This window comes from Monodelphis domestica, chromosome 3 (assembly GCF_027887165.1).
Source record: "Monodelphis domestica isolate mMonDom1 chromosome 3, mMonDom1.pri, whole genome shotgun sequence".
Lineage (NCBI taxonomy): Eukaryota > Metazoa > Chordata > Mammalia > Didelphimorphia > Didelphidae > Monodelphis > Monodelphis domestica.
The window spans coordinates 67,838,763-68,127,120 of record NC_077229.1 but is presented as its reverse complement, the minus strand read 5'-3'; the positions used below and the strand labels follow the sequence as shown (position 1 = coordinate 68,127,120).

The following is a 288,358-nucleotide window of genomic DNA, read 5'->3' as shown; positions in this document are numbered from 1 at the left end:
GTGAGTACTTCAGGTGACTTTTTCCACCCCCCTGGTGTCCTCCAGATCCCTGTTGCCAGACCAGGACTGTGGGTTATCAGCTGTCAACAAAACTAGAGCCATGTGGTCACTACCTGGGGAAAACCAGAAGTTCAGAAATAGTCACCCTGACCAATAGTATGATGTTATTGCTTCAGCCCAGGCTGGATGACTCTGTCTACCACCTCAGGTGTGACTGTCATGGTTCCATCAAGAAGATGGTCATATTTAGTCGAGAAAAGTACCCATTCCCTAGTGCTAAGCCAGGTAATGGGCAAAGGAACCTTTCCAAAGTTGTGTCCTATTTGGGGTTCCCCCAGGAGGCTGAAAGTACCTGAGATTAGTTTTCGACAAGTACCTGAGAGACTCCTCCCTGCTCTTTCAGGTGGAGCTCCTGTACTGGGAAGTCCTGCAGGTAGAGCTACTTCTTGAGTACTGGCTACCATGTCCCAGAATGGAGGGTGCCAGCCTTGCTGGGACATGATTATCCACAGCTGTGCCAATGAAGAGGCTGTCCAGGAGACCCTCTTCCATCCTGTGGATGAGGACTTCTGGCTTTTTCTTCACCACTTGACAAGATTCTTAATGAAACATTTGCCTTCAGGAGGGGCCAGGTGATGCTAGAGGAGGTGCATCGTGGTGGTACTCTGGACAGCTTGACTCAGACACTCTGGGGAGAAGCTGTATCCCAGGAAAGCAACAAGTAAGACAGCATCACCATGTCCCGCAGTGCTCTGACAGTCTCATCAGAAGCCATTTGCCTACCCACCGCTGAAAGATCCTGAAGGCATCTGCTGGATCCCTGCGAGCTGAGTAAGCGCAAATTTCAAAGTATTAAAGAAAAAAAGGGGAAATGAAGGGATTGGAGAGAACAGCGGTCAGCTGCAGCCATGCTGGGGAACCACCTGCACATCTGAGGCGCTGAAGAGTCCCAGCCTCCCGGGCTGTTCATGCTCTGGCCAGAGCTGGACAGCAATGGCGATGATAAGGACGACAATGACGAGGCAGAGGGGACAGCAGGGGACCCGGATACCCAGCACGCTGTTGAGCCGATTCAAAGGCTCAGCCCACTGGAAGCCTTCTTATGGGCAGCAAATTGTAGAGCGCGAGCTCAAATCACCAGCAGCCAAGATGGCTGGAGTGAGCGAGGCAGCAGGCGCTCCTGCTACCTTCCCGCCAGGCTCCTGCAGGACACTGATGCTGGAGGCGCCAAGCTGCTGCTGGAGCTGACAGAGGCCAGTGCTTGAGATGTATGTGCTTCAGGCCAGTAAGAGTCATCTTAGCTTGTTCTGCAGAACCAACCTTCATGCCTCCTCAGGTTCTGTGTGCTGCTTTCCGGAGCTCTCTGTCTCCTAGGTATTTGCAGTGTGATCCTTGCGTCTGGGCCACTTGCCACAGGGCTTCCCATGTGGGCAACATTTTCACTTTGCCTTCATTGATTTCTCTTTGCAAGTCTTTCCCTCAGTTTCTAGATGATCAAAAACAAGCTCATTTCTTTTGGATGGGGTAAGGCCCACCAGGACTTGTATACTGGTTGTGTGGGGGTCTGTTATAAGCCCATCCACACTTCTGAGCAGATGACATCTCCAGGTCCACCAGGGGGTCCTCCAGAGGAAGCGAATGGGAGGAAATGGTCTGTAGGGTTGAAAAGTGACTGAGAGCATATTGAGGAGGGCTCAGTAGGAGTCTCTTGATAGACTCCCAGGCTAACCCCTCTCTCACAGCCGTGTCTTTCAGCATCAGAGGTGAACTCTGGCTCATAGTTTGTGACAGAGAACTTTGAGTGACAAAAGTGCTAGCTGCTCAGTTGGAACATTTGACTACAGTGGGTTCTTCATCATTGCCTTTAGCCATCTGACAAGAATGATCCCAACACCCCTCCCTCTCCTTCATTCTGGTACCCACCAAAAATATTCTTGCTTCTGCATCACCTGTAGGAACCCCAACACCCACAGAGAGTTGATGGCCACTATCAGTACTGGAGGTAAGCAGAAACTCCCTGTCTCCCTTCTCAGCTGAATGGGTATTCGGCCTGCCTGAAACTTTTCTTCCTCTTCTCTAGGGCAAAAGCCATTTTTTAAAAGTTTGGAAGATTGTCTCTTCAGTTACACATTTCTTACACCATAATTTCTAACACCTAAATTCTCACTTCTTGGACTGTTCTTTTTTACTTCTTGCCCATAGTTTCTATTCACTTGTGTTCTATCCTGCTTAAATGTAGCCTCCTTGATGTTAGGCACTGTCTTTTTGGCTTTATATCTCCAGTGCCTTGTATAGTGCCTGCTACATGGTAGTCGTCCCTCGGTAACCGAGAATGACGATTGTCTTTGTGCATTTTCATCTATGGTATATAGATGAGTGTGCACAAAGACACTTGTGTGTGAAGGAGATTTAAGTGGAAAAGTTATTGCACAGAGACAGTCCCACTCTCTCGGCGTTGGAATCCTGGGTCCAGTGGAACGAAAAATCGTTATACCTGGAGACTTCCTCAGCTGCATTGGATGGCCCTGTTGTCCTTTGTGCTCCAACAGGCCCATAACATTCCACAGTGCTTTGCTGCATCGCCATTCAGCTACATAGCCGCTGAACCTTCTTATTGGTTTCTTCAGCCTGTTCCACCAAAGCAGTCTTCACATGCTGGGTGAACAAAGCCCTGGTTCAACAGGGGTCAATGACCCGATGGCTACCCTCACAAGTTTTAGCCGGCCTGTGGAAGCCATTGTCCGGGGTGTGGCCTCTGCCACATGCTAGCACCTACTAGGAGCCACAAGTGAGAGCTGGGTGTCAGGTGAGGGTTAGAGGCTGGAAAGCTGCCCTAAGAGGGCACGACAAGCCCTCCATGCCAGAGATACTACCCCTCCCTGAGCACCCCATACACCCCACTACATAGTACTTAATAAATAATAACTAATATGCATTTTTTTTCCTTCTGTGAAGATGTGCTTTGTCTATTGATTAGGTATGGGCCCTGGACTTTGGAAGTATCCCAGGACCCCTCCTAAGATAGTTGGCAGCCACTTTTATATCAGTATGGTTTGAAGTAATTCCTTCTGTTTAATCATGAAGGACAAGCAATTTGGACATGTTCTACCCAGCTGACACCCAAAGCCTGAAATGAGGAGCTATGGAAGAGGGATGAGTTAGAAGCAATCCTTCTGGAGAGTGGTCAGGGGTGTTGACCATTTCTAGCTCTGGCAAGGAGGGAGAACAGATGACTCTGTGGAGGGATAGAGGTTCAGGAGGAAAGAGAATATGACAGAAATCCACTGATACTGATTCCCAAGGCAATACCCTGTCACTGTTCTGAATCAAAGGAGTGAGTATGGTGTACCTCTGACTTGTTGCCCTCTTTCTGCTTCTGATGTGACTGAGACACAGGTCTATCTTTTAACCTTCTTTTCAGGCATTGATGCTAGTGTGGTGACTGTCACCCACATTCCAGACCAGGTGGCATTTAGAAGCTTCTGGGTATCCACAAGTAAGCACTATGGAGAAGCAGGAGCCTTCTTTATGATCATTCTCCTGGGTGGTTTGGAGATGTCTACCTTATATAGGGCACACCAAAAATCTTATTGCACTAGGAAGTTAAACTAGGTTAAGACACTCACCCAGCACCAACTTGGGAGGGATTCTTGTCTCCTTTATTATTTTGTTAATTTTTAAACATTATTTTATTTGGTGATTTTCATACATTATTCATTGGAAACAGAAATAATTGTCTTTTGTCCCCAACCCCCGCCACCCCTCCCCTAGCCGAAACGTGATTCCACTGGGTATCACGTGTGTCCTTGCTCTGAATCCATTTCCTTGTTGTTGGTATTTCCATTAGAGTGCTCATTTAGAGTATCTCTTCAATCATATCCCCTCCACCCCTGTAGTCAAGTAATTGCTTTTCCTCTGTGTTTTTACTCCCACAGTTTGTCCTCTGCTTGAGAATAGTGTCTTTTTCTCATAGATCCCTGCAGATTGTTCAGGGACATTGCATTGCCATTAATGGAGAAGTCTATTACGTTCGATTGTAACACAGTGCCTCAATCTCTGTGTACAATGTTCTCCTGGTCTGCTCCTTTCATTCTGCATCACTTTCTGGAGGTTGTTCCAGTCTCCATGGAATTCCTCCACTTTATTATTCCTTTTTGCACAATAGTATTCCATCAACAATATTTACAATAATTGGTTCAGCCATTCCCCAATTGAAGAGAATCCCCTCATTTTCCAATTTTTGACCACCACAAAGAGCACAGCTATGAATATTCTTGTACAAGTCTTTTCCTTATTATCTCTTTGGTGTACAAATCCAGCAATGCTATGTCTGGATCAATGGATGGACAGTCCTTTATTGCCATTTGAGTATAGTTCCAGATTGCCCTCCAGAATGCTTGGATCAATTCACACTCCACCAGCAATGAATTAGTATCCTCACTTTGCCACATCCCCTCCAGCATTCATCACTTTCCTTTGCTGTCATGTTGGCCAATCTACTAGGGTGAGGTGATACCTCAGAGTTGTTTTGATTTGCACCTCTCTGACTATAAGAGATTTAGAAGACTTTTTCACGTGCATATTAATAGTTTTGATTTCTTTATCTGAAAACTGCGTATTCATGTCCCTTGCATATTTTTCAATTGGAGAATGGCTTGATTTTTTGTACAAATGGTTTAGCTCTTTATAAATTTGAGTAATTAGACCTTTGTTAGAGGTTTCTGTTATGAAGATTGTTTCCCAATTTGTTGCTTCCCTTCTAATTTTAGTTACATTGGTTTTGTTTGTAGAAAAACTTTTTAATTTGATATATGTAAAGATAAAAAATTTCGGGAATCTGAGGCAGGGTAGAAATTAGTTTCTCTCTGCAAGGAGTATTATTTTTATGAGGTTTATTAAAGGTGAAGGGTTAAAGAAAATACAAGCAAGAGAAGCACGTGCTAGGTTTGCCATGAGGCCCACCCAAATTTCACTCATATCATGAGACCTGTCTCTTTGACAGCAGAGCCAGGAAGAGAAGAGACCCTGCTGTGGGTGGAGACCCTTTAAATAATGATTTTGCTCTCTGCCCAGGTGAGAATTCAGTGAGATTACAAAGTATTTTGTGGAAGTGGAAGAAGGACTTCTGGGGATTGAAGTCCTGGATTCAAGTCTATTTTTACATACCCTCTTTTGATCCTCTTCAGACGAAGGACTTCCCCAAAGGATCATAAAAACATAATCAATTTAAAGATTAGACCAATTTGAGGATGAGGGAAAAAAAAAACCCACCCAAACCAATAATTGACAAAAATCCAGTTAGGGGCAATTCCGCCGCCCCCCCCCCCCGAAACTTCTCCCTCCCTTGTACTGCTTCTCTCCCCACAAGTCCACTTTTTACCCTTCTACTCCTCTATAGGGTGCAAATCTATTCTCTGCCCCAATGGATTGGATTGTTCTTTGCTCTTTGGGTCAGTTTCAAAGCACGTAAGAGTAGACTATTTCCTATCTCCAACTTCTTTACCCTTCCAGTGTATCGATGTTCTCCCCCTCCTGCCATGAGCTTCTTTGTGTCATATAAATTTTCCCCCAGTTATATCTTTTCCCATTTCTTTTAGTATTAACCTCTTTTTTTCAGCTCTGGTTGTATATGTATATATGCACAGACATATGTATATGTATTTATGCATGCATATATCTGTATACCTATTTATGTCTTGTCCTTTCAACCTATACATTTTGTCACTGTTCCCTCTAAGTGTCATTCTTCTAGCTGCCCAGGTGATAGCAACAGTTTTTAAGAGTTACCAATGACATTTTTTCTTATAGGGATACATATCATTTTTACTTATTGAGTCTCTTAAAATTTTTTGTTGTTGTTTTGTTTTTTTCCCCCTTTTTTATTACCTTTTTAAATTACCTAAATCAAGATGATTCTCTTGAGTTCTGTGCTTGGACATCAAATTTTCTGTTCAGGTCTGGTCTTTTCTTTACAAATGCTTGGAATTCTTCTATTGTGTTGAACTTTCCCCAATAAGAATATAGTCAGTTTTGATGGGTATTTGATTTTTGGTTGTAGACCTAGTTCCCTTTCTTTCCAGATTATCCTATTTCTTGCCTTTCGGTCCTTGTGTGTATGCAGCCATATCCTGTGTTATCCTCACTGTGTTTCCATGGTATCTGAATGGGTACTTCTTGGCAGCTTGTAATATTTTTTGTTTGGGCTGATAGTTTCTGAATTTGGCTATAATATTCCTGGGTGTTGTCAGTTGGGGATTAAATAGAGGAGGTGATCTGTGCATTCTTTCAATCTCCACTTTCCCCTCTTGTTCTAGGATATCGGGGCAGTTTTACTGAATAATTTCCTGTTGCATTATGTCCAGGCTTTTTCTTTTGTCATGGTCTTCTGGTAGACCAATGATTCTTAAATTGTCTCTTCTCGAATGATTTTCTAAATCATCTGTTTTGTGAATGAAATGCTTCATGTTTTCCTCAATTTTTTAATTCTTTTCGTTTTGCTTTTTAGTGCCCTGCTGCCTTGTGAGGTCACATAATTCCAGATTTTGTATTCTGGTTCTTAAAGACTGGATGTCATCCCTGTTTTTGTTTTTTTTTTTCTTGGTCATCCTTTTCCTTCTGGTCTGATTTTCTTTGCAGGTTGTCTTTCATCCTCTTTACCTCATCTTTCATCTCCTTTGCCTCATTTTCCAGCTGGTTGATTTTGGCTTTCAAGACACAATTTTCTTGTTTTAGTTCAAGTGCCTCTGTTTCAGAATTTCACATCTTAATTTTTAAGTTCTTTTCCCAATTGTCTTCAGGCTCTCAAATGTGTTTTGAGTTCTTCACAGTCTGTATCCAATTTGCTGGGATTTCTGGTTTATTGTTTGCTGATTTCTCCTCCTCTGTTCCGTTTGCTGAGTAGAAGCTGTCTATCATAGTTTCTTTCTTCCTTTTCTGTTGTTTGCTAAAATTCATCCCTTCTTTACCCCTCACATTTGTTTGTGCACTTGTTCCTCTAATATTTTTGGTTTTGGGGGCTTCTGTCTGTCTCCACTCTTGGAGCTTTAACAGGAGATCTCTCGGTGTTGTCTCTGGTGGACATTTGTTGGGATTTGAGCTTCCCTGTCCTCTGGAGGCTTTTGATTAGATTAAAGTCCTGCAGTCAATGAGGATGGGTGTGGATCCTGGGCTTCCCTGAGTTCTGGAGACTTTTGATGGGATTAAGTTCAGCTTAGTTGGGCTGGGTGTACTCTGAGTCCAAAATTTCTTGGAAGGCTGGAGAAACATGGAGGATCTCCACAGCTTGGGCCTGAAGGCTGCCAGGTCTGTGCTCCCTCTCTAGCTCCTTCTCTGTTGTCTGTGTTGGACCCTCTAAATTTGGTACAGCACTGCTCGCAAGGTATACCCTCCAGACCAGCACCTTTGCCTGCCCAGAAGTTCCCCCTGAAGCTGGATTCTCAGTGCTCTGGGTGGGAGAGTGGATGGGTCCTGGAACCGTCCTTTTGTCTTCCCCTTAAACCTGAGTATTCTCAGATTCTGTTTTTTTTTTTGGGGGGGGGGCTGTACCTTTTGAATTAAGTCTAGCAGGAGGGTTCCGTGGCTCTGTCTTGTTGTTAGGTTTGTTTTTCAATCCTCTGGGAACAGTTAGGAAGGATATTCAGAGGTCTGAACGTCTGCCCCTTCTAGGCCACCATCTCGACCTCTTGTCTTCTTTAAAGACAGAATGCCCATAGGCATAAGCTCTGTATCCCAGAATCCATTCTTGACCACTTGTCAACTCATGAAAAATCTCTAATTTAGTTTGTTCAGTTGCCATAACAATGTTCACTGCAGGGGCTGTTATCTATATATTACAGATGAGGAAAGTGAGAAAATTTAAGTATTTATCCCAGGGAAATAGGATTTGAACACAGGTTTCCCTGATTACCAGTCTAGCAGTCTTATCCTCTGCATCAGCTGACTGCCAAGGATCTACTGTTAGGTAGTTTAGTGAAAGTTCTCTCTTTTGGAAATTCCTGGCCAAGTGGCAATCTACAGTTCTTTGAATTGGTAGGAACCTTCAGAAGGGACCTATTAAATTTCTCAGAGAACAAACTGAGTCTCAAATAGGGGAAGGACTTACTTTCAAGATCACTCAGCTAGCAAATGCCAGAAATGGATATGGATAGGCAGTTCTCAGATAAAGAAATCAAAACTATTAACAAGCACATGAAGAAGTGTTCTACATCTCTTATAATCAGAGAGATGCAAATCAAAACAACTCTGAGGTATCACCTCACACCTAGCAGATTGGCTAACATAACAGCAAAGGAAAGTAATGAATGCTGGAGGGGATGTGGCAAAATAGGGACATTAATTCATTGCTGGTGGAGCTGTGAAATGATCCAACCATTCTGGAGGGCAATTTGGAACTATGCCCAAAGAGCAACAAAAGAATATCTACCCTTTGACCCAGCCATAGCACTGCTGGGTCTGTACCCCAAAGAGATAATGGACACAAAGACTTGTACAAAAATATTCATAGCTGCGCTCTTTGTGGTGGCCCAAAACTGGAAAATGAGGGGATGCCCTTCAATTGGGGAATGGCTGAACAAACTGTGGTATATGTTGGTGATGGAATACTATTGTGCTAAAAGGAATAATAAAGTGGAGAAGTTCCATGGAGACTGGAACAACCTCCAGGAAGTGATGCAGAGCGAGAGGAGCAGAACCAGGAGAACATTGTACACAGAGACTAATACACTGTGGTATAATCGAACGTAATGGACTTCTCCATTAGTGGCGGTGTAATGTCCCTGAACAACTTGCAGGGATCCAGGAGAAAAAAACACCATTCATAAGGAAAGGATAAACTATGGGAGTGGAAACGCCGAGAAAAAGCAACTGCCTGAATACAGAGGTTGAGGGGACATGACAGAGGATGGACTCTAAATGAACACTCTAATGCAAATACTATCAACAAAGCAATGGGTTCAAATCAAGAAAACATCTAATGCCCAGTGGACTTACGCGTTGGCTATGGGGGGTGGGGGGGAGGAAAAGAAAATTATCTATGTCTTTAACGAATAATGCTTGGAAATGATCAAATAAAATATATTAAAAAAAAAAAGAAAAAAAAAAAGAGAGAATCTGTGGACACTAACTTTCTCCCACATCATTCCACATCAGTCGAGTCTAAAGGTATGCTAGACTCTGATCCTTCCTCAGACATCTGCCCAAAAGGGATCTCTTTATCCTTTCCCCCCATGGGCACCCCTAGTGAAGCCACAACCACAGGGTGGGAACCTAACACTACCAGATATCCTGAAACTAGTCCATTCAACCCCTTCCACAAAAGGATCTCTTCTTCAGGGGAAGGCATCAGCCCAACATTTACAATTTTCATCTGACTCAGTCTCCATCAGCAAAGTTCCCATTTCCATGGTAACAGGAAATCAATAAAGAGTTGAATCTGACATCATAATGAAGGCCCCTATAAAAGGAAGTAACTCAGCTCAGTTGGGTTACCTTGGACTAAGGTCCCCATCAACCCTTACCTCTATTCATTTTCTCCCCTGAACGATGGGTGCAAATTGTACGCACCATTATAGGAAACAGAGAAAAACAGGTAAAGTCTTTGGTTCAGTCCATGGTCCTTCATGAACTCTTTTTCTTCTTGGGAAGATCAGGGTCATGTTTGAGTCAGGGAGGTTGATTATTTTCTGCTTTAAGGTAGGAAGAAACCATATATATTTAACATGAAGACGTTCCATTTTCTGATAGAGCTTTCCCTGGGGAATTTTGGATTCTAATAGTCAATTTAGTTTCTCACACTCTTCTTCAGTGGAGTCTTGCCTTCCTTGGGCCTCAAATGATCCTTCCTTTCCTCATTTTGGTGAAAGGCTTTACATAGGAGCTAAAATTGGGCTGTTGTAAGTGCCTTGGGGCAGTTGAGAAAAGGGATAGACTGATCAAAGATACTCAGATTTTTTTGTATGGACTTCTTTCATCCTTATCTAAATGGGCTCTGCCTGGTGTGCAGTAATTCTCAATAAGTGTGTGCTGGATGAGGGATTGACTGACTTCTCTTCTTTAAATGTATGAGCAACAGCCTAGGTCTCAACACTGCCACTGGCAGACCTAACCTGACATGAAGATGCCATATCTCCAGCCAGTGAGTCCATGGTGCCCATTACCAGTGCTAGTACTTCAGGTTTAGAAGAGTCAATCTCTGCTTCCTCTGCTGGACAAATGTACATGGGACCCAGTTTTGGTTTCTTCTTTCTGAGAGTTCTCCATCTCATGGATATTTACAGTGCTCTTCTTGGGTCTTGGTGATTTCCACTTGAATTTCCATTTCTGGGAACATTTTTGTTCTTTCTTCCTCAGTTTCTCCCTTTGGAGCTTTCTCCAAAGTATCTATTTTTTTCTTGATTGAAAATAGATGGCCTTTTTTATCCTTTGGAAGATGTAGGAGAAGCAACAGTTTGCCCGCTGCTTGTCTAGGAGGCTATTTGAGGAGAGTGAACATTTGTCAGTAGTTGACATGTACTAGTCTGCCAAGGGGAGTCATCCAGAGGAAGAGGATTTGAGGAGGTGGACTGTGGAGCTCAGGAGGGAGTAAGAACACATTGCAGACAGGTCTTGTTCCCGCCACCTCCAGTGGATTCACAAGGAAGCCTCAACTCCTGCTGGGGATCTTGTTAGTCCATGGGAATCACTCCTGACTGTCTTCTTTCATAATCTGTATTAGTGGGCCTGACTTCAGGGTTTTTAGGATATTCTGTCATGCTCACTCCAGTTCCCTTTCAGACTGTCTGGAAGGGCGTCATTTGGCACTCAAAATAGCTTCTTTCCCTCCTTACTTTTTTTTATCTTATCTTTTCTCCTTCTCCACTCCTCCCTTCCTATTGACTCAAATTGACTGTCATTATTTTGGGCAATGTATTTAAGTCATCTGACTGACTTTGAGAAAGAGGGACCTGTGGAGCCAATATAAGGAAGTAAAGGAGAGAGAGAAGACACAGGCAGTATATTTTGAATTTTGAATCTTTCTAAGCAATTTTTGTACTTTGCCTTCCTCATGAGGGTACTTCAAGTCAATAAGTGTTAATAAGTGTTATTTGATTGACTTTCTGACTGACTTCCTTTTCCCACAGAGTTAAACAGAAGACTGGCTTCTGGAAGAAAAAAAATTGACACCTCTTTGCCTGATGGTACCATCGCCCCATCAGATGACTCCTCGGTGTCCACAATGACTGACAACAATACTTCAGGTCAGTAGAAGCCTCCTTTTTGATTTCTCTGTTTGACAGAATTCTTTCTTCCCAGGTCATCCTTCCTCTTTTAAGGGCTTTCCATTTCACCATTATTTGTACTGCTTTTCCTTCATCTCATATTACTTACATGGTTGATACAGTTGAATATCTGAAGATAGTAGGAGGAAAAATTTGTGGTCGGAAGTCTCTTTATTTTTCAAAATGTTAGAATGAAATATATAGAAGAAGAATGTTGTTAAAAGTTTTAACCACAGGGACCAGAGTTCACTGGAAAAAGATTACAGTTTGTTTTTCTCAGAAGCCTTCTTCAGTAAGTGCTCTGTATAGGCTTTGTAGTAAGACTCTTAATATTTGAATTGAACAGCGTAGCTCATCCATCACTAAGGGTTTTTTGATCATCGGAATAGATGATTCCTTTCCAACTGGTCTCTTGGACCTACCTGCTATTCCTTGAATGTCCATTTCTTTTCCATTACATCAAAGTTGAATATCTTTTCTATATTTTCCCCCGGGATTATAACTTGAGTCTTCAACCAGAATACCACGTGTTTATTGGCATCAGTTTGAGCACAAACAAATTTACTTATAATAGGCAATGGTGAGCATGGAGTTAGGAAAACTATTCCATTCACCCTCAAACTCTTATTAGAGCTGCATGACCCTGATCAAATCAGTGGCCCTTAATTGCTGCCTGCCTCAGTTTCCTCATCTATAATATGGGGATAGCACATACCTCCCAGGGTTAATTTCTGAACAAATATGATGAAATAATCAAATAATAGTAGTCTTTAGCACAGTGGTTGTCATATTGTGTTATTGAAACATCATTATTAGCTCTGTATTGTCCTTTAGGAGATAATACATTGCAGAAGACCAGAGGGTTAGAAAATATATCAATCTGGAGGGGAACATCAGGATTATTTAGTTCAAAGACCCCCTTTTACGGATGAGGTTTGCCCAAAGTTACAGCAGGAGTAAGTATCTCGGTTAGGAATTTAACTGAGGTATATAGTACCTTCTATTTCTTGATCTCCTTCCATTTTACCCTGTTGTCTCCTGGGTGAAATCTCTCCCCTGGCTTTTTCCTCTCTGGGTGCCTATTTTGGGCTACTTTGGGGCTTGGATTTCCAAGTTATGTCTCTTAAATCAGTCTTGTCTCCCTCAGATCACTCTCCAGGAGGGTAGCCTGCCTAAGTGGTCTGTGTGGTTCCAATGCTTTTTGGTGAAAACTGAATAGTCCTATTGGTCCTGGGATATCCAAATCTGAGATACAGTTTTGTAACTTTCCCTGGAGGCAGAGTAAATATTAATAACAGAATGCATACAATCTTGGGCTGTGAAGTGAGTACCATGCATTTCCTACCTTGCACACTATGAGTTAATCATGACAGATCCCTGGACCCCTCCCTCATTCCTTCCTGCAGACAGAGTAGCTGATGTGATGTGCACCACACAAATGCTAAACCAAAGAGCATCAGGAGGTCCTGTAGCAACCTAGAAACAGCTTTCTAGCACAGAGAACCTCAGTTCTAATCTGGCCTCAGATGTTTCCTGACTGTGTGACCCTGTACAAGGCATTTAATCCTCATTGCCTAGTCCTTACCACTCTTTTGTATATATAGTATGTATTGTTTCCAAGGAAGAAGAACGTAAGGGTTAAAAACATGCCCTTAACCATACAGGTTAGTAGATGCCTCCTCTTTACTTCTTTTACTGGAGAGTGATTCTTCCTACTCTTTGGAGAAGACCCAGTGAAATCACCTCCAGAGACTGCAGTGAAGTTACCTTTGTGAAGGGCATTTGGCTTCAAGCCTTTGTGGCAATAATTGCTCTTTTGATCTCTCTTCCCGAGCATATTATATAGGGCTTCCTCTTTCTCCTGGGAGAAATATTTTTTGGGTTTGACCAACCAAAGTAGGCCAGAATAGGAGCCCTTAATTAAGCCTGATCATCTATTGCATTCCCTGTTCTCACCTGTGTCTTCTTTAGACTTCATATGGGATGAAACAATGATATTGGTAAAAATAAACCATATCCCTTCAAAATCTTTTCTATGATTGGTAAATTTCTAATGAGAATTGGAGGCTGGTAGCCAAGTGCCAAAGATAATGGCCTGTTTTTCTTTTTTTTTAAATTATAATATTTTATTTAATAATTTCTGAGTATTATTCATTAAAGACAAAGATCATTTTCTTTTCCTCCCCCCCACCCCCAGTAGCCGATGTGATTTCCACTGGGTATTACATGTGGGCTTGATTCGAACCCATTGCTATGTTGTTAATATTTGCATTAGGGTTTCCTTTAGAGTCTCTCCTCAGTCATATCCCCTCAACCCCTGTAGTCAGAGTTGCTTTTCCTTGGTGTTTCTACTCCCATAGTTTATCCTCTGCTTATGAATGGTGCTTTTTTTCTACTGGATCCCTGCAGAGATTGTTCAGGGACATTACACCGCCACTAGTGCAGAAGTCCATTACGTTTGATTATACCACAGTGTATTAGTTTCTGTGTACAATGTTCTCCTGGTTCTGTTCCTCTCACTCTGCATCACTTCCTGGAGGTCGTTCCAGTCTCCATGGAATTCCTCCACTTTATTATTCCTATTTGCACAATAGTATTCCATCACCAACATATACCACAATTTGCTCAGCCATTCCCCAATTAATGGGCATCCCCTCATTTTCCAGTTTTTGCCCACCACAAAGAGCGCAGCTATGAATATTTTTGTACAAGTCTTTTTGTCCATTATCTCTTTGGGGTAGAGACCCAGCAGTGCTATGGCTGGATCAAAGGGTAGATATTCTTTTGTCACCCTTTGGCCATAGTTCCAAATTTCCCTCCAGAATGGTTGGATCAGTTCACAACTCCACCAGCAATGAATTAATGTCCCTACTTTGCCACATCCCCGCCAGCATTCATTACTTTCCTTTGCTGTCATGTTGGCCAATTTGCTAGGGTGAGGTGATACCTCAGAGTTGTTTTGATTTGCATCTCTCTGATTATAAGAGATTTAGAAGACTTCTTCATGTGCTTATTAATAGTTTTGATTTCTTCATCTGAAAACTGTGTATTCATGTCCCTTGCCTATTTTTCAATTGGAGAATGGCTTGATTTTTTGTACAAATGGTTTAGCTCTTTATAAATTTGAGTAATTAGACCTTTGTTAGAGGTTTCTGTTATAAAGATTGTTTCCCAGTTTGTTGTTTCCCTTCTAATTTTAGTTACATTGCTTTTGTTTGTACAAAAACTTTTTAGTTTGATATATGTAAAGATTAAAAATTTTGGGAATCTGAGACAGGGTAGAAATTAGTTTCTCTCTGCAAGTAGTATTATTTATATGAGGTTTATTTAAAGATAAGGGTTAAAGAAAATACAAGAAAGAGAAGCACGTGCTAGGTGGACGATGAGGCACACCCAAATTTCACTCACATCATGAGACCTGTCTCTTTGACAGCAGAGCCAGGAAGAGAAGAGACCCTGCTGTGGGTGGAGACCCTTTAAATAATGATTTTGCTCTCTGCCCAGGTGAGAATTCAGTGAGATTACAAAATATTCTGGGGAAGTGGAGGAAGGACTTCTGGGGATTGAAGTCCTGGATTCAAGTCTATTTTTACATAACCTCTTTTGATCCTCTTCAGACGAAGGACTTCCCCAAAGGATTATAAAAACATAATCAATTTAAAGATTAGAACAATTTGAGGATGAGGGAAAAAAACCCATCCAACCAATAATTGACAAAAATCCAGTTAGGGGCAATCTCCCACCCCCCAACTTCTCCCTCCCTTGTACTGCTTCTCTCCCCACAAGTCCATTTTTTACCCTTCTACTCCTCTATAGGGTGCAAATCTATTCTCTGCCCCAATGGATTGGATTGTTCTTTGCTCTTTGGGTCAGTTTCAAAGCACGTAAGAGTAGACTATTTCCTATCTCCAACTTCTTTACCCTTCCAGTGTATCGATGTTCTCCCCCTCCTGCCATGAGCTTCTTTGTGGCATATAAATTTTCCCCCAGTTCTTTCTTTTCCCATTTCTTTTAGTGTTAACTTCGTTTTTTCGGCTCTGGTTGTATATATATACATATATATATATATATATATATATATATATATATATATATATATATATTCACAGACAGATTTGTATGTATTTATGCATGCATATATCTGTATACCTATTTATGTCTTGTCCTTTCATCCTATACAGTTTGTCACTGTTCCCTCTAAGTGTCATTCTTCTAGCTGCCCAGGTGATAGCAACAGTTTTTGAGAGTTACCAATGACATTTTTTCTTATAGGGATACATATCATTTTTACTTATTGAGTCTCTTAAACATTTTTTGTTGTTGTTTTATTTTTTCCCCTTTTTTTATTATCTTTTTTAATTACCTAACTCAAGATGATTCTCTTGAGTTCTGTGCTTGGACATCAAATTTTCTGTTCAGGTCTGGTCTTTTCTTTACAAATGCTTGCAATTCTTCTATTGTGTTGAACTTTCCCCAATAAGAATATAGTCAGTTTTGATGGGTATTTGATTCTTGGTTGTAGACCTAGTTCCCTTTCTTTCCAGAATATCCTATTTCTTGCCTTTTGGTCCTTCTGTGTGTATGCAGCCATATCCTGTGTTATCCTCACTGTGTTTCCATGGTATCTGAATGGATTCTTCTTGGCAGCTTGTAATATTTTTTGTTTGGTCTGATAGTTTCTGAATTTGGCTATAATATTCCTGGTTGTTGTCAGTTGGGGATTAAATACAGGTGGTGATCTGTGCATTCTTTCAATCTCCACTTTCCCCTCTTGTTCTAGGATATCGGGGCTGTTTTCCTGAATAATTTCCTGTAGTATTATGTCCAGGCTTTTTCTTTTGTGATGGTCTTCTGGTAGACCAATGATTCTTAAATTGTCTCTTCTCGAATGATTTTCTAAATCATCTGTTTTGTGAATGAGATGCTTCATGTTTTCCTCAATTTTTTAATTCTTTTCGTTTTGCTTTTTAGTGCCCTGCTGCCTTGTGAGGTCACATAAGTCCAGATTTTGTATTCTGGTTCTTAAACACTGGATGTCATCCCTGTTTTTTTTTTGGTCATCCTTTTCCTTCTGGTCTTATTTTCTTTGAAGGTTGTCTTTCATCCTCTTTACCTCAAGTTTCATCTCCTTTGCCTCATTTTCCAGCTGGTTGATTTTGGCTTTCAAGACACAATTTTCTTGTTTTAGTTCAAGTGCCTCTGTTTCAGAATTTCACATCTTAATTTTTAAGTTCTTTTCCCAAGTGTCTTCAGGTTCTCAAATGTGTTTTGAGTTTTTCGCAGTCTGTATCCAATTTGCTGGGATTAATGTTTTATTGTTTGCTGATTTCTCCTCCTCTGTTCCGTTTGCTGAGTAGAAGCTGTCTATCAGAGTTTCTTCCTTTTCTGTTGTTTGCTAAAATTCATCCCTTCTTTACCCCTCATATTTGTTTGTGCACTTGTTCCTCTAATATTTTTGGTTTTGGGGGCTTCTGTCTGTCTCCACTCTTGGAGCTTTAACAGGAGATCTCTCGGTGTAGTCTCTGGTGGACATTTGTTGGGATTTGAGCTTCCCTGTCCTCTAGAGGCTTTTGATTAGATTAATGTCCTGCAGTCAATGAGGATGGGTGTGTATCCTGGGCTTCCCTGAGTTCTGGAGACTTTTGATGGGATTAAGTTCAGCTTAGTTGGGCTGGGTGTACTCTGAGTCCAAAATTTCCTGGAAGGCTGGAGAAACATGGAGGATCTCCACAGCTTGGGCCAGGCTGCCAGGTCTGTGCTCCCTCTCTAGCTCCTTCTCTGTTGTCTGTGTTGGATGCTCTGAACTTGGTACAGCACTGCTCGTAAGGTATGCCCTCCAGACCAGCACCTTTGCCTGCCCAGAAGTTCCCCCTGAAGCTGGATTCTCAGTGCTCTGGGTGGGAGAGTGGATGGGTCCTGGAACCGTCATTTTGTCTTCCCCTTAAACCTGAGTATTCTCAGATTCTGTTTTTTTCGGGGGGAATACCTTTTGAATTAAGTCCAGCAGGAGGGTTCCGTGGCTCTGTCTTGTTGTTAGGTTTGTTTTTCAATCCTCTGGGAACAGTTAGGAAGGATATTAAGAGGTCTGAACATCTGCCCCTTCTAGGCCACCATCTCGACCTCTTGTCTTCTTTAAAGACAGAATGCCCATAGGCATAAGCTCTGTATCCCAGAATCCATTCTTGACCACTTGTCAACTCATGAAAAATCTCTAATTTAGTTTGTTCAGTTGCCATAACAATGTTCACTGCAGGGGCTGTTATCTATATATTACAGATGAGGAAAGTGAGAAAATTTAAGTATTTATCCCAGGGAAATAGGATTTGAACACAGGTTTCCCTGATTACCAGTCTAGCAGTCTTATCCTCTGCATCAGCTGACTGCCAAGGATCTACTGTTAGGTAGTTTAGTGAAAGTTCTCTCTTTTGGAAATTCCTGGCCAAGTGGCAATCTACAGTTCTTTGAATTGGTAGGAACCTTCAGAAGGGACCTATTAAATTTCTCAGAGAACAAACTGAGTCTCAAATAGGGGAAGGACTTACTTTCAAGATCACTCAGCTAGCAAATGCCAGAAATAGATTATGGGGTCTCTAACTCCAAGTCCCAGTTCACAAAGAATAATAAAAATGAAAGGGAACTCAGAAGGCATCTAGTCCAACTTTTAAGTAATGGAGAATACTTCCTAGTGGCTGAAGAGGGGAGGAAGCTTCATTTAACCTATTTATTTGTTCAACAATCATTTGTCAAATACTTGTATTCACAATACTGAATATGAGAGACTATTTCTACTCTTCACTTTTTTGTGTTATAGACCATTCTAGCCGGGTGGTGAAACAGAACAATGTTTTAAGTGCATGAAGGAAAAAAAAATATACCATTTACAAAGGATTCCCAAAAACCAAGAAGTTACATAGAAATAAAAATTTTTTTTTAAATTTTTTCCCATTCAAGTTGATGATCTCGCCTCCCTGAAATCTATATAAGGGTCGATAGACCTCTTAAACCCAATGGACTGTGTTAAAAACCCTTCTTTTAGATATATGTTCAGTTTTGCTGGACCATAGTCTAACAGATGGAATGAGACAGAGAACCATATTTGTAGAACTAAAGAACTGTATTTAGTTACAAATTTGCACAAAGCAGAAATAGGAGAAAAGTAACCAGGTAGATGTTGTCTCCAACAAGGTCGCTCTCATAGGACGCTGGGCATGGTGATAAGAGAACCAAGATGGGCACAGGACTCTTGTTATGGGATGGACTCAAGGAAGACCTTAAGCATTCATGAAACTGCTTCTGAACACTGTGACAGGAGAGTTGCGAAACTGGAATTACAAGGGGTGTATAAGGAATGTTGAATTTAGAATCAGAAGAAATGGACTCATATCTTGACTCTGTTACTACCTAAGTGAACTTAGGAATGTTATTTACTCTAATCCTTAGTTTCTTCTTCTATCAAATGAGAGAGTTTAACTAGATGAACCACAACACCTTTTCCAGCTCTAAACCCAAAGAGTTCATTTCCCACTAGAGCAAAGGAAAGAATGGAACCTCTCACTACCTAACTTGACCTAACCTACCTACCTTCTCTGCTTGTGGATATAGATCTGGGCTCTCATTCTGAGATGGGAACTGAATGGGAAGAATTAGAAGGAGGTCCATATGCTGACTAGCCTGACCTTCCTCCAAGAGCAGGAATCCCCTCTGCTGCCTCCCCAAAGCTTTTCTCCCTTTTGAGTTCTGTCCTTGTAGCATAAGAGCTCCCTTAATGGAGCCTTGGGATTGTCTTGGCTCTCTCAGAAGTGACATTACTTTTGGAAAAATGTGACCATCCATCCTCTGAAGGAAGAAAAAGATCTCCCTGTCTCCTGTCTTCTTAGAACCAGCAGTAAACACGATTAGAACAATAGTGGAGAATGTGTTCAATTCTCGGTCTTGACCCTCTTCTTGGAGGGAATTTGGGTGAGGGTTTTATCCCAGGCAAAGTTCAACAAGTCCTGGCTGATTCAAACCCTGGAGTGCTTTTCAGATAGATAGGCTAAATGTCTTCTCTACCTTTCTGTATTTCTTTACTTTCACTCAACCTCTTTTGTAAATAAAAGCTATTAAAAGTCATTTCAACTTTGAGCAATGCTACTTTAAATTGGTGACCACCAAATTATTTATAATTTTCATATGTTTTAGTCAAAGCATTAAAATTTAATTCCTACACTCAGAATAGGAGATGCCAGGTCAGATTCTGCTCTTTCCCCAGGCATGGGGGTCAGCTCTTCTTTCATTTTCCCCATGCTTACATCTGAGAAGCAAAGTGGATCTTCTCACAAGACCACATCTCCATGACCCATGAATCTCAGGACAGATGTCTCAATCTCTAGGCTCGCCACCAGTTCAGAGTGTTGTGTTCGCATTGGCTCAGCTACTGAGGAAGAGGCCCCAAGGCTAGGGGACAACCATCAGGGACTGGCCTGCCCTTCAGCTCTCCCCTGACAAGAGACTCTAGTTTTCTTCCGCACACATACTGACTCATGAACAAGTTTATCTAGATTTATGCTCAGGTAACTAATGACATCAGACAACAGCATTCTCATCCTGGTCACCACCTTGACTGAGGCAGCTAGCCTTTTCTTTGTTCACTCCCTAGAGGTAGGTACCTCTGGCAAGCTGCATTTGCTGTCCAACCTCACCTTAGACTCTTCTCCTATGTTCAACTACACCACATCCTAGAGTAGCACCTCTTCTCCTGGGATGACCCCATTCTCTGGGGCCCCAACAACATTTTTACCCACACTGGCTCAGAGCAGAACAAAGGAAAGAAAGCAGAAAAAGGGAGATAGGAGAACAAAGGAAATTATTTATTTACATCATCCTCAATGGACAAGGAGACCCAGTGGACATCTGCCTCTTCCCCCTCAGGGTCCACACTCAGAAGCAGGCATCCCTCCCTCATCTCTGCTTCGGGCCTTGATGCTTTCATTTCAGTCCTATTCATGAGTATTTGTGACCCCCCACCCCCTCCTTTCTGGAGGGTCAGATTTGAGGTGGGGGAAGTTGATTCATTTGTGTCTTGAGGTTTGAAAAATCCCTGTGTCTTTAACAGGAAACCATGTCCTTCCTGGATAGTTCCCCCTCAGGCCCTTTATTTCCATCCTCTCAAGATCCCTGACCTCTGTTGAGCACTCTAGGTCCCCACACTGGTCATGATGGTAGCCTTTGGTCTTTGGGGTTAAAAATGACCCTCGACTTTGGGCAGAAATTGCAATTTTACAATCTAGTCAAATACTTTGGTGTGATGCAGAATTGGACTGTGTAATGAGTGTAATCCTGGAGGTTCTTTAAGCAAGGGAGGAAATAACCAAAGACACAGAGATTATGCATGAACCTGTGGGAGATCATAGGTCTTTTTATGCTGCTTCATATCTGAGAGGACTCCCTGCCTGGCATACAGTAAATACTCAGAAAATATATACTGATGGAAGGAATGAGCAATTCCCATTTTTGCGAGGATCAATAAGCATTTGGGTGCTGGCACCCCCATTACAGGCTTAACCTTACTTGAAGATACCAAGTTAACAGCCAATCAGCCCTAGTGTCTACCACTACTGTCAGTGTTTCGAGTTAGGAAAAGTCTCTTCTGTCCCCGTTGTACTGGACAAATCTTCACAAATACTTGGTTTCTCTTTCCTTCTTTGGAAGGTCTCCATTTCATGGATAATTCTTGGGCCCTAGGAAATTTTATTCCTCGCAATATTTAATTCTATCTTCCTCGATTTCGCTTTTTGAAATGTTTTCCAATTTCTATTCCTTTGAGATTGTGGATTTGGACTCTTCCTTTGGAAGATGTAGGAGAAGCAATATTTTGCCCATTGCTTTTCTTTTTAAAATTTTATTTCAATAGATTAAAACACTCAATGACACAAACATATCTATACAGAAAGAACAAGATTGTACATATATGAAGTTACAAATCTCTGCTATGTTTAACTTACTTTTCTTCACATCTAAATAATAAATTTTGAACACAAGTATCCCTCCTCTTTCCCACGCTATCTGTATCACAGAAAGTATTATATGGGAAATCAGTATGTTCATAAAATGTAATTCTTTAATGTTTTCACATTTCAGTTTACACACTGGAGGTAACATTCACAATTTATTCCTCTAGTATTAATTCTGTCATTGTGTATAGTGTTCTCTTGGTTCTAATCATTTCACTGTTCATTAGCCTGTAGTTCTTTCCAAGTACCTTAGAAATTTGCCAGTTCATCACTACTTGAGGCATAGAAGTGTTCAATCATACTCATTTACCACAATTGGTATAGATAATTCCCAATTAATGGGCATAGCTTCAGTTGCCAATTCTTTGATACCACAAAGTGAACTACTATAAATCTCTTAGAATATATGAATTCTTTTCCATTTCCTCTGATCTTCTTGGAAAACAGACACAGATATGGGATTCCTGAGTCTATACAATTTTATAACTCTGTATGTGTCTGTCAGGAATAACTTCACAATGGATGGATTGGCTGGTTTACAGCTCCACCAACAGTGTATTTGTGTTCTTTTTTTCCACATCCCGTCCAATAATTGCCCTTTGGTCAGTTTAGCCAATCTGATGGATATGAAATAATATCTCAGAAGTTGGCATTTCTCTAATCACTAGTGACTTGGAGCACTTTTTTCATATAACTATATATGGCTTTGATTTCTCTATCCAAAACTTGTCTATTTATAACTTTGGGCCATTTACCAATTTGGGGATGGCTGTGTTTCTTATAAACACACAGCAAAGATGTCTATATGTTTGACATTTGAGTGTATAAAATGTCTACCCAATTTTCTGCTTTCCTTCCAATCTTGACAGAATTTATTTTATTTCTACAAAATCTTTTCAAATTAATGTACTCAAAATTAACCATCTCATATTTCACAATGCTCTCTGTTCAGTCCACCAACTCCCACTATGAATTGTGCTACAGGGAAACAATGTCCAGAGGCACCCCAAACAATCATTTCTTTTCTTTAAGGACCACCCTATCCCCAGAACTACTGAAGCTTCTTCAAGAGAATCTGTGGACACTAACTTTCTCCCACATCATTCCACATCAGTCGAGTCTAAAGGTATGCTAGACTCTGATCCTTTCTCAGACATCCGCCCAAAAGGGATCTCTTTTTCCTTTTCCACCATGGGCACCCCTAGTGAAGCCACAACCACAGGGTGGGAACCTAACACTACCAGATATCCTGAAACTAGTCCATTCAACTCCTTCCACAAAAGGAGCTCTTCTTCAGGGGAAGGCATCGGCCGAACATTTATAATTTTCATCTGACTCAGTCTCTATCAGCAAAGTTTCCATTTCTATGGTAACATGAAATCAATATACAGTTGAATCTGACATCACAATGAAGGCCCCTATAAAAGGAATTAACTCAGCTCAGTTGGGATACCTTGGACTACGGTCCCCATCAACCCTTACCTCTATTCATTTTCTCCCCTGAACGATGGGTGCAAATTGTACGCACCATTATAGGAAAGAGAGAAAAACAGGTAAAGCCTTTGGTTCAGTCCATGGTCCTTCATGAACCCTTTTTCTTCTTGGGAAGATCAGGGTCATGTTTGAGTCGGGGAGGTTGATTACTTTCTGCTTTAAGGTAGGAAGAAACCATATATATTTAACATGAAGACATTCCATTTTCTGATAGAACTTCCCCTGTGGAATTTTGGATTCTAATAGTGAATTTAGTTTCTCACACTCTTCTTCAGTGGAGTCTTGCCTTCCTTGGGCCTCAAATGACCCTTCCTTTCCTCATTTTGGTGAAAGGCTTTACATAGGAGCTAAAATTGGGCTGTGGTAAGTGCCTTGGGGCAGTTGAGAAAAGGGATAGACTGATCAAAGATACTCCGATTCTTTTGTATGGACTTCATTCATCCTTATCTAAATGGGCTCTGCCTGGTGTGCAGTAATTCTCAATAAGTGTGTGCTGGATGAGGGATTGACTGATTTCCCTTCTTTAAATGTATGAGCAACAGCCTAGGTGTCAACACTGCCACTGGCAGACCTAACCTGACATGAAGATGCCATATCTCCAGCCAGTGAGTCCATGGTGCCCATTACCAGTGCTAGTACTTCAGGTTTGGAAGAGTCAATCTCTACTTCCTCTGCTGGACAAATGTACATGGGACCCAGTTTTGGTTTCTTCTTTCTGAGAGTTCTCCATCTCATGGACATTTACAGTGCTCTTCTTGGGTCTTGGTGATTTGCACTTGAATTTCCATTTCTGGGAACATTTTTGTTCTTTCTTCCTCAGTTTCTCCCTTTGGAGCTTTCTCCAAAGTATCTATTTTTTCTTGATTGAAAATAGATGGCCTTTTTTATTCTTTGGAAGATGTAGGAGAAGCAACAGTTTGCCCGGTGCTTGTCTAGGAGGCTATTTGAGGAGAGTGAACATTTGTCAGTAGTTGACATGTACTAGTCTGCCAAGGGCAGTCATCCAGAGGAAGAGGATTTGAGGAGGTGGACTGTGGAGCTCAGGAGGGATTAAGAACACATTGCAGACAGGTCTTGTTTCCACCACCTCCAGTGGATTCACAAGGAAGCCTCAACTCCTGCTGGGGATCTTGTTAGTCCATGGGAATCACTCCTGACTGTCTTCTTTCATAATCTGTATTGGTGGGCCTGACTTCAGGGTTTTTAGGATACTCTGTCATGCTCACTCCAGTTCCCTTTCAGATGGTCTGGAAGGGAGTCATTTGGCACTCAAAATAGCTTCTTTCCCTCCTTACTTTTTTTATCTTATCTTTTCTTCTTCTCCACTCCTCCCTTCCTATTGACTCAACTTGACTGTCATTATTTTGGGCAATGTATTTAAGTCATCTGACTGACTTTGAGAAAGAGGGACCTGTGGATCCAATATAAGGAAGTAAAGGAGAGAGAATAGACACAGGCAGTATATTTTGAATTTTGAATCTTTCTAAACAATTTTTGTACTTTGCCTTCCTCATGAGGGTACTCAAGTCAATAAGTGTTAATAAGTGTTATTTGATTGACTTTCTGACTGACTTCCTTTTCCCACAGAGTTAAACAGAAGACTGGCTTCTGGAAGAAAAAAAATTGACCCCTCTTTGCCTGATGGTACCATCGCCCCATCAGGTGACTCCTCGGTGTCCACAATGACTGCCAACAATACTTCAGGTCAGTAGAAGCCTCCTTTTTGCTTTCTCTGTTTGACAGAATTCTTCCCTCCCAGGTCATCCTTCCTCTTTTAAGGGCTTTCCATTTCACCATTATTTGTACTGCTTTTCCTTCATCTCATATTACTTACATGGTTGATACAGTTGAATATCTGAAGATAGTAGGAGGAAAAATTTGTGGTCGGAAGTCTCTTTATTTTTCAAAATGTTAGAATGAAATAGATAGAAGAAGAATGTTGTTAAAAGTTTTAACCACAGGGACCAGAGTTCACTGGAAAAAGATTACAGTTTGTTTTTCTCAGAAGCCTTCTTCAGTATATGCTCTGTATAGGCTTTGTAGTAAGACTCTTGTATTTGAATTGAACATCATTGCTCATCCATCACTTAGGGTTTTTTGATCATCGGAATAGATGATTACTTCTCCAACTGGTCTCTTGGATCTATCTGCTATTCCTTGAATGTCCGTTTCTTTTCCATTACATCAAAGCTGAATATCTTTTCTATATTTTCCCCCAGGATAATAACTTGAGTCTTCAACCAGAATACCACCTGTTTATTGGCATCAGTTTGAGCACAAACAAATTTACTTATTATAGGCAATGGTGAGCTTGGAGTTAGGAAAACTATTCCATTCACCCTCAAACTCTTATTAGAGCTGCATGACCCTGATCAAATCAGTGGCCCTTAATTGCTGCCTGCCTCAGTTTCCTCATCTATAATATGGGGATAGCACATACCTCCCAGGGTTAATTTCTGAACAAATATGATGAAATAATCAAATAATAGTAGTCTTTAGCACAGTGGTTGTCATATTGTGTTATTGAAACATCATTATTAGCTCTGTAATGTCCTTCAGGAGATTATACATTACAGAAGATCAGAGGGTTAGAAAATATATCAGTCTGGAGGGGAACATCAAAATTATTTAGTTCAAAGACCACCTTTTATGGATGAGGTTTGCCCAAAGTTACAGCAGGAGTAAGTATCTTGGTTAGGAATTGAACTGAGGGTTTATAGTAGCTTCTATTTCTTGAGTTCCTTCCATTGTTCCCTGTTGTCTCCTGGGTGAAATCTCTCCCCTGGCTTTTTCCTCTCTGGGTGCCTATTTTGGGCTACTTTGGGGCTTGGATTTCCACGTTATGTCTCTTAAATCAGTCTTGTCTCCCTCAGATCACTCTCTAGGAGGGTAGCCTGCCTAAGTGGTCCGTGTGGTTCCAATGCTTTTTGGTGAAAACTGAATAGTCCTATTGGTCCTGGGATATCCAAATCTGAGATAGAGTTTTGTAACTTTCCCTGGAGGCAGAGTAAATATTAATAACAGAATGCATACAATCTTAGGCTATGAAATGAGTACCATGCATTTGCTACCTTGCACACACTATGAGTTAATCATGACAGATCCCTGGACCCCTCCCTCATTCCTTCCTGCAGACAGAGTAGCTGATGTGGTGTGCACCACACAAATGCTAAACCAAAGAGCAGCAGGAGGTCCTGTAGCAACCTAGAAACAGCTTTCTAGCACTCAGAGAACCTTAGTTCTAATCTGGCCTCAGATGTTTCCTGACTGTGTGACCCTGTACAAGGCATTTAATCCTCATTGCCTAGTCCTTACCACTCTTTTGTATATATAGTATGTATTGTTTCCAAGGCAGAAGAATGTAAGGGTTAAAAACATGCCCTTAACCATACAGGTTAGTAGATGCCTCCTCTTTGCTTCCTCTCCTGGAGAGTGATTCCTTCCTACTCTTTGGAGAAAACCCATTAAATCACCTCCAGAGATGTGAAGATACCTTTGTGAAGGGCATTTGGCTTTTTAAGCCTTTGTGGCAATAATTGCTCTTTTGATCTCTCTTCTCGAGCATATTATATAGGGCTTCCTCTTTCCCCTGGGAGAAATATTTTGGGTTTGACCAACCAAAGTAGGCCGGGATAGGAGCCCTTAATTAAGCCTGATCATCTATTGAATTCCCTGTTCTCACCTGTGTCTTCTTTAGACTTCATTTGGGATGAAACAAGGATATTGGTAAAAATAAACCATATCCCTTCAGAATCTTTTCTATGATTGGTAAATTTCTAATGAGAATTGGAGGCTGGTAGCCAACTGCCAAAGATAATGGCCTGTTTTTCTTTTTTTTTAAATTTATAATATTTTATTTCATAATTTCTGAGTATTATTCATTAAAGACAAAGAACATTTTCTTTTCCTCCCCCCACCCCCAGTAGCCGATGTGATTTCCACTGGGTATTACATGTGTTCTTGATTCGAACCCATTGCTATGTTGTTAATATTTGCATTAGGGTTTCCTTTAGAGTCTCTCCTCAGTCATATCCCCTCAACCCCTGTAGTCAGAGTTTTTTTCCTCGGTGTTTCTACTCCCACAGTTTATCCTCTGCTTATGAATGGTGTTTTTTTCTGCTGGATCCCTGCAGATTGTTCAGGGACATTACACCGCCACTAATGGAGAAGTCCATTACGTTCGATTATACCACAGTGTATTAGTTTCTGTGTATAATGTTCTCCTGGTTCTGCTCCTCTCGCTCTGCATCACTTCCTGGAGGTCATTCCAGTCTCCATGGAATTCCTCCACTTTATTATTCCTTTTTGCACAATAGTATTCCATCACCAACATATACCACAATTTGCTCAGCCATTCCCCAATTAATGGGCATCCCCTCATTTTCCAGTTTTTGGTGACCACAAAGAGCGCAGCTATGAATATTTTTGTTCACGTCTTTTTGTCCATTATCTCTTTGGGGTAGAGACCCAGCAGTGCTATGTATATGGCTGGATCAAAGGGTAGATATTCTTTTATCACCCTTTGGCCATAGTTCCAAATTTCCCTCCAGAATGGTTGGATCAGTTTACAACTCCACCAACAATGAATTAATGTCCCTACTTTGCCACATCCCCTCCAGCATTCATTACTTTCCTTTGCTATCATGTTAGACAATCTGCTAGGTGTGAGGTGATACCTCAGAGTTGTTTTGATTTGCATCTTTCTGATTATAAGAGATTTTGAAGACTTCTTCATGTACTTATTAATAGTTTTGATTTCTTTATCTGAGAACTGCCTATCCATGTCCCTTGCCCATTTATCAATTGGAGAATGGCTTGGTTTTTTGTACAATTGATTTAGCTCTTTATAAATTTGAGTAATTAAACCTTTGTCAGAGGTTTCTATGAAGATTTTTTCCCAATTTGTTGTTTTCCTTCTGATTTTAGTTACATTGGTTTTGTTTGTACTAAAGCTTTTTAATTTGATGTAGTCAAAATTATTTATTTTACATTTTGTGATTCTTTCTATGTTATGCTTGGTTTTAAAGTCTTTGTCCTCCCAAAGGTCTGACATGTATACTATTCTGTTTACCCAATTTACTTATGGTTTCCTTCTTTATGTTTAAGTCATTCACCCATTTTGAATTTATCTTGGTGTAGGGTGTGAGGTGTTGATCCAAACCTAATCTCTCCCACACTGTCTTCCAGTTTTCCCAGCAGTTTTTATCGAATAGTGGATTTTTGTCCCAAAAGCTGGGATCTTTGGGTTTATTGTATATTGTCTTGCTGAGGTCACTTTCCCGCAGTCTATCCCACTGATCTTCCTTTCTGTCTCTTAGCCAGTACCAAATTGTTTTGATGACTGCTGCTTTGTAATATAGTTTAAGGTCTGGGACTGCAAGGCCCCCATCATATATGTTTTTTTTTTCATGATTTCCCTGGATATCCTTGATCTTTTGTTATTCTAGATTAATTTTGTTATGGTTTTTTCTAAATCAGTAAAGAAATATTTTGGGAGTTCAATGGGTATGGCGCTAAATAGATAAGTTTGGGTATGATGGTAATTTTTATTATATTGGCTTGTCCTATCCATGAGCAGTTAATGTTTTTCCAATTGCTTCAAGTCTAGTTTTAGTTGTGTGGAGAGTGTTTTGTAGTTGTGTTCATATAGTTCCTGTATTTGTCTCGGGAATAGATTTCTAGGTATTTTATTTTGTCTAAGGTGATTTTGAATGGGATTTCTCTTTCTAGTTTTTGCTGCTGAGCTGTGTTGAAGATGTATAGAAATGCTGATGACTTATGCGGGTTTATTTTGTATCCTGCAAATTTGCTAAAGTTGTTGATTATTTCGCTTAGCTTTTTGGTTGATTCTCTAGGATTCTTTAAGTAGATCATCATGTCATCTGCAAAGAGTGATAATTTGGTCTCCTCCTTGCCTATTTTGATGCCTTCAATTTCTTTTTCTTCTCTAATTGCTACTGCTAGTGTTTCTAGTACAATGTCAAATAGTAGAGGTGATAATGGCATCCTTGTGTCACTCCTGATCTTATTGGGAATGCATCTAGTTTATCCTCATTGCAGATTATATTAGCTGATGGTTTTAGATATATACTGTTTATTATTTTTAGGAATGGCCCTTCTATTCCTATGCTTTCTAGTGTTTTTAATAGGAATGGGTGTTGTATTTTATCAAAGGCTTTTTCTGCATCTATTGAGATAATCATGTGGTTCTTGTTGGTTTGCTTGTTGATGTGGTCAATTATGTGGATAGTTTTCCTAATATTGAACCAGCCCTGCATCCCTGGTATAAATCCTACTTGATCATGGTGGATGACCCTTCTGATCACTTGCTGGAGTCTTTTGACTAGTATCCTATTTAAGATTTTTGCATCTATATTCATTTGGGAGATTGGTCTGTAGTTTTCTTTCTCTGTTTTTGACCTGCCTGGTTTTGGAATCAGTACCATGTTTCTGTCATAAATGAGTTTGGTAGAACTCCCTCTTTGCTTATTATGTCAAATAGTTTGTATAGTATTGGAATTAACTGTTCTCTGAATGTGTGATAGAATTCACCTGTGAATCCATCAGGCCCTGGGGATTTTTTCTTAGGAAGTTCTTTGATGGCTTGTTGGATTTCATTTTCTGATATGGGATTATTTAACAATTCTATTTCTTCTTCTGTTAGTCTAGCCAGTTTGTATTTTTGTATATATTCATCCATGTCACCTAAATTGGCGTATTTATTGCCATATAATTGGGCAAAGTAATTTTTAATGATTGCCTTAATGTCCTCTTCATCGGAGGTGATGTCCCCCTTTTCATCTTTGATGCTGTTAATTTGCTTTTCTTCCTTCCTTTTTTTTTAATTAGATTGATCAGTACTTTGTCTATTTTGTTTGTTTTTTCAAAGTACCAGCTTCTTGTCTTATTTATTAAATCAATAGTTCTATCAATTTCAATTTTATTAATTTCTCCCTTAATTTTTAGGATTTCTAGTTTGGTTTTCTGCTGGGGGGTTTTAATTTGATTGTTTTTGAGTTTTTTCATTTGCATTTCCAATTGATTGATCTCTGCTCTCTCTAGTTTGTTGATATATGCACTCAGGGATATGAATTTACCTCTGATTACCTCTTTGGCTGCATCCCAAATGGTTTGAAAGGATGTCTCGCCATTATCATTTTCCTTGATGAAATTTTTAATTGTTTCTATGATTTTGGAGAATCATATTGTTTAATTTCCAATTAGTTTTTGATTACTGAACATTATTTTTATTGCCTTGTGATCTGAAAAGCCTGCATTTATTATTTCTGCTTTTCTGCATTTGTGTGCCATATTTCTGTGACCTAATGTATGGTCAATCTTTGTGAATGTGCCATGTCATGCTGAGAAGAAGGTGTATTCCTTTTTATCCCTATTTATTTTTCTTTATATGTCTATTAATTCTAATTTTTCTAAGATTTCATTTACTTCTTTTATGTCTTTCTAATTTATTTTTTGATTTGATTTATCTAAATTTGATAATGGTTGGTTTAAGTCTCCCACTAATATGGTTTTACTGTCTATTTCTTCCTTCAATTCTCCTAGTTTCTCCATTAGAATTTTGGGTGCTATATTATTTGGTGCATACATGTTGATTAGTGATATATCTTCATTATATAAAGTCCCTTTTAACAAAATATAATTACCTTCCCTATCCCTTTTGATCAGGTCTATTTTTGCTTTGAATTTATCAGATATCATGATTACCACTCCTGCCTTCTTTCTGTCAGTTGAGGCCCAGAAGGTCTTACTCCATCCTTTAATTCTGAGCTTGTGGGTATCAACTTGCCTCATGTGTGTTTCTTGAAGACAATATATCGTAGGCTTTTGGATTCTAATCCATTCTGTTTTCATCTACATTTTATGGGTGAGTTCATACCATTCACATTCAAAGTTATGACTGTCATTTGTGGATTCCCTGGCATTATGATATCCTTCCCTAATTCTAACCTTTTCTTCTTAAACTCTACATTTTATTCCAGTGATTTACTTTAAATCAGTCCTCCTTGTCCCCTCCCTTGATATGTTTCCTTTTTTAGTCCCTCCCTTTTTGTTCCCTCCCTCTGACCCCTCTCTTTCCCTCCCCTTTTGTTTTCCTTCCCCCCCTCCCAACCTTGGTTTTCCCTTCTCCCTACCCTTGTTGGGTAAGATAGAATTGAAGATCCCAATGGATCTTGGTCTTTTTCCCTCTCAGAGTTGATTTCCCTGAGATTAAGGTTTAAGCAAAAATTCTCTTCGTCTCCTTCTTATAGGAGTTTCCTTCCCCTCCTCTTCCCATGTGAATCTTTTAGTGAGAAAGATTATTCTATTTGGTCTTTCTTTTCCCCCTATTTACACATTACATTTTCCCCACATGTTAGTATACATAGATTGATCTAAATGAAGTTCTTATAGAAGAGATTTTGAGTAAAAGAAGAAGATAACATTTTTCTCCTTTTCCCTTTCCTTCATATTTACCTTTTCAGGTATTCCATGCTCTTTGTTTTGCAGTGTCCAAATTTCCACAGAGCTCTGGTCTTTTCTTTGTAAAAATTTGGAAATATTCTATTTTGTTGAATGCCCATACTTTCCCTTGGAAGTAGATAGTCAGTTTTGCTGGATAGCTGATTCTTGGTTGAAGACCCAGCTCTCTTGCCTTTCTGAAGATCATGTTCCATGCCTTACGATCATTCAGAGTAGAAATTACAAGGTCTTGTGTGACCCTGATTGGCATTCCTTTATATCTAAATAGTCTTTTTCTGGCTTCTTGTAGGATTTTTTCTTTTGTTTGAGATCTTTGGAATTTGGCAATTACATTCCTGGGAGTATTCTTTTGGGGGTTTAGTGTTGAGGGTGTTCTGTGAGCTCAGTGTCTGTATTGCCCCCGTGTTCTAGAATCTCTGGGCAATTTTCTTTGATTATATCTTGTATTACAATGTCAAGTTTTCCGTTTATTTCTGGCTTTTCTGGAAGTCCAATTATTCTTAAATTATCTCTTCTCCCTCTATTTTCAAAATCTGTCACCTTGTCAATGAGATATTTTATGTTCTCTTCTAATTTCTTGCTCTTTTGTCTTTGCTTTATTATTTTTGCTTTAAAGCCTGCTTTTCCTTTTCAGTTTGGTCAAACTGGTTTTGTAGATGCGTGAGTTTCTTTTGCATTATTTCCCATTTTTCCTCCCAGAAGGCTTCCATCTTTTTTTTATCATTTCTGATTCATATTCTTCATGGGTTTGTGGAGAGTTTCCATTTCCTTTGGAAAGTTTTGGGGCATTTGCTTGTGTTTCCTCTTCTATCTCCTCTGTGTTTTGTATTTTTGCTCTATAAAATGTGTCCAAAGTCGCCCCCTTCTTGTTTGTTTTTGGAATTTTGGGTTTTTTGTGCTTCTGCGGAGTTTGCCATCTCTATCTGAGTGGGGAGGATTAGCTTTTCTTATCTCTGTCTGGCATTCAGAGGTTCTAGCCCTGGGCAGATTGTCTGTTCTATGGCTTGGCCCTTATTTCTGTGTCTCTGCCAGCCAGAAGAGCCAGCACTCTGAGGGGGGTGAGGCCTCGGCTTCCAGGAGCTCTGAGGGCTGGTGGTAGGATTAACCTCAGTCTGAGTATGACCTCAGGCAAGGACCTTCAGTGAGACTCAGATGGAAAGATCTGGTCAGGGGGCTACAGGCTCCTTCTGTCCTCTGTTTCCCTGCTGTCTGGGTGCCCCCTTGACTGGGTCACGTTGTTTTCAGGATTTAACCTTCAGCTCCCAGGCCCTTTTGCTAGCCCTGAGGGTTCCTGTTGTTTCAGAGGACCCTGCACTCTGAGGGGGGAGGTGCCGTGGCTTTCTGGAGCTCTGAGAGCTGGTGATAGGATTAACCTCAGACTGAGTATGCCCTCAGGCAGAAACCTTCAGTGAGACCCATTTGGAAGGTTCTGGTCAGGGGGCTACAGGTTCCCCCCTGCTTTCTCTGCCTTCCTGCTGTCTGGGTGCCCCCACTACTGGCTTAAGACATTTTCTGGCGTTGTCCCTCAGAACAGCTGGCTCCCGAGTACCCCTGCCTGCCCTGAGCTTCCTGCTGCTGCCTTAGACTCAGCACTCTTTGTTGGGGGGATGGGTCCTGGGACATTCCCTTTGCCTTCCCATTAGATCCGAGTGATCTCAGGCTCCGATTCTTGGGGGGCCGTACTTTTTGATCCAGGTCCAGGAAGAGTGTTTCTGGGGTCTATTCTGCTCTTTGTTTTGAATTTCGATGCCCTAGGAGCATTCTGTTTGATATCGGTAAGGAAGGGTTTCTGGAGCTCTGAACTTTAGCTTTCTTTAAGCTGCCATCTTGACCGGAAGTCATCCAATGGCCTGTTTTTCTATGGGACCTACCAAGCCACCATCAGGAGTTTTGGGTAGAGTCTGTCCCAGCCTAGACAAATGGACTTCTAGTTCCTGAGTCTACTGTCCATGTTGCATTGGAGGATTCCTCTATCCCTCCTCTGCCGGGGGTTTACCATTCTTGAGGTTTCATTTTCTGCTCTGTGGCAGTAATTCACTGGTTCATCTTTAGAATCTCAGCGGAATGGGCTTCTTGAGAATTGGTTTGGCCATAGCTTTCAAGTCCCCAAGGATTATGGAATGGAAAGCAGATTATTTTATACTTGAAAGAGACTGGAGTGAGTCCCACCCATAACTGCAGAATCCCCATTCCAGACTAGCCAACAAGCATCCCCAGTGCAGCATTTCTAACTTTTTCAGTAAGATTTTACATATAGGAGAACCCACTACTTTCTGGGGCAGCCTCTCATTTGGGGGCAGTGCTCAGTGGTAGAAAGTGATTTCCTGATACTCAACCTTAATTTCTCTTTGTTCTTTTGCATCTATTGCTTTTGTTCTTCCCCTGGGAAACAAACCAAAAAAGGGTTTCCAAGAAAACACTTCCAAAGGAAAATCATTCAAATACTTAGAAAACAACCATCATGTTCCCTCTGAGCCATTACTTCTCTGAATTAAAGTTCCCCAGTTCCTTCAACAGATACTTAGTGAATATGGTGTTGAGATGTTTCTTCATTCTGGTTATCCTCATGGGATCTGATATCTAGAACTTGAAGGGGCCCCTCGGTTTTATCTAGTGCTAATGCCTTGAAAGTAAAGGAAACTGAGTCTGGGGATGGCCCTTGCAAGGTAAACCACTCCAGAGAAGCAGGATGCCCAGACAGTAACAGAGTCAGACTTATCTCAACATCTGCTGGTGGAGAAACAAGCCCTTTTCTGTCTAGAGAAGGACCAAGTGATGGTAGAAACAGTGTTCAGCATTTTTTTCAGAGAACACAGATGCTCTTGGAATCACTCAGAATGCATGTATTCCACAGCCCCACAGTCAGACAGGGTCTCCACTTTTTTGCCTAGCCTAAGCAAAGGAACCAACTAGTCCAGGACTGTCCCTTCACCCTTTGTTAGGAGTATGATGAACACTGCCATGATTGGAGCTCAGATAAGCCCAATTGGACCTTTTTCAATGGAACCCCCTGAGTCCACACTTCCTAAGAGGGGTACTCCTTCTGTTGCACCAGTGACTGAATTCAGAACCAGGGACAATGTACAGCTCACTGATGTTTCCTCCTTCTCCCCCATTACCCCAGGATGGGAGGCCATAGAGCTGGTAGTTTAGGTGTTTCACAGCTCAGCACACTCACATCTGGACAGTCTCCCTCAGAGGAGCTTGACTGGCTGTTGTCTTCATGGCAAGTCCTGTGAACGGGTCCAACCCAGAGCCGGATGTTTACCCCGCTTTAGTCCAAATCTCAGTTACTACAAGAACTAGGATCATAGCAGTCTGTCTCAAACTTGACATCAACCTGTGAAATACCAGCTATCTCCACCAGCAGCAGCTCCCCAGCATTTTCTGAAGGAAGAATGGGTGCTCTCTGGCCCTAAGGCTCAGAAGTCACAAGTCTCTCACAACTTCAGCCCTACTTGGCACATGACACTCTTTCCTCTCCAACTCCTGTAGCCTCTTCCAGTTATGCCCATGGTAAAAGAACATGAGATCTGCTGAAACTGCCACTAGTAACAAACAGATAACTCTGTCTCTTAGCAGCAAAGTCAGACATAATCCTTTCTCCTATGAGCCCTGTCACTCGAGCTCCAAGCACTGAGTCAGAAAGCAGCACAAGTCACCCCTTGACCAATTCCTTTTCTGAAGATCCCAAGGTGTCCTTAACCACTGTTTCTGCAGAAAAATCCCTATTAGTCACCTCTGTTAAATAGCATCCCTTGACAACCACAACTGATGGTGGCCAACATACAGAATCAGAGAAAATCTCTCTAATCCCCTTACCCACAGAGGCCACAGCCAGAACTTTTACTGTCGAGGTGACAAACAGTACCTATCTTCAGCAATTTCATTGCTCAGCTCAACACCTGAAGTGAATTCAGTCCTGCCTCCTAGTACAATTCCAGGGGATATCCCAAAGAGTTTAAGGCCACGACTCTGGAGAGACGGACCCTTTGTCCAGGTGGACTATGCTAAACACAGTGACCCCTGCCTATGCTGAATCAGGTGCAAATCCAGCTGCTGTGAACCAGGGTGGAACTATCTATAACTCAAATTCCATTAGTCACCAAAACTCACAGGGGAGGGACATAGAATCCCTATTCTTTTCTCATCCTGTACTTGAGTGCAGGGGAACTAGTTCAAGGTCAGCTTCCACTCTGATGCCAGGACTATGGGACAGCCAATATTCTATGGGTAACATAGGCACAGAGGCCAGCCATTAACTGTGCAATCTCATACCGTGGTATTTATGCAGCACAAACAAATGGGTGTATTGTGCACACTGTCACCCTCAATGGAAAGCAGTCTTTGAGGCCAAGGATAGTGTCATTTTCCTCTTTGCATCTATAGATTTAAGCACTGAATATTTGTGGATTTGTTTGATAAGGAGACACAAGGCTCAGGAAAACAGGCCAAGGAAACAGAGGTTGGACCTCAGATATGTGTCCCATGAAGTGATCTCTCTTAGAACCTGACACCTACCTTTCTAAGCTCTTAGACTTGGATTTAATCATCTAGGAGGTCTCTTGCAGCTCTAATAATAATAACTAACGTCTATATAATGCTTACTTTGAATCAGTCTCTCTTCCAAGTGCTTTACAAACATCTCATTCCATCCTCGCAACAACCTTTGGAGAGGTAGGTGCTCTTATAACTCCCGTTTTTATGATGAAGAACCTGAGGCAGTCAGGGTCAAGTGACTTGCCCAGAGTACCAGAACTAGTAATGTCTGAGGCTAATTTTGAACTCAGGTCTTTCTGACTCTAAGTCCAGTTCTCTGTCCACTGTACTACCTAACTATTGGATCATAGGTAGATTTATTTTCTTCTGTTCTCTCCTAACCATAGTCTCTCCACTCATGGCTGTTTTCTCTCCCTACAGGTTATAAACATCAAATGAGCTTCCCTTGCTTCAGAAACAGTGAGTATTCTTATCCTGGCACTAAACAGAGGATACAATTTGTACATCCTGATCTTGTTCCAATAGCATTTTAGGAAAGAGAAGCTGGGATAGGAGGGCCAAAGAGAGAGAAAGACACCAGAAAATCCTGGATCCTTTCTCATATTTCAATCCCCACATGTCAGCCTGTGACCATGTGAAACAGAGATAGTTTCCCTTGTATTTTATACCCTCTCCCTATAATCATACCATGCTTACCTGGTCCATAGTTTTCATTCACGATCTTTCTTCCTCAGTGCCTCAGAGAAAAACCATCACTTTAACATTCTATCTGACTCCTCTCACTGTAGGAAGCAGCCATTTGCATTTTTGATGAATGCTGGTAAATTTTGCTGCATTTAATTATGAAGTTGAAAGCTAGCTACTGGTCCTAGACTCGTAACATCACAGACTTAGATCTCGAAGTGAACTTCCAGGCTATCTAGTTTAATCTACTCCTCATGATAAAATTAAATAATAAATTTCCAATGGAAAAAGCTGTCTTTTCTATCTCCTCTTAAACCATTACTGTAAGAAATACCTATAATTTATAAAAATGTATTTAATTAGCTGTTTCCAAAATATATATCCTATTCTGCCCCCTGAATCCAACACCAATCTGTTCAAACATATGCTTCATCAATGATTCTCTGGTATTCTGATTAGTCATGGTAGTGATCAGAATTCTTAAATCTTTTCAAGTTATTTATTTTTATGATGTTGTTATTGTATACATTGTTCTTCTGGTGCTGCTCACAAGTCTCCCCAGGTTTTTCTGAAAATATCTCAAAATTTATTTTCAAGAAAGCCATGCTTTTCTGTCTGAAAACTGGTACTAAGTATCCATTCCAAGGCAGAAAAATGTTACAAGCTAGGCAACTGGGGTCATGTGACTTATCCAGAGTCACACAGCCAGGAAGAATTTCAGTCCAGATTTGAACCCAAGACCTCATAACTCTGAAAGTGGAGCTCTCTACTCCTCTTCCATAATTTCTTAGAGAAAAATAAGATTTCATCACACTCATGAACATGAGAACTTGTTCAGTCATTCCCCAACTGATGAGAGTATCTCCTCAACTTCTCTTCTTTAGTATCCTCTCATTTCCATTCTTTGCCACATTAAAAATGTTTGGAATTTTTTCCTTAGGATATCTGGTTCTTTGTCTTTGTACTCTTTGGTATGTAAACCTAGTAATGATATTTTTCAGCCAAAGGCTATATGCATAGTTTCATGGCATAGTTCTAGTTTACTTTCTTAAAATTTGAGTCCAATGGGCAGATCTGCTCTACCAACAGTGTATCAGTAGCCCATTTTCTCCATTACCCATATTGGTCCTTTTCCTTTTTTCCAGCTTTTCCAATCGTATGGGCTTATGTGAAACACCAAAATTGTTTTAATTTTTATTTCTATAATTATCAGTGATTTGGGTAATTTCTTCACATAGATATTGTTTACTTGAGTTTCTTCATTGAGACCTCCCTATTCCTAAACTTTGACTATTATTGGAGAATCATTTTGATTTTTTCAACATTAAATTTTTCTATTATATGTAACAACAGTTTCCAAAAATTTTAAGGATCATTGAGTCACAAATTCCCCCACCCACTCACCCATTTTGAAATGGTAAGCAAATATTATGTAGATCTAACATATGTAAACATATGAAAGTTTCCCATATTAGACCTTTTATGAAAGGAAACTGAAATAAAAAAATTAGAAGGTGAAAACAATCTTGCTTTCTTCTGGATTTAGAATTCATCAATTCTTTTTCCCTGGAAGCAGATGGCATTTAAAAAAATCACGAGTCCTGAGGCATAGTTTTGGATCATTATATTCCTGAGAAAAAACTGTTATTCACAGTTCTGTTCATTGTACTGCATTCCTGTCCCTGTGTTCAATGTCCTCCTGGTTCTGTTTATTACACTGTGCTTTAATTCCTGTAAATCTTTCCAGGTTTTTCTGAGTTCCTCCTTTTCATTTCTTATATCACAATAGTATTCCATAACAATCATATATTATAACTTTGTCATTCCCCAATTGATGGATATCCTTTCACTTGCCAATTATATTACCCCCCACTTCCCCCCAAAGAGCTGCTTTAAAAATTTTTGCACATATAACCCCTTGCTTTCCCCCCCCCCCTTTTAATCTCTTTGGTAAAGAAACCTAATAATGGTATTACTGGCTCAAAGTGTATGTACTGTTAGGCCTATGCCTTTGGGCATAAGTCCAAATTGCTCTCCAGAATGGATAAATAACTTCACAAATTCCATAAAAGGGCATTAGTGTCTCAACTTTTCCATTTGCCCTCCAAGTTTTGTCATTTTCCTTTTCTTCCATAATAGCCAATATATTTTTTTCATTGTAAATTATATATTTAGTCAATTTAGAACATTATTCATTGGTGACAAGAATCATATTCTTTCCCTGCTTTCCCTCCCCCCAACCTTCCCATAGTCGACATGTAATTCCACTGAGTATTACATGTGTCCTTGATAAAAACCTATTTCCATGTTGATAGTGTTTGCATTAGGATGTTCATTTAGAATCTTCATGCCCAATCATATCCCTTTGACCCATGAAATCAAGTAGTTGTTTTTCTTCTGTATTTCTATTCCCACAGATTTTACTCTTAATGTGGATAGTGTTCTTTCTCGTAATCCCTCCAAGTTGTTCAGGATCACTACTTTGCTACTAATGGAGAAGTCTATTACATTTGATTGTAGCGCAGTGTATGGGTCTCTGTGTACAATGTTCTCCTGGTTCTGCTCTTTTTACTCTACATCAATTCCTGGAGGTCATTCCAGTTCCCATGGAATTCCTCCAGTTCATTATTCCTTTGAACACAATAGTATTCCATCAGCAACAGATACCACAATTGGTTTAGTTATTCCCTCAAATGAAGGGTATTTCCTCATTTTCCAATTTTTTTTGCCACAATAAAGAGCCCAGCTATGAATATTCTTGTACAAGTATTTTTCTTTTTATCTCTTTGTGGTACTCACCCCAGCAGTGATCAAAGGGCAGACAGTCTTTTAGCGCCCCTTGGTCATAGTTACAAATGGCCCTCCAGAATGGTTAGATCAATTCATAACTCCACCAGCAATGCATTAATGTTCCAACTTTGCCACATCCCCTCTAGCATTCAGAATGTATGAATAAGTTCACAAGTTCCACTACAGGGCATTAGTGTCTCAATTTTTCCATATCCCCTCCAAGTTTTGTCATTTTCCTTTTCTTCCATAATAGCCAATCTCTGATGAGCTGTAGAGTGACAACTTAGAGTTGTTTTAATATGCAATACTCTATATTACAGTGGTTTAGAGCGTATTTTGCACATCTAAAGAGAACATTAATTACTTTGAGAATTCCCTCTTCATCTCCTTTGACCATTTATCATTTTGGGAAAGATTTGTATTCTTGTATATTCTACTCATTTTCTCTACGTATTTGAGAAATGAGTCTCTTATTAGAGAGCTGTGTAAACTTTTTTTTTGCTTCATTATGATTAGTGAATATAACACTCTCCATCTTATTTACTCCTGTTTAGGTTCTGGCCTCCACTTTCCCCAATTTGCCCTCTTTTTCTATCAGTTCTCTTAATCCCTTCTCTTACTCCTTTCACATCCTTCTTTAATTCAGGGTAAATAGATTTTTAATACACAAGTGATTGTGGGTATTCTTCTCTCATTGAGCCAGTGAAATGAGACCTCCCTCCCAATCTCTGCTCTCTTCCCCTCTACTGCAAAAAGCTCTTTCTTGTCTCGTTTATGTGAAATAATTGAGCCCATTTTATTTTACTCTTCTTCTTCCTCCCAATGCATTACCCTTGTCTCATATTTCTATTTTATACTATTTTATTTTGTAACATCCCATCATATTCAACCCATACCCTTGCCATCTGTCTATGTATGTTCCTTCTAAGTTCCCTAATAATGACCAGACACTTTATAAGAATCATCTTCTCATGCATGGTTGTATGCAGTTTAATCTTATTTGAAAGTCTTTTGATTTCTTTTTCCTGTTTAGCCTTTTAGGCTTCTCCTGAATGTTGTGTTTGAGAGTCATTTCCCATTTAGTTCTGATCTTTTCATCAAGAATTTTTGAAAGACTTCTATTTCATGGAATATCGATTTCCCCCCTCTGAAGGATTATGCTCATTTTTACTGGTTAAGTGATCCTTGATTGAAGTCCTAGCTCTTTGCCCTTTGGAATTTCACATTCCATCCATTATCATCCTTTAATGTAGAAGCTAGAAAAAATGTTTATTATCCTGATCATGGTTCTATGGTATTTGAATTGTTTCTTCTTGTTTGATGGTATTTTCTCTTTGACCTGGGATTTCTGGAATGTGGCTATACTATTCTAGGGTCCTTTTGGACTTGCTTTCAGGAGGTAATTGATGAATTGTTTTCATTTCTCTTTTGCCCTCTGATTCCCCAATATTGGAGTAGTTTATCTTGATAATTTCTTTAACGATAATGCCTAACCTCTTTTTTTTAACATGAAATTAACACAACTCCATAATCCTTAGATTATCTCTTCTAGATTTATTTCCCAGATCAGAGTTTTTCAAATGAAGGAAACATTTCACATATGCTTTTTTTTTCATTTTTTGATTTTCTTTGATTATTTCTTCATATCTCATGGAGACATTATCTTCCACATTCCTAATTCTCATTTTTAATGTCTGATTTTTTTCCATTTTTATTTTTAATTAATTAATTAAGACTATTTTTTCACTGTTGCATGATTCATGTTCTTCCCCTCTCCTTCTACTTCCTACCTCCCAGAGCTGAAGAGCAATTTCACTGCATTATACATTTATACATTTACTGTTGTTCAAAACCTATTCCCCAATTACTAATAAAGTGCTTTTTTAAAGTCAAAAGCAGGACTTCTGGGTTAAGATGGCTGCTGTGTCTAAACAGGACTTTTACTCTCCAAACCACCAACCAATATAGAATACCTCAAAAGGACAAAAAAACAAGTTCAGATGAAAGAAGGGAAACCACAGTAGAACTCAGTATTGAAATGCTAGAGTCACAGCCAGCACGTCATAATCAGAGACAACTCTAGCTCCTTGGTAGCTAAGTATGACCACCAGGGACTTCTAACCCCAGAGAGCAGCTAGACATTTAGGACTCTAGAAGACTGAAGTTGTGTGAAGTTGTGAACCTTGGGTGCAGAGATAGAGCAGGGAGATAACACCTCTAATGAAGAGGCAATTAAGGCCATCACTAAAATCTATTTTGCTCAAATGTATGGCAATATAGATATGGAAATCTAGGTGATATGGATGAATATTTACAAAAATATAAATTGCCTTGATTAACAGAAGAAAGCATAGAATGTTTTAATAATCCCATATCAGAAAAAGAAATTGAATAAGCAAGCAAAGAACTCCCTGAGAAAAAATCCACAGGACCTGATGGATTCACAGATGAAATCTATCAAACATTCAAAGAACAACCAATCCCAATACTATTGAAAATATTTAACATAATAAGCAAGTATAAGGAGTTCTACCAAATTCCTTTCATGACAAAAATATGGGACTGATTTACAAAGTCAGGTAGATTAAAACCAGAGAAAGAAATCTACAGACCAGTTGCCCTAATGAATGTTAGATGCAAAAATCTTGAATAGAATATTAGGAAAAAGAATCCAGCAAGTCATCATGAGGGTTATTCATTATGATCAGGTGGGATTTATACCAGGAATGCAAGGATGTTTCAGTATTAGGAAAACCATTCATATAATTGACCATATCAACAACCAAAGCAACAAAAGTAACATGATTATCTCAATAGATGCAGAAAAAGCTTTTGACAAAATACAACAGTTATTCCTATTGAAAACACTAGAAAGTGTAGGAATAGAAGGACTTTTCCTAAAAATAAGAAAAACACTGGTCTAGGCCCAGAGAGCCCATTCCCGACCACTCACATCTTGCTTGCTAGGTGGAGAGGAGCCACATATACTCCGAAAAGGAAGTAAAAAGAGGGCTGAGCCTATTCACAACCAGGTTTAAATACCCCATCTTGCTCTCGGCCCAGGTGAGAATTCAGTGAGATTAGTCTCTATCAGCAAAGTTCCCATTTCCATGGTAACATGAAATCAATATACAGTTGAATCTGACATCACAATGAAGGCCCCTATAAAAGGAATTAACTCAGCTCAGTTGGGTTACCTTGGACTAAGGTCCCCATCAACCCTTACCTCTATTCATTTTCTCCCCTGAACGATGGGTGCAAATTGTACGCACCATTATAGGAAACAGAGAAAAACAGGTAAAGTCTTTGGTTCAGTCCATGGTCCTTCATGAACTCTTTTTCTTCTTGGTAAGATCAGGGTCATGTTTGAGTCAGGGAGGTTGATTACTTTCTGCTTTAAGTTAGGAAGAAACCATATATATTTAACATGAAGACATTCCATTTTCTGATAGAGCTTCCCCTGGGGAATTTTGGATTCTAATAGTCAATTTAGTTTCTCAAACTCTTCTTCAGTGGAGTCTTGTCTTCCTTGGGCCTCAAATGACCCTTCCTTTCCTCATTTTGGTGAAAGGCTTTACATAGGAGTTAAAATTGGGCTGTGGTAAGAGCCTTGGGGCAGTTGAGAAAAGGGATAGACTGATCAAAGATACTCAGATTCTTTTGTATGGACTTCATTCATCCTTATCTAAATGGGCTCTGCCTGGTGTGCAGTAATTCTCAATAAGTGTGTGCTGGATGAGGGATTGACTGACTTCCCTTCTTTAAATGTATGAGCAACAGCCTAGGTCTCAACACTGCCACTGGCAGACCTAACCTGACATGAAGATGCCATATCTCCAGCCAGTGAGTCCATGGTGCCCATTACCAGTGCTAGTACTTCAAGTTTGGAAGAGTCAATCTCTGCTTCCTCTACTGGACAAATGTACATGGGACCCAGTTTTGGTTTCTTCTTTCTGAGAGTTCTCCATCTCATGGATATTTACAGTGCTCTTCTTGGGTCTTGGTGATTTGCACTTGAATTTCCATTTCTGGAAACATTTTTGTTCTTTCTTCCTCAGTTTCTCTCTTTGTAGCTTTCTCCTAATTATCTATTTTTTCTTGATTGAAAATAGATGGCCTTTTTTATCCTTTGGAAGATGTAGGAGAAGCAACAGTTTGCCCGGTGCTTGTCTAGGAGGCTATTTGAGGAGAGTGAACATTTGTCAGTAGTTGACATGTACTAGTCTGCCAAGGGGAGTCATCCAGAGGAAGAGGATTTGAGGAGGTGGACTGTGGAGCCCAGGAGGGAGTAAGAACACATTGCCGACAGGTCTTGTTCCCACCACCTCCAGTGGATTCACAAGGAAGCCTCAACTCCTGCTGGGGATCTTGATAGTCCATGGGAATCACTCCTGACTGTCTTCTTTCATAATCTGTATTGGTGGGCCTGACTTCAGGGTTTTTAGGATATTCTGTCATGCTAACTACAGTTACCTTTCAGACTGTCTGGAAGGGAGTCATTTGGCACTCAAAATAGCTTCTTTCCCTCCTTACTTTTTTTTATCTTATCTTTTCTCCTTCTCCACTCCTCCCTTCCTATTGACTCAAATTGCCTGTCATTATTTTGGGCAATGTATTTAAGTCATCTGACTGACTTTGAGAAAGAGGGACCTGTGGATCCAATATAAGGAAGTAAAGGAGAGAGAAAAGACACAGGCAGTATATTTTGAATTTTGAATCTTTCTAAGCAATTTTTGTACTTTGCCTTCCTCATGAGGTTACTCAAGTCAATAAGTGTTAATAAGTGTTATTTGATTGACTTTCTGACTGACTTCCTTTTCCCACAGAGTTAAACAGAAGACTGGCTTCTGGAAGAAAAAAAATTGACACCTCTTTGCCTGATGGTACCATCGCCCCATCAGGTGACTCCTCGGTGTCCACAATGACTGCCAACAATACTTCAGGTCAGTAGAAGCCTCCTTTTTGCTTTCTCTGTTTGACAGAATTTTTCCCTCCCAGGTCATCCTTCCTCTTTCAAGGGCTTTCCATTTCACCATTATTTGTACTGCTTTTCCTTCATCTCATATTACTTACATGGTTGATACAGTTGAATATCTGAAGATAGTAGGAGGAAAAATTTGTGGTCGGAAGTCTCTTTATTTTTCAAAATGTTAGAATGAAATAGATAGAAGAAGAATGTTGTTAAAAGCTTTAACCACAGGGACCAGAGTTCACTGGAAAAAGATTACAGTTTGTTTTTCTCAGAAGCCTTTTCAGTATATGCTGCTTTGTAGTAAGACTCTTAATACTTGAATTGAACATCGTAGCTCATCCATCACTAAGGGTTTTTTTATCATCGGAATAGATGATTACTTCTCCAACTGGTCTGTTGGATCTACCTGCTATTCCTTGAATGTCCATTTCTTTTCCATTACATCAAAGTTGAATATCTGTTCTATATTTTCCCCCGGGATAATAACTTGAATCTTCAACCAGAATACCACCTGTTTATTGGCATCAGTTTGAGCACAAAAAAATTTACTTATAATAGGCAATGGTGAGCTTGGAGTTAGGAAAACTATTCCATTCAGCCTCAAACTCTTATTAGAGTTGCATGACCCTGATCAAATCAGTGGCCCTTAATTGCTGCCTGCCTCAGTTTCCTCATCTATAATATGGGGATAGCACATACCTCCCAGGGTTAATTTCTGAACAAATATGATGAAATAATCAAATAATAGTAGTCTTTAACACAGTGGTTGTCATATTGTGTTATTGAAACATCATTATTAGCTCTGTAATGTCCTTCAGGAGATTATACATTGCAGAAGATCAGAGGGTTAGAAAATATATCAGTCTTGTGGGGAACATCAAGATTATTTAGTTCAAAGACCCTCTTTTTCAGATCAGGTTTGCCCAAAGTCACAGCAGGAGTAAGTATCTCGGTTAGGAATTGAACCGAGGTATATAGTACCTTCTATTTCTTGAGTTCCTTCCATTGTACCCTGTTGTCTCCTGGGTGAAATCTCTCCTCTGGCTTTTTCCTCTCTGGGTGCCTATTTTGGGCTTCTTTGGGGCTTGGATTTCCAAGTTATGTCTCTTAAATCAGTCTTGTCTCCCTCAGATCACTCTCCAGGAGGGTAGCCTGCCCAAGTGGTCTGTGTGGTTCCACTGCTTGTTGGTGAAAACTGAATAGTCCTATTGGTCCTGGGATATCCAAATCTGAGATACAGTTTTGTAACTTTCCCTGGAGGCAGAGTAAATATTAATAACAGAATGCATACAATCTTAGGCTGTGAAGTGAGTACCATGCATTTGCTACGTTGCACACACTATGAGTTAATCATGACAGATCCCTGGACCCCTCCCTCATTCCTTCCTGCAGACAGAGTAGCTGATGTGGTGTGCACCACACAAATGCTAAACCAAAGAGCAGCAGGAGGTCCTGTAGCAACCTAGAAACAGCTTTCTAGCACTCAGAGAACCTCAGTTCTAATCTGGCCTCAGATGTTTCCTGACTGTGTGACCCTGTACAAGGCATTTAATCCTCATTGCCTAGTCCTTACCCCTCTTTTGTATATATAGTATGTATTGTTTCCAAGGCAGAAGAATGTAAGGGTTAAAAACATGCCCTTAACCATACAGGTTAGTAGATGCCTCCTCTTTGCTTCCTCTCCTGGAGAGTGATTCCTTCCTACTCTTTGGAGAAAACCCAGTGAAATCACCTCCAGAGACTGCAGTGAAGATACCTTTGGGAAGGGCATTTGGCTTCAAGCCTTTGTGGCAATAATTGCTTTTTGATCTCTCTTCCCGAGCATATTATATAGGGCTTCCTCTTTACCCTGGGAGAAATATTTTGGGTTTGACCAACCAAAGTAGGCCAGGATAGGAGCCCTTAATTAAGCCTGATCATCTATTGCATTCCCTGTTCTCACCTGTGTCATCTTTAGACTTCATTTGGGATGAAACAAGGATATTGGTAAAAATAAACCATATCCCTTCAGATCTTTTCTATGATTGGTAAATTTCTAATGAGAATTGGAGGCTGGGAGCCAACTGCCAAAGATAATGGCCTGTTTTTCTTTTTTTTTTTTTTAATTTATAATATTTTATTTGATAATTTCTGAGTATTATTCATTAAAGTCAAAGATCATTTTCTTTTCCTCCCCCCCATCCCCCGTAGCCGATGTGTGATTCCACTGGGTATTACATGTGTTCATGATTCGAACCCATTGCTATGTTGTTAATATTTGCATTAGGGTTTCCTTTGGCATCTCTCCTCAGTCATATCCCCTCAACCCCTGTAGTCAGAGTTGCTTTTCCTTGGTGTTTCTACTCCCACAATTTATCCTCTGCTTATGAATGGTGTTTTTTCTGCTGGATCCTAGCAGATTGTTCAGGGACATTATACCGCCACTAATGGAGAAGTCCATTACGTTCGATTATACCACAGTGTATTAGTTTCTGTGTACAATGTTCTCCTGGTTCTGTTCCTCTCACTCTGCATCATTTCCTGGAGGTCGTTCCAGTCTCCATGGAATTCCTCCACTTTATTATTCCTTTTTGCACAATAGTATTCCATCACCAACATATACCACAATTTTGTCAGCCATTCCCTTATTAATGGACATCCCCTCATTTTCCAGTTTTTGGCCACCACAAAGAGCGCAGCTATGAATATTTTTGTACAAACTTTTTGTCCATTATCTCTTTGGGGTACAGACCCAGCAGTGCTATGTTTGGCTGGATCAAAGGGTAGATATTCTTTTATCACCCTTTGGCCATAGTTCCAAATTTCCCTCCAGAATGGTTGGATCAGTTTACAACTCCACCAACAATGAATTAATGTCCCTACTTTGCCACATCCCCTCCAGCATTCATTACTTTCCTTTGCTATCATGTTAGACAATCTGCTAGGTGTGAGGTGATACCTCAGAGTTGTTTTGATTTGCATCTTTCTGATTATAAGAGATTTAGAAGACTTCTTCATGTGCTTATTAATAGTTTTGATTTCTTTATCTGAGAACTGCCTATCCATGTCCTTCGCCCATTTATCAATTGGAGAATGGCTTGATTTTTTTATATAATTGATTTAGCTCTTTATAAATTTGAGTAATTTAACCTTTGTCAGAGGTTTCTATGAAGATTTTTTCCCAATTTGTTGTTTTCCTTCTGATTTTAGTTACATTGGTTTTGTTTGTACTAAAGCTTTTTAATTTGATGTAGTCAAAATTATTTATTTTACATTTTGTGATTCTTTCTATGTTATTCTTGGTTTTAAAGTCTTTGTCCTCCCAAAGGCCTGACATGTATACTATTCTGTGTTTACCCAATTTACTTATGGTTTCCTCCTTTATGTTTAAGTCACTCACCCATTTTGAATTTATCTTGGTGTAGGGTGTGAGGTGTTGATCCAAACCTAATCTCTCCCACACTGTCTTCCAGTTTTCCCAGCAGTTTTTATCGAATAGTGGATTTTTGTCCCAAAAGCTGGGATCTTTGGGTTTATTGTATACTGTCTTGCTGAGGTCACTTTCCCGCAGTCTATCCCACTGATCTTCCTTTCTGTCTCTTAGCCAGTATCAAATTGTTTTGATGACTGCTGCTTGTAATATAGTTTAAGGTCTGGGACTGCAAGGCTCCCATCATATATGTTTTTTTTTTCATTATTTCCCTGGATATCCTTGATCTTTTGTTATTCCAGATGAATTTTGTTATGGTTTTTTCTAAATCAGTAAAGAAATATTTTGGGAGTTCAATGGGTATGGCGCTAAATAGATAAGTTTGGGTATGATGGTCATTTTTATTATATTGGCTCGTCCTATCCATGAGCAGTTAATGTTTTTCCAATTGCTTCAAGTCTAGTTTTAGTTGTGTAGAGAGTGTTTTGTAGTTGTGTTCATATAGTTCCTGTGTTTGTCACGGGAGATAGTTTCCTAGGTATTTTATTTTGTCTAAGGTGATTTTGAATGGGATTTCTCTTTCTAGTTTTTGCTGCTGAGCTGTGTTGGAGATATATAGAAAAGCTGATGACTTATGTGGGTTTATTTTGTATCCTGCAACTTTGCTAAAGTTGTTGATTATTTCAATTAGCTTTTTGGTTGAATCTCTAGGATTCTTTAAGTAGATCATCATGCCATCTGCAAAGAGTGATAATTTGGTCTCCTCCTTGCCTATTTTGATGCCTTCAATTTCTTTTTCTTCTCTAATTGCTACTGCTAGTGTTTCTAGTACAATGTCAAATAGTAGAGGTGATAATGGGCATCCTTGTTTCACTCCTGATCTTATTGGGAATCATCTAGTTTATCCCCATTGCAAATGATATTATCTGATGGTTTTAGATATATACTGTTTATTATTTTTAGGAACAGCCCTTCTATTCCTATGCTTTCTAGTGTTTTTAATAGGAATGGGTGTTGTATTTTATCAAAGGCTTTTTCTGCATCTATTGAGATAATCATGTGGTTCTTGTTGGTTTGCTTGTTGATGTGGTCAATTATGTGGATAGTTTTCCTAATATTGAACCAGCCCTGCATCCCTGGTATAAATCCTACTTGATCATGGTGGATGACCCTTCTGATCACTTGCTGGAGTCTTTTGACTAGTATCCTATTTAAGATTTTTGCATCTATATTCATTTGGGAGATTGGTCTGTAGTTTTCTTTCTCTGTTTTTGACCTGCCTGGTTTTGGAATCAGTACCATGTTTCTGTCATAAATGAGTTTGGTAGAACTCCCTCTTTGCTTATTATGTCAAATAGTTTGTATAGTATTGGAATTAACTGTTCTCTGAATGTGTGATAGAATTCACCTGTGAATCAATCAGGCCCTGGGGATTTTTTCTTAGGAAGTTCTTTGATGGCTTGTTGGATTTCATTTTCTGATATGGGATTATTTAACAATTCTATTTCTTCTTCTGTTAGTCTAGCCAGTTTGTATTTTTGTATATATTCATCCATGTCACCTAAATTGGCGTATTTATTGCCATATAATTGGGCAAAGTAATTTTTAATGATTTAATGTCCTCTTCATTGGAGGTGATGTCCCCCTTTTCATCTTTGATGCTATTAATTTGCTTTTCTTCCTTTTTTTTAATTAGATTGATCAGTACTTTGTCTATTTTGTTTGTTTTTTCAAAGTACCAGCTTCTTGTCTTATTTATTAAATCAATAGTTCTATCAATTTCAATTTTATTAATTTCTCCCTTAATTTTTAGGATTTCTAGTTTGGTTTTCTGCTGGGGGTTTTTAATTTGATTGTTTTTGAGTTTTTTCATTTGCATTTCCAATTGATTGATCTCTGCTCTCTCTAGTTTGTTGATATATGCAGTCAGGGATATGAATTTACCTCTGATTACCTCTTTGGCTGCATCCCAAAAGGTTTGAAAGGATGTCTCGCCATTGTCATTTTCCTCGAAGAAATTGTTAATTGTTTCTATGATTTTGGAGTATCATATTGTTTAATTTCTAATTAGTATTTGATTTGGTTTTCCATGTACCATTACTGAACATTATTTTTATTGCCTTGTGATCTGAAAAGGCTGCATTTATTATTTCTGCTTTTCTGCATTTGTGTGCCATATTTCTGTGACCTAATGTATGGTCAATCTTTGTGAATGTGCCATGTCATGCTGAGAAGAAGGTGTATTCCTTTTTATCCCTATTTATTTTTCTTTATATATCTATTAATTCTAATTTTTCTAAGATTTCACTTACTTCTTTTACATCTTTCTTATTTATTTTTTGATTTGATTTATCTAAATTTGATAATGGTTGGTTTAAGTCTCCCACTAATATGGTTTTACTGTCTATTTCTTCCTTCAATTCTCCTAGTTTCTCCATTAGAATTCTGGGTGCTATATTATTTGGTGCATACATGTTGATTAGTGATATATCCTCATTATATAAAGTCCCTTTTAACAAAATATAATTACCTTCCCTATCCCTTTTGATCAAGTCTATTTTTGCTTTGGATTTATCAGATATCATGATTACCACTCCTGCTTCTTTCTGTCAGCTGAGGCCCAGAAGGTCTTACTCCATCCTTTAATTCTGACCTTGTGGGTAACAACCTGCCTCATGTGTGTTTCTTGAAGACAACATATGGTAGGCTTTTGGATTCTTATCCATTCTGCTATTCATCTACATTTTATGGGTGAGTTCATACCATTCACATTCAAAGTTATGACTGTCATTTGTGGATTCCCTGGCATTATGATATCCTTCTCTAATTCTAACCTTTTCCTCTTCAGCTCTACCTTTTAGTCCAGTGATTTACTTTAAATCAGTCCTCCTTGTCCCCTCCCTTGATATGTTTCCTTTTTTAGTCCCTCCCTTTTTGTTCCCTCCCTCTGACCCCTCTCTTTCCCTCCCCTTTTGTTTTCCTTCCCCCCTCCCCACCTTGGTTTTCCGTCCTCCCTACCCTTGTTGGGTAAGATAGAATTGAAGATCCCAATGGATCTCAGTCTTTTTCCCTCTCAGAGTTGATTTCCCTGAGATTAAGGTTTAAGCAAAAATTCTCTTAATCTCTTTCTTATAGGAGTTTCCTTCCCCTCCCCTTCCCATGTGAATCTTTTAGTGAGAAAGATTATTCTATTTGGTCTTTCTTTTCCCCCTATTTACAGATTACATTTTTTCCCCCACATGTTAGTATACATAGATTGATCTAAATGTAGTTCTTATAGAAGAGAGTTTGAGTAAAAGAAGAAGATAACATTTTTCTCCTTTTCCCTTTCCTTCATATTTACCTTTTCAGGTATTCCATGCTCTTTGTTTTTCGGTGTCGAACTTTCCACAGAGCTCTGGTCTTTTCTTTGCAAAAATTTGGAAATCTTCTATTTTGTTGAATGCCCATACTTTCCCTTGGAAGTATATAATCAGTTTTGCTGGATAGCTGATTCTTGGTTGAAGACCCCGCTCTCTTGCCTTTCTGAAGATCATGTTCCATGCCTTACGATCATTCAGGGTAGAAATTACAAGTTCTCCTGTGACCCTGATTGGCATTCCTTTATATCTAAATTGTCTTTTTCTGGCTTCTTGTAGGATTTTTTCTTTTGTTTCAGATCTTTGGAGTTTGGCAATTAAATTCCCGGAAATATTCTTTTAGGGGTTTAGTGTTGAGGGTGTTCTGTGTGCTCAGTGGCTGTATTGCCCCCTTGTTCTAGAATCTCTGGGCAATTTTCTTTGATTATATCTTGTATTACAATGTCAAGTTTTCTGTTTATTTCTGGCTTTTCTGGAAGTCCAATTATTCTTAAATTATCTCTTCTCCCTCTATTTTCCAAATCTGTCACCTTGTCAATGAGATATTTTATGTTCTCTTCTAATTTCTTGCTCTTTTGTCTTTGCTTTATTAGTTCTTGCTTTAAAGCCTGCTTTTCCTTTTCAGTTTGGTCAAACTGGTTTTGTAGATGCGTGAATTTCCTTTGCATTATTTCCCATTTTTCCTCCCAGAAGGCTTCCATCTTTTTTATCATTTCTGATTCATATTCTTCATGGGTTTGTGGAGAGTTTCCATTTCCTTTGGAAGGTTTTGGGGCATTTGCTTGTGTTTCCTCTTCTATCTCCTCTGTGCTTTGTATTTTTGCTCTATAAAATGTGTCCAAAGTCGCCCCCTTCTTGTTTTTTTTTTTTGGAATTTTGGGTTTTTTGTGCTTCTGTGGAGTTTGCCATCTATATCTGAGTGGAGAGGATTAGCTTTTCTTATCTCTGTCTGGCATTCAGAGGTTTTAGCCCTGGGCAGATTGTCTGTTCTATGGCTTGGCCCTTGTTTCTGTGTCTCTGCCAGCCAGAAGAGCCAGCACTCTGAGGGGGGTGAGGCCTCGGCTTCCAGGAGCTCTGAGGGCTGGTGATAGAATTAACCTCAGACTGAGTATGCCCTCAGGCAATGATCTTCAGTGAGACTCAGATGGAAGGATCTTTTCAGGGGGCTACAGGCTTCTTCTGTCCTCTGTTTCCCTGCTGTCTGGGTGCCCCCTTGACTGGGTCAGGTTGTTTTCAGGATTCAGCCTTCAGCGCTGAGGCCCTTTTGCTAGCCCTGAGGGTTACTGTTGTTTCAGAGGACCCTGCCCTCTGAGGGGGGAGGTGCCATGGATTCCTGGAGCTCTGAGGGCTGGTGATAGGATTAACCTCAGACTGAGTATGCCCTCAGGCAGAGACCTTCAGTGAGACTCAGTTGGAAGGTTCTGGTCAGGGGGCTACAGGTTCCCCCCTGTCTCTCTCTGCCTCCCTGCTTTCTGGGTACCCCCGAGACTGGCTCAAGACATTTTCAAGGGTCGGCCCTCAGAACAGCTGGCTCCCGAGGCCCCCCTGCCTTCCCTGAGGTTCCTGCTGCTGCCCCGGACTCAGCACTCTGTGTTGGGGGGGATGGATCCTGGGATATTCCCTTTACCTTCCCGTTAGATCCGAGTGATCTCAGGCTCCGATTCTTGGGGGGCCGTACTTTTTGATCCAGGTCCAGGAAGAGTGTTTCTGGGGTCTATTCTGCTCTTTGTTTTGAATTTCGATGCCCTAGGAGCATTCTGTTTGATATTGGTAAGGAAGGGTTTCTGGAGCTCTGCACTTTATCTTTCTTTAAGCTGCCATCTTGACCGGAAGTCATCCAAAGGCCTGTTTTTCTATGGGACCTAGCAAGCCACCATGAGGAGTTTTGGGTAGAGTCTGTCCCAGCCTAGACAAATGGACTTCTAGTTCCTGAGTCTACTGTCCATGTTGCATTGGAGTACTCCTCTATCCCTTCTCTGCCAGGGGTTTACCATTCTTGAGGTTTCATTTTCTGCTCTGTGGCAGTAATTCACTGGTTCATCTTTAGAAACTCAGAGGAATGGGCTTCTTGAGAATTGGTTTGGCCATAGCTTTCAAGTCCCCAAGGATTATGGAATAGAAAGCAGGTTATTTTATACTTGAAAGAGACTGGAGTGAGTCCCACCCATAACTGCAGAATCCCCATTCCAGACTAGCCAACAAGCATCCCCAGTGCAGCATTTCTAACTTTTTCAGTAAGATTTTACATATAGGAGAACCCACTACTTTCTGGGGCAGCCTCTCATTTGGGGGCAGTGCTCAGTGGTAGAAAGTGATTTCCTGATACTCAACCTTAATTTCTCTTTGTTCTTTTGCATCTATTGCTTTTGTTCTTCCCCTGGGAAACAAACCAAAAAAGGGTTTCCAAGAGAACACTTCCAAAGGAAAATCATTCAAATACTTAGAAAACAACCATCATATTCTCTCTGAGCCATTACTTCTCTGAATTAAAGTTCCCCAGTTCCTTCAACAGATACTTAGTGGATATGGTGTTGAGATGTTTCTTCATTCTGGTTACCCTCATGGGATCTGATATCTAGAACTTGAAGGGGCCCCCGGGTTTCATTTAGTGCTAATGCCTTGAAAGTAAAGGAAACTGAGTCTGAGGATGGCCCTTGCAAGGTAAACCACTCCAGAGAAGCAGGATGCCCAGACAGTAACAGAGTCAGACTTATCTCAACATCTGCTGGTGGAGATACAAGCCCTTTTCTGTCTAGAGAAGGACCAAGTGATGGTAGAAACCGTGTTCAGCATTTTTTTCAGAGATCACAGATGCTCCTGGAATCACTCAGAATGCATGTATTCCACAGCCCCACAGTGAGAAAGGGGCTCCACTTTTTGCCTAGCCTAAGCAAAGGAACCAACTAGTCCAGGACTGTCCCTTCACCCTTTGTTAGGAGTATGATGAACACTGCCATGATTGGAGCTCAGATAAGCCCAATTGGACCTTTTTCAATGGAACCCCCTGAGTCCACACTTCCTAAGAGGGGTACTCCCTCTGTTGCACGAGTGACTAAATTCAGAACCAGGGACAATGGACAGCTCACTGGTATTTCCTCCTTCTCCCCCACTACCCCAGGATGGGAGGCCAAATAGCTGGTAGTTTAGCTGTTTCACAGTTCAGCACACTCACATCTGGACAGTCTCCCTCAGAGGAGCTTGACTGGCTGTCTTCATGGCAAGTCCTGTGAAAGGGTCCAACACAGAGCTGGATGTTTACCCTGCTTTAATCTAAATCTCAGTTACTATACAAGAAATAGGATCATAGCAGAGTCTGTCTCAAACTTGACATTAACCAGTGAAATACCAGCTCTCTCCACCAGGACCAGCTCCCCAGCTTTTTCTGAAGGAAGAATGGGTGCTCTCTGGCCCTAAGGCTCAGAAGTCACAAGTCTCTCACAACTTCAGCCCTACTTGGCACATGACACTCTTTCCTCTCCAACTCCTGTAGCCTCTTCCAGTTATGCCCATGGCAAAAGAACATGAGATCTGCTGAAACTGCCACTAGTAACAAAAAGATAACTCTGTCTCTTAGCAGCAAAGTCAGACATAATCCTTTCTCCTATGAGCCCTGTCACTCGAGCTCCAAGCACTGAGTCAGAAAGCAGCACAAGTCACCCCTTGACCAATTCTTTTTCTGAAGACCCCAAGGTGTCCTTAACCACTGTTTATGCAGAAAAATCCCTAATAGTCATCTCTGTTAAATAGCATCCCTTGACAACCACAGCCCATGGTGGCCAACATAAAGAATCAGAGAAAATCTATCTTAATCCCCTTATCCACAGAGGCCACAGCCAGAACTTTTACTGTCAAGGTGACAAACAGTACCTATCCTCAGCAATTTCATTGCTCAGCTCAACACCTGAAGTGAATTCAGTCCTGCCTCCTAGTACAATTCCAGGGGATATCCCAAAGAGTTTAAGGCCACGACTCTGGAGATACAGGCCCTTTGTCCAGGTGGACTATGCTAAACACAGTGACCCCTGCCTATGCTGAATCAGGTTCAAATCCAGCTGCTGTGAACAAGGCTGGAACTATCTATAACTCAAATTCCATTAGTCACCAAAACTCACAGGGGAGGGACATAGAATCCCTATTCTTTTCTCATCCTGTACTTGAGTCCAGGGGAACTAGTTCAAGGTCAGCTTCCACTCTGATGCCAGGACTATGGGACAGCCAATATTCTATGGGTAACATAGGCACAGAGGCCAGCCATTAACTGTGCAATCTCATACCGTGGTATTTATGCAGCACAAACAAATGGGTGTATTGTGCACACTGTCACCCTCAATGGAAAGCAGTCTTTGAGGCCAAGGATAGTGTCATTTTCCTCTTTGCATCTATAGATTAAAGCACTGAATATTTGTGGATTTGTTTGATAAGGAGACACAAGGCTCAGGAAAACAGGCCAAGGAAACAGAGGTTGGACCTCAGATATGTGTCCCATGAAGTGATCTCTCTTTGAACCTGACACCTACCTTTCTAAGCTCTTAGACTTGGATTTAATCATCTAGGAGGTCTCTTGCAGCTCTAATAATAATAACTAACATCTATATAATGCTTACTTTGAATCAGTCTCTCTGCCAAGTGCTTTACAAACATCTCATTCCATCCTCGCAACAACCTTTGGAGAGGTAGGTGCTCTTATAACCCCCGTTTTTATGATGAAGAACCTGAGGCAGTCAGGGTCAAGTGACTTGCCCAGAGTACCAGAACTAAAATGTCTGAGGCTAATTTTGAACTCAGGTCTTTCTGACTCTAAGTCCAGTTCTCTGTCCACTGTACTACCTAACTATTGGATCATAGGTAGATTTATTTTCTTCTGTTCTCTCCTAACCATAGTCTCTCCACTCATGGCTGTTTTCTCTCCCTACAGGTTATAAACATCAAATGAGCTTCCCTTGCTTCAGAAACAGTGAGTATTCTTATCCTGGCACTAAACAGAGGATACAATTTGTACATCCTGATCTTGTTCCAATAGCATCTTAGGAAAGAGAAGCTGGGATAGGAGGGCCAAAGAGAGAGAAAGACACCAGAAAATCCTGGTTCCTTTCTCATATTTCAATCCCCACATGTCAGCCTGTGACCATGTGAAACAGAGATAGTTTCCCTTGTATTTTATAGCCTCTCCCTATAATCATACCATGCTTACCTGGTCCATAGTTTTCATTCATGATCTTTCTTCCTCAGTGCCTCAGAGAAAAACCATCACTTTAACATTCTATCTGACTTCATCCTCAGTTCCTCTCACTGTAGGAAGCAGCCATTTGCACTTTTGATGACTGCTGGTAAATTTTGCTACATTTAATTATGAAGTTGAAAGCTAGCTACTGGTCCTAGACTCATAACATCACAGACTTAGATCTTGAAGTGAACTTCCAGGCTATCTAGTTCAATCTACTCCTCATGATAAAATTAAATAATAAATTTCCAATGGAAAAACTGTCTTTTCTACCTCCTCTTAAACTATTACTGTAACAAATACCTATAATCTAATAAAACAAAGAATTTCATTAGCTGTTTCCAAAATATATATCCTATTCTGCCCCCTGAATCCAACACCAATCTGTTCAAACATATGCTTCATCAATGATTCTCTGGTATTCTGATTAGTCATGGTAGTGATCAGAATTCTTAAATCTTTTCAAGTTATTTATTTTTATAATGTTGTTATTGTACACATTGTACTTTTGGTGCTGCTCACAAGTCTCCCCAGGTTTTTCTGAAAATATCTCAAAATTTATTTTTAAGAAAGCCATGCTTTTCTGTCTGAAAACTGGTACTAACTATCCATTCCAAGGCAGAAAGAATGTTACAAGCTAGGCAACTGGGGTTAAGTGACTTACCCTGAGTCACACAGCGAAGAAGAATTTCAGGCCAAATTTGAACCCAGGACCTCATAACTCTAGAGGTGGCTCTCAATCCATGGAGTTCTTTGCTCCTCTTCCATAATTTCTTATAGAAAAATAAGATTTCATCACACTCATGAACATGAGAACTTGTTCAGTCATTCCACAGCTGATGAGAATATCTCCTCAACTTCCATTCTTTAGTACTCCCTCATGCCATTCTTTGCCACATTAAAAATGTTTGGAATTTTTTCCATAGGATATCTGGTTCTTTTTCTTTAAACTCTTTGGGCTGTAAACCTAGTAATGATAATTTTTCAGTCAAAGGCTATATGCATATTTTCATGGGATATTTCTAGTTTACTTTCTTAAAATTTGAGTCCAATGTGCAGCACTGCTCTACCAAAAGTATATTTGTAGACCATTTTCTCCATTACCCATATTGGTCTTTTTCCTTTTTTCTAGCTTTTCTAATCTTATCGACTTATGTGAAACATCAAAATAATTTTAATTTTCATTTCTATAATTATCAATGATTTGGGCAATTTCTTCACATAGATATTGTTTACTTGAGTTTCTTCATTGAGACCTCCCTATTCATAAACTTTGACTATTATTGGAGAATCATTTTGATTTTTTCAACATTAAATTTTTCTGTTATATGTAACAACAGTTTCCAAAATTTTTAAGGATCATTGAGTCACAAATTCCCCCACCCACTCACCCATTTTGAAATGGTAAGCAAATATTATGTAGATCTAACATATGTAAACATATAAAAGTTTCCCATATTAGACCTTTTGTGAAATGAAACTGAAATAAAAGAGGTTAGAAGGTGAAAACAATCTTGCTTTCTTCTGGATTTAGAATTCCTCAGTTCTTTTTCCCTGGAAGCAGATGGCATTTAAAAAAATCACTAGTTCTGAGGGATAGTTTTGGATCATTATATTGCTGAGAAATAACTGTTATTCACAGTTCTGTTCATTGTACTGCATTCCTGTCCCTGTGTTCAATGTCCTCCTGGTTCTGTTTATTACACTGTGCTTTAATTCCTGTAGATCTTTCCAGGTTTTTCTGAGTTCCTCCTTTTCATTTCTTATATCACATAGTATTCCATAACAATCATATATTATAACTTTGTCATTCCCCAATTGATGGATATCCTTTCACTTGCCAATTATATACCCCCCCACATCCCCTCAAAGAGCTGCTTTAAATATTTTTGCACATATAATCCCTTTTAATCTCTTTGGTAAACAAACCTAATAATGGTATTACTTGCTCAAAGAGTATGTACTGTTAGGCCTTTGCCTTTGGGCATAAGTCCAAATTGTTCTCCAGAATGGATAAATAACTTCACAAATTCCACAAAAGGGCATTTGTGTCTCAACTTTTCCATTTGCCCTCCAAGTTTTACATTTTCCTTTTCTTCCATAATAGCCAATATCTTTTTTTTTTCATTGTAAATTATTTATTTAGTCAATTTAGAACATTATTCATTGGTTACAAGAATCATATTCTTTCCCTGCTTTCCCTCCCCCCAACCTTCCTGTAGCTGACATGCAATTCCACTGGGTATTTACACATGTCCTTGATAAAAACTTATTTCCATGTTGATAGTGTTTGCATTAGGATGTTCATTTAGAATCTTCATGCCCAATCATATCCCTTCGACCCATGTAATCAAGCAGTTGTTTTTCTTCTGTGTTTCTACACCCACAGTTTTTTTCCTCTGAATGTGGATAGTGTTCTTTCTCGTAGATCCCTCCATGTTGTTCAGGATCACTACTTTGCCACTAATGGAGAAATCCATTACATTTGATTGTAGCACAGTGTATGGGTCTCTGTGTACAATGTTCTCCTGGTTTTGCTCTTTTCACTCTACATCAATTCCTGGAGGGTCATTCCAGTTCCCATGGAATTCCTCCAGTTCATTATTCCTTTGAGCACAATAGTATTCCATCACCAACAGATACTACAATTTGTTCGGCCCTTCTCCCAAATGAAGTACATTCCCTCATTTTCCAAATTTTTAACACAATAAAGAGCCCACTATGAATATTCTTTTACAAGTTTTTTCTTTTTATCTCTTTGTGGTACACACCCCAGCAGTGATCAAAGGGCAGATAGTCTTTTAGCACCCCTTGGGCATAGTTCCAAATTGCCCACCAGAATGGTTGGATCAATGCACAACTCCACCAGCAATGCATTAATGTCCCAACTTTGCCACATCCCCTCCAGCATTCTGAATGGATTCCAATTACAAATTCCATTAAAAGGCATTAGTGTCTCAACTTTTCCATATCCCCTCCAAGTTTTGTCATTTTCCTTTTCTTACTCTGATCTCTGATGAGTTGTAGAGCGACAACTTATAGTTATTTTAATTTGCAATACTCTATATTATAGTGGTTTAGAGCATATTTAGCATGTCTAAAGAGAACATTAATTACTTTGAGGATTCCCTCTTCATCTCCTTTGACGATTTATCATTTTGGGAAATATTTGTATTCTTGTATATTCTACTCATTTCTCTATGTATTTGAGAAATGAGTCTCTTATTATAGAGATGTGTAAACTTATTTTTGCTTCATTATGATTAGTGAATATGACACTCTCCATCTTATTTACTCTTGTTAATGTTCTGGCCTCCACTTTCCCCAATTTGCCCTCTTTTTCTATCAGTTCTCTTAACCCCATTCTCTTACTCCCTTTAAAACTTCCTTCTTTAATGCAGGGTAAATAGATTTTTAATACACAAGTGATTGTAGATATTCTTTTCTCATTGAGCCAATGAAATGACACCTCACTCCCAATCTCTGCTCTGTTCCCCTCCACTGCAAAAATCTCTTTCTTGTCTCTTTTATGTGAAATAATTTAGCCCATTTTATTTTACTCTTCTTCCTCACAAGGCATTACTCTTGTCTCATATTTCTATTTTATTTTATATTATTTTGTAATATCCCATCATATTCAACCTATACCCTTGCTATCTGTCTATGTATGTTCCTTCTAAGTTCCCTAATAATGACAAGACACTTTAAAAGAATCATCTTCTCATGCATGGTTGTATGCAGTTTAATCTTATTGAAAGTCTTTTGATTTGTTTTTCCTGTTTAGCTTTTTACGCTTCTCTTGAATGTTGTATTTGAGAGTCAAGTTTCCCCATTTAGTTCTGATCTTCTTATCAAGAATTTTTGAAAGACATCTATTTCATGGAATATTGATTTCCCCCCTTTGAAGGATTATGCTCATTTTTACTTGTTAACTTATTCTTGGTTGATGTCCTAGCTCTTTTCCTTTTGGAATTTCATATTCCATCCATTCCATCCATTATGATCCTTTAATATGGAAGCTGGTAAAGTGTTTATTATCCTGATCATGGTTCTATGGTATTTGAATTGTTTCTTCTTGTTTGATGGTATTATTTTCTCTTTGATCTTGGATTTATGGAATGTGGCTATACTATTCTAGGGGATTTATCCTTTTGGACTCACTTTCAGGAGGTAATTGTTGAATTGTTTTGATTTCTCTTTTGCCCTCTGATTCCACAATATTGAAGTAGTTTTCTTTGATAATTTCTTTAAAGATAATGCCTAATCTCTTTTTTTAAACATGATTTTCACATAGCACCATAATCCTTAAATTATCTCTTCTAGATTTATTTCCCAGATCACTAGTTTTTCAAATGAAGGAAACATTTCAGAATATGCTTTTTTTTTCATTTTTTAAAATTTTCTTTGATTATTTCTTGATATCTCATGGAGTCATTATCTTCCACTTTCTGAGTTCTCATTTTTAATGTCTGATTTTTTTCCATTTTTATTTTTTAATTAATTAATTAAGAATATTTTCCCACTGTTGCATGATTCATGTTCTTCCCCTCCCCTCCTATCTCCCCCCTCACAGAGCTGAAGAACAATTACAGCATTATACATTTATTGTTGTTCAAAACCTATTTCCCAATTACTAATCAAGTGATTTTTTAAAGTCAAAATCAGGACTTCTGGGTTGAGATGGCTGCTGGGTCTAAACAGGACCTTTACTCTCTAAACCACCAACCAATATAGAATACCTCAAAAGGACAAAAAAAAAAGATCCAGATGAAAGAAGGGACGCCACAGTAGAACTCAGCATTGAAATGCTAGAGTCACAGCCAGTGAGCCATAATCAGAGACAACTCTAGCACCTTGGGAGCTAAATAAGGACAGCCAGGGACTTCTAACCCCAGAGAGCAGCTAGACATTTAGGACTCTAGAAGACTTAAGTTTGTGAACCATGGGTTCAGAGATAGAGCAGGGAGATATCATCTCTAATGAAGAAGTAATTAAGGAAATCATTAAAAACTATTTTGCTTAGTTATGGGGCAATATAAATATGGAAATCTAGGTGATATGCATGAATATTACAAAAAATATAAATTGCCTAAATTAACAGAAGAAAGCATAGAATACTAAAATAATCCCATATCAGAAAAATAAATTGAACAATTAATCAAAGAACTTCCTGAGAAAAAATCCACAGGACCAGAAGGATTCACAAATGAATTCTATCAAACATTCAAAGAACAAACAATTCAAAGAACAAAGAACAAAATCCCAACACTATTGAAAATATTTAACATAATAAGCAAAAAAAGGAGTTCTACCAAATTCCTTTTATGACACAAATATGGTACTGATTCCAAAGCCAGGTAAATCAAAAACAGAGAAAGAAATCAGACCAGTTACCCTAATGAACATAGATGCAAAAATCTTGAATAGAATATTAGGAAAAAGAATCCAGCAAGTCATCATGAGGGTTATTCATTATGGTCAGGTGGGATTTATACCAGGAATGCAAGGATGTTTCAGTATTAGGAAAACCATTCATATAATTGACCATATCAACAAGCAAACCAATAAAAGTAACATGATTATCTCAATAGATACAGAAAAAGCTTTTGACAAAAATACAACAGTTATTCCTATTGAAAACACTAGAAAGTATAGGAATAGAATAACTTTTTCTAAAAATAAGAAACTATATAAATCCAAAACCATCAGCAAGCATCATCTGCAATGAGGATAAATTAGAATCATTCCCAATAATAAAAATAGTGAAACAAGGATGTGCCCATTATAACCTCTTTAACGTTGTTCTAGAAACACTAGCTATAGAAATTAAAGAAGAAAAAGAAATTTATTAAAATAGGCAGTGGGGAGAACAAGCTATTACTCTTGGAAGATGATATGATGATCTATTTAAGGAATCCTAGAGAATCCACTAAAAATCTGGTGGAAATAATCACCAACTTTAGAAAAGTCACCTACATAAAGCATCAGCATTTCTATATATTTCCAACACACCCAGGCAGCAGATGTTAGAAAGAGAAATTCCATTTAAAATCACCTTAGACAATATAAAATACTTAGGAATCTATTTGCAAAGACAAAGAGAGGAATTATACAAGCACAACTACAAAATAATTTCCACCAAACTAAAAGTAGATCTAAACAATTGGAAAAATATTAATTGCTTATGGGTAGGATTAGCTAACTTAGTAAAAATGATCATCTTACCCAGGTTAATTTACTTATTTAGTGCCATACCTATCAAACTACCAAGAAACCTTTTTACTGAATTAGAAAAAAAAAAAAACTATGACAAAGTTCATTTGGAAGAACAAGATCAAGAATATCAAGGGAATAATGAAAAAAATGTGAAGGAAAGTTGCCTAGCAGTACCAGAACTTAAACTATACTATAAAGCAATGGTCATCAAAACAATATAGTACTGACTAACAGAGAGGAGAAGAGGATCAGTGGAATAGGCTTGGGGTAAGTGACCTCGGGAAAACAGTCTACGATAAATCCAAAGATCCCAGCTTTTGGAACAAAAATGCACTACTTGACAAAAACTGCTGGGAAAATAGGAAAACAGTTTTGGAGAGATTAGGTTTAAATCAGTATCTCAAACCCCACACCAAGATAAAAACAGAATGAGTGAATGACTTGAATATAAAGAAGGAAACCATGAATAAATTAGATGAACACAGTAAATAGTATTTTGCCAGTCTTTGAGAAAGGAAATAATTTAAACAAAGCAAAAATCACAAAATGTAAAATAATACCTTTGATTACACTAAATTCAAAAGGGTTTGTTCAATCAACTCAATGCAACCAAAATTAGATGGGAAGCAAAAATTGGGAAAAAATTTTATAAGAAACCACTGACAAAGGTCTAATTACTCAAATATATAAAGAGCTAAATCAATTGTACAGAAAATCAAGCCATTTCCCAATTGATAAATGGGCAAGGGATATGAATAGACAATTTTCAGATAAAGAAATCAATACTATTAATAAGCACATGAACAAATGTTCTAAATCTCTTATAATGGGAGAAATGGAAATCATAACAACTCTTTTATTTACCACTTCACACCTAGCAGATTAGCTAACATGACAGCAAAGGACAATAACAAATGTTGGAGGGGATATGGCAAAATTGGGACATTAATACATTGCTGGTAGAGTTGTGAATTAATCCAACCATTCTAGATGGCAATTTGGAACTATGCCCAAAGGGGTTTTTAAAGACTGTCTTCCCTTTGATCCAGCCATATCACTGTTGCATTTATAATACCCCAAAGCCATCAAAGGGTAAAAGACTTGTACAAAAATATTTATAGCTGTGCTCTTTGTGGTGGCAAAAAACTGGAAAATGAAAGGTGTGCCCTTCAAATGGTGAATGGTTTAACAAATTGTGGTATCTGTTGTTGATGGAATACTATTGTGCTATAAAGAATTATGAACTGGAAGGATTCCATGTGAACTGAACAAACTCCAGGAACTGATGCTGAGTGAAAGGAACAGAACCAAGAGAACATTGTACACAGAGACTGATACACTGTGGTATAATTGAATGCAATGGACTTCTCTATTAGAAGTAATGCAATGATCCAAGACAATTCTGAGGAACTTTTCAGAAACATAGGTATCCACATTCAGAGGAGGAACTGTGGAAATAGAAACACAGAAAAAACCCAAAACATCTGCTTGATCACATGGGTTGTTGGGGATATTACTGGGGATGTAGACTCCTAACAATCACTGTAGTGCAATTATAATTCAGAAATAGGTCTTCATCAATATATCTTTCCTTGATACATGTGACTAAGAATCACTTCGCAGTCATTATCTTTCCTTGATAAATCAATTATACAAGTAAAACTCAGTGGAATTGTGTGTTGGCTATGGCAGAGGAGGAGGGAAGGGAAAGAACACGAACCATGTAACCATGAGAAAATCTTCTAAATTAATTAATTAAATGAATTTTTTTTTCATTTCAATGTAAAAAATTTAAAGTCCAAAAGTCAAAATCCCCAATCAATCATTTTGCCAATCAGACCATATGTTCAATCATAAATTTTTCTTAAGCATTTCTGCAATCACCCCTCTTTCTCTGGATGTAGGTAGCATTCTCTTATAAGTCCCTATAGATTGTCCTAGAACCTTGCATTGCTACTAGTAGAGAAGTCTATTACATTTGATTATGACACAATCACAATGAATCAGTCTCTGTGTACCATGTTCTCTTGCTCCTGCTCATTTCTCTCTGCATCTTTCTGAAGATGTCTTTCTGATTCACATGGAATTCCTTCAGTTCAACAATCCTTTCAACACAATACTATTCCATCACCATCAGATACCACAATTTGTTCAGCAATTTTCCCATTGATGGACAACAGAAGATGATTTTCTTGAGTGAGGTTTTGTGGTTCATATTCCCTTTGGCCAAATGTACTCTCTAAAGCTGTTTTCCTCTGCAAATTTTTATACCTCATTTTTCCCCTAGTGCTAATTTTCCCTTTCGAGAAATTCTTCTTCAGTGTATTTTTTGTGTGTCTTGTTGCATATGGCCAATTCTACTTTTTGAAAGAGTTCATCTCTTCATTGAATTTTTATAAAATGTCTTTTACCATTTCGTATATTCTGATTTGAAAGATGTTCATTTCTTCAATATTGTTTGTGCCTCCTTTATCAAGGTGTTGACTTTTTACATGAATCCCCTGTATCACTGTCACCACTTCTCCTGAATTTTCTACCTCTCCTATTTAATCATTAAAGCTCTTTTTGAGCTTCTTCCATTAATTTTTTTAGGCTTGAGAGCAATCCTTATTTTTATTTGAAAATTTGCATGCAATGGCATTGATTTTGTAGTCTTCTGCTGAGTTTGCATTTTGGTTTTCTCTGTCACCAAAATAGCTCTCTGTGTTGAATTTCTTTTTCTTCTTTTTACTCATTTGCAGCCCTTTCCTTTTCATTTAAAATTATCAGTTAAAGTTGAATCTGTACCTGTGGTGAGTGGAGTACTGCTCCAAGTTTAAGGTTCTTTGTACTGCTGCCCTCAGTGTTAACTCTGGGCATCAATCTGCTTTCAGCCCTTCAGATTTGTTATAATGAAAGCAAAAGTGTGTTTAATATCCTTCTGGTGGATATTCTGTTTTGTGAGTAACCCAAAGCACTCTTTCCTCCCTTGGAACTGTGACCAGGGAGCTGACTTTTGGTCAGCTTTCACAATCAATCACAATTACTTAGGAGATGGATAACAAAACATTTCTTAGCTAGATACATGATTAGAAGGTTAATTTGAGACAGACCAGATTTGGGGTTTCCTTCAATTTACATGTTCAATTTTTTTGTGTTACTTTAAATCACCTGGCAATATTACCTGGGTTCTATCTGCAGTGGCGTGTTTCTTGAAGGCTATTGATGTTCTTGGATTGCCTGGCTTGTAATAGAAGTGAATGTTACTCTGTGGAGAGGAAAAGGAAGGGGGGTAATGATCTTTAGGTTTTAATTCTGTGAATGTAAACTTTTAGGGTAATAATTTGGGAGGATTGTGTATGGGGATATATGTGTGTAATCCTATAAGTATTTGCTCTCATATTATTTCTCCTGCATTGGCAAGGAGACAATAATCTTAACAAGACCATTGGAAGTTGGAGAGAGAGAGAAGTCACTGAGAGGGATCAGTGGGGGCCTCATTTTCAGGGAGCTGCCTTGCCAGCCCCCATCTCCCAAACTGTGACTTTGTCAGACAGTGAGGTTTTGTCAGCTTCCCTCAGTCTTCTAACTCCAAGTCCACAATTTTGACACTGCTAGAAAAATTGTGTATGGCTGGAGGGATCCTCAGGATTTTCTTAGTGGGTTCATTCTGCTGAGTTTTCCTCTGAGGGAGGACTTGAACAGTGCCACCTGGAAAAATTATGATCATCATTGTAATGATCATCACAATAACTAGCTTTTATATAGAACTTGAAGGTTTACAAAGCATTTTCTCTCATTTGAATAACATTTGCAAGGCTCAGCCAATGGGATACCTACCTTTCCTTTTGTACAGTATCATGGAACTCTTACTACAAGACCTTCACACTCAGCTTCACTATTACCAACATGTTTTACACAACAAAGATGAATCAAAAGGACTCCAGAACATTCGAGGCTGCTGAGCATATCCTGCAAATCTTGGTGAGATTCTACTCCCATTCCCTGCTACCTCCTCTGTCCCATGCTACCTTCCTTAGCCCTGTGTATTTAGGCTTGCTCTAGCCAGGTACACAGAAGTTCCCCTCTCTCCTTTTGTTTCCAGCTCAAGGTATTGTTTGGAAGCAGCAGGCTTGCCTCTCAGTATTCTGGATGCAGTGCCCTTTCACTGAGGTGAGAATCCTTCAAGACATCATCAGCTCAGATATTAGGGACCAGCAATTAACATTTCACACAAAGGATGCCCAGGCTGTTTCTTCTTCTGCTTCTTAGTAGAAATTCCTTCTTTCCCAACCTGTAATGGATAAAATCTTCCAACCAAGAAGTTGTTAAAATATTTTAGACTCCTTATACTCTTTCTCAGGTAGAAAAATATCCTTTCCCCATTACTCTTTCCATAGATAAGTTTGCAACTGTTTTCACTTTATAACTCCACATGAAAAGAATAATAGAGGAGGCACCAAATGAGTGCTTAGAAAATGATTGATTAGAACATATCAACATTACCTTTCACTAGAATCTTATAGGCTCCAAGCTGGAAGGGACAGTAGAGGTAATCTGGCCCACTCTCTTCATTTACAGATGAAAAAATGAAGACCCAAGGAGATCCCAATAACTTTCCCCAGGTCAAAAATAGTCAGAATTTGAACACTTGATCTTTGATTTTAAATTCATTTTTCTTTCCACTACTCTAAAGAAACTACTGAAAATAATCAGACCCCACAGACACCTATAAACATACAAATAAGTGATGTTACAGAGTACTGCCAATTTCATTGTCCTTGATAAAGTGCTAAGTTTGGAATCAGAAAGAACAAGTTCAAATTTTCTCTCACTTACCAGATGTGTGATGCTATGCAAGTCACATAATCTGCCTTAGCCTCCATTTCTTTCCTCTATAAACTGAGAGGGCTATATTTGATGGTTTCCCATGTCCTTTTCAACTTTAAATCTACAATCATCTCTAAACCTTTATTCCAAGTCAGCCACTTCTCTCAAGAGTGTTCTCTGAATAACTAAATTTCAGAAACTAAACCAGTGGTGTCCAACTCAAAAGGAAATTTCTGAAGCCACTAAATTATACATCATCACGGTCCCTATTGCCTGCATTTTGGCTCAGAAAAACATATACATACATGCATACATACATACATATATAACTTTTTAAATTAATAAGCTAGCACATTAAAATCAGTTTGGAACTACCCTTAATATAGCTCATGTGACTCCTAGGAAGTACTGTTTGAAACCACTTGTCTGAACCATTAATTTCCAGGTCTCTGAGGAACAGGATAGCAACCGGAGTGGATATACTCTGCACTTTCAAGAAGTACTCCTCCAACCATGTCCTGGACAAAAAGGTGGTTTACTGGGAGCTGACTGAACAGCTCTGTACAAGAAAGCTAAAACACCTGGTTATAGACAATGATAGCCTCATTGTGAATGGTAAATAGCTTGACTTTTGGGATATATGCCTCTCTTTCTCTGGGTGGTTCCCTTTCCAGAAAACAACTCACCTGCCCCAAATTCTTCTTTCCTTTTGGGTCTCCTTTGTTTTCATGGTTTCTCTCTCGCTCCTGGGAGCCCTGGCCCTCAAAATGGTGACAAACTATGAAGACATGGGGAGGTCACTTCTCAAGATCAGAAGAGACTGGATTGTATTTAGATTCCTTCAACAAAGAAGTATGCCATGAGTCCCTTCTTCTTGAATGCTGAAGCACCATTTTCCTCCTATGGGTCCCAAACCAACTCCTCTCCATTACTCCTTTAACCTTTTTGTCCACAAAGAGATACCCTACTCAAACTCTCTTCCTCCCTCTCCCACCTCTATCTTTCCTTCCCTCTCTCTCCTTCTTTCTCTCCCCCCCCTCTCTCTCACCTTTCTATATTTCTTCTATCTTTTCTCCCTCTCTTTTCTCTTTCCTTTTTGGCCTTTCTTTTCTGTATCTCCCAAAATCTTGTCTTTATGTCTCTTCTGTCCTATTCTCTTTTTCCCCTCTGCTATTCTCTTCTCGTCTTCCCTCCTTTCATCTGCTGTTTCTTCCCTTGTTCCTTCCCTGCCCTCAGCTTCTCTCTAGCACTTGTTCCCTCTGAATTTTTCTTTTTTTCTTTTCTTTCCCTTCTCAAACTACAGGGTATCAACATAAGCTGCCAGGAATCAGATCGACAAAGAGTGAGTTTTAGATTTCTTTATTCTCTACTTTATTATCTATATTTATATCTCTTTAATGGGACACTACAATGAAAGATTTTTTCATCTTTTTGGAAGGGAGTAATGTAGGGCAGAGGATTAAAAGTGGTGTTAGGGATTCAGAATTAGATACACTATTAGATATGGCTAAAGTTTAGACTCCATTTACTCATTTGTCTATTTTCTTTTTGCAACTCAAAATATATAAATAGTTCAAAAGAGAAAATTATCCCATGGGCCTGGGAAAGCAGGCTGTCCCTATCTCTTTCTTGTTCAAGATTAAGAGTCAGACCTTGTGGTCTTTGTAATCTGATACATTCAGGGGATCTCCCAACATTCCAGAGAGACTTGTGGCTCTCCCTTATATTCTTCATTCACCAAAGTTGCCCAATAGTTTTCATTAGTAATGTTTTTAATCCTCTGCTCCTTCAATAACTACACTCTCTCTAACCATGTGTCTTGCTCAGTTGTCATGATCCTCTGGCATTATAGGTAGGAATAAACTAATGCTTAACTTATTCTTCCCTGGAAACGTTCGATTAAATCTAACATCCATAAAGACATGAAACAGGAATTGCAGAGGGCAGGAGAGACACATTCTCAGGTGTCAGATATGACAAAGAATGAAATGATACCTTCTTACAAGATCCATGTATTCTAACAAGGCTAACAACTACAGAGATGAATATATGTTGAATATAAACTAAGAATAAATACAATTAACAAGACAGGTAGGGAGGAAGAATGTAGGAAATCATGAAAGGTTTCATGTGGAAGGTGGTGCTGGAGCTGAATCTTGACCTTTAAAGGGGGGGGCCTCTGAGTTGGAGGGGAGGAAAGGGAGAGCATTTCAGGTATAGAAGACAGCTTGTGCAATGTCATAGCTATGGGAGGTGAAGTCTCCCATAGCCAACAAATGGAGAAGGACACATTAAAATTATACATTGTAAGAGGAGGAACAATATATAATTACCTTGAAGAGAGAGGGTGGGTTAAGGCTGTGATATAAAATGTAAATGCCTTATAGTAAAAATATAGAGAAAATCAGATCTTTGTGCATGCAACTAAAACAAGTATAAATAGAACAAAACAGAAATCTCTAAATAAAGTTCAAATTGGAAATCCTAAAAATCAAAGGAGAAACTGATAAAATTGAAAATAAGAGAGTTACTGAACTAATAAACTAGGATTTGGTTTTATGAAACAAACAAACAAAACACCTGTTCCATATAGCATAGAACATTGGTTAATTTGATTCAAAAGGTAAAGAAGAAAATCAAACTACCAGTATGAAAAGTTTATAAAACATGACTTCACCATACATGAAGAGGAAATTAAAGCAAATCAGTAGTAGCTATTTTACCCCCAAGTATATGAAAATAAAAGTATTCTAGTGGACTATCTAGTGGAAATGGATGAATATTTACAGAAATACAAATTTCCTAGGTTAGCAAATGATGAAATAGAATATTTAAATGATAGCATTTTGGAAAAAAAATAAATTGCTAAAGGTGTCAAAGAACTCCCCAAGGAACACCCCCCTCCCCAGCCAGATGATTGCTGCAAGGGAATTCTCTCAAAAATTTCAAGAGCAGTCACTCCCAATACTAAATAAACATTTTAAAGCAAAATAGGCAAAAGAAGGAGTATTTCCAAATGCTTTTTGTGACACTAATATGGTGCTGATCTAAACCAGGAAGAGCAAAACAGAAAATTATAGATCAATTTCCTGAATGAACCTTGTTGTAAAAATCTTAAATATAATATTAGCAAAGAAACTCCAGTAAGTACAGCAAAGATGATTCAGCATAGCCAGTTGTGATTAATATCAGGAATACAAAACTGGTTTAATATGAGGAAAACTTTCAGCATAATTGGCCAGATCAATAACAAAATGAACATAAAACACAGGACTTTCTCATTAGATGCTGGAAAAACCTTTGAGAAGATTCAACACCCATTCCTATTAAAAATAGGAGAAAGCATAAGAATGAATATTTCCTTAAAATGACAAGTAGTATCGATCTAAAACCTGATGGTTTAGTTCTGTTTGCAACTATCATGTGCAATGGGGATAAGTTAGAAGCCTTTCCAATGAGATTAGAGATGAAGCAATTATTATGAATTATCATAATAATTGTTTTATATTGTGCTAGATATGCTACCTTTTGCAATAAGGGAAGAAAAAAAGAAATTGAAGGAACTAAAAAGAAAACCACTTAAAAAATGTATTTTCAGTTCCAAAATTTCTACCTCCCTCACAGACTGAGTAGGCAAGAGATAAAATACGTATTATCCATATAAAGTCATGCAAAACATTTCACCATGAATCATGTTGTGGGGAAAAGAGCAACAAAAATGAAGAAAATTGAAAACATCTGCTTCAGTTTGCACTCAGAATTCATCAGTTCTCTCTCTAAAGTTGGATGACATTTAAGAAGAGCTTTAAAAGCAAAAGAGACTGGGGCAGCTAGCTGGCTCAGTGGAAGAGAGGAAGACCTAGAGAATAGGTAGTCCTGGGTTCAAACCTAACCTATACCTTAATATAGGAAGATTTAAAAAAATGGCCAAAAGTGAGTTGAGATAGCAAAGTGAGTGCAAGGATGAACAAAAAGATGTCACTGGAGAAAGGAGGTGTAAGGGAATAAGAAGAATATGAGAAAAATGTTGGAGCATGTTAAGAAGGGATTTGATTGCTAAATGGGATTTGTATTTTCTCCTTGAAGCAATTGGGACTTATTTCTTGAATATGACAATGACATGATTAGATATGGGTTTTAGGAAAATTACTTTGTCCATTGAATGGAGGAGAGAGTGGAATGGGATGGGACTTGGGACAGGGACCAGAAAACTCCTGCAGTAGTTGAGGCATTAGTGAGGAAGTATGAGAGACAGGGAATCTAGGAGAGATGTGATGAAAGCAAAATCTATAGATCTTGTCAACAGATTGGATATGGTGGTTTGGAGGGTGAGCAGTCAGGAATGGCCTAGCTGTCTACTCCTTGCCCTTCTGTCTTAGAGTTGCTAATAAAGCAGAAAGTAAGGGTTTTATTTTAAAAGAATGATGACCAGGCTTGTGAGCCTGGGAGATTTGGGAGGAGAGTGATACCCTGGATAGCCATTGGGAAGAGTCAGAAAGTTTTGAGAGGGAGGTAATGAGTTAAGTTTTGGACAAGTTGAGTTTAAGATTTCTTCAAGATGCCCCATTCAAAATTTCCAACAGGCAGTTGTCCCATAGGAGTTGTAAATCTGGAGGTCACCACAAAGATTAAGGATGGATGGCCTGATTTGAGACTCATCAGAAAAGAGATGATAAATAAATTTATGTGAGTTTATGAGCACTGAGTGAAACCCCATAGAAGAAGAGAAGAAAGGCCCAGTTCAAAACCTTATAGGGCACCTACACTAAGACGTAATTAAGTAAGAATCCAGTAAATGAGACTAAAACAGGATAATCAGAGAAGTCCTAGGACAACCAGGAGAGTTTTGTTATCAAAATTAGAGAATTCGGGTATCAAGGAGTGCAGAAAGCTTAAGAAGAATGAAGATTAAGAAGAAGGCCATTAAGAGATTTTTGCAATTTCATTTGAATGATGAGGTTGAAAACCAGACTGTAGTTAAAAAGAGAGTAGGAAGAAGGGAAGTAGAAGCACCTTTTATAGATAGCGTTCTCAAAAATTTCAGTCACAAATGGGAAGAGAGAAAGGAAATGATATTTATCAGGGACAGGTGGACAAAATGAAGGCTGTTTTTCATTTGGGGTTGAAGGAAAGCTGCCAGTAGATGAGGAGAGTTTGAAAACAAAATGAAACAATGGGAATACTAGAGATATTCCCTGCTGGGTGAAGGATGAAGGAGAGCATATATCAAATGGTATTTCCTTCAGAATATATGGGGACAACATATTGTCCTTTCTACGCCCACTCCTGTGGCTGAGATATATGTTCTCATTTATTCTTCTAGGAAGTGAGGTTGGTGTAGGAGCTGTCACCCATATCCCCGACCATGGAGCACCAGGAGACATCAAGACATCACTGACTAGTGGCCTCCTGATTCGTGAATCCATTGTATATTCTATAGGTAAGAAAATATATTTTCTTTCTATTATACTGGTATTTATCCTTGCTTTGGGCACTTGTTTTCAATTTTGAGATATGGAGTCATCTTCATAGTCTGAGAACAGGACAATCACTGATGGGGGAAATTTGTCATTAGGTTGTTGTAAGATTTGACAATTTCCTCTGTCGTATTACTTTCTGCCCTAAAATTTGCTGTGATAGCAGCCTTTGGATGAAGGACTCATGGGGGATTTTGCTATTTCTTTTATTTGTTTGGGTGTATACATATAATAGCCTATTCATTTTCTTTGATCATTTCTCAACTGGGGAATAGCTCTTTTAAAAATAATTTTGTTAATTTATAAAACATATAAATTCATAATATGCATTAAATATATTTATGATACATAAAATTTATACTTGTCCCCACCAATGTAAAACATGTTCTTTGTACATTATGTGAAAATTTTCCCCCATTCTACCTCTTTTCCCTCCCTCTTCTTCCAGTGCATCCCTCTTTATCATCCCTTCATTCTTTTTTGGAAATCATTCCAATATCATAGATTGATACACATGCTGATATACAGAAATGTAAACAGAGGAAATTTTTTTCTTTTTTAATGACTACTCTGGCTAGCTTGTGACTAGAGAGAGCTGCTAGAGGGAATCCTGAAAACTGCTTGGTGTAGTTAATGGAAGTAGGAATGAGAAATGCTGAGGGATGCTAGTACAGGGATGCTGCCACACAGGGGAACTGCTCTGGGGAATGCTCTGAGGTTAGCCTACTGATCCCTACTGATGGCTAATCGATCAGTATATCTTTCTAACCTCCTCCTCCCTTTCACTCCCTCCTTTCTCCAACCCACTCCTTCCTGCCTCCCTCACCTCCCAGTTCTTCTTGAAGCTTTTGGCTTCTTCCCTTCCCCTTGAGTAAACTATAAAGATACTCTTTTCTTTTCCTTTTCAAGTCAAGGGGTTTATTGGGATAACAGGATAGGAAACTGAGGTAAGAGGGATGAGGATTTCCCTAATCTATAATGAGGGAGAATTTGAGGGTTTGAGAGAGTAGTCCATTCACAAACTGTGACTCTAAGGCAGAGATATGGAGGACAACAGCTGTTTAAAATCTGTTTTCTGCCTCTTCACAAAATAAGCAAGGTCTCTCAGCTTAAGCCCAGAGACAAAACGAAGTCCAAAGTCTCTCAGTTTCTCCTGGCCAGCTCAACTCTCAAAGAGACAACCAACTCCAAAAGCCAAGTTTCTCCTTCTTCTCCTCTCTCTGTCACAGTTTCTCCTGGCCAGCTTAACTACCTGAGCCAGAGAGCCAAAATCAAAGCCAAGTTTCTCCTCCTTCTCTCTGTGGCCAGAAACTCCCAACTGCCACTCCTGGGAACATTCCATTTGGAACCTTCCTCTTGATTGACAGGCAGGTTAGGTCCCCACCTTGTTTCTTGCATCTTGGCTTACAAGTCCCCTCTATCTCCATGCCTCTACCTCAACCCCCCCGCTTCTATTAGCAAAAAATACAACTTGCATTTTTCAGTGATACTTACCTTAATAATTTCATCTATCTATCTTAACTCTTTCCTATCTGAAATATACTCTTACCACCCCCCTCCCCCAATAACAAAATCCTAAACTCATCTTAGCTGGTCTATCAATCTAAATGCTAAGCTAAGTGTGAGTTATAGGAAAATGGTTTGGTTAGGGGAATTACATGAACATAGTTTGACAATAACAAAGCAAGTAACAATTTCCAAATCATCTCAACAATTCCACTAACATTAAGAATATGCAAATATTCTAATTCCTAATGTCTATAAATTCACTAAGTAAAATTTCCTATCACTAACAAATGCTAACTTACAATCATAATACAATATAACTTCCCTGCTTCAGAACTTCTATGTTTACTTTCTTAAGCCTTAAACAAATTCAATAGTCTATTACTAATGTTAGTAGTTAGACTATTAATGAACTTACTCTAAAAAGTTAGCTCGTTAGTCAATTAGTAACACAGTACAGATTTACATATGTACATCATTCTAAATTTCTGTGCAAACTCATGCAGAAAAGGATATTACTATCTGTTTGAATTTCCCACAGAAATTTCTCATCAGTGTGTCTTTGTTGTCATGCATGTTGTATACTTACTCATCCCATGGATGTATCTTACTTTGCTTTGTAGGATGTGCATGCAATATGGGTGTTTACATGTATGACATAGTCTTACACTTATTCATGGCCAAAATTCCAAAATTTCAAAGTTCCAAAGTCCTTCCATGTCCATTCATGTTGCCTATAGAAACTTCCATTCTCTCTGGTCAACATATCACTCTTCTGTCTTCCATCACTTGATTGAAGACTTGTGTTCTTCAAATCAGGAACCTGGGAACACATGAACAAACCACAAACATGTGTGCAAGTTAGTTTTTTACATATGCGTGCTAGTAAGAGTGAAAAGTTACTTTTGTATGGAAGTAAGAGGAAATTTTCATGAGTGCCCAAATGTATCAATTTTATGTGTATGCAAGTAATATAACATATGATTTTCTTCATGCATGGGGGTAAGCTTTTTGCATTTGTACTTCAGATTTGCAAGTTAGGTCAACTTGTGTTTTTCTTCATGCATGGGGATAAGCATTATGCATAGGTTTTTAAGACGTTGGTAAGAATAATGATATCAATTTTTTTTCTTCAAGGAAGTTTATCATATGATTACTGTATGTAGTTCCTGGATGGTTATTGTATGTAGAACTTGGAGATAGTTCTTTTCGTTTTGTTACAATGTCAGGCAGAGACTATTTTATAACTTATATAGAGGCTTTGTTTCTTTGTGGCTGCTACTCTTTCAAATGTAAGGTTTTCCTTTCATATTACTGTGTTACTGGCTGTATAATTTCAGGGTGCTATCCTTTCATTATTTTAACTTGTGCGGGGCTCTCTCTACTGTATTCTGATGGCAGGTATTCATGTGCTTTCCTGTGTTTCTGGTAGGGACTGCATTTGCTTATCAATTATTTTTCCTAGGGCTACTCAGTATTATGGGGTGATGCACTTTCACATGTGGATCATGGAACCATGGATCTTTTGATCAACTTTTATAGACGCTGGGGTTGTCATTATGACTGTAGTAGGTCTGATCTATCTTGGTTCTGTAGGAGATTTTCTATTAAAGTTCTTGACATAAACTTTTTCACCTGGTTTTATGTTGTGCAATGAAAAATCTAGGGATGTTTTTTGCACAAGCAAACCCAGTTTCCTTAGTTCTTCAATCCTACATTGTATCTGTTTTAAGTATTCTGGAAGAACACATTCCCCTCTTAACATGGACAAGTAAGGTGGCTTTACTGTTCTACCATGCCAAAGAGGCTGACCATACGGCATTTTGAAAGGTGATATGTGCAGGTCAGTCCTAGGCCTGGATCTAATGTTGAACAAAGCAAGAGGCAAAGCATCTGTCCATTTTAAATGTGTTTCTGAACAGAGTTTACCTATTTGTGTTTTTAACTCTTTGTTCATCCATTCGACCTGCCTGGAACTTTGGGGCCGATAAACTGAATGGTAATTGCATTTAATCCCCAAATCCTTATAGATTTCTTGTAGAACCTGGGAAGTGAAGTGGGACCTCTTGTCCGAGCCAATGGTACTGGGAATGCCATGTCTAGGTATAATCTTCTTCAATAGAAATTTCACTACTCTAGCAGTATCACTTTTCTTGTATGGACATGTTTCAACCTATCTAGTCAGTCTATCCACTATCCAATACATATTTGTATCCTTTTTCCTTAGGCAAGTTGATATAATCAATTTGAACACACTGGAAAGGCATATAACTGAGTGGTCTGCCTCCCAATGCAACACTCTTAAAATGTCTTTGATTTTATCTCCTGCATGTCTCACGTGCCTGACAAGTTCTAATGGCATTTTAGTTATTCCTGGTGCTGTCCAATATCTCTTTAATGGTATTCAGAACCCCTTCTACTCCGTATTGTATTGTCCCTTTGCATGAATTACGGTGCATAGATGTTGATAATAGGTTTAGGAGAATAGGTTTACCCGAGCGATCCAGACGCCTTTGATCAGTTTAGCACCTATCTGCTCTTTCCATGATTGTATCACTTCTCTGTCATAGGCTTCAGTGAGATTATGCCTTTCAATCCGAGAGAAATTCAGCACAAGGTGGGGACCGAACCTAGCAGCATACTTTGATGTTATGTCTGCTCTGTCATTCCCTAGGGATACCCTGTCCTTTCCATGAGTGTGTGCCTTACAATGGATTATGGCCACCTTCTTAGGAAAGTCTATAGCACTTATAATATGATCTATCAGATTGCCATGTGCAATTGGTTTCCCAGCTGAAATTTTATAACCTGTTTTTCCATATGTATGATGACCAATGTACAGTGGAGAAAGCATAATGTGAATCCAGAAATATATTAGCTCTTTTCCCCCTAGCTAATTCCAGGGCCATGAGCAGAGCCTTAAGCTCGGCTCCCTGGGCTCTGACATGACTTGGCAACAATGCATGCCAAAGCGTTTTGTCATAGTCAACAACCGCTGCCCCTGAGAATTTCTCTCCCATCACGAACATAGGAGGACCCATCTGTGTATAACTCCATTTCTGGATCAATAAGAGGTGTATCTTTCAGGCGTTCATTTGGCCTATGCAGGAGTTCTACTATCTGATCACAATCATGCAATACTTCTCCACCCATTGGCAAATCAGGGATTAGAGTTGCTGGGTTCAACAGTGCACATCTATGAATTGTGATGTCATCATTGCCTAACAAAACGACTTCATACTGGGATATTCTTGCATCGGTGAATGAATGTGTACTCTGCGACCATAACAGTTTTTCAATTTGGTGTGCAGAATACACATGCAATTTACATCCCAGTACTATGTCAGAAGACTTCTTGATTATTGCAGCTGTAGCTACTATGCTCCTGAGGCAATGCACCATGCCCTGTACAACTGTGTCAAGGATAGAACTGTGAAACACAATAGCCCTTAGATTCAATTGAAAATACTGTGCTAACATTCCAGAAGCGATGTCTTTTGCTTCATGGACGTAAAAGTGGAATTCTTTCTTATAATTAGCTATTCCCAAAGCTGGAGCTGATAGATTAGCTCCCTTCAACTGTGACAAAGCATGTGAATGTTCCTTATTCATTTGCAATGGTTCTTTGATGTCTTTCTTTGTCAAATCAGTCAAGCACTTGGAAATATGAGAATAACCCACTATTTACTGCCTCGAGAAACCAGCAACCCCCAGAAGATCTCTAAATTCTTTCTTAGTTCTAGGGATGCCTAGCTTCTGTATGTCTGCTATCCTTTCATTTGAGATTTTAGGACAAATCCTAAATATTCAACTGTTGGTAGGACCCATTGAATCTTCTTTTTAGAAACTTTATGTGCCCTCGTATAAAGTTCTATTCACAATTTCTTTGAATCTTCTAAATAAGTTTTAGGGTCAGGAGATGCTAGCAACAAATCATCCACACAGTGTATCAATTTGCTGTGTTTGAAAGTTATGATAGCTACATCTCTTTGCAACAGTTGACAAAATATTGAAACAGACTCACAACAACCTTGCACTAATCTAGTATAGCACAGCTGGATTTTGCCCCCATTGGAAATCAAAAATATTTTGAGAATCGTGGTGTAACGGTATAGTGAAGTAAGCATTGTTCAGGTTCACACTGTATACCACCTAGCTTCTGCAGGTATCTGAGTCATAATATCATTTGGAGATGGTGTTACGGTATATCTCTTCCTAATGAAATTATTCTCAGCCCTTAAATCCATCACAAATCTCCATGCAGGAATGCCATCTTCATTTAGCTTATTCTTTTTAATGGTTAATATTGGACTATTGTATTCAGATACCATAGGTCTCAATATACCTTGCTCAAGCAAGCTATTTATAATGGGTATTATCTCTTCTCTTGCTTCTCTACTCAACTTGTATTGCAGAATCTTAGGTGGTATCCCTTCCCTGACCTCAATCCTAACAGGAGTAATCGATTTAATCTGACCCACATCATTTTGGTGTTTTGCAAACAACCCCTGTCATATTATCTGTGGGTATGTCATACATAGAAGTCACGACTTGAATCTTTTCAGGTTCTTCCTCAAGTTGTATAAGTATACAACATTTCTATATAATAAGTATACAACAATTCTAAGTATAACAACGAATAGTGCTTCAGTGAATTCTTGGCTAGATGCAAATAAATTTCCCCAGATTTGATTTTTCACATTGTAATGTTGCTTGTATATTGCACAAAACATCTCGTCCTAAAAGATTGTCTGGGCACGATGGAATCAACAAGAAGGTATGATCTATGGTGAGAGAACCTAATTTAACCATTGTGCTTTTGAGCTCAGGGACCCGTTGTGTTTGTCCCGTTGCTCCAGCTACAAAAACCATACCCCCTATGTCAGTATCCCCTGAACATGTCTTTAGGACAGACTTTGAAGCACCAGTATGTAAGAGAGCCATATGGTTTTTCTTTCCCACTTTAATCTATATATATGGTTCTGGCCTGTGTGTAGTAAAGAGTGTATTGCCACCAAATTAGTACTCCTGTCTTTGCTACCATCTGCCAGCTGCCTATGTAACTCAGTTAATTCTTTTGATTTGATCCATTCCCAATGAAGTCTTCAATGGAACATGAACCTAAACCACCGCAGTAGCTTTGGCTGGATATCCCTTTGCCCCTTAGAATGCTGGCTTCAAGCCTGTCTTTTGAATCCATGGTGGTTATTCCAGTTGATAAGAATTCCATTCCATCCTTCTTTTCAAATTTAACTGGAATGTCACCTCCACTACTTTGAGTATGATAATTATTTTCTTAAGTGATTTCAGCTTCATTATGAGTTAGTTTTTCTTTAACTAAATCACTCAGTACTGGATGGAAGGTGCTAGCTTCTGGATTCAAATTAGATGTCATTTCTGAGGGTACTTCTGCCATAAAGCTCTTGATAGAATTAACTAAGTTAGGTGGGACTTCATCTGTGAATTTTTCTAGAGCCTTGTCATATTTAGCAACAGTAACCTTTAGGGAATTGAAATTATGATTTTCTGTATTAGTCACTAACTTTTTCTTGAGTTCTTGTGACTCTTTTTCTTTTGCACAATTCAATACCATTATCTATTCTACACTGGAAAAAGTTGTCAAGGAATGATATGATTTCCTTTACAGACTTTTCCTGTGTGGTTACTATACAGGTCTTGTCAAAGTCTCTCATCTCATTTGCAATTTGAGATGTTATTTCATTAATTTCTGCCTCATTGTCTTTAATCTGGCTCTGCCTTCCTTTTGCTTTATTGCAATGGCTATCATTCACAGAGTCATTTTCTTGCACCAATTTCACACTATTTCCCCAATTTTTTCTACTATTTTTATCTGCAGCCTCATTATTATTTTTTTCTACCTCCAAGTGTCACTATGGGCCTGGCTTCATAATTCTCTTCTAACCACGTCTGAATACTTTGGCTTTGCTCCAGTTTTTATAGCATTTTGCATTTCACTCAAATCAGGAGCTTGCTGTGAGGACTTTAACTTGCAGTGTGAATGGTAAGTGGATTTCTTGTATCTAGTTTCTGCATTATGTTTGTCTCTGTTATTACTCTCATGTTTCTTCTTCAAAAAGCAGTTTCTTATCAAAGGCCCTTTCTGGTGACAAAAGAAACACTCCCTAGTTTCTTTTTGCACTGATCTTGCTTGGTAACTAGGTTTCTTCTTAGTTCTAGGTTTTGTGTATGTCCTAATTGTGTTCAAAAATATAATTTCTTCAATTTCCTTTTCTTTTAAATCCTTTTCAGTCCTCTCTAACTTATCTTTCAGGTCTTGAACTTCTTTACTCTGTTATGAATTGCTTTCAAATAGGTAACCTGCAGCCTCTCTCAATTCAATTAGAGAAACTGAGTCATATCTAAGGAAATAGTTCTTGAAAAATATTCTCAAATTGGATGTGCTTCCCCTAAGAAATTGTCTATGAACATGGCCAGTTCTCTCTTCACTGATGGCTTCTAGCCCTAAGATTGACTCTGCTATTTTTGACAGATGGTCTATGTATGTGTGTGGCAGCATGTTCCCCTTAATCCTGCCTGACCTTGCCAAACTTGACCCATGCATTCCGTTGGGAACAACATTGCTTAACGGCTTGCAGCAAATCCTCTCTGTATTTTCTCAGATAGGACATGCTAGTTGGATTTGCAAAGTCCATAATCCCCTCTTTGATCTACTGTTGGCCAGCTGGTCAAATTGCTCTCAGACCTAATTTTCTCCAAAAACTGCCTTTGTTCATGGGGGCTGAACAGTTCTGATAGCAGAAATTCTACATCATCGAAGTCTGGATCAAAAATCCTGAGTGCCCCCTTTAAGCTCCTTGTGGGATTGAAAAGGATTGTCCACAAATTTTGAGAAATGCCATTTAATGGACTCAAGTTCCTGAGGAGTAAATTGTCTATGGACTTTTGAGTGAATCACACCAGCATTAGCAGTTAGCTTGGCAACTTCCTTCCAGGGACAGATTTTCTCAGGGTCATTAGCAGCCTGATTTTCATTTCCATTGCCACCCTCATTTTCCTGAGGTGCATTCTCTGTTTGCCCATTGTCCTTACTCATAACTAGTTCTAGACCTTTTTTCTTGATCAGTTGTTCAAATACTGACTAAATCATCTTGTCTAAGTTGTTATCAATGGCTATAATTTTCTCTGTCTTAAGGGTAACCATGAATCTGAAAACTTTTTTCACTTGGGTTAGAGGATGCAACACAGCCATAAAGATTACATATACTTGTGCCAGGACTTGCCAGAGAACCAATTCATGTTAAAATGGCATTTGTAAAACATTCATTGTAACATTGCCAACGTACTCTATAATATCTACTACCATATGGGTTATCCTGTTATATACAATGTGGTAAACCCCAAAGCAGGTAATGGCTGCCATGACCACTATTGCAAAAACCACTTGTTTAAACATCTTTTGTCTATCTATTCTTTCCTGCCTGTGGGATTGTCGGGTACAGTCAGACTAAGGGTGCCAATTGAAATAGAAAAAGTAAACTGAGGAAACTGTTTCTGGTTGAACTAACTGGATGTACGCTGGCTTACTAAAGAACTGCTAGAGGGGAACCTAAAACTGCTTGGTAGTAATGGAGGTAGGAATGAGAAATGCTGAGGGATGCTAGTACAGGGATGCTGCCACACAGGGGAACTGGGGAATGCTCTGGGGTTTCCCTACTGAATCTCTACTGAGGCTGATGGATCAGTATATCTTTCTAACCTCCTCCTTCCTTTCACTCCCTCCTTTCTCCAACCCTCTCCTTCCTGCCTCCCTCACCTCCCAGTTCTTTTTGAAGCTTTTGGCTTCTTCCCTTCCCCTTGAGTAAACTATGAAGATATTCTTTTCTTTTACTTTTTCAAGTCAAGGGGTTTATTGGGATAACAAGATAGAAAACTGAGGTAAGAGAAATAAGGTATTCCCTAATCTATAATGAGGGAGAATTTGTTGGTTTGAGAAAGTAGTCCATTCACAAACCGTGATTCTAAGACAGTTAGAGATATGGAGGACAACAGCTGTTTAAAATCTTCTTTCTACTTCTTCACAAAGTCAGCAAGGTCTCTCAGCTTAAGCCCAGAGACAAAACAAAGTTCAAAGTCTCTCAGTTACTCCTGGCCAGCTCAACTCTCAAAGAGACAACCAGCTCCAAAAGCCAAGTTTCTCCTTTTTCTCCTCTCTCTGTCACAGTTTCTCCTGGCCAGCTTATCTACCTGAGCCAGAGAGCCAAAATCAAAGCTAAGTTTCTCCTCCTTCTCTCTGTGGCCAGAAACCCCCAACTGCCACTCCTGGGAACATTCCATTTGGAACCTTCCTCTTGATTGACAGGCAGATTAGGTCCCCAGCTTGTTTCTTGCATCTTGGTTTACAAGTCCTCTCTCTCTCCATGCCTCTACCACAATGCCAACATAAACTGTTAACTGCCTTAATAATCATAAAGTTCTTACGACTTATCTATGTCATCTTCCCGTATAGGAATATAAAAAATTTAAGTTTTAATTCCTTATGGTTACTCTTTCATGGTTATTCTTTTATGCTTTTCCTTAGACTTTTGTTTGAAATGTCAGATTTTCTATGAAGCTCTGGTTTCTCCATGAATGCTTGTTTATTTTAGGTTGTAAAACCTAGTTTATTTTAGGTTGTGAAACCTAGCTCCTTTTACCTTCCAGAATATCATATTCCAAAGTCTTTACTCCATTAACTTGGAAGCCACTACACCTTAGGTAATCCTAACTGTGTCTCTATGATATTGGAGTTGATTCTTTATGAATCCTTGAGTATTTTCTCTGACTATAATATTTCTGAGAATTTCTATTTTTAAATTCCTTTCAGAAGGTGATCAGTGAATCCTGTCAATTCCTTAGATAACAAGGTATCTTTCCTTGATAATTTCTTGAAAGATTATGCTCTTGCACTTTCTTTGATCATGGCTTTCATGTAATCCAATAATTCTTAAATCATCTCTTCTCTATTTTCCATGTCAGTCATTTTTCCAATGAAATATTTCACATTTTTTCTACCTTTTCATTCTTTTGCCTTTGTTGAACTGTTTCTTGATGTCTCAAGAAATCATTAGCTTACAGTTGAACGATTATGATTTTGAAAGAATCATTTTCTTCAGTGAAATTTTGTACCTCTTTAGTGATTCGTCCAATTTAGGTTTTTAAAGAATTCTTTTCTTTCGTGAATTTTTGTTCCTCTTTTTATGTTTAGTCAGTTTTTGTTAAGGAGTTCTTCAGGGAATTTTTAGGTTTCTTTTACATTTCACCAAATTTTGTTTTTATTATTTTATTTTCTTTGATATTTCTGTGCTCCTTTTATAAAGGTGTTAATTGTCTTTTCACAGTTTTCTTCTCCATTTTCCCTCTATAAATCTTATCTCTCTTTCACTCTTCCAGAAATTCCAAAAGTGGGCTTGGGACAAATAAGTAGCAACTCTCACTATGTTTTCTTTGAAGTTTTCACATTGTTGTCTTCTTCTGAGATTATTCTTGATTTTCCCTGCTGATATAATAGCATTTCATGATCAAGTTCGTTTTTTGTTGTTTGCTAATTTTTCCAGCCCATTTCTTGATTTTGAACTTTATATAAAAATTGAGCTTTGCTCACTGGAGGGAGGAAAATCATGGCCTCAAAGTGCTGTTTTTTTCAGAGCTCATTCTAGAGGTCTGTGACTTTTCTGCTTCAAAAACGGTGTAAATCTGCACTAGGTATAGTCACTGCTTTCCTCTTCTGAACTCTGGGCTTTACCCAGGAAGCGGCTCCTGGTGCACTTCATCTGCAAGAGCTAGCCTTCCACTTTGCTTTGGAGCTATGACCAGGGCCCCAGATCCCTTTTGAAGGACTACTAATATTCTTTTCCTCCTTGGAACTGTGATTCTGAACTGAATATGGGCAACAAAGTTGCCAACCAGTGCTATCCCTACTCACTGTCATCAAGGGGGAGCACTCCATTAATCTTTTTCTTATCAGTTGTCTGGCCCCTTTACCTACAGTTGCCACTCTCTGTGTGTTAGGGACACATCTGCCCCACACCCACCGAGTCACAGGTTTCTCCTTATAACTTCATAAGTTTTCTTAAGAAAGAAATATGTCTCACTTTGATCTTTTGTTGGCTCTGTATATCTAAAATTTGTTTGAATGTGTTATTTTTAAATTGTTTGGATGGAGGGGAATGTGAGGAGAGTGCAGCTGGGTAGCTGCTGCTAATCTACCATCCTGGCTCCAGCCTATTCACATAATTCTTCTTTGTGATGTATGGATTCACACTATTTTATAATTCTATATTTATTTTGAATGGGTTTTCTTTTCCTACATTTTCCTCCTTGATATTTGTTGGTAATACACAAAAAATTGAGGATTGTTCTGTTTTTTGTTAAATATCTCATTACTTAGTTGAATATTTTAATTGTTTACCTTAATTTTTCATTGATTCTCTGGGTTTTTTAAGGAGGCCATCATATAATGTGCAAATACTGATCACCACCCCCCAATAATTATTTCGTCAATATCTTTTTATATTTCTTTAGCTTCCATCTCTAGAATTATTTCTAACATTAATGGTAGATCATTTACCCAATTATATAAGAATAAAATTAATAATCAAGTGGAAATGGCTAAACTCTTACAAAAATATAAATTTCCCAGATTTAACAAAGGAGGAAATAGAATTTTTATGTGATACCATTTCAGAAAAAAATAAATTGACCAAGCTGTCAAAGAACTCCCCAAGAAAACCACCCAAGGCCAGATGGATACAAGGGAATTCTCTCAAAATCTTTGAAGGGCAATTAATCCCAATGGTATATAAACTTTTTGGCAAAACTGGTCAAGATGGAGTGTTACCAAATGTTTTTATGACACAAATATAGTGCTGATACCTAATCCAGGAAGAGCAAAACAAAGTAAAAATCCATTACCTTAATGATATAAAATGGTAAATAAAATAATAATAGCAAAGAGAATCTAGTAATATATCACAAAGATCATTCACCATAGCCAGGTGGGAATGCAAGACTGGTTTAATATGGGGGAAACTATCAGCATAATTGACCAAATCAATAACAAAATTAACATAAAACATATGATTATCTCAATAGATGCTGGAAAAACCTTTGACAAGATTCAACACCCATTCCTATTGAAAACAGGAAAAATCATAGGAAAAAATGGATATTTCCTTAAAATGCCAAGTAGTATCTAAAACCTAAATCTAAATCTAAAGAGAGGATTTGATAATGTAAACAGGTGAAGTCTGTGTTCTTTTCCTTTCCTAGGACAAATTTCTAAGTCCATGAGGACTCATTGTTTAAATGCTCCTGGTAGACTGTAAGCTTCTGGAGGGCAGGGGATGTTTTATTTTTGATTCCAAGTTTTCAATACTAAGAACCATGCCTGCCTTAGTATAGGTGCTTAATAAGTGTTTATTGATTGATTTTTTACAAATGAGATAAAATTTGTAAAGTACTTTGCAAATCTGAAAGTGTTACATTTTATTATGATCATTATATGAAAAAATATGCTTACCTTTCAACTTATGACTTGATGTGGCATCTATCCTGGGCCCCCTTTTCTGGTTACTGAGTTTTGACATTTGAGAAGCAATGGTGATATGGGGGGGGGGGAGTAAGAGGAGTTAGGAGTAGAGAAGAAGAAAGGGTTAATTAAGTATCTACTATGTACCAGGCTCTGGAGGGAGGTGCTATTATTATCCTCATTTTATAATTGAAAACATGAAGGCAGAATTTAAGTGACTTGAGAACTCAATGGGAGTACAGACTAGCTTAGGTACCTTTGTTTCTAAAATGTTTTCTGAAGTCACTGTTTGAGCACCAGGGACAGCTGACCAGGAGTCTGAAAATCAGAACACAGCTACCCTGGAGGCCAGCATTGCTTCAGTAGTGAAGATCAGTCCTGTGGTGACCAGGATCTTCTGCTGTCAAACATCACTGCCTCTATAGCATGAATATGGAGATTGTATCAAGTTCACCTTCCCGGACTGCCAGGCCCTCATCACAGGGGGAAACAATCCACCCCTATTGGTGAAAGAGTCCTTCATAAAAGGAACTCAACATCATGTGGCCAAGCCTCATTCCTGCCTTTACCTTTTGTGCAGCCTCCACAAGCACAGGCTCACCTGGGGCTACATCCTCATTGGAGAACTCCAGGATAGCCAGCCTGATTGTAGAGTCTCAGAGGAGTTCAGGAGAAACATCAACTCTTGTTATCATCCTGACTCCAGCTAGCACAAAGGAAAGCTGGACATCAGCTTCTCTGAGCCCAGCTCCCACAGTACAGAAGGCATCAGTGCTAGGGCAGAGACAACTTCTCTTTTTGCTCATGTACCTGTTAGCTCTATCCTGTTCCTAAGGAAGAATGCTTGAAGCAGGCTTCCTCTAGCCCTGCAGGATGGGGGTCACATGTGTCCAGGGAGGAGAGCTTAACATCTCAGGGGAAATCACTTTCCCTCCCATTTCCCTCTTAGAGCTTCTTCTTTTTTTTTTTTGTACACTTAAGACCTTGTTGTGTCAGTTGGGTGAGTAAATGCATTTCAGGATCCCTCATCTCTCTATAGTATCACACTCTGGTCATCCCTGAGCTACAAGGACCCTTCTGTGGTGATTAGTATTGAGTTTAACATGTTTGGAACTTGTAGAATAATAGCAAGACAGGGAAAATTTCCTTAGGCAATGTCAGTCAGTCAGTGAGTTGATAGCCATTCATTGTTTCTGCTGTTTCCCCACACTCTGCAGAGCACAGGGGATAGGAAGAAAGACCCTTAATCTTAAGAAGCTGACAGTCTAATTGGGGAGACAATATGCCAACAACAATGTACACACAATCTAAAAACAAGATCAATTGAAAATAATCATGAGAAACAGGGCACTAGAATTTAGAAGGATCATCTAAGAAGCAGAGGAGCTCTTAGCATGGACTTGAAGAAAGTTAGGGATATGAGGAAAGTATTCTAGATTTTTCTCTCCAAAGATCAAATATTACAACATGACATTTGGATATATTCATAAAAATTTCAGCAGTTGTGTTTACAGAACAGAGTTTTACTTGAGAGTGGCCCCTCTGCATAGTGAGCTAATGTCTTGAAAAGACATTCTCTATCCTCCCCCAAACTCCACTCCCAAGTAACTGGGTGCAACCCAGTAGGCATATTTTCAATTTGGTAGAGCCAAAGTTGAATTGAGAGCAAAGTCAGTGCAATGAAAAGTGAATATTACAGGGTGAGGAGGAATAAAATATAACGAGCATAGGAAAAAGATAGAAGGTAATGAAGCATTTTGATTGCTAAATGGGTTTTTGTATTTTATTTTTAAAGCAATAGGGAGTTATTGAAGTTTACTGATTTGGACAATGACATGGTCAGACCTAGGTTTTAGGAAAAGCACTTTCACAGTTGAATGGAAGATGGACTGGAGTGGGATGGGACTTAGGATAGAGAGACCAAATAGGTAACTACCGCAATAGTTAAGACATGAGGTGTGGGAGGCCTATACGAGAGTATTTACAGGGTTATATGAGAGACAGAGAATATGGGAGAGATGTGATGAAAGCAAAATCTATAGATCTTGTCAACACCCTGGATATGGTGGGTGACAGGGTGAGCAGTAAAGAATAACCTGGTTGCCTAGCCTTTGCCTTAGAAGTCTTAGAGTTTCTACTAAAGAAGAAAGTAAGGGGTTTTAAAAATTATGATGACTTGGCTTGTGAGCTTGGATGACTTGGGAGGACAGTGATACCCTTGATAGCTAAAGGGAACTTAGAAAGAGTTGAAGGTTCAATATTAGGAAAATCATCCACATAATTTGAACATATCAACAAACAATCCAACAAAACCACGTGATTATCTCAATAGACAAAGAAAAAGCCTTTGATAAAAGACAACACCCATTCCTATTAAAAACACTAGAAAGCATAGGAATAGAAGAGTCTTTCCTAAAAATAATAAACAGTATATATCTAAAACCATGAGCAAATATCATCTGAAGTGGGGATAAACTACATGCATTCCCAATAAGATCAGGAGTGAAACAAGAATGCCCATTATCACCTCTATTATTCAACATTGTACTAGAAACCCTAGCAGTAGCAATTAGAGAAGAAAAAGGAATTGAAGGTATTGAAATTGGCAGGAGACCAAGATGTCACTCTTTGCAGATGACCTGATGGTCTACTTAAAGAATCCTAGAGAATCAACCAAAAAGCTAGTGGAAATAATCAACAACTTTAGCAAAGTTGCAGGATACAAAATAAACCCGCATAAGTCATCAGCATTTCTATATATCTTCAACACACCTCAGAAGCAAGAATTAGAAAGAGAAATTCAATTCAAAATCACCTTAGACAATATAGAATACTTAGGAATCTATCTGTCAAGACAAACACAGGAACTATATGAACACAACTACAAAACACTCTCCACACAACTAAAAACAGACTTGAACAATTGGAAAAACATTAACTGCTAATGGGTAAGATGAGCTAAAATAATAAAAATGACTATCCTGCCCAAACTTAGCTGTCTATTTAGTGACATACCCATTCAACTGCCAAAAAACTTTTTTTACTGAATGAGAAAAAACCATAACAAAGTTTATTTGGAAGAAAAAAGGATCAAGGATATCCAGGGAAATAATGAAAAAAAAATACAAAGGAAGGGGGCTTTGCAGTCCCAGATCTCAAACTATATTATAAAGCAGTGGTCTTCAAAACAATTTGGTACTGGCTAAGGGACAGAAAGGAGTATCAGTGGAATAGACTTAGGTAAATGACCTCAGCAAGACAGTATATGATAAACCCAAAGAGCCCAGTTTTTGGAACCAAAATCTACTATTTGTTAAAAACTGCTGGGAAAAATGGAAGACAGTGTGGGAGGGATTAGGTCTGGTTCAACATCTCACACCCTACACCAAGATAAACTCAGAATGTGTGAATGACTTGGATATAAATTCGGAAACTGTAAGTAAATTGGTTGAACACAAAATAGTATACATGTCAGACCTTTGGGAAGGGAAAGATTTTAAAACAAAGCCAGACATAGAAAGAGTCACAAAATATAAAATAAATAATTTTGATTACATGAAATTAAAAAGTTTTTGTACAAACAAAACCAATGTAACTAAAATCAGAAGGGAAGCAACAAATTGGGAAACAATCTTCATAACAAAAACCTCTCTCAAAGGTCTAATTATGCAAATTCACAAAGAGCTAAATCAATTGTAGAAAAAATCAAGCCATTCTCCAATTGTATAAATGGGCAAGGGACATGAATAGGCAATTTTCATATAAAGAAATCAAAACTATTAATAAGCACATGAAAAAGTGTTCTAAATCTTTTATAATCAGAGAGATCCAAATCAAAACAACTCTGAGGTATCACCTCACACCTAGCAGATTGGCTAACATGACAGAAAAGGAAAGTAATGAATGCTGGAGGGGATGTGGCAAATTTGGGACATTAATTCATTGCTGGTGGAGTTATGAATTGATCTAGCCATTCTGGAGGGCAATTTGGAACTATGCCCAAAGGGCGATAAAAGACTGTCTGCCCTTTGATCCAGCTGTAGCACTGCTGGGTTTGTACCCCAGAGAGATAATAAGGAAAAAGACTTGTACAAGAATGTTCATAGCTGTGATTTTTGTGGTGGCCAAAAATTGGAAAATGAGGGAACGAACGCCCTTCAATTGAGGAATGGCTGAACAAATTGTGGTATATGCTGTTGATGGAATACTATTGTGCTAAAAAGAATAATAAATTGGAGGAATTCCATGGAGACTGTAACAACCTCCAGGAAGTGATACAGAGCAAAAGGAGCAGAACCAGGAGAACATTGTACACAGAGACTGTGGTTCAATCGAATGTAATGATTTCTCCATTAGTGTCAATGCAATATCCTTGAATAATTTGCAGGGATCTAGGAGAAAAAATACTACCAACAAGCAGAGGACAAGTGGTGGGAGTAAAAATAATGAGTAAAGGCAACTGCTTGACTATAGGGGTTGAGGGGATATGATTGAGGAGAGACTCTAAATGAATACCCTAATGCAAATACCAACAACATGTAAATGGGTTCAGATCATGGACACATGTGATACCCAGAAGAATCATGTGCTGGCTATGGGAGGGGTGGCGGGAGGGAGGGGGGAGGAAAAAAATGATATTTGTTTCCAATGAATAATGTTTGAAAATCACCTAATAAAATAATATTTACAAGAAGAAAAAAAGAGTTAAAGGTTTTCAGGGGAAGGCAATGAATTAACTTTTGGACATGTTGAGGCTCAGATGTTTACAACACACTCAACTGAAAATTTCCAACAGGCAGTTGTTCAATAGGAGTCATAAGAATGGAGGTCACAACAGACATTAAGGAGTGGGATGACCAGATTTGAGAATCATCAATATATAGATGATGGTTAAATCTTGTGAGTTTAGGAGAATATTGAGTGAAAACTCATAGAAGAAGAGAGGGGCCCAGCTCAAAGCCTTGTAGGACACCTACATTAAGCATTTATGGCCTAGATAAGAATCCAGCAAATCAGACTAAAGAGAGTAGTCATACAAGTAAGAGGAGAACCAGGAGAGTTTTGTTATAAAAATGAAAGAGAATAGGATGATAGTATCAAAGACTACAGAAAGCTTCAGAAGAATGAGGATGAAGAAAGGGCCATTAAGAGATTTTTGCAATTAAGAGATTGTTAACAACACTGAAGAGAGCAATTTCACTTGAGTGATGAGGTTGAAAACCAGACTGTAGTTAAAAAGAGAGTAGAAAGAAGGGAACTTGAAGCACCTTTTATAGAGAGCTTCCTCAAGGATTTCAGTCATAAAAGGGAAGAGAGTTCAGAGATGATAGCTCTCAGGGACAGGTGGATAAAATGAAGGTTTTTTTACAGATGGGGAAGTAGGAAAGCTGTCATTAGATTAGAAAAGTTTGAAAAAATGAGAGAATGGGAATACTAGAGAGATTCTCTGCTCGATGAATGATGAAGAAAAGAGAGCACATATTTTGGAGTTTCCTTCAAAATATAAGGGAACAACATCTTGTCCTTTCTACCCCCAGACCTGTGGCTGAAATTTGTGTTCTCATTTATTCTTCTAGCGAGTGAGATTGGTGTAGGGCCCTTCACCCATATCCCAGACCATGGAACACCAGGAGACATGAGATCAGTGACCAGTGAATCTACTGTAGGTGCCCTGGATAAGAAAATATTTCTTTTCTTTCTATTATACTGGTATTCATCCATGCTCTGGGCCCTTGTTTTCCAGCTTTGAGATATGATATGAACTCATTTTCATAGTCTAAGAACAGGACACTCACTGATGGGGGAGTTTGTGATTAGGTTGTAAGACCTGGTAACTTCCTCTGTCCCATTACTGTCTGCCCAGATGTCAGCCTTTGGATGAAGAGCTCATGGAGGATTTTGTCCATTTCTTGTGTTAGTTTGTGTGTATACATATAATTTACTATGATAAAAGTCAGCTACTGGAGGACAGGCTTTTCTAAGGCCAGCACCTAAAACCCTGAATGGAGTAGCTGATTCTAAACAAATGATTACTGCTTCATTTTCCATTTAACCTGAGCAGGTATCCGTCAGGCAGTTTGTCTGAGCCTGGATCCCTATCTCATCTGAGGGCAAGATGACAGGACAGATTCATCTATATATCAGTCTCTTCCTATTTAATATTTTTTCCTATTTAATACTTTCTCATGGTGGCCACCCACCCTAGAGCAGAAGCAGATCCTAATTACTGTCAGAGTCTTTTTGTTTTGAAAGTGCTTGTCAGGGAGAAGGTGCTAATGTGAGGGGTTGGGGATTGGTTGCACTTCTCAGGAAGGACAAAATCCTCACAGGCTCTGGGGATCTCTGTCCAAATGACCCCAAACTTCCCCCATCAACCCTTAGGCACACTTCAACTTTGCTTTGCTTTGGTTACAGGATTCCCTACTGAGACTTCAGGGACACTGAAGAAAGTGAGTGGATCTCACCAGGGAAGAGAACCAACAGACTCCATCAGTATCCCTATGACTGGCTTTAAGGGGAGAGATTCCATTACAGACATTGAAAGAGACATATGTGTCATGGAGACAACTCTAAGAGCCACAGGTACTCAAGCCCCACTTCTCATTGTGCACACTGGAGCAGGTGACCTCATCCCTGGGATGCACAGGAGAACTGTGTCCTCTCCCACTTCACCCTCAGCTCCAAGTGAGATATCCTCTGGAGTCACCATTGCCATTGCAAGGCCCTCACTCTCCATGACTCCAGTAGAACCCACAGCTAGCCCTGGCTCCAGTGGTCCCTTGAACATCAGCCTATCTGGGACAATTTTTTCTACACCCCTTGCACAAACACCTAGAGCTGAAATAGCTCCTGGAGAGAGTTGCAGCACCCCCCCTTCTCTATGGTCCACTTCAGTTGATTCTTTCAATACTGTTGGCTCAGCCCCAGGAACTGAAATCACCTCCATTGTGCCTCTATATTCACTTCCAACAGCCTCAAGTGCCACAGAAACCACACCAAATCCTGATTTGTCAGTGAGACCTATCACACTAGAGCCAGGCTCAGCTGCCCTAACTTCCACTGCTCCCACCATCATTCCAACACTGTCTGAGGAAGACATAAACACCTCACTGGTGTCTATAGAAGGACCAACAGAAGATAAAACAGTGTCCAGCACCTTCCCAGCAAATGCAGACACCCCTGGTATCACTCACAGGGAGCACTTCTTCACAGGTCCTAGAGTAACTTTTCAACCTGACATGGCCTCTACTTCTCTGCCCAATTTATGTGAAGGGATCAGTTATTCCAGAAATATCCCCTCACCCTCTTTAGGGAGTAGGAAAAGCAGTGCCATGATTGGAGTCTGGACAAGCCCAGCTGAACCTCACACTGTGGAGCCTAAGAAGCCCACCCCTGCTGAGGGTTCCCTCTGTATTGGACCAGTGACTGAATTTAGCAGCAGGGAAAGTGGACATATAAAGAATAGCTTGGCCTCTGCTGTGACCCTTAACTCTCCACTACCAAGCCCCATTGCTTCTAGCAGCATGGATGTAGACTCAGAAATGGCGTCAGGATTATCTCTCTGGACAGACAGCTCCTCATCACAAGTAGAAGTCAGTTTTCCTTATCTCTTTTCCACCACAGGAGATGGACCCTCCCTGGGAACAGAACCTCACAATCCCATCCACGAATCTCTGAGCCCAGGGCCAGGCTCCTTTCCTGCCTTAAGTACTCCCACAGCCTGCACAAGAACAGCTTCCCTTGAAACTGCTACTTCATTGGAGGACCCAGGGCCAGCCAGCCTGACTCCAGAGACTGAGAGAAACCCACAGGCAACACCAACTCCAGTTATCACCCTGCCTCCAGCCAGCACACAGGAAGTTTGCACAACAGCATCTCCCAGTCCTTCTGACACAACCACAGAGGGCAACAGTGTCAAGTCAGGGACAACCTCTGTTTCTGATCAAGTGCCTTCCACTTCCAGCCTCTTCCCAAGTAAGCATATTTTAAATAAGCTTCCCAGCGAAGGAATTGGGGTGTGGCCTTGGAAGAAATGGGGAGTGTGTCCAGAGAGGGTTGGTTTGTGCCTTTCTAAGGAGAAGGGTCTTCCTCCCAGGTCCTTCCTCTCTTTAGCCTTCCAGTGGGCCACTGTAGGAACTTTTCCTTAGTGCCATATCTGTTGAATGAGTGTAATCACTCCAGGCTTCCTCATCTCCATATGAGGAAAGTTTCACACTCCCTGTGCTAAAGTGATTCTCCTCTTCTTATTGATGGGATTCTGATTCCACTAAATCAAACACATATGAGGATTGTCCATCAGTGAGTCCATGCTTTAAAGGGAAAAAGTTGGGTATTCATCCTGTGGGGAAAAGTCAGAGAAGCCATGTATTTTTGTTCTCAGCAGTTAGTAGCAACAATGTACTTTCCTTTGGGAGTCCTCTAATAATGACTTGACTGAGCTCTGGTCTCCCCTCCTCTCTTCCTGTAGGTAGTGATGCTGGTGTGGTGCCAGCCACACATGCCCAAGGCCATGAAGCACCAGGAAGCACAGGAGCACTGATGAGGAGCCCCCTGACATCTATGTGTTCTATTATGCCCACAGGTAAGTAGGTATCTCGTCTCTGTCTCTGTGTTGGAGGTTTATCCTTTTTAGGGCCTTGTTTACCAATCTTACAGAGGAAACATGAAATTATTTTAGAGATCAATCCTCAAGAGCTCTTCTAAACCTCTGATTCCTTTCTATGTACAGCCTGGAGAAGAGGAGTTTTAGAGGTAGGAGTGAGGTTCCCACTGCTAAGGTCTTTTATATAATCAACCATAGGTATAAAGTTGGAAGGAAACTTTGAAGTATCAGGTATTATGGATAGCCTCTCATTTTACAGATATGGATACTGAGGCTTAGAGAAGTAAAGTAATTAGCTCAGGGTGATTGGATAGGACTAGAAGGGACCCTCAATGGCCACCTAGCTGGACACCATCATTTTACATATGGGAAAACTGCAGAGAAGTCAAGTGACATATGCCCTATGACACAAAATTAGAAAGCATCAGAGGTGAGATCTGAACCCTGGACTCCATTATGCTGTATATCAAGGTCAGGAGAAGAGGTCAGCCCTCACACCTCACATTGAATGGCCAAGGCTCTTTCTACTTTGGGGAAGGTTCCTTTTATGAACTCTCCAAGGGTAGAGAATTTGTTTTTAAATTTTTATTTACATCTTCCGTATTTAGGATATGGCTGAACACATAATAAACACTTAATTAATGGCAACTAATTGATTCCTTTGATCTAATGAGTAGATTGGTGAGATCCAGTTTATTAAAAAATTTTGTCTTCACAACCTATCTTATATACCTACCAACTGAACTTGCCTATGGAAAAGTGAAGGGGAATGGAATAAGCACTTATGTAACATCTACTATGTGCCAGGCACTGTGACTAAGAATTTTTTATAGAAACAGTATCTCATTTGATCCACACAATAACCCTAAGTGTTCGGTTTTATAGTTAGCCCCATTTTTCAGATTAGGAAAACAGAGGCAAGCAATTGAATTTCCCAGGGTCATACAGCCAATGAGTTCTTAGGGCAGATTTGAACTCAGGTCTTCCTGACTCCAGGCTCAGCACTGTCTCCACTATGACATCTAATTACTTCTATGGTCCAAGCCACAGATTTCCTGGTATCAAGAGTCAGGAATGGAGACAGATGCAAAGGCTCTGCTCTTTAGCAGTGAACTTGGGGAAGGTGGATGATGCATATAAGGGCAAATCCCTTTATCTCTATCAGCCTTGACTTGCAAAAGAGGAAAAGAATGATTCTAGGACCTTCCGTTTAAGGTATGTTTTCATGACCTTCTCCCTCATCTTAGCTTAATAATTCACTTGGACCTTTGGTGACTAATTGCACTTGGCCCACCCATTTAATACAGAATCCCAGGCATTTACCTCTAAATCTTATGATTTCTGAGACATTGTTCTTCAACAAGGGATACTTCTTGGTCACTAGTTTATGGATTGATTCCTACACATTAGCTCTGTGATTCCTGTGACCTGGTCCTACTCTACTATGGCCTCTGAGTCTTCCCAAGAACTTCTGTAGCCAGGAGATCTAGAATACGTCAGAGGTCAGAACTGGAAAACTGGACCTCTCTGATGTCATTGTCTCCACATGGCTCCTGGCAGCCCATCAGCCTGGTGGACAAGGTCAAGTTTGGAGTTCTAGGTGTGATGAAGATGAGGAGACAAGTGTCTCTAGATGATCTTAGGTGAGGATTGGAGGCAGACCATCAAACCATTTTCTGGACAAGAAACTTCAAGAAAGAGAAGTGTGTCCCATGTACCATAAAAATCCCTAAAGCATCCTTTTATTCAGTTGTGACTGATATTCCTCTCAATTTATTTATTGCTCTTGTTAATAATCCTTGTTCAGGCATCTATTTCCAATAGAAAATCACCTATGCTATTAGAGAAGCTGTATGTCATTCAGCATTGCTGATGAGAAATCAAACCATATCTGATTAGCATGTTGCTTAATCATCTCTGATGCTTTTTATCTTTTAAAATTTGACTTTAATTAAAATAATTTTATTTAAAGATATTATATTTTCCCAATTAAATCTAGTAAGCATTTTCAATATATGTTTTCTGAAATTATTAGGTCCAAATTGTCTTCCCCCTTCCCTTCTGTCCCCCTCTTAGAGAGATGGTAAGTAATTTGAAATGGATTATACATGTATTATCATGTAAAACATAATTCCATATTGGTCATTTTTATAGGAGAACACTCATATAAAACCAGAGCCACATAAACTGTACATAAAATAATGTGAAAGGGAGTATGCTTTGATCTGCAACTGACTCCCACATTTCTTTCTCTAGAGGTGTAAAACATTCTTGGTCAAAAGTCCTTCAGAGCTGTCCCAGATTGCTGTCTTTTTGAGAGTAGCTACAACTTTCACAGTTGATCAACTGCAGATCAAAGCATGCTCCTTTTAAAATTCAATTCAAAATTATTCATGTTATATCTTAAAATACTCTCTGTTTCTTGTTTTGGTCTTCTAATGGTTATTGTTTGCTTAGTAATTATTGATCTGAAGAGAGATGTTAAAGATAGACAGATGAATGAGGAAAGGTAGTAGTCAAGGTAGAATGGCTCTTGTACTCTCTCACTCTCTTCTCCTGGTCTATGATAGCCGAGGAATATCTCTGGGAAATGGTGATCCTGGGTGATGTGCTGGTGTAAGTAAGTTAGGGAAACGTTTCCCCTATTGAGTGATAGGAGGGTTACCCCAGAATTAATAGGCACAGTCCTTTAGAATTGTAAGCCTCTCCTCAGTTCATGACTCAGCGGGGAGTCCTGACAAGTACTTTGAATTGGCTGCTCACTAACCTTAGAGAATTAGCCTCCTCAAAGATCCTTGAATAAATCCCTTTCTTCCAATCTGACTGTGGTTTAAATTGGTTTAATAAACACAAGATATCTGGAAGTGGGCAGTTCAGGTTGAGATTAGTGGTGTCCCTATATCTAAATCCTAAGAGATCCTTCTTTCTGGATGCCTTGGGCAAACCAGAAATTCACCTCCCCCTTCCCAGTGTCTCTTTAAGATAAACTAGAATATCTTGGGATTAAGGCAAGATAAGGCAGATGCTATTAGACTGTGGGGGACTGTTGAGTCTGAGGCCCCTACAGGTCCAATGGGATCTGAATCTCTCTTCAGCTGTCAGGCAGTTATAAATTTCTTCTTGAGAAGTCCCAAGGCAGATACTCCTGGGTATCTTTCAGCTCACTCTTGGCTGATCTCCAGTAAGGCAAGAAAACCTCTTCTCCCTTTGAGATCAAGTCTCAAAAAACCCCTTCTTTCCCTGGCATCTTTCCCCATCCCTGTTCTACAGCTATACTCCTCTGCTTCCAAAGGTCTTTACCCATCAATCATGTATTTTTCAACATTCCATTGCTCATCTTTTGCATGCTATTCTTACAGTCTTAAATCCTTCCCTTCTCCATAAATCTGGAAGATAAACTATTCTATGTTCCCCGAATTTAGTTATGGTATCGCTCATTATATATAAATCATATACCCATTTTGATCTTGTCTTGCTATAGGATGTGAGATATTGGTCAATACCTAGTCCCTGCCATAAACTTTAATTTATAAAAATTTTAGTTATATATATGTAATATATAAAATTTTTAGTTATAAGTAGAAACTTCTTTCAGTTTTTCAAATTAATTTTATTTTTAAAATATTTACCTCTTTACATATTTCATTTTATTTCCTTCCCCTCTTCCTTCCCCCATCCCAAATCCAATAAGCACTTCCACTGGGTTATATAGATGTTATCACTGATACCACTTCCATATTATTCGTTCTTGCAATATAGTACTCTTTTGAAATACAAACCGCCGATCATATATCTATATAAACAAATGATTGTCATTTGTTTTTCTTCCTGGTTTCTACTTCCACAGTTCTTTCTCTTGATGTCGAGGGGAATTGGGATTGTCTTGTAATAGCAAAGTCCATTATATTGGATTGTTTCACAATGTTTCACTTTCTGTCTATAATGTTCTTTTGGTTCTGCTCACTTCACTCTGCATCAATTCCTGGAGTTCTTCCAGTTGATATAGAATTCCTTTGGTTCATCATTCCTTACAGCACAGCATAGTATTCTATCACCATCATAAACCACAATTTGTTCAGCCATTACCCAATTGAGGGACATCCCCCCCATTTTCCAATTATTTGCCACCACAAAGAGTACAACTATGAATACTTTAGCAAAAATATTTTTTTTCATTATTATCTCTTTATGATACAATTCTAGTAGTGGTATTGCTGGATCACAGGGTATGCACTTTTTTAATGCTCTTTGGGCATACTTCCAAATTGCCTTCCAGAATGGTTGGATCAATTCACAACTCTACCAGCAGTGCATTAATGTCCCAATATTGCCACATCCCCTCCAATATTTATTATTTTCCTTTACTGTCATGTTGGTCAATCTGTTAGGTATGATGTGGTACCTCATTATTGTTTTGATTTGCATTTCTCTAATTATGTGTAATTTTAAACACTTTTCCATGTATTTATTGATAGTTTTGGTTTCTTTATCTAAAATCTATTTGTGTCACTTGACCATTTGTCAATTGAGGAATAGCTGGTTTGTTGTTTTGTTTTTGTTTTTGTTTTTTTTACAATTGACTTAGCTCCTCACAACATTAAGAAATTAGACCTTTGTCAGAGAATTTTGTTGTAAAATTTTCCCAAAATTTATAGCTTCCCTTCTAATTTTGGTTGAATTGGTTTTATTTGTACAAAATCTTTTTAATTTAAACTAATCAAAATTATTCATTTTATATTTTGTAATGTTCTCTATCTCTTGCTCGGTCTTAAATTCACTTTCCCATAGATCTAACAGATATACTATTCTGTGTTCAACTAATATACTAATAAGTTCCTTCCTTTTGGAAATTATCTTGGTATAGGCTATGAGATATTGATTTCACACTAATCTTTCTTATACCATTCTCCAATTTCCCCACACTTTTTATCAAATAGAGTATTCTTGTCTCAAATGCTGGGATCTTTGGGTTCATCAAAAACTATCTTCCTGAGGTCTTTTACCCCAAGTCTATTCCATTGATCCCCGTTCTATCTCTTAGGCAGTACCATATTTGATGATCACCACTTTATAATACAGTTTAATATCTGGTAGTGGTAGGACTCCATCCTTCACATTTTTTTTCATTCATTCCCTTCATATTCCTGATCTTTTGTTCTTCCAAATGAACTTTGTTATAATTTTTTTCTAATTCTATAAATTTTTTGATAGATTGATAGCTATGGCACTGAATAAGTAAATTAGTTTTGATGGAATAGTCATTTTATTATACTATCTTATCCTATCCTTGAACAATTAATATTTTTTCAATTGTTTAGATCTAGTTTTAATTGTGAATAAGTTTTTTAGTTGTTTTTGTTTAATTCTTGAGTTTGTCTTGGTAGATGGATTTCCAAATATTTTACATTATCTAGAGTTATTTTTAATAGAATTTCTCTTTCTAATTCTTGCTGATGAATTTTTTTGGATATAAAAAGAAAGGATGATCATTTATGTGCTCTTTCCCCTTTTGATAACAATTCATCCATTAACATGTCAAAGTCCAGGTAGGTTGGATCATATTACTTTACTATCTTCTTAAATTGTTTTATCATGGCCATTGGTTTTTCATCATAGCTTGGTTTAAGGTTATTGATGATATGATGAGTTAAAAGACTCTAAATATGCTTGGGTAAATCTCTTGTGAACTCTTATATTGAGGATCCCAATCTCTGGGGTTATCATTGGCACCTCCCTAAGTGGAAACATAAGGGCTGGATTGTTTTCTAATGCTTGAGTTTCTTGTCCAATTTTGGTTGCCTCAATTCCTCTCTAATTCCATTGCCCCTTGTGTCTTAGCCAACTCTTTATATTACATTTTAATTCTATTCACCTTGGTCTCAAGATAATTAACCCTTAGTTTAAGCCCATTGTTTTCTAGTTTTGTCTTAATCATGATAATCATGACTTTTCAATAGTTAAAGATGGATAAGAGAACTTTCAGCATCATAACCATGGATACTAGCATTAATATCCCAAAGGGTAGATAGGATATAACCTAAAGGACCATAAGAGTCAAAACTGTCATCAAAAATCCATATGCCAACATCCCTTGGATATATAAAGGGATGGTAGACTTAAGAAGAGTCCAGGAATAAATCCAATGTTAAAACAATTCAGCCACATGTTGCTTAATGAGGCTGCCCTGCAAATTGCTTCATTTAACACAGTTGCTGGCTGGCTGACTTTTGCATTTTGGTGCCACCTAAGGTTCAGTTTACTGAAACTGCAGGTACCGGACAAACAGCTTCAATTTTCTCCTTCTCCAAAACTGTTATGCAGCAAAGCAGATCTACAATCTTCTTCTTAGATAGGACTCCTCTTTAAGAGGAAAGTAGAAACCCTCTTCAAATGAGTTTCAGAAGTCTCTCTTCCCTTTCACCAGCCAAGAGTAAAGTCAGAGGCCTGTCTTGAACAGCAGTCAGAGAAAACAAGCTCAGTAACTGAAACCCAGTGAGTGAGGGACCCAGTCAGAGACCCAATGAGAGGACATCACCAACTGACAGCACTTTTCCTGTGTTCTTTCTTGCAAGTTCTGGTCTCACAATCTGCGTGTACCCTCAGAGATCTCTTTATCAAATACCTTATTTAATCAATATATTCATCAATATTCTGTTTTCCTTAGTATAGTTTTATTAATGAGTTCATCCCATTCACATTCAGCTTTCTAATTACTCTATTTCCCACCATCTTATTCCCTTGAGATCCTGCTCTATTTCCTTTCACTATGATCCTTTCCTTTATGTCATATAATTTCCACATTCTCAATCCCTTCCCTTTTCTCTCAGTGTAATCATCTCTTTCACCCCCTGCTTTTTGTACATATCACATCATACATACATATCATTTCATATCATCACATTTACATATACATGATATCATCATAATCAGTTTGCTTCCTCACCCTCTTTCTAACTAAGTTTATTCCATATTCTCTACCTCAAAGAATATTTTTTGAGAATTACAGATATCCTCTTTCCAGCTAGACATATAAATATTTTTACCTTAATGAGTCCCTTCAATTTTCTCTTTTTGATTTACCATTTTGTGCTTCTCTTCTGTCAAATGTTTGGACATGAAATTTTTTGTTTTAGTCTGACTTATTCCTCAGGAATGCTTGGAAATCTTCTATATTATTGAATTTCCATTTTCTCCCTGAAAGAATATACTCAGTTTTGATGGATAGGTGACTCTGAGTTATAAACCCAGATCTTTTGCCTTCCTGAATATCCTATTCCATAACGCTCAATCCTTCAGTGTAGAAGCTGCTAGGTCCTGTGTGATCCTGATTTCAGTTTCATGGTATTTGAATTGTTTCTTTATGGCTGCTTACAGTATTTCCTTTTTGGCTTGATGGCTCTTGAATCTATTACATTCTTGGAAATTGTCATTTGAGAATTTCTTTCTAGAGGTGATCTGTGAATTTTTTGAATTTGAATTTTATTTTTGTGTCTGAGGATATCTCAGGAATTTTCTTTGGTAATTTCTTGTACTGTGACATCCAAGGTGTTTTCTTGATTATGAAGTTCAGATGGTTTAATAATTCTCCAATTGTCCCTCCTAGACCTATTTTCTATGTCATTCAGTTTGTTTTTTTACAATAAGATACTTCATGTTTTTCTGTTTTTTTTTTTTAATTCTTTGATTCTGCTGTATTGTTTCTTGATTTCTCATGAAGTCATCCATTTCCAGATGCTGAATTCTAATTTTTAAGGCCTGATTTCCATCAGCAATTTTTGGATCTCCTTTTTTCATTCCTTCTTGCATTGCTTTCATTTCACTTTCCCACTTTTCTTTTGTCTCTATTAATTTGTTTTTGAAGTCTTTTTTGAGCTATTTCAGAATCTGCATGCAGTCCATATTTTTCTTTTGGACTTTGGGAATGTTTAGTTTGTTTTCACTGTCCCTTTCTATGTCTGTGCCTTGCTTTTCATCTCCATAAAAACTCTTGAGAGTTAGGTGCTTTTTTGTTGGTTTGCTTATTTTTCCTACCTAACTATGTGGAGGCTGTTTTCTGGGAGGTTTGGGTACCCTCTTAAGCTTCAGTCCTTTCTTGATGAGATATTATCAGCTTATTTTCTGGGTTTTTGCCAGTTTCATTTCTTGGAGGATGATGTGATGGCTTGAGTGCTGACAGCTCTAAAAGCCCTCTCCCCCTGATGATTCAGTTGACCCTTGATATGCTGATAGGTTAAAGACTTACCTAAGGCTTGGTTATAAGCTTTTGCAGGCTGATCAAGTTCTAGCCCCAGGCTTAGGCTCAAGTTTTTGGTCTCACTTTGTACTTCATCTAATCAGGCACACCCTTGATTGCTCTGTCTTGGAGCTCCAGCTTGAGATTTAGGCAAAAAAGATCTGGGTTTTGCTTAATACTATCAGCCACCTCAAAATGTGAACTATGTCCGAATCCTAATCCCAGACTTGAACTCCTGGGTCACTCTGGACCCACACAGATCAGCCCACTTTAGCCCATATTTCCCTGGGCTGATACTCTGGATGTCTCCTCAGGCTTGAAATTTCAATGAGTGTAAGTTTTCTAGGACCACTATTTGCCCCAGGCAGGATCTAAAGGTCTGAAAGTTGTCTTGAGTTTAGGTTCTGAATCTGGGACAGCATAGTGTGAGTGAGGTGGAGATGTTTAGCTTGCCTCCTACCTTGCCCTTCACTCCTTGCTATATAATCTTACTGAATGAGACAGAGAGCCATATTTGTAGTGATAAAGAACTGTATTTAGTTGCACAAATTTGCTCAAAGCAGAGAAAGGAGGGAAGGAACCACCAGTTAGATGCTGTCTCCAACCCAGTCCTTCTCATAGGAAGCTGGGCATGGTGATAAATGACCCAAGATGGGCAAAGGGCTCTCAACATGGGATGGACTTAAGAAAGACCTTAAGAATCCATGAAACTGCTTCCAAACACCTAGACAGGACAGATGATAAACTACTCCACATCCTGGACTCTTATCCTGGGATGACTCCATTCTCTGGGGCCCCAACAACATTTTTTACCCACACTGGCTCAGAGCAGAACAAAGGAGGAAAGGCAGAACAAGGGAGATAGGAGAACAAAGGAAATTAGGTTCTCATCTTCAGTTGGAAAGGAGACACAGAGGACATCTGCCTCTTCCCCCTCTGGGTCCATACTCACAAGCATACATCCCTTCCTCCTCTCTGCTTCAGGTCCTGATGCTTCCATTTCAGCCCCATTAACAAGCACTTGGGAACTCCTCTTTCTTTTCTGGAGGGTCAAATTTGAGTGAGGGAATTTGATTCATTTGTGTCTTGAGATTTGAAGAATCCCTTTGTCTTTAACAAGAAGCCATTCCCTTCCTTGATAGTTCCCCCTCAGGCCCTCTATGTCCATCTACTCAAGATCCCTGACCTCTGTTGAGCACTCTAGTTCCCCGCACTGGTCATGAGGGTTGCTTTGTGGTTTCCTTGGCTTTAAAAACCCTCTCTTTTGGGCAGAAATTGCATTTTCTCATTCTGGTCAAATGATTTTGGTGTGATGTAGAATTGGCCTGTGAAATGAGGGTAATCTTGGAGGTGTGCTTTAAAGAAGGGAAGACATAACCAAAAACACAGAAATTATGCATGAACCTATGGGGGAACCATAGGTCTTTTCATGCTACTTTGTATCTGAGAGGATTCCCTGCCTGGAATATAGGAAAAATACTCAGGTAAATGTATACTGTTGGATAGATTGACAAATTCCCTTTTTTGCAAGCATCTGGCACTCCCCCTTACAGGCTTAACCTCACATGAAGGTACCAAATTACCAGCCAACCAGTCTTAGTGACCACCACTACTGTCACCACTACTGTCAATGTTTTAAGTTAGGAAAAGTTTCTCCTGTCCCCCCTATACTGGAAAAACCTTCCTGCATGCTTGGTTTCTCTTTCCTTTTTTTAAATTTTTTGAAAGGTCTAGATTTCATGAACAATTCTTGGATCCTAAAGACTTTGTGATTTTTTATTTCTTGCAATATTTTAATCCTATCTTCCTTGATTTATCTATTTTGAAGCCTTTTCCAATTTTATTACTTTGGGACTGTAAATCTGGACTCTTTTCCATTGGAAGACATAGAAGAAGCAAGATATTGCCAATTGCTTTTCCTTTTTTATTCAAAAGTTTAAAAAACTAAATAAAGCAAAAATGTCTATACACAAAGAACAAGATTGTACATAAATGAAGTTACAAATCTTTGCTATGTTTAATTTACTTTTCTTCACATATAAAGAATAAATTCTGAACACAAGTATTCCAGCCCCTCCCCACCCTATCTGCATCACAGAACGTATTATATGGAAGACCAAGTATGTTCATACAATTTAAATCTTTAATGTTTTCACCTTTCAGTTTACACTCTGGAGATAACAATCACAATTTATTCTTCTAGTATTAATTCTGTCATTGTGTATAGTGTTCACTTGGTTCTACTCATTTTACTGTTCATTAGCTTGTGTAGTTCTTTCCAAGTTCCTTAGAAATTTTCCAGCTCATCATATCTTACAGCATAGTAGTGTTCAATCACAATCATGTACCACAATTGGTACAGCCCATTACCAGTTACCAGGGCATCTCTTCAATTTCCAATTCTTTGCCACCACAGTTTGAGCTACTATAAATATTTTAGAAAATATGAGTTCATTTCCCTTTCTTCTGATCTTCTTTGAAAACTGACACAGCTATGGGTTTCCTGAGTCTATACAATTTTACATCTCTGTAGGTATAGTTCTGAATAACTCTTCACAATGGTTGGATTGGTTGTTTTACAGCTCAAGCAACAGTGTATTTGTGTTCTCATTTTTCCACATCCACTCTAATAGCTGCCCTTTGGTAAGTTTAGCCAATCAGATATGGGTATGAATGGATGTCTCAGAAGTTTGCATTTCTCCAATCACTAGTGACTTGGAGCATTTCTTTCCATATAACTATATATGGCTTTGATTTCTCCATCCAAAATTTGTCTGTTTATATCTTTGGGCCATTTATCAATTGGGGGGGGGTGTCTGTTTTTCTAATAAACACAACAAAGCTTTCTATATATTTGAGATTTGAGTGTATAAAAATGTCTTTCCAAATTTCTGCTTTCCTTCTAATCTTGGCAGAATTTATTTTATTTGTACAAATATTTTCAAATTAATGTACTCAAAATTATCCATTTTACATTTCACAATGCTCTTTGCTCAGTCCACCAACCCCCACTACAAATTCTGCTAGAAAGAAACAATGTCCAGAGACACCCCAAACAATCCTTTCTTTTCTTTAAGAACCACCCAATCCCCAGAACTATTGAAGCTTCTTCAAGAGAGTCTATGGTCACTATCTAAACATATCATTCCACATCAGTTGAGTCTAAGGGTATTCTAGACTCCAATCCTTCCTCAAACATCAACCCAAAAGAAACTTTTCTTTCCTTTTCCCCCATGGGCACCCCTAGTGATGCCACAACAACAGGGTAGGAACCTAACACTACCAGACATCCTGAAACTAATCCAAGGGACTTCTTCCATACAAGGATCTCTTATTCAGGGGAAGGCACGAACCCAGCATTTACTGTCTTCATCAGACTCAGTCTAAATTAGCAAAGTTCTCATTTCAATGAGAACACATACAATTGCTTCTGCCATCACAATGAAGGCCCATATTGAAGGAATTCATTCAGCTCAGCTGGCCTACCTTGCACTAAGGTCCCTTTAACTTTTACCTTATCCTTTACCTCTTTTCATCTCTTCCACTCTACCATGGGTTCACGATGTGATAGTTTGCTAAGGAAAGGAAAAGTGACAGATACAGTCTTTGGTTCAGGCTGTGGTCCTTCATGAACATTTGTTCTTCTCTGGATGATCAGGGTCATGTTTGAGTTAGGGAGGTTGATTACTTTCTGCTTTGAGGTAGGAAGAAACCATATATATTTAAAATGAAGACATTCCATTCTCTGGTAGATCCTCCCCTAGAGAATCTTGGAGACTAATGGTCATTTTAGTTTCTCACACTCTTCTTCAGTGTAGTCTTGTCAACCTTGGGATTGAAATGACCGTTCCTTTCCTCATTTTGGTCAAAGGCTTTACATAGGAGTTAAAATTGGGCTGTGGCAATTGCCTTGGGGTAGTTAAGAAAAGGGACAGATTGAGCAAAGATACTCAGATTTTCTGTATGGACCTCCTGGAGGCTTTAGGTCTTTTTATGTTGCTCCTTATCTGAATGGGCTCTGCCTGGTGTACAGTAATTCTCAATAAGTGTGTGCTGAATGAAGGATTGTCAGATTTCTCTTTTCATATGTATAGGCAAGAGCTTAGGTCTCAGCATTGGCACTGGCAGATGTAACCTGACATGAAGATACCATATCTCCAGCCAGTGAGTTCCTGGTGCCTATTACCAGTGCTAGTGCTTCAGGTCTGTAAGAGTCAATATCTCTACTTCCTGTGCTAGACAAATGTACATGGAACCCAGTTTGTTTCCTCTTTCTGAGAGTTTTCCATCTCATAGATATTTACAGTGCTATTTTTGGGTTTTGGTGATTTGCACCTGAATTTCCATTTCTGGGAACATTTTTGTTCTTTCTTCCTCAGTATCTCCCTTTGAAGCTTTCTCCTTAATACCCATTTCATCTTGATTGAAAAAAGATGGCCTTTTTTTTTCCTTTGGAAGATATATGAAAAGCAACAGTTTATCTGTTGCTTGTCTAGGAGGTTATTTGAGGATAGTGAACATTTGTCAGTAGATGACATTTGCTAGTCTTCCAAGGGTCATCCAGAGAAAGAGGATTTGAGGAGGTGATCTGTGGAGCCAAGAAGAGTGTAAGAGCACATTTCAGAGGGGTCTTGCTCCAACCACCTCCAGTGGATTCACCAGGAAGTATCAACTCCTAATTTTCCTTCTTTGGATCTTGTTAGTTGTGACAAGGAAATCACTTTAAAAGACTGATATATATTAATTTAAGGTCACGAAGGAATTCAGCTATGTAATTCCTTAATGAAAACTCAAGTCAGCAGTCAACCTTTTATGGAGTTTTTAATTACAAACAGGAGGAAGAAAAGTATTAGAGAGAGAGAGAGAGAGAGAGAGAGAGAGAGAGAGAGAGAGGGAGAGAGAGAGAGAGAGAGAGAGAGGAAGGGAATAGGGCTTAAATACCCCCTCTGTTTAGGCTGGGCCAAAAGGCCCAAGCCCTTAGATAGATGAGGCAAAGAAAAGAGATCAGTCCCCATCACTCATGTCACCAAAATGGAGAAACAGTCTCAGGGGCCTCCACCTCCAGCCTCCTTCAGAGCAAGCTTCTCAGAGCCCTACCTTTCTCAGAGCAAAACCTCTTGAACTACCTCTCAGTCCTCAGACCCTGCTATCTTTAAGGAAACCATCTCAGTTCCCCTCCCCTCAGTTCTCACATCTACCAATCACTGTCCATGTCTTCCCTGTGCCAATGGTGGCTCTAGCTTAACCCAGGACCGCCCAGATGTCTGCCCCTTTGCACATGTCTGTTGAAGGTCATATTCTCAAATAATTAAATTTTGATCTGTGCTGCAGCCCTTCCTAAATCCTGTTAGGACTGAGTAGGGTGGAGATTGTAAGTTCTAAGACCTGGTTCTGCCATTCCAAGTATCGCTATTGTATCAATTCTAAAATCAATCATGACTCAAAGAACTTCCTGTTCTATGTTTAAGTATAGGTCAAAGCCCTTTCCATTGTTCAGCAAAAGGTTTCTGTACTAAAGTAATCTTAAGTAGGGAGGAGAAGGACCCTCCCATGCCAAGGGGGATTCACATTCCAATAGACTATCAGTAGGAAATTTTTCAAGTGTGAAATTTCCCAATGGTGAAATTTCCAACATATATAAGTCTAAGAAATTTTAATGTTTACAATTCCCCCTGATGATCATTGGGAGACTAGTCTCCCCATTGATCATTTAACATAATCATTTTGTAGTTCTAAATGCACTTCTAACTATAGATATACACAATATTCAATTTTCTGAGAGAAATTAGATTAGTGAGAGAGGAAATAGAAAAGAAAAGAAAGCAAAACCAATGTTTTTGCTAGGCGCATTGACAGAAAGCCAAATTAGGGGCAGTCCCTTTTGGTATAAATGTGTACAATTACAATAAATGTTCAATCAAAAGTTCAGTCCAATCAAATCATATCCAAAGTTCATTCTTGATCTTCTTGATGAAGTGTAGGTTTTCGGCATCTTTGTGCAACAGTTCATTCTCAGGATATAAAAGTTTCAAGCTTCTTTCTTGAAGATCATGTCTTTAACAGAATCAAAATCTTTGATTTTTTATAACAGTAAAATCTTAAACAAAATTCAAAATTCTTTGATTTTTATAAAAATACAATCTCAAACAAAAAAATTCAAAAATAAAAAAAAATTCTCAGATTTTAAATTAAAATACAATCCCCCCCTGAAGTAAGTATTAAAAAAATATCAAATTTAGCTCAGAATGCAATGTTCAGTTATGGGGGTGTTGTGACAAGGAAATCACCTTAAAAGACTGACATATATTAATTTAAGGTCGCCAAGGATTTCATCTATGTAATTCCTTAATGAAAACTCAAGTCAGCAGTCAACCTTTTATGGAGTTTAATTACAAATAGGAGGAAGAAAGGTATTAGAGATAGAGAGGGAGAGAGAAAGGGGAGAGAAGGGAATAGGGCTTAAATACCCCTTCTCTTTAGGCTGGGCCAAAAGGCCCAAGCCCTTAGATAGCTGAGGCAAAGAAAAGAGATCAGTCCCTATCACTCACATGACCAAAATGGAGAAACAGTCTCAGGGGCCTCCACCTCCAACTTCCTTCAGAGCAAGCTTCTCAGAGCACAATCCCTCCAACCAACCCCCTAGTCCTTGGACCCAGCTATCTTTAAGGAAACCATCCACGTTCCCTCCCCTCAGTTCTCACATCTACCAATCACTGTCCATGTCTTCCCTGTGCCAATGGTGGCTCTAGCTTAACCCAGGACCGCCCAGAGGTCTGCCCCTTTGCACATGTCTGTTAAAGGTCATATTCTCAAATAATTAAATCTTGATCCTTTGCTATAGCCCTTCCTAAATCCTGTTACCCTGAGTAGGGTGGAGATTGGAATAATTAAATTTTGATCTATGCTGCAGCCCTTCCTAAATCCTGTTACCCTGTGTAGGGTGGAGATTGCAATAATTAAATTTTGATCTATGCTGCAGCCCTTTCCATTGTTCAGCAAAAGGTTTCTGTCCTAAAGTAATCTTAAGAAGGGAGGAGGAAGAACCTCCCTTGTCAATGGGATTGACATTCCAATAGAGTTCCCACTATCAGTATGAAATTTCTCAATGGTGAAATTTCCCAATGGTGAAATTTCCAACATTTATAAGTCTAAGAAATTTTAAGGTTTACAATCCCCCCTGATGATCATTGGGAGCCTAGTCTCCCCATTGATCATTTAACATAATCAATTTGTAGTTCTAAATGCACTTCTAACTATAGATATACACAATATTCAATTTTCTGAGAGAAATTAGAATAGTGAGAGAGGAAATAGAAAAGAAAAGAGAGCCAATGTTTTGCTAGGCGCATTGACAGAAAGCCAAATTAGGGGCAGTCCCTTTTGGCATAAATGTGTACAATTACAATAAATGTTCAATCAAAAGTTCAGTGCAATCAATCACATCCAAAGTTCATTCTTGATCTTCTTGATGAAGTGTAGGTTTTCGGCATCTTTCTGCAACAGTTCATTCTCTGGATATAAAAGTTTCAAGCTTCTTTCCTGAAGATCTCTTCTCGAACAAAATCAAATCGTTGATTTTTTTATAACAGTAAAATCTTAAACAAAATTCTTGGATTTTTATAAAAATACAATCTGAAACAAAAAAAGTTCAAAAATAAAAAAAAAAATTCCTAGATTTTAAATTAAAATACAATCCCCCCCTGAAGTAAGTATTAAAAAATATATCAAGTTTAGCTCAGAATGCAATGTTCAGTTATGGGGGTGTATATGTCAATTATCAAAAGAATAGAAAAATAATCAAAAACATATGAAAAATTCAAAATAGGCCTTGTATAGGTCCAGTTTAAAGTAATTTCTATCCCACAAGTATGTAGGACAGGATGCAGTAATATTTCACTTAGCTATTTGTAGCCAAGACTATAGGAAGTTGCCATAATATAAGAAGAAAAGAATTAGAATTCTATTTTGATGGGGAAATGTCATTCCCTCATCTGATTTTTTTTTCAGGGATATAGGGAGCCAGCATGATAGTCAAGCTTTGTACTTGTTTGAGTACTTCACAAAGAGTGTAGATACAAGGAAGTCCTACGACTTAAACATAAGTTAAGCATTGCAACCTCGAGTCTCACTTTAATATTTCTTGTGTGCTCTATTGGCACTATTCAGGTTTAGTCTGGGCTCCTTGTTTTTATCCCTTTTCCTGGAATCAGACACAAGCATTTTTAATCACAGTCCTATAATATTTTATCAATAAATGGCAGGTTCCCATAGTTTAAAGCTTTTAGGCATATATTGATATTATAGCAAGAGTATATATATATATATATATATATATATATTAACTTGTATTACTGCAGGAAAAAAATAATATTAATATTAATTATGTGTACCTTCAGTACAAAAAATGAGAAAAAATTCAAATATTCTGATCAAAAAATAAAAGAAATAAGAAATATAAGAAAAAAATCAGTAATTCAATGTGTTCTTGAAAAAACATCATCCATTTGTCTATGGATTATCTCCAATTCATATGATAAGATAGAGTCACAATTCATATGATAAGATAGAGTCAATCAGTCTCAGCAGAAGATGCTTTCTTCACATGTGAGCAGTGAATTCAAGAGTATCTCCAATCTTTATAGATGTTGGAGTAGTTAATAATATTTGGAATGGTCCTTCCCATGAAGGTTGAGTTGCTCCAGTTCGCTTGAAATTCTTGATATAAACTTTATCTCCTGGGTTCAGGTCATGCAGAGAAAAGTCTAATGGTCCGGCTTGTACTGCAGCTCTGGATTCATGAAGTTCACGTAGTTTGTGCTGTAACTCCTGTATATAGGAAGCAATAATAATATCTCCCCCTAATAGCGATGTATAAGCCGGGGAGAAAGGCTTAGCCTGTATAGGCGGATGTCCAAAAAGCATCTCAAATGGTGAAATGTGTAAGTCTCCTCTAGGCCTGCTTCTAAGATAAAATAGGGCCAGAGGGAGAATTTCAGGCCATTTTAAATGGGTCTCAGTGCATAATTTGCCAATCATAGTCTTAAGTTCTTTGTTCATTCTTTCCTACTATTTGGAGAGGAGAAAAAAAAACTAAAAAAGGTTAATTAATATCAACAAAATCAATACAATCTAAGAAGAATCATCTTCATTATATTAGGAAGTTCCTTGGGCACCCTCCTGAAGTGCACCTCTCAGAGGTTCATTAGCACCTCGAGCATGTTTTGGACGAGCTCCATTTCTTATATTTTGTTGTTCGGTATTATCATTTTCTTCATTTGGAGTATTGTCATTATTTTCCCAATTTCTATTTCTATAATTCTGGTTTCTAAAGTTCTTATTTCTATATTCATTATAGTTATTTCCATAGTCATTATTATAACTTCTAGAATTCTGGTTTCTATAACCATTATCATCATTTCTATAGTTATTATTTCTAAAGCTACTATTAAACTGTGTATTCCTTCCAATCATCTTAAGAAAGGTTCTAAATTCCATCATTTTGTGGCCCTTCTTCTCACAGAAGTGGCAAGTCAATGGATTGATAATTGGATTTCTGGAGAGGGGCAATTGTCGTTGGTTCATTATCATGCCCACTTTCTAATTTAGTTATCCTATCTATTAAATATCTCTTTTTTTTCTTCATTTCCTCCATGTCATCATTATTTTCTTCCTCCTTTTCTTTGTTTCCCTTTAAAACATATATAGCTGTTTTTCGCAATTCTTCAAGGTCCATATCTGACCATCTTGGGCATTGTGTTCTAAAATAATTCTTAATTGCTTTGCAAGAGTTATTTACAAAGATCCTTCTAACTTGTCTTAAGCTACTCTCTTTAGTTAGGTCCCAATCTAAGTATCTGTCCCCAAACTCGATTATACTATCTGTAAATCTGGAGGGTGTTTCTTCTTCCTTTTGCTTAATTTTTTCCAGTTCCATCCACTTATCTGTACTGTCTGCACATTCCTCCATTGCCGTGAGGATGGCCTCTCTACAAAGGTATAGTTGTAGATAATCCTCAGGATTGTTATAGTCCCATTCAGGATCCTGAGGTGGCCAATGTGCTGTATTACACCCTCAGGTTTTGTTGACATGAGCAATTATTTTATTTTTTTCACGTTCAGTTAAAAAAGCCTGTAGCAAGTTCTCAATGTCCTTGTAAGATGGATTATACTGAAAAAAATATGTCTCCCATCTTTTTTGCTACTAGGAAAGGATCTTGTTCATATGTGGGGATATTTCGTGTAAATTCATTTATTTTCTTGGGGAGTGAACAGTAGCCTATGTCTTAAAGTCACCACATCCCCATTGCGTCCTATTTCAGGTACTTCTCTTAGAGGAAACAGGCCTCTAGTTGAATTTTGTACCTGTGGGTCAGTTTGACAAGGACAGGTTTCTCTAGGAGGACAAGATCTCCTTTGCGTTGGAATTTGGTTTTCTGTAGGAGAAGGAACATGAGAAACTGGGATTGCAGGGGAAGGGTTTTGGGGATTAAATTCAGTCAAGATTGGCACTGCACGAGAGAAGCAGTCTGTTAACTGGGCTATAGGGAAGGTGTTTTCCATCTCTATTTCAGGGAAGGAAATTTCCTCATTCAAAGGTTCAGAAACAGGTCTGTTTCTGGTAGAGTCGGTGTTTGCCAATTGATTCTGTAAGAAACATTTTCTATCTTCTAATTGGGCTTACATTTTATCCTCAATTTTTTTCTATTTTATCCTCAATATTTTCTATTTTATCCTCAATATTTTTTATTTTAGCATCTCTAAATATAGTATTGAGGAGTACAAAAATGACAGTACCTATTAATATAAAAATTTGGAAGTATCCTGCATTTCTCAATGCCCCTAATTCTTCAGCTGCCATATAAATGTTAAAGAATGTAGTACTCATTTTTATATATATAATTTGTAATTATTTCTCTAACAGTCTTCACAAAACATGTGGGGAGCAGGACAAAGCAACAAACTTTCCACAGGGTTTTTTTTTCTAACCTAGGAAGTTGTTCCTTAAGGGAAAGGATATTTAGAAACAGCTTTTCCAGCCATGACTTTAGGGTCCTGTTGCTGAGATTTAAAACAGCTGTTTTCTATCTAACTATCAGTCACACAGCTGAGAAGTATCCGAGATCCGATTTGAACCCAGTACCTTCTGTCTCTAGGTCTGGCTCTCAATCCACTGAGCTACCCAGCTGTCCCTTAAGATTAAAGGGAAGAAAAAGAAAAACTGCTGATTCCAATTTAACTTAAGGAGAAAAGAGAAGAGAGAAGAAGTTTTTTATTCTCACGTGTTCTAGCAGCTGTGTCTTTAAGCCAAGTTTGCTGTTAGAAGGGACAATTCAAATATTAACAGTCTTACTACAAAGCCTATAAAGAGCATATACTGAAGAAGGCTTCTTAGAAAAATAAACTGTAATCTTTTTCCAGTGAACTCTGGTCCCTGTGGTTAAAACTTTTAACAACATTCTTCTTCTATTTCATTCTAACATTTTGAAAAATAAAGAGACTTCAGACCACAAATTTTTCCTCCTACTATCCTCAGATATTCAACTGTATCAACTGTGAGAAGGAAATCACTTTAAAAGACTGATATATATTAATTTAAGGTCACCAAGGAATTCAGCTATGTAATTCCTTAATGAAAACTCAAGTCAGCAGTCAACCTTTTATGGAGTTTAATTACAAACAGGAGGAAGAAAGGTATTAGAGAGAGAGAGAGAGAGAGAGAGAGAGAGAGAGAGAGAGAGAGAGAGAGAGAGAGAGAGAGAGAGAAGGGAAGGGAATAGGGCTTAAATACCCCCTCTGTTTAGGCTGGGCCAAAAGGCCCAAGCCCTTAGATAGATGAGGCAAAGAAAAGAGATCAGTCCCCATCACTCATGTCACCAAAATGGAGAAACAGTCTCAGGGGCCTCCACCTCCAGCCTCCTTCAGAGCAAGCTTCTCAGAGCACCACCTCTCAGAGCAAAACCTCTTGAACTACCTCTCAGTCCTCAGACCCTGCTATCTATAAGGAAACCATCTCAGCTCCCCTCCCCTCAGTTCTCACATCTACCAATCACTGTCCATGTCTTCCCTGTGCCAATGGTGGCTCTAGCTTAACCCAGGACCGCCCAGAGGTCTGCCCCTTTGCACATGTCTGTTGAAGGTCATATTCTCAAATAATTAAATTTTGATCTATGCTGCAGCCCTTCCTAAATCCTGTTAGGACTGAGTAGGATGGAGATTGTAAGTTCCAAGACCTGGTTCTGTCATTCCAAATATCTCTATTGTATCAATTCTAAAATCAATCATGACTCAAAGAACTTCCTGTTCTATGCCTAAGCATAGGTCAAAGCCCTTTCCATTGTTCAGCAAAAGGTTTATGTCGTAAAGTAATCTTAAGTAGGGAGGAGAAGGACCCTCCCATGCCAAGGGGGATTCACATTCCAATAGACTATCAGTAGGAAAATTTTCAAGTATGAAATTTCCCAATGGTGAAATTTCCAACATTTATAAGTCTAAGAAATTTTAAGGTTTACATAGTCCATGGGAATCACTCCTGACTCTCTCCTTTCATAGTCTCATTTGGCAGACTTGACTTCAGGGCTTTTATGATATTCTGTCTTGGTCACTCCAGTTCTCTCTCAAAGTGTCTGGGAGGGTGTCATTTGGCACTCAAAATAGCTTCTTCCCCTCCTTACTTTTAGTCTTATATTTTCTCCTTCTCCACTCCTCCTTTCCTATTGGCCCAAATTGACTGTGATTATTCTGGGCAATGTATTTAAGCCATTTTGACTGACTTTGAGAAAGTGAGACCTGTGGAGCCAATATAAGGAAGGAAATGTGGGAAAGAAGACATGGGCAGGGTATTTTGAGTCTGGAAAGGACAGCTATCTTTCTAAACAATTTTTGTACTTTGCCTTCCTCATGAGGGTACTCATTAAGTCAATAAATGTTAATAAATGTTATTTGATTGACTTTTTTGTCTGACTTCCCTTTCCCACAGAATTAAGCACAAGTCTGGCTTCCAGTATGAACATTTTTGACACCTATTTGCCTGATGATACCATTGCCCCATCGGATGACTCTTCAGAGTCCACAGTGACTTCAGGTCAGTAGAAGCCTCCTTTTTGCTTTCACTCTGTGATAAACTCTTTTTCCCAGGTTATCATTTTCCTCTTTTAAGGGCTCTCAGTTTCACCATGATGATTTGTACTGCTTTTCCTTCCTCTCATGTACTTAGGACATAATTCTTGTCAATAAATTTCAATCCTCTCTGGTGCTTTATTTGGACCATTTCTTTGAGTTTTCATGTGTTCTCTGTTAAAACACTCTTTTCCTTTGGAGAACTTACAGAATCAAAAACCTGTCCCTTGCTTATTTCAAGGCATAAAGCTTGATTAGTAAACATCTGCAGTCTGGTCACATCAGCCAGTCTATCAGGGCCACAGTTCATAAGGTTTTGAGGCAGTGTCTTGCCAAGATGACAGCTAACTGGGGGGGGGGGGTGTAGTGTTAGAATCAGAAACAAGGTAATTAAGTACTGATATATAAATAAGTTTGCACAGTAATGTGGCAAATCTTTAGGTCTCATGCAAGAGTGACAGATAATAACCAAGAATCTGGAACATGGGGCATCTAGGGGAAATTATTTGGCTGGCTGTTGAGGACACTGGGGGTACTGGAAGTCAGTTGGATTTGGGGTATGGACCTGGTCCAGACTGCTTTGGGGTTTGTGCTGTGTGTCTCATCTGAGCTGAAAGGATTTGAACTTGGTTTGTCCTCATGATTCAATATTTTGTAGGAAAGAACATTACTGATTGCTAGAAAAGACCCTTCTAGTGACAACAAAGTCCTTGAGCTGGTTTTGAGGACTTTGTGAACCTTTCCTAGGCTGTCTCTGGTCTGAAAGGGATCCTGACTACCTCCAAAGGTTTTCTGGTTCCTTACTATTGATATCATTAACTCTGAGTAGGAATACTTCAAGGAAGAGGCAGTAGGAGGATGCAGACTTTGGGTGTGCAGGCATTTTGAGGTTTCACCTCACTGCCAAGCCAGTTGGTAGGCCCTGACATCTTTGGGTTTACCAGGTGTCACTGTGTAGAGGCAAGGTTTTATATATTTTAGGAAATAAGTGTTCTTAGTGACAGACTAGTGTTTTTTGGATTAGTTAGCTGGTAAGGAGAGCTTTAGGCCTAGGGCTTACAAGATCAGAAGGCTAGTCCTTGAGGACCTCATAGTTTGGCTAACCCTTAGCTAGATAAACCCTAAATAAGAGATTTACTTATTTGATATCTTTAACATTTTGATACTAATAAATGTTCTTATAAATCCTCGCTAAGACAGTGGTGTGTGCTGGCCCAATGCATCCCTGTACTTCACTATAAGTTTAGTGGCTGAGGTAAACCATCTAAATACAAATCTTCTTCCTGTCTTTATTTCTTCAGTTAGCTGAGCCTAAAGGATGTTTTTGAACCTGTTGTGCCCTGTTTGCTTACCAAATGCCATTTGGCCTGATCTGTGGTCCCTTAGAATTCTCAGGCTGTCAGTAGCAGACAGCTTGGCAGCAGGCCTCACAGGATTCTATCAGCACCCAGAGGGAGGGGATGAGTGGAGTGGAATTCCACTGAACATTCTACTGTCTTCTTGAGCAGTCAGAGAAAAGAGGACACATTTTTCTTTATCAAGCCTTGATGCCAGTTTAAGGGGCCAATTTGTGGAATATCTTATGGCAGCTATCCCTGTTACCAACTTTTTTGATTTTTCAGATGCCTCAAGTGATTTATGAGTGGGTGGACTGTCAATTATAGCAGTCTGGTTTAGAAATGTCTGTAAGAAGAAAAGCAACTGCTTGATCGCATGGTTTGATGGGGATATGATTGGGGATATAGACTCTAAATGATCACTGCAGTGCAATTATCAATATTATGGAAATAAGTCTTGATCAATGACACAAGTAAGACCCAGTGGAAGTGTGCTCTGATTACAAAGTGGGGAGGGGAGGGATAGAACACAAATCATGTAACCATGGGAAAATATTCTAAATTAATTAAATAAAAATTTTCAATTAAAAAAGAAATATCTGTGAAGTGGGCAATCTCTTATGACCTTGGGCTTTGTCTCACTATATTTGTTGTATGCTTTCTGGCCAAGATTCTGATGTTGTTTTTAAAAGGAGTAATGATTGCTGCAGTCTTCAAAAAGAGGAATGGCAAATTGGAGAGGGAATTACAATAGCTCAGGGTAGAATTTACTAGACTTAGAGCGGGATGTCAGCGAGTAGATAAAGTCACTGTAGCAGTGCAAGTGGATAATACAGAAGTGGTAGTCATCTTAGAGAGTTCAATATGTTCTAGTGCACCTACTGTCTTAAAAAAAATAAAAGAGGAAGTTTTGTGCCCAAGGGAAGCTTGGACTTTCGGTATGGAGGGAGGGAGGAAAGAGAGGAGATATATCCCCTCTTTCCCACAAAGTGGGGTACAGGGGAGACTGCAGATATAATGGGTTGGCTCAGAGAGAGGAGAGGGGGTTTGAAGATTTTCCTCCTTCTGCCTTCCCTCCTTAGCTAAAGCTGCTCTCCCCAATTCGCTCTTGTCCCTCTTGTTCCCCCCTCCGCTACTCAAGACCAAAACGTCTCCCCTTGATCCATTCACTCACACTCAGCTTGGGGAACAGACAACTTTTAATGATAACTCTAACAGGTAAAAGGAATAATGGGCAGGGAAGAATGGGAAAGGAAAGTGGGGAAAGGGGGTCTCTGTCTCTATCTAAACCCTTTCCCTCCCTCCTCAAGTTTGGGGGGAACTCAGGCCTTGGCAGCCTGAGCTTCCTGAGAGAAAGTCAGGTTGACTCACCCCTGGGTAATAGGAACTGAGGTAAAGTCTGCTCAGGTTTCTCTTCAGAAAGTCCCTTCAATTAGGAAGTGTGGTGGGGGAGGGGAAGATTTCTAGTCACCAGCAGGAAAAGTGGGTAACCCTCAGGAGAAAGTCTTTATCCACCTTCTCTCTTTGATATCTCAAGATGGAGAGACCCTCACTGTACTCCTGCCAGAGTCTTCTCTCCTCAGGATTCCACTCCTGGGGTCCCTCCCCCATCAAGGTGATCAATTTCATATACTCTTTAGTATGGCACTTTTTCTCTAGTGCCAGCCTCTATCACACTACTAAACTAGAATTGGAAGAGCAATTCCCCTACCCCTGCACATAAGTTCCTTTTGTGTGAAGTTGTGATCCTGTCACCTGACATGGGGATTATACATCTACAGGTCATCAGAGGTTTAGCCAGACTGCCATTGAAGGCTTTAAGAAGGCAACACCTACGTTTGAGGAGAATCCCCATGGAGTGGTTAAGCAGTTCAAGAAATATTTTAAACTGTTTGACCCTTTGTTTTTGGATGTGGAGATCCTTCTTGATGAGCTATTGACCAATAGTGAAAAGGCTAAGATTATTGAGGAGTGTAATAAAATAAGTAAACTGAGAGAAACTATGTACTTCTTGAACTGGAGAGGATAAACTGACTGGAAACCCATTACTTCACACTTCACTTTTCTAGAGAGGCTGCTGTAGGGGCCTGAAACATCTGGAACCTGAGGCTGCTTATTTGTAATGGAGGACAGAAAAATGCTGGGGGGATGCTGCCACTCACACAGGGATACTGGTACACAGGGGACACTGCTCTGGGGGATTTTCCTATCCCTAATGATGGCTGATCTATTTCCTAACCTCCTTCCTTCCTCACTCCCTTCTCCCTGCTCCAATTGCCACCCTTCTCCTCCCAATTTTCCCTCCTCCCTGAGTGAATTATAAAATACTCTAAGTTTATTTCTCAGGTAAGGGATTTATTGGGATAACAGGATGGGAAACTGAGGTAAGGGGGATGAGGAAGTCCCTAGTCTAACTGAAGTAAAATTGAAAAAATAGTCCAGTCACAAACTGTGACTGTGAGACAGGGAGATGGAGGACAATGGCTTTTCAAGATCTTCTTTCTTCTTCTTCAGCTAGGTTTCTCCTTCTTGTCAATTTCACTGTCCAAAGTCAGAGAAACTTCAAGTAACCAAGTCAGCCCCACCAGAGTTGAAAAGCCAAGTCAGCTTCACAAAAGTCTCTCAGCCAACTTCAAACTCCAGAGAGCAAATATGTCAGAGACCCCCAGTCAGAGACCCAGAGACCAAAAAGCCCTCTGTTCAACTCCAACTGTTCAAAGCCAGAGAGCCAGAGACAAAATCCAAAAGCCCCCATGGTCAGCTTCAACTCCTCAGAGCCAGAGAGACAGAGACTAAGTTCCAAAGCCCAGTTTCTCTTCTTAGTGTGGCCAGCCAAAAGCCTCCAGGGAAAAGTATGATTTCCAGTCCCAGACACAGAGACACCAGAAAGCCCCCTCCTCAGCTCCAACTGTCACCAACTGGGTACATTCCATTGGAATCCTGGGCTTTTGCATTTTAGAGCTAGATCTCCAGTCCTGCAAAAACTTCTCTCTCTCATATGTCTATCACAGGAGACAAATTAGAACCCCCAACTTATTGATTGGCCAGACCAAGCTCCTGATGGGGATGTGAATTTTTTTTTCAGGCCTTAGGGAATTGAGCAGCTAGAGAAGCCTTGTTGGAAACAATAAAGGCTAACTCTAAGCATCCTGGGTCATGGACAAAGTTTGAGAAGATCAAGTGGGAGGTGGGAGAGACCCCATCCACATTCTCAGACAGATTGGTTGAGATAGCTGACACTTGGCTGGGGTTAGATCCTTTACTCCAAGAGAATGTGGATCATGTGTGGAGGCAATTTTTGAAGATTTTCAGCTTGCCAATTTGTAATTACTTCTGGAATCACTGTCCCACATGGTTTGATATGTCTCTTGAACAATTGAAATGGGTTGCAGTCTGTTTATGATGAGGATAAGGAAAAAACGCTCAGCTGTGAAGGACATAATTATTGCAGATTTGACTAAGAGGCTTAAGGAACCAGAATTTAACACAACATTTAGTGTAGACAAAGGTAAGACTGTAGCTACACTGAGTTAATAGACAGCAAAGGGCAACTGAATACAGACAAAATAGTTCTATCCCATGGTGTCATCTCTGTTGAAAAGTCAGGCAATTTGGTAAAAGATTGTAGGTTTAGGGGGCAATTTTGCAAATAGGTTCTTGAGGAATCAAGGGAATAGGTATAATAGGAATAATGGCTATAGGCAGAATAATTATGGTACAAATTCTAATAATAGATTTGCCTATAGCTGTCATTGTGCTGTAGCCTGTTGCATAAGCTCACAATAAGTTCATGACCAACTATGCAGAACTATGTGAAGTCTGGGACCTGTCCTAAGTATTCCCAAGTTGCTGATGAGAATGGAGGTAAACTGGATACCACTAAGGGAGCAGGTTCCTCATGAAGGTGTGCCCAGAAAAACAAAGTGGAAGTATTGGCTACTGAAAATGGAAAATAAATGGCGATTGAGGAAATTGGAACACAGGAGACTAGAGGTGGGGAACAAGAAATTGAATGTATTAATACTGGAACTTGTGATGAGAATCTTAAACTCTTAGGTGTATCTAGTAGTGAAAAGCAGTCTGATCAGTAATTGGAGGATGAGGAACAGGGACTGAGTTTCCCTGATCCTACTGTGTTAGCTCCAATTATACTGATGCATTCTCCAGCAAACAGCATGGAACCCCATGTGACCCTAATGGTGGGGAGTCAATTGTATGACTGTATTCTGGACACTGGGGTCACTAAGTCAATCTTGTAAGAGGCACCAATGAGTACCAGGGAGTTTGTGGGAGTCACAGGAAAGCCACAATGGATTTAAAAGTTAGAACCACATATGGCATCCCTTGGACCTCTATCTAAAGAACACTCATTTCTCTGGTAGGAAACTCTGTAAACTGACAGCAACAATCCAGTGTATCCTTACTGGAGACATCTTCTTGCAATTTTCAGAGGAATCCTTAATTTTGTTTCTAGTTCTGTTTTTAGATACCACTGAGGTGAAAGGAGAAGGGAATATTTATCCGATCCCTGAGGACATCCTGAAAATGTAGACATTATATGTACTAGACATTATACAAATGTTGGGTTTCTGAAACCTGCAACACCAGTAAGAATAAGGGTGAAATGTGGTCCACCACCTTGTATTCCACAATACCCATTGAGCAAAGAAGCTATAGAGTGGATCACACTGGTAATTGACTCATTATTACAACAGAGCAATATTATTCCTTGTATGTCATAATACAACACCCCAATACCTGCTGTCAAGAAGCTAAAATTAGATGAGCAAGGAAGAGTTCTATATCAGTTTGTGCAAGATTTAAGAGCAGTAAATGATCATGTAATTAAGCCCCATCCTGTAGTACTGAGTCATGCAACAAATAATCACATCGATTTCCAAGCACAACTAGATATTTTATGGTGGTAGACTTATGTTCTGCTTTTTTCTCAATCCCAACACATAAGGACTCACAGAAAATTTTTGCAATCATTTGAGAAGGGTCCCAAAATTCCTGGGGTCATCTTCCCCATGGATATTGAAAAAGTCCATCCCTGTTCTAAAGTTTAGGAAGAGTAATTGATACATTTTGTGGATGATTTACTTCTTGCATCACCCTCAGCCATAATGTGCCAACAGGATAGTAAACATTTGCTATGTGAATTGTATAAACAAGGACACAAAATATCTAAGGCAAAAGTCAAGTGGTGTCTTTGAAGAGTCCAGTATTTAGGGTTTGTGCTTTCTGAGGGATCAAGAAGCATTACCCCAAAGCAGATTGCATATATTCAGAATCAGTGCTCCTCAGACTAAGAGACAATTTGGGGCTATTTTAGGAGTAAAGGCTTGCTGCAGACAGTGGATCTGGGGGTATAGTGAACTTACCACAAGCCCCTTACAGCATTAACAAGGGATGCAGAATCTAAGCCTTTGAAGTTGAAAGAACATTTGTAGGCCATGGTGAAGTTAGATTCTTTCTCCAATTGCACTTGGAATTCTGGATTACACAAAGCCATTCCAATTGTCTGTGCATGAAAGGAAAGGAGTTGCATCAGGGATGCTTACATAAACATTAGGGTCAAATCATCACCCTATTGGATATTATAGTGCACAGTTAGATCCAATAGCTGCAGGGATTGCACTTTGTTTGAGGGGAGTGGAGGCAGCAACATTGCTTGTGTCAAAATCTCCTGATTTATTTTTTGGTTATTTACTCATGGTTTTACATTCTCATGAAGTGGAGGCACTTCTAAAATATATAACTCAAGCTTTCTCTGACCAGAGTTTAGATAAATATGAGATTGTGCTTCTAAATAATGAGAACATAAGGTTGTGGAGGTGTAATATGTAAAATCCAGCAACTCTTTTACCTGATTTGCTGTTTGATGGTCAGCCATTACACAATTATGCAATGGTGGTACAACTAGCAGATCAACCAAAACAGGATCTGAAAGATGAACCACTTCAAAATCCAGATAGTGCTTTTAACATATTTAGAATATTTTCCATGGTTCCATTGTTCATGTTCTTTCCCTCCCCTCCTTCTAACCCTCTCCCATAGACAACGAGCAATTCCACTGGGGTTTATATATGTCATTGATCAAGACATATTTTCATATTTTTAATATTTGCATTAGCGTGATTGTTTAGAGTATACATCCCCAATCATATGCCCATTGAACTGCGTGATCAAGTAGTTGTTTTTCTTCTGTGTTTCTACTTCCACAATTATTTCTCTGGATGTGGATAGCATTCTTTCTTGCATTGATGCTTGTATAGAAGTCCATTACATTTGATTGTCCCTCAGTGTATCAGTCTCTGTGTATAATGTTCTCCTATTTCTGCTCCTTTCACTCTGCATCAATTCCTGGAGGTCATTCCAGATCACACAGGATTCCTCCAGTTCACTACTCCTTTGAGCACAATTTGTTCAGCCATTCCCCAATTGAAGGAGATCTCCAAATTTTCCAATTTTTTTTTTGCCACCACTAAGAGTGTGGCTATCAATGTTTTTGCACAAGTCTTTTTTGCTTATGATCTCTTTGGGGTATAAGCCCAGCAGTATTACAGCTGGGTCAAAGGGCAGGCAGTCATTTAGTGCCCTTTGGGGATAGTTCCAAATTGCCCTCCAGAATGGTTGGATCAATTCACAACTCCACCAGCAATAAATTAATGTCCCTACTTTGCCACATCTCCTCCAACACTCATTACTTTCCTTTGCTGTCATGTTAGCCAATCTGCTAGGTGTGAGGTGATACTTCAGAGTTGTTTTGATTTGCATCTCTCTGTTTATAAGAGATTTAGAGCACTTTTTCATGTGCTTATTAATAGTATTGATTTCTTTGGCTGAAAACTGCCTGTTAATGTCCATTGCCCATTTATCAATTGGAGAATGGCTTGATTTTTTTTACAATTGGTTTAGCTCTTTATAAATTTGAGTAATCAGACCTTTGCCAGAGGATTTTGTTAGGAAAATTGTTCCCCAATTAATTGCTTCCCTTATCAATTTGGTTACATTGGTTTTGTTTGTATAAAACCTTTTTAATTTGATGTAATCAAAATTGTTTATTTTACATTTTGTGACTCTTTCTATGTCTTGCTTGGTTTTAAAGTCTTTCCCTTCCCACAGGTCTGACATGTATATTATTCTGTGTTCATCTAATTTACTTATAGTTTCCTTCTTTATGGTCATGTCATTCATCCATTCTGAGTTATCTTGGTGTAGGGTTGTGAGGTCTTGATCCAAACTTAATCACTCCCACACTGTCTTCCAGTTTTCTCAGCAGGTTTTGTCAAATACTGGGTTTTTGTCCCAGAAACTGGGTTCCTTGGGTTTGTCATATACTGTCTTACTGCTGTCACTTACCCCAAGTCTATTCCACTGATCCTCCTTTCTGTTTCTTAGCCAGTACCAAATTGTTTTGATGACCACTGCTTTATGATAGAATTTGAGATCTGGGACTGCAAGGCCACCTTCCTTTGAATTTTTTTTTCATTGTTTCCCTGGATATCCTTGATCCTTTATTATTCCAAATGAAATTTGTTATGGATATTTCTAAGTCAGTAAAAAAGTTTTTTGGAAGTTCAATTGGTATAGCACTAAATAGATGAATAATCTTGGGTAGGATGGTCATTTTTATTATATTGGATCGTTCTACCCATGAGCAGTTAATATTTTTCCAATTGCTCAAGTCTAGATTTAGTTACATGGAGAGTGTTTTGTAGTTGTGTTCATATAGATACTGTGCTTGCCTCAGCAGATAGATTTCAAAGTATTTTATATTGTCGAAGGTGATTTTGAATTGAATTTCTCTTTCTAATTCTTGCCGCTGAGCTGTGTTGGAAATATATAGAAATGCTGATGACTTATGCAGATTTATTTTGTAACATGCAACTTTGCTAAAGTTGTTGAATATTACGGCTAGCTTTTTGGATGATTCTCTAGGATTCTTTAAGTAGACCATCATATCATCCGCAAAGAGCGATAGCTTGGTCTCCTCCTTGCCTATTTTGATGCCTTCAATTTCTTTTTCTTCTCTAATTGCTACTGCTAGTGTTTCTAGTACAATGTTAAATAATACAGGTTATAATGGGCATCCTTGTTTCACTCCTGATCTTATTGGGAATGCATCTAGTTTATCCCCATTGCAGATGATGTTAGTTTGATGGGTTTAGATATATGGTGTTTATTATTTTTAGGAACGACCCTTCTATTCCTATGCTTTCCAGTGTTTTTAATAGGAATGGGTGTTGTATTTTATCAAAGGCTTTTTCTGCATCTATTGAAATAATCATGTGATTTTTGTCTGTTTGTTTGTTGATATAGTCAATTATGTGGATGGTTTTCCTAATATTGAACCTGCCCTGCATTCCTGATATAAATCCTAACTGGTCATTATGAATAACCCTTGTGATCACTTGCTGGAGTCTTTTTGCTACTATTCTATTTAAGATTTTTGCATCTATATTCATTAGGGAGATTGGTCTATAGTTTTCTTTCTCTGTTTTTGACCTTCCTGGCTTTGGAATCAGTACCATGTTTGTGTCATAAAAGGAATTTGGTGGAACTCCCTCTTTGCTTATTATGTCAAATAGTTTGTATAGTATTGAAATTAGCTGTTCTGTGAATGTTTGATAGATTTCACTTGTGAATCCATCAGGCCCTGGGGATTTTTTCTTAGGAAGTTCTTTGATGGCCTGTTGGATTTCTTTTTGTGATATGGGATTATTTAAGAATTCTATTTCTTCTTCTGTTAGTCTAGGCAATTTATATTTTTGTAAATATTCATCCATATCACCTAGGTTGGTATATTTATTGCCATATAGTTGGGCCAAGTAGTTTTTAATGATTGCCTTAATTTCCTCTTCTTTGGAGGTGAGGTCCCCCTTTTCATCTTTGATACTGTTAATTTTCCTTTCTTTTTTCCTTTTTTTTAGTTAGATTGACAAGTACTTGTCTATTTTGTCTGTTTTTTTTCAAAGTACCAGCTTCTAGTCTTCTTTATAAGTTTAATAGTTCTACCACTTTTGATTTTATTAATTCCTCCCTTAATTTTTAGGATCTCTAGTTTGGTTTTCTTCTGGAGGTTTTGAAATAGTTTGCTTTCAAGTTTTTTTATTTGCATTTCCAATTCATTGATCTCTGCCCTCCCTAATTTGTTAATATGGGCACTGAAGGATATGAATTTTCCTCTGAGTACTGCTTTGGCTGCATCCCATAAGGTTTGAAATGATGTCTGACCATTGTCATTTTCCTCAATAAAATTATTGATTGTTTCTATGATTTGTTCTCTAACTAACCAATTTTGGAGTATTATATTATTTAATTTCCAATTAATTTTTGATTTGGCTTTCCATGTACCCTTACTGATCACTATTTTTATTGCCTTATGATGTGAAAAGGCTGCATTTATTATTTCTGCTTTTCTGCATTTCCATGCCATGTTTCTGTGACCTAGTGTATGGTCTATCTTTGTGAATGTGCCATATGGTGCTGAGGTGGTGTGTTCCTTTTTGTCCCTATTTATTTTTCTCCATATGTCTATTAACTCTGATTTTTCTAAGATTTCATTCGCATCTTTTACCTCTTTCTTATTTATTTTTTGGTTTGATCCATGTAAATTTGAGAGTGGTTGGTTCAAGTCTCTCACTTATATGGTTTTACTGTCTATTTCCTCCTTCAATTCTCCTAGTTTTTCCAATAGAAATTTGGGTGCTATACCATTTGGGGCATACATGTTGATTAGTAACAATTCCTCATTGTCTATACTCCCTTTTAACAGAATATATTTACATTCCCTATCACTTTTGATCAGGTCTATTTTTGCTTTGGCTTTATCAGATATCATGATTGCAACTCATGCCTTCTTTCTATCAGTTGAGGGCCCAGAAGGTCTTACTTTATCCTTTAATTCTAACCTTGTAGTATCAACCCGCCTCATATGTGTTCCTTGAAGACAACATATGGTAGGGTTTTGGATTCTAATCCATTCTGCTATTTATCTCAGTTTTATGGGTGAGTTCATCCCATTCACATTCAAAGTTACGATTGTCACTTGTGGATTCCCTGGCATTTTGATATCCTTCCCTAATTCTGACCTTTCTTCTTTAGCTATAACCTTTTAAACCAGTGATTTACTTTAGTTTAATCCCCTAGTCCCCTCCCTTAATATGCTTCCCTTTCTAGCCCCTCCATTTTTATTCCCTCCCCCTCCCCCTCTCCTTCCCTCCCTTTTTATACTCCCTCCCCCCACCCTTACTTAATTTCCCCTTTTCTCTTACCCTATTGGATATGATAAAATTCAAGATGCCAATGGATCTAGATGTTCTAAGCTCTCAGAGTTGATTTCACTGAGAGTACTGTTTAAGTAATACCAATTAAAACTTTCTTCCTCTCCTCCCTAAAGGAAATTCCTTCCCCTTCCCTTCCCATGTGTATCTTTGTGTGAGACATATTATTCTATTTAGTTTTTTTTTTCTATTTCTTGAAGTATATCTTAGTACTGTCAATGATTCACCCCTCCCTTTTTCTTTCTTTCACCCCCCCTTTCTCCATATTGTCTTAATGCCCCAATCATTCCCTATGTGTGATTCTTCTAACTAATAATGCATACCATTTTTGAGAGTTACACATTACATTTCCCCTACATATTAATATATATATATATATATATATATATATATATATATAATTTGATATAAATGTAGGCCTTATAGAAGAGAGTTTGAATAAAAGCGAGTTTTCCTTGCTCTTTGTGTTTGGATATCAAACTTTCCACAGAGCTCTGGTCTTTTCTTTACAAAAACTTGGAAATCTTCTATTGTGTTGAATGCCCATCCTTTCCTCTAGAAGTATATAGTCAGTTTTGATGGATAGCTGATTCTTGGTTGAAGATCCAGCTCTCTTGCCTTTCTGAAAATCATGTTCCATGCCTTATGGTCATTCAGAGTGGAAATGGCAAGGTCTTGTGTGTCCCTGATTGGCATTCCTTTATATCTAAATTGTCTTTTTCTGGCTTCTTTTAAGATTTTTTTCTTTTGCTTGGAAGATTTGGAATTTGGCAATTACATTCCTGGGAGTTGTCTTTTGGAGATTTATTGTACAGGGTGTTCTGTGACCTCTTTCAATGCCTATATTGTCCCCTTGTTCTAGAATCTCTGGGCAGTTTTCTTTGATGGTATCTTGTATTATGATGTTGATATTACTATTTATTTCTGGCTTTTCTGGTAGGCCAGTTATTCTCAGATTGTCTCTCCTTCCTCTATTTTCTAGGTCTGCAACCTTCTCAGTGAGATATTTTATGTTCTCTTCTAATTTCTTAGTCTTTTGCTTTCCTTTATTAATTCTTGCTTTTTCACAAGATCATTGTCTTCCAGTTGCCTGATTCTGACCTTTAAAGCCCTTTTTTCCTTTTCAGTTTGGTCTATTCTGCTATTTGCGGCTTCAAGCTGTTTCTGTAGTTGTGTTTTTCCATATCTTAGATTGCTGAGTTCCTTTTGCATTATTTCCCATTTTTCCTGCCAGAAAGCTTCCATCTTTTTGATAACTTCCAATTTGAATACTTCAAGAGGTTGTGGACAATTTCCATTTCTTTTGGAAGGTTTTGGTGCATTTGTTTAAGCTTCCTCTTCTGCTATTTCCTGTTTTTTGTGTTTTCCCTCCGTAAAATGTATCCAAAGTAACCTCTTCTTGATTCTCTTGGTGTTGGGGTATTGGGTTTCTTGGGTACAGTTTGCCATCTCTGTGTTTTGTTTGTTTGTTTCTTCCTCCCTTTTCCCGTCAGAAATCTGAATGAGTAGTACTTGTCTCAGTATAAGGGTGCTAATGGTCAAGGCTTTAGTCTCAGGCTACTTCTAGGTTCTCTGCAGCTGCACTGTCTTCTCGGGAAAGCCTAGAGACTGCCCTCCCCTGTCTGCCAGTGTTTCAGGAGTTAGTGCTCTCAGGTGAATGTCTTTGATGGTCTTACCTAACTCCCAAGACCTGTAGGTGCCCCTTGCTCATGTCAGGGGATCCCTTCGCACACTTGGTGATTATGGCACACTAGTTCTGGGTGCCCGAGATCTGTGATCCCCTAGCCCACCTGCTGGGGCTTCAGGTATTAGTACTCTCAGGAGAAGGACCTTATCTTATTCAGGTCCCCACACCTGGGGCTGCCCATTGTACAGTCCTGTGGTGCCCCTCCCTCACTTGTTGATTCTTGCCAGTGCTGACTTTAACTCTGGCTCCGGCTGTTTGGTGGGGGAGGGCAGGGTGGGTCAGCTTTTCGTTCCCTTATATTGTGGAGATGCCGGAATCCCACCTACCTTCAGAGCTTTGCCTTGTTGTGGGGTCTTTCTGTTCTTATAAGGATGGTTGTTTTTTATTTTGGGAGGGTCTTTTGAGGTCATCTGTGTTGTTGCGTCTGAGGAGACAAAGCAAGCCGCATCTACTCTGCAGCCATGCTTACCCGGAAGTCTCGGGATAATTTTCTTGAGAGAGGTTTTGTACTTCATATTCCATTTGGCCAATTCTACTTTCTAAATTTGTTTTACTTGGCAAAATTTTATACCTCTTTTTTCTCATAGTACTAATTTTGCCTTTTAACAAATTCTCCTTCAGTGCATTTTTATGTATCTTGTCCCATATGACCAATTCTGCTTTTTGTAAAAGTTCATCTCTTGATTGAATTTTTATGTGTCTTTTACCACTTTATACATTCTGATTTGAAAGGTATTAATTTCTACAATATTTTTGTGCCTCTCTTACCAAAGTGTTGACTCTTTTTTCATGAATTTCCTGTATCATTCTCATTACTACTCCCAAATTTTCTTCTACCACTTTTATTTGATGATTAGAGCTCTTTTTGAGCTTCTTCAATTAATTGTTTTTAAGTTTGAAAGCATTCTCAATTTTTATTGGAAATTTTGGATGCAGAAACATTGTTTTTCTGGTCTTATTCCGAGTTTGTATTTTGGTTTTCTCTGTCAACAAAATAGTTTTCTATTTTGAATTTCTTTATCTACTATTTGCTTATTTCCAGCCTTTTCCTTTTCAATTCAAAAAAGAGAGTTAAAATTTGAATCTGTACCTGTGATGATTGGAGCATTGGCCCAAGTTTCAGGTTCTTTGTACAGCTGCCTTCAGAGCTAACTCTGTGGATCAATAGGATTTCAGTCTTTCAAATGTGGTATTATAGTGGGGAAATGTCCTGGAGGGGGATGTAAGATGTTATAAACCACCTAGGAATTCTTCAGAGCCAATTAAGCATGAGACCCTTTGGTTATGGAAACAAAGTTTATTTTAACAAAAGGAATAAGGGGAACTGGTAGGTATTGTGACAAGGAAATCACTTTAAAAGACTGATATATATATTAATTTAAGGTCGCCAAGGAATGCAGCTATGTAATTCCTTAATGAAAACTCAAGTCAGCAGTCAACCTTTTATGGAGTTTTTAATTACAAACAGGAGGAAGAAAGGTATGAGAGAGAGAGAGAGAGAGAGAGAGAGAGAGAGAGAGAGAGAGAGAGAGAGAGAGAGAGAGAGAGAGAGAGAAGGGAAGGGAATAGGGCTTAAATACCCCCTCTGTTTAGGCTGGGCCAAAAGGCCCAAGCCCTTAGATAGCTGAGGCAAAGAAAAGAGATCAGTCCCTATCACTCATGTGACCAAAATGGAGAAACAGTCTCAGGGGCCTCCACCTCCAGCCTCCTTCAGAGCAAGCCTTCTCAGAGTACAACCTCTCAGAGCAAAACCTCTCCAACCCCTCCAGTCCTCAGGCCCTGCTATCTTTAAGGACACCATCTCAGTTCCCTCCCCTCAGTTCTCACATCTACCAATCACTGTCCATGTCTTCCCTGTGCCAGTGGTGGCTCTAGCTTAACCCAGGACTGCCCAGATGTCTGCCCCTCTTTGTACATGTCTGTTGAAGGTCATATTCTCAAATAATTAAATTTTGATCTATGCTGCAGCCCTGCCTAAATCCTGTTAGGCTGAGTAGGGTGGAGATTGTAAGTTCCAAGACCTGGTTCTGCAATTCCAAGTATCTCTATTGTATCAATTCTAAAATCAATCATGACTCAAAGAACTTCCTGTTCTATGCTTAAGCATAGGTCAAAGCCCTTTCCATTGTTCAGCAAAATGCTTCTGTCCTAAAGCAGTCCCAAGTAGGGAGGAGAAGCAACCTCCCATGCCAAGGGGGTTCACATTCCAATAGAGTTCCCACTATCAGTAGGAAATTCCCTCCAAGCATGAAACCTTCCAATGGTGAAATTTCCAACATTCACAAGTCTAAGAAATTTTAAGGTTTACAGTATGAATCCCTCATGCTTTTCAAACTACCTCCACCTGACTCCTAAGCCTCCTTCTTAAGGAAAGCCTTCAGTTCTTCTTTAGTCCTTATCTACACCACTTTATGCTAATTAAAACCCTTTCACAGGCTGTCTGACTGACCCTAATCTTTCCACCAGTAAATTAATAAAGAAAAGAAAGGGAAAAACCTCTGGGTTTGGATGCTGTACTCAAAGTTATAGATGGAAAGCTTTGAATTACCTTAAACAATAGGAATTCTGGTAGATGTAGATCACTGCCAGATGAAGACTGGACTCAGGTAAATTGTTTTTTTCCAAGCAAATAATCTACCTGGATGTCACAGATTTTCTCCATTAACATACTGACTTTCCAGGGAGAATCTCTTAGGGCAAAACTCCTCCTTCAGCCTGAAATTGTCACTCTGCCCTTGGTTTTGTTATTATAAATTTAAATTATTAGAAATTGGAAATGAGATCCTTTTCAGAATAATTTGAAGAGAAAACAATTCCCCTCCAATTATCTAATTCCCTTCTAATTTTACTACATTGGTTTCATTTTGGGAGAAAAACAATTTAATTTCACATAGGCAACATTGTCTATTTTATCTTGATCTTCTATTTATTCCTCATTGGATCATGAAATGTCCCCCTGTCCATTCATATAAAAGTTAAAATTTTCCTCATAACTCATTTGTTTTATATCACCTTTTGTATCTAACTCATGTACCCATTCAGAGTTTACTTTGTTATGGTATGCAAGATATTGGTCCATCCCTAGTTTTTGCCAGACAAATTTTCATTATTCCTAGCAATTGTTGTCAGGAAATGAGTTCTTACCTTTGAAAGTGAATAAGCCTCCTCATTTTACATGTGAGAGAACTAAGGTAAAAACATAGGATATGGCAGGGCCATGATTTGAACCCAGGTCTTCTGACTCCAAAATCACAATTTTTTACACTGCCAGTAAAAAAAAAAAGTGTATATGGCTAGAGTTATCCTCAGAGTTTCATTGCTGGGTTCTTTCTGCTGCATTTTCCTCTGAGGAAGAAGTAGAACAGGGCCACTTAGAATAATGGGGATGATCGTGATCATGATCATCAAAATAACTAGCATTTAGATAGAACTTTAAGGTTTACAAAGCATTTTCTCTCATTTGAATAACATTTCCAAGGCTCAGACAATGGGTTATCTTTCCCACTGTACAGTATCACAACCCTCATACTACAAGATTTTCACTCTCGACTTCACCATCACCAACATGTTGTACAAACCAGAGATGGGCGAAACTGGTTCCAGCACATTCGAGGCCACTGAGCATGTCCTGAAGAACCTGGTAAGACTCCATCCCCACTCTCCCCCACGGTATACCTCCTCTCTCCCATGCTGCCTTTCTTAGCCTCGAGTATCCAGACTTGGTCTAGCCAGGTACTCAGAAGTTCTCTTCTCTACTTTTGTTTCCAGCTTAAGGTATTGTTTGAAAGGAGCAGCCTTGGCTCTCAGTATTCTGGATGCAGTGTGATCTCATTGAGGTGAGAATCTGTCAAGACATCAGCTCAAATATGAGGGACCAGCACATTTCCATTTGACTCAGTTGCCCAGAATGGTTCTTCTTCTGCTTCCCAATAGCAAGTCCTTCTTACCCAAGCAGTAATGGATAAAATCCCCCAGCCAACAAGCCATTAGAAATATTCTAGGCTCCTACCCTTTCCCAGGTGGAGAAATATTCTATCCCCATAGCTCTTCCAAAGACAAGGTTGCAGCTGTTTTCACTATATAACTCCAAATGAAAGGAATAACCATAGGCACCAAATGAGTGCTTAGAAAATGATTGATTAGAATATATCATTAACTTTCTCTAGAATCTTGGGATTCTATATTGACAGCTGGAAGGGACAGTAGAAATCATCTGGACCACTCTCTTCATTTACAGATGAAGTGAAGGCCCAAGGAGATTCCAGTGACTTTTCCAAGGTCAAAGATAGTCAGATCCAGAAATTGAACACTTGCCTTTTGATTTTAAATTCAATGTTCTTTTCATTACTCTAAAGAAACTACTGAAAATAATCAGACCCTATAGACACTTGTAAACAGAAATGAGTATATTTACAGATCACTACCAATCCCATTGTAGTGGATAAAGTGCTAAGCCATGGAATCAAGAACAGTTCAAATTTTCTCTCAAATACTTATCAGATGTGTGATTCTGTGCAAGTCACATAACCTGCGTTAGCCTCACTTTCTTTCCTCTATAAACTGAGAGGGCTGGATTTGATGGCTTCCAATGTCCTTTTCAAGTCTAAATCTAGAATCCCCTCTAAACCTTTGTTCAACCTTTGTTCAAAGTGGACCACTTCTCTCAAGACTGTCCACTGAATAATTCAATTTCAGAAACAAAACCAGTGGTGTCAAACTCAAAAAGAAACTGAGGCCACTAAATTATATACATATCAGGGTCCCTATGGACTGTATATTGACTCAGAAAACCATACACATTTATATATTACCTTTATAATTAATAAATGAACACATTAAAATCAGATTGGAACTACACTTTAATCAAGAACAACACTTTAATCTGGTTCATGTGACCCTCAGGAAGGGTTATGTTTGATATCTCTTATCTGAAACATCAATTTCCAGGTCTCGAAATAATGGGACAGCAACAGGAGTGGATGTGTATTGCATTCTTAAGGAAGTCTCTGCCAGCGCTGTCCTGGAAAAAGAGAAAGTTTACTGGGAGTTGACTGAACAGCTCTTTAGAAGAAAGCTAAGCCACTTGATTATAGACAAAGACAGCCTCAGTGTGGATGGTAAATAGCTTGACAAGTACCTTTCTTCCTTTGGGGGTTCCCATTCCAGAAAAAGACCCACCTGCCCCAAATTCTTCTTTCCTTTTGTGCCTTTTTTGTTTTCATGGTTTCTTTCTCACTCCTGGGAGCACTGTCCCTCAAAGTGGTGACAAACTGTCAAGACATGGAGGGCTCACTTCTAAAGATCAGAAGAAGCTTGATTGTTCTTAAGCTCCTTCAACCAAGAAGTATGCCATGAATCCCTTCTGAAATGATGAATCACCATTTTTCCAACCCTATGGGCCCCAAGCCATCTCCTCTCCATTCCTCCTTTAATCTTTTGCCCACATAGAGATACCCTACTCAAAGATTGATGTGTACTCTCTCTCTCTGCCCACCTATCACCTTTCTTTCTCTCTCTTCTTTCTTCTCTCCTCTTTTCTCCTTCTTTTTTGTCTTCTTTTTTCTCTAACTTTCCCAAACTCTTGTCTTCATTTCTCTTGTGTGTCTTATTCTATTTTTTTCTATCCTGTTTTCCTCTTCTCTTCCCTCCTTTCATTTACTGTTCCTTGACTTTTTCTTCCCATCTCTCCAACACTTGTTCCCTCTGAATTTCCTTCTTTCTTCTCTTTCTTTTCTTTTTCCCTCACCAACTTCAGGGTATAATCGTAAGATGACACTCTTCAGATCCAGGAAGGGTGAGTTTTAAATTTTCTTTATTCTCTATGTACTGGGACACTACAGTGAAAGATATTTTTACCCTTTTTTGGAAGGGAGCAGTGTAGGTCAGATAAATAGAAGTAGTGTTAGGGGGTTAAAATGTGAGATATGCTATTAGATATGGCTAATACTTAGACTGTATTTATTCACTTGCCTATTTATTTTCTTTTTGTTACTCAAACTGTATCTAAATATTTCAAAAGAGAAAATTACCCCCATGGGACTTGGAAATCAAGCTGCCCCTATATAGATCTTGTTAAAGATTGAGTCAGACCTCATTGTCTTTGTAATCTGGTACTTAGAGGGGATGTCCTAGCATTCCAGAGGGACTTGTGCCTCTCACCTATATTCTTCATTAGCCAACATTGGCCAATAGGTTTAATTAATAATGTTTTTATCCTCTGCTCCTTCAAGAATTACACTCTTTCCAATTATGTCTCTTGCTCAGTCATCATGATCTTCTGGCATTACAGGAATAATGTTTAATTTCTCTTCTGGTTTTTCTACCTTGGAAAGGTTTGTTTAAACCTAATATCCACAAGGACATGAAGCAGGAAATGGAGAGGGCAGGAGAGACAAAGTCCCAAGTATCAGGTATGACAAAGAATTAAATGATCCCTTCTCACAAGGTCCCTGTATTCTAACAATGATGACAATAACTACAGAGATGAATATATATTGAATATAAACTAAGACTAAGTACAGTTAACAAGGTATTTGAGGAGGAAATGTGTAGGAAATCATGAAAGGTTTCATGTAGAAGGTGGTGCTGGAGGTTAATAACAAAGGGAAGGAAGGGAGGGTTATTCCAGTTATAGTGCAATGTCATAGTTATGGGAGATGATGTTTCCCATAGCCAGGAAATGGAGAAGGTCAGATTGGAAGAATTATTCAATGCAAGAGGAAGAATAACATCCATTGACATTGGAGAGGTAGATTGAGGCTGTGATAAAAAATGCAAATGCATTACACATTAATAAGATAGAATAAATCAGATAAAAATTGTGCATGCAACTATAAAACTAGAAAAAGATAAAATCAGAAATCTAATTAATGTTAGAATTAGAAATTCTAAAAATCGAAGGAGAAATTGATAAAATTAAAAAATAAGAGATCTATTGAGCTAATAAACTGGGAGTTGGTTTTATGAAACAAACAAATTAAACACATGTCCCATATAGCATAGAGCATTGGTTAATTTGATTCAGAAAGGAAAGAAGAAAATCAAATTACCAGTATCAAAAGTATAAAAAGTGACTTCACCATCAATGAAGAAGAAATTAAAGCAATCAATAGTAGCTATTTTATACCCAATTATATGAAAATAAAACTATTCTTGTGGAAATGGATGAATATTTTACAGAAATATAAATTTCCTAGGCTTACAAAAGATGAAGGAAAATATTTGAATGATCCCATTTTGAAAAAAATAAATTGAATAAGCTCTCAAGAAGTCCCCAAGGAAAACATCTCAGGGCCAGATGGATTCACAAGGGAATTCTCTAAAATTTTAAAGAGCAATCAATCCCAATACTAGATAATTTTTTTAGCAATTTGTGATTCAAATATGGTGCTGATTCCTAAGCCAGGAAGAGTATAACAGAAAATTACAGATCAATTTCCTTAACAAATATTGATGTAAAAATCTTAAATAGAATACTAGCAGAGAGACTCCAGTAAAATATCACAAAGATCACTTACCATGACTAGGTGGGATTAATACCCAGAATGCAAAACTGGTTTAATATGAGGAAAACTATCAGCATAATTGATCAGATCAATAACAAATTTAATATAAAACTCATGATTATCTCAATAGATACTCAAAAAATTTGACAAGATTCAATGCCCATTCCTATTAAAAAGAGGAGAAAGCATAGGAACAAATGGATATTTCCTTAAAATGATAAATAGTATCTATCTAAAACTACATCAGCAACTCTCATCTGCAATGAGGATAAGTTAGAAGTCCTCCCAATAAGATTAGGGATGAAGAAAGGATACCCATTATAATGGCTATTGCTTAATATCATACTAGAAATACTAGCTTTAGCAATATGGAAATGAACAGAAATGGAAGGAATTAAAGTAGGCAAAGGGCTTTGCAAACACCTATTTTGGGGGCAGCTGGGTGGCTCAATGGATAGAGAGCAGGGCCTAGAGATGGTAAATCCTGAGTCCAAATTTGAACTAAAACACTTCCTAGCTGTGTGACTCTGGGCACATCATTTGACCCCCATTGCCTAGCTCTTACCACTCTTGTTCCTTGGAACAAATATACAGTATTGATTCTAAGATGAAAGGTAAGGGTTTAAAAAATCCCCACCTATTTTCAGTTTCAAATTTGCTACCTCCTCACCCACTGAGAGGGCAAGAGATATATAATACTCATTATCCTTATAAAGTCATGTAAAACATTTCAATGTGAACCATATTATGGGGAAAAGAGCAACAAAAATAAAGAAAATGAAAACATCTGCTTCAATTTGCACTCAGAATTCATCAGTCCTCTCTCTCTGGAGTTGGATAGCATTTGTAGAGTGCTTTAAAAGCAAAAGAGACTTCATTCTTTTGCCTGTGTTTTATTGTTTCTTGATGTCTCAAGAAATCATAAGCTTACAGTTGACCAATTCTGATTTTGAAAGAATTATGTTCTTCAGTAAAATTTTGTGATTATCCATTTGTCCACTTCTGTTTTTTAAAGAATTATTTCCTTTCATGAATTTTTGTCCCTCTTTTTATGTTTAGTCATATTTTAGTCATAATTAAAGTCTTCTTCAGGGAATTTTTAAGTTTCTCCTACATTTCACCACTTTTGTTTTTAAGTTATTATTTTCTTCAATAGTTTTGGGCTCCTTTTGCCAAGCTGTTAATTCTCTTTTCACAGTTTTCTCCTCCAGTTTTCCCTCTATAAATCTTATCTCTATCATTCACTTTTCTGCAAATTCCAAAATTGAGTTTGGGTCCACTAAGTAGCAATTTTCTTTAGGCTTTCTCTCACATTGTTATCTTCTTCTGAGATTATTCTTGGTTTTCCCTGCCAATATAATAGCTTATCATGATCAAGTTAATTTTTTATTTTTGCTAATTTTTCCAGTTCATTTCTTAATTTTGAACTTCATATAAAAATGGAACTTTGCTCACAGGAGAGAGGAAAGTCATGGCCTCAAGCTGTGGTATTCTTCATGCTGTTCTTTTTAGAGCTAGTTTTAGAGGTCTGTGACTTTTTAGTGCTTCCAAGATAGTGTGATCCTGTGATATATATGGTTAATGCTTTCCTACTCTGCACTCTGGGCTTTACCCAGGAAAGACTCCTGGTTCACTTCAGCTCTCCTCTTTGCTTTGGAACTATGACCAGGGCACCATATAATTTGTGAAGGCCTACTAGTACTCTTTTCCACCAAGGAATTGTGACTGAGAATTGTGCATTGGCAACAGAGTTTCCAATCACTGCTATCCATACCCACTGCCATCAAGGGGTCTCCAGTAATCTCCTTTTAACCAGTTTTCTGACCCTTTTACCAATACCTGCCACTGTCTATGTATTAGGGATAGATCTGCCCTACTCCCACTGAGTCATATGTTTCTCCTGTTAACTTATTAAGTTTTCTTAGGACAGAAACATGTCTCACTTTAACATTTTAAGTTGCCCCTGTCACTCTAAAATTTAGTAGTAGGTGTAATTTTGAATTTTTTGGATGGGAGTATGAGTGTTCAGCTGGGTAGCCACTTGTAATCCACCATCTTGCCTCTAACTTATTCACATAATTCTTTTTTCTGATATATGGATTCACAAATATTTTATAATTCTATAGTTATTTTGAATAGATTTTCTTTTCCTCTATCTCCTGCTTGACAACAATTTGAGGATTTTTCTGTTTTTTTTTTAATATCCCATTACTTAGTTGAATATAGTGATTATTTAACTTAATTTTTAGTTGATTCTACATGGTTCTTTAAGCAGGCCATCATATCATTAGCAAATACTGATCATCCCCGCCCCCTTCTAGACTTATTCCTTTGATTTTTTTTTATTACTGTAGCTTCCATTTCTTAAATTATTTCTTTTTTTAAAAATTATTTTATTTGGTCATTTCCGAACATTATTCATTGGAGACAAAGATCATTTTCTTTTCTTCCCCTCCCCCCTCCCACCACCTATCCAATAGCCGACATGCCATTCCACTGGGTATCACATGTGTTCTTGATTTGAACCCATTTCCATGTTGTGGGTATTTGCATTAGAGTGTTCATTTAGAGTCTCTCCTCAGACATGTCCCCTCAACCCCTGTACTCAAGCAATTGCTTTTCCTCGGTGTTTTTACTCCCACAGTTTTTTGTCTTCTTGTGGATAATGTTTTTTCTCCTAGATCCCTGCAGATTGTTTAGGGACATTGCATTGACACTAACGGAGAATTCCATTATGTTCGATTTTACCACAGTGTATCAGTCTCTATGTACAATGTTTTCCTGGTTCTTTTTCTCTCTGCATCACTTCCTGGAGGTTGTTCCAGTCTCCATGGAATTCCTCCACTTTATTATTCCTTTTAGCACAATAGTATTCCATCACCAACATATGCTACAATTTTTTCAGCCATTCCCCAATTCAAGGGCATCCCCTCATATTCCAATTTTTGGCCACCACAAAGAGTGCAGCTAAGAATATTCTTATACAAGTCTTTTTCCTTATTATCTCTTTGGGGTACAAACCCAGCAGTGCTATGGCTGGATGAAAGGGCAGACAGTCTTTTATCACCCTTTGGGCATAGTTCCAAATTGCCCTCCAGAATGGTTGGATCAGTTCACAACCCCACCAGCAGTGAATTAATTCCCCTACTTTGCCACATCCCCTCCAGCATTCATTACTTTCCTTTGCTGTCATGTTGGCCGATCTGTTAGGTGTGAGGTGATACCTCAGAGTTATTTTGATTTGCATCTCTCTGATTATAAGAGATTTAGAACACTTTTTCATGTGCTTATTAATAGTATTGATTTCTTTGGTTGAAAACTGCCTATTCATGTCCCTTGCCCATTTATCAACTGGAGAATGGCTTGATTTTTTGTACAATTGATTTAGCTCTTTGTAAATTTGAGTAATTAAACCTTTGTCAGAGGTTTTTATGAAGATAGTTTCCAAATTTGTTGCTTCCCTTCTGATTTTAGTTACATTGGTTTTGTTTGTACAATTTTTTTTAATTTGATGTAGTCAAAATTATTGATTCTACATTTTGTGACTCTTTCTAAGTCTTGCTTGGTTTTAAAATCTTTCCCTTCCCAAAGGTCTGACATGTATACTATTCTGTGTTCGCCTGATTTACTTGTAGTTTCCCTCTTTATGTTCAAGTCATTCACCCATTTTGAATTTATCTTGGTGTAGGGTGTGAGATGTTTATGCAAACCTAATCTCTCCCACACTGTCTTCCAGTTTTCCCATTAGTTTTTATCAAATATTGGATTTTTGTCCCAAAAGCTGGGATCTTTGTGTTTGTCATAGACTGTCTTGCTGAGGTCATTTACATCAAATCTATTCCACTGATCCTCCTTTCTGTCTCTCAGCCAGTAACAAATTATTTTGATGACCACTGCTTTATAGTATAATTTGACATCTGGGACGGCAAGTCCTCCTTCCTTTGCATTTTTTTTTCATAATTTGCCTGGATATCCTTGCTCTTTTGTTCTTCCAAATGAACTTAGTTATGTTTTTTTTTCCAATTCAATAAAGAATTTTTTGGTAGTTTGATGGGTATGGCACTAAATAAGTAAATTAATTTGAGTAGGATTGTCATTTTTATTATGTTAGCTCGTCCCACCCATGGGCAATCAATGTTTTTCCTATTGATTTTTGGAAGTTCAATGGGTATGGCACTCTCTTAAATTATTTCTAACATTAATGCTGATACTCATTCTCCTTATTTTACTCCCAGTTTCATTGCACACACCTTCAAAATTTCTCTAGTACATATATTGGTGACTCTTGGTCTTAGCTAAATATTATTTACCTCATCACAGAAACATCTATCCATTCTTATGTTTCTAAATTCTCTTATGTTTTTTAAAAAGAGACATACTATTTTCTGTCAAAGTGTTTATTGCATTTATTGATAAAATAATAAGATTATTTATTTTTGTTATTAACCTTGTTCCATTATATTTATAGTTTTCTTGATACTGAACCATGCTCCCATTCCTGGAATACAGTCCAAACAAAAGTTTATAATCTTTTAAACATGTGACTGTAATTTTTTTCTAATGTTTTATTTAATATTTTTGTATCACTTTTCATTAAGAATAGAATGGATTTTCTTTTCTTTTCTTTCCTTTGTCTTGCCTTGTTGTAGGTATCAAGACTATGTAATAGCAATGATTTCAATAGAATTACTTATTTTTGATTTTCTTGTAATATTGGCATTGATTTTTCTTTGAATGTTTGATAGAATTCATGTGTAATTTTATCACTAGAACCAATAGAAAACTGTTGAGAAAATAGCATGATTAGCTTCACAGAAGAGAAGGCATTAAAACTGACATTTTAAATAAATTGGATGATTGTAATAATTTCATAGTGGAGGGCACAACTGAGTTGGTCCATATATAGAAAAAAGTGTGAGCAAAAACAAAGAAAGAGTAAAATTCTGGATAGGTATGAAGTGTGAAGAGGAATCCAGTTGTGAGAGGGTATATGGAAGAGAGTCATATCAGTTAATGTAGGTTAGACCCAGACTTTCTGTAGTTTAACAACAATTTTTGAACTGAATTGTATAGAACCTTGAATGCTATACCTAGTTTCTTTGTATTTATTTTACATAAAATTTGTACTTAACTCCATTGAAACTTGAAAAAATTAGGATTTTGAAGGATTCTTTTCTGCCCTATAAGAATTTAACAACTTTATAACAGTTTAACCTCTCCAATTTCCTGTTGCTAGAACAAAGGGAGGGGATAAAGGAATATGTTTGTGATTAAATAAGGAATAAGTAGGTGTAACATATTATTTCTCATCTGCACACAATTAAATGTGGAAATGTATTAAACTCAGAATAGAAATAGTGAGAGATAGACTAAAGAGATAGACTTAAAATGATATAAAGGAGGGTCTAAATGAGGAGGGGAAGTCAAAAGCAAAATAAAACTTCTTCCTTAGAAGGATATATCAATTAACATAAATTGAACTGATTCCTCCCTCATTCATGTAGTGTAGGAGGCAAGGATGAACCCTTTCATTGCTAAAGTAATGGAAAATGGACCACAGTCCAAAACATGCTGTCAATTATACATCCTTCTTGTCACAAGGCACCGTGCAAAAAGGAAGAGGGGATGATAATGACCATAGCTGGAAAGTCATGGACCATAATGATTATAACTTTTAGCCCTGCAGTAAGAACACACTGTTCTGGCAACAACAACAACCCCAATCACTGCCTCTGGCACTACTGACTTGGGATACTCTGCCTGCTTCCTCTGCCTTGCCAGAGACCATGGTAGCACCAACTGCCTGGTCTGGAGTGGAGATGAGCCCATATGAAATTATGCTCATTGCTGAAGTCTCTACCCCACCTGGGCCTGGGACAGGAGGAAGGAGCCCCATAGGTGTCCCTTCATACCCTGCTACCCATAATACCACAGCAACAACCACAGCCTTCCCCTGGACCAATGTGCCCCCAGCAGGATCTATAAGCTCCTCAACCACAACTCTTTCCAGTGTCAGTAGAGAAGATCCAAAGTCAATTACATTTTTGGACACATCGATTTCAGAGACCACAGCCATGGCTACTGCAAGGGAAGGGCTGGCCCTGATGTAGTCCACAGCCACGATGGACATCAGCAGAGGAGCTGAGACTGTGGTTCTGTCCACAAGTAAGTTGCCCACCAACTCAGCTTTCCCTCTCATTCCCATGGACAAACTATCCACCCAGACTACCACGGTCACTATTCCAGACACTGGTAAGAACAGTTCCTTCATTATACTCCCTGCTGGAACACAGAGTTTCATTTTAGTGAAATATAAGGAGGAAACAGTCATTACAATTATGGTCTCTGAGTCTGATGTGTCCATGGAGGAGGTCAATCTTGTCCTTTATCCCTTAATGACTCATACAGGTTGCATGATACAGTAGTAAGAATATACATTGCATGGAGTCAAAGGGTGTGGATTCAAATCCTAGATCTGCTATATTCTACCTCTGTGGGGAAGACTGATCAGGAAAGACAGATAATAAGGATGGAGCTTTTTTAGTGAAATATAAGGAGGAATCAGTCATGGAGAAGATAAACCTTTGAATTCTGATTACACATCCATTTGGCAGTTGTGGACAAAACACTTCCTGGTACTTTGTGGATAGGATTGAGAACATGTCCAGGACTAGAGTTATTATCAACCCATTCACACCTCCACTGGACAGATCAATAATAGCTAACACAGAGCATGTCTAGTATATAGCTAATGCATATAAGGCCTACAAGATTAGTAGGGTAGTACTAAGGGAGACCCATTTGGAAGTTCTACCAAGAAGACTCAGAAGGTGTTCAAGCCAGGATTCAAGTTGTAGGTGTTCTGACTCTTGTCTAAAGTTATTTCTACTGGACTACAGTGAACACTCTTTAAGCAGACATGGTGTGGGAAGAGGAAGTTCTATGCCAGTGGAATGGTTGGCTCAATAATGGGCCCAGAGTTGCAAAGCAGTAGATGGCTAGATGACCCAAGCTTTTATGATAAGTCTGCCCTGTGCAAGGCCAAGGGGGTGAGTATAAACGAACAGCTCCCCCTCCAGAGGTCAGAATGGAGTTCATTCCTCCTCCAAGCGGCTGATCCATGTAGAGGATGTGACACCCACACAACCTCTAATTCACATAGACTGTACTCATTCCTGTAATATCCATGTGTGTGTGTGGTCTTTGATTTTCATTCATAGTTTGTTGTACTTTTTCCTTCGGTTCCCCCATTTTCTCTAGTGCCATCACTGACCCCATTACCTTCCTCTAGCACTACAGATAAGAACTCCTCCATGCTTCTCATTCCTTTCTATGTGCAGCTTTGAGAATAGGAGTTGCAGAATGAGTAGTGAGGTTCCCAATGCTATGAACTTTTATATTATCAATCATCAGCATAAAGTTGGAAGGAATCTTAGAAGGATCGAGAAGTATATATATGGCCTCTTGTTTTGTGTATGTGGAAACTGAGACCCAGAGATGTAAAATGATTGGCTAAAGTTGATTGGATAGGACTAGAATTTACCCTCAAAGGCCACCTAGCTTAATCGCTTCATTTCCATATGTGAAAACTGAGACCCAGAGAAGTTAAGATATGCCAGGTCACAGATATAGAAAGCATCAGAGGTGATATTTGAACCCAGGACCTCTGATTACAGAGTCATTGTTCTTTCTACTCTATTATGATATTCTTCAAGGTCAAGAAGAGAGTTTAGCCCTAGAACTGCATATTGAATGGCTAAGGCTCTTTCCACTTTGGGGAAGGTCCCTTCTATGAAATCTCCAAGGGCAGAGAATGTTTTTATATTTTTATTTATATCCTCAGTATTTAGGACATTGCTGGACACATAATAAACACTTCATCAATGGCAACTAATTGAATGCTTTGATCTAATGAGTAGATTGGTGAGATCTAGTTTATTAGAAAAATTCATCTTCAAACCTATCTTTTACACCTACCAACTGCTTGCCTATGGAAAAGGGAAGGGGAAGGAAATAAGCATTTATATAGTGTACTAGAGGGGGAGCAGGAACCGAAGCTTGAAAGGTCTAAAAGAAGGAGGGAACAGATAAATAGGAGTACCACTTCCTCTCCCAGTCAGAGCTGCACAAGGGAAGGTGAGATTGGATCAATGTCCAGAGCTGAAAGGTAAAGAGGAAAATCCCCTTCAGTCTCTGGTTTCTGTCCCTGGATGGATATTATCTTAGTACATTAGAAGAATCAGATGTTCACTTCTTCTGAATTAACAAGATCTATTTATTGTTTTGAGATTTAGGAATAGTAGGTTTAGGGAAGAGGAAAAATTGAGAACTTCCTAATTATGTTTCAACCTAAATTCCTTTAAGGAGTTGAGAGCTCAGGTCTGGGGACCTGAGTCGCTGAAGACATTGTAGAGTCAGGCTGGTATAATTTCTTAATATAGAGAGATACAGCTATTGAAGATATCAATGGAAAATCTTCTTGGGTGGATAGTCTCTTATCTTCCCCAAAGGGAAAAAGTCTCTATCCAAAACTATTGAGGAATCATGACTAATCTAATTTCTTTAGATAAATGAGAGATCACAGCAGGTTAAGCTCAGCAAGTTGCTCTTCTTCCTTTCAGTTCAGAAGAGAAAAAGAACCCCTTTCCAACTGTCCATCTGCTTTTCTTGGCTAGAGGTTATATAGCCCTATCCCCCATTGCCAGCAAAGTTCCATTTCCTTCCTGAATGAGGTTTCCTTGCCAATCAAGTCCTTGCAATGCAGACTATAGCTTTCTCATCCACAATAGCACCTACTATGTGCCAGGCATTGTGACTAAGCATTTCTCAGAAATATTATCTCATTTGGTCCTCATAATAACCCAAGCAGTTTGGTGCTATTGCTATATTTAGCCCCACTTTGCAGGTGGGGAAACAGAGGCAAGCAAAGAATAAGTGACTTTCCCAGAATCAAAGTTAGATTTGAACTAAGGTCTTTCTGACTGCAGGCATAGCACTCTGTCCATTATGCCACCTAGTTAGTTCTATGGTGAGAGCCACCAAGGTCAGAAGACCAGGTGTCAGCATAGACAGTGGTCAGGAATGTAGACAGACCAAATGATGCTGATCTTAAACAAGGAATTTTGGGGCAAATGATGCAGATCTGGGCAAGTCACTTTCAACTTGTTCATCTGTAAAAGGGGTTAATAATAATTGTAGGACTTTCCATTTAAGATCAGTTTCCATGACCTGCTTCCTCACCTTGGCACAATAATTCACTTGGTCCTTTGGTAATTACTTGCATTTGGCCCACCCTTTTAGTTCCAAAATCAGAGATTTACCTCAGAGTCTGGTCCTTTCTGAGGCATTGTTCTTCATTCAGGGGGGCCTATTGCCCTAGTTCATACATTGGTTCCTACATAGTAGATCTGTGATTGTGTGACCTGGTCCTATAATGCTCTGGCCACTGATTGTTTCCAAGAATTCCCATAACCAAGAGAACCTGGAACTGGTCAGAGGTCAGAATTGAAAAACTGGCCCTTTCTGATATCATTGTCTGTACGTGGCTCCTGGCATCCAATCAGCCTGGTGGAGAATGTCATCTTTGGAGCACTGGGTGTGGGGGAGATGAGAATAAGAGGACAAATTCCTCTAGATGATCTCAGGTGAGGAATGGAAGCAGCAAATCAAACCATTTTCTGGACAAAAAACTTCAGGGAAGGGAAGTGACTCATGTAACATAAAATCTCTAAAGGATCCCTTTTTTTTCAGCTCTGACTGAATTTCTTCACTTCATTTACTTCTTGCCCTTGATAGTAAGTCAATCTGAACAAAGAGAGGTCAGGTATCTATTTCCAATAGAAAATTAACTTTATTAGGGAAGCAATATGTCATCCAACACTGTTGAGAAATCAGGCCACATATGGTTAGATATCGTATTTTCCCAATTACTTATAATAACAATTGTCAATACATGTTTTCTGAGATTATGAGGCCAAAATTGTCTTCCTCCTTCCCTTCTGTCCTCCCTCTTGGAGATGGTAAGCAATAGGAACTGGATTGTACAAGTATTATCATGGAAAACATACTTCCATATCATTCACTGTTGGAAGATGTGAGATTTAAAATGGTTGAGGTTTTAAACTGTAGTGAGTTAAAATGGTGGAAGATATAAATTGTGTTAGATATAAGAGAGGGTGAGTAAATTTTGACTGTAGAAATATGTTTCACTACAGTGTCTTGGGTTTTAAATCAAATATAAGGTGGTCGCCAGGGAAATATTCCCAATTATTCAAATACCCAAGTCAATTGGGTTTTATAGAGATTTTAATTAACAATACGAGTAATCAAAGAAAGAGAGAGAGAGTAAGAAAGGAATAAGTATGAAGGGCCTCAAGGCAATATGGCCTAGACCTGAGTCTTAAAAGAGAAATCAGTCAGTTTTTTAACACTCACCACAAGGTCTGACTAAACAAGGATTCTGGTAACACCAGGCCAGTTCCATCTCAGCTGACTTCACCAGAGGGCCTTCCAGCCAGAGACTGTTCCAATAGGCCTCTCTCCAGAGCCTCCAGAGGCACAGAGTCCCCTTAGAGGAGCTCCAGGGAGACCTCCTTAGAGATTGTCCTCCAAGAGCTTCCCTTCTCCAGAGCCTCTCTCAAGAGATTCTTCCCAAGCGGTCCTCATCAGAGATTCTCCAAAAGGATTTCTCCAAAAGGATATATCTCCAAAGCATATCCCTCCTCAAGACATCCTGCTTTTTCTTATATAGGGGTTTTTCTCCCGTGTCACCTCCCCAAGGTCCCTACATCTACCAATCACTGTAGACGCTTTCCAAAGGACTGCCAATCTAAATTCCTGCTAAGTCAACCCAGATCCTCAGTAAGTCTGAAGTAGAGAAAACACAGTTGAGTCAACTAATCTCATCAAGAGAAAACTTGCCCAACCCTTTTAGGTACCTAGCATCCCATTGTATCAATTCTAAAAACAGGCCTGGCTCAAAGAACTACTTGCCCCACCATAAGCATGGATCCAAGTACTTTCTTTGTTTAGCAATGAGTTTTCTCCCCTAAAGCAGTCTTAAGTATGGTTGGAGTAGAGGTCCTGCCATTTCTGATCCTGGCGAGTTCTCACATCAAAATGGGAAATGTTTCTCAGTAGGGAATTTGTTCCAATTAAGAATTCCCCAATGGGGAAATTTTTAACATTCACAAGTCTGAGAGATTTCAAGATTTACAAAGACAATACTCATAATAAACCCAAACTATAAAATAAAACTGTAGATGAACTAATATAAAAGTCAGTATGCTTTGATCTGCTTCTGAGTCCCACAATTTTTTTCCCTCTGAACGTGGATAGCATTCTTTGTCAGAAGTCCCAGATTTTGCATTGCTGGCCCAGAATTGTCCCAGATTATTGCATTGCTGAGAGTAAAGACTTTCATAGTCGATCATCTTAGAATACTGTTGTTACTGTGTACAATATTCTTCAATTCCTGCTTATTTCACTCAGCATCAGTTCATGTAGTTCTTTCCAGCTTTTCTGAAATCGTCCTGCTTATCATTACTTATAGAACAATAATATTCCATCACCAACATATACAGTCATTCCCCAATTGATGAACATTCCCTCAGTTTCCAAATTTTGCCACCACATACAGAGCAACTATAAAAACTTTTGTACAAGTAGGTCCTTTCCCTTCTTTATAATCTTGTTTGAATACAGAACCAGCAGTGGTATTATGGGATTAATGGCTATGCACAACTTTATAGTTCTTAGGGCCTAGTTCCAAATTGCTCTCCAGAATGGTTGGATCAGTTCACAACTCCATCAACAATGCACTAGTTTTCCAAATTTGCCTATGCTCTCCAAAATGTATCACTTTCATTTACTGTTTCATTGGCCAGTCATATAGGTGGGAGGTCATACCGTGGAATTGTTTGCATTTCTCTAATCTCAAATGATTTAAAACATGTTTTTATATTATTATTGATGGCTTTATTTTCTTCATCTGAAAATTCCCCATTCATATCTTTTCACCATTTGCCAAATTGGAGAATAACTTTTTTTCTTATACATTTGAGAAATGAGACTTTTAACAGAGAAACTTGTTTTAAGCTCCCTCCCCCTTTGTTGTTCCCTTCTAATCTTGTTTCCATTGCTTTTGTTTCTACAGTTATTTTTTAATTCAAATGAAAATTATTCATTTTACATGTTATAATTCTCTCTTGTTTGGTCATAAATTCTTCCCTTCTCCATGCATTTGGGAGGTAAACTACTCTGTATTTTCTAATTTATATTATCACTCTATATCAAAATCATATAGCCATTTTGACCTTATCTCAGTATAGTATATAAGATAAGTGATGATTTTTGAGTGACTTTTTAAATTTGTTTTCCATTTGACCAATTGTAGTTTCTAAAGTATTCTTTTCATCAGTGAGATTTTATGGCACTTTTTTATATAGCTCCAATTTTGCCTTTCTAGAAGTTCTTCTTCAGTGCATTTTTGTATATCTTGTCCCATATAGCCAATACTGCTTTTCAAAAGAGTTTCCTCTCTTTGAATTTTTATACATCTTTTACCACTTTTTCTATTGTGATTTTAAAGGTATTAATTTCTTCAATATTTTTGTACCTCTTTTACCAATGTATTGACTATTTTTCATGATTTTCCTGTATCACTCTCGTTATTTCTCCCAAATTTTCTTGTAGCTTCTCTTATTTGATTTCTAAACCTCTTATTGAGCTTCCTCCATTAATTCATTTTTGGGGAAATTGAGAGTAATCCCTGTTTTTATTGGGCATTTGGGGTTCAGCAGCATTGGTTTTTTTTTTCTGTTACCAAAATAGCTTTCAGTATTGTGTTTCTTTTTCTGTTATTTGCTCACTTCCAGCCCTTTCCTTTTCATTTCAAAAGAGGTAGTTAGCCCTTTGATCCAGCCATAGAACTGCTGGGTTGATACTGTAAATCTTGAAATCTCTCAGACTTGTGAATGTTAAAAATTTCCCCATTGGGGAATTCTTAATTGGAACAAATTACCCACTGTGAAACATTCCCCATTTTGATGTGAGAACTCGCCAGGATCAGAAATGGGAGGACCTCTACTCCAACCGTACTTAAGACTGCTTTAGTGGAGAAAACTCCTTGCTATGGGAGGACCCCTACTCTACCCGTACTTAAGACTACTTTAGGAGAGAAAACTCCTTGCTAAACAATGAAAGTACTTGGACCCATGCTTATAATAAGGCAAGGAGTTCTTTGAGCCAGGCCTGTTTTTAGAATTGATACAATGGGATGCTAGGTACCTAAAAGGGTCAGGCAAGTTTTCTCTTGATGAGATTAGTTGACTCAGCTGGGTTTTCTCTACTTCAGACTTACTGAGGAGATTGGTTGACACAGCAGCATTTTTTCTGATTCAGACTTACTGAGGAGATTGGTTGACTTAGCAGGAATTTAGATGGGAGTGATTGGAAGATGTAGGGACTTAGGGGAGGTGACATGGGAGAAAACCCTTATATAAGAAAAGGCAGAATCTCTTGAGAATATATCCTTTTGGGAGAATTCCTTTTGGAGGCTCTCTGATGAGGACCACTTGGGAAGAATCTCTTGAGAGAGGCTCTGGAGAAGGGAAGCTCTTGGAGGACAATCTCTAAGGAGGTCTTGCTGGAGCTCCTCTAAGGGGACTCTGTGCCTCTGGAGGCTCTGGAGAGAGGCCCTTTGGAACAGTCTCTGGCAGGAAGGCTCTCTGGTGAAGTCAGCTGAGATGGAGCTGGCCTGGTGTCACTAGAATCCTTGTTTAGACAGACCTTGTGGTGAGTGTTAAAAGACTGACTGACTGATTCTCTTAAGACTCAGGTCTAGGCCATATTTGCTTGAGGCCCTTCATAATTATTTCTTTCCTACTCTTTCTCTAATTCCTCATTATATTATTAATTAAAAATCTCTATAAAACCCAATTGACTTGGGTATTTGAATAATTGGGAATATTTCCCTGGCGACCACCTTATATTTGATTTAAAACCAAGACACTGTAGTGAAACATATTTTCTGTGGCCAAATTTACTCACCCTTTCTTATATCTATCACAATTTATATCTTCCACCATTTTGGCTCACTACAGTTTAAGACCTCATCCATTTTAAATCTAACAATACTCCCAAAGAGATAATAAGGAAAGTCTTGTACAAAAATATTCATAGCTAATTTCTTTGTGGTGGCAAAAAAATTGGAAAATGAGGGGACTCCCTTCAATTGGGGAATGGATGAAGAAATTGTGGTATATGTTGGTGATGGAATGTTATTGTACTCAAAGGAATAGTGAACTGGAGGAATTCCATGTGAACTGGCATGACCTTCAGGATTGATTTAGAGTGAGGGGAACAGAACCAGGAGAACATTGTACACAGAGACTGAGACACTGTGGTACAATCAAATATTATGGACTTCTCTATTAGTAGCAATGAAATGATCGAGAACAATTCAGAGGGATTTATGAGAAAGAATGCTATCCACATTCTGAGGAAAAATTGTGGGAATAGAAACACAGAAGAAAAACAATTGCTTGACCATATGGGTCAATGGGGATATGATTGGGGATGTAGACTCTAAATTATCACCCTAGTGTAAACATCAGTAATATGGAAATTTTTGATCAAGGACACCTGTAAATCCCAGTAGAATTTTCACTGACTACAGGAGGGGGGTGAGGGAGGTGAGGGAAAGAACGTGATTCATGTAACCAGGGAAAATATTCTAAATTAACTAATTAAATAAAATTAAAAAAATAAAAAGACAGTTAAACTTGGAATATGTATCTGTGATGAATGGAGTGCTGTTCTCAGTTTCAGATTCTTTGTGCAGCTGCCTTCAGAGTATACTCTCTGGGGATCTATCTTCTTTCAGTTCTTCAAATGTGGGATCATGCAAACAAAGGTGTTTTTTTTTTAAATATATTTTATTTGATCATTTCCAAGCATTATTCGTTAAAGACATAGATCATTTTCTTTTCCTCCCCCCCACCCCCCATAGCCGACGCGTAAGTCCACTGGGCATTAGATGTTTTCTTGATTTGAACCCATTGCTTTGTTGATAGTATTTGCATTAGAGTGTTCATTTAAAGTCTATCCTCTGTCATGTCCCCTCAACCTCTGTATTCAGGCAGTTGCTTTTTCTCGGTGTTTCCACTCCCATAGTTTATCCTTTGCTTATGAATGGTGTTTTTTTTTCTCCTGGATCCCTGAAAGTTGTTCAGGGACATTACACCGCCCCTAATGGAGAAGTGCATTACGTTCGATTATACCACAGTGTATTAGTCTCTGTGTACAATGTTCTCCTGGTTCTGCTCCTCTCGCTCTGCATCACTCCCTGGAGGTTGTTCCAGTCTCCATGGAACTTCTCCACTTTATTATTCCTTTGAGCACAATAGTATTTCATCACCAACATATACCACAGTTTGTTCAGCCATTCCCCAATTGATGGGCATCCCCTCGTTTTCCAGTTTTGGGCCACCACAAAGAGCGCAGCTATGAATATTTTTGTACAAGTCTTTGTGTCCATTATCTCTTTGGGGTACAGACCCAGCAGTGCTATGGCTGGGTCAAAGGGTAGATATTCTTTTGTCGCCCTTTGGGCATAGTTCCAAATTGCCCTCCAGAATGGTTGGATCAGTTCACAACTCCACCAGCAATGAATTAATGTCCCTACTTTGCCACATCCCCTCCAGCATTCATTACTTTCCTTTGCTGTTATGTTAGCCAATCTGCTAGGTGTGAGGTGATACCTCAGAGTTGTTTTGATTTGCATCTCTCTGATTATAAGAGATGTAGAACACTTCTTCATGTGCTTGTTAATAGTTTTGATTTCTTTATCTGAGAACTGCCTATCCATTTCCCTTGCCCATTTATCAATTGGAGAATGGCTTGATTTTTTGTACAATTGATTTAGCTCATTATAAATATGAGTAATTAAACCTTTGTCAGAGGTTTCTATGAAGATTTTTTCCCAATTTGTTGTTTCCCTCTGATTTTAGTTATATTGGTTTTGTTTGTACAAAAGCTTTTTAGTTTGATGTAGTCAAAATTATTTATTTTACATTTTGTGATTCTTTCTATATCTTGCTTGGTTTTAAAGCCTTTCCCCTCCCAAAGGTCTGACATGTATACTATTCTGTGTTTACCCAATTTACTTATGGTTTCCTTCTTTATGTTTAAGTCACTCACCCATTTTGAATTTATCTTGGTGTAGGGTGTGAGGTGTTGATCTATTCCTAGTCTCTCCCACACTGTCTTCCAATTTTCCCAGCAGTTTTTATCGAATAGTGGATTTTTGTCCCAAAAGCTGGGATCTTTGTGTTTATCGTATACTGTCTTGCTGAGGTCGTTTTCCCCCAGTCTATTCCACTGATCTTCCTTTCTGTTTCTTAGCCAGTACCAAATTGTTTTGATGACTGCTGCTTTGTAATATAGTTTGAGGTCTGGGACTGCAAGGCCCCCATCATATGTGTTTTTTTTCATTATTTCCCTGGATATCCTTGATCTTTTGTTCTTCCAAATGAACTTTGTTATGGTTTTTTCTAAATCAGTGAAGAAGTATTTTGGTAGTTCAATGGGTATGGCACTAAATAGATAAATAAGTTTGGGTAGGATGGTCATTTTTATTATATTGGCTCGTCCTATCCATGAGCAGTTAATGTTTTTCCAATTGTTCAAGTCTAGTTTTAGTTGTGTGGCGAGTGTTTTGTAGTTGTGTTCATATAGTTCCTGTGTTTGTCTTGGGAGGTAGATTCCTAGGTATTTTATTTTGTCTAAGGTGATTTTGAATGGGATTTCTCTTTCTAGTTCTTGCTGCTGAGCTGTGTTGGAGATCTATAGAAAAGCTGATGATTTATGTGGGTTTATTTTGTATCCTGCAACTTTGCTAAAGTTGTTGATTATTTCAATTAGCTTTTTGTTTGAATCTCTAGGATTCTTTAAGTAGACCATCATATCATCCGCAAAGAGTGATAACTTGGTCTCCTCCTTGCCTATTCTGATACCTTCAATTTCTTTATCTTCTCTAATTGCTACTGCTAGTGTTTCTAGTACAATGTCAAATAGTAGAGGTGATAATGGGCATCCTTGTTTCACTCCTGATCTTATTGGGAATGCATCTAGTTTATCCCCATTGCAGATGATATTAGCTGTTGGTTTTAGATATATACTGTTTATTATTTTTAGGAATGACCCTTCTATTCCTATGCTTTCTAGTGTTTTTAATAGGAATGGGTGTTGTATTTTATCAAAGGCTTTTTCTGCATCTATTGAGATAATCATGTGGTTCTTGCTAGTTTGCTTGTTGATGTGGTCAATTATGTGGATGGTTTTCCTAATGTTGAACCAGCCCTGCATCCCTGGTATGAATCCTACTTGATCATGGTGAATGATCCTTCTGATCACTTGCTGGAGTCTTTTTGCTAGTATCCTATTTAAAATTTTTGCATCTATATTCATTAGGGAGATTGGTCTATAGTTTTCTTTCTCTGTTTTTGACCTGCCTGGTTTTGGAATCAGTACCATGTTTGTGTCGTAAAAGGAGTTTGGTAGAACTCCCTCTTTGCTTATTATGTCAAATAGTTTGTATAGTATTGGGGTTAACTGTTCTCTGAATGTTTGATAGAATTCACAGGTGAATCCATCAGGCCCTGGGGATTTTTTCTTAGGAAGTTCTTTGATGGCTTGATGGATTTCAATTTCTGATATGGGATTATTTAAGAATTCTATTTCCTCTTCTGTTAGTCTAGGCAGTTTGTATTTTTGTATATATTCATCCATTTCTCCTAAATTGGTGTATTTATTGCCATATAATTGGGCAAAGTAATTTCTAATGATTGCCTTAATTTCCTCCTCATTGGAGGTGCTGTCCCCCTTTTCATCTTTAATGCTGTGAATTTGCTTTTCTTCCTTCCTTTTTTTAATTAGATTGACCAGTACTTTGTCTATTTTGTTTGTTTTTTCAAAGTACCAGCTTCTTGTCTTATTTATTAAATCAATAGTTCTATCACTTTCAATTTTATTAATTTCTCCCTTAATTTTTAGGATTTCTAGTTTGGTTTTCTGCTGGGGGTTTTTAATTTGATCGCTTTCGAGTTTTTTCAATTGCATTTCCAATTGATTGATCTCTGCTCTCCCTTGTTTGTTAATATGAGCTTTCAGGGATATGAATTTGCCTCTGATTACCGCTTTGGCTGCATCCCAAAAGGTTTGAAAGGATGTTTCGCCATTGTCATTTTCCTTGATGAAATTATTAATTGTTTCTATGATTTCTTCTTTAGCTAAACGGTTTTAGAGTATCATATTGTTTAATTTCCAATTGGTTTTAGATTTGGTTTTCCATGTACCATTACTAATCATTATTTTTATTGCCTTGTGATCTGAGAAGGCTGCATTCATTATTTCTGCTTTTTGGCATTTGTGTGCTATGTTTCTGTGACCTAATGTATGGTCAATTTTTGTGAATGTGCCATGTGGTGCTGAGAAGAAGGTGTATTCCTTTTTATCCCTATTTATTTTTCTCCATATGTCTATTAATTCTAATTTTTCTAAGATTTCATTCACTTCTTTTACCTCTTTCTTATTTATTTTTTGATTTGATTTATCTAAATTTGATAATGGTTGGTTTAAGTCTCCCACTAGTATGGTTTTATTGTCTATTTCTTCCTTCAATTCTCCTAGTTTCTCCATTAGAAATTTGGGTGCTATATTATTTGGTGCATACATGTTGATTAATGATATTTCCTCATTGTCTAGAGTCCCTTTTAACAAAATATAATTACCTTCCCTATCCCTTTTGATCAGGTCTATTTTTGCATTGGCTTTATCAGATATCATGATTACCACTCCTGCCTTCTTTCTATCAGTTGAGGCCCAGAAGGTCTTACTCCATCCTTTAATTCTGACCTTGTGGGTGTCAACCCGCCTCATGTGTGTTTCTTGAAGACAACAAATGGTAGGGTTTTGGATTCTAATCCATTCTGCTATTCGTCTACGTTTTATGGGTGAGTTCATCCCATTCACGTTCAAAGTTATGATTGTCATTTGTGGACTCCCTGGCATTTTGATTGCCTTCCCTAATTCTAACCTTTTCTTCTTCGGCTCTACCTTTTAGTCCAGTGATTTACTTTGAATCAGTCCCCCTTGTCCCCTCCCTTGATGTTTCCCTTTTTAGTCCCTCCCTTTTTGTTCCCTCCCCCTCCCCCCTCTCTTTCCCTCCCTTTTTGTTCTCCCTCTCCCCCTCCCCCCCTTGGTTTTCCCTTCTCCTTACCCTTGTTGGGTAAGATAGAATTCAAGATCCCAATGGATCTGGATGTTTTTCCCTCTCAGAGTTGATTTCCCTGAGATTGAGGTTTAAGTAACCCCCCCCTCTCTTCCTCTCCTTCTTATAGGAGTTTTCTTCCCCTCCCCTTCCCCTGTGAATCTTTGTGTGAGAACCATTATTCTATTTGGTCTTTCTTTACCCCCTATTTATACATTACATTTTCCCCACATATTAGTATACATAGGTTGATATAAATGTAGTCCTTATAGAAGAGAGTTTGAGTAAAAGAAGATAACATTTTTCCCCTTTCCTTAATATTTACCTTTTCAGGTATTCCTTGCTCTTTGATTTTCGGTATCAAACTTTCCACAGAGCTCTGGTCTTTTCTTTGCAAAAAGTTGGAAGTCTTCTATTTTGTTGAATGCCCATACTTTCCCTTGGAAGTATATAGTCAGTTTTGCTGGGTAGCTGATTCTTGGTTGGAGACCCAGCTCTCTGGCCTTTCTAAAGATCATGTTCCATGCCTTACGATCATTCAGCGTAGAACTTGCAAGGTCTTGTGTGACCCTGATTGGCATTCCTTTATATCTAAATTGTCTTTTTCTGGCTTCCTGTAGGATTTTTTCTTTTGTTTGATAGCTTTGGAATTTGGCAATTACATTCCTGGGAGTTGTCTTTTGGGGGTTTAGTGTAGAAGGTGTTCTGTGAGCTCTGTCAGTGGATGTATTGCCCCCTTGTTCTAGAATCTCTGGGCAATTTTCTTTGATTATATCTTGTATCACCATGTCCAGTTTGGTGTTTATTTCTGGCTTTTCTGGGAGTCCAATTATTCTTAAATTTTCTCTTCTCCCCCTGTTTTCCAGATCTATCACCTTGTCGGTGAGATATTTTATGTTCTCTTCTAATTTCTTGGTGTTTTGGCTTTGCTTTATTAGTTCTTGCTTTAAAGCCTGGTTTTCTTTTACAGTTTGGTCAAACTGGTTTTTTAGATGCGTGAATTTCTTTTGCATCATTTCCCACTTTTCCTCCCAGAGGGCTTCCATCTTTTTGGTCCTTTCTGATTCAAATTCTTCATGGGTTTGTGGAGAGTTTCTATTTCCTTTGGAAGATTTTGGAGAATTTTCTTGTATATCTTCTTCTATCTGCTCTGTATTTTGTATTTTGGCTCCATAGAATGTGTCCAGAGTCGCCCCTTTCTTCTTATTTTTCTTGGTATTTTGGGGCTTCTGTGCTTCTGTGGAGTTGGTCATCTCTGAACGTGGAGGATTGGCTTTTCTTGTCTTTGTCTGGTGATCAGAGGCTTTAGTCCTGGGCAGATGTTGGTTCTATGAGCGTTCCCTGGGTTAAACTGAATATGCCTCACTGGAACTGGAATGGAAGGGTCGGACCACGAGGCCACACTCTCCCCCTGGCTCGATTTCCGGAAGTTGCCTTCAGAATCCCTGGCCGTGAGGCTGTTTAGTCGGCCTGCGGGGGGGATGGGCTGCAGCTTCCCCAAGCTCCGAGAGCACAGACTTTCACTGAGACTTGGATAGCAGGATCCAGCCCGTGAGGCTGTCTTGCCCGCCCTGAGGGTTGCTGTTGTTTTGACCAGCTCTCTGCAGCGGAAGCCCCAGGCAGTAACTTTCACCCGGACTGGGACTTGGGTAGAAGACCCTGAGGGTTTTGTTCCTCAGACCCTGCTCTCTGAGCCCGGTGCGGCTGCCGCTTCCGGGAGCCTTGGACTCTGCGCTCCTACCCCTGAGGTCCGAGGGATCTCGGGTTCTGGCTTTTGAGGGGAGCCGTACCTTTTGAACCGGGTCCAGGTCCAGGAGGAGGGTTCCCAGGGTCTGTGCTGTTGATCGTTTTGAATTTCGGCGCCTTAGGAGCTTCTAGTTTGAGATCGGTCGGGAAGGGTTTTCCGGAGATCTGAACTTCAGCTTTCTCTAAGCCGCCATCTTAACCGGAAGTCCAAACAAAGGTGTTTTTAATGGTCTTCTGATCTAAATTCTGGTTTCTGAGTAACCCCAGCCATTTCCCCCCACTTTGAACTGTGACCAGGGAGAGTGCTGCTCCCAAACCCCACTCCTGGGGCTACAAGCACTCCTGTCTGCTAGCACTCCTCCACCTTGAGATCTCCCCCACAGACAGGGATCAGTTTCTGAATATGAGCAATGCAACAGGAGAATTGCCTTCATTGTCAGCAAAGGGATTCTTGTAATCTCCTTCTGAGCAACTGTCTGATCTCTCACCCCCTTATTGACTGGGGATGAATGCTCCAGAAGCCTTTCCTGTTGTTTCAGTTGTGGACAAGTCCTTTTGGCTTGATGTGGTCTGCCCTAGTGCACTGTGCTCTACTTCCACCTCCACCTCTGTACACATCATCTGTCCTGCAGGTCTTCAAAGTCATTTTGTGCTGGAAAATCATTTGTTTGTCTTTTTTTTTTGTGTGATATACTCTTCCAGAATTCATTTTAGGACATTGTATCAGGTTTTTGGGTACAATTTGATAGAGATCAGATGAGGGATGTGTATCTTCTCCACCATCTTGACTCTGCCCTTGGCTTCTATTCTTATAAATTTGAATTATTGGAAATTGGAAATGAGACCCTTATCAGAAGAATATGAAGCAAAGATTTTTTCACTCCAGTAACCCGATTCCCTTCTCATTTTACTTACATTGGTTTTGTTTTGGAGGAAAAAAACTAATTTTAAATTTGCAACATGTGGTCCATTTAAACTTGCTGTCCTATCTATCCCTCATGTGAACATGAACTGTCCCTCTGTCCATTAAAATGAAAGATAGAATTTTCATGATAACTTTCATTTCTTTATATCACCTTTTAGGTAGCTAACTTATATACCCATTTGGAGTTTACTTTGTTATGCCAAGCAAGATATCAGTCTATCCCTAGTTTCTCTTGGACTAATTTTCAGTATTACAAGCAATTTTTGTCAAGTAATGAGTTCTTACTCTTGAAACTGGATTAACCTCATTTTACATTTGAGGAAACTAAGGCAAAAACATAGGATATGGCAGGGCCATGATTTGAACACAAGTCTTCTGACTCCCAAGTCCACAATTTTTAATACTGCCAGAAAAAAGTATAGTAGAGGTATCCTCAGTTTTCCTCTGAGGAAGAACTAGAACAGGGCCACCTGGAATAATGGTCATAATCATGATAATTGTCACCACAATAACTAGCATTTAAGAGATCTTCAAGATTTACAAAGCATTTTCTCTCATTTGAATAACATTTGTAAGGCTCAGACAATTGGGTATCTTTCCCTTCTGTACAGCAGCAGGGAGCTCCAACTTGAAGACCTTCACCCTCAATTTCACCATCACCAACATGTTTTACACAACAACGATGAGTCAAAGGCGTTCCAACACATTCCGTGCTACTGAATTTATCCTGCAGCACCTGGTGAGACCCGCCCTCCCCAGTCCCCCTCTTCCTCCTTGCTTCCATGCTGCCTTCCTCATCCCTGGGTATACAGACTTCCTCTAGCCAGGTACTCAGAAGTTCCCTTCTCTCTTTTTGTTTCCAGTTCAAGGTATTGTTTGAAAGAAGCAGCCTTGGCTCTCAGTATTCTGGATGCAATGTGACCTTGCTGAGGTGAGAATCTTGAAAGCCATCAGCTCAAATAGCAGGGACAATAACATTCCCATTTGACAAAGATCATACACAGGCTGCTTCTTCTTCCCAATAACAATTCCTTCTTTTCCAAGCTGTAAAGGATTAACAACCCCCCCCCCCAACCAACAAGCCATTAGAAATATTGTGGGCACCTTCTACCCTTTCCCTGGTGGAGAAAAACTTCTTTTCCCATAAGTCTTCCAAAGACAAGGTTGTTACTCTAATCACTTTAACTTTATAACTCCACATGAAAGAAATAACATAGGAGGCACCAACAGAGTTCTTAGAAAATAATTGATTAGACCATATCAACATTCACTGTCTCTAGAATCATAGGATTATAGAATGGAAGCTTAAAGAGATAATAGAGGACATGAACCACTCTCTTCATTTACAGATGAAATAACAAAGACCCAAGGAGATTCCAGTGACTTTTCCAAGATCATAGATACTGTCAGATCCAGAATTTGAACACACAGTCCCTTTGATTTTAAATCTGGTGGTCTTTCTACTACTCTAAAGAAACTACTGAAAATAATATGATCCCATACACACTTGTAAACATAGATGTGAGTGAATTTACACAGCACTGCCAATTTCATTGCAGCAGATCAGAGTGCTGAGCTTGCAATCAGGAAGACCTTAGTTCAAGTTCTCTCTGAGACTCTTAGCAGCTGTGTGATCCTCAGCAAGTCACATAACTTGTCTTTGCCTCAATTTCTTCATCTTTAAAACGAGAAGGTTGGTTTTGATATTTTCCAGTGTCATTTTCAGCTCTCAAACTACAATTCTCTCCAAACCATTGTTCAAAGTGGGCCACTTCTTTCAAGAGTGTTTTCTGAATAACTAAATTTTGTTAATTAAACTACTGGTGTCAAATTCAAAAGGAAACAGAGGCCACTAAATTGTACATCAACATCCCTGTCCCCTGCATATTGACTCAGAAAACTATGCATAGTTATATATTTCATCATGAACACTTTAAAATTAGAGAGGAACTCCTACACTTTAGTCTTGTTCAGGTGATTTTTCAGGAAGGGCCATGTTTTGATATCTCTTGCCTAAATCCTCAATTTCTAGGTCTATGAATAATGGGAAAGCAACAGGAGTGGAGGTTATATGTTCTTATCAGGAAGTTTTATCCATCCCTGTCTTGGACAAAAAGAAGATTTACCAAGAGCTGAGTCAACAGACTAATGGAATAACAAAGTTGGGATCTTATATTCTAGATAATGAAAGCCTCTATGTGGACGGTGAGTAGCCCAAATTCGGACATACATCTTTATTTTTCTAGGTGGTTCCATTTCCAGAAAACAACCCACCTACCCTAAATTCTTCTTTACTTTTAGACCACCTTCATCTTCATGGTTTTTTTCTATCCCTCCTGGGAGGCTGGCCCACAAAGTGGTGACAAATACAGATATGTGGGGGTTTACTTCTAAAAATCATAAGTGGCTCGATTTTTCTTAGGCTCCTTAAACAAAGATGTATGCCATCAATCTCCCTTCCTCTTGATTGAGGAAGTGCTTTGAATAATAAAGTGCCATTTTACCAACTATGTGGGCCCCAGAACACCTCTCCATTGCTTCAACGTTTTCCCAGATACCAAAAGATTTATGTGTTCTCTCTCTCTCTCTCTCTCTCTCTCTCTCTCTCTCTCTCTCTCTCTCTCTCTCTCTCTCTCTCTCTCTTTCTTTCTCTCTGCTCCTCTCTCTCTTCTTGCCTCAACCATTACTTTTCCTTCTCATATCATTTCTCCTTCATCTTTTTTCTTTTTTTATTCTTCTCTTTTCTCTATTTCTCTCTCCTCTTGTCTTCACTTCTATTCTGTCCTATTTTCTTTCATTCTGTTCTGTTCTCCTCGGCTCTCCCCTCCTTTCATCTCTGTTTCCCTGCCTGCTTCCCTCCCTTCTTCTTCTCTTCCCTCCCCTTAATCTCTCCTTCTCTCCTAATTTCTTTCTTCCTTCTCTTTTTCTTCTCCCCTCCCCAACTACAGGGTATAACCCCCAGATGCCAACCCTCTCCACAAACAGTGAGTTTTCAATTTCTTAATTTCTCTATTTTCTGGGATATTACAATGAAAAATATATTTTGCCTTTTTTTTGGAAGGAGGGGAATAGGGCAGAGGGGAAAATGAGTTTGGGGGTTCAGAATAAGGTATGCTGTTAGAAATGGCCACTTTATTCATATATCTATAGGGGTTATTTTGCTACTCAAAACATATCTAAATTGTTCAAAAAGGTAAAAATTAACCCAATAGGACTTGGAAAGCAGGTTACCCCTATCCCCTTCTTATTCAATATTTAGAGCCAAAGCTTGTGTTCTATTTAACCCTGGTACACAGAAGGCATCTCCAAGCATTTCAGGGAGTCTTGTGCCCCTCCTGTATAATCTTCATTCAGTAATATTATCTAATGGTTTTCTTTTTTTTATTTAATTTAATTTAATTTTTTTTTGGTTACAATACTCACTTCATTTCCCTCCCTCCCCTCCACCCACCCTTCCTGCAACAGACTTGCAATTTCATTGGGTATTACTTATGTCCTTAATCAGAACCTATTTCCATGTTATTGTTTGCACTAGGATGTTCATTTAGAGTCTACACGCCCAACCATATCCCTTTGACCCATGTATTCAAACAGTTGTTTTTCTTCAGTGGTTTTACTCCCACAGTGTTTCCTCTGAATGTGGATAGTGGTTTTTTTTTTTTTATAGATTCCTCCAAGTTGTTTAGGATCACTGTGAAGTCCATTACATTCGATTTTACCACAGTGTATTAGTCTTTGGGTACAATGTTTTCCTGGTTCTGCTCCTCTCACTCTGCATCAATTCCTGGAGGTTGTTTCAGTCCCCATGGAATTCCTCCACTTTATTATTCCTTTTAGCACAATAATATTCCATCACCAACATATACCATAATTTGTTCAGCCATTCCCCAATTGGAGGGCATCCCCTCGCAGCTATGAATATTTTTGTATAAGTCTTTTTCCTTATCTCTTTGGGTACAAATCCAGCAGTGCTATGGCTGGATCAAAGGGCAGACAGTCTTTTAGCACCCTTTCGGCTTAGTTCTAAATTGCCCTAAGAAATGTTGGATCAATTCACAACTCCACCAGCAATACATTAATGTCCCAGCTTTGCCACACCCCCTCCAGCATTCATTACTTTCCTTTACTATCATGTTAGCCAATCTGCTAGTGTGAGGCAATAACTCAGAGTTGTTTTGATTTGCATTTCTCTGATTATTAGAGATTAAGAGCACTTTTTCATGTGCTTATTAATACTTTTGAATTCTTTAACTGAAAATTGCCTATTCGTGTCCCTTGCCCATTTATCAATTGGAGAGGATGGCTTGATTTTTTGTAAAATTGGTTTAGCTCTTTATAAATTTGAGTAATTAGACCTTTGTCAGAGGTTTTTGTAATGAAGATTGTTTCCCACAGTTGGTTGCTTCCCTTCGAATTTTGGATGCATTCATTTTGTTGGTACAAAAACTTTTTAATTTGATGTAACCAAAATTATTGATTTTATATTTCGTGATTTTTTAATGTTCTTGCTTGGTTTTAAAGTCTTTCCTTTCCCAAAGATCTGGCAAGTATACTATTCTGTGTTCACCTGACTTGCTTCTAGTTTTCTTCTTTATATTCAGGTCATTCACCCATTCTCAGTTTATCTTGGTGTAGGGTGTGAGATGTTTATCCAAACCTAATCTCTCCCATACTGTCTTCCAATTTTCCCAGCAGTTTTTTTTTATCAAATAGTGGGTTTTGGTCCCCAAAACTGGGATCTTTGGGCTTATCATAGACTGTCTTGCTGAGGTCATTTGCCCCTAGTCTATTCCACTGATTTTCCTTTCTGTCTCAAAACCAGTATCAAAGTGTTTTGATGACCACTGCTTTATAGTATAGTTTGAGATCTGGGACTGCAAGTCCTCCTTCCTTTGCATTTTTTTTTCATGATTTCCCTGGATACCCTTGACCTTTTGTTCTTCCAAATGAACCTTGTTATGGTTTTTCATAATTCAGTAAAAATTTTTTTTGTTAGTCCAATGTGTATGGTGCTAAACAAGTAAGCTAATTTGGGCAGGATTGTCATTTTTATTATGTTAGCTCTTCCCACCTATGAACAATCAATATTTTTCCAATTGCTTACATCTAGTTTTACTTATGTGGAGAGTGTTTTGTAGTTGTGTTCATATAGTTCCTGTGTTTGTCTCAGCAGATAGATTCCTAAGTGTTTTATATTGTCTAGAGAAATTTTAAATGAAATTTCTCTTTTTAATTCTTGCTGCTGAAATGGGTTGGAGATATATAGAAATGCTGATGACTCATGCGGGTTTATTTTTTGTATCCTGCGACTTTGCTAAAGTTGTTGAGTATTGTTACCAGATTTTTGGTTGATTCTCTAGGATTCTTTAAGTACACCATCATATCATCTGCAAAGACTGATAGCTTGGTCTTCTCATTGCCAGTTTTAATACCTTCAATTTCTTTTTCTTCTCTAATTGCTACTGCTTCTAGTACAATGTTAAAATAATAGAGGTGATAATGGGCATCCTTGTTTCACTCCTGATCTTATTGGGAAGGCTTCTATTTTTTCCCCATTGCAGATGATGTTTGCTGATGGTTTTAGATATATACTTCTTATTATTTTTATGAAAGGCTCTTCTATTCCTATACTTTCTAGTGTTTCCAATAGGAATGGATGTTGTGTTTTATCAAAGGCTTTTTCTGCATCTATTGAGATAATCATGTGATTTTTGTCAGTTTGCTTGTTAATATGGTCAATTATGTGGATGGTTTTCCTAATATTGAACCATCCTTGAATTCCTGGTTTGGATCCTACCTGGTCATAGTGAATAACCCTTGTGATAATGTGAATTTTAAAATCTCCATCTTGCTTATTCTAGCACCCAAGATTGTGCACATCCACACTACATGGGCATGTGATAGTCAATGACAAATCAGAAATAACTGATTGCTCACCTGGACTGTCCTAAGCCAAGCTTGAGCCACCATTGGCCCTTGTGAGGCACAGGAAATAAGGTAGGGAACAGCCTCAGGAATTCGCTGACTTCCTGTGGACTGGTCTAGGTGGCAGTTGTTGCTAGGAGCTCTAGCAGAGAGGAGGCTGGCAGACAGCTTTCCTTCAGATTGGTCATGTGAGTCAAGGACTGATTCTCTTCTCTACCTTGGCCCTTTGGGCCTAAACTCCCTCTGGCTCTGCCAGAGGGTTGAGTTAAACTTTTTCCCTTTTCTCCCTTCTCCTTCTCTCCCTCTCCTTTTTCTTAGTCCCATTGTGATTAAACCACCATAACTCCATTCTGACTTGAGTGTTTCATTTTAGGAATTTCATAAGTAAATTCCTTGGCAACAATAAATTAATATTATAACAATCTTTAAAGGTGATTTTCACCATTACAATGATTTGCTGGAGTCTTTTTGCTAGTATCCTATTTAAGATTTTTGCATCTATATTCATTAGGGAGATTGGTCTATAGTTTTCTTTCTCTGTTTTTGACCTGCCTGTTTTGGGGATCAGTACCATATTTGTGTCATAAAATGAATTTGGTAGAACTCCTTCTTTGCTTATTCTGTCAAATAGTTTGTATAATAATAGGATTAGTTGTTCTTTGAATGTTTGATAGAATTTATTTGTGAATCCATCTGGACCTAGGGATTTTTTCTTAGGGAGTTCTTTGAAGGCTTATTCAATTTCTTTTTCTGATAATGGGTTGTTTAGGTAATCTATGTCTTCCTCTGTTAGGCTAGGCAATTTTTTTTGTAAGTATTCATCCTTTTCACCTAGACTGCCATATTTGTTGCCATATAATTGGGCATAAATTTTTTAATGATTGCCTTAATTTCTTCTTCATTAGAGGTGAGGTCTCTTTTTTCATCTTGGATATTGTCAATTGGGTTTTCTTCTTTCCTTTTTTTAATTAGACTGGCCAGTATTTTGTCTATTTTGTTTGTTTTTTCAAAGTACCAGCTACTAGTCTTATTTATTAAATCAATAGTTCTTTGAATTTCAATTTTATTAATTTTTCCTTTGATTTTTAGGATCTCTAATTTAGTCTTCATCTGAGGATTTTTAATTTGTTCACTTTCTAGTTTTTTAATTTGCATGCCCAATCCATTGAGCTCTGCCCTCCCTAATTAGTTAATGTATGAACTCAAGGATATAAATTCCCCCCTGAGTACTTCCTTGGCTATATCCCATAGGTTTTGAAAGGATGGCTCATCATTGTCATTTTCTTCAATGAAATTATTGTTTCTATGATTTGTTCTTTGATTTTGGAGAATTGTATTGTTTAATTTCCAATCAATTTTTTTATTTACTTCTCCATGTACCCTTACTAATTATTATTTTCATTGCATTGTGATCTGAAAAGGTTGTTTTTATTATTTCTACTCTTTTGCACTTGTTTGCAATGTTTTTATGCCATAATACATGGTCAATTTTTGTGAATGTACCATGTGCTGCGGAAAAGAAGGTTTATTCTTTTTTGTCCCTATTTATTTTTCTCCACATTTCTACCAACTCTAATTTTTCTAAGATTTCATTCAATTCTCTTACTTCTTTCTTATTTATTTTTTGGTTTGATTTATTTGGTTCTCATAGGAGAAGGTTCAGGTCTCCCAGTAATATAGTTTTTCTATCTATTTCATCCTTGAGCTCCACTAGTTTCTCCTTTAGAAATTTGGATGCTATACCATTTGGTGCAGACATGTTGAGTACTGATATTTCCTCATTATCTCTACTGCCTTTTATCAGGATGTAATTACCTTTCCTATCTCTTTGAACTAGATTTATTTTTACTTTGGCTTTGTCAGATATCATGATTGTGACTCCTGCCTTCTTTTTTTCAGTTGATGCCCAATATATTTGGCTCCATCCTCTTACTTTCACCCTATGTGTATCTATCTTCCTCATGTGTGTTTCTTGTAGACAGCATATGGTAGGATTTTGGATTCTAATCCACTCTGCTCTAAGCTTGCATTTTATGGTTGATTTCATTCCATTCACATTCAGAGTTATAATTACCAGCTGTGTATTTCCCAGCATTTTGATTTCTACTCCTAGTCCTGCCTTTTCTTCTTTCACTATTTCCTTCTACACCAATGTTTCTTTTTAATCAGTCCCCCTAGTTCCCACCCTTATTTTACCTCCCTTTCTTCCCCCTTCTCTTCTTATTCCCATCCTTGTTTTCTTTGCATTCTTTTTAAAAATACCTCCCACCCTCTCCCGCACTTATACTGCTTCCCTCCCTACCAGTCGGTTTGTTGCCCTTCTATTCCCCTATAGGGCACAAATCTATTCTCTGCCTCAATGGATTGGATTGTTCTTCCCTCTTTAGGTTAATTTCAATGCATGTGAGACTTGAGTATTTCCTGTCTTCAACCTTTTTACCCTTCAGTGTATTGATGTTCTCCCCTCCCCCGCCATGAGTTTTTTTTGTTACATATCAGTTCATTCCCTTTTGTTTCTTTTCACATTTCTTTTATTTAACCTCTTTTTTAGCTTTATTTGTGTACATATATACACATGTAATGTATTTATATCTATATACCTATTTATGTCTTGTGATTTCATCCTTTACAGTTTGTCACTGTTCCCTCTAAGAATAGTTCTTCTAGCTTCCCAGGTGATAACAACAGTTTTTAAGAGTTACCAATGACCTCTTTTCTTATAGCGATATATATCATTTTAAATTATTGAGTCTCTTTAAAAAGGGTTTTTTATTGTTTTGTTTTTCTTTTTTCCCTCTTTTTAAATTACCTTTTGATGATTCTCTTGAGTTCTGTGCTTGGACATCAAATTTTCTGTTCAGGTTTGGTCTTTTCTTTATAAATTCTTGGGATTCTTCAATTTTGTTGAATGACCATATTTTCCCCTGTAAGAATATAGTCAGTTTTGTTGAGTAGTTGATTCTTGGTTATAGACCTAGTTCCCTTCCTTTCCAGAATATCATATTCTATGCCTTTTGGTCCTTCAGTGTAGATGCAGCCAGATTCTGTGTTTTCCTTACTGTGGTTCCATGGTATCTGAATGACTTCTTCTTGGCAGCTTGTAATATTTTTCCTTTGGTCTGATACTTCTTGAATTTGGCTATAACATTCCTGGGTGTTGTCAGTTGGGGATTGAGTACAGGAGGTGATCTGTGGATTCTTTCAATTTCCACTTTTCCCTCTTTTTCTAGAATATCAGGGTAATTTTCTTGAATAATTTCCTGTAGTAGTGTGTCCAGGCTTTTTCTTTTGTCATGGTCTTCTGGTGGACCAATAATTCTTAAATTGTCTCCTCGAACGATTTTCTAAATTATCTGTTTTGTGAATGAGATGCTTCATATTTTCCTCAATTTTCTAATTTTTTGGTTTTGTTTTAAGTTTCCTACTACCTTGTGAGGTCACTTAATTCTAATTGTTGTATTCTGGTTCTTAAAGACTGTATTTCATTCCTGGATTTTTGATCATCCTTCTCCTTCTGGTCTGATTTTCTTTGCAGGTCATCTTTCATCCTCTGTGCCTCATCTCTCATCTCCTTTGCCTCATCTTTCACCTTCTTTGCCTCATCTTTCATCTCCTTTGTCTCATTTTCAAGCTGGTTGATTTTGGCTTTCAAGACACTATTTTTTGTTTCCAAATGACTTATCTTAGTTTTTAATTTTTTTACCAATTGTCTTTAGCCCTCTCTTAATTGTGTTTTGAATTATATTTTTTTGAGTTTTTTCAAAGCCTGTATTCAATTCGCTGGGATTTCTGATTCATCATTTGCTGATCCCTCCTCCTCTGTTCAATTTGCTCTTTGTTCATTGCCTGTATAGAAGCTGTCTATTGTGATTTCTTTCTTCTTTTTCTGTTGTTTGCTCATATTTACCCCTTCTTTATTCCCGGTATTTGTCTGTGCTTGTGCTCCTCTCATTTTTTTGGTTTTGGGGTTTTCTGTCAGTCTCCCCACTTGGAACTTTGACAGAAGATCTCTCTGTACAGTCTGTGGGGGAGGGGTGTTGGATTTTGAGCTTCCCTGTCCTCTGGAGGTTTTTGATTGGATTAAAGTCCAGCAGTCTGTGGAAGAGGGGTGTTTGAGCTTGGGCTTCCCTGACATCTGAAGACTTTTGATGGGATTAAGTTCAGCTGCATTGGGCTGGATGTGGTCTGAGGCCAAAACCTCCTGGAAGGCTGGAGCAATATGGAGAGTCTCCAGCTCTGTGATCAGGCTGCCAGCTCTGTTGTGCTCCCTCTCTAGCTCCTTCCCCACTGCCTGTGTTTCATGCTGTAAGCCTGGCAGAGCCCTGTCTGCAAGGTACACCCTCCAGACAAGCCCCTTTGCCTGCCTAGAGGTTCCTGTTGCTGCTGGAGGCTTAGCGCTCTAAGTAGGGGGGAGGGGTCCTGGGATGGATTGTCCTTCTGCCTTCACCCTTGAACCTGAGTGATCTTGAATTCTGGCTTTTGGGGAGCATACCTTTTGGATTGAGTCCAGCTGGAGGGTTCCTTGCCTCTGTGTTTTTGTTAGATTTGGTTTTCAGTCCCCTAGGAGCGTTCAGTTTGTGATCGGTAAGGAAGGGATTTCAGAGATCTGACCATTCTCTGCATCTAAGCCGCCATCTTCACTCCACCCCTAGGAATGGCCAATGGTTTTCAATAAAAATGTTTTCATTCTTCCCTGCTTCAATAATTACACTTTTGAACCCTGTCTGTTCTTCAATCTTCATTATCCTCTGGCACTGAAGATGGAAAATGAGTGATGGTTTACTTCCTCCCCTGAAAAGGTTTAATTAAGACTTGAAGGGGTCCCTGAGGACATAAAGCAGAAAATGGGAGAGGATAAGAGAAATGCACTTGTAGGTGTCCAGTATGACAATGTAATAATCCTTTCTCACAGGGACCCTGTATTCTAACAAGGGTGACAACAACTCCAGAGATAAATCTAGGTAGAATATAAACAAAGAATGTCTGACCCCTTTAGCAACAGGCTGCCACTGTCTGTGTGTTACAGACAGATCTGTCCCACTCCCACTCAGTCACATCTTTCTTCTTCTAACTTCTTAAGTTTTCTTAGGAAAGAAACATATCTCACTTTGACCTTTTGCTGGCTCTGCCACTATCAAATTTGATTGGAGGTGTTATTTTATATTGTTAGGATTTGAATATTAGGAGACTTCAGCTGGGTAGCTGTTGGTAATCTACCATCTTGGCTCCAGCTTATTCACATACTTCTACTTTGTGATGTATGGATTCACACTATTTTATAGTTCTATAGTTATTTTGAATGGGTTTTCTTTTTCTATATCTTCCTGCTTGATATTTGTTGGAAAAACACAAAAACTGAGGATTATTCTGTTTTTTTAAATATATCATGACTTAGTTGAGTATTTTAATTGATTAAATTAATTTTAGTTGATTCTGTAGGGTTCTTTAAGCAGGCCATCATATCATCTGCAAATACTGATCACAGCCCCCCAAATACTTATCTCTTCACAGTATTACTGTAGCTTCTATTCCTAGAATTATTTCTAACACTAATGGTGATAATAGATGTCCTAATTTTACTCCCAATTTCATTGGACAGACCCTTAAAATTTCTCTGAGATATATATATATATATATATATATATATATATATATATATATATATATACATACATAGATAGATAGATAGATAGATAGATCTGACTCTTCATCTTGCAAAATGCTATTTACCTCCCATCTCTAGGACTGGTTCTCAATTCACTGAGCTACCCAGCTGCCCCTGAGTGGAAAATCTTTTAAACATGTAACTGTAATCATTTTGCTAATTTTTTATTTAGTATTTTTGTATCAGCAGAGATAGTATGCATAGTCTTTAATTTTCTTTTCTTTCCTTTGTCTTTCCCTTGTGCAGGTAGCAAGACTTTGTAATAACAATAGTTTCAATAGAATTACATATTTCTGGTAATAGTTTATATAATATTGGGATTGATTTTTCTTTGAAGGTTTGATAGAATTTACTTTCAATTTTATCACTAGAAATAAAAGAAAATTATTGAGAGAGTAGCAGGAATGGCTTCACAGAAAAGATGACATTAAAACTGACATTTTAACAAAATTGGATAAATTTAATCATTTCATAGTGGAGGGCTCACATGAGTCATTCCACACGTATAAAAAAAGTGTGAGGATTCTTTTTGGCCCTATAAAAAATTAACAACTTTATAACCATTTAACCCCTTCCAATTTCCTGTTGGGTGGAAAAAGGGAAAGAAAAAAAGGAATATGTTGGTGATTCAATAAGGAATAAGTAGGTAGAACTCATTTCTCATCACTGAAGTATTCTAGAAGAATAATATACAAATATGGAAGGAGTTGGGGGAGCAGGCATCACTTGAACTTCACTCTCCTCTGAATAGACAAAGGAGGGTTGAATACTTATTCTCATATATACTTTCTCCTGAAACCCCTACACAGAATTGTGCCCTTGCATTCAACTCAGTAGGGAAAGAGGGAGAGATAGTCAAAAGAGATAGAAAGACTTAAAAGTGATAAAATGTAACATCTAATTGATGAGGGCAACTGACAAGCAAAACAAAACTTCTTCCTTACAAGAATATATCAACTAAAGGTAAATTGGATTGATTCCTTCCACATTCATGAAGTGTAGGTGGCAAGGATGAACTATTCCATTGCTAGGCTAATGGAAAATGGACCATAGTTCTAAATATGCTGTAACTCCATTATCCACCCTTCTGGTCACAGGGCCCAGTGCAGAAAGCAAGGGCAGGATAAGGACCACAGATAGAGAGCCAGAGACCATAATGACTACAACTTGTAGCCCTGCAGTAAGAACACACGCTGTTCTGGCAACAACAACAACCCCAACCACTACATCTGGTATTTCTGGTTTGGAAAAAATCACTGTGCCTGCTTCCTCTGCCTTGCCAGAGACTATGGTAGCACCAACTGCCTGGTCTGGAGTGGAGATGAGCCCATCTGAAACTATGCTCATTGCAGAGATCTCAACCACCCTACCTGGGGATGGGACAGGAGAAGGTGTTCCTTCCTACCCAGCTACCGTTGACCCCACAGCATCAACCACATTCTTCTCCTGGACCAATGTGCCTCCAGCAGGGTCTATAAGCTCCTCAGCCACAAGTCTTTCCAGTGTCAGTAGAGAAGATCCAAAGCCAATTCTCTCTCTGGACACATCTGCTTCAGCGATCACATCCATGGCTACTGCAAGGGAAGGGCTGGCCCTAACTGAGTCCACAGCCACAATGGAAATCAGTCGAGGAGCTGAGGCTGAGATTCTGTCCACAAGTGGTTTGCCCAACATCTCAGCTTCCCCTCTCATTCCCAAAGATAAAATATCCACCTGGGCTACCATGACCACTATTGCAGACACTGGTAAGAACACTTCCTTCATTATCTTTCCTGCTGGAACATGGGGTTATATGTTAGTGAAATAGAGAGAGGAAAACAATCATCGCAGTTATAGACTCTGAGTCTGACATGTCCATGGAAGTCAACCTTGCCTTTTATCCCTTAATGACTCATGAAGGGTGTGTGATACAGTAGAAAGAACATGCATTCATGCCAGAGGACCTGGGTTCAAATCCTAGATCTGATATTTTCTTCCCATACAGGGAAGATTGATCAGGAAAGACAGATAATAAGGATGGAGCTTTTAAGGGATGGAGAAGATAAGCCTTTGTTTATAATTCTGATGACAAATTCATTTGGCAGTTGTCAACAAGACACCTCCTGGTACTTTGTGGATAGGATTGAGAACATGTCAAGGGCTAGAGTTATTATCAATCCATTCATACCTGCACTGGACAGATCAATAATAGCTAACACATATAAGGCCTATAATATTAAGGGACTAAAAGAGAGACCCATGTGGAGGTTCCAACAAGAATATTCAGAAGGTGTTGAAGCTTAAGGAATCAAGAGTAGGTCATCTGATATTTATCTAAAATTCTTTCTATGGGATGCAAAAATTAACACCCTTTCCCAGAGTTCATGATGGATTTCCCCCCCTCCAACCACATTATTCAGTGGCTGACCCAAGTAGAGGATATGGGACCCACCCCAACTCTATATCCCTTAGACTGTACCCTTTCCTATAATATTCATGTATGGCCATGGTCAATAGTTTTCATTCACAGTCCTTCTTTTATCAAACATAGCTCAAGCCAGGGCTCTCACCATCACAGGGACAGATACCACCCCTACATGGCACAGGACACACTCTTCTTCACCTCCTGTAACCTCATCTGAGGTTATCCCCATGACCTAGAACATGACAATCAGTTCTCCCCAGGACTGATGCCACAAATCTAAATTTTAGCAAAAAATCAGTTATGCTCTCCCCCTTTCCCCTGTAGTCATTTCTTAGCCCTAAGTTCCCAAGTTCAGTGGTAAAGAGAAACACACATGTCACACTGACCACTTCTAAATCTCCAGTGTTCTCAGACACTCATCCTGGAGGCTAATTGGTCACCTCTGCAGGTTCAGCTGTCCTGGGAATGACTGCTCATGGTGAGCCACATGAAGTCTTAGAAAAAGACTCACAACTTTCCTTGACCACTTTAACCACAGAGATCACAAAAAGTAGTAATTTGATAGACATCACATGATGATTTGTATCTTCTCCACCACCTTGTCTCCACCCTCAGCTTTTACTCTTACAAATTTGAATTAGTGTAAACTGGAAAGTAGACTCTTTTCAGAAGAATTGGAAGCAAAGGTCCACCCTATTACCTCATTCCTTGTAATTCTTTTACTTAAGCTATTTTGTTTGGGAGAGGAGGGACTTTTAAATTTCATCTTAAAAACATAGTTCATTTTATCTTGCTATCTATACTCTATCCCTCAAGTGATCATAAACTGTCCACCTGTTGATAAATTTGAAAGTTAAAATTTTCCTCATAACTCTCATTTTTTTAGCATTTCACTCTTTATATCTTACTAATTTGAAGTTCATTTCTCTAAGTCAGGCAAGATGTTGGTTCATCCCTAGTTTTTGTCAGATTAATTTTCAGGTTTCTTTGAAAAATTTTTTCAAATAATGAATTCTTACCCTTGAAGGTGGACAAACCTCTTCATTTTACATGTGAGGAAACTAAGGCCCAAAGGTAGGACATGGGAGGGTAAGGATTTGAAGCCAGGTTTTCTGACTTCAAATTCACAAGTTCTTTATAGTGCCAGAGTAATGATAATGATTATAACAATCAACATTTGAATCAAATTTAAAGGTTAACAAAGCAATTTATCTCATTCATGTAACATTTCTGAGGCTCAGACATGGGACTCTCTTTCTCTCCTGTACAGCATCAGAGAGCCCCTACTTGAAGGTTTTCAACCTCAAATTCACCATCCTCAACCTGTTCTACACAACAGACATGGGTCAAAGGGGCTCCAGCAAATTCAACTCCATTGAGGATGTCCTGCAACCTCTGGTGAGACTCTACCTCCACTCCTCTACCTCCTCTCTCCCAAGCTTTCTTCCTCAGCCCTGGGTATCCAGGCTTGCTATTTATTTAGCCAGGCACTCAGCAGTTTCTTCCTTTCCTTTTGTTTCTAGATCAACAACTTGTTTAGAAAAAGCAGCTTTGGCCCTCACTATTTTGGATGCAAGCTGACTTTGTTAAGGTGAGAGTCATGGGAGCTGATGGTTCAAATAGTAGGAACTAGCACATTCCCATCTGACTTATATCGTGTCCAGATTGGTTCTTCCTCCACTTCCCTGTTGTAATTCCTTCTTTCCCAAGCTGAGGTGGGTAAAATATCCCAACCAACAAGCCATTAGAAAAATTCTGGGCTCCTTCTAGCCTTTTTCATGTGTAGAAAAGCTCCTTTCCCCACAACTTTTCTAAAGACAATGTTGCAACTGTTTTTACTTTTTCTTTATAGTTCCACATACAAGGAATAACATAGGGAGTACCAAGTGGTGCTTAGTAAAGGACTGCTTAGAAATTACAAACATTACCTTTCTCTAGAATTAGAGAATTGTAGATTATAAGCTAGAAGGGACTTTCAAGTTCATCTGGATTACTTTCTTCATTTACAGATGAAAAATGAAGACCCAAGGAGACTTTTCTAGAGTCAAAGATACTGTCAAATCCAGAATTTTAACACAGGCCCTTTAACTTTAAATCCAATGATCTTTCCACTACTCTAAAGAAATTACTGAAAATAATCAGACCCCATACACACTTGTAAACATAGATATGAGTGAATTCACACATCCCTGCCAATTCCACTGTGTCCGATGAGAGTGCTAGGCTTGCAAATAGGAAGACCTGAGTGCAAATTCTCTCTCAAACTCAATGAACTGATGCGGAGTGAAATGAGCAGAGCCAAGAGAACATTGTATACAGAAAGTAAACCATTGTGGAACAATTCAGTGTAATAGATTTTGCTACTAGTAGTAATTCAAGAATCCAGGAAACTCTTGAAGGACTTATGGGAAAGAATGCTAACCACATTGAGAAAAAGAACTATGGAAGTAGAAATGCCAAAGAAAAACATGGAAATTGGAATCAAGTGATAACAATTTGTACATCAAGTGACAACAATTTGTACAAAGCAGTGGAATGCCTTGTTGGCTCTGGGAGGGGAGATTGAAGAAGGGAGGGAAATAAAATGAAGCATGGAAACAGTGAAAATTATTTTAAAATAAAAATTAATTTAAGAATTCTCTCTCAGACAATTACCAGTGGTATGATTCTCAGCAAGTCACATAACTTCCTTTAGCCTCAATTTCTTCATCTTTAAAATGGGAAGGTTAGTTGTGATCTCTTCCATGTCCTTTTCAACTCTAAATCTATAATTCTTTCCAAACCTTTTTTTTCAAAGTAGGCCACTTCTCTCATGAAATATTCTCTGAATAACTAAATTTCACTAACTAAACTATTGGTGTCAAACTCAAAAGGAAACAGAGGTCACTAAATTGTACATCAAAGTCCTTGTGCACCACATATTGACTCAGAAAACTATGCAAATTTATATATTTCATCATCAACAGTTTAAGATTAGAGAGGAACTATGAACTACATTTTAGTCTGGTTCAAGTGACTATCAGGGAGGGCCATGTTTAATACTTCTTGTCTAAATCCTCAATTTCCAGGTCTATGAAGAATAGGATAGCAACAGCAGTGGATGTCGAATGTGCTTATCAGGAAGATTCCTCCACCCCTGTCCTGGACCTAGAGAAGATTTACTGGGAGCTGAGTGAACAGACCCATGGAAAAACAAGGCTGGGACCCTACATTCTACATAAGGAAAGCCTTTATGTGGATGGTGAGTGAATTGGAACATGCACCTTTGTTTCTCTGAGTGGTTCTATTTCTAGAAATTGACCAGCCTGCCCCAAATTCTCCTTTCCTTTTAGACCACCATTGTCTCCATGGGTTTTTTTTCCTACCCCTCCTGGGAGCACTGGCTCTCAAAGTAATGGCAAACTATAAAGACATGGCGGGGGGTGGTTACTTCTAAAGATTAGAAGTGGCTTGGTTTTTCTTAGGCTCCTTAAACTAAATTTACTACATGTATCCCTTCCTATTGAATAAGGAAGTGCCTTGAATGATGAAACATATTTCATTTTACCAACCCTATGGGTCCCAGAACCTCTCTCCATTCCTCCTTTCAGCTTTTTCCCAGATAGAGCTACCATATCAAATATTTATGTCTCTCACCACAACAATCACTATTTTTTCTCCTTCCTCTTTTGTCTCATTCTGCTCACTCTTCTCTTTTCTCTATCTACCCTCTTCTCTTATAATCACTTTTCTTCTGTCCTATTCTCTTCCATTATGCTCTATTCTCCTTTCACCTCATTTCATCTGTTTCCCTGAGTTCTTCTTTGCTTCCCTCCCCATTCATCTCTCCTTCTCTCCTTCCCTCTAAATTTCTTTTTTTCCTTCTCTTATTTTTCTTCTCCCTTTCCCAACTACAGGGTATACCCATCAGATACCAACCACCACCACAAACAGTAAGTTTTTAATTTCTTAATTGCTTTATTTTATGGGAGATTGCAATGAAAATTTTCTTTACTTTTTGGAGAAGGGGGGGTATGGTAGGGCAGAGGAGAAAAAGTGGGTTGGGGGTTCAGAATGAGGTATTCTGTAAGATATGGCCAATGTATAGATTTTCTTTACTTATTTGCCTATGTTTTTTTCTTTTTAATTAAAAGGGTATCTAAATTGATCAAAAAGGGGAAAATACCCAATGGGACTTGGAAAACCCCTATCACCTTCTTGATCTGTATTTAGAGTCAAACCTTGTGGTCTTTGTAACCCTGGTACACAGAAGTGATCTCTCAACATTACAGGGAGACTTGTGCCCACTCCTCTATAGCCTTCATTCAGCAATGTTGGTGAATGGTTTTCATTAAAAATATTTTTCTTTTTCCCTCCTTCAATAATTGCACTCTATCCAAACCTATCTCTTGCTTAGGCATCATTATCCTCTGGCATTATAGGTAGGAAATGAGTGATGGTTTACTTCCTCTCCTGGCAAGGTTTAATTAAGACTAAAGGACCCAAGAAGATAAAGCAGGAAATGGGAGAGGTCAGGAAAGATGTACTCCTAGGTGTTAGGTCTAACAATGAATGTAATGATCTCTTCTCACATGGACCCTGCATTCCAACAAGAGTGACAGCTATTCCAGAGATAAATCTAGGTAGAATAAAAACAAAGAATAAATATAACTACCATGTAGTTAGTGACAAAGAGTTTATATACTGAGAGGGCAGTCAGGAATGGTTTAATGTAGGGAGTAGTAGGTGGAGCTGCATCTTGAGAGAAGAATGGGGGTCCTCTGAAGTGAAAGGGAGAAATGAGGGCTTTCCAAGTATAGATATACTGGTTTTATGAGAAACTGAATAAAATAGAGCATTGGCTAATTTTATTTAAAAAGCGAAAGTACTAAATTAAATGATCAGTATCAAATCTAAAATGAGTGAATCTACCACCAATACAGAGGAAATTAAGGCAATTATAGGAGTTGTTTTACCCAATTATATGAGAAAAGTTACAATCTAGTGGGATTAATGAATATTTACAAAAATGTAAATTGCTGAGATTAACAAATGAATGAAATAAAATATTTAAATGACACCATCTTGGAAAAAATAAATTGAACAAACCATCAAAGAACTCTTTTAGGGAAAAAAAACCCAGGGTTAGATGAATTGACAAGGGAATTCTCTTAAAACATTTAAAGAGTAATAAATCCCAATATTGTGTAAAGTATTTGGCAAATTAGGCAAAGAAGGAATCTTAATGAATACTTTTTATGACAAAAATATGGTGCTCATTCCTAAGTCCAGAAGATGAAATATAGAGAATGTAAAGTACAAATTAATTTTCTTAATATGAATATTGAGGTAAAATTTTAAATCAAATATATACTAGCAAAGAGACTACACCAATATAACACAAGGATCATTCACTATGGCCAGATAGAATTTATGTCAGGAATGCAAGGTTGCTTAAAAATTAGGAAAACTATCAGTATAATTGACTATATCAATAACAAAAGTAACAAAAGTCACAGGATTATCTCAATAGATAAAGAGACAAAATGCAAAACTCGATCCTATTAAAAAACACTGGAAAGGATAGGAATTAATGGGCATTTCCCCAAAATTAAAAGTAATATCTACCTAAAGCAATCAGCAAGGATCATCTATGATGGAGATAAGTTAGAAGGCTTTCCAAGAAGATTAAGACTGAAGCAAGGATGCCCATTATCATCATTACTATTCAACATAGTACTAGAAATGTTAGCTTTTTATTAAGAGAAGAACAGAAATTGAAGAACGGAAAGTAGGCAGAGGTTTCTTTTAAAAAATTATATTCTATTCTAAATTCTCTATTTGCCCATTGAAAAGATAAAAAATGTGATACCCATTATCCATATGAAGTCATGCAAAATATATTTCAACATTATATTATTATATTCAGCATTCAAGCATAAAAAAGGAACATAAAATATCTGCTTCAGTCTGCACTCAGAATTCAACAGGCCTCTCTCTGCAGTGGGATAGTACTTGTGGAGGGCTTTAAAAGCTAGAGAAGGGGGACAGCTATGTGACTCCATGGATAGAGGGCCAGATTGGAGATAGGTGATCCTGTGTTCAAATTTAACTGCAGATACTTTCTAGTTGTGTGACTCTGGGCTTCACTGGGCAAATTACTTAACCCCAGTTGGCTAGCCTATGCCACTCTTCTGTGACCAATATTTTCTATTGATTCTAAGTCAGAAGGTAGGGGGTTCAGAAAAATCAAACAAACTAAAGAGAAGGTTTTAAAATTTAAACATGTGAAGTATGTTCTTTCCTTTTCTAAGGCAAATTTCTAAGTCCATGAGGACTCAATGGATAAAGTCTTCTGATAGAATGTAAGCTCTTTGAGGTCAAGGAATGTTTTATTTTTGTCTCCCTGTCTTCAATACCTAGAGCAATGCCTGGCTTAGTGTAGGCATTTAATAAATGTATATTGATTGATTTAAAAATGAGATAAAATTTGTAAAGTACTTAGCAAATCTGAAAGTGCTAGATACTGTCATTGATATGAAAAAAGTGCTTATCATTCAACTTCTGATTTGATCTGGTATCTATCTTGGGACTACTTTTCTAGTTTCCAAGTCTAGAGTAATCTATTCTTCTTGACCTTGAGAAGCAATGTTGGTACAGGGGGAATAAGGGGTTGGAAGTGGAGAATAAGAGCTTTCCCCCCTGGTAGGAAGGTGCTATTATTATGCTCATTTTACAATTGAGAAAATGGAGGCAGAGGTGAAGTGCCTTGCCCCAGGGTCAAACAGCTAGTAATTGTTTGAGATATAGGAGAGACTCAGAGTCAGATCAGCATTAGATAACCAATGTTCCTTTGTTAGTTCTGATATTTCCTTCCTGTGTGGCCTAGATCATAGGTGTCACACAAACACCCAGAGCCTCAGTTTGCCCCTACTTCCACAGATCATTTCCAGGAAAGTATTTCCCAAACCTCTGAAGTTCTTTGTATGCATTAAATCAATCAGCCAGAATCTGTCTCCAGGTTTGTGCCAGGAGCTGTCCACGGTGCTGGAACTCTAGAGGCAAAAATCACCTAGATTCTGCCCTTGAATTTTTCTATTCTCTTGAGGGAAAGGAACAAAGTATCCATTTGCTAATATATAGAAAATATGTACAAAGCAATTGGGTAAGGACACTAAAAAGTAAGGGAAGTGGCCTGTCATTTGAAATGAAGGAAGCCAAAAGTTCTAGGAAGCAGAAATGAGGAAGGCATACATTCTATCTAGCCTCTGTTGAACTATGGATACATGACCCAGGCTTTTGAGTTTTTGTGCTTTGTGTTCCACCCCCACTCTCAACCCTCCTGCCTCCCTCCAGCCTGGAGACCCAGTCTAGAGGCTTTCACCCTGAACTTCACCATCACCAACCTGCTGTACACAGAAGACATGGGGCAGAAGGATTCCATCAAATTCAAGTCCACTGAAAAGATTCTTCAGAATATGGTAAGGGTTGCCACTGCTTTGATTTGCAAAGTGTTTATTCTATTCAAGAAGCTTCCATTGCTCCTCATGCCTTTACCTCTAGACAATACTTAGCTCACTTCCCTTTTCTTCTCTTATCTAGCTTGGCCCTTTGTTTGAGAACAGCAGCCTTGGTTCCAGTTATTCCAGGTGCAAACTGACTTTCCTAAGGTGAGGCCCAGCATCCTTAATGGACTCCAATTATGTAGACTTACTTAAATAAAGCCACCTCTTTCTGCCTCTTCTTCTTCTTCCAAGTCAGGATATCCACTGTTCCACTCATAGCTGACCCATTCAGTCACACTCATCTCATTTTCTATTCTCAGACCATTGGATTTAAGAGTCAGAGTGAGCTTGAGTAAAAAATCTTGTCTCACAACATGAGAAAATTGGGTCCAGAAAGGCTGGGACTATATCAAGGTCACAAAGGGATTCTGTGGCAGATTTTTAATCTCATGTAAGATTTTAGGCCATACATCTGATTCTTGTTCTTTCATCTTCTTGTTCAATTCATTCAGCCAACAGTCATTTATTTATTTGTAGTTTTAAATTTTTATATCAAATTTAATTTTAATAGACCAAAAGGAGACACTTTCATGTGTTCATTTCAGTCATAGATCAGTAGGTGGAAGTGATAATAAAAATTATATTATCTAACATTTACATCGAGTTTGCTATTTGCTAAGGGCTATGCTTAGTTTCTTTATAATTAATATCTCATTTGGTTTCTCAGAACAGTCCTTGGATGTTGGTGCTACAAGAGGCAGTCTTTTAGTGCTTTAGTAGGTTCTGACTATGTAAAATGAAAAAGAGTCCCTTTCCCTCCCAAGAAGCTTATATTCTATGGTAGGAATACTACATGTATACTAGGTAAATTGCTGCATTTAGGATCAGTGGATCTGGGTTCAAATTCCAACTCTTGTCATTTGATGCCTGCGTGACTATGGGCAAGTCACTTCATCTCTGCTGGGCTTGGGATTCCTCCTCTGTAAAGTCAATGTATTGGATTAGCTTAGCTTGAAAGTTCCTTCCAGCTCTAGCTCTATGATAAATAAATAAAAACAATCTGATGTCAGAACATAGGTAACAACTGAGTGAGGAAATGAGGAAAGGCAAGCAAGTGTCAATGAGAGACCAAAGCTCTAGAAAGGCACTAGGTTTGGATTTATCTTTATAGGAATTAAATTTATACATCTAGGTTCCAAAAAGTGAATAATGAATGCTATGAAGCAGTTGTATCATTCAAGAATATGCTAGTGTACCAATTACCCTATTTCATATATAGCTAGCTATTTATAAAATAGGGTAATTGGTGTCAGCCCAGCAGAAACATGAAATGAAAATTTACATCATACAAATGTTTGTTGTGGGATTCATTGTTTGAACTAACAAAGAGCTACCTGCAGAGAAAATAGGTAAAGTGTTTGGAAATTTTGAAGTCACCATAGGGTGTTGAGATGACTAAGGGAAGGGGGAAATCAGAGTTTTTTAAAACGACATGGATCTTGATGGCACAAAGTTAAGAATTAATGAACAAATTTTTTAAAAAAGCACCCAAGTACTTACTATGTGCCAAACAGAGCATGCTCGAAGCTCTAGAAGTATAGGGGAGGCAAAACATGAAAAAAAATTGGGTTTCATCTGAGAGAGAGACAGAGAGAGAGACAGAGAGATGCGACCGTGAAAAATTTGGGTTTCAAGACTGTGAATTGCCAAACCAGTAAAGATAATTTTGGTGTCTTGATTATGATCAAAAATAAGTGGTCACCATGGGAAAAATTCCCAAATTTGAAAATACCCAAGTCAGCTGGGTTTTATGGAGTTAAGGGAAGGGAGAGAGACAGAGTAAGAGGAAATAGTAGGAAGGGCCTAGGCCGAAGGGCCTATGTCTGAGCCTTAACAGAGATGAGTCAGTCTTTAATCACTCACCACAAGATTTGTCCCAAGCAAAACTACAGTCCAGAGACCCAGCTCCTCCAACTAACTCCAAACTCCAACTACTGTGAACTCCAACTAAAAAGATTCCACCTTGAGCTCCTTCCTTTTAAAGAATGTTTTCTCTTGTGTCACCTCCCCTAAATTTTCACATCTACCAATCACAGTAGACATTTTCCCCAGGATTGACCATACTTAATTCATATCTTCTTTTATTATCACCTTCTCTGGGTAGAATAAAACTTCATACCTCTTTTGTTAAGCTTGCCTTTCTTGAGTTGCTTGACCTTTTAGTGATTAATTTAACCTTTATAGGTACTTAGCACCCTTTTGTATTAGATCTAAAAATAGACCTAGCTTAAGGTTTTAGCTTCATTCTAAGTATGAGTTGAGGACTTTTCATTGTTCAGTAAGGAATTTTACAACTTTATTTTCCCCTAAAGTATGCCTAAGTATGGGTGGAGTAATGTTAAAATTCCCAATACATTCCTAATCAAGTACCTCCATTTGTTTCAATAAGGGAATAGCCTTAACCAAATGTTCTAAGGTAGAGTCTGAGCAGTTTTAAGATTCAGAGAGAAAGACAGACAGAGACAGAGACAGAGACAGAGAGAAGAGGACTAAGAAAATGCCATTGATTTTAGTCTTGGAAACAGCAGTTTTCAGTGTTTCCATGTCAGATCATTTCAGAAGTATGACTACAAGGGACTGATGAATGAATGGGTTAAGGGGAACCAGAAGTTCTGAGTGTAGATAGGCAGATCCAGCTAGATGACCTTATTCCCAAGAAATAGGGCAGGGTTAACAAAAAGGGTTAGTGAGCCAAAACCAAAATTAGAACTTGTCAGCTAGTACAAAATGAGCAGAAACACATATTTGCAAGCTTGAGTTTACAGAGCACCAGTCACCCATTCAATGAGTAACTAAAAATATGAATTGCCTAAAGGAGGGAGGGAATAAGCATCTACATTCACATACAATGCTATACACTTTTATCAAGAGTTTTTCATTTGATCAAATTTGAACAAATTTCAACCACCCTATAAGAAAGGTACTAATAGTATCCCCATTTTGCAGATGGGAAAACTGAGTTAATCAAATGTTAAGTGACTCACTAGATCTGCCTGGTTAGTCAGTGCTGTGTGCTGAATTTGAACTCAGGTTTTTGTGATTCTAATCCCAAAGCTTTATGCACTGGGCCATCAGTGGTCTCCTATGGAATCATTCTCCATCATTTTAAGGATCCTATCAATGCATCTTTTTCCAGACCTCTGAAGAATCTGACAGTGACTGAAGTAGGTGTCACCTGCCTCTATCAGAGTGATTTCACTGGTCCCTTCCTGGATAGAGAGAGGGTTTACTGGGAATTCAGCAATCAGACTGGGGGCATCACTAGACTGGGGCCCTATACCCTCGACAGGGACAGTCTCTTCCTCAATGGTGAGTAAGCCCACTCAGGACATGACTCTTAAATCTTCTCCTTGATTTTGTCCCTGTTTGGAAAATAGACATTCTGCCCAAATTCTTGCTCCGTTTTCCTTTGCCCACTGTAAGGTAAGCACAGCAGAGAAGCAGGGGACCCAAAGAAACCAGGTGAATCAATTAAATCAGAACCCTCTCTGTCTCTGACTGTCTGTATGTTTGTCTTCTCATTTCTTGCTTTCTCTAGGTTATAACCATCACTTACAATCTTCCACCTCTAGTAAGTATTCATCAACTTCATGTCTCTATCTTCCTGTGACCTGGAAGAAGAAACAATTGATACTCCTACCAATCCTATTTACTCTGTTTTTTTTGAAAGGGAAAGGATAGAAGGACCCAAGGGATGGCCTGTGGTCCCTCAGAATTTTAATCCTCACATTCCATGGACTACTTATTTACCAAGCCCAGCAAGAATCCTTTCCCCCATATTCCATATTCAAACATAATTTTTCTGTGACATTCAAATAGCTTTTCCAAGGTTTTCATTCTTGATTCTCTACCCTTCAGCTCCTATCCAGACCACAATCCCTTCAAGAATTTCCTCAGCTCCTTCACTACTGACCAATTCCTCAGGTACCATCACATATTTCTGACCTGTTTCTTGGGTAGTCTTAATTGAATTGTTCCCTTGGGAAGCTGACTCTAAGATGAGGAGGTTGGAGTTGTAGAGCAAAATTGTGGTGGAGGTGGGAGTGGGGAAGTGAAAGAGCTCTTCTTATAGATGCATCATTGGGAGTCAGTTTGGTGTTTTCCTTCCAGTAAAGAATGAGCCAACCTTCATTGGGTGTCCCTGGGTAAGCTGATGGATGTCAGAATGTTTCAGTGAATAGGGCATCCATCTAAAAGTCAAAAAGAAAAAATAACCATCTGTAAGATCTAGTTTGAAATTTCTCCTTTGACACTAGCTATGGGACCTTGGGCACATCCCTGAATCCTCCCTGGACTTCAGTTTCCTCACCTGTAAGATCAAGGGGTTAGATGTGCCATTCTAGATCTAAACTGACAATCCCATGATCCTCTATACCCAACTCTCAACCATGAAGGTTTTTCTGCTCCCCCTACAGCATCTGGCAGTTTTAGCCTGAAGTCTTTCACCCTGAACTTCACAATCAACAACTTGCTCTGCACAGCAGACATGGGACGGCCAGGCTCCCAAAAGTTCAAAGCCACTGAAAGAGTCCTACAGCGCCTGGTGAGATTTCCCATTTCCTCTCCTACCTTGCTCCTCCCTGGGACTGAAACCCCTGTCTGTCCAGGTGCTCACTCATTCTCTCTTTTCCTTTATAGCTCAGCCCCTTGCTTGAAAACAGTAGCCTTGGCTCTGACTATTCTGGATGCAGGCTGACCATGCTGAGGTGAGATGGGGCCAGGTGGTCAGGGACTCAGAAGATGTGTGGAGCAGTCCTTTCCCCTGCACTGGCCCCATGGCCACTTCTTCCCCACAAAGCCAAGAAGGCTACAGTGCTTACATAGCTGATCATAAGGGGGCGATCTGACCTCTCTTTAGTTCAAGAAGCATTTAGCAGCTACACATCAGGTGCTAAGTAGACTGCTAGCTACTGGAAATAGAAAAAGAAAACACTCTCTGACATCTAGGAGTTTATGTTCTGTTGGGATAAAGGAGGTACAATGTGTACACATGGGAGTCTGAGGAGGGAGAGAACACTGATGACTGGGAGATCTGGCAAAGGTTTTCCCTTGGTGGCATTTGAACACACTTACTTGAAGGAAACAAAGTATTTCAAGAGGCAGCTAGTTGGTACAGTGGTGGATGGAATGCCAGACCAGGCTTCAGGTAGATGACAAGTTCAAATCTGGCCTCAGACCTTTCAAGGTATGTGACCTTGGAAAAGTCACTTAACTCCTGTGTCTCAATCTCCCCATATATAAATATAAATATATAAAATGAGCTGGAAAAGGAAATGGCAAACCATTCCAGCATCTTTTACAAGAAGGCCTCAGATGAAATCATGAAGAGTCAGACATAACTGAAACAACTGAACAACAACAACAGCAAAAATATCCCATGAGGAATGGTCATTGTAAGCAAAATCCTGAAGAAAGGGGAATGAATTCTGAGATGCAAGAACAGTTAATTGCCTAATTTGATTAGAATGTCAAGCGTATAATATGAACACCAGTTTGGCAAGGGAAGCCAGCTCATCATGGATTTTAAAGGTCAGGCTAAGGAATTTTCATTTATTACCAGAGGGGAGAGAAAGCTACTAACAACCAAAAATCCCCTTTCCTTATTGTCTTGGAATGACTACTAAATGTTGGTTGCAAATCAGAAGATTTTGGTAAGGACTCTGCAACTGGAGTTAAGTGACTTGCCCAGGGTCACATAACTGACACAGAATCCTGGTGTAGGACTCTTTAGAAGAAGTGATTGAAAAGTTGTATTATGTGTTGAAAAGATAATTTAAAGGTAAATAGTTGCAGTGTAGATCTCATTCACTGTTAAGCTTTCAGAGGCAGCATGGTATAGTGGGTTAGAGAACAGGACTCAAGGGTCAAGAGACCATGGGTAGCTTTGGAAAGCCAGGTCCAGAGATGGGAGGTTCAAATCTGGCTCTCAACTTCCCAGCTGTATGACCCTGGGCAAGTCACTTCACCCCAGTTTCTTAGCCCTTGTCTCTATTCTACCTTGGAATTAGTCCTTAGTAGCAATTCTAAGAGAGAAGAAAAGGGCTTTTGAAAAAAGAGACATGAGGAATAGGGTTTGATTCCCACCTGGGTGACCTACTGGTTATATGATCCTGGGCAAATCATTTCATAATCCCCAGTAATGGTAGTGTGAGGCTATACGTTTCAGAGAAGATGCTGCTCTGTATTAGTCAAGACAAATCTGCCCCCTCCACTGCTCCAGCTCCTGAAATCAATAAAATGGCAGGTCTGGCCTCCCACTTTTTTGACAATAAGCTAGAACTCTACAAAGAAATGGATGACTTTGCAGAACATTCATGGTGCCTTCTCACTGCAGCTATTTTTGGCATGCCTACGTTTGCTAGATCCTTCACAGTTACCTCCAATGTGTCCTTTCCCAGGCCCGTACAGAATGGGACAGCAACCAAATTCCTGTGTGGCCACTGGAAAACTCCCACCACCCCTAGCCTGGACAGGAAGAAGATTTACCGGGAGCTGAGCAATCAGACCCAAGGTATCACCAGGCTGGGTGCCTATACCCTGGACAATAAGAGCCTCTATCTCGATGGTGAGTAGCCAGCTCTGACCAGGACATACGCAGCTCCTTGACCTCCCTTGCTTGCTTCCTTCCATTCCTGTTTAGCCTTCACCTATTGAAAAAACTTTCTGTGCCTTTGAGGGTGCAGCTTTGCCTCTATGGTTTTACCTGGTCTGATAGAAAGTGTTTTCCTATGAGGTGTTTAGAGTATGAGGGGGAGCCGGTATCAGACCCCAGAAATAGGACCCTTGGTGGATGGATAGCCTCCTGACCTAGAAACTCCGGGAATCCCTTTCACATTGCAGTGGTTAGAGGCACAACACGCTGCGATCTGAAAAATCTGTGCAAAATTTTTTGGTCCTCCGTTTGTACCAGAGAAGATGACCAATTTCCCCTTTTTCTTTTATATGGTGTTTACGTGGCCTTATCTGTATTCATGGAAAATTAATTAATGAAAATGAAAAGTAGTGAAAATAATCTGTACATTTTCAGCCTTTGTGTTTCATCTACTGCCTTCCTCATACTTTTCACAAATTTTAACTTTTGATGTATTTTAACATTAAAATATAAATTGTGTATATTGAAAGCATTAAAAGATAAAATATTGATATTATACCATATATAATATATTTTATGTGTTTATGAGTTTCTTGACTTTTTCTGTGTCATCTGCTTACCTTCTTGTGCTATCTGCAGCTTCCACAATACTCCCCCAAATCCCCTCTTAATTTCTTATGCCAATCCTATAATATATTGGAACCACAATTGGAAAAATAAGGAATATCGGTACTTTGTGAATCATCTCTCTTAGCCAGTGACCCATATTTTTCCAAATTATTGGGCTTCAGATGCTCTCTCTTTTTCTCTTTAATCCTTTCTTGAAATCTCAGTTCCTTGCATTCAAGGCTGTTCTCTCCCTCCCTCCCTCTCTCTCTCTCTCTCTGCAGGATACAGCTATCAGATGAATCTTTCCTCCTCCACAAGTGGTGAGTATTTTCATTCTGGGAACAAACAAAGAACACAACTTGTCTGTCCTGACCCTGTTCTGATAGCATTTTAGGAAGAAGAGGATGAACCAGCAGTGTAAAAGAGAGAGGAAGACATCATGTCTTCTGACTCCTATACTTCAGTCTTTCCCAGTTGACTCAGTGGCCAAGCCCCAATGGGGTGTCAGTTTTACCTGTGTCTTATACACTCAAACCTTCCATGTCACATGGGTATTTGGTCCACAATTGTTAAATATCCGATTTCTCTTGAGCTGTGGCACTAACAACTCTGACTCCAACTCCACTGTCAATTTCTTTTTACTTTTTTTTTTTAACTTTTAGCTTCTGTCTTAGAACCAATACTGTGTATTACCACTAAGTAGTAAAGGCTAGGCAATGGAGGTTAAGTGATTAGCCCAAGGTCACAATGCTAGGAAGTGTCCGAGACCAGATTTGAACCTAGGACCTCTTGTCTTTAGACGGGGCTCTCAATTTACTGAGCCACCCAGCTGCCCCCCTCCACTGCCAATTTCCACAGGTATGGTCTGCCTCTGTTTTCATTCATTCTTTGGAAACTCTTGCTGCCCTTAACTGTGAGACAGAGATAAGAGATGTTCAGATCACAGATTTAGAGCTGGTAGGAGACTTTCAGATCATCTAGTCCAATTCCTGGTCTCATTTGACAGTTGAGGACACTAATGTCCAGAAAGGAACAGAGGCTCAAGGTCATATAGGTAGGAAGCAGGACGGCTGGGTTTGGAACCCAGATCTCCTTTCTCCAAATCCAATATTCTTTCTTCTGCATTGCATTGCAAGAGATATTCCTCTGATTTATGGCTAGAGATTTCATGAAGGATTCATTAGTGAACAGATTCTGCTCAGTTTTCCTTTGAAGAAGAAATTGGAGTTTCAGCTAGGTGTCCTTAATGATGGTGATGATGATGATCATCATCATTGTCTATCTTTTATCTAGGATTTTAAGGTTCTCAAAGTACTTTACAGATATTATCCTTTTGGATTACACATCTGAAGCTCAGGCATGGGAGATATCTGTCCTTCCTATACAGTAGTCTGTGTTTGGTCATGATGATGGGAGACTAGAAAGGGTGTGCAAAGTCTTGGAGATTTGTGGTTCCCTCATGGATGTGTTAAGAGGGCCCGAAAACTTCATTTTCTCCCGAAGGAGAACACCTAATGGTGGTTGCTGAATGTGTTGAATGATGCACAGGCAACATCTCAGACAGAGCTCTCTCCTCTTTTTTGCAGCTGGAGGTCCCAACTTTGAGCCTTTCACACTGAAGTTCACCATCACCAACATGAGGTACACAGCAGACATGGGGGAAAGGGGCTCCAGCATATTCATCTCCACTGAGAGAGTGCTGCAGCGCCTGGTAAGACATGATCCTCTCCCATCCTTTTACTCAGCTGCCTTCTTTAGCCTGGGTTTTGGGAGTTGATCTACAAGTCCCATTTACTTCTCTCCTTTCTAGCTCAGTTCCTTGTTTGAAAAGAGCAGCCTTGGCTCTCAGGATTTTGCAAGCAAATTGACCTTACTGAGGTGAGAGCTCTGGGAGTCACTGGCCTTGCCCTCAAGCATGTATACATTGGTGGCCTCTAGAAAGATGACCTCAGCCTTTAGTGGACAGGCAGACTTTCCAGGCCTTAAATGAATTTATCCACATCCCCTTATCGATATAGTTTCAACAAAGTGAATTCAGACTTGAAATTTTGGCAGTTCCCCCCAAATTTTCTAAAGTAGATCCAGTGTGACCTATGGCTGTTGCCCCATTTCACCATCATCACCATTTCAGTGTTTGCTTCAGACTTCATGGGGGTGGCTGTCCATATTTCAGAAGTTGTTACCAAGCTTCTCAGACCCTCTTTCAAAAGGCTTCCAGTGACCCTTTTTCTCCTTTCCCAGGCCTATGAAGGAGGGAAGAGCAACCCTAGTTCATTTCACTTGCATCCATCGGAGAGATCCTGCCAGCCCTGTCCTAGACAGAGAAAAAATTTACTGCGAGTTGAGCTATCTGACCTGGAGCATCACCAGGCTGGGCCCCTACACATTAGAGAAGGATAGCCTCTACCTCAATGGTGAGTATCCCATTCAGGATATGCTCCTTGAGATATCTCCTTCATTTTCAGGAAATAGCCATCCTGCCCAAAATTTTCTCTGTCTCTTCCTCTCCCCACTATAATATAAACCCACTACAGAAGCAGGGTACAGGGTACCTAATGAAATAAGACAAACAACCCTGACTCAGCAAGTGTATTCTCTCCCTCCCTCTCCCTCCCTCCCTCTCTCCCTCCTTCTTCTTTCTCTCTCTCTCTCTCTCTCTCTCTCTCTCTCTCTCTCTCTCTCTCTCTCTCTCTCTCTCTCTCTGTCTCTCTCTCGGCAACTTGACTTCTCTATCTTCCCCTGCCCTGGCAGAGGAAATAGTTTATCTTTCTCCCAATATGATTCATATCATTCTCTGAAAAAGGGAAGGGACAGACTGACCTAAGGGATGGCCTGTTGTCCACCCCGTAGTTCAGTATTTTAAGCATCAATTTCCATTGGAGTACTTAGTGACCTAGCCCAACACCTTTGCATATAGTAATAGTTCCATAAATGTTCCTTCACTGGTAAGTAGACAACGCTTACAAATTAACTTCTTTGTTTTATTTCCTAATTTCATTTGGCTCAGCCATCTTTCCCCTATCCACTCTCTGTTCTTAGACCCATATTTCTTTGTTTTTGCTTACCTAGTTTTCAATGATGTTATGACCCAGACTTTTCCATGCTTCTTCCTGGGAAGAAGTTATCTTTTCCCTGAGATATAATGAGCCATCCCATATCTGGAAATGAAGCAATCAAGGAGACCTTTGTTGGAGTGGAAATTTATGTTCTGCTTGAAGTGCAACAGACTCCTGATCTGGACCCTTTCTTCTTCCTTCTAGCACCAGCCCTGATAGTTTTACTACCTGATTGCCTAATCCTAATGGCCCCAGATTTCTCTCCTCAGATTTTTGTCTTTCCTCACATGGTGCATCTCTTTCTCTTTCTCTGTAGGTTACAATCATTTGGCCGTGGCCCCCACCAAAATGCGTGAGTGTCTCTATTGGAAAGGGAATAGTTCCTTCATTTTACCCTTCATCTTCAAGACTGATTGGATTTCCTGGTGATAATGACAATAATACCATTCATATATTATTTAATATGTTATTTCATTTGATCCTCAATAAAACCCTGGGAGGTGGGTGTTATTGATTTCTGAATTTTCCATATGAGGAAACTGAGACCGAGAGACATTAATTTCAGCTAGCAAGTACAGGAGGCAAAGTTCAAACTCAGGTCTTCCAAACTCCCAAATCCAGCACCCAATTTACTCTGCTCTCCTTAATTTCAAGCCTCTCATTCTCTTTGAGCCCCAGTTTTCCTCATCTGGAGAAGGAAGGAATTGTATTAAACAGCCACTGATGTCTATCTCAGCTCTATATTTATGACCCTAACCTTCCTATAAAGCCAGGAGAATAAGGAGAGCATGCAGTTTCCTAAAGATCAGAGCAGAAAAAGAGTGGATTGTTTCATACACTTAGTGTCTCTTTGTCTCATTCTCTTTTTCCCATGCTGAAAGCTTCCTATTCTCTCATAGCATTTCATAGAGGTCTCTCCTCCACGTAACAGATCTGTCTCCCAAGTGACCAGGTCCAACAAATGGGATTCTGTTTCATTGGGTCATTCACCCCGAACTTTACTTTTCTCTTTTGCCACGTTGGGCTCACTCTCCCATGTTGTCCACTTTTTGGATTCCGGGTTATAATGAATGAAGTCCAGTCCTACGCAGTGTTAATAAGTATGTTCATACTCATTTGAATCCTGGGTTCATTCCCTATTTGACAAGTGGAGTTAGGCCCCAATGTGACTGTGTGAGCTAGTCAAAGACCTTATTATCCAAGCCCCTGATCCTGAATGACATCCTTCAGAAGTGATGAGGAAGGAATTCAAGAAGTGGCCTTCGCAGCTTTGGGGAAGCAGTGAGAAAGACTTCGGACACAGCAGGAAGCCTTTTAATGGATGTTAAATGAGCACTTTTCTAGGATGTTCTTCAGCCACATTTGTTTTGAGCAGCCTTACAGCTTTGAAATTGTACAATTTGGTGATTCTGTGAAGAAAAGACTCCAGTTAAGGAAAGGGGACTCCAGATCTTTCTAGACCCTCTTGCCTCAGAGCCATGGCCTTTCGCTCTAATATTTCCTCTTCTTTTACTATAAATTGGATGGAGATGACAAGATAAACTGTCTTCAAAGTCAGTAAATTACTCAACAAACATGTGTTAAGCTCCAACTATGTATCAGCTACTCTGTCAGGTGATGGGGGTGTAGAGTCAAAATGAAAGGAAGCAATCCTTTCTCTAAAAGCATTCACATTTTATTGTGAGGGATGACATCCATATGAGCATTGATGGGTGTGTATGATACACACACTTATGTAGCCCAAATTCAAAAGTCAATTCAAGTTTGATGGAAGAGTGTTAGCAGTTGGTAATAATCAGAAAGGAATCCCTTGCAAGGTGGTCTTGAAGGAAGAAAGAGAGATTCTATTGAAGAGGTGAGGAGCAGTGCATTCTAGGCATGAGTTGGGTCAATGAAAAAGAATGGAGATGAGAAATATAGTACCCTATGTGAGGAACAGAGAGAGTCTTGTTTGGCCAGACCATAGGGTGTGGGAAGGAGAATAGGGCATCACAAGGCAAAAGGTGGTCGTTTAGGGCCAAGTTGCTAAGGGTGCAAAAATGATTCTGGAGTCAGCAAATCTGGGATCAAATCCTGCCTCTGACATTTATGACCACTGTGGCCTTAGGCAAGTCATGGGAACTCTCTAGGTCTCCATTTCCTCTTCTATAACATGAGGGTGTTGGACTTGATAGACTTTGAGAGCCCATCTTGCTCCAGAATGTCTTCTATTTGATTCTAGAGGTGATAGAGAACCACTGGAGCTAACTGAATAAGTGCATGACATGGCTAGATCTTTACTTAAGGGAGCATGATAGAGAGCAAGGATACTGGCAAGTCACAAGCTCACCTCAGCACTATGGAACAGAGGAGGAGGAGGAGGATAAGGATGAGGATTCACAGGTTGGAAGTATTTCTGTCAGTCATAGACCAGGCACCTCAGCTCCTTTTCTTATGCCAACCTTCCTCACAGGAGCTTGGGCATCCAGCAAAGGCACTGGATCCCATGGATTAAATCATTTGGTGAACTAGTGCATATTGAATTCCTCTCCTATAGGGCCCTGAGGTTGTACAGAGCATCCACAGCTGCTCTGAGTTCTCTGCTTTTAAGTACAAGAAATTTCTGCCCATCTTGAAACATTTTCCTTTTTTTCCGGTTTTAGCACCAGACCCAGCAGTAGCACCTGGTTGTCCCCTGTGGGCCACAGAGCCTGGAGGCTCCCAAGGTAAGGAAGAGAGGTTGATTCTGTGTTCTGGCAGTGGTGTCAAACTAGATACAGATTCCTGTGCATTTCATATTGGCTAAAAAACTACAGATTAGCATTACCTATGTTAGCTACTGTAATCCCTTTATCTTGTTAAATATTTCCCAATTGTATTTTATTCTTATTCTGCCACACAGAGGACTTTGTGGGCCTCAATGTGGGCTATGAATGTGGCACCTCTGGGGGCCTATTCCCAAATGGAAAGTGGGCAAAATATATGCTGTTTAAAAGAAGAATGGGCCCCAGGCCTTTCAGAGGTGATGTCTTTCTAAGAAATAGGCACTTTCCAAACAAGGAAAGGGCAGAGCTGAGGTTGCATATCATCTAGAAGCCCTAAGTCATAAAGACCAGAGATTTAAGTTTTGAAAAATTAGTTTCTACCATTGAAGGATGTTCTCTGTGGGAATTTGGAATAAATCCCTCTGTTCCTATTTGAACAATAAGGAAACTATAGCTGATTTAGGTAGGAATTCCCTGCCCTGATGGGTTTTTGCCACAAGGATCCTTCACCCCCAGGTCCCTGTAGTGTCAGGGGCGGGGGAGCACAGGACTGATCCTGCCCCCTTTGACTTAGGATTTCCAAATCATGTTCACCACCAAGGCAAAGGAGTCTGGTGAGGAACCTCATGGTCATATGATGTGAAGGAGTTAGTGTTGTCTAACTTATAGAAAAGACGAAAGGAAGATATGATAACTGCTTCCAAGCTTTTGTAGGAGTGTCACATGGAACAGAGATTAGGCTTCTCATTATGTCCCAGAACAAGAAATCTAAATTGTAAATATGTAAATTATGGCTTGAGATTAGGAAAAACATCCTAACAGTAAGTGCTGTCCCAAAGTGGAATAGGCTGCCTCGAGGAGTAGTGGCTGCTCCTTCACTGAGGACCATAAAGCATTGGTGAATGTTCATTTGTTGAGATCATTGTGGAGGGGTTTGTTCCTCAGATAGAGAACAGACAAGATGGCCTCTGACATTCCTTACAATTTTAATACCGTCCAAGCCAAGAGATATCTTGTCTCCCTGTCTCATAGCTAGTTTTCCATCTTATAACATTCAGAGCTGATGCTATTAACTATCTTTCATTACAACTGTTTTTCCAATAGCTTCTGTGCTAACCACGTCCCCTTTAGTCACATCCCCTCCAGCTCCATCCCCAGCACCAACAGCTTTCTCAAGCACAACAGGTTCAAAGACACTGGATCTCTGGGTTATATCCTGGAAATTGTGCCATGCTTTACTCTGGGATTAGAGCTCAAGAGACATAGAGCAAGGGGGAAATTGGAAGACTGGGCAAGGCTGCTTTATGGGATGCATCAGCAGGTCTAGGATGTGAGATTTTCATTCTAGGGCTGGGGTAGGTGGAGAAGGAATGGAATGCTGAAAGAACAATCAAACACAGGGTGTTAGTGGGTGTGCTGACTGGATATCCAGGATTGAAGTATTGGTATTCCTCTCCCTTTTTGGCCACAGCTGCTAGTTTAAGCTTCCAGTCTTTCACCACCATTCCCGAGGTGCTGTACACAGAAGATATGCATCTTTCTGGATCTGACAAGTTCAACTTCACCAAAAGAACCCTGCAGCAGTGAGTCTGCCCAATCCCTTCCTCATACCCCAAAAAGTCTGCTTTGTTGTGAATCTCCCCTTACCCTTGTATTCTCAGGAAATTCATTCCTGTTTTGGGGGTATGGTTTAGAACAAATTTTCTAAGATAAATATTCAATCCAGTGGGGATCTTGGTTTAAACAAAGCTCTCATTTATAGACATAATGGAAGCAATTCAGGCATACTTCAGGCAAACCAAAGGCCTTTCCCACAGCCTGAAGGCTATTCAGTTTCTTTGTCTTTGTATGAGGTTTGTGTTGTCTGGGGTTTGTATGTCTTGTCTGGGGTTCCTGTCATTATTCTTGCTATTTTTCTGTGTCACCATCAACATGTATTTTTTTCCAGACCTTTGAAGAATGGCTCAGCAAGTGGAGTGAGTTGCCTGTGCACACACAAAAGAAACCACAGAAGCTCATTCAGAGACCAAGAGAAGGTTTATTGGGATGCAAAAAGAGCATTTCACTAAGCTGGGCTTTTCCTCCTCCCTTGAAAGAGCCAGTCTACTCAATGATGAGGAGCACAACAGAATCCCCAGCCTTTTCCTCTATCCCCATGCTACTTTCCCCTCCTCCTGCTAAATTTCCATTCTGATTCTGACCTTAATGTTCTCTCAAAGAATCATTATTTCTCAATACCCTTTTATTACACCAAACACAGAAAATAAACCCGGCCCCTATCTACTTTCCTGTATTTTCTTTCATTTGGGATTTTCTGGGTTATTGTATTTTAGGTGAAAAAACAGAGACATCTCAGTTTCCTATTCTTTTTTTTTAATATTTTATTTGATCATTTCCAAGCATTATTGATTAAAGACATAGATCATTTTCTTTTCCTCCCCCCCCCCCCATAGCCGACGGGTAAATCCACTGGGCATTACATGTTTTCTTGATTTGAACCCATTGCTATGTTGATAATATTTGCATTAGAGTGTTCATTTAGAGTCTCTCCTCTGTCATGTCCCCTCAACTGCTGTATTCAGGCAGTTGCTTTTCCTCTGTGTTTCTACTCCCACAATTTATCCTCTGCTTATGGTGTTTTTTTTTTCTCCTAGATCCATGCAAATTGTTCAGGGACATTACACCGCCACTAATGGAGAAGTCCATTACTTTCGATTATACCACAGTGTATTAGTCTCTGTGTACAATGTTCTCCTGGTTTTGCTCCTCTTGCTCTGCATCACTTCCTGGAGGTTGTTCCAGTCTCCATGGAACTCCTCCACTTTATTATTCCTTTAAGCACAATAGTATTTCATTACCAACATATACCACAATTTGCTCAGCCATTCCCCAATTGATGGGCATCTCCTCATTTTCCCGTTTTTGGCCACCACAAAGAGTGCAGCTATGAATATTTTTGTAAAGTGTTTTTGTCCATTATCTCTTTGGGGTAGAGACCCAGCAGTGCTATGGCTGGGTCAAAGGGTAGATATTCTTTTGTCGCCCTTTGGGCATAGTTCCAAATTGCCCTCCAGAATGGTTGGATTTTTTCACAACTCCACCAGCAATGGATTAATGTCCCTACTTTGCCACATCCCCTCTAGCATTCATTACTTTCCTTTGCTGTTATGTTAGCCAATCTGCTAGGTGTGAGGTGATACCTCAGGGTTGTTTTGATTTGCATCTCTCTGATTATAAGAGATTTAGAACACTTCTTCATGTGCTTATTAATAGTTTTGATTTCTTTATCTGAGAACTGCCTATCCATGTCCCTTGCCCATTTATCAATTGGAGAATGGCTTGATTTTTTGTACATCAGTTTCCTATTCTATTCAATGCTTTTGCTTTTATTTTTTAAAGTCCCTTATCTTTTGTCTTAAACTTGAATCTAAGTATCACCTCCAAGGAAAAAGAGCTGTAAGGGGGGGGAGGAAGAGGCTAATCATTTGGGATTATATGATTTATGGGGAGTCACAGCAAGGATGTGTCTGAAGCCAGACCTGAGCCCAAGACTTTTCCATCTCAAGACCTGGCTCTCTATCCACTGATTCATTTAGCTGCCTCTATTCAATGTTGTTAAAAATAATTTGCAATTTCTGGGTCCAGAGCCAAGATGGCAGAGTAGAAGCAGGAAAGCTCAAAGCTACCATGAGAATCCTCTCCAACCAATGTACATTAGAAGGGAGGATAAGGGTGATGATTTGCAATGCTTAAACTTTCCTCTCATAATAACTGGCTCAGAGAGGGAATAATTACCATACTCATCAGGGTACAGAATCATATGTTACTGTACAGAAAAGTAGGAGGGGGGGACTCTGATAAGGGAAGAGGGATGGTAATAGGAGAGAGGGGAAAATAAGGGGGAGATAAAAAGCAAGACTCTGGTGAAGTGAGAGGGAAAGGAAAAAGAACAGAAAGGGGTGTTATAATATTAAATAGGTGGTCACCAGGGATTTAATTCCAAATCCTCAAAATGAATTAGTAAAGTAAAGTGTAATTTATGGTAGTTTATTTTTACAATAGAGGGAAGATATTAAGGAAGAGAGAAAAGGGGAGAGACAAAGAAAGAAAGAGAGTGAGAGAGAGAGAGAGTGATAGACAGAGACAGAGACAGAGGGAGAGAGAGAGAGCTAGAGCTCCAGTTTCCTCTGAACCAGTTAGAAATTCTAAGGCAACAGTCAGGGGAAAGGTGTCTCAAGACAATAGGCCTTTCATGGAGGTTCATACCTCCAGGAAGGACAAGGAAGATGTCAGCCTAGACACTCACCACTGTGACTGTCTAAAAGGAAAGTAGTCTGAAGCCTCCTGCACAAGCTCCTCCACGGGTCCAGTTCCACAGCCAAGTCTTCACTCCAAGTCTGACTGTCTATCTTCCAGTCTCTCCTCAAGTGTCTGTCTTCCCTCCAGCTCCACGTGACTGTCTTCACTCCAACTTCAAGGGACTGTCTCTGTGTGTCTCTTTTTCCACTATTTTAAAGACATTTTTCTGTTGTGTAGCTTCCCCTAATTTTTATGTCTACCAATCACAGCCAATGCTCCATACCAGAACTGCCCACTCTTTCACATGTGGGTCACAGACCTCCCACTCAATGTATGAAATGGGTGTTCACAGCTTTCGTGGTTAGTTCACACCTTTTTTGGTTAAAATGAAAAATGGGTAGATCTAATTTAAGAACTTAGTTTACACTTTGGGGATTAAAATCTAAAAATAAACAGGTGATTACAATGTAATCTTCACTATCAAGGAACAGCTAAGTACCTCCATTGTTGCAATTTGGGGAGAGCCAAATCCAATCTTCACAAGGGAAATCAAGATGGAAGGGAACATACAGTTGGTAATCATAACTGTGAATGTGAATTGCCTTGATTTTACCCATAAAACAGAAATGGATTTTAGAGTGGATTAAAAACCAGAATCCTACTATATGTTGTTTACAAGAAATGCATTAGAGACAGGATAACCCATATAGATTAAAGGAAGGGCCTGGAGCAGAATTTATTGTATATCTAAAGTAAAAAAAAAAGTAGCAATCATGGTTTTTTAGACAAAAACTAAAGTAACATAGATCTTATAAAAAGAGACAAGGAAGGAGATTACATCTTGTTAAAAGGTACTATAAACAATCAAGTAATATCAATACTAAATATATATGTGTGTATATATATATATATATATATATATATATATATATATATATATATATATATATATATATATATACTGATTGGTAAGTTTTGTATGGGCCTTTATGATTGATTTGTGTGTTGGCTTCATGAGAATAAGTTTCTGTGAGTGGGAAAGTTCTTGACTTCATTTGTAGCTGCAGTTTTGCCTGGAATTATGTACCTAAATAAAAGCTAACCCATGATAGTCTTTTGGCGTTGGATTTGAGGGTCTGATCTTTTGGTGATGTTTTAGAGAATTAAGGTACAGGTGTTTTACTCTTGCATTATTCCTTCTGAGACCAGGGAATTCCATAGGTAAGGGATATTGATGAGAGGTTATGCAAAGAGTGGGCAATCACATCTTGCCAAGGGCTACTCTGAGGCCTCCTTAGCTACCACTCCTGACTCTGTCAAGGGGTCCTAGGGCCTGATGGCTCCCAGCAAGTAGACTTTCATGCCCAGATTGTAAATTCAGGCCCCAGAGCATGAGGTCTTGGTCAGAGCTGGGTGAGGGTCTTTGCATTAGGAATCCATAAAATACTTTTATCTGTACTCATGCAGTGGACATTGCCATTAGGGAGATGTCCCCTTCCTCAATGGGAAAGAATAAAGACTGCAAATTCTACTATGTACTCTTTGACTCCAGATTTGTAATTAAATTTGTTTTTGGTCATTTTATTTCATCCTACACACTAGAAAGAGAACAAATTTAAAAGTCCTTATTTAAAGACTAAATTGGAAATTCTAAAAAAAAGGAGAAATGAATAAAAGCAAAAGTAAGAGAAATATTGAACCAATAAATAAAAGTAGAAGGTGGTTTTATGAAAAAAAAAGTGTTGGTTAATTTGATTTAAAAAAAGGAAAGAAAAATATCAAATAATCAGTATCAAAATTGAAAAGGGTAAAATCATAACCAATGAAGAGGAAATTAAAGCTATCATTAGGAGCTATGGTAGTAGTGGTCTCTCAGTAACCGAGGATGACAATTGTCTTTGTGTGTTTTCATCTATGATAGATGAGTGTGCACAAAGACACTCGTGTGTGAAAAGTCCATGCACAGAGACAGTCCCACTCTCTTGGCATTGGAAGCCTGGGTCTAGTGGCACGAAAAGTTGTTACACCTAGAGACTTCCTCAGCTGCATTGGATGGCCGTGTTGTCCTTTGTGCTCCAACACACCCTAAGCACTCCACAGTGCTTTGCTGCGTCGCCCTCTCAGCCATTGAAACTTCTTATTGGTTTCTTCTGTCTGTTCAGCCGAAGCATTCTTCACATGCTGGGTGAGCAAGGCCCTGGTTCACCAGGGGTCTATGACCCGATGGCTACAACAACAAGGTTTAGCCGGCCTGTCGAAGCCGTTGCCTGGGGTGTGGCCACTGCCGCATGTTAGCAGCTAGTAGGAGCCACAAGTGAGAGCTGGGTGTCAGGTGGGGGTCAGAGGCTGGAGAGCTGCCCTAGAAGGGCACAACAAGCCCTCCATACCAGAGATACTACCCCTCTCTGAGCACCCCATACACCCCATTAGGAGCTATAATGCCCAATTATATGCCAAGAAATCTGACAAAGTGTAATGGATGAATATTTACAAAAAGAGAAATTGCCCAGATTAGCAAAAGAGGAAGTAAAATCCTTAAACAATGATAGGGAATAGGGGAAATGGAGTGTTAATTTGGAAATAACATAGAACTATCAAATAGTCAGAAAAACCAAGTCTTTAATCAGGATAGGGATAAGTCCAGTATTTAATTCTTTACTGGTGCCACAACTTTTACAGGGTATAAACCCTGGACTCTGGGGATGTGGCACCACACTAGATGACCACTCCAAGGAACAAAAGACTTGGGGGAACCCATATGCCATTTGGGGGGGAAACCAGGGTCAAGGAAAGGTGATTGACAATACAATAGCTACAAGAAAATGGGACTGTTCAAACTACATGGATAGGATACAATCAAGCCTGGGAAAGGAATCATAGCTAGAGGCTAGGATGTAAGAGAAGGGGGCTGCTTGTGAGGGAGGCCAAAATGACCAAACTTGAAAATACAGGAAGAACTTAACAAGCTGGCTAGCCTTGGAAGTTAGTCAAACCATAAATATGCCAAACCCCAGCTGCAAGGGGTACCAGATAAAGGCCAAGAAGACCCCAAAAACATAAGAACCATAAACATGCCAAAGCCCAGCTGCAGTGGGTACCAGATAAAGGCCAAGGAGACCCCAATAACATAAAATTGTCAAAGTTCCAAGGATGGTATGTCGCAGATAAGGTGCTGGAATGGGGGGGGGGGGCATACATGCTGAAAAGTATTTAAAGCCCAGCTTCTCAGAAGCAACTTGTAACTCTGATGGCAGAGGTTCCCACTGGTGCGTACTAGTTCTATAATAAATGGCCTTTTTCCTTGCCTGATTGCATTGTCCGCGGTCTTCCTTGGTGGTGGGTGAAATCCTAGACCTTAACATTTGGGAGCTTGCCCGTACCCCTCCACCTTGGAACCCCCCAGACAGGAGGGCCTAAGGCACTGCCTTGGACCAGATCTTCAGGTGAGCTGAGTGTGTTGTGGCTGTGTGTGTGAATGGTGACCGAATGTGTATGGGGGAGATGAGGACCCCTGATGGGCATAAGGCTTAGTGGAACATTCGTCCTTGCGGTTTGTACAAGGGTTCCTATGCCAAGCCCCAGGGCCTGCCTTTTTCTAAGGCAAGAGGCTTAGCCTCGCCACGTTGGTCCGACCCTCTCACCTGTTTCTGAGTGTGGAATCCCGATTTCTGTAGTTCTGTGTCTTTCTCGAGAAAGCCAGTCAGAAAATGGAGAAAGCATCTGTGTTCAGGGAATACGGTCCTGGGCACGTCCCTAAATCGGAACTTTCAGGGTGTTTGAGGCCCCTGAGTATGGAGTTCAAATCTCCATCTGGCTGTCAGGGCGCTGAGCATGAGATTTCACGTCTCTGTCAGGTACCCTGGCACTTTTCGGAATTCCAGTTCCCCCAGAACAGAGTTCAAGTTTCTGTCTAGTTTGGGAAAGGGGTTGTTGTTGAGGCACCTTTTTGGGAAGATATTGCACCCCTAAGAGAGACTGGGGGTCGAACCATGATCTCTAGGTGATTTTTAGACACACGGAGGTTTTTTTGCCATGTGGAGGGATCGGGTGGCCAGCCACTTGCTGCCGGCCCCTGACAGGTAACCGGAGACAGTTGGAGGCAGCTGAAGGGACCTGGCCACTGATGAGTAATTGCTGGTATCAGGTTTCTTCTTTACTGGGGCTGGCCTGACATGCAGCCAAAGGAAGCCGAAGGCAGTTGCTGGTGTCAGGTTTTTTCCTGATTAAAATCTAGCTGCTTTGGACAGTTGTTAACCCTTTCCTTGCAACTTCTTGGTCTCAACAATAGAAAATCAGCCTGTTTGTCAAACAGCTTGCTTAAGGTTTTACGGTACTTACAAGTACATGCCAAGAAATTAGATCGTAAGATAACCTCCTAGGATCTGGGTAGTTTACGTGTCCGTGTCTCTGTTGTTTGTCTTCTGGCTTTTGCTGTTTGTCTCGTGTGTCTTTCTGTATTTGGATGCAGATATGTGGATGTATGGGAGAGGGTGTCCTATAGGATTCGTTGAGTCTTTGTTGTGTCTGGATTAATGGGAAAAAAACAGGGGGGATTTTTGGATGCAGGGTCACAAAGGAGAATAGATTTTGCACCCCTGCTCCCTCTACCTGCGTTCCAACCAGGCAGGCTATGATGAAGTAACACTGTGCTTGCTCCTGCAGCAGGCTTCAGGGTGGGAGAGAGAGTACAATTACCTGTTCAATGATTTTTCCCTCCTTCTTCCTTTGGATGGGCCCCCAAAGGAGAGGAAGACAGAAAATTCTGAACAGAAAAGGGAGATTCTTACTCCACAGTTAGAACTTTTCACTTAAAATTAATTCTCAACTTCAGTGGATAGCTAATGATTTTAATATAGTACAAATGTAATGTATTACAACAAAACTCCTGATTAATGTTTTCTTTGTTAAACCTTGCAATGCATAATGATTTCAGTGAATTTGAGAATTGTGTAAATGTGATTGATAGCAAGTCTGATGCAGAGAGGAAAGTTTATTCTGTATGGACAGAAATTGTACTGAATACTTTATAGATGTAAAAGTCTTTCAGAAAAACTTATGTTGTTGAAAAGAACTTATTCTAGAATTTGAACTTGGGAATCCTTCAAATCACATTTATTTTAATGTATGTGTTGTCAGAAATAGCATCAAGAAATTATATTACACACAAGAGTTTTTTTTGTTTTTTTAATAATCTGCATGGGATTAATGAGATAAGTGCTAAAAATTGATATCTTTTTTATCCTTTTTTAAAATATTTTTTTTATTTTTTTATTTTTTTTTAAATATATTTTATTTGATCATTTCCAAGCATTATTCGTTAAAGACATAGATCATTTTCTTTTCCTCCCCCTCCACACCCCCCATAGCCGACGCGTAAGTCCACTGGGCATTAGATGTTTTCTTGATTTGAACCCATTGCTTTGTTGATAGTATTTGCATTAGAGTGTTCATTTAGAGTCTATCCTCTGTCATGTCCCCTCAACCTCTGTATTCAGGCAGTTGCTTTTTCTCGGTGTTTCCACTCCCATAGTTTATCCTTTGCTTATGAATGGTGTTTTTTTCTCCTGGGTCCCTGCAAGTTGTTCAGGGACATTACACCACCACCAATGGAGAAGTCCATTACGTTCGATGATACCACAGTGTGTTTGTCTCTGTGTACAATGTTCTCCTGGTTCTGCTACTCTCGCTCTGCATCACTTCCTGGAGGTTGTTCCAGTCTCCATGGAACTTCTCCACTTTATTATTCCTTTGAGCACAATAGTACTCCATCACCAACATATACCACAGTTTGTTCAGCCATTCCCCAATTGATGGGCATCCCCTCGTTTTCCAGTTTTGGGCCACCACAAAGAGCGCGGCTATGAATATTTTTGTACAAGTCTTTGTGTCCATTATCTCTTTGGGGTACAGACCCAGCAGTGCTATGGCTGGGTCAAAGGGTAGATATTCTTTTAGCACCCTTTGGGCATAGTTCCAAATTGCCCTCCAGAATGGTTGGATCAGTTCACAACTCCACCAGCAATGAATTAATGTCCCTATTTTGCCACATCCCCTCCAGCATTCATTACTTTCCTTTGCTGTTATGTTAGCCAATCTGCTAGGTGTGAGGTGATACCTCAGAGTTGTTTTGATTTGCATCTCTCTGATTATAAGAGATGTAGAACACTTCTTCATGTGCTTGTTAATAGTTTTGATTTCTTTATCTGAGAACTGCCTATCCATTTCCCTTGCCCATTTATCAATTGGAGAATGGCTTGATTTTTTGTACAATTGATTTAGCTCTTTGTAAATATGAGTAATTAAACCTTTGTCAGAGGTTTCTATGAAGATTTTTTCCCAATTTGTTGTTTCCCTTCTGATTTTAGTTATATTGGTTTTGTTTGTACAAAAGCTTTTTAGTTTGATGTAGTCAAAATTATTTATTTTACATTTTGTGATTCTTTCTATATCTTGCTTGGTTTTAAAGCTTTTCCCCTCCCAAAGGTCTGACATGTATACTATTCTGTGTTTACCCAATTTACTTATGGTTTCCTTCTTTATGTTTAAGTCACTCACCCATTTTGAGTTTATCTTGGTGTAGGGTGTGAGGTGTTGATCTATTCCTAGTCTCTCCCACACTGTCTTCCAATTTTCCCGGCAGTTTTTATCGAATAGTGGATTTTTGTCCCAAAAGCTGGGATCTTTGGGTTTATCGTATACTGTCTTGCTGAGGTCGCATTCCCCCAGTCTATTCCACTGATCTTCCTTTCTGTTTCTTAGCCAGTACCAAATTGTTTTGATGACTGCTGCTTTGTAATATAGTTTTAGGTCAGGGACTACAAGGCACCCATCATATGTGTTTTTTTTCATTATTTCCCTGGATATCCTTGATCTTTTGTTCTTCCAAATGAACTTTGTTATGGTTTTTTCTAAATCAGTGAAGAAGTATTTTGGTAGTTCAATGGGTATGGCACTAAATAGATAAATAAGTTTGGGTAGGATGGTCATTTTTATTATATTGGCTCGTCCTATCCATGAGCAGTTAATGTTTTTCCATTTGTTCAAGTCTAGTTTTAGTTGTGTGGCGAGTGTTTTGTAGTTGTGTTCATATAGTTCCTGTGTTTGTCTTGGGAGGTAGATTCCTAGGTATTTTATTTTGTCTAAGGTGATTTTGAATGGGATTTCTCTTTCTATTTCTTGCTGCTGAGCTGTGTTGGAGATATATAGAAAAGCTGATGATTTATGTGGGTTTATTTTGTATCCTGCAACTTTGCTAAAGTTGTTGATTATTTCAATTAGCTTTTTGGTTGAATCTCTAGGATTCTTTAAGTAGACCATCATGTCATCCGCAAAGAGTGATAACTTGGTCTCCTCCTTGCCTATTTTGATGCCTTCAATTCCTTTATCTTCTCTAATTGCTACTGCTAGTGTTTCTAGTACAATGTCAAATAGAAGAGGTGATAATGGGCATCCTTGTTTCACTCCTGATCTTATTGGGAATGTGTCTAGTTTATCCCCATTGCAGATGATATTAGCTGTTGGTTTTAGATAAATACTGTTTATTATTTTTAGGAATGACCCTTCTATTCCTATGCTTTCTAGTGTTTTTAATAGGAATGGGTGTTGTATTTTATCAAAGGCTTTTTCTGCATCTATTGAAATAATCATGTGATTCTTGCTAGTTTGCTTGTTGATGTGGTCAATTATGTGGATGGTTTTCCTAATGTTGAACCAGCCCTGCATCCCTGGTATGAATCCTACTTGATCATGGTGAATGATTCTTCTGATCACTTGCTGGAGTCTTTTTGCTAGTATCCTATTTAAGATTTTTGCATCTATATTCATTAGGGAGATTGGCCTATAGTTTTCTTTCTCTGTTTTTGACCTGCCTGGTTTTGGAATCAGTACCATGTTTGTGTCGTAAAAGGAGTTTGGTAGAACTCCCTCTTTGCTTATTATGTCAAATAGTTTGTATAGTATTGGGATTAACTGTTCTCTGAATGTTTGATAGAATTCACAGGTGAATCCATCAGGCCCTGGGGACTTTTTCTTAGGAAGTTCTTTGATGGCTTGTTGGATTTCAATTTCTGATATGGGATTATTTAGGAATTCTATTTCCTCTTCTGTTAGTCTTGGCAGTTTGTATTTTTGTATATATTCATCCATTTCTCCTAAATTGGTGTATTTATTGCCATATAATTGGGCAAAGTAATTTCTAATGATTGCCTTAATTTCCTCCTCATTGGAGGTGCTGTCCCCCTTTTCATCTTTAATGCTGTGAATTTGCTTTTCTTCCTTCCTTTTTTTAACTAGATTGACCAGTACCTTGTCTATTTTGTTTGTTTTTTCAAAGTACCAGCTTCTTGTCTCATTTATTAAATCAATAGTTCTATCACTTTCGATTTTATTAATTTCTCCCTTAATTTTTAGGATTTCTAATTTGGTTTTCTGCTGGGGGTTTTTAATTTGATCGCTTTCCAGTTTTTTCATTTGCATTTCCAATTGATTGATCTCTGCTCTCCCTTGTTTGTTAATATAAGCATTCAGGGCTATGAATTTACCTCTGATTACCGCTTTGGCTGCATCCCAAAAGGTTTGAAAGGATGTTTCGCCATTGTCATTTTCCTCGATGAGATTATTAATTGTTTCTATGATTTCTTCTTTAACTAAACGGTTTTGGAGTATCATATTTTTTAATTTCCAATTGGTTTTAGGTTTGGTTTTCCATGTACCATTACTAATCATTATTTTTATTGCATTGTGATCTGAGAAGGCTGCATTCATTATTTCTGCTTTTCTGCATTTGTGTGCTATGTTTCTGTGACCTAATGTATAGTCAATTTTTGTGAATGTGCCATGTGGTACTGAGAAGAAGGTGTATTCCTTTTTATCCCTATTTATTTTTCTCCATATGTCTATTAATTCTAATTTTTCTAAGATTTCATTCACTTCTTTTACCTCTTTCTTATTTATTTTTTGATTTGATTTATCTAAATTTGATAATGGTTGGTTTAAGTCTCCCACTAGTATGGTTTTATTGTCTATTTCTTCCTTCAATTCTCCTAGTTTCTCCATTAGAAATTTGGGTGCTATATTATTTGGTGCATACATATTGATTAATGATATTTCCTCATTGTCTATAGTCCCTTTTAACAAAATATAATTACCTTCCCTATCCCTTTTGATCAGGTCTATTTTTGCATTGGCTTTATCAGATATCATGATTACCACTCCTGCCTTCTTTCTATCAGTTGAAGCCCAGAAGGTCTTACTCCATCCTTTAATTCTGACCTTGTGGGTGTCAACCCGCCTCATGTGTGTTTCTTGAAGAAAACATATGGTAGGGTTTTGGATTCTAATCCATTCTGCTATTCGTCTACGTTTTATGGGTGAGTTCATCCCATTCACGTTCAAAGTTATGATTGTCATTTGTGGACTCCCTGGCATTTTGATTGCCTTCCCTAATTCTAACCTTTTCTTCTTCGGCTCTACCTTTTAGTCCAGTGATTTACTTTGAAACAGTCCCCCTTGTCCCCTCCCTTGATGTTTCCCTTTTTAGTCCCTCCCTTTTTGTTCCCTCCCCCTCCCCCCTCTCTTTCCCTCCCTTTTTGTTCTCCCTCTCCCCCTCCCCCCCTTGGTTTTCCCTTCTCCTTACCCTTGTTGGGTAAGATAGAATTCAAGATCCCAATGGATCTGGATGTTTTTCCCTCTCAGAGCTGATTTCCCTGAGATTGAGGTTTAAGTAAACCCACCCCCCCCTCTTCCTCTCCTTCTTTTTTTTTTTTTAAATATATTTTATTTGATTATTTCCAAGCATTATTCGTTAAAGACATAGATCATTTTCTTTTCCTCCCCCCCACCCCCCATAGCCGACGCGTAAGTCCACTGGGCATTAGATGTTTTCTTGATTTGAACTCATTGCTTTGTTGATAGTATTTGCATTAGATTGTTCATTTAAAGTCTGTCCTCTGTCATGTCCCCTCAACCTCTGTATTCAGGCAGTTGCTTTTTCTCGGTGTTTCCACTCCCATAGTTTATCCTTTGCTTATGAATGGTGTTTTTTTTCTCCTGGATCCCTGAAAGTTGTTCAGGGACATTACACCGCCCCTAATGGAGAAGTCCATTACGTTCGATTATACCACAGTGTATTAGTCTCTGTGTACAATGTTCTCCTGGTTCTGCTCCTCTCGCTCTGCATCACTTCCTGGAGGTTGTTCCAGTCTCCATGGAACTTCTCCACTTTATTATTCCTTTGAGCACAATAGTATTCCATCACCAACATATACCACAGTTTGTTCAGCCATTCCCCAATTGATGGGCATCCCCTCGTTTTCCAGTTTTGGGCCACCACAAAGAGCGCAGCTATGAATATTTTTGTACAAGTCTTTGTGTCCATTATCTCTTTGGGGTACAGACCCAGCGGTGCTATGGCTGGGTCAAAGGGTAGATATTCTTTTGTCGCCCTTTGGGCATAGTTCCAAATTGCCCTCCAGAATGGTTGGATCAGTTCACAACTCCACCAGCAATGAATTAATGTCCCTACTTTGCCACATCCCCTCCAGCATTCATTACTTTCCTTTGCTGTTATGTTAGCCAATCTGCTAGGTGTGAGGTGATACCTCAGAGTTGTTTTGATTTGCATCTCTCTGATTATAAGAGATGTAGAACACTTCTTCATGTGCTTGTTAATAGTTTTGATTTCTTTATCTGAGAACTGCCTATCCATTTCCCTTGCCCATTTATCAATTGGAGAATGGCTTGATTTTTTGTACAATTGATTTAGCTCATTATAAATATGAGTAATTAAACCTTTGTCAGAGGTTTCTATGAAGATTTTTTCCCAATTTGTTGTTTCCCTTCTGATTTTAGTTATATTGGTTTTGTTTGTACAAAAGCTTTTTAGTTTGATGTAGTCAAAATTATTTATTTTACATTTTGTGATTCTTTCTATATCTTGCTTGGTTTTAAAGCCTTTCCCCTCCCAAAGGTCTGACATGTATACTATTCTGTGTTTACCCAATTTACTTATGGTTTCCTTCTTTATGTTTAAGTCACTCACCCATTTTGAATTTATCTTGGTGTAGGGTGTGAGGTGTTGATCTATTCCTAGTCTCTCCCACACTGTCTTCCAATTTTCCCAGCAGTTTTTATCGAATAGTGGATTTTTGTCCCAAAAGCTGGGATCTTTGGGTTTATCGTATACTGTCTTGCTGAGGTCGTTTTCCCCCAGTCTATTCCACTGATCTTCCTTTCTGTTTCTTAGCCAGTACCAAATTGTTTTGATGACTGCTGCTTTGTAATATAGTTTGAGGTCTGGGACTGCAAGGCCCCCATCATATGTGTTTTTTTTCATTATTTCCCTGGATATCCTTGATCTTTTGTTCTTCCAAATGAACTTTGTTATGGTTTTTTCTAAATCAGTGAAGAAGTATTTTGGTAGTTCAATGGGTATGGCACTAAATAGATAAATAAGTTTGGGTAGGATGGTCATTTTTATTATATTGGCTCGTCCTATCCATGAGCAGTTAATGTTTTTCCAATTGTTCAAGTCTAGTTTTAGTTGTGTGGCGAGTGTTTTGTAGTTGTGTTCATATAGTTCCTGTGTTTGTCTTGGGAGATAGATTCCTAGGTATTTTATTTTGTCTAAGGTGATTTTGAATGGGATTTCTCTTTCTAGTTCTTGCTGCTGAGCTGTGTTCGAGATATATAGAAAAGCTGATGATTTATGTGGGTTTATTTTGTATCCTGCAACTTTGCTAAAGTTGTTGATTATTTCAATTAGCTTTTTGGTTGAATCTCTAGGATTCTTTAAGTAGACCATCATGTCATCCGCAAAGAGTGATAACTTGGTCTCCTCCTTGCCTATTGTGATGCCTTCAATTTCTTTATCTTCTCTAATTGCTACTGCTAGTGTTTCTAGTACATTGTCAAATAGTAGAGGTGATAATGGGCATCCTTGTTTCACTCCTGATCTTATTGGGAATGCATCTAGTTTATCCCCATTGCAGATGATATTAGCTGTTGGTTTTAGATATATACTGTTTATTATTTTTAGGAATGACCCTTCTATTCCTATGCTTTCTAGTGTTTTTAATAGGAATGGGTGTTGTATTTTATCAAAGGCTTTTTCTGCATCTATTGAGATAATCATGTGGTTCTTGCTAGTTTGCTTGTTGATGTGGTTAATTATGTGGATGGTTTTCCTAATGTTGAACCAGCCCTGCATCCCTGGTATGAATCCTACTTGATCATGGTGAATGATCCTTCTGATCACTTGCTGGAGTCTTTTTGCTAGTATCCTATTTAAAATTTTTGCATCTATATTCATTAGGGAGATTGGTCTATAGTTTTCTTTCTCTGTTTTTGACCTGCCTGGTTTTGGAATCAGTACCATGTTTGTGTCGTTAAAGGAGTTTGGTAGAACTCCCTCTTTGCTTATTATGTCAAATAGTTTGTATAGTATTGGGGTTAACTGTTCTCTGAATGTTTCATAGAATTCACAGGTGAATCCATCAGGCCCTGGGGATTTTTTCTTAGGAAGTTCTTTGATGGCTTGATGGATTTCAATTTCTGATATGGGATTATTTAAGAATTCTATTTCCTCTTCTGTTAGTCTAGGCAGTTTGTATTTTTGTATATATTCATCCATTTCTCCTAAATTGGTGTATTTATTGCCATATAATTGGGCAAAGTAATTTCTAATGATTGCCTTAATTTCCTCCTCATTGGAGGTGCTGTCCCCCTTTTCATCTTTAATGCTGTGAATTTGCTTTTCTTCCTTCCTTTTTTTAATTAGATTGACCAGTACTTTGTCTATTTTGTTTGTTTTTTCAAAGTACCAGCTTCTTGTCTTATTTATTAAATCAATAGTTCTATCACTTTCGATTTTATTAATTTCTCCCTTAATTTTTAGGATTTCAAATTTGGTTTTCTGCTGGGGGTTTTTAATTTGATCGCTTTCGAGTTTTTTTCAATTGCATTTCCAATTGATTGATCTCTGCTCTCCCTTGTTTGTTAATATGAGCTTTCAGGGATATGAATTTGCCTCTGATTACCGCTTTGGCTGCATCCCAAAAGGTTTGAAAGGATGTTTCGCCATTGTCATTTTCCTTGATGAAATTATTAATTGTTTCTATGATTTCTTCTTTAGCTAAACGGTTTTGGAGTATCATATTGTTTAATTTCCAATTGGTTTTAGATTTGGTTTTCCATGTACCATTACTAATCATTATTTTTATTGCCTTGTGATCTGAGAAGGCTGCATTCATTATTTCTGCTTTTTTGCATTTGTGTGCTATGTTTCTGTGACCTAATGTATGGTCAATTTTTGTGAATGTGCCATGTGGTGCTGAGAAGAAGGTGTATTCCTTTTTATCCCTATTTATTTTTCTCCATATGTCTATTAATTCTAATTTTTCTAAGATTTCATTCACTTCTTTTACCTCTTTCTTATTTATTTTTTGATTTGATTTATCTAAATTTGATAATGGTTGGTTTAAGTCTCCCACTAGTATGGTTTTATTGTCTATTTCTTCCTTCAATTCGCCTAGTTTCTCCATTAGAAATTTGGGTGCTATATTATTTGGTGCATACATGTTGATTAATGATATTTCCTCATTGTCTATAGTCCCTTTTAACAAAATATAATTACCTTCCCTATCCCTTTTGATCAGGTCTATTTTTGCATTGGCTTTATCAGATATCATGATTACCACTCCTGCCTTCTTTCTATCAGTTGAGGCCCAGAAGGTCTTACTCCATCCTTTAATTCTGACCTTGTGGGTGTCAACCCGCCTCATGTGTGTTTCTTGAAGACAACATATGGTAGGGTTTTGGATTCTAATCCATTCAGCTATTCGTCTACGTTTTATGGGTGAGTTCATCCCATTCACGTTCAAAGTTATGATTGTCATTTGTGGACTCCCTGGCATTTTGATTGCCTTCCCTAATTCTAACCTTTTCTTCTTCGGCTCTACCTTTTAGTCCAGTGATTTACTTTGAATCAGTCCCCCTTGTCCCCTCCCTTGATGTTTCCCTTTTTAGTCCCTCCCTTTTTGTTCCCTCCCCCTCCCCCCTCTCTTTCCCTCCCTTTTTGTTCTCCCTCTCCCCCTCCCCCCCTTGGTTTTCCCTTCTCCTTACCCTTGTTGGGTAAGATAGAATTCAAGATCCCAATGGATCTGGATGTTTTTCCCTCTCAGAGTTGATTTCCCTGAGATTGAGGTTTAAGTAAACCCCCCCCCTCTCTTCCTCTCCTTCTTATAGGAGTTTTCTTCCCCTCCCCTTCCCCTGTGAATCTTTGTGTGAGAACCATTATTCTATTTGGTCTTTCTTTACCCCCTATTTATACATTACATTTTCCCCACATATTAGTATACATAGGTTGATATAAATGTAGTCCTTATAGAAGAGAGTTTGAGTAAAAGAAGATAACATTTTTCCCCTTTCCTTAATATTTACCTTTTCAGGTATTCCTTGCTCTTTGATTTTCAGTATCAAACTTTCCACAGAGCTCTGGTCTTTTCTTTGCAAAAAGTTGGAAGTCTTCTATTTTGTTGAATGCCCATACTTTCCCTTGGAAGTATATAGTCAGTTTTGCTGGGTAGCTGATTCTTGGTTGGAGACCCAGCTCTCTGGCCTTTCTAAAGATCATGTTCCATGCCTTACGATCATTCAGCGTAGAACTTGCAAGGTCTTGTGTGACCCTGATTGGCATTCCTTTATATCTAAATTGTCTTTTTCTGGCTTCCTGTAGGATTTTTTCTTTTGTTTGATAGCTTTGGAATTTGGCAATTACATTCCTGGGAGTTGTCTTTTGGGGGTTTAGTGTAGAAGGTGTTCTGTGAGCTCTGTCAGTGGATGTATTGCCCCCTTGTTCTAGAATCTCTGGGCAATTTTCTTTGATTATATCTTGTATCACCATGTCCAGTTTGGTGTTTATTTCTGGCTTTTCTGGGAGTCCAATTATTCTTAAATTTTCTCTTCTCCCCATGTTTTCCAGATCTATCACCTTGTCGGTGAGATATTTTATGTTCTCTTCTAATTTCTTGGTGTTTTGGCTTTGCTTTATTAGTTCTTGCTTTAAAGCCTGGTTTTCTTTTACAGTTTGGTCAAACTGGTTTTTTAGATGCGTGAATTTCTTTTGCATCATTTCCCACTTTTCCTCCCAGAGGGCTTCCATCTTTTTGGTCCTTTCTGATTCAAATTCTTCATGGGTTTGTGGAGAGTTTCTATTTCCTTTGGAAGATTTTGGAGAATTTTCTTGTATATCTTCTTCTATCTGCTCTGTATTTTGTATTTTGGCTCCATAGAATGTGTCCAGAGTCGCCCCTTTCTTCTTATTTTTCTTGGTATTTTGGGGCTTCTGTGCTTCTGTGGAGTTGGTCATCTCTGAACGTGGAGGATTGGCTTTTCTTGTCTTTGTCTGGTGATCAGAGGCTTTAGTCCTGGGCAGATGTTGGTTCTATGAGCGTTCCCTGGGTTAAACTGAATATGCCTCACTGGAACTGGAATGGAAGGGTCGGACCACGAGGCCACACTCTCCCCCTGGCTCGATTTCCGGACTTTGCCTTCAGAATCCCTGGCCGTGAGGCTGTTTCGTCGGCCTGCGGGGGGATGGGCTGCCGCTTCCCCAAGCTCCGAGAGCACAGACTTTCACTGAGACTTGGATAGCAGGATCCAGCCCGTGAGGCTGTCTTGCCCGCCCTGAGGGTTGCTGTTGTTTTGACCAGCTCTCTGCAGCGGAGGCCCCAGGCAGTAACTTTCACCCGGACCGACCAGCTCTTTGCAGGGGAAGCCCCAGGCAGTAACTTTCACCCGGACTGGGACTTGGGTAGAAGACCCTGAGGGTTGTTGTTCCTCAGACCCTGCTCTCTGAGCCCGGCGCGGCTGCCGCTTCCGGGAGCCTTGGACTCTGCGCTCCTACCCCTGAGGTCCGAGGGATCTCCGGTTCTGGCTTTTAAGGGGAGCCGTACCTTTTGAACCGGGTCCAGGTCCAGGAGGAGGGTTCCCAGGGTCTGTGCTGTTGATCGTTTTGAATTTCGGCGCCTTAGGAGCTTCTAGTTTGAGATCGGTCGGGAAGGGTTTTCCGGAGATCTGAACTTCAGCTTTCTCTAAGCCGCCATCTTAACCATCCTCTCCTTCTTATAGGAGTTTTCTTCCCCTCCCCTTCCCATGTGAATCTTTGTGTGAGAATGATTATTCTATTTGGTCTTTCTTTACCCCCTATTTATACATTACATTTTTTCCCCCACATGTTAGTATACATAGGTTGATATAAATGTAGTCCTTATAGAAGAGAGTTTGAGTAAAAGAAGAAGATAACATTTTCCCCTTTCCTTAATATTTACCTTTTCAGGTATTCCTTGCTCTTTGATTTTCGGTATCAAACTTTCCACAGAGCTCTGGTCTTTTCTTTGCAAAAAGTTGGAAGTCTTCTATTTTGTTGAATGCCCATACTTTCCCTTGGAAGTATATAGTCAGTTTTGCTGGGTAGCTGATTCTTGGTTGGAGACCCAGCTCTCTTGCCTTTCTGAAGATCATGTTCCATGCCTTACGATCATTCAGAGTAGAACTTGCAAGGTCTTGTGTGACCCTGATTGGCATTCCTTTATATCTAAATTGTCTTTTTCTGGCTTCCTGTAGGATTTTTTCTTTTGTTTGATAGCTTTGGAAAAAGACAACTCCCAGGAATGTAATTGCCAAATTCCAAAGCTATAAAACAAAAGAAAAAATCCTACAGGAAGCCAGTAAAAATTGATATCTTACAAAAGGGGAAATTTTTAACTGATCAATGTCATATGAATTGTTTTTAAACGTGAAAAATGCATAGGAAGGAATTTGTCATCTAGAAATTCATGTATGTATTCAGATGCCAAATGCTGGAAATTAGTAATGCTGAATGAATGCTAAATATGTATGCATTATAATATGAAGAGGATTAAGTTTTCCACCTAAATAGGTTAAGGGTATATGACATACATCCTGTATGCCTTTAACAAGACAAATTCAACCAGCCCTGTAATCGAGAGGGCTTGTCATGAGGATTAAATACAGTCTAGTTCCAGATATATCAGAGAGGTCAGGCTGGAATGCCAGGTAACGTCGCTAACTAGGGAAAGGTGATTAAGTACATGTGAGAGGAAATAACTTCATTTCTTATAACCTAACTATATAAGTTAATAATTGGATTTTGGGGTGTCTGGATTCATTTTATGAAGTGCTCCCTTTCAATGAGAGTAATGAATAGAGATACTAGTTGATATTATGATACAACAAATTATAAATTGGAATTTATTCAAGTATGTAGCAATATTTTGAGCTAAAAGACAACTAAAATGGAGGATCTAAATGCTTTGTACTTCAGTTTGGTTACACATTGAAAGATTGCTAAAGAACTTAATCAAAGTTATTTGGAAGTTGTGGAGTTCAAACTAAAATTTGCTAAGAGTAAATTATTATGAAAGAGGTTTGATAAATTCAAAATTTTAAATTGCAGTAAGCTAGTCACTGGTTAAAGACGGATGGGCCAGGGTTGCTAAGTAATAAAATCTAAGTCAAGGCCAGCAGCCTTGCGATAAAATTGCTCAGAAGCTATTAACCCCTTCCTTGCACCCAGGAAGGAGAAAGAAGTGCTTATAAAATTATGAACTGACATAGGGGCTTCAAAGATTTAACAACCGCTGTGTGATAGAACTTAAAGATGAGTATATCTTAATTGTAGGAACGGAGGATTTAAGGTGCTCAAGCAAGCAAATATTGCCAGCCCTGTCTGACCAAAAAAAGGTTGTTTGCAGCTGTGGAATCTTACTACAAACATTCCAGGTCCAGAATGATTAAATGAGTAGTGTAATATTTAATTGATAAAGTTACCTCATATGAGTTCTGGGATTGTTGGTTGATATTTTAATTACATTTTTGATCTGTATAAGGATATATGTGGCAAACAAGAGCCAAAGAATGGGTAGGGTATTAAAAATGGCACATATGTGAAAATGCTTGCTCATAAATTTATGATTGTTATATGTTATATGAAGAATGGCTCACAAACTGGAGTGAGTTGCCTGTACACACACAAGAGAAACCTCAGAAGCTCATTCAGAGACCAAGAGAAGGTTTACTGGGATGCCAAAAGAGCATTTCACTAAGCTGGGCTTTTCCTCCTCCCTTGAAAGAGCCAGTCTACTCAATGATGAGGAGCACAACAGAATCCCCAGCCTTTTCCTCTATCCCCATGCTACTTTCCCCTCCTCCTGCTAAATTTCCATTCTGATTCTGACCTTAATGTTCTCTCAAAGAATCATTATTTCTCAATACCCTTTTATTACACCAAACACAGAAAATAAACCCGGCCCCTATCTACTTTCCTGTATTTTCTTTCATTTGGGATTTTCTGGGTTATTGTATTTTAGGTGAAAAAACAGAGACATCTCAGTTTCCTATTCTATTCAATGCTTTTGCTTTTATTTTTTAAAGTCCCTTATCTTTTGTCTTAAACTTGAATCTAAGTATCACCTCCAAGGAAAAAGAGCTGTAAGGGGGGAGGAAGAGGCTAATCATTTGGGATTATATGATTTATGGGGAGTCACAGCAAGGATGTTTCTGAGGACAGACCTGAGCCCAAGACTTTTCCATCTCAAGACCTGGCTCTCTATCCACTGATTCATTTAGCTGCCTCTATTCAATGTTGTTAAAAATAATTTGCAATTTCTGGGTCCAGAGCCAAGATGGCAGAGTAGAAGCAAGAAAGCTCAAAGCTACCATGAGAATCCTCTCCAACCAATGCACATTAGAAGGGAGGATAAGGGTGATGATTTGCAGTGCTTAAACTTTCCTCTCATCATAAATGGCTCAGAGAGGGAATAACTACCATACTTGTCAGGGTACAGAATCATATGTTATTGTATAGAAAAGTATGGGGGGGACTCTGATAAGGGAAGAGGGATGATAATAGGAGAGAGGGGAAAGTAAGGCGGAGATAAAAAGCAAGACTCCGGTGAAGTGAGAGGGAAAGGAAAAAGAACAGAAAGGGGTGTTATATTTAAACTGAATATTAAATTGGTGGTCACCAGGGATTTAATTTCAAAATCCCAAAATGAATTAGTAAAGTAAAATGTAATTTATGGTAGTATATTTTTACAATAGAAGTAAGATATTAAGGAGGAGAGAAAAGGGGAGAGAGAAAGAGTGTGAGAGACAGAGAGACAGAAGGAGAGAGAGAGAGAGAGAGAGAGAGAGAGAGAGAGAGAGAGAGAGAGAGAGAGAGAGAAAGAGAGAGAGAGAGAGAGAGAGAGAGAGGAGAGAGTGAGAGACAGAGACAGAGACCAAAGGAGAGAGAGAGAGCTAGAGCTCCAGTTTCCTCTGAACCAGTTAGAAATTCTAAGGCACCAGTCAGGGGCAAGGAGTCTTAAGACAATGGGCCTTTCATGGAGGTTCATACCTCCAGGAAGGATAAGGAAGGATGTCAGCCTAGACATTCACCACAGTGACTGTCAAAAAGGAAAGTAGTCTGAAGCCTTCTGCACAAGCTCCTCCACCGGTCCAGGTCCACAGCCAAGTGCCTTCACTCCAAGTCTGACTGCCTATCTTCAGTCTCTCCTCAAGTGTCTGCCTTCACTCCAACTCCAAGGGACTGTTTCTGTGTGTCTCTTTTTCCACGATTTTTAAAAATTTTAAACATTATTTTATTTGGTCATTTCCAAACATTATTCACTGGAAACAAAGATTGTTTTCTTTTCCTCCCCGCCCCCGCTCCCACCACCATTCACTCTCCCATAGCCGGCAAACGATTCCACTGGTTATCACATGTGTTCTTGACTCGAACCCATTTCCCTGTTGGTATTTGCATTAGAGTGTTCATTTAGAGTCTCTCCTCAGTCATATCCCCTCAACCCCAGTAGTCAAGCAGTTGCTGTTCATCGGTGTTTTTACTCCCACAGTTTATCCTCTGCTTGTGGGTAGTATTTTTTAGATCCCTGCAGATTGTTCAGGGACATTGCATTGACCCTAATGGAGAAGTCCATCACCTTCGATTGTACCAAATTGTATCAGTCTCTGTGTACAATGTTTTCCTGATTCTGCTCCTTTTGCTCTGCATCACTTCCTGGAGATTGTTCCAGTCTCCATGGAATTCCTCTACTTTATTATTCCTTTTAGCACAATAGTATTCCATCACCAACATATACCACAATTTGTTCAGCCATTCCCCAATTGATGGGCATCCCCTCATTTTCCAATTTAGCCACCACAAAGAGTGCAGCTATGAATATTCTTGTACAAGTCTTTTTCCTTATTTTCTCTTTGGGGTGCTATGGCTGGATCAAAGGGCAGACAGTCTTTTACTGCAATTTGAGTATAGTTCCAAATTGCCCTCCAGAATGGCTGGATCAATTCACAACTCCACCAGCAATGAATTAGTGTCCCCACTTTGCCACATCCCCTCCAGTATTCATTACTTTTCATAGCTGTCATGTTAGGCAATCTGCTAGGTGTGAGGTGATACCTCAGAGTTGTTTTGATTTGCATCTCTCTGATTATAAGAGATGTAGAGCACTTTTTCATGTGCTTATTAATAGTTTTGATTTTCTTGGCTGACAACTTCCTGTTCATGTCCCTTGCCCATTTATCAAGTGGAGAATGGCTTGATTTTTTGTACAATTGGTTTAGGTCTTTGTAAATTTGAGTAATTAAACCTTTGTCAGAGGATTTTATGAAGATTGTTTCCCAATTTGTTGTTACCCTTCTGATTTTGGTTACTTTGGTTTTGTTTGTACAAAAACTTTTTAACTTGATGTATTCCAGAGTATTTATTTTGCATTTTGTAACTCTTTCTAAGTCTTGCTTGGTTTTGAAGTCTTTCCCTTCCCAAAGGTCTGACATGTATGCTATTCTGTTTTCGCCTAATTTTCTTATAGTTTCCTTCTTTATGTTCAAGTGATACACCCATTTTGAATTTATCTTGGTGTAGGGTGTGAGGTGTTGATCTAAACCTAATCTTTCCCACACTGTCCTCTAATTTTCCCAGCAGTTTTTATGACATAGTGGATTTTTGTCCCAAAAGCTGGGATCTTTGGGTTTGTCATATACTGTCTTGCTGAGGTTGCTTGCCCCCGGTCTATTCCACTGATCCTCCTTTCTGTCTCTTAGCCAGTACCAGATTGTTTTGGTGACCCCTGCTTTATAATATAGTGTGAGATTTGGGACTGCAAGGCCCCCTTCCTTTGTATTTTTTTCATGATTTCCCTGGATATCCTTGATCTTTTGTTCTTCCAAATGAACTTTGTTATGGATTTTTCTAAACCATTAAAAATTTTTTTTCTAAGTTCTATGGGTATGGCATTAAATAGATAGATGAGTTTGGGTAGGATGGTCATTTTTATTATATTGGCTCATCCTACCCATGAGCAGTTAATGTTCTTCCAATTGTTCAAGTCTAGTTTTAGTTGTGTGGAAAGTGTTTTGTAGTTGTGTTCATAAAGTTCCTGTGTTTGTCTTGGGAGATACATTCCTAAGTATTTTATTTTATCTAAGGTAATTTTGAATGGGATTTCTTATTCTAGTTCTTGCTGCTGAGCTATGTTGGAATTATATAGAAATGCTGATGACTTATGTGGGTTTATTTTGTATCCTGCAACTTTGCTAAAGTTGTTGATTATTTCGATTAGCTTTTTGATTGAATCTCTAGGATTCTTTAACTAGACCATCATGTCATCTGCAAAGAGTGATAATTTGGTCTCCTCCTTGCCTATTTTGATGCCTTCAATTTCTTTTTCTTCTCTAATTGCTACTGCTAGTGTTTCTAATACAATTTCAAATAATAGAGGTGATAATGGCTATCCTTGTTTCACTCCTGATCTTAATGGGAATGAATCTAGTTTATCCCCATTGCAGATGATATTTGTTGATGGTTTTAGATATATACTGTTTATTATTTTTAGAAATGACCCTTCTATTCCTATGCTTTCTAATGTTTTTAGTAGGAATAGATGTTGTATTTTATCAAAGGCTTTTTCTGCATCTATTGAGATAATCATGTGGTTCTTGTTGGTTTGCTTGTTGATGTGGTCAATTATGTGGATAGTTTTCCTAATATTGAACCAGCCCTGCATCCCTGGTATAAATCCTACTTGATCATGGTGGATGACCCTTCTGATCACTTGCTGGACACATTTTGCTAGTATCCTTTTTAAGATTTTGGCATCTGTATTTATTAGGGAGATTGGTCTATAATTTTATTTCTCTGTTTTTGGCCTGCCTGGCTTTGGAATTAGTACTATGTTAGTGTCATGAAAGGAGTTTGGTAGAACTCCCTCTTTGCTTATTATGTCAAATAGTTTGTATAGTATTGGAGTTAGCTGTTCTTTGAATGTTTGATAGAATTCACTGGTGAATCCGCCAGGCCCTGGGGATTTTTTCTTAGGAAGTTCTTTGATGACCTGTTGGATTTCTTTTTCTGATATGGGATTATTTAAGAAATCTATTTCTTCTTCTGTTAGTCTAGGCAATTTATATTTTTGTAAATATTCATCCATATCACCTAGGTTGGTATATTTATTGCCATATAGTTGGGCAAAGTAGTTTTTAATGATTGCCTTAATTTCCTCTTCATTGGAGGTGAGATCCCCCTTTTCATCCTTGATGCTGTTAATTTGCCTTTCTTTCCTTTTTAAAATTAGATTGAACAGTACTTTGTCTATTTTGTCTGTTTTTTCAAAGTACCAGCTTCTAGTATTGTTTATTAGCTCAATAGTTTTGCCACTTTCTATTTTATTAATTTCTCCCTTAATTTTTATGATCTCTAGTTTGGTTTTCTGCTGGAGGTTTTTAATTTGTTCATTCTCAAGTTTTTTGATTTGCATTTCCAATTCCTTGATCTCTGTCCTCCATAATTTGTTAATATATGCAGTTAGTGATATGAATTTTCCTCTAAGTACTGTCTTGGCTGTATCCCATAAGGTTTGAAAGGATGTCTCACCATTGTTATTTTCCCCAATGAAATTATTGTTTCTATGATTTCTTCTCTAACTAACAGATTTTGGAGTATCATATTATTTAATTTCCAAATAATTTTTGATTTGGCTCTCCATGTACCCTTACTGATCAATATTTTTATTGCCTTGTGATCTGAAAAGCCTGCATTTATTGTTTTTCCTTTTCTTCATTTGAGTGCCATGTTTCTGTGACCTAGTGTATGATCTATTTTTGTGAATGTGCCATGTGGTGCTGAAAAGGTGTATTCCTTTTTGTCCCTATTTATTTTTCTCCATATGTCTATTAACTATTTTTTCTAAGATTTAATTCACATCTTTTACCTCTTTCTTGTTTATTTTTTGGTTTGATTTATCTAAATTTGATAGTGGTTGGTTCAAGTCTCCCACTAATATGGTTTTACTGTCTATTTCCTCCTTCAATTCTCCTAGTTTTTCTATTAAAAATTTAGATGCTATACCATTTGGTGCCTACATGTTGATTAGTGATATTTCCTCATTGTCTATGCTCCCTTTTAACAGAATATATTTACCTTACCTATCCCTTTTGATCAGGTCTATTTTTGCTTTGGCTTTTTCAAATATTATGATTGCAACTCCTGCCTTCTTTCTGTCAGTTGAGGCCCAAAAGGTCTTACTCCAACCTTTAATTCTTACCTTGTGAGTGTCAACCCACCTCATATATGTTTCTTGAAGACAACAAATGGTAGGGTTTTGGGTTCTAATCCAATCTGCTATTTGTCTACATTTTATGAGTGAGTTCATCCCATTCACATTCAAAGTTATGATTGTCATTTGTGGATTCACTGGCATTTTGATATCTTCCCCTAGTTCTGACCTTTCTTCTTTAGCTATATACTTTTGAACCAGTGATTTACTTTAGGTCAGTCCACCTAGTCCCCTACCTTGAGATGCTTCCCTTTCTAGCCCCTCCCTTTTCATGCTCCCTTCCCCTCCCCCCTCTCCTTCCCTCCCTTTTTATACTCCCTTCCCCCTTCCCCTCCTTAATTTTCCTTTCTTTCTTGCCCTGTTGGATAAGATAGAATTCAGGATCCCACTGCATCTAGATGTTCTTCCCTCTCTGATTTGATTTCATTGAGAGTAAGGTTTAAGTAATTCCACTTCACGCTCTCTTCCTCTCCTTCTCATATGAGAATTCTTGCCCTCCCCTTCCCATGTGTATCTTTATATGGGAAAGATTATTCTATTAAGTCCCCCCCCATTTCTTTAAGTAAATCTTAGTGTTATCGATGGTTCCCCCCTCCCTTTTCCTTTCTTTGAACCCACTTTCCCCAAATCTGTATAAGTCTAATGAAGATTAATTTAGATTTTTAAATAAAATTATTTATACCTTTAATTCCTTCATCTGAAAACTGCTAGTTTACATCCTTTGACCATTTGTCAATTGGGGAATGGCTTGTAGTATTATAAAGTTGACTTAGTTATCTACAAGTTTGAGAAAAAGATCTTTATTAGAGAAATTTTATACCCTCCCGCCTTTTTATTGTTTCCCTTCTAGTCTTGGTTATATGGGATTCATGTACACAAAAATTAATGAAATCAAAATTATTCATTTTCTATTTTGTAATGTTTTCTATCTCTTGTTTGGTCATAAATTATTTCCTTTTGCACAGACCCATCAAGAAACCATTCCACCCTCCCTTGTTTATTATAGCATCACTCTTTAGTTCTAAACCATATACCCATTTTGACATTATGTTGGCATAAGGTATGAGGTATTGGTCTCTACCTCATTTGTGCCACACTGTTTTAACAGTTTACACAGTTTACACAGCAGTTTTTATTCAACATTGAGTTCTTATCCCCAAAGCTTGAATCTTGTCACTTTTTAGCCAGGACTATATTGTTTTGATGATTCAGCTTTATAGGTCAGTTTGAGATTTGGTACTGCTAGGCCATATTCCTTCATTTTGCCATTTATTATCTTCATTAAATTCTTACTCTATTGTTCTTCCGGGAGAATTTTGATATTTTTTCTACTTCTAGAAAATATATCTTTGATAGTTTGAATTGTGTGTCACTGAATAAGTACATTAATTTAGATACAATTGTCATTTTTATAATATTTATTAAAACAGGAAGAAGTTTCAAGGGCTAACCTGAGCTAGTTGCACTGTGAACTCTTTTGCACTGGGGCTTGGGGCTTCATTGCACTCTGCATCTATATAAGGCATATTCTTTGTGGACTACCTTACACTGGGGTTTGGTGCCTCACTGCAGTCTTTTCCAAGAGTTCTAGCCTCCTCTTAGAGTTGCACTGGCCAGCAACTCCATGGATTGCTTTGCATTAGGGTATGGGGCCTCATTACAGGCTTGAGCTAGGGCTTGGGATTTCGTGGTTTAGGCAAGGGGTGTACTGTTAGTCGGCTTAGGCAGGGACTCAGGGTACCAAAATTGACTGACTAGACCTAAAGCAGTAGGTGGGCAGTTGGCAAGGGTTGCTATTGCCTTGTGCCTTTACTCTTTGGTACAGCTTTGCTGCCAGCTGCATTCTCCTCTCACCACCGTGAAAGAGATCCCCTGTCTACCTTCCAAGTTATTTTCTGCAGGAAAGTTACTGCACTCTGTGCCCGTGTTGGTTCAATTACTCCAAAATTCATTTTGAAATGTTATTTTAGAGTGGTTGGAGAGGATTTTCAGAGCAATTGGAGCTTTCCCTGCTTGTATTCCATCTTAGCTCTACCTCAAATCATTTCTTTTAGGCACAGGATTGTCCAGCAAGTACACAAAGATAGCAGTTCCCAGGGGTCTATCCCTGGATAACTCAGAGGACATGGCCAACCAGTCTTTCTGAGGTTGGATACTCAGATTTGGTACCTCCCAGTTTAAAGACACTAGGAGGGACCTCTTATGGCCTAGGCTCTGATCAGTCTTACCTGTGAATTCTGCTGCAGGGAAACAATGTCCAGAGACAACTCAGACAACTATTTCTTTTTTGGAACAACCCTCCCTCCTACTCCAAACAACGTTTCTTCAAGAGTATCTATGGGCACTAGCTCTCTCCCACATGGATCCACAACAGTTGAGTCCAAGGGCATGCTAGACTCTAATCCTTCCTTAGACACTAGCCCCAAAGGGACCTTTTTCCCTTTTCCCACATGGCAGCCATTAGAGAAGGCACAACAACCAGGTGGGAATCTAACACTACTAGACATTCTGAAACAAGTCCAAGTAAGTCTTTTCATACTAGGGTTATTTCCTTCAGAGGAAGTCATCAGCTCACCATTTGCTGTCTTCATCTGACTCCATCTCTACTAGCAAAGATTCCATTTCCATGACAACACACACAGTGGATCCTGCCAATACAATGAAAGCCCATATAAAAGGAAGGAACCTATCTCAGCTGGGCTATCTTGAAATAAGGTCCCATTTTCCCATAGCCCTCTTCTTCTCCTTTGTTCCCCCAACATGGATGCAAAGTATACCCATCTTCCTAAAAAAGGAAAAAAAAAACCAGGTACTGTTTTTAGTTCAGTCCATGGTCCTTCATGAACTCTTTTTCTTCTCTGGAAGATCAGAGTCATGTTTGAGTCAGGGAGGTTGATTCATTTCTGCTTTAAGATGGGAAGGAATTATATGTATTTAACATGAAGACATTCCATTCTCTAGCAATTGCCCATCATGGTCTCTGTTTCTGTCTTCTGGGGAGACTGATTTTCATAGTCACTTTAGTTTCCCACAATCTTCTTGAGAGTAGCCTTGTCATCCTTGGGACTGAAATGACCCTTCGTTTCCTTATCATGGTCAGATGCTTTAGGTATGTAGTAAAATTGGACTGTGGCAAGTGGAAACCTTTGAGGCAGTTGAAAAAGGGAAGGGGATACCAAAGATTAACTTCTGGGAGACCTTACACCTTTACATGTTGCTTTTTATGTGAAAAGACTCTCTGCCTGATGTGCAATAAATGCTCAATAAATGTATGCTAAATAAGAGATCGACTGACTTTCCTTTTTGAGAGGCATCAGCAGGAACCTGAGTCTCAGCACCACCACTGTACACCTATCCTGGCATGATGGAACTATATCTCCAGGAGGGAGCCCCTCCTGCCCTCTACCAGTGTTAGTGCTTCTGGTCTGTAAGAATCTCCCCTCTGCTTCCTCTCCTGGACAAACCTACATGTGCACCCATTCCCTGTTTACTTTTTCTAGGAGTTCTTCATCTCATGAATATTTGTGGTATTATTCTTGGGTTTTGTGTCCTTCTTTCCCCCCAAAGCCACCCTTAGTGTAGCCAACAGAGCAGGTTGGGACCTTGACATAGTCAGGCATAAGTGAGTACTTCAGGTGACTTTTTCCACCCCCCTGGTGTCCTCCAGATCCCTGTTGCCAGACCAGGACTGTGGGTTATCAGCTGTCAACAAAACTAGAGCCATGTGGTCACTACCTGGGGAAAACCAGAAGTTCAGAAATAGTCACCCTGACCAGTAGTATGATGTTATTGCTTCAGCCCAGGCTGAATGACTCTGTCTACCACCTCAGGTGTGACTGTCATGGTTCCATCAAGAAGATGGTCATATTTAGTCGAGAAAAGTACCCATTCCCTAGTGCTAAGCCAGGTAATGGGCAAAGGAAGCTTTCCAAAGTTGTGTCCTATTTGGGGTTCTCCCAGGAGGCTGAAAGTACCTGAGATTAGTTTTCGACAAGTACCTGAGAGACTCCTCCCTGCTCTTTCAGGTGGAGCTCCTGTACTGGGAAGTCCTGCAGGTAGATCTACCTCTTGAGCACTACTGGCTACCATGTCCCAGAATGGAGGGTGCCAGCCTTGCTGGGACATGATTATCCACAGCTGTGCCAATGAAGAGGCTGTCCAGGAAACCCTCTTCCATCCTGTGGATGAGGACTTCTGGCTTTTTCTTCACCACTTGACAAGATTCTTAATGAAACATTTGCCTAAAGGAGGGGCCAGGTGATGCTAGAGGAGGTGCATCGTGGTGGTACTCTGGACAGCTTGACTCAGACACTCTGGGGAGAAGCTGTATCCCAGGAAAGCAACAAGTAAGACAGTGTCACCATGTCCCGCAGTGCTCTGACAGTCTCAGCAGAAGCCATTTGTCTACCCACCGCTGAAAGATCCTGAAGGCATCTGCTGTATCCCTGCGAGCTGAGTGAACGCAAATTTCTAAGTATTAAAGAAAAAAAGGGGAAGTGAAGGGATTGGAGAGAACAGCGGTCAGCTGCAGCCATGTTGGGGAACCACCTGTACATCTGAGGCGCTGAAGAGTCCCAGCCTTCCGGGCTGTTCATGCTCCGGCCAGAGCTGGACAGCAATGGCAATGATAATGACGACAATGACGAGGCAGAGGGGATGGCAGGGGACCGGATACCCAGCATGCTTTTGAACCGATTCAACGGCTCAGCCCACTGGAAGCCTTCTTACCGGCAGCGAATTGTAGAGCAGGAGCCCGAATCACCAGCAGCCAAGATGGCTGGAGTGAGCGAGGCAGCAGGCGGTCCTGCTACCTTCCCGCCAGGCTCGTGCAGGACACTGATGCTGGAGGTGCCAAGCTGCTGCTGGAGCTGACAGAGGCCAGTGCTTGAGATGTATGTGCTTAAGGCCAGGAAGAGTCATCTTAGCTTGTTCTGCAGGACCAACCTTCATGCCTCCTCAGGTTCTGTGTGCTGCTTTCCGGAGCTCTCAGTCTCCTAGGTATTTGCAATGTGATCCCTGGGTCTGGGACACTTCCCACAGGGCTTCCCATGTGGGCAACATTTTCACTTTGCCTTCATTGATTTCTCTTTTCAAGTCTTTCCCTCAGTTTCTAGATGATCAAAAACAAGCTCATTTCTTTTGGATGGGGTAAGGCCCACCAGGACTTGTATACTGGTTGTGTGGGGGTCTGTTATAAGCCCATCCACACTTCTGAGCAGATGACATCTCCAGGTCCACCAGGGGGTCCTCCAGAGGAAGCGAATGGGAGGAAATGGTCTGTAGGGTTGAAAAGTGACTGAGAGCATATTGAGGAGGGCTCAGTAGGAGTCTCTTGATAGACTCCCAGGCTAACCCCTCTCTCACAGCACTGTCTTTCAGCATCAGAGGTGAACTCTGGCTCATAGTTTGTGACAGGGAACTTTGAGTGACAAAAGTGCTAGCTGCCCAGTTGGAACCTTTGACTACAGTGGGTTCTTCATCATTGCCTTTAGCCATCTGACAAGAATGATCCCAACACCCCTCCCTCTCCTTCATTCTGGTACCCACCAAAAATATTCCTGCTTCTGCATCACCTGTAGGAACCCCAACACCCACAGAGAGTTGATGGCCACCATCAGTACTGGAGGTAAGCAGAAACTCCCTTTCCCCCTTTCTCAGCTGAATGGGTATTCGGCCTGCCTGAAACTTTTCTTCCTCTTTTCTAGGGCAAAAGCCATTTTTCAAAATTCTGGAAGATTGTCTCTTCAGTTACACATTTCTTACACCATAATTTCTAACACCTAAATTCTCACTTCTTGGACTGTTCTTTTTTACTTCTTGCCCATAGTTTCTATTCACTTGTGTTCTATCCTGCTTAAATGTAGCCTCCTTGATGTTAGGCACTGTCTTTTTGGCTTTATATCTCCAGTGCCTGGTATAGTGACTACTACATGGGATTAGTCTCTCGGTAACCGAGGATGACGATTGTCTTTGTGCGTTTTCATCTATGGTGTATAGATGAGTGTGCACAAAGACACTTGTGTGTGAAGGAGATTTAAGTGGAAAAGTCGATGCACAGAGACAGTCCCACTCTCTCGGCATTGGAAGCCTGGGTCCATTGGCATGAAAAATCATTACACCTGAAGACTTCCTCAGCTGCATTGGATGGCCGTGTTGTCCTTTGTGCTCCAACAAGCCCTAAACACTCTACAGCGCTTTGCTGCGTTGCCATCTCAGCTGTTGAACCTTCTTATTGGTTTCTTCCGTCTGTTCAGCTGAAGCAGTCTTTACTTGCTGGGTGAGCAAAGCATTAGTTCACCAGGGGTCAACGACCCGATGGCTACCCTCACAAGTTTTAGCTGGCCTGTGGAAGCCATTGTCCGGGGTGTGGCCTCTGCCACATCCTAGCACCTACTAGGAGCCACAAGTGAGAGCTGGCTGTCAGGTGAGGGTCAGAGGCTGGAGAGCTGCCCTAGGAGGACACAACAAGCCCTCCATACCAGAGATATTACCCCTCCCTGTGCACCCCATACACCCCACTACATAGTACTGCTACATAGTACTTAATAAATGTTAACCAATAGCCTATTTTTTTTCCTCTGTGAAGATGTGCTTTGTCTATTGATTAGGTATGGGCACTGGACTTTGGGAGCATCCCAGGACCCCTCCTAAGATAGTTGGCAGCCTCTTTTATATCAGTATCTTTGGAAGTAATTCCTTCTGTTTAATCATGAAGGACAAGCAATTTGGACATGTTCTACCCAAGTGACACCCAAAGCCCACCCATGAGGAGATATGGGAGAGGGATGAGGTAGAAGCAATCCTTCTGGAGAGTGGTCAGGGTTGTTGACCATTTCTAGCTCTGGCAAGGAGGGAGAACAGATGACTCTGTGGAGGGATAGAGGTTCAGGAGGAAAGAAATATGACAGAAATCCACTGATACTGATTCCCAAGGCAATACCCTGTCACTGTTCTGAATCAAAAGATTGAGTATGGTGTACCTCTGACTTGTTGCCCTCTTTCTGCTTCTGATATGACTGAGACACAGGTCTATCTTTTAACCTTCTTTTTAGGCATTGATGCTAGTGTGGTGACTATCACCCACAATCTAGACCAGGTGGCATTAGAAGCTTCTGGGTATCTACAAGTAAGCACTATGGAGAAGCAGGAGCCTTCTTTATGATCATTCTCCTAGGTGGTTTGGAGATGTCTAGCTTATATAGGGCACATCGAAAATCTTATTGCACTAGGAAGTTAAATTAGGTTAAGAGACTCACCCAGCACGAACCTGGGAGAGATTTTTTTAATTTTGTTAACTGTTAAACATTATTTTATTTGGTGATTTTCATACATTATTCATAGGAAACAGAAATAATTGTCTTTTCGTCCCCCAACCCCACCTCCTCTCCCCTAGCCGAAACGCGATTCCACTGGGTATCATGTGTCCTTGCTCTGAACCCATTTCCATGTTGTTGGTATTTGCATTAGGGTGTTCATTTAGAGTCTCTCCTCAATCATATTCCCTCCACTCCTGTAGTCAAGTAGTTGCTTTTCCTCTGTGTTTTTACTCCCACAGTTTGTCCTCTGCTTGAGAATAGTGTTTTTTTTCTCATAGATCCCTGCAGATTGTTCAGGGACATTGCACTGCCATTAATGGAGAAGTCCATTACGTTCGATTGTATCACAGTTCCTCAGTCTCAGTGTACAATGTTCTCCTGGTCTGCTCCTTTCATTCTGCATCACTTCCTGGAGGTTGTTCTAGTCTCCATGGAATTCCTCCACTTTATTATTCCATTCAGCACAATAGTATTCCATCACCAATATTTACCATAATTTGTTCAGCCATTCCCCAATTGAAGGGAATCCCCTCATTTTCCAATTTTTGACCACCACAAAGAGCGCAGTTATGAATATTCTTGTACAAGTCTTTTTCCTTATTATCTCTTTGGGGTACAAATCCAGCAGTGCTATGGCTGGATCAAAGGGCAGACAGTCTTTTATTGCCATTTGAGTATATTTCCAGATTGCCCTCCAGAATGGTTGGATCAATTCACAACTCCACCAGCAATGAATTAGTGTCTCCACTTTGCCACATCCCCTCCAGCATTCATTACTTTCCTTTGCTGTCATGTTGGCCAATCTGCTAGGGTGAGGTCATACCTCAGAGTTGTTTTGATTTGCATCTCTCTGATTATAAGAGATTTAGAAGACTTTTTCATGTGCTTATTAATAGTTTTGATTTCTTTATCTGAAAACTGCCTATTCATGTCCCTTGCCTATTTTTCAATTGGGGAATGGCTTGATTTTTTGTACAAATGGTTTAGCTCTTTATAAATTTGAGTAATTAGACCTTTGTTAGAGGTTTCTGTTATGAAGATTGTATCCCAATTTGTTGCTTCCCTTCTAATTTTAGTTACATTGGTTTTGTTTGTAGAAAACCTTTTTAATTTGATATATGTAAAGATTAAAAATTTGGGGAATCTGAGGCAGGGTAGAAATTAGTTTCTCTCTGCAAGGAGTATTATTTTTATGAGGTTTATTAAAGGTCAAGGGTTAAAGAAAATACAAGCAAGAGAAGCACATGCTAGGTTTGCCATGAGGCCCATCCAAATTTCACTCACGTCATGAGACGTGTCTCTTTGACAGTGGGTGCTAGGAAGAGAAGAGACCCTTTAAATAATGATTTTGCTGTCTGCCCAGGTGAGAATTCAGTGAGATTACAAAGCATTCTGGGGAAGTGGATCAAGGACTTCTGGGGATTGAAGTCCTGGATTCAAGTCTATTTTTACATACCCTCTTTTGATCCTCTTTGGAAGAAGGACTTCCCCAAAGGATCATAAAAACATAGTCAATTTAAAGATTAGAACAATTTGAGGATGAAGGGGAAAAAACACCCAAACCAATAATTGACAAAAATCCAGTTAGGGGGCAATCCCCCCCCCAAACTTCTCTCTCGTTTGTACTGCTTCCCTCCCCATAAGTCCATTTTTTACCCTTCTACTCCTCTATAGGGTACAAATCTATTCTCTGCCCCAATGGATTGGATTGTTCTTTGCTCTTTGGGTCAGTTTCAAAGCACGTAAGAGTTGAGTATTTCCTATCTCCAACCTCTTTACCCTTCCAGTGTATAGATGTTCTCTCCCCCTCCCACCATGAGCTTCTTTGTGACATATAAATTTTCCTCCAATTATTTCTTTTCCCATTTCTGTTAGTATTAACCTCTTTTTTCAGCTCTGGTAGTATATATATATATATATATATATATATATATATATATATATATATATATATATATATATATATATATATATATTCACAGACACATGTATATGTATTTATGCATGCATATATCTCTATACCTATTTATGTCTTGTCCTTTCATCCTATACAGTTTGTCACTGTTCCCTCTAAGTGTCATTCTTCTAGCTGCCCAGGTGATAGCAACAGTTTTTAAGAGTTACCAATGACATTTTTTCTTATAGGGATACATGTTTTGTCATTTTTACTCATTGAGTCTCTTAAAATTTTTTGTTGTTGTTTTGTTTTTTTTCCCCTTTTTTATTACCTTTTTTAATTACCTAACTCAAGATGATTCTCTTGAGTTCTGTGCTTGGACATCAAATTTTCTGTTCAGGTCTGGTCTTTTCTTTACAAATGCTTGGAATTCTTCTATTGTGTTGAACTTTCCCCCATAAGAATATAGTCAGTTTTGATGGGTATTTGATTCTTGGTTGTAGACCTAGTTCCCTTTCTTTCCAGAATATCCTATTTCTTGCCTTTCGGTCCTTCTGTGTGTATGCAGCCATATCCTGTGTTATCCTCACTGTGTTTCCATGGTATCTGAATGGATTCTTCTTGGCAGCTTGTAATATTTTTTCTTTGGTCTGATAGTTTTTGAATTTGGCTATAATATTCCTGGGTGTTGTCAGTTGGGGATTAAATACAGGAGGTGATCTGTGCATCCTTTCAATCTCCACTTTCCCCTCTTGTTCTAGGATATCGGGGCTGTTTTCCTGAATAATTTCCTGTAGTATTATGTCCAGGCTTTTTCTTTTGTCATGGTCTTCTGGTAGACCAATGATTCTTAAATTGTCTCTTCTCGAATGATTTTCTAAATCATCTGTTTTGTGAATGAGATGCTTCATGTTTTCCTCAATTTTTTAATTCTTTTCGTTTTGTTTTATAGTGCCCTGCTGCCTTGTGAGGTCACATAATTCCAGTTTTTGTATTCTGGTTCTTAAAGACTGGATGCCATCCCTGTTTTTTTTGTCATCCTTTTCCTTCTGGTCTGATTTTCTTTGAAGGTTGTCTCTCATCCTCTTTACCTCATCTTTCATCTCCTTTGCCTCATTTTCCAGCTTGTTGATTTTGGCTTTCAAGACACTATTTTCTTGTTTTAGTTCAAGTGCCTCTGTTTCCCAATTACACATCTTAATTTTTAAGTTCTTTTCCCAATTGTATTCAGGCTCTCTTAATTGTGTTTTGAGTTCTTCATAGCCTGTATCCAATTTGCTGGGATTTCTGATTTATGGTTTGCTGATTTCTCCTCCTCTGTTCTGTTTGCTGAGTAGAAGCTGTCTATCATAGTTTCTTTCTTCCTTTTCTGTTTTTTGCTAAAATTCATCCCTTCTTTGCCCCCCCTATTTGTTTGTGCACTTGTTCCTTTAATATTTTTGGTTTTGGGGGCTTCTGTCTGTCTCCTCTCTTGGAGCTTTAACTGGAGTGCTCCCTCCCTAGCTCCTTCTCCTTTTTCTGTATTGGATGCTCTGAACTTGGTACATCCCTGCTCGCAAGGTAAGCCCTCCAGACCAACACCTTTGCCCACCCAGAAGTTCCCGCTGATGCTGGAGTCTCGGCGCTTTGGGTGGGAGAGTGGATGGGTCCTGGAATGGTCCTTTTGTCTTCCCCTTAAACCTGAGTATTCTCAGATTCTGGTTTTTATGGGGGCATACCCTTTGAATTAAGTCCAGCAGGAGGGTTCCGTGGCTCTGTCTTGTTGTTAGGTTTGTTTTTCAGTCCTCTGGTAGCATTCAGTTTGTGATCGGTTATGAAGGGTATTCAGAGGTCTGAACTTCTGCTCCTTCTAGGCTGCCATCTTGACCTCTTGTCTTCTTTAAAGACAGAATGCCCATAGGCATAAGCCCTGTATCCCAGAATCCATTCTTGACCACTTTCCAACTCATCAAAAATCTCTAATTTAGTTTGTTCAATTCCCATAACCATGTTCACTGCAGGGGCTGTTATCTATATTTTACAGATGAGGAAAGTGAGAAAATTTAAGTATTTATCCCAGGGAAAGAGGATTTGAACACAGGTTTCCCTGACTACCAGTCTAGTAGTCTTATCCTCTGCATCAGCTGACTGCAAAGGATCTACTGTTAGGAACTTTAGTGAAAGTTCTCTCTTTTGGAAATTCCTGGCCAAGTGGCAGTCTATAGTTATTTGAATTGGTAGGGACCTTCAGAAGGGACCTATTAAATTTCTCAGAGAACAAATTGAGATTCAAGTAGGGGAAGTACTTACTTTCAAGATCACTCAGCTAGCAAATGCCAGAAATAGATTATGGGGTCTCTAACTCCAAGTCCCAGTTCACAAAGAATAATAAAAATGAAAGGGAACTCAGAAGGCATCTAGTCCAACTTTTAAGTAATGGAGAATACTTCCTAGTTGCTGGAGAGGGGAGGAAGCTTCATTTAACCTACTTATTTGCTCAACAATCATTTGTTAAATACTTGTATTCACAATACTGGATATGAGAGGCTATTTCTACTCTTCACCTTTTTTGTGTTATAGACCCTTTTAGCAGTCTGGTGAAACAGAATAATGTTTTTAAGTGCATAAAAGAAAAAAATATACCATTACCAAAAGGATTCTCAAAAACCAAGAGGTTACATAATAATAAAAAAATGTTTTTTATTTTTTCCCATTCAAGTTGATGATCTCGCCTCCCTGAAATCTATATAAGGGTCGATAGACCCCTTAAATCCAATGGACTGTGTTAAAAACCCTTATTTTAGATATAATTTCAGTTCTGCTGGACCATAGTCTAACAGATGGAATGAGACAGAGAGCCATATTTGTAGAACTAAAGAACTGTATTTAGTTACAAATTTGCACAAAGCAGAAATAGGAGAAAAGTAACCAGTTAGATATTATCTCCAACAAAGTCCCTCTCATAGGAAGCTGGGCATGGTGATAAGCGAACCAAGATGGGCACAGGACTCTTGTTATGGGATGGACTCAAGGAAGACCTCATGAAATTGCTTCTGAACACTGTGACAGGAGAGTTGCGAAACTGGAATTACAAGGGGTGTGTAAGGAATATTGGATTTAGAATCAGAGGAAATGGACTCATATCTTGACTCTGTTACTACCTAAGTGAACTTGGGAATGTTATTTACTCAGATCCTTAGTTTCTTATTCTATCAAATGAGAGAGTTTAACTAGATGAACCACAACACCCCTTCCAGCTCTAAACCCAAAGAGTTCATTTCCCACTAGAGCAAAGGAAAGAATGGAACCTCTCACTACCTAACTTGACCTAAACTAAGTACCTTCTCTGTTTGTGGATATAGATCTGGGCTCTCATTCTGAGATGGGAACTGAATGGGAAGAATTAGAAGGAGGTCCATATGCTGCCTAGCCTGACCTTCCTCCAAGAGCAGGAATCCCTCTGCTGCCTCCCCAAAGCTTTTCTCCCTTTTGAGTTCTGCCCTTGTAGCATTAATGGAGCCTTGGGATTGTCTTGGCTCTCTCAGAAGTGACATTACTTTTGGAAAAATGTGACCATCTATCCTCTGAAGGAAGAATAAGATCTCCCTGTCTCCTGTCTTCTTAGAACCAGCAGTAAACACGATTAGGACAATAGTGGAGATTTTGTTCAGTTCTTAGTATTGACCCTCTTCTTGGAGGGAATTTGGGTGAGTGAATGGCTGGTTGTCCTTTCCTGCCTTCTGGAGAGGGTTTTATCCCAACCAAAGATCAACAAGTCCTGGCTGAGTCAAACCCTGGAGTAATATTCAGATAGATAGGCTAAATGTCTTCTCTACCTTTCTGTATTTCTTTACTTTCACTCAACCTCTTTTGTAAATAAAAGCTATTAAAAGTCATTTCAACTTTGAGCAATACTACTTTAAATTGGTGACCACCAAATTATTTATAATTTTCATATGTTTTAGTCAAAGCATTAAAATTTAATTCCTACACTCAGAATAGGAGATTCCAGGTCAGATTCTACTCTTTCCCCAGGCATAGGGGTCAGCTCTTCTTTCTTTTTCCCCATGTTTACATCTGAGAAGCAAAGTGGATCTTCTCACAAGACCACATCTCTATGCCCCATGAATCTCAGGACAGATGTCTCAATATCTAGGCCCGCCACCAGGTCAGTGTTGTGTTCACCTTCCCAGGGAAGAGCAAATGGGAAATTGATTCCAGGTCAACTGCCCCTCTGCCCACCAGTCTGCCAAACTTCATTGGCTCAGCTACTGGGGAAGAGGCCCCAAGGCTAGGGGACAACCATCAGGGACTGGCCTGCCCTTCAGTTCTCCCCTGACAAGAGACTCAAGTTTTCTTCCGCACACATACTGACTCATGAACAAGTTTATCTAGATTTATGCTCAGGTATCTAATGACATCAGACAACAGCATTCTCATCCTGGTCACCACCTTGACTGAGGCAGCTAGCCTTTTCTTTGTTCATTCCCTAGAGGCAGGTACCTCTGGCAAGCTGCATTTGCTGTCCAACCTCACCTTAGACTCTTCTCCTATGTTTAACTACACCACATCCTAGAGTAGCACCTCTTCTCCTGGGATGACCCCATTCTCTGGGGCCCCAACAACATTTTTTACCCACACTGGCTCAGAGCAGAACAAAGGAAAGAAAGCAGAACAAGGGAGATAGGAGAACAAAGGAAATTAGTTATTTACATCATCCTCAATGGACAAGGAGACCCAGTGGACATCTGCCTCTTCCCCCTCAGGGTCCACATTCAGAAGCAGGCATCCCTCCCTCATCTCTGCTTTGCGCCTTGATGCTTTCATTTCAGTCTTATTCATGAGTATTTGTGACCTCCCCCCTCCTTTCTGGAGGGTCAGATTTGAGGTGTGGGAGGTTGATTCATTTGTGTCTTGAGGTTTGAAAAATCCCTGTGTCTTTAACAGGAAACCATGTCCTTCCTGGATAGTTCCCCCTCAGGCCCTCTATTTTCATCCACTCAAGATCTCTGACCTCTGTTGAGCACTCTAGTTCCCCACACTGGTCATGAGGGTAACCTTGTGGTCTTTGGGGTTAAAATGACCCTCGCCTTTGGGCAGAAATTGCAATTTTACATTCTGGTCAAATACTTTGGTGTGATGTAGAATTGGGCTGTGTAATGAGTGTAATTCTGGAGGTTCTTTAAGGAAGGGATGAAATAACCAAAGACACAGAGATTATGCATGAACCTGGGGAGATCATAGGTCTTTTTATGCTGCTTCATATCTGAGAGGACTCCCTGCCTGGCATACAGTAAATACTCAGAAAATATATACTGATGGAAGGAATGAGCAATTCCCTTTTTGTGAGCATCAATTAGCATTTGGGTGCTGGCACCCCCATTACAGGCTTAACCTTACTTGAAGATACCAAGTTAACAGCCAATCAGCCCTACTGCCTACCACTACTGTCAGGGTTTCAAGTTAGGAAAAGTCTCTTCTGTCCCCCTTGTACTGGACAAATCTTCACGAATGCTTGGTTTCTCTTTCCTCCTTTGGAAGGTCTCGATTTCATGGATAATTCTTGGGCCCTAGGAAATTTTATTTCTTGCAATATTTAATTCTATCTTCCTCGATTTCTCTATTTGAAACCTTTTCCAATTTCTTTTTTTTTAATTTCTTTTTTTCTTTTTTAATTTTTATTCGGTCATTTCCAAACACTATTCATTGGAAACAAAGATCATTTTCTTTTCTTCCCCACCCTCCCACCACCTCTCCCATAGCCCACACGCGTTGTGGGTATCACATTGGGTATCACATGTCTTTTCCAATTTCTATTCCTTTGAGATTGTGAATTTGGACTCTTCCTTTGGAAGATGTAGGAGAAGCAATATTTTGCCCATTGCTTTTCTTTTTTAAATTTTATTTCAATAGTTTAAAAAACTCAATGAAACAAACATTATACACAAAGAACAAGATTGCACGTAAATGAAGTTACAAATCTCTGCTATGTTTAACTTACTTTTCTTCACATCAAACTAATAAATTCTGAACACAAGTATCCCTGCTCTTCCCTACCCTATCTGTATCACAGAAAGTATTATATGGGAAATCAGTATGTTCATACAAAGAAATTCTTTAATGTTTTCACATTTCAGTTTACACACTGGAGGTAACATTCACAATTTATTCCTCTAGTATTAATTCTGTCATTGTGTATAGTGTTCTCTTGGTTCTAATCATTTCACTGTGTAGTTCTTTCCCAGTTCCTTAGAAATTTGCCAGTTCATCACTACTTGCAGCATAGAAGTGTTCAATCATACTCATTTACCACAATTGGAATAGCCAATTCCCAATTAATGGGCATCGCTTCAGTTGCCAATTCTTTGACACCACAAAGTGAACTACTATAAATCTCTTATAATATATGAATTCTTTTCCCTTTCCTCTGATCTTCTTGGAAAACAGACACAATTATGGGATTCCTGAGTCTATACAATTTTATAACTCTGTATGTGTTGGTCAGAAATAACTTCACAATGGATGAATTGGCTGATTTACAGCTCCACCAACAGTGTATTTGTGTTCTTTTTTTCCACATCCCCTCCAATAATTGCCCTTTGGTCAGTTTAGCCAATCTGATGGATATGAAATAATATCTCAGAAGTTGGCATTTCTCTAATCACTAGTGACTTGGAGCACTTTTTTCATATAACTATATATGGCTTTGATTTCTCCATCCAAAACTTGTCTATTTATAACTTTGGGCCATTTACCAATTTGGGGATGGCTGTGTTTCTTATAAACACACAGCAAAGATCTCTTTATGTTTGACATTTGAGTGTATAAAAATGTCTACCCAATTTTCTGCTTTCCTTCTAATCTTGACAGAATTTATTTTATTTCTACAAAATCTTTTCAAATTAATGTACTCGAAATTACCCATCTCATATTTCACAATGCTCTCTGCTCAATCCACCAACTCCCACTATGAATTTTGCTACAGGGAAAAAATGTCCAGAGGCTCCCCAAACAATCATTTCTTTTCTTTAAGGACCACCCTATCCCCAGAACTACTGAAGCTTCTTCAAGAGAGTCTGTGGACACTAACTTTCTCCCACATCATTCCACATCAGTCGAGTCTAAAGGTATGCTAGACTCTGATCCTTCCTCAGACATCCACCCAAAAGGGATCTCTTTTTCCTTTCCCCCCATGGGCACCCCTAGTGAAGCCACAACCACAGGGTGGGAACCTAACACTACCAGATATCCTGAAACTAGTCCATTCAACTCCTTCCACAAAAGGATCTCTTCTTTAGGGGAAGGCATCAGCCCAACATTTACTATTTTCATCTGACTCAGTCTCTATCAACAAAGTTCCCATTTCCATGGTAACATGGAATCAATATACAGTTGAAACTGACATCACAATAAAGGCCCCTATAAAAGGAATTAACTGAGCTCAGTTGGGTTACCTTGGACTAAGGTCCCCATCAACCCTTACCTCTATTCATTTTCTCCCCTGAACGATGGGTGCAAATTGTACGCACCATTATAGGAAACAGAGAAAAACAGGTAAAGTCTTTGGTTCAGTCCATGGTCCTTCATGAACCCTTTTTCTTCTTGGGAAGATCAGGGTCATGTTTGAGTCAGGGAGGTTGATTACTTTCTGCTTTAAGGTAGGAAGAAACCATATATATTTAACATGAAGACATTCCATTTTCTGATAGAGCTTCCCCTGGGAAATTTTGGATTCTAATAGTCAATTTAGTTTCTCACACTCTTCTTCAGTGGAGTCTTGTCTTCCTTGGGCCTCAAATGACTCTTCCTTTCCTCATTTTGGTGAAAGGCTTTACATAGGAGTTAAAATTGGGCTGTGGTAAGTGCCTTGGGGCAGTTGAGAAAAGGGATAGACTGATCAAAGATACTCAGATTTTTTTGTATGGACTTCTTTCATCCTTATCTAAATGGGCTCTGCCTGGTGTGCAGTAATTCTCAATAAGTGTGTGCTGGATGAGGGATTGACTGACTTCCCTTCTTTAAATGTATGAGCAACAGCCTAGGTCTCAACACTGCCACTGGCAGACCTAACCTGACATGAAGATGCCATATCTCCAGCCAGTGAGTCCATGGTGCCCATTACCAGTGCTAGTACTTCAGGTTTGTAAGAGTCAATCTCTGCTTCCTCTGCTGGACAAATGTACATGGGACCCAGTTTTGGTTTCTTCTTTCTGAGAGTTCTCCATCTCATGGATATTTACAGTGCTCTTCTTGGGTCTTGGTGATTTGCACTTGAATTTCCATTTCTGGGAACATTTTTGTTCTTTCTTCCTCAGTTTCTCTCTTTGGAGCTTTCTCCTAAATATCTATTTTTTCTTGATTGAAAATAGATGGCCTTTTTTATCCTCAGAAGATGTAGGAGAAGCAACAGTTTGCCCGCTGGTTGTCTAGGAGGCTATTTGAGGAGAGTGAACATTTGTCAGTAGTTGACATGTACTAGTCTGCCAAGGGGAGTCATCCAGAGGAAGAGGATTTGAGGAGGTGGACTGTGGAGCCCAGGAGGGAGTAAGAACATTTTGCAGACAGGTCTTGTTCCCACCACCTCCAGTGGATTCACAAGGAAGCCTCAACTCCTGCTGGGGATCTTGTTAGTCCATGGGAATCACTCCTGACTGTCTTCTTTCATAATCTGTATTGGTGGGCCTGACTTCAGGGTTTTTAGGATATTCTGTCATGCTCACTCCAGTTCCCTTTCAGACTGTCTGGAAGGGAGTCATTTGGCACTCAAAATAGCTTCTTTCCCTCCTTACTTTTTTTTATCTTATCTTTTCTCCTTCTCCACTCCTCCCTTCCTATTGACTCAAATTAACTGTCATTATTTTGGGCAATGTATTTAAGTCATCCGACTGACTTTGAGAAAAAAGGGACCTGTGGAGGAAAGATAAGGAAGTAAAGGAGAGAGAGAAGAGACAGGCAGTATATTTTGAATTTTGAAGCTTTCTAAACAATTTTTGTACTTTGCCTTCCTCATGAGGGTACTCAAGTCAATAAATGTTAATAAGTGTTATTTGATTGACTTTATGACTGACTTCCTATTCCCACAGATTTAAACAGAAGACAGGCTTCTGGAAGAAAAAAATTTGACACCTCTTTGCCTGATGGTGCCCTTTCCCCATCAGATGACTCCTCGGTGTCCACAATAACTGCCAACAATCCTTCAGGTGAGTAAAAGCCTCCTTTTTGCTTTCTCTGTTTGACAGAAATTCTTTCCTCCCAGGTCATCCTTCTTCTTTTAAGGGCTTTCCATTTCACCATTATTTGTACTGCTTTTCCTTCATCTCGTATTACTTACATGGTTGATACAGTTTAATATCTGAAGATAGTAGGAGGAAAAATATGTGATCTGAAGTCTCTTTATTTTTCAAAATGTTAGAATGAAATAGATAGAAGAAGAATGTTGTTAAAAGTTTTAACCACAGGGACCAGAGTACACTGGAAAAAGATTACAGTTTGTTTTTCTCAGAAGCCTTCTTCAGTATATGCTCTGTATAGGCTTTGTAGTAAGACTCCTAATATTTGAATTGAACATCGTAGCTCATCCATCACTAAGGGTTTTTTGATCATCGGAATAGATGATTACTTCTCCAACTGGTCTGTTGGATCTACCTGCTATTCCTTGAATGTCCATTTCTTTTCCATTACATCAAAGTTGAATATCTTTTCTATATTTTCCCCTGGGATAATAACTTGAGTCTTCAACCAGAATACCACCTGTTTATTGGCATCAGTTTGAGCACAAACAAATTTATTTATACTAGGCAATGGTGAGCTTGGAGTTAGGAAAACTATTCCATTCAGCCTCAAACTCTTATTACAGCTGCATGACCCTGATCAAATCAGTGGTCCTTAATTGCTGCCTGCCTCAGTTTCCTCATCTATGATATGGGGATAGCACATACCTCCCAGGGTTAATTTCTGAACAAATATGATGAAATAATCAAATAATAGTAGTCTTTAGCACAGTGGTTGTCATATTGTGTTATTGAAACATCATTATTAGCTCTGTAATGTCCTTCAGGAGATAATACATTGCAGAAGATCAGAGGGTTAGAAAATATATCAGTCTTGTGGGGAACATCAAGATTATTTAGTTCAAAGGCCCCCTTTTACAGATCAGTTTTGCCCAAAGTCACAGCAGGAGTAAGTATCTCGGTTAGGAATTTAGTCCAGGTATAATATACTACCTTCTATTTCTTGAGCTCCTTCCATTTTACTCTGTTGTCTCCTGGGTGAAATCTCTCCCTTGGCTTTTTCCTCTCTGGGTGCCTATTTTGGGCTACTTTGGGGCTTGGATTTCCAAGTTATGTCTCTTAAATCAGTCTTGTCTCCCTCAGATCACTCTCCAGGAGGGTAGCCTGCCTAAGTGGTCTGTGTGGTTCCACTGCTTGTTGGTGAAAACTGAATAGTCCTATTGGTCCTGGGATATCCAAATCTGAGATACAGTTTTGTAACTTTCCCTGGAGGCAGAGTACATATTAATAACAGAATGCATACAATCTTAGGCTGTGAAGTGAGTACCATGCATTTGCTACCTTGCACACTATGAGTTAATCATGACAGATCCCTGGACCCCTCCCTCATTCCTTCCTGCAGACAGAGTAGCTGATGTGATGTGCACCACACAAATGCTAAACCAAAGAGCAGCAGGAGGTCCTGTAGCAACCTAGAAACAGCTTTCTAGCACTCAGAGAACCTCAGTTCTAATCTGGCCTCAGATGTTTCCTGACTGTGTGACCCTGTACAAGGCATTTAATCCTCATTGCCTAGTCCTTACCCCTCTTTTGTATATATAGTATGTATTGTTTCCAAGGAAGAAGAATGTAAGGGTTAAAAACATGCCCTTAACCATACAGGTTAGTAGATGCCTCCTCTTTGCTTCCTCTCCTGGAGAGTGATTCCTTCCTACTCTTTGGAGAAAACCCAGTGAAATCACCTCCAGAGACTGCAGTGAAGATACCTTTGTGAAGGGCATTTGGCTTCAAGCCTTTGTGGCAATAATTTTTCTTTTGATCTCTCTTCCCGAGCAAATTATATAGGGCTTCCTCTTTCCCCTGGGAGAAATATTTTGGGTTTGACCAACCAAAGTAGGCCAGGATAGGAGCCCTTAATTAAGCCTGATCATCTATTGCATTCCCTGTTCTCACCTGTGTCTTCTTTACACTTCATTTGGGATGAAACAAGGATATTGGTAAAAATAAACCATATCCCTTCAGAATCTTTTCTATGATTGGTAAATTTCTAATGAGAATTGGAGGCTGGTAGCCAACTGCCAAAGATAATGGCCTGTTTTTCTATGGGACCTAGCAAGCCACCATCAGGAGTTTTGGGTAGAGTCTGTCCCAGCCTAGACAAATGGACTTCTAGCTCCTGAGTCTACTGTCCATGTTGCATTAGAGGACTCCTCTATCCCTCCTCTGCCCGGGGTTTACCATTCTTGAGGTTTCATTTTCTGCTCTGTGGCAGTAATTCACTGGTTCATCTTTAGAATCTCAGAGGAATGGGCTTCTTGAGAATTGGTTTGGCCATAGCTTTCAAGTCCCCAAGGATTATGGAATGAAAAGCAGGTACTTGGAAGAGACTGGAGTGAGTCCCACCCATAACTGCAGAATCCCCCCTCCAGACTAGCCAACAAGCATTCCCAGTGCAGCATTTCTAACTTTTTCAGTAAGATTTTACATATAGGAGAACCCACTACTTTCTGGGGCAGCCTCTCATTTGGGGGCAGTGCTCAGTGGTAGAAAGTGATTTCCTGACACTCAACCTTAATTTCTCTTTGTTCTTTTGCATCTATTGCTTTTGTTCTTCCCCTGGGAAACAAACCAAAAAAGGGTTTCCAAGAAAACACTTCCAAAGGAAAATCATTCAAATACTTAGAAAACAACCATCATGTTCCCTCTGAGCCATTACTTCTCTGAATTCAGTTCCTTCAACAGATACTTAGTGGATATGGTGTTGAGATGTTTCTTCATTCTGGTTACCCTCATGGGATCTGATATCTAGAACTTGAAGGGGCCCCTCAGATTTATCTAGTGCTAATGCCTTATTTCAAAGTAAAGGAAACTGAGTCTGAGGATGGCCCTTGCAAGGTAAACCACTCCAGAGAAGCAGGATGCCCAGACAGTAACAGAGTCAGGCTTATCTCAAAATCTGCTGGTGGAGAAACAAGCTCTTCTCTGTCTAGAGAAGGACCAAGTGATGGTAGAAACAGTGTTCAGCATTTTTTTCAGAGAACACAGATGCTCCTGGAATCACTCAGAATGCATGTAGTCCACAGCCCCACAGTCAGAAAGGGGCTCCACTTTTTGCCTAGCCTAAGCAAAGGAACCAACTAGTCCAGGACTGTCCCTTCACCCTTTGTTAGGAGTATGATGAACACTGCCATGATTGGAGGTCAGATAAGCCCAATTGGACCTTTTTCAATGGAACCCCCTGAGTCCACATTTCCTAAGAGGGGTACTCCCTCTGTTGCACCAGTGACTGAATTCAGAACCAGGGACAATGGACAGCTCACTGGTGTTTCCTCCTTCTCCCCCAGTACCCAAGGATGGGAGGCCATAGAGCTGGTAGTTTAACTGTTTCACAGCTCAGCACACTCACATCTGGACAGTCTCCCTCAGAGGAGCTTGACTGGCCATCTTCATGGCAAGTCCCGTGAAAGGGTCCAACCCAGAGCTGGATGTTTACCCCGCTTTAGTCTAAATCTCAGTTACTATACAAGAAATAGGATCATAGCAGAGTCTGTCTCAAACTTGACATTAACCAGTGAAATACCAGCTCTCTCCACCAGGAGCAGCTCCCCATCTTTTTCTGAAGGAAGAATGGGTGCTCTCTGGCCCTAAGGCTCAGAAGTCACAAGTCTCTCACAACTTCAGTCCTACTTGGCACATGACACTCTTTTCCCTCCAACTCCTGTAGCCTCTTCCAGTTATTCCCATGGCAAAAGAACATGAGATCTGCTGAAACTGCCACTAGTAACAAACAGACAACTCTGTCTCTTAGCAGCAAAGTCAGACATAATCCTTTCTCCTATGAGCCCTGTCACTCGAGCTCCAAGCACTGAGTCAGAAAGCAGCACAAGTCACCCCTTAACCAATTCTTTTTCTGAAGGCCCCAAGGTGTCCTTAACCACTGTTTCTGCAGAAAAATCCCTATTAGTCACCTCTGTTAAATAGCATCCCTTGACAACCACAACTGATGGTGGCCAACATACAGAATCAGAGAAAATCTCTCTAATCCCTTACCCACAGAGGCCACAGCCAGAACTTTTACTGTCAAGGTGACAAACAGTACCTATCCTCAGCAATTTCATTGCTCAGCTCAACACCTGAAGTGAATTCAGTCCTGACTCCTAGTACAATTCCAGGGGATATCCCAAAGAGTTTAAGGCCATGACTCTGGAGAGACGGACCCTTTGTCCAGGTGGACTATGCTAAACACAGTGACCCCTGCCTATGCTGAATCAGGTTCAAATCCAGCTGCTGTGAACCAGGGTGGAACTATCTATAACTCAAATTCCATTAGTCACCAAAACTGACAGGGGAGGGACATAGAATCCCTATTCTTTTCTCATCCTGTACTTGAGTGCAGGGGAACTAGTTCAAGGTCAGCTTCCACTCTGATGCCAGGACTATGGGACAGCCAATATTCTATGGGTAACATAGGCACAGAGGCCAGCCATTAACTGTGCAATCTCATACCCTCGTTTTTATGCAGCACAAACATATTAGTGTATTGTGCACACTGTCACCCTCAATGGAAAGCAGTCTTTGAGGCCAAGGATAGTGTCATTTTCCTCTTTGCATCTATAGATTAAAGCACTGAATATTTGTGGATTTGTTTGATAAGGAGACACAAGGCTCAGGAAAACAGGCCAAGGAAACAGAGGTTGGACCTCAGATATGTGTCCCATGAAGTGATCTCTCTTAGAACCTGACACCTAGCTTTCTAAGCTCTTGGACTTGGATTTAATCATCTAGGAGGTCTCTTGCAGCTCTAATAATAATAACTAACGTCTATATAATGCTTACTTTGAATCAGTCTCTCTGCCAAGTGCTTGACAAACATCTCATTCCATCCTCGCAACAACCTTTGGAGAGGTAGGTGCTCTTATAACCCCCGTTTTTATGATGAAGAACCTGAGGCAGTCAGGGTCAAGTGACTTGCCCAGAGTACCAGAACTAAAATGTCTGAGGCTAATTTTGAACTCAGGTCTTTCTGACTAAGTTAAGTTCTCTGTCCTCTGCACTACCTAACTATTGGATCATAGGTAGATTTATTTTCTTCTGTTCTCTCCTAACCATAGTCTCTCCACTCATGGCTGTTTTCTCTCCCTACAGGTTATAAACATCAAATGAGCTTCCCTTGCTTCAGAAACAGTGAGTATTCTTATCCTGGCACTAAACAGAGGATACAATTTGTAAATCCTGATCTTGTTCCAATAGCATCTTAGGAAAGAGAAGCTGGGATAGGAGGGCCAAAGAGAGAGAAAGTCACCAGAAAATCCTGGATCCTTTCTCATATTTCAATCCCCACATGTCACCCTGTGACCATGTGAAACAGAGATAGTTTCCCTCATATTTTAGCCCCTCCCTATAATCATACCATGCTTACCTGGTCCATAGTTTTCATTCACGATCTTTCTTCCTCAGTGCCTCAGAGAAAAACCATCACTTTAGCATTCTCTCTGACTTCATCCTCAGTTCCTCTCACTGTAGGAAGCAGCCATTTGCATTTTTGATGAATGCTGGTAAATTTTGCTGCATTTAATTATGAAGTTGAAAGCTAGCTACTGGTCCTAGACTCATAACATCACAGACTTAGATCTTGAAGTGAACTTCCAGGCTATCTAGTTCAATCTACTCCTCATGATAAAATTAAATAATAAATTTCCAATGTAAAAAGCTGTCTTTTCTACCTCCCCTTAAATTATTACTATAAGAAATACCTATAATCTATAAAAATTTATTTCATTAGCTGTTTCCAAAATATATATCCTATTCTTCCCCCTGAATCCAACACCAATCTGTTCCAACGTATGCTTCATCAATGATTCTCTGGTATTCTGATTAGTCATGGTAGTGATCAGAATTCTTAAATCTTTTAAAGTTATTTATTTTTACGATGTTGTTATTGTATACATTGTTCTTCTGGTGCTGCTCACAAGTCTCCCCAGGTTTTTCTGAAAATATCTCAAAATTTATTTTCAAGAAAGCCATGCTTTTCTGTCTGAAAACTGGTACTAAGTATCCATTCCAAGGCAGAAAGAATGTTACAAGCTAGGCAACTGGGGTCAAGTGACTTATCAAGAGTCACACAGCCAGGAAGAATTTCATGCCAGATTTGAACCCAAGACCTCATAACTCTAGAAGTGGAGCTCTCTGCTACTCTTCAATAATTTATTATAGCAAAATAATATTTCATCACACTCATGAACATGAGAACTTGTCCAGTCATTCCCTTACTGATGAGAGTATCTCCTCAACTTCCATTCTTTAGTATCCCCTCATTTCCATTCTTTGCCACATTAAAAAGGTTTGGTATTTTTTCCTTAGGATATCTGGTTCTTTTTTTTTTTGTACTCTTTGGGATGTAAACCTAGTAATGATATTTTTCAGCCAAAGGCTATATGCATAGTTTCATGGCATAGTTCTAGTTTACTTTCTTAAAATTTGAGTCCAATGGGCAGATCTGCTCTACCAACAGTGTATCAGTAGCCCATTTTCTCCATTACCCATATTGGTCCTTTTCCTTTTTTCCAGCTTTTCCAATCGTATGGGCTTATGTGAAACACCAAAATTGTTTTAATTTTTATTTCTATAATTATCAGTGATTTGGTAATTTGTTCACATAGATATTGTTTACTTGAGTTTCTTCATTGAGACCTCCCTATTCATAAACTTTGACTATTATTGGAGAATCATTTTGATTTTTTCAACATTAAATTTTTCTATTATATGTAACAACAGTTTCCAAAATTTTTAAGGATCATTGAGTCACAAATTCCCCCACCCACTCACCCATTTTGAAATGGTAAGCAAATATTATGTAGATCTAACATATGTAAACATATAAAAGTTTCCCATATTAGACCTTTTATGAAATGAAACTGAAATAAAAAAATTAGAAGGTGAAAACAATCTTGCTTTCTTCTGGACTTAGAATTCATCAATTCTTTTTCCCTGGAAGCAGATGGCATTTAAAAAAATCACGAGTCCTGAGGCATAGTTTTGGATCATTATATTCCTGAGAAAAAACTGTTATTCATAGGTCTGTTCATTGTACTGCATTCCTGTCCCTGTGTTCAATGTCCTCCTGGTTCTGTTTATTACACTATGCTTTAATTCCTGTAAATCTTTCCAGGTTTTTCTGAGTTCCTCCTTTTCATTTCTTATATCACAATAGTATTCCATAATAATCATATATTACAAATTTTGTCATTCCCCAATTGATGGATATCCTTTCACTTGCCAATTATATACCCCCCCACATCCCCCTAAAGAGCTGCTTTAAATATTTTTGCACATATAACCCCTTGCTTCCCCCCCTTTTAATCTCTTTGGTAAACAAACCTAATAATGGTATTACTGGCTCAAAGAGTATGTACTGTTAGGCCTATGCCTTTGGGCATAAGTCCAAATTGCTCTCCAGAATGGATAAATAACTTCACAAATTCCACAAAAGGGCATTAGTGTCTCAACTTTTCCATTTGCCCTCCAAGTTTTACATTTTCCTTTTCTTCCATAATAGCCAATATCTTTTTTTTTTGTAAATTATTTATTTAGTCAATTTAGAACATTATTCCTTGGTTACAAGAATCATATTCTTTCCCTGCTTTCCCTCAACCCAACCTTCCCATAGTCGACATGCAATTCCACTGAGTATTACATGTGTCCTTGATAAAAATCTATTTCCATGTTGTTGGTGTTTGCATTAGGATGTTCATTTAGAATCTTCATGCCCAATCATATCCCTTCGACCCATGTAATCAAGTAGTTGTTTTTCTTCTGTATTTCTATTCCCACAGATTTTACTCTGAATGTGGATAGTGTTCTTTCTTGTAGATCCCTCCAAGTTGTTCAGGATCACTACTTTGCCCCTAATGGAGAAGTCCATTACATTCGATTGTAGCACAGTGTATGGGTCTCTGTGTACAATGTTCTCCTGGTTCTGCTCTTTTCACTCTACATCAATTCCTGGAGGTCATTCCAGTTCCCATGGAACTCCTCCAGTTCATTATTCCTTTGAACACAATAGTATTCCATCAGCAACAGATACCACAATTGGTTCAGTCATTCCCTCAAATGAAGGGTATTTCCTCATTTTCCAATTTTTTTGCCACAATAAAAAGCCCAGCTATGAATATTCTTGTACAAGTATTTTTCCCTTTTATCTCTTTGGGGTACACACTCCAGCAGTGATCAAAGGGCAGACAGTCTTTTAGTGCCCCTTGGTCATAGTTCCAAATTGCCCTCCAGAATGGTTGGATCAATTCATAACTCCACCAGCAATGCATTAGTGTCCCAACTTTGCCACATCCCCTCTAGTATTCAGAATGGATGAATAAGTTCATAAGTTCCACTACAGGGCATTAGTGTCTCAATTTTTCCATATCCCTTCCAAGTTTTGTCATTTTCCTTTTCTTTCATAATAGCCAATCTCTGATGAGCTGTAGAGTGACAACTTAGAGTTGTTTTAATATGCAATACTCTATATTATAGTGGTTTAGAGCATATTTTGCATATCTAAAAAGAACATTAATTACTTTAAGAATTCCCTCTTCATCTCCTTTGACCATTTATCATTTTGGGAAAGATTTGTATTCTTGTATATTCTACTCATTTCTCTACGTATTTGAGAAATGAGTCTCTTATTAGAGAGCTGTGTAAACTTTTTTTTTTTGCTTCATTATGATTAGTGAATATAACACTATCCATCTTATTTACTCCTGTTTAGGTTCTGGCCTCCACTTTCCCCAATTTGCCCTCTTTTTCTATCAGTTCTCTTAACCCCTTCTCTTACTCCCTTCACGTCCTTCTTTAATTCAGGGTAAATAGATTTTTAATACACAAGTGATTGTGGGTATTCTTCTCTCATTGAGCCAATGAAATGAGACCTCCCTCCCAATCTCTGCTCTCTTCCCCTCCACTGCAAAAAGCTCTTTCTTGTCTCTTTTATGTGAAATAATTGAGCCCTTTTTATTTTACTCTTCTTCTTCCTCCCAATGCATTACCCTTGTCTCATATTTCTATTTTATATTTTATTTTGTAACATCCCATCATATTCAACCCATACCCTTGCCATCTGTCTATGTATGTTCCTTCTAAGTTCCCTAATAATGACCAGATACTTTATAAGAATCATCTTCTCATGCATGGTTGTATGCAGTTTAATCTTATTGAAAGTCTTTTGATTTCTTTTTCCTGTTTAGCCTTTTAGGCTTCTCTTGAATGTTGTGTTTGAGAGTCATTTCCCATTTAGTTTCTGATCTTTTCATCAAGAATTTTTGAAAGACCTCTATTTCATGGACTATCGATTTCCCCCCTCTGAAGCATTATGCTAATTTTTACTGGTTAAGTGATCCTTGATTGAAGTCCTAGCTCTTTGTCCTTTGGAATTTCACATTCCATCCATTATGATCCTTTAATGTAGAAGCTGGAAAAATATTGATTATCCTGATCATGGTTCTATGGTATTTGAATTGTTTCTTCTTGTTTGATGGTATTTTCTCTTTGACCTGGGATTTCTGGAATGTGGCTATACTATCCTAGGGTCCTTTTGGACTTGCTTTCAGGAGGTAATTGATGAATTGTTTTGATTTCTCTTTTGCCCTCTGATTCTGCAATATTGGAGCAGTTTTCCTTGATAATTTCTTTAAAGATAATGCCTAACCTCTTTTTTTAACATGAAATTAACATAACTCCATAATCCTTAGATTATCTCTTCTAGATTTATTTCCCATATAAGAGTTTTTCAAATGAAGGAAACATTTCAAATATGCTTTTTTTTCATTTTTTGATTTTCTTTGATTATTTCTTGATATCTCATGGAGACATTATCTTCCACTTTCGTAATTCTCATTTTTAATGTCTGATTTTTTCCATTTTTATTTTTAATTAATTAATTAAGACTATTTTTTCACTGTTGCATGATTCATGTTCTTCCCCTCTCCTTCTACTTCCTACCTCCCAGAGCTGAAGAGCAATTTCACTGCATTATACATTTATTGTTGTTCAAAACCTATTTCCCAATTACTAATAAAGTGATTTTTTAAAGTCAAAAACAGGACTTCTGGGTTAAGATGGCGGCTGTGTCTAAACAGGACTTTTACTCTCCAAACCACCAACCAATATAGAATACCTCAAAAAAACAAGTTCAGATGAAAGAAGGGACACCACAGTAGAACTTAGTATTGAAATGCCAGAGTCACAGCCAGCAAGCCATAATCAGAGACAACTCTAGCTCCTTGGTAGCTAATTATGACCACCAGGGACTTCTAACCCCAGAGAGCAGCTAGACATTTAGGACTCTAGAAGACTGAAGTTTGTGAACCTTGGGTGCAGAGATAGAGCAGGGAGATAACACCTCTAATGAAGAGGCAATTAAGGCAATCACTAAAATCTATTTTGCTCAAATGTATGGCAATATATATATGGAAATCTAGGTGATATGGATGAATATTTACAAAAATATAAATTGCCTTGATTAACAGAAGAAAGCATAGAATGCTTAAATAATCCCATATCAGAAAAAGAAATTGAATAAGCAAGCAATCAAAGAACTCCCTGAGGAAAAATCCACAGGACCAGATGGATTCACAGATGAATCCTATCAAACATTCAGAGAACAACCAATCCCAGTACTATTGAAAATATTTAACATAATAAGCAAGTAAAAGGAGTTCTACCAAATTCCTTTCATGACAAAAATATGGGACTGATTTCCAAAGTCAGGTAGATTAAAACCAGAGAAAGAAATCTACAGACCAGTCACCCTAATGAATATAGATGCAAAAATCTTAAATAGAATATTGGGAAAAAGAATCTAGCAAGGCATGAGGGTTATTCATTATGATCAGGTGGGATTTATACCAGGAATGCAAGGATGTTTCAGTATTAGGAAAACTATTCATATAATTGACCATATCAACAAGCAAAGCAACAAAAGTAACATGATTATCTCAATAGATGCAGAAAAAGCTTTTGACAAAATACAACAGTTTTTCCTATTGAAAACACTAGAAAGTATAGGAATAGAAGGACTTTTCCTAAAAATAATAAACAGTATATATATATATATATATATATATATATATGTGTGTGTGTGTGTACACACACACACACACATACATATATATATATATATATATATCCAAAACCATTAGTAAGCATCATTTGCAATGAGGACAAATTAGAATCATTCCCAATAATAAAAATAGTGAAACAAGGATGTGCCCTTTATAACCTCTATTATTTAACATTGTACTAGAAACACTAGCTATAGAAATTAAAGAAGAAAAAGAAATTTATTAAAATAGGCAGTGGGGAGAACAAGCTATCACTCTTTGCAAATGATATGATTGTCTACTTAAAGCATCCTAGAGAATCCACTAAAAGGCTGATGGAAAAATCAAGAATTTTAGAAAAGTTGCAGGATACAAAAGGAACCCACATAAATCATCAGCATATCTACATATTTCCAACACACCCAGGCAGCAGATGATAGAAAGAGAAATTCCATTTAAAATCACCCTAGACAATATAAAATACTTAGGAATCTATTTGCAAAGATAAAGAGATGAATTATACAAACACAACTACAAAATACTTTCCACCAAACTAAAACTAGATCTAAAAAATTGGAAAAATATTAATTGCTTATGGGTAGGATTAGCAAACAATAAAAATTATCATTCTACCCAAATTAATTTACTTATTTAGTGCCATACCTATCACACTACCAAGAAACCTTTTTACTGAATTAGGAAAAAACTATGACAAAGTTCATTTGGAAGAACAAAAGATCAAGAATATCAAGGGAAATAATGAAAAAAAATGTGAAGGAAGGTTGCCTAGCAGTACCAGATCTTAAACTTATACTATAAAGCAATGGTCATGAAAACAATATGGTACTGGCTAACAGACAGAAGGAGAGGATCAGTGGAATAGGCTTGGGGTAAGTGACCTCAGGAAGACAGTCTATGATGAACTCAAAGGTCCCAGCTTTTGGAACAAAAATGCACTATTTGACAAAACCTGCTGGGAAAATGGGAAAACAGTATGGGAGAGATTAGGTTTAGATCAGTGTCTCACACCCCACACCAAGATAAACACAGAATGGGTGAATGACTTGAATATAAAGAAGGAAACTATAAATAAATTAGTTGAACACAGAATAGTATACTTGCCAGTCTTTGGGAAAGGAAATAATTTAAGACCAATCAAAAATCACAAAATGTAAAATAAATAACTTTGATTACATTAAATTAAAAAGGGTTTGTTCAAACAAACCAATGCAACCAAAATTAGATGGGAAGCAAAAAGTGGGAAAATTTTTTATAAGAAACCACTGACAAAAGTCTAATTACTCAAATATATAAAGAGCTAAATCAATTGTACAAAAAATCAAGCCATTCTGCAATTGATAAATGGGCAAGGGAAGGGACATGAATAGACATTTTTCAGATAAAGAAATCAAAACTGTCAATAAGCACATGAACAAATGTTCTAAATCTCTCATAATAAGAGAAATGCAAATCAAAACAAGTCTGAGGTATCACCTCACACCTAGCAGATTAGCTAACATTAGCAAAGGAAAATAACAAATGTTGGAGGGGATGTGGTAAAATTGGGACATTAATACATTACTGGTAGAGTTGTGAATTGATCCAACCATTTTGGATGGCAATTTGGAACTATGCCCAAAGGGTTTTAAAAGACTGTCTTCCCTTTGATCCAGCCATATCACCCTTGCATTTATACTACCCCAAAGATATCAAAGGGAAAAAACTTGTACAAAAATAATTATAGCTGTGCTCATTGTGGTGGCAAAAAACTGGAAAATGAAAGGTGTGCCCTTCAAATGGGGAATGGTTTAAGAAATTGTGGTATCTGTTGTTGATGGAATACTATTGTGCTATAAAGAATTATGAACTGGAAGGATTCCATGTGACCTGAACAACCTCCAGGAACTAATGCAGAGTGAAAGGAGCAGAACCAGGAGAACATTATACAGAGAGACTGATACACTGTGGTACAATTGAATGCAATGGACTTCTCTATTTGCAATAATGCAATGATCCAAGACAATTCTGAGGAACTTTTGGGAAAGATAGCTATACACATTCAGAGGAGGAACTGTGGGAATAGAAACACAGAAGAAAAACATCTGCTTGATCACATGGGTCATTGGGGATATGACTGGGGATGTAGACTCCAAACAATCACCATAGTGCAATTAAAATTCGGAAACAGGTCTTCATCAATATATCGTGTGACTTAGAATCATTTTGCAGTCCTTATCTTTCCTTGATAAATCAATGACACAAGTAAAACCCAATGGTATTGTGTGTTGGCTATGGGGGAGGAGGAGGGGAGGGAAAGAACATGAACCATGTAACCATGGGAAAATCTTCTAAATTAATTAATTAAATGAATTTTTTTTCATTTCAACGAAAAAAAATAAAGTGCAAAAGTCAAAATCCTCAATCATTTTGTCAATCAGACCATTTGATCAATCATAAGTTTTTCTTAAGCATTTCTGTAATCACTCCTCTTTCTCTGGATGTAGGTAGCATTCTCTTATAAGTTCCTATAGATTGTCCTAGAACATTGTATTGCTACTAGTAGAGAAGTCTATTACATTTGATTATGGCACAATGAATCAGTCTCTGTGTACCATGTTCTCCTGCTTCTGCTCATTTCTCTCTGCATCAATTTCTGAAGGTGTCTTTCTGATTCACATGGAATTCCTTCAGTTCAACAATTTGTTTCAACACAATACCATCACCATCAGATGCCACAATTTGTTCAGCAATTTTCCCATTGATGGACAACAAAAGATAATTTTCTTGAGTGAGGTTTTGTAGTTCATATTCCCTTTGGCCCATTTTACTATCTAAAGTTGTTTTCCTCAGCAAATTTTTATACCTCTTTTTTCCCCTAGTGCTAATTTTGCCTTTCAAGAAATTCTTCAGTGTATTTTTGTGTATCTTGTTCCATATGGCCAATTCTACTTTTTGAAAGAGTTCATCTCTTCATTGAATTTTTATAAAATGTCTTTTACCACTTCATATATTCTGACTTGAAAGATGTTCATTTCTTCAATATTGTTTGTGCCTCCTTTTATAAGGTGTTGACTTTTTACATGAATTTCCTGTATCACTGTCATCACTTCTCCTGAATTTTCTTCTACCTCTCCTAATGGATCATTAAAGCTCTTTTTGAGCTTCTTCCATTAATTTGTTTTTTGGCTTGATCCTTATTTTTATTGGAAATCCTTATTTTTATTGGAAAGTTTGCATGCAGTGGCATTGATTTTTGTAGTCTTCTACTTTTCTGTTTTGGTTTTCTTTGTCACCAAAATAGCTCTCTGTGTTGAATTTCTTTTTCATCTTTTTGCTCATTTCCAGCTCTTTCCTTTCCATTTTTAAAATGACAGTTAAAATTGAATCTGTACCTGTGGTAGAGTTGAGTACTGCTCCAAGTTTTAGGTTCTTTGTACAGCTGCCCTCAGAGTTAACTCTGGGGATCAATCTGCTTTCAGCCCTTCACATTTGGTATTGTGACAAGGGAATCACTTTGAAAGACTGATATATATTAATTTAAGGTCGCCAAGGAATCAGCTATGTAATTCCTAAATAAAAAACTCAAGTCAGCCGTCAGCCTTTTTTGGAGTTTAATTACAATAGGAGTAAGAAAGGAATTAGAGATAGAGAGAGAGAAAAAGGGAGAGAAGGGAATAGGACTTAAATACCCCTTCTGTTTAGGCTGGGCCAAAAGGCCCAAGCCCTTAGATAGCTGGGGCAAAGAAAAGAGATCAGTCCCTATTACTCACGTGTCCAAAATGGAGAAACAGTCTCAGAGGCCCCCACCTTCAGCTTCCTTCAGAGCAAGCCTTCTCAGAGCCCAGGAAACACACCGACCAAACCTTAACCTCCCTGGAGTCTTCAGCCCCCCTATCTTTAAGGAAACCATCCAAGTTCCTCCCCTCAGTTCTCCCATCTACCAATCACTCTTCATCAATTTCCCTGTCAATGGAGGCTCTCGCTTAACCCAGGACCGCCCAGAGGTTTCTGGCTTTTGCACATGTCTGTTGAAGGTCATATTTTCAAATGATTAAATCTTTACTCCTTTGCTACAGCCCTTTCTAAATCCTGTTAACTTGAGTATGGTAGAGATTGGAATAATTAAATTTTGATCTAGGCTGCAGCCCTTACTCAATCCTATTAGGACTGAATAGGGTGGAGATTTATTCCAAGTATCTCCATTGTATCAATTCTAAAATCAATCAAGACTCAAAGAAATTCCTGTTCTATGCTTAAGCATAGGTCAAAGTCCTTTCCATTGTTCAGCAAAGGGTTTCTGTCCTAAAGTAATCTTAAGAAGGGAAGAGGAGGAACCTCCCATGCCAATGGGGTTCCCATTCCAATAGACTATCAGTAAGAAATTTTCCAAGTATGAAATATCCCAATGGTGAAATTTCCAACATTTATAAGTCTAAGGAAATTTGAGGTTTACAGTATCATGAAAGCAATGGTTTGTTTAGTACTCTTCTGGTCTATATTCTGCTTTGTGAGTACCCTAAGCACTCTTTCCTCCCTTGGAACTGTGACCAGGGAGAGTCTGCTGCTCTCCTGTGGCTACAAGCACTGGTCTCTGCTAGCCCTTCTCCACCCAGAGAATCTCTCCCACAGACTGGGATCTGAATATGAGCAATGTAACAAGAATTGCCGTAAGAGTGAGTAAAGGGACGCATGTAATCTTCTAAGCAATTTTCTGACCCCCCCCCATTTATTATCTGGGACTTAATGCTCCAGAAGTCTTTCCTGTTACTTCAGTTGTGGTCAAGGCCTGCTGGCTTGGTGGGCCTGCCCTGGTGCAAAATGTGTTCCACTTCCACCTCTACCACAGTCCATTCCATCTGTCCTGCTAGCTTTTCTAAGTTGTTTTGTGCTGGAAAATCAGTCATCTTTTTTGTGTGTGTTATAATACTGCTCCAGAATTCATTGTAAGGCATTTTATCAGGATTTTAAAGGGTAATTTGATAGAGATCAGACGAGAGATCTCTATATCTTCAATCAACTTGGATTTGCTTCAAATTCTTCTGATCAGGGTCTCATTTCTAATCCAAATTTATAAAAATAAAAGCCAAGTGCACAGACTTTTTCTCCTCAAATACCTGATTCCCTTCTAATTTTACTACATTGGTTTTGTTTTGAGGGGAAAGCAACTTAATTTCATGTAAGCAACATTGTCCATTTTATCTTTCTGTCCTATTTATCCCTCATGTGATCATGAACTCTCCCCGTCCATTAATATGTAAGTTGAAATTTTCCCCATTACTCTCATTTGTTTTATATCACCTTTTGTATCTAAGTCATGTACCCATTTGGAAGGTATTTTGTTATGTGATGCAAGAATATTGGTTCATCCCTAGTTTCTGCAAAACTAATTTTCAGTATTTTCAGCAATTTTTTTAAGTAATCAGTTCTTAACCTTGAAAATGGATTAACCTCCTCATTTTACTTGTGAGGAAACTAAGGCAAAAACATAGCACATGGCAGGGCCACAATTTGAATCTAGGTCTTATTTTGAGATACGTCCAGCGGTCTTTCAGAGGGTGAGGTGTTACTCCTTCTTTGTGTAATGAATCAGTTGAGTAATAGAGATGAGACACGCTATGTGCTCAGTCGCACATGCCCAGGAGTCACATAGCATTCTGCTATAGCATGGAGGCTTGTTTATTATGTAGGTTAGTGATTACATACTTCTTTGGCACACAATCCATTTTATACATATTTTTCCATGGAACTTAACAGCAAATGCCAAGCTTAAGTAAATACTCAATGAAACATTGTTGCTATAGATGAATGACATCAGAACAGGGTGATCCTAGATGTTAGTTCTCCCTGACCTAAGGATAATCATTGTTACTTTTGTTCAGCTTCCACAATCAATCACAATTACTTAGGAGATGGATAACAAAACATTTTGTAGCTAGGTACATGATTAGAAGGTTAATTTGAGACAGACCACATTTGGGGTTTCCTTCAATTTACATGTTCAATTTTTTGTGTTACTTTAAAGCACCTGGCAATGTTGCTTGGTTTCTATCTGCAGTGGAGTGTGTCTTGAAGGCTATTGATGTTCTTGGATTGCCTGGCTTGTAATAGAAGTGAATGTAACTCTGTGGAGAGGAAAAGGAAGGGGGGTAATGATCTTTAGGTTTTAATTCTGTGAATGTAAACTTTTAGGGTAATAATCTGGGGGATTATGTATGGGATATATGTGTGTTAATCCTATAGGTATTTGCTCTCATATTATTTCTCCTGTATTAGGGAGGAGACAGTAATCTTAACAAGACCATTGTAGTGAGGGAAGTTGGAGAGAGAGTGAAGTCACTGAGAGGGATCAGTGGGGGCCTCATTTTCAGGGAGCTGCCTTGCCAGCCCCCATCTCCCAAACTGTGACTTTGTCAGACAGTGAGGATTTGTCAGCTTCCCTCAGTCTTCTAACTCCAAGTCCACAATTTTAACACTGCTAGAAAAATTGTGTATGGCTGGAAGGATCCTCAAAATTTCATTAGTGGGTTCATTTTGCTGAGTTTTCCTCTGAAGAAGGACTTGAACAGTGTCACCTGGAATAATGATGATGATCATTGTAATGATCTTCACAATAACTAGCTTTTAGATAGAACTTGAAGATTTACAAAGCATTTTCTCTCATTTGAATAACATTTGCAAGGCTCAGCCAATGGGATACCTTTCCTTTTGTACAGTATCATGGAGCTCTTACTACAAGAACTTCACACTCAGCTTCACTATTACCAACATGTTTTACACAACAAAGATGAATCAAAAGGACTCCAGAACATTCAAGGCTGCTGAGCATATCCTGCAAATCTTGGTGAGATTCTACTGCCATTCCCTTCTACCTCCTCTGTCTTCTGTCCCATGCTACCTTCCTTAGCCCTGTGTATTTAGGCTTGCCCTAGCCAGGCACACAGAAGTTCCCTTCTCTTCTTTTGTTTCCAGCTCAAGGTATTGTTTGGAAGCAGCAGGATTGGCTCTCAGTATTCTGGATGCAGTGACCTTTCACTGAGGTGAGAATCCTTCAAGACATCATCAGCTCAGATATTAGGGACCAGCAATTTCCATTTCACTCAGATGATGCCCAGGCTGGTTTCTTCTTCTGCTTCTTAATAGAAATTCCTTCTTTCCCAAGCTGTAATGGATAAAATCTTCCAACCAAGAAGCCTTTAAAATATTTTACACTCCTTATACTCTTTCTCAGGTAGAAAAATATCATTTCCCCATTACTCTTTCCATAGATAAGTTTGCAACTGTTTTCACTTTATAACGCCACATGAAAGGAATAACATAGGAGGCACCAAATGAGTGCTTAGAAAATGATTGATTAATACATATCAACATTACCTTTCTCTAGAATCATATAGGCACCAAGCTGGAAGGGACAGTAGAGGTTATCTGGACCATTCTCTTCATTTACAGATGAAAAAATGAAGACCCAAGGAGATCCCAATAACTTTCCCCAGGTCAAAAATAGTCAGAATTTGAACACTTGATCTTTGATTTTAAATTCATTGTTCTTTCCACTACTCTAAAGAAATACTGAAAATAATCGGACCCCACAGACACTTGTAAACATACAAATGAGTGATGTTACAGAGCGCTGCCAATTTCCTTGTTGTGGATAAAGTGCTAAGTGTGGAATCAGAAAGAACAAGTTCAAATTTTCTCTCACTTACCAGATGTGTGATGCTATGCAAGTCACATAATCTGCCTTAGCCTCCATTTCTTTCCTCTATAAACTGAGAGGGCTATATTTGATGGCTTCCCATGTCCTTTTCAACTTTAAATCTACAATCATCTCTAAACCTTTATTCCAAGTCAGCCACTTCTCTCAAGAGTGTTCTCTGAATAACTAAATTTCAGAAACTAAACCAGTGGTGTCCAACTCAAAAGGAAATTTCTGAAGCCACTAAATTATACATCATCACGGTCCCTATTGCCTGCATTTTGGCTCAGAAAAACATATACATACATGCATACATACATACATATATAACTTTTTAAATTAATAAGCTAGCACATTAAAATCAGTTTGGAACTACCCTTAATATAGCTCATGTGACTCCTAGGAAGTACTGTTTGAAACCACTTGTCTGAACCATTAATTTCCAGGTCTCTGAGGAACAGGATAGCAACCGGAGTGGATATAGTCTGCAGTTTCAAGAAGGACTCCTCCAACCATGTCCTGGACAAAAAGGTGGTTTACTGGGAGCTGACTGAACAGCTCTGTACAAGAAAGCTAAAACACCTGGTTATAGACAATGATAGCCTCATTGTGAATGGTAAATAGCTTGACTTTTGGGATATATGCCTCTCTTTCTCTGGGTGGTTCCCTTTCCAGAAAACAACTCACCTGCCCCAAATTCTTCTTTCCTTTTGGGTCTCCTTTGTTTTCATGGTTTCTCTCTCACTCCTGGGAGCCCTGGCCCTCAAAGTGGTGACAAACTATGAAGACATGGGGAGCTCACTTCTCAAGATCAGAAGAGACTTGATTGTTTTTAGACTCCTTCAACAATGAAGTATGCCATGAATCCCTTCTTGAATGCTGAATCACCATTTCCCCCCTATGGGCCCCAAACCAACTCCTCTCCATTACTCCTTTAACCCTTTGCCCACAAAGAGATACCCTACTCAAACTCTCTTCCTCCCTCTCCCACCTCTATCTTTCCTTCCCTCTCTCTCCTTCTCTCTCTCTCCCTCTCTCTCTCTCTCTCTCTCTCTCTCTCTGTCAACTTTATATATTTCTTCTATCTTTTCTCCCTTTCTTTTCTCTTTCTTTTTTGGCCTTTCTTTTCTGTATCTTTCCCAAAATCTTGTGTTTATGTCTCTTCTGTCCTAATCTCTTTTTCTCCTCTGCTATTCTCTTCTTGTCTTCCCTCCTTTCATCTGCTGTTCCTTGCCTTGTCCTTCCCTGCCCTCACCTTATCTCCAACACTTGTTCCCTCTGAATTTTTCTTTCTTCTTTTCTTTTCCATTCTCAAACTACAGGGTATCAACATAAGCTGCCAGGAATCAGATCCACAAAGAGTAAGTTTTAGATTTCTTTATTGTCTATTTATATCTATATTTATCTCTCTCTCTCTTTAATGGGACACTACAATGAAAGATTTTTTATCTTTTTGTAAGGGAGTAATATAAGGCAGAGGATTAAAAGTGTTGTAGGGATTCAGAATTAGATACACTATTAGATATGGCTAAAGTTTAGACTCCATTTACTCATTTGTCTATTTTCTTTTTGCTACTCAAAATATATATAAATAGTTCAAAAGGGAAAATTATCCCAGGGGCCTGGGAAAGCAGGCTGTCCCTATCTCTTTCTTGTTCAAAATTAAGAGTCAGACCTTGTGGTTTTTCTAATCTGATACAATGAGGGGATCTCCCAACATTCCAGAGAGTCTTGTGGCTCTTCCTTATATTCTTCATTCACCAAAGTTGCCCAATAGTTTTCATTAATAATGTTTTTATCCTCTGCTTCTTCAATTATTACACTCTCTCAAACCTTAGTGTCTTACTCAGTTCTCATGATCCTCTGGCATTACAGGTAGGAATAAACTATTCTTAACTTATCTTCTGGTTTTTCTTCCCTGGAAAGGTTCAATTAAATCTAAAACCCATAAAGACATGAAACAGGAATTGGAGAGGGCAGGAGAGACACATTCTCACGTGTCAGGTATGACAAAGAATGAAATAATACCTTCTTCCAAGGTCCATGTATTCTAACAAGGCTAACAACTACAGAGATGAATCTATGTTGATTATAAACTGAGAACAAATACAATTAACAAGGCAGGTAGGGAGGAAGAATGTGGGAAATCATGAAAGGTTTCATGTAGAAGGTGGTGCTGGAGCTGAATCTTGACCTTTAAAGGGGGGGGGTGTCTCTGAGTTGGAGGGGAGGAAGGGGAGAGCATTACAGGTATAGAAGATAGCTGGTGCAATGTCATAGCTATGGGAGATGAAGTCTCCCATAGCCAACAAATGGAGGACATATTAAAATTATACAATGTAAGAGGAGGAACAACATCCAATTACCTTGAAGAGAGAGATGGGTTGAGGCTGTGATATAAAATGTAAATGCCTTATATTAATAAGATAGAGAAAATCAGATCTTTGTTCATGCAACTAAAACAAGTATAAAAAGAAGAAATCAGAAATCTCTTAATAAAGTTCAAATTGGAAATCCTAAAAATCAAAGGAGAAATTGATGAAATTGAAAATAAGAGAGCTACTGAACTAATAAACTAGGATTTGGTTTTATGAAACAAACAAACAAAACACCTGCTCCATATAGCATAGAACTTTGGTTAATTTGATTCAAAAGGTAAAGAAGAAAATCAAACTACCAGTATGAAAAGTTTATGAAACATGACTTCACCATACATGAAGAGGAAATTAAAGTATTCAATAGTAGCTATTTTACACAAGTATATGAAAATAAGAGTATTCTAGTGGACTATCTAGTGGAAATGGATGAATATTTACAGAAATGCAAATGGGATTTTGTATTTTATCCTTGAAGCAATTGGGACTTATTAGAGTTTCTTGAATAGGACAATGACATGATTAGATATGGGTTTTAGGAAAATCACTTTGGCCATTGAATGGAGGAGCAAGTGGAATGGGATGGGACTTGGGACAGGGACCAGAAAACTCCTGCAGTAGTTGAGGCATAAGGTGATGAAGGAAGCATAAGAGACAGGGAATTTAAGAGAAATGTGATGAAAGCAAAATCTATAGATCTTGTCAACAGATTGGATATGGTGGGTTGGAGGGTGAGCAGTCAGGAATGACCTAGCTGTCTAGTCCTTGCCCTTCTGTCTTAGATTTGCTAATAAAGCAGAAAGTAAGGGTTTTATTTGAAAAGAATGATGACCAGGCTTGTGAGCCTGGGTGATTTGGGAGGAGAGTGATACCCTGGATAGCCACTGGGAAGTTTAGAAAGAGTCAGAAAGTTTTGAGGGAGTTTTGGACATGTTGAGTTTAAGATTTCTTCAAGATGCCCCATTCAAAATTTCCAACAGGCATTTGTCCCATAGGAGTTGTAAATCTGGAGGTCACCACAAAGATTAAGGATGGATGACCTGATTTGAGACTTATCAGAAAAGAGATGATAGATAAATTTATGTGAGTTTATGAGCACTGAGTGAAACCCCATAGAAGAAGAGAAGAAGGGCCCAGTTCAAAACTTTATAGGGCACCTACACTAAGGACTTAATTAAGTAAGAATCCAGCAAATGAGACTAAAACAGGATAATTAGAGAAGTCCTAGGACAACCAGGAGAGTTTTGTTATCAAAATTAGATAATTAGGTATCAAGGAGTGCAGAGAGTTTAAGAAGAATGACGATTAAGAAGAAGGCCATTAAGAGATTTTTGCAATTTCATTTGAATGATGAAGTTGAAAACCAGACTAAGATGAAGGGAAGTAGAAGCACCTTTTATAGGTAGCATTTTCAAAAATTTCAGTCACAAACGGGAAGAGAGATGGGAAATTATAGCTATCAGGGACAGGTGGATAAAATGAAGGCTGTTTTTCATTTGGGGTTGAAGGAAAGCTGCCAGTAGATGAGGAGAGTTTGAAAACAAAATGAAACAATGGGAATACTAGAGAGATTCTCTGCTGGGTGAAGGATGAAGGAAAGAGAGCACATATTTTGGCATTTCCTTCAGAATATATAGGGATAACATATTTTTCTTTCTACGCCCACTCCTGTGGCTGAGATATATGTTGTGATTTATTCTTCTAGGAAGTGAGGCTGGTGTAGGAGCTGTCACCCATATCCCCGACCATGGAGAACCAGGAAAAATCATGACATCACTGACTAGTGGCCTCCTGATCCGGGAATCCACTGTATATGCTATAGGTAAGAAAATGTATTTTCTTTCCATTATACTGGTATTTATCCTTGCTTTGGGTACTTGTTTTCAATTTTGAGATATGGAGTCATCTTCATAGTCTGAGAACAGGACAATCACTGATGGGGGAAGTTTGTCATTAGGTTGTAAGATTTGACAATTTCCTCTGGCCTATTACTTTCTTCCCTAACATAGGCTGTGATAGCAGCCTTTGGATGAAGATCTCATGGGGGATTTTGCCTTTTGTTTGTTTGGGTGTATACATATAATAGCCTATTCATTTTCTTTTATTATTTCTCAACTGGGGAATAGCTCTTCTAAAAATAATTTTGTTAATTTATAAAACATATAAATTCATAATATGTATCACATATTATATATGATACATAAATTTTATACCTGTCCCCTCCAATGTAATAAACAAATAAAAAAATAAGTGACAAATAGTACCTAAAACCATCAGCAAAGGTCATCTGTAATGGGGATAACTTAGAAGCTTTCCCAATAAAATTGGGGATGAAGCAAGGATGTTCTCTATCATCACTATTGTTTAATATCATTTTAGGAATTATAGGTTTGGGAATGAGGGGAGAAAAAGAAATTGAAGGAATTAAACTAGGCAAAGGTTTAAAATAAAACAACTTTTACCTCCCTCCCCCATTGAGAAGGTGGGAGATATGATATTCATTATCCATGTGAAGTCATGCAAAACATTTCAACATTAACTATGTTGTGGGGAAAAAACCAACTAAAATAAAGAAATTAAAATATCTACTTTAGTCTGCACTCAGAATTCATCAGTTCTCTGTCTGGAGGGGGGGATAGCATTAGTGGAGAGCTTAAAAGCTAAAGAGACTGGGGCAGCTGGCTGGTTCAGTGGAAGAGATCCAGACCTGGAGAATCGATGATCTTAGAGTGAAATCTGACCTCAGATATTTGCAAGCTGTGTGAGACTGGGAAAATCATTTAATCCCAATTGCCTGAATCGGCTCGAATAAGGAGAAGGCAAGGGAGTTGATGTAAAAATCTAAAGAGAGGATTTTAAAATGTAAACAGGTAAACAGGTAAAAATGTAAACAGGTCTGTGTTCTTTTCCTTTCCTAGGACAAATTTCTAAGTCCATGAGGACTCATTGTTTAAACAAACGATCCTGGTAGACTGTAAGCTTCTCCAGGGCAGGGGATGTTTTATTTTTGACTCCAAGTTTTCAATACTAAGAACCATGCCTGGCTTAGCATAGGTGCTTAATAAGTGTTTGTTGATTGACTTTATACAAATAAGATAAAATTTGTACTTTGATAAAAAATAAATAAAATAAAATTTTTTATAAATATATATATTTATATATGTTATATATATATAAAATAAAATAAAATAAGTAAAAAGATAAAAAGTACTTTGCAAATCTGAAAGTGTTACATTGTATTATCATCATTATATTCATGCTTACCTTTCATCTTATGCCTTGATGTGGTGTCTATCCTGGGCCCCCTTTATTGGTTACTGAGTTTTGAGATCTGAGAAGCAATGGTGGTACAGGGGGAGTGGGGAGTAAGAGGAGTTAGGAGTAGAGAAGAAAGGATAAATTAAGCATCAACTAAGTACCAAGTTCTGGAGGGAGGTGCTATTATTATCCTCATTTTATAATTGAGAAAATGAGGCAGAATTTAAGTGACTTGAGAACTCAATGGAAGTACAGACTAGCTTAGGTACCTTTGTTTCCAAAATGTTTTCTGAAGTCACTGTTTGAGCACCAGGGAAAGCTGGCCAGGATTCTGAAAATCAGAACACAGCTAACCTGGAGGCCAGCATTGCTTCAGTAGTGAAGATCAGTGGCTGTGGTGACCAGGATCTTCTGCTGTCAAACATCACTGCTTCTATAGCATGGATATGGAGACTGAATCAAGTTCACCTTCCTGGACTGCCAGGCACTCATCAAAGGGGGAAACAAGCCACCCTATTGGTGAAAGAGTCCTTGGTGAAAGGAACTCGACATGGCCAAGCCTCATTCTGCCTTTACCTATTGTGCAGCCTCCTCAAGCACAGGCTCACCTGGGGCTACCTCCTCATTGGAGAACTCCAGGTTAGCCAGCCTGACAGTAGAGTCTGAGATGAGTTCAGGAGAAACATCAACTCTCGCTATCATCCTGACTCCAGCTAGCACAAAGGAAAGCTGGACATCAGCTTCTCTGAGCCAGCTCCCACAGTACAGAAGGCAGCAGCGCTAGGGCAGAGACAACTTCTCTTTTTGCTCATGTGCCTGTTAGCTCTATCCTGTTCCTAAGGAAGAATGTTTGAAGCAGGCTTCCTCTTTAGCCCTGCAGGTTGGGGGTCAGATGTGTCCAGGGAGGAGAGCTTAACATCTCAGGGGAAATCACTTTCCCTTCCATTTCCCTCTTAGAGCTTCTTCTTCTTCTTCTTCTTTTTTTTTTTGGTACACTTAAGACCTTGTTGTGTCAGTTGGGTGAGTAAATGCATTTCAGGATCCCTCATATCTCTATAGTTGCACACTCTGCTGGTCCTTGAGCTACAAGGACCCTTCTGTGGTGATTAGTATTGAGTCTAACATATATGGAGCCTGTAGAATATTAGCTACACAGGGAAAATTTCCTTAGGCAATGTCAGTGTCAGTGAGTTGATAACCATTCATTGTTTCTGCTCTGTTTCCCCACACTCTGCAAAGCACAGGGGATAGGAAGAAAGGCACCCTTAGTCTTAAGAAGCTTACAGTCTAATTGGAGAGACAATATGCCAACAACAACAATGTGCACACAATCTAAAAACAAGATCAATTGGAAATAATCAAGAGAAGTAGGGCACTAGAATTTAGAAGGATCACCTAAGAAGCAGAGGAGCTCTTAGCAGGGACTTGAAGAGACTCAGGGAAATGAGGAAAGTATTCCAGATTTTTCTTCCAAAGATCAAATATTACAACATGACATTTGGATATATATATATATATATATATATATATATATATATATATTCATAAAAATTGCAGCAGTTGTGTTTACAGAGCAGAGCATTACTTGAGAGTGGCCCCTCTGTATAGTGAGCTAATGTATTGAAAAGACATTCTCTATCCTCCCCCAAACCCCACTCCCAAGTAACTGGGTGCAACCTAGTGGCCATATTTTCAATTTGGTATGGCCAAAGTTGAATTGAGATAGCAAAGTCAGTGCAAGGAAAGGTGAATGTTATAGGAGGAGGAGGAATAAAATCTAAGGAGAATAGTAAAAAAGGGGAAGGTTAAGAAGCACATTGATTGCTAAATGGGGTTTTTATTTTATCTTTAAAGCAATAGGGAGTTTTTGAAGTTTACTGAGTAGGACGATGACATGGTCAGACCTAGGTTTTAGGAAAAGCACTTTCGCAGTTGAATGGAAGATGGACTGGAGTTGGATAGCACTTAGGATAGGGAGACCAAATAGAAAACTACTACAATAGTTAAGGCATGAGGTAAGGGAGGCCTATACCAGTGTACTTACAGGGTTATATGAGAGACAGAGAATATGGGAGAGATGTGATGAAAGCATAACCTCTAGATCTTGTCAACACATTGGATATGGTGGGTGAGAGGTTGAACAGTCATGAATGACCTGGTTGCCTAGCCTTTGCCTTTCTGACTTAGAGTTTCTACTAAAGAAGAAAGTAAGACTTTTTAAAAATAATGATTACTTGGCTTGTGAGCTTGGATGGCTTGGAAGGACCGTGATACCCTAGACAGCCAAAGGGAACTTAGAAAGAGTTGAAGGTTTTGAGGGGAAGGCAACGAGTTAAGATTTGGACATGTTGAGGCTCAGATGTCTACAAGAAACCCAGTTCAAAATTTCCAAAAGGCAGTTTGTTCAATAGGAGTCATAAGACTGGAGGTCATGACAGAGATTAAGGGATGGATGACCAGATTTGAGAACCATCAATATATAGATGATGGTTAAATCTTCTGAGTTTAGTAGAATATTGAGTGAAATCTCATAGAAGAAGAGAGGGGCCCAGCTCAAAGTCTTGTAGGTCACCTACATTAAGCATTTATGACCTAGATAAGAATCCAGCAAATGAGACCAAAGAGAGTAGTCATACAAGTTAAAGGAGAACCACGAGAGTTGTGTTATGAAAATGAAAGAGAATGGGTTGATGATATCAAAGACTGCAGAAAGCTTCAGAAGAATGAGGATGAAGAAAGGGCCATTAAGAGATTTTTGCAATTAAGAGATTGTTAACAACATTGGAGAGAGCAATTTCACTTGAGCGATGAGGTTGAAAACCAGACTGTAGTTAAAACGAGAGTAGAAAGAAGGAAAGTGGAAGCACCTTTTATAGAGAGCTTCCTCAAGGATTTCAGTCACTAAAGGGAAGAGAGACAGGAGATTATAGCTCTCAGGGACAGGTGGATAAAAGGAAGGTTTTTTCCAGATGGGGAAGTAGGAAATCTGTCATTAGATTAGAAGAGTTTTTAAAAAAAATGAGAGAATGGGAATACTAGAGAGATTCTCTGTTCGATGAACGATGAAGAAAAGAGAGCAGATATTTTGGAGTTTCCTTCAAAATATAAGGGATATAATATATAAAATATAAAATATATATAAATATAATATATATAAAATATAATCTTGTCCTTTCTACCCCCAGTCCTGTGTCTGAGATTTATGTTCTCATTTATTCTTCTAGCGAGTGAGATTGGTGTAGGGCCCTTCACCCATATCCGAGACCACGGATCAGCAAGAGACATGACATCAGTGACCAGTGAATCTACTGCAGGTGCCATGGGTAAGAAAATATTTCTTTTCTTTCTATTATACTGGTATTCATCCTTGCTCTGGGCCCTTGTTTTCCAGCTTTCAAATATGATATGGACTCATCTTCATAGTCCGAGAACAGGAAAGTTTGTGGTTAGGTGGTAAGACCCGGCAACTTCCTGTGTCCCATTATTGTCTGCCCAGATGTCAGCCTTTGGATGAAGAGCTCATGGAGGATTTTGTCCATTTCTTGTGTTAGTTTGTGTGTATACATATAATTTACTATGATAAAAGTCAGCTACTGGAGGACAGGCTTTTCTATGCCCAGCACCTAAAACCCTGAATGGAGTAGCTGATTCTTAACAAATGATTACTGCTTCATTTTCCATTTAACCTGAGCAGGTATCCGTCAGGCAGTTTGTCTGAGCCTGGATCCCTATCTCATCTGAGGGCAAGATGACAGGACAGATCCATCTACATATCAGTCTCTTCTTATTTAATACTTTCTCATGGTGGCCATGCACCCTAGAGCAGAAGTAGATCCTAATCTCTGTCAGTCTTTTTGTTTTGCAAGTGCTTGTCAAGGACAAGGTGCTAACGTGAGGGGTTGGGGACTCGGGACGTTCAAAATCCTCACAGGCTCTGGGGAACTCTGTCCAAATGGCTCCAAACTCCCCCCCCCATAATGTCACCACAGGAGATGGACCCTCCCTGGGAACAGAACCTCACACTCCTATCCACGAATCTCTGAGCCCAGGGCCAGGCTCCTTTCCTGCCTTAAGTACTCCCACAGCCTGCACAAGCACAGCTTCCCTTGACACTGCTACTTCATTGGAGGACCCAGGGCCAGCCGGCCTGACTCCATAGACTGAGAGAAACCCACAGGCAACACCAACTCCAGCTATTACCCTGCCTCCAGCCAGCACACAGGAAGTTTGCACAACAGCATCTCCCAGTCCTCCTGACACAACCACAGAGGGCAGCAGTGTCAAGGCAGGCACAGCCTCTGTTTCTGATCAAGTGCCTTCCACTTCCTGCCTCTTCCCAAATAAGCATATTTTAAATAAGCTTCCCAGGGAGGGAATTGGGGTGTGGCCTTGGAGGAAATGGGGAGTGTCTGTCCAGGGAGGGTCAGTTTGTGCCTTTCTAAGGAGAAGGGTCTTCCTCCCAGGTCCTTCCTGTCTATAGCCTTCCAATGGGCCACTGTAGGGACTTTTTCTTGGCTCCATATCTGTTGAATTAGTGTCATCTCTCCAGGCTTCCTCAACTCCATGCAAGGATAGTTTCACAATCCCTGTGCTAAAGTGATTCTCCTCTTCTTATTGATGGATTCTGATTCCACTAAATCAAACATATATGGAGGTTGTCCATCAGTGAGTCCGTGCTTTGAAGGGGGAAACTTGGTTATTCATCCTGTGGAGAAAAGTCAGAGAAGCCATGTATTTTTGGTCTCAGCAGATAGTAGCAACAATGTACTTTCCTTTGGGAGTCCTCTAATAATGACTTGACTGAGCTCTGGTCTCCCCTTCTCTCTTCCTGTAGGAGGTGATGCTGGTGTGGTGCCAGTCACACATGCCCAAGGCCATGAAGGACCAGGAAGCACAGGGGCACTGATGAGGAGCCCCCTGACCCCTGTGTCTACTGTTATTCCCACAGGTAAGTAGGTACCTCCTCTCTGTCTTTGTGTTGGAGGTTTATCCTTTTTAGGGCCTTGTTTCCCAGTCTTACAGAGGAAACATGAAATTATTTTAGAGATCAATCCTTAAGAACTCTTCTGAACCTCTGATTGCTTTCTTTGTACGGCCTGGAGAAGAGGAGTTTTAGAGGTAGGAGTGAGGTTCCCACTGCTAAGGTCTTTTATATAATCAACCATAGGTATAAAGTTGGAAGGAAACTTTGAAGTATCAGGTATTATGGATAGCCTCTCATTTTACTGATGTGGATACTGAGGCCTGGAGAATTAAGTAATTATCTCAGGGTGACCGGATATGCCTGGAAGGGACCCTCAATAGCCATCTAGCTGGACCCCATCATTTTACATATGGGAAAAGTGAGGTGCAGAGAAGTTAAGTGACATGCCTCATGACACAAAAGTAGAAAGCATCAGAGGTGAGATTTGAACCCAGGACTCTATTATGCTGTAATTCAAGTTCAACAGGAAAAGTCAGCCCTGACACCTCACATTGAATGGCTTCCACTTTGGGGAAGGTTCCTTCTATGAACTCTCCAAGGGTAGAGATGTGTTTTTAAATTTTTATTTACATCTCCAGTATTTAGGATAGGGCTGAACACATAATAAACACTTAGTCGATGGCAACTAATTGATTGCTTTGATCTAATTTATGAGTAGATTTGTGAGATTCAGTTTATTAAAAAAATTTGTCTTCAAAATGTATCTTATACACCTACCAACTGAACTTGCCTATGGAGAAGTGAAGGGGAATGGAATGAGCAATTATGTAATGCCTACTATGTGCCAGGCACTGTGACTATTTTTATAGAAATAGTATCTCATTTGATTCACATAACAACCCTAAGTGTTGGGTTTTATAGTTAGCCCCATTTTTCAGATGAGAAAAACAGAGGCAAGCAATGACTGCTTGATTTTCCCAGGGTCATACAGCTAATGAGTTCTTAGGTCAAATTTGAACTCAGGTCTTCCTGACTCCAGGCTAAGCACTATCTCCACTATGCCACCTAATTACTTTTATGGTCCGAGCCACAGAGTTTCCGGTGTCAAGAGTCAGGAATGGAGACAGATCCAAAGGCTCTGCTCTTTAGCAGTGAACTTGGGGAAGGTGGATGATGCAGATATGGGCAGAACACTTTATTTCTATCAGCCTTGACTTGCCAAGAGGAAAAGAATGGTTCTAGGACCTTCCCTTTGAGGCATGATTTCATGACCACCTCCCTAATCTTAGCTTAATAATTCACTTGGACCTTTGGTGATTGATTGCACTTGGCCCACCCATTAAATGCTGAATCCAGTCATTTACCTCTAACTTTTGTCCTTTCTGAGACATTGTTCTTCAACCAGGGATGCTTCTTGGTCACGAGTTTATGGATTGATTCCTACACATTAGCTCTGTGATTCCTGTGAACTGGTCCTACTCTAGTATGGCCTCTGAGTGTTTCCACGAGCTTCTGTAGCCAGGAGATCCTAGAATTGGTCAGAGGTCAGAACTGAAAAACTGGACCTCTCTGATGTTATTGTCTCCACATGGCTCCTGGCAGCCCATCAGCCTGGTGGACAAGGTCATGTTTGGAGTTCTAGATATGATGGAGATGAAGTTGAGGAGACAAGTGTCTCTAGATCAGCAGTTCTCAACCTCTCAATATGTAGCAATGAGAATACATAATGCATATCAGGTATTTGCATTCTGAATCATAACTGTAGCAAAATTATAGTTTTGAAGTAGCCACCAAAATAATTTTTGGATGACTGCAACATGAGGAATTGTATTACGGAGTCACGGCATTAGAAAGGTTGAGAACCACTGCTTTAGATAATCTTAGGTGAGGATTGGAGGGAGACCATCAAGCCATTTCCTGGATAAGAAACTTCAAGGAAGGGGAAGTGTGTCCCATGTACCATAAAATCCCTAAAGCATCCTTTTATTAAATTGTGACTGATATTCCCCTCTTAATTTATATTGCTCTTGTTTAATAATCCTTGTTCAGACACCTATTTCCACTAGAAAATCACCTATGTTATTAGAGAAGCTGTATGTCATTCAGCATTGCTGATGAGAAATCAAGCCATATCTGATTGGCATGTTGCTTAATAGTCTATGATGCTTTTCATCTTTTAAAAATTAACTTTAAAATAATTTAATTTAAAGATATGATATTTTCCTAATTAAACCTAGTAACCATTTTCAATATATGTTTTCTGAAATTATTAGGTCCAAATTTTCTCCCCCCTTCCCTTCTGTCCCCCTCTTGGAGAGATGGTAAGTAATTTGAAATGGATTATACATGTATTATCATGTAAAACATAATTCCATATTGGTCATTTTTATAGGAGAACACTCATATAAAACCAGAGCCACATAAACTGTACATAAAATAATGTGAAAGGGAATATGCTTTGATCTGCAACCGACTCCCACATTTCTTTCTCTAGAGGTGTAAAACATTCTTGGTCAAAAGTCCTTCAGAGCTGTCCCAGATTGCTCTCTTTCTGAGAGTAGCTACAACTTTCACAGTTGATCAAATGCAGATCAAAGCATCTCCCCTTTAAATTCCATTCAAAATTATTCATGTTATATCTTATAATAGTTTCTGTTTCTTGTTTCTTCTTGTTGTAAGGTGCTGTCCAGCAGCCCTTACAAGAAAGGAAAGATAGAAGATTGACCCTTGGGGGAAGGGATGAAGCCGAGGGGATGGATCAGAATGGAGGCAGACACCAATGCAATATTACCAATGAGCAAGCTGCACAGATCAAGCTCCAGCTACCTAACTTCAAAGGACATGAGGCAGTTAGATAACCTTAAATCAACAACACAGGAGTTAGGAATGAGTATTGAGATCAGCTAAGAGAAAAGCCACTGATCCCTTAGAGCCCATGCTCTAAGTAGGGACCACTCTGGCTAGAGGATAGGAGATTAAGAAGGAAAGGTGTTTCACAGAGATAGAGGAAATTCCATGAGAAAGCTGTTCTTAGCCAGAGGCTAAGCTCCAGGAAGGAGAGGGACAGGTGAAGAAGATAATAAGGGCTGTTTCTCTGTCAGATGCTTGTATTTATTACCATTGTGATGCAAAGGGACTTAATACATATTAATGAAGACACAGTGGATTGCCATTGGTTCAGTTGTAAATTACCACAAGGCAGAGGCATGGATTGTCTCAGTCAGGTGAGCACAAAGAATCCTGAGTTTGTGCCTAAACCTTAGGAATGCTGGGATCAAAGGTCAATGCCTTTCTTGCCATGGGCAGGTCTGAGCATGCTCTTTCCTAAGACAATCCTTACAGATTAATTATTTCCCTTGTGTATACACAGGTGTGGATTGTTACACTTGTCATGGTTATTGTTTGCCTAGTAATTATTGATCTGAAGAGAGCTGTTAAAGAGAGATGAGTGAGGAAAGGTAGTAGTCAAGGTGGAATGGCTCTTGTTGTACTCTCTCACTCTCTTCTCCTGGTCTATGATAGCTGAGGAATATCTCTTGGAAATGGTGACCCTGGGTGATGTGCTGGTTGTAAATCTTGAAATCTCTCAGACTTGTGAATGTTAAAAATTTCCCCATCAGGGAATTCTTAATTGGAACAAATTCCCTACTGAGAAACATTCTCCATTTTGACGTGAGAACTCGCCAGGATCAGAAATGGGAGGACTTCTACTCCAACTGTATTTAAGGCTGCTTTAGGGGAGAAAACTCCTTGCTATGGGAGGACCCCTATTCTACCCATACTTAAGACTGCTTTAGGAGAGAAAACTCCTTGCTAAACAATGAAAGTACTTGGACCCATGCTTATAATAATGCAAGGAGTTCTTTGAGCCAGGCCTGTTTTTAGAATTGATACAATGGGATGCTAGGTACCTAAAAGGGTTGGGCAAGTTTTCTCTTGATGAGATTAGTTGACTCAGCTGTGTTTTCTCTGGTTCAGACTTACTGAGGAGATTGGTCAACTTAGCAGGAATTTAGATGGGCAGTCCTTTGGAAAGCATCTACAGTGATTGGTAGATGTAGGGACTTAGGGGAGGTGACATGGGAGAAAAACCCCTATATAAGAAAAAGCAGAATCTCTTGAGGATATATCATTTTGGAGAAATCCTTTTGGAGGATCTCTGATGAGGATCGCTTGGGAAGAATCTCTTGAGAGAGGCTCTGGAGAAGGGAAGCTCTTGGAGGACCATCTCTAAGGAGATCTGGCTGGAGCTCCTCTTAGGGGACTCTGTCCCTCTGGAGGCTCTGGAGAGAGGCCCTTTGGAATTCTCTCTGGTGAAGTCAGCTGAGATGGAGCTGGCCTGGTGTCACTAGAATCCTTGCTTAGACAGACCTTGTGGTGAGTGTTAAAGGACTGACTGACTGATCTTTCTCTCTTAAGACTCAGGTCTAGGCCATGTTGGCTTAAGGCCCTTCATACTTATTTCCTTTTTCTCTCTTTCTTTGATTACTCATTGTATTATTAATTAAAATCTCTGTAAACCCAGTTGACTCGGGTATTTGAATAAATTGGGAATATATTCCCTGGTGACCACCTTATAGTTGATTTAAAACAGGACACTGTAGGAAAACATATTTTGAGCAGTCATAATGTTTTTCCTTGTCTCTCCACATTTTAAATGCCACAGTTTAAGGCTACAACTTATTTTAAATCTCACATGGTATAAGTAAGTTAGGGGAAGGTTTCCCATATTGAGTGATAAGAGGGTTACCCCAGAATTAATAAACACAGTCTTTTAGAATTGTAAGCCTCTCCTCAGTTCATGACTCAGTGGGTAGTCCTGATCAGAATTTTTTTTTTGCAATGGCTGTTCACTAACCTCTGTGAATTAGCTTCCTCAAAGATCCTTGAATAAATCCCTTTCTTCCAATTTGACTGTGGCTTAAATTGGTTTAATAAATACAAGATATCTGGAAGTGGGCAGTTCAGGTGGAGATTAGTGGTGTCCCTATATCTAAAGCCTAAGTGTTCCTTCTTTCTGGATACCTTGGGCAAACCAGAAATTCACCTCCCCTTCCCAGTGTCTCCTTAAGATAAACTTCATCTTGGGATGAAGGCAAGATAAGGCAGGTGCTATTAGACTGTGGGGTACTGTTGAGTCTGAGGCCTCTACAGGTCCAATGGGATCTGAATCTCTCTTCCGCTGTCAGGCAGGTATAAATTTCTTCTTGAGAAGTCCCAAAGCTGATACTCCTGGCTATCTTTTAGCTGGCTGTTGGCTGATCACCAGCAAGGCAAGAAAACCTCTTCTCACCTCAAGATCAAGTCTCAAAACCCACCTTTTTTCACTGGCATTCTTCCCCATCCCTGTTCTACAGCCATGTTACTCTGCTTCCAACAGTCTTTACCCATCAATCATGTCCTCTTCAACATTCCATTTCTCATCCTCTTTGCACATTAGTCTTACAGTCTTAAATTCTTCCCTTCTTCATAGATCTGGAAGATAAACTATTCTATGTTCCCCAAATTTAGTTATGGTATCACTCATTATATATAAATCACATACACATTTTGATCTTATCTTGCTATAGGGTGTAAGATATTGGTCAATACCTAGTTCCTGCCATAAACTTTAATTTATAACAATCATTTTTACTTATAAGTAGAAAATTTTTTTCAATTTTTCATATTAATTTTATTTTAAAAATATTTCTCTGTTTATGTATTTCATTTTCTTTCCTTCCCCTCTTCCTTCCCCCATCCCAAATCTAATAAGCACTTCCACTGGGTTATATAGATGTTATCACTGATACCACTTCCATATTATTCATTTTTGGAATAGAATACTCTTTTAAAATACAAACCTCCAATTGTATATCTATATAAACAAATGATTGTCATTTGTTTTTCTTCTGGGTTTCTACTCCCACAGTTCTTTCTCTCGATGTAGAGGGGAATTGGGATTGTCTTGTAATAGCAAAGTCCATTATATTGGATTGTTTCACAATGTTTCATTTTCTGTGTATAATGTTCTTTTGGTTCTGTTCACTTCACTCTGCATCAGTTCCTGGAGTTCTTCTACAGTTCCTGGAGTTCTTCTTTGATATAGAATTCCTTTGGTTCATCATTCCTTACAGTCCAGTGTAGTATTCTATCACCATCATAAACCACAATTTGTTCAGCAATTCCCCAATTGCAGGTCACGTTACCCCTCCATTTTACAATTATTTGCCACCACAAAGAGCACAACTATGAATACTTTTGCACAAATATTTTTCATTATTATCTCTTTAGGGTACGATTCTAGTAGTGGTATTGCTGGATCACAGGGTATGCATTTTTTTGAAGCTCTTTGGGCATAGTTCCAAATTGTCTTCTAGAATGATTTGATCAATTCACAACTCTACCAGTAGTGCATTAATTTCCCAATTTTGCCCCATCCCCTCCAACATTTATTATTTTCCTTTACTGTTATATTTGCCAATCTGTTAGGTATGATGTGGTACCTCATTTTTGATTTGCATTTCTCTAATTATGTGGGATTTTAAACACTATTCCGTGTATTTATTGATAGTTTTGACTTTTTTTTTTATCTTAAATCTATCTGCGTCACTTGACCATTTGTCAATTGGGGAATGACTTGTTTTTTTTTTCTTTTTTTACAATTGACTTAGCTCCTCATAACATTAAGAAATTAGGCCTTTGTCAGAGAATTTTGTTGTAAAATTTCCCCCAAATTTATAGCTTCCCTTCCAATTTTGGTTGGATTGATTTTATTTGTACTTTTAAATTTAAAGTAATCAAGATTATTCATTCTATATTTTGCCATGTTCTCTATCTTTTGCTTGGTCTTAAATTCAATTTCCCACAGATCTAACAGATATACTATTCTGTGTTCACCTAATTTACTTATAATTTCCTTCTTTATGGAAATTATCCTGGTATAGGGTATGAGATATTCATCTCACACTAATCTGTCTCATACTGTTTTCCAATTTCCCCAGCACTTTTAACAAATAGTGTATTATTGTCTCAAAAGCTGGGATCATTGGGTTCATCAAAAACAATCTTCCTGAGGCCATTTACCCCAAGACTATGCCATTGATCCCCCTTCTATCTCTTAAGCAGTATGTAATAATTAAAATAGTGGAAGACTTAAATTGTGGCAGATAAAAAAGTGTTTGGCTTAAATTGTGACCACAGAAATTATGGTTTCAAGAGTGTCTTGTTTTTAAATCAAATATAAGGTGGTCGCCAGGGAAAAATTCCCAATTATTAAATATACCCAAGTCAGCTGGGTTCTATAGAGATTTTAATTCATACAAATGAGGAATTAAAGAAAGGGGGAGAGAGAGAAAAAAGAAATAATGGGAAAAGATAGGTCAGCCCAGGCCAGCCCAGGCCCAAGCCCTAAGAGAGAGATCAGTCAGTCTTTTATCCACTCACCACAAGATTTGTCCATCCAAAGATTCTAGTGTTCAGAGAGACACCAGTTCAGTTTTGGCCAGCTGCCATCTCCAGAGAGAGAATCTCTGAGACTCTGAGACTCACCCAAGACTAAGAGAATTTTCTCTTATGTCACCTCCCCTAAGTTCTCACATCTACCAATCACAGTAGACATTTTCCAAAGGATAGACAATTCTTAATTCACACCTAAGAAGGTTTGAACTTTTGATTAAGTTCACACCTGAAAAACCTCCGAGTAAGTTTCTCACCTCTTTGCTCCTTGTAAATTCACAAGTTGCCTGACCTTTATAGGTACTTAGCACCCTTTTGTATTAGATCTAAAAATAGGCACAGATTAAGAACTTTTGCTTTACTATAAGTATGGGTTTAAGTATTTTTCATTTTTCAGCAAGGAGTTTCTTCCCCTAAAGCAGGCTTAAGTAGGGGTGGAGTAGAGGTTTCACATTCCTGATCTAAGTTCCTTCATTATTTAAAATGAGGAATGGTCTTAACCAAACCTTATGAAGTAGGGTCTGAGAATTTTTAAGGTTCACAAGTACTATACTTGATGATCACCACTTTATAATACAGTTTAAGATCTGATACTGCTAGGACTCCATCCTTCACATTTTTTTCATTCATTCCCTTAATATTGTTGATCTTTTGTTTTTACAAATGAACTTCGTTATCATTTTTTCTAATATTATATATTTTTTGATAGATTGATAGCTATGGCACTGAATAAGTAAATTAGTTTTGATGGAATAGTCGTTTTATTATATTATCTTATCCTACCCTTGAACAATTAATATTTTTGCAATTGTTTAGATCTAGTTTTAATTGTATATAAAGTGTCTTTTAGTTGTTTTTGTTTAATTCTTGAGTTTGTCTTGGCATATAGATTCCCAAATATTTTACATTATCTAGAGTGATTTTTAATAGAATTTCTCTTTCTAATTCTTGCTGATGAATTTTTTTGGATATAAAAAGAAATGATGATGATTCATGTGCTTTATTTTGTTTCCTGAAACTTTGCTAAAATTATCATTTCCACCAGGTTTTTAATTGATTTTCTTGGGTTCTCTAAGTATACCATCATATCATTTGCAAAGAGTGATAGTTTAGTTTTATCACAGCCTACAACTTTTGATTTCTTTTTTTCTCCTCTAATTGATGCAGTTAGCACTTTCTAGTATGGTATTAAATAATGGTAGTAATGATGGGCATCCTTGCTTCACTCCTAAATTTATTGGGAAGGCTCATAACTTATCCCAATTTCAGATGATACCTGTTGGTGGTTAGAAACAAATACTGTTTATTATTTTGAGGAAAGCCCCTTCTCTTCCTTTATGTCCTACTGGCTTTTTTAGTAGTAATAGGTATTGTATTTTGTCAAAGACTTTTCTGAATGGATTGGGATACTGATGTGATTTTGTGTGCTGTGTTTTAACATAAGTGCTTTGAGTTCATGTGGACAAAAAATTCTGAGTAGGCATCCTAGCACCAGGTCTGTATCTTTGGTAATTAGCATTGCTGTCTCTTCCACACCCCAACTCATGGCTGAGCACCTGCAGCTATGGGATCTACTTGGCCAGAATAATAAACTACAGGTCAGTGATGTTGTCCCAAACACTGTGTCAAAACACCTGAAGCTACCCTTATGTTCATACACAGAGTAATTAGGTTTTGCATACTGATACCCACTATAATACCCAGTGTTAAACCCATTTTAAAAATCAAAGTCTCCATAACCATTGAACCCATCAAATCTGTTGCCTTGCTTTCTCACATTATAATTTCTTGAATTGTCTAAAAACCTATCCCCTAAAATGACTGAGTTTCATTAAGTGACCAGGTTTATTACAAAATAGCAGTGAGGGGTTTGTCTACATTCTCTAGAATTTATAATATGCTATTCTAGGTGCTCTGTAATACTCTTAAGTGCAGCCACTGCTCAATCTTGCACTTCATTAGTTTTTAATTTAAGTATCAGATCTTTGATTTCTTTTGCTAAATTATCTAGGATATTATTCTTTATCTCAGCTTGTCTATCTTTGTTATCCTGAAAAATGTCAGAAGCTACACACCTAAGTTTATCCAGTCCCATCTCATCCCAATTTGGACAGTTGCTTATATGGTTTACATCTTTATCCAATTCATTTCTCAGCAGAATCTATCACCCTGTTCAGGAAAGTAGATGGGGTCTTTCATATGTCTTGTCTCAATCTTTCAAACTTTGACCACAACTCTGGTCTCTTTGAATTATCCTTCATCGTCTGGATAATGGCCTCTCTAGCAGTAATTAAATTTTTGTAACCCACAAAAGAATTATCTTCCCAATGGGGGTCCTGGGAAAACCAGTCAGCTAAACTAGGATTCCTATGTATATTCCCAATGATTTTCTGTTTTTCCCTTTTTGATAACAATTCATCCATTAACATGTCAAAGTCCAGATAGGTTGGATCTTTACTTTCTTCTTAAATTGTTTTACCATGGCCATTGGTTTTTCATCATAGCTTGGGTTAGGGTTATTGATGATATGATGATTTAAAAGACTCTAAATATGCTTGGGTAAATCTCTTGTGAACTCTTATATTGAGGATCCCAATCTCTGCGGTTATCATTGGCACCTCCCTGAGTGGAAACATAAGGGCAGGATTGTTTTCTAATGCTTGAGTTTCTTGTCCCATTTGGTTACCTCAATTTCTGTCTAATTCCATTGCCCCTGTGTCTTAGCCAACTAGTTATATTACATTTTAATTCTTTTCGTCTTGGTCTCCAGATAATTAACCCTCGGTTTAAGCCCACTGTTTTCTAATTTTGTCTCATTCATGACTTTTCAATAGTTACAGATGGATAAGAGAACTTTCAGCATCATAACCATGGATACTAGCATTAATATTCCAAAGGGTAGATAGGATATAACCTAAAGGACCATAAGAGTCAAAACTGTCATCAAAAATCCATATGCCAACATCCCTTGGATATATAGAGGGATGGTAGGCTTAAGAAGAGTCCAGGAATAAATCCAATGTTAAAACAATTCAGCCACGTGTTGCTTAATGAGGCTGCCCTGCAAACTGCTTCATTTAACACAGTTGCTGGCTGGCTGACTTTTGCCTTTTGGTGCCACCTAAGGTTCAGTTCACTGAAACTGCAGGTACCAGACAAACAGCTTCAATCTTTCTCCTTCTCCAAAACTGTTATCCAGAAAAGCAGATCTACAAGCTTCTTCTTAGATAGGACTCCTTTTTATGAGGAAAGTAGAAACCCTCTTCAAATGGGTTTCAGAGGTCTCTTCCAGTGAGGTGCGGTGGTGTGGTCTAGTTGTTTTCTGAGAGCTTCTGAGCAGCATTGGAAGGAAGGGTAAATTAGGAGTCCGTTCCTCAAAATGTGGTGGTTCTTGGCCACCCTGTGTTGCCTGGTCGTACTGACCAGTGCCAAGAGCAGATTATCCTTTCCTCCTCTATCAGATGAAATGGTCAACCACATCAACAAGCTCAACACTGCATGGCAGGCTGCGCACAACTTCCTTAATGCAGACATGAGCTACATAAAGAAACTCTGTGGTACCTTCATGGGTGGAGCCAAGCTACTACCTTAGAGAATGATAATGGCTGATAATATGAAGCTACCAGAAAACTTTGATGCCTGGGAACAATGGCCAAACTGCCCTACTATCAAGGAAATAAGAGACCAGGGTTCCTGTGGATCTTGCTGGGCATTTGGAGCTGTGGAAGCTATTTCTGACAGGATCTGTGTACACAGTAATGGAAATGCTAATGTAGAAGTGTCTGCTGAGGATCTGCTTAGCTGCTGTGGATCTGAATGTGGGGATGGCTGTAATGGCGGTTTTCCTGTTGGAGCTTGGAACTTCTGGACTAAGAAAGGCCTTGTATCTGGTGGTCTCTATGATTCCCATGTGGGCTGCTGACCTTATTCCATCCCTCCATGTGAGCACCATGTGAATGGCTCCCATTCTGCCTGTACTGGAGAAGAGGGTGACACCCCCAGGTGCAGGAAGAAGTGTGAAGAGGGCTATTCTACTCAGTACAAGGATGACAAAAAATACAGATCAACCTCCTATAGGGTACCTTCAAGTGAGCAGGAGATCATGGCTGAGATCTACAAGAATGGCCCTGTGGAGGGAGCTTTTAGTGTGTATGAAGACTTCCTACACTACAAGTCTGGAGTATACCAGCACGTTGCTGGAGAGATGCTTGGAGGTCACGCCATTCAAATCCTGGCTGGGGTGTGGAAAATGGAATCCGTTACTGGCTGGCTGCCAACTCCTGGAATATTGACTGGGGTGTTAATGGCTTCCTTAAATTCCTCCGTGGAAAGAATCACTGTGGGATAGAATCTGAAATTGTGGCTGGAATTCCCAGAACGGATCAATATTGAAAGAAGATGTAACCTGCTGCTATTTGTCTAACTATCAATAGCCCTTTGTGACTTTTAATCTTTCAAAAAAGAAAAAAAATCTTGGGAATGGGAAGAAGGTGAATGTGGGCAAATGAATACTTTTAAAAGACTTAAGTTTGGAGAGATGCTCTTTTATTTATCTTTTGTTTAAAAAGGAAGTTTAAGGAGAGGATTTAGATAAATCATTGGGCTTTGAAAATTTGGTTGAGCTGAATTCTTGTGGGGTCAGCCAGCTCCATTGATAATAACATAGATGAATATTTCTTGATCTGACTCCAATTAATAATGCATGCCATTTCAGTTTAAGTAACTCTGTGAATAGCACATAGCACTGCTGGTAAACAGGCTGTGTAATACATTTGAGACCCAGGATGCTTTCTTTTAAAAAGGCCTTTTTTCCAGGGGTGTCTCCCAATTCCTGTTATCTTGACTCCTACAATTCCCTTCAACATTCATCTTTTAGGAACCTGAAGTCCAGGAACTAACAATGATTGAAGGAGTGGGGGGAGGAGTGTTTTCTCCCACAGGAATAGGGATGGGTTTTTTGTTTTGTTTTTTTAATATTTTGACTTAGGAAGGAGGCAAAGAAATTCTCAGAAATTGACTTGGCTCCCACTTGTTAGGGGTAGAGGGAGGTAGAGTTGTGGGATGGGCCACAAAATGTTAGAATCCTATTTTGTCCCAGTTCTCACTGGTAAAAATCCTATACTATGCTTACTTCTCCTTAGTGCCACTCCACTTTTAGTGCCAGTTAGCCTGAAGCTATTAAAGCTTTGCAGTATTGCACATGCCCTTGGGTCTTTTCTGTGGTGATAAAAAAAATAGATTTCTCTATTTTTGTTTAATGTACCTTGATTGATCATACAAAAGAGTAGCCAGGATCCCTTTTACTCAATAGAAACCTGTGCCTGTGGTTTTAAAAGAAAAGCAGTAATCCCTCTTCTGATGTTCTTGGGGCACAGTCGAGAAGGAGCAGGATTATGGTTCTGTCCACAGGAGAAACAAGATTTTGTTGTTCTTGGGAAATCACTGCTTTACCCTATCATGCAATTTAATCTCAGTGTTGATTTTAGTGACTAAATGGAATCCAGGACCCTTGTGCCAATAAAAGATTTCTCCTAAAAAAGCCAAAAAAAAAAAAAAGAAGTCTCTTCCCTTTCACCAGCCGAGGGTAAAGTCAGAGAGGCCTGTCTCCAACAGCAGTCAAAGAAAGCAAGCTCAGTAACTGAAACCCAGTGAGTGAGTGACCCAGTCAGAGACCCAGTGAGAGGACATCACCAACTGACAGAACTTTTCTTGTGTTCTTTCTTGTAAATTCTGGTCTCACAAACTGCTTGTCCCCTCAGAGATCTCTTTATCAAATATCTTATTTAATCAACATGTTCATCAATATTCTGTTTTCCTTAGTATATTTGTATTAATTAGTTCATCCCATTCACATTCAGCATCCTAATTACTGTATTTCCCACCATCTTATTATTCCCTTTAGATGCTGCTCTATTCCCTTTCACTCTGATCCTCTGCTTTATGTTATATAGTTCTCACATTCTCAATCCCTTCCCTTTCCTCTCAGTGTAATCATCTCTTTCACCCCCTAATTTTTTGTACATTTCCTATCATACATACATATCATTTCATATCACATTTACATATCATGATATCATCATAATCAGTTTGCTTCCTCATCCTCTTTTTGTTTTCTTTCTCTTTTTATTTAGTCAATTTAGAAATTATTCCTTGGTTACAAGAATCATATTCTTTCCCTCAATCTCCTTCCCCCGCCCTTCCCTTAGCCGACGTGCAATTACACTGGTTATTACATGTGTCCTTGATCAAAACCTATTTCCATGTTGTTGATGTTTGCACTAGAATGTTCACTCAGAGTCTACATCCCCAGTCATATCCCCTTGACCCATGTATCAAGGAGTTGTTTTTCTTCTGTGTTTCTACTCCCACAGTTTTCCCTCTGGATGTGGATAGTGTTCTTTCTCATAGATCCCTCTAAGTTGTTCAGGATCACTGCCTTGCCACTAATGGAGAAGTCCATTACATTCACACAGTGGATCAGTCTCTGTGTACAATGTTCTCCTGGTTTTGCTCCTCTTACTCTGCTTCAATTCCTGGAAGTTGTTCCAGTTCACATGGAATCCCTCCAGTTTATTATTCCTTTTAGCACAATAGTATTCCATCACCAACATATACCACAATTTGTTCAGCCATTCCCCAATTGAAGGGCATCCCCTCATTTCCCAATTTTTTGCCACCAGAAAGAGCGCAGCTATGAATATTTTTGTACAAGTCTTTTTCCTCATTATCTCTTTGGGGTACAAACCCAGCAGTGCTATGGCTGGATCAAAGGGCAGACAGTCTTTTAGCACCCTTTGGGCATAGTTCCAGATTGCCCTCCAGAATGGTTGGATCAATTCACAACTCCACCAGCAGTGCATTAATATCCCAATTTTGTCTGCAGTTATTTTAAATGGAAGTGCTCTATCTCTACCTGTAGGATTTTGTCAATAAAATATAGAAATGCTGATAACTTAGGGTTTTTAATATCTTGCAACTTTGATAAAGCTTTTATTTTAACTAGTTTTTTAATGGAATCTTTAGGGCTCTCAAAGTATACCATCATATTGTCTGCATGGTATGATAGTTTTCTTTCCTTGTTGCCTATTCTTATTATTTTAATTTTAAAAAATCTTACTGATATAATATTTCTAACACAATATTGAATAATAGTGATGATAATGTACATTCTTGCTTCACCTTTTATATTTTTAGAAGTTTTCTAGCATAAGTTCTCCATAGCATAAGGTCTCTAGCATAAGAACATAAGTTCTCCAAAATTACAAGATCCAAATTGTCTCCCTCCCTCCCTAGCTACCCCATTCCTGAGATGGTAAAGCAATCTGATCTCCACATTAGTCACTCTTGTGAGAAGATACTATATAAAATTAAAACACAAATAAAATACAGTGATGAAGAGTACAATTGATCTGCATTCAGACTCCAGTGGATTCTCTCAAAGTGGCTAGTATTCTTTTTTTTTTTAAACCCTTACCTTCCATCTTGGAGTCAATACAGTGTATTGGAATCTTTAGGGCTCTCGAAGTATACCATCATGTTGTCTGCATGGTGTGATAGTTTTGTTTCCTCGTTGCCTATTCTTATTCATTTAATTTAAAAAATCACTGATATAATATTTCTAACACAATATTGAATAATAGTGATGATAATGGACATTCTTGCTTCAACTTTTATATTTTTAGGAAGGTCAATACTGTGTATTGGCTGCTCCAAGGCAGAAGAGTGGTAAGGGGGGTAGGCAATGGGGGTCAAGTGACTTGCCCAGGGTTACATAGCTGGCAAGTGTTTTGAGGCCAGATTTGAACATAGGACCTCCCATCTCTAGGCTTGGCTCTCAATCCACTGAGTTCTCCAGCTGCCCCCAGGGAGGTGGATAGTATTCTTATAGAAAGTCGGTGCATCTTTCTTTCTCTCACTTTTTTTTATAACATTCCAACAAAAATAATCATACTTGTGGCTCGTCTATGTAGAATCCTTCTAAGTGTCCTAATAAAGATAAAATTCTTAGGAGTAACATGTGTCATCTTTCCATATAGGAATATAAACAGTTTAACCATATTCAGTCCCTTATGATTTCTGTCATGCTTACCTTTTCATGCCTTGAAACGTCTCTATTTCATTAAATAGTCTTTTAAGCCTCCTTTTTCCCCCAAAAAGGTGGTACTCAATTTTTCTGTATAAGTCACTCTTGATTGTAATCCTAGCTCCTTTGCCTTCCAGAATGTCATTTCAAGCTCTCTTCTTTTATTATATGGCAGCTGCTAAATCTTGTGTGATCTTGGCTATGGCTCCAGAATATTGAATTAGTTTCTTTCTGGCTGCTTACTAAATTTTTCCTTGATCCCTGGGAATTCTGGAATTTGGTTTAATATCCTCAGGAATTTTCATTTCAGGATCTACTTTAAGACATGATGGGTAGATTTTTTCAATTTCTATTTTACCCTTTTGATTCTAAGATCTCAGGGTAGTTGTCTTTGAAAAAAAATTTGAAATATGATATTTAGGCTCTTTTTATGTCATGGCTTTCATTTCAGTTCATCCAAAAATTCCAAGATTATGTCTCCTCAGATCTTTTTTCAGGATCAGTTGTTTTTCCACTGACATATTCCAAATTTTATTTTTCCCCTTTCAATTTTGTTTTATTTTTTATTGATATCTCATAGAATCATCAGCTTCCATTTGCTCAATTCTAATTTTTAAGAAATTATTTTCTTCAGTGAGGTTTTGCATATCCTATTCCAGTTTGTCAATACTGTGTTTTAAGTAGTTTTTTCTTCAATAAATTCTGATGACTTTTTTTTTTACTATTTGGCAGATTCTGGTTTTTAATATATTCTTCTCTTCAATATTTTTTGTGTCTCTCTTACCAAATTGTTAATTTTCTTTTCTTACTTTACCTGTGTCACTCTTTTTTTTTTTTGCCCAAAATTTTCTTCTACATTTATCTTTCTCTTTTTTGGGGGGGGTTTGACTAGTTTACATTTTTCTTTGAGACTTTGCTTGTATCTATTTTCACATTGCTGAATTCTTCAGTTTATAGCTTGATCTTCCCTGTTATCGGAGTAGCTTTTTATGACCAAGTTCTTTTGTTGTTAATTCATTTTTGCAGCCTATTTTTCGACTTTAAATTTTATGGTAAAGTTGGGTTCTTCTCACCTGTAGGTGGGGGAGGCAGCATCCCAAACTTCAGGGTTTTTTGTGCTACTATTTTCAGAAGCAGTCTTGTGGTCCATAAGTTTTGGGAGCTTCCCAGGTGGGGTGGTCTTTCATCAGTCATCGCTCACTTGGTATATGCTATGGTTTTTACCTAGGAATAGCTCTATTCTCCTGTAGCCACAAGCATTAGAATTCTTTTTGCCCTAGAATAGGGCCCCTGCTCCCCTTCAGCTTTAGCTCCTTCTTTAATCCTTCTCTCTTTTTTCTTGTCCCCACCTGTTTCCTGCTTGAGTTTAATTTACTTCTATACGAAGCTCTGGATGTGTGTGTGTGCTTGACACTTCTTTTTCTGGGTCAGACCAGAGGCTTTCCCCACTTTTTTATGCTTTTTGTATCTCTTCTTCTCCTGTATCCTAGCTATGAGAAACAGCAGGTTCTTCCCCATTTCTTCTCTATGGCAATCCTTCATTCTGCTTTTTCTTTCCTCTTAAAACCAATCAAACACAACAGAATCCTCCCCATGTACTGTCTGTCTTGATTGCTCAGTGGAATTCTTACAGGAGAGTTGTTCCATCTTTTTTATTTCTGTTATGATATAAATCCATCCTTGCCATCTATCTAGTATGAGAGACAGAGCAGTAGGGAGCTAGTAGGCTGAACCATTGCTCTGCTTTGGTCACTGCATCTCTCCCACCTGGGCTAGACCTTCCTCCCAAGAACCCTGAGAAGAGGAGCACTCCTCTGCAAGCTCCCCTGCTTCATGCTGATCTGTGTGGACATCCCTGAGGGTAAGCCTCTCCGAGGAGAAGGAACGGGACATCCTGACCACTATGGACACTGATGGCCGACGTAATAACTGACCAATAGCTGGGTCTGGGTAGTCCAAAAGCCCTAGGTATAGCGGCAAAGCTGCCCAGACCACTGGCTCAGGCCCAATCAGTCCTCTTGAGGGAGCAATCCCAATGGAGGCAGAACCTGAACACTGTCTCTGCCAGCCTGTAGACTTTGCCTCCTCAGCAGCCACAGCTCCTTATAGCCAGGCCTCGCAGAGGATGAGTCCAGCTGACGCCAAGAGCTGAGCCAAGCGCAGGAAGAACAAGCCGGGCGGTGGGAGCGGCGGTGGCTGCGGAGGCGGCAAGGCTGGCCGGGCCGTGGCCCAGGCAGAGGTGGAGGCGGCCTTGAAGGGTCCCCAACCCCTGGCATGGCTTCCCTCCAGAGCACTGCAGTAGGCCTGCTCTTGGCCCAGGCCACGATGCCCAACGGGCCCCTGGACAATCCCTCACCCTCTTTCTAAATTAGTTTCTTCCATATTCTCTACTACAAAGAATACTTTTTGACAATTACAGATATCCTCTTTCCATTTAGACATATAAACATTTTGACCTTAATGAGTCCATTCAATTTTCTCTTTTTTATTTACCATTTTGGGCTTCTCTTCTGCCTCATGTTTGGGCATAAATTTTTTATTTTGGTCTGACTTATTCCTCAGGAATGCTTGGAAATCTGCTATATTATTGAATTTCCATTCTCCCCCTGAAAGAATATACTCAGTTTTGCTGTATAGGTGACTCTGGGTTATAAACACAGATCTTTTGCCTTCCTGAATATCCTATTCCATAACACTCTATCCTTCAGTGTAGAAGCTGATAGATCCTGTGTAATCCCGATTTCAGTTTCATGGTATTTGAATTTTTTTTATGGCTGCTTACAGTATTTTCTTTTTAGCTTGGTGGCTCTTGAATTTATTACATTCTTGGAAATTGTCATTTGAGCATTTCTTTCTAGAAGTGATCTGTGAATTTTTTCAATTTCAATTTTATTTTTGTGTCTGAGGATATCTCACGAGTTTTCTTTGGTAATTTCTGGTAGTGTGACACCCTACACCAAAATAAACTCAGAATGGATGAATGAACTGAATATAAAGAAGGAAACTATAAGCAAATTAGGCAAACACAGAATAGTATACTTGTCAGATCTTTGGGAAAGGAAAGATGTTAAAACAAAGCAAAAGCTAGAAAAAAATCACAAAATGTAAAATCAATCATTTTGATTACATCAAATTAAAAAGCTTTTCTACAAACAAAACTAATGCATCCAAAATTAGAAGTGTAAAGATTAAAATTTGGGGAAGCTGAGGCAGGTAGAAATTAGTTTCTCTCTGCAAGGAGTATTATATTTTTAGAGTTTTATTGAAGATTAAGGATTAAAGAAAATACAGGATAAGAAAGCACGTGTCTAGGCCCGGCCTAGACACCCTCACCTACATTATGAAAAGAGCTGTGTCTGCTTGCAAGCAGAAACAGGAAAGGGCCACAAAAGCCTTTCCAATCAGGTTAAATACTCCTTCTCCATCTCTGCCCAGGTGAGAATTCAGTGACATTACAAAGCATCCTGGGGAAGTGGACCAAGGACCAATTCTTTGGATTGAAGTTCTGTATTCAAGTCCATTTTTACATTTCACCATTTGATTCTAATTGGGAAAGGTTTCCCCAAAAAGGATCATGAAAACATAATCAACTTAAAGATTACAATAATTTGAGAATGAGGAGAGGAACAAAACCAATAACTGCTGGACACATTGACAAAGAGCCAGTTAGGGGGCAGTCCCCTTTCTGGCATGAAAGTATACATACAAATAAATGTTCAATCAACTACACCCAAAGTTCATTTTTGTGCAGCTTGTGATCTGGAGGCTTCTTCTTTTTTTTTAAAATATATTTTATTTGATCATTTCCAAGCATTATTTGTTAAAGACATAGATCATTTTCTTTTCCTCTCCCCCACCCCCCATAGCCGACACGTAAGTCCACTGGGCATTAGATGTTTTCTTGATTTGAACCCATTGCTTTGTTATTAGTATTTGCATTAGAGTGTTCATTTAGAGTCTCTCCTCTGTCATGTCCCCTCAACCTCTGTATTCAGGCAGTTGCTTTTCCTCGGTGTTTCCACTCCCATAGTTTATCCTTTGCTTATGAATGGTGTTTTTTCTCCTGGATCCCTGCAAGTTGTTCAGGGACATTACACCGCCACTAATGGAGAAGTCCATTACGTTCGATTATACCACAGTGTATTAGTCTCTGTGTACAATGTTCTCCTGGTTCTGCTCCTCTCG

At 39.0% G+C, this 288,358-nt stretch overlaps 2 protein-coding genes and 1 pseudogene across 5 annotated transcripts; all 3 read left to right on the top strand.

The window, feature by feature from the left end:
• Positions 1-55,410: 55,410 nt before the first annotated feature.
• On the top strand, positions 55,411-195,258 carry LOC103102194 (mucin-16-like). 4 transcript variants are annotated; one of them, XM_056820584.1, is made up of 39 exons: positions 55,412-55,890; positions 66,209-66,336; positions 66,458-66,525; positions 67,628-67,797; positions 68,486-68,524; positions 72,506-72,622; positions 92,128-92,295; positions 92,686-93,687; positions 94,181-94,294; positions 115,525-115,629; positions 132,490-132,617; positions 132,746-132,813; positions 133,925-134,094; positions 134,733-134,771; positions 135,310-135,387; positions 159,035-159,162; positions 159,287-159,354; positions 160,456-160,628; positions 161,372-161,407; positions 171,111-171,758; positions 173,688-173,815; positions 173,941-174,008; positions 175,486-175,658; positions 176,314-176,349; positions 179,753-179,877; positions 179,999-180,066; positions 183,098-183,270; positions 183,820-183,885; positions 184,377-184,504; positions 184,600-184,667; positions 186,360-186,526; positions 187,444-187,482; positions 188,749-188,873; positions 188,973-189,040; positions 189,404-189,576; positions 190,535-190,570; positions 192,861-192,923; positions 194,434-194,545; positions 194,911-195,258. In XM_056820584.1, the coding sequence occupies exons 1-39, from the start codon at positions 55,866-55,868 to the stop codon at positions 195,029-195,031; spliced, it is 5,409 nt and encodes a 1,802-aa protein (XP_056676562.1). In that variant the 5' UTR covers positions 55,412-55,865; the 3' UTR covers positions 195,032-195,258. The 4 variants fall into 4 exon arrangements, with proteins under 4 accessions (XP_056676561.1, XP_056676562.1, XP_056676560.1 ...); XM_056820582.1 differs by having other exon boundaries at positions 92,128-93,687; positions 159,038-159,162; XM_056820581.1 differs by having other exon boundaries at positions 92,128-93,687.
• Positions 195,259-244,448: 49,190 nt separating this feature from the next.
• Positions 244,449-271,511, top strand: LOC103102963 (mucin-16-like). The gene is made up of 10 exons (XM_056820973.1): positions 244,449-244,497; positions 257,117-257,244; positions 257,373-257,440; positions 258,543-258,712; positions 259,419-259,457; positions 260,023-260,100; positions 262,177-262,293; positions 266,954-267,151; positions 268,564-268,677; positions 271,333-271,511. The coding sequence occupies exons 1-10, from the start codon at positions 244,473-244,475 to the stop codon at positions 271,509-271,511; spliced, it is 1,116 nt and encodes a 371-aa protein (XP_056676951.1). The 5' UTR covers positions 244,449-244,472.
• Positions 271,512-279,448: 7,937 nt separating this feature from the next.
• Positions 279,449-280,617, top strand: LOC130457908 (cathepsin B-like; annotated as a pseudogene).
• The last annotated feature ends 7,741 nt before the right edge of the window (positions 280,618-288,358 follow it).

Excerpts from the sequence above, each read along its gene's own strand:
- LOC103102194 (XM_056820581.1), top strand. The coding sequence starts at position 55,866 with ATGAGCTTCCCTTGCTTCAGAAACA. Across the intron at positions 115,630-132,489 it reads AGAGTCCACAGTGACTTCAG|TATCACAACCCTCATACTAC; the intron begins GTCAGTAGAAGC and ends CCCACTGTACAG. Across the intron at positions 174,009-175,485 it reads TGCAAGCTGACTTTGTTAAG|GTCTATGAAGAATAGGATAG; the intron begins GTGAGAGTCATG and ends CTCAATTTCCAG.
- LOC103102963 (XM_056820973.1), top strand. The coding sequence starts at position 244,473 with ATGAGCTTCCCTTGCTTCAGAAACA. Across the intron at positions 244,498-257,116 it reads CTTCCCTTGCTTCAGAAACA|TATCATGGAGCTCTTACTAC; the intron begins GTGAGTATTCTT and ends CCTTTTGTACAG. Across the intron at positions 258,713-259,418 it reads TGATAGCCTCATTGTGAATG|GGTATCAACATAAGCTGCCA; the intron begins GTAAATAGCTTG and ends CTCAAACTACAG.